The following is a 218883-nucleotide window of genomic DNA, read 5'->3' as shown; positions in this document are numbered from 1 at the left end:
CCTATATTCTGCAGTGGAATCAGTCTGTGTAAGCTCTCCCGGTTTAAACAAATCAAGAATTGTCTGGCCTACTTTCCTTTTTTTATACGAAATGAATCTGCACACATGATGTCCATTTAAAAGTTTGTGTCCATGTGAGGAAGAAAGTTGGATGTGAATTTGACTTTTAGAGGCGTCTGCAGCCAGAAAACACTTTCTCTACCTCGCGTTCAAGTGCCTCTGTGTTTGTGGAGGGTTTCTGTTTGAAACCGCAACTCTGCCACGGAAGATGACAAATTAAAGAGGGGAAAGGGGGAAAGGGAGTTTGGGAAAAGGGAAAATGAGGTGAGAAACCAGACCTGTTGGACTGATTTGTCTCAGGAGACGCTACAGCAACTCAGAAGGGAATTGTGGGTTGGTAGCATGAATGGATGACTCACTTAAACGATTGGACTGCTATGATTGAATTTAAGTCACTTCTGGTACAGAAAGTTGTGATATTTTTTTACCTTTTGGCTAAAACGCAACAACCACAACTCTTTGGCTCAGCGAAAAAACTTCTTTGTTATCATTTTCATTTGTTCACAAGGTTTGTAAACCGTTTTATTAGAGCAATATTCATTCTAAATGTTTATCACACAGAGAAAGACACCAGGCAGTTGCAAAGTGCTGCAGTAATTACATTTTCTGCAGCCGTGAAGCGTGTCATTGTGTTTCTTGTGCAGGACTCTGATGAGACACTGATTGGCTGTGGCTATTCAGTGGCTGCAATTTGCTGCCAAAACTTAAAAGCATCCACAACTTTCAGTTTGGCTTCACTTCGCCACACAATCAAACGGCCACAGCTCACTGAGCTCAGAGCGTCTGTGCAGCTTTTCACAAACATTGCATTGCACGATGCTGCTGCTGCTTGGTGTGTTTTCGGCCGCCCAGTCTGCTGCAAAAAATGTTGGCATTGTACGTTTTATGAAAACCACACATAGGTTGATCAGTGACATACATGGTCGCCCATGAAGTTGGAATAATTATGTTTTCAAACACAATCCTGTTAATTGTGGTTTCATTTTCATTGTGATATGTTCGGAAGAGATTGATTCTTAAAGTTTTGATACACTTTATCTGTCAAGAATGAATCACATTGCCACAATCATTTCATGAAAAGAGGTTAAAAAAATATTTTATTCCAACTTTAAAGTCAAATCAAAGTGATATTAAAAGGCTAGAGGGTGGGACAGGAGGTGGATGGAAACAACCCACCCAGGGCTTTAAACTGGGAAACCAGTGTTTGTGTCCTGTTGCTGGAAGTTAAGTCAATAATTATTGTTTTTTGAGGCCAACCCTTTTTTTTTATTTTGGTCCAACCTTCACCAAGTGGTTTTGGTGCTCAACCTCAACCAGAGTGTTTACTATGTGTTGATGTTTGTAGCATGTTTAAAGCAGCTGTTGTCACGTGTCCCAATGAGAAGAAAATGCTACAAGGACAGTTCAGAAATATTTAGCATATAAATAGTTTGCAGAAGCTTAAAAAGGCAACATTTATTCTGGCGACTGGGTTGTTTTTTTGGCATTTCTGTGGCTTATAATGACAATTATATCTTCTGTATTATGTTTCTTATTATAATGCACATTAGAGCTGAAACAATAGGTTGATTCATTGATTAGCAGATTGACTGAGACAAAAACAACAAATGTTCACTTCAGCTTCTTATATGTCACTTTTTGGTTGTTGTTTTTTTGTATCATCTTAAACTGAATATCTGTTTTTGGACTGTCAGTTGGACAAAAGAACTTTTTTGTTTCATGTTTGATGGACATTTTTCACTATTGTTGCACAATGTTTGGACCAAATTTCTCTACTTGAGTAAATAACGAATTTGCATATTATATGATATGAAACCCTAAAACACATGCATATCAGTGTGTGTCTTAATATCTTAAAATTGAGACAAAGTCAGATTTAAATGTAAAAATGCATCTGCATAAATCCAAATGTGGTACTTTAAATATAAGAATATCACCTTTATAGCTGAAATGCAGCAAATTCATGTACATTTGCTTGAATTCTCCTCAGACATCAGGCTGCAGGAATTCTTCTCCCTGCACAGGAAACATTAAAACATAAAATGACAAAAAGAAAAAGAGCCGCTGACAGTGACAGAAACTGAGAGGATTTCTGGGCAGTCGAGTCCTTGAAATGCAAAAAAAAAAGTAGAGATGATATTTCTTTCACTGGAACTTGAGGTTGCCAAAGTAGAAAGTTATGACACAAATCAAAGAAGCTATGAAACAATCCTGCATAAAACAGTCAATATAGGTTTAATTTACAGTAATAGCAGCGTGATATACGGTGTGATTACACGTTTATGTCCAGTAGTTTGTTTTCTCTGTACTCCATGTGGCAGTTTTATTTTAAAGGCAGTGAATGGAACAAATTATAAATTTACAAGGCTATAGAGTTGAACAGTTTCCAGATAATGTGTGCATGATGGAGTGTCATACTTTCATACAATATCTGCTCTGTTTTTCTGTAGCTGACAGTTGGGCTGAGTGGCAGCCAGCTCTTTATGTCTCGTCCTGATGACCCTCATCCGTCTTACAGAGGCGTCACATTCAGCACTTTGGCCGCGGAGGAGTTATAACTTTAAAGCTCTGAAACGGCGGCCAAAGATAACAGCCAGAGCCGCTTCAGTATATTTTCACTCAGTCGCTTATTTGTCATCTCCTCTTTTTAACCAGCAAACAAAATATTATCGACTGGAATTCCTGCGAGGCGTTTTGTCTGAAAATAGTTTTGTATTTACGCAGGTTTGAGTATATTTTATTCCACATTATTGCTACAAGCAAGGACTTTAATATTCAGTCATGTAAGGGTTATCTGACCTGCTACAAAAACATAAAAGGCTTCCAGCTTTTGTCTCTTTTTTGCTACTGGAGGGACAGTTAATCAGCTTTTTGTGATTCAATTTGTAATGTAAGAGGTTTAAAGTTTAAAGGGATTGATATTCAGACTTTTTTTAATCTTCTGAGTGTAATGTTTACTAGGAAAATAGCAAAAGGTTTATTATTTCTTGCTAGGTTTTTACTAGGAGATTGGATTTCTATATGTTTCTTGCAGAGTCACAGTATTTACAGCATCAGTTCGAACTGGCAAACTTTATTGGAAAAATGGGAAATATTTATGGGACTTCTCTTATCCTGATATTTGTGATCTTAACTGGCGAGCGAGGCTAAACACAGCAGCTCATCTACATATGTAGAAGATATTATAACTAGTTTAGAACCTAAAACCCAGTCAAGATAAACTCAGATAAATTAGAAGAGTATTAGTTTGAGATTAGCAGACAAAGCATCTACAATTAATCAGGGTTTTGGTTTTCCATTTTTTGCCAACAATTGAAATTGAAGTGTGACACACTTTTGTGTTCTCAGTTAGATGTTGAGAACTCAAAGAGGACTGGATATAAAAACCATCCTCATCCATAAAAAGTGTCATGAAGGTCGTCTGTGCAAGCAGCTTTTTAAGACCCAGAGTTATGTTTGTTGTTGGCTGCGACCTCTAGTGGCCGTAATAATTATGACATGACCAAACAAGGATGTCTGGTGACTCAGTTTTGTGTGAAACCAAATGTTATGCTGGCTTATTTTAACTCACGAACATTAGTTTAATATGTAACCACGTCACATACTAAGTCACAGAACATAGCTGCATCAAACACTCTTTTCCTAAACCCACAGTCACGTGTTTAACCCACTGGCCGTTTTTGAATACTTTTGATTTTGCCCTTCATGTACCACATAAAAAATGTTTACTATACCTATATTTGGTATCCATTTTTTCTTCACCTATATGATCTCACAGTTATTTTTTCACTTTAACCTACTTTATCAACATATTGAGGCCAAAAATACACAAAAATCATGAAATCCGAGTTGAAAAATTATACTATTTACTACAATAAAAAACACAAATGTGCTCAATGAACTGTTTTGGAACTTGAAAATGTAAACACAGGATACAAATATGAACATAAAAAAAGGTAAAATTTAAATTTAAAAAAAACTATATGCAAAAAAGTCCCATAAAAACGTGTATATTTATAGGCCTTTTTCCCTTGTTAACTCTTCAAAACAAACTTTGTGCAAAACTACACAGAGAGCTACACCAACACTCAAATATGTCTGTACTATCAAATTAAAACTATCATATCTTTGGTTTTACATGAGCTAGGAATGTCAAACAAAAATTGGGAGAAAGTTTCAAGTCTGTACTTTGTAGTGAAGTTGATAGCAGCGCTCCATGTGACCTAGTTTTTTTGTTAAACGTCACGTGATCTGATCAGGACGGCACCATCATAGACCCCAGAGGGTTAATACAACGACCCTTTAAAAATGTGTCATAATATAGGTAGTTTCAAGAGTCATTGGTAAAGGACCTATCCTGTTGTTTAAGTATGGGAACAGAGTGAGAAATGATGATCAGTTTAAATAGAATTTTAATCAGCCTTTTTTTTTTTTTAATCAACATAATCTGTGTCTAAAGATGAAAAAGCTTTGAGGTTAAATTGAATAGAATTGCAAAATTATTGCTTTTGGAGGGAGGCAAATAAACAACATTTTCAACATATATCAAATAGTTTTAACTGTATTGGAGATTATGCTTTATTTTTATGCTTTGAAGTAAAAACAAACTTTGTTTGCTTTGTCCAACATCTGTATTGACAGGCTCTGGTTGCTTCTTTTATATGCAGTTCATATAAATATCTTTGTAATGTGCAAAATCACCCAAAATACAGACATCCTCTGTCACATGACCCTATTACAAACTCCATCTTATCTTCATCTAAATAGACATCTAAAAGAAGAAAAAATTCAAATAAAACTAAATATTTTCTGGTAAAAAAAAAAAAGACTGCAGAATCAGAAATTAGAGCCGACTGATCACATATGAAAACCTTATGGGCACAACTCAACCAGCAGAAATCTGCATTCCCAGTGTCTCCTCCAGTTGATCTTCTCCTCACAGCTAAATGTATTTTGACTCGTGTTCCTTCCCGGTGAAGTTGCAGCCGATCAGATATCAGCAGGATAAAACTGTTGTGATGTGATTTGCTGATTGGTTTGAGGCTCCTCTGACCTCAGATCAGAGCTTCGGTCTCTCGGGGTCAAATAACTCGAATACTTTGACTCTAAACATGTAAAACAGCCTCATGCCTTACCTTTTGAAAACACTTAAGTGCACTTAACAACTTAAACGTGTTTGGGTTTTTTTTGGTTGTACAAAGGCCTTACTATGCTTCATACATGTGTCTGTTTTTTATTACATTGTGCTGGTCATAACACATATAAGGGCTGTGGAGTTAACACAAATAAAACATGATTATGTCAAGAAAATACTCAATGCTTCATGTTTACTTTATACTTTATGTTCTGAACACTAAAATGCTGTATATGCACTGCTGAAGTAATAAAATGTAGATTTGTTTAAACAGGTGAAGTTTGTTTTTCCTGATAACATTCAGAGAGGTGAATTGGAAACAGGCCCGTCAGCAGGTGAAGAGAGAGAGGAAGCTGACGTGTGTGTGTGAGTTACACACATGATCACAAGGAGTGTGTATATGGTGCACTGTGCCTTGACTGACAGCTCTGAACGGTAATCACATGTATGAACGTTTCCACATGTGAGGAGGATGTAGAAATGATTGGCTGAAAGATCACCTGATGTCCGACACACATGGCCGACAGAACAAAGACTTTCATGGTTTCACTTATATCCTCCGAGGAGGTAAGACTTTATATCAGTTTTTATTTCATACAGTAAAAGATATTCTGAAGGTTTGCAAGTGGAACTCATTTTACACATGTGCAGATAGTTGGAGGGATAAAATATGATTTGATAATATTTCATCCCAGAGATAGATTCAACAATTTTGTTTGCTTTATGCTGATAATATCATGATATGCAGGGAAATAATATTTTCAGTTTGTAAGATAAGATAAGATATTACTTTATTTTTCCCACAGTACGGAAATGTAATCATTACAGCAACTCAAAATACAGACACATAGATATAGATAATAGAATAAAGGAGACATATACACCTTATACAGTATACATGAATTACTTATATGGCTCCTATTTGGCATTTATTATTAATATATATTTTACTCAATTTAGGATAATTTGACGTGATTATCTTCTTTTTTGAATTACTCTGATGCCATAATTTACCCTTTTTAGTCTAAACTATAGACTGTTTAAGCCTCCTGTTATGTGTGGGCTCAAATGGACCCATTTCAAAGTTTAAAAATAAATTAAAAACAACATAATTAAAAGCATTTTTTCGGGATGAAACTTGTTCTGCTTGGCTTAATAAGTGTAATCAACATATAAAATGAAAATGGTTCATTTCAAATATTTGCATGTTTATATTACTGTTCAGGTCAATCTGACCCTGAACAAAAGAGGTGTGTCGTGTAAGTATATTAACATCACTCCATAAAAGAAAAAAATTAAAAATGTAAAATAAAATTTTCAAAAACTCAATGTCATAAAACCATTGTATTTTACATGTAGGTCTTTCCAATGTACATTAAACAAGTTTAAACGTGCATTCATGAAAACCAAGTGAATTATCCTCATTGAACCATAATCTGTGAGAGGTTAAGAACACTATTGCACTAAATACTGATTGAGATGGTTAATATGGAGTTAATAATGAAATATCAACAATGTTTATTGCAATTTTTTGGTTTCTGACACCAAACTGACCCACAAACACATACATAATAGGAGGGTTAAAGAATAGAGGATGCATCTTGTGGGAAGGTGAGAAGCTGCAGCCTCTGGTACTGCAGAAAAAAAGCTACTAAGTCATGCACCATACATTGTAAACACACACTGCTTTTTTGGCCACTTGTGGGCAGCATAACTCGCTGTTAACACAACACTGACATATCATGACTTTACCTCACACATAAAACCGTTATCATTTATTTGGAGTTGTGTTTGTGTCCACCTGATGAATGTAAGTCCAACATTAAATCTCCTTTCAGCTTCCACCAACTCCTGGGGTGAATATCTTCCTGTTAAGCTACTAAATGCTCCACTATGTTCACCAGCTAGTCTCTGACTGTGTCTGTCTGCTGTCTGGGCAGTGTACAAAGAGGTTTATCAGAGATTTGTCACTGAAAACAGCTGCCTGTTGTAGCTGCAAACAGCAAGAGATGTAAGAATGAACCAAAACAGTAGAGCTGAGGGCCATAAAAGCAAAACTATGTGCTGAAAGATGTTAAATCCCCTTTTTAGAGCTGATAGTCTTCTGTGCATTTGTTTCTACAAACATTTATGCAGAGCCTTCAATGAAAAATATCATGTCCGCATACACCACTTCCAGCTGAACTTATTAAAATGCATAATGCACGTGCCCAAAGCCCAATATAATACTCTGTATAGAGCAAACTATTTATTGTGCAGTGACCGACAGCCTCCAGGACCCTTGCATGTCCCATAATCCCCGCTTTACAACCACATTATTAAAACAGACCAATAGCAGCTGTAGCTTCTCATGTGAGGATGTGACACTCATGATGCAATTGAATGTTTTCTGCAGGGAGCTGCAGAACCACATCCAGAGATCAGATACATTAAATTAGATTTTAAAAATCTTGTTCCGATTTCTATCCTAACCACCACAAAGAAAGAAGAGAAACACAACAGATGCTGTAATTTCTCCTCAGCATCCGCTCCATATGAGGTGGCTGCCATCACGTCTTCCTCTTCATCCCATCAGGGGTATTTATGGTCGCTGGTTAGACTTTGGTGGCTCTTTGGTTTAAAGGTCAGATCTAACTTTGTTTTGTTTTTGGTGCATGTGAGAGGAAAGTGTCAGGACAGATGCTGCATGTTTGCACAACACCAAAAAGCCTTTCAAGGGTTTTGCGTGATCCAAGATGTAAGAAGACGCCACGTTCTCACCAGTTAAAAACACAACCAGAGAGAGGAAGATATTTCATCTGTGAATCTTGACACTTAAATCCTGGGTGGTCCTGCACGTAAAGTGTTGTTATATTCATGACTTTAACAAAATGTTGGGGGAATTTTGGATCTTTCAAGTATTTTTGTCTGTTTTCCTACATATAAAAAGGGGTTCAATAAGTTCATTTCAATCTTCCCACAAGAGTGGATGTGGTTCTAACAGAATATCAGTGCTCAGGACTTTGAAATATAATGCAACAATCATCAGTTTTCTGGTATCCACAACCCGAAAGTCCTGTTTTTCTAAGAGTTCTGTTTTGTAGATATAATTGTGGTTCAAATTGATTCTGAAAAGTCATTTTTATGTGCTTTTTTGTTGTTTATATGGTCAGTATAAATACATTTTCTGTCCAATTTTAGCAGAACATCTGGTTGTGTCAGCTTGAAATCTAAACAGCATAATCTTTACAATTTGGTTTGCATCTGCATTAAGGAATAAAAGTAGATTTCTTGTTTTTTAACAAGCCCATCCTGCAGAAATAACCCCATAAGTAATTTGTACAAGCACCTTAGTACAACCCATATTTCTATTTATTGTTGGTGGCCTCTAGAAGTCAGGCGGTGTAGTATAAAGAGCGACAAAGTCCGTGTGGGGAGGATGAATGAAACACAGTCACAAGAGACCACTGTTTGTGTCCTGTACGAAACACAAAGCCAACGTTGAGATAAGGGGAACACATAGAAATAAAGATATTCCCTTCTCCCACATAGAAATACATTTGCAAAAAATTGAGTAAAACAGAATTGCATGTCATATATTAACAGTATGAGAGCAGAATTTCAGCGAAATATTCTGATATCCTACTGCTTTTTGCCATGCAGATGCATGAAAGACTAATTAAATATATTGTTTTTCAAAACAATTCTGATAATAATGAGTATTACCTCCTTCATGCTGCATGCATGATCCATGTAACTGACATAACAGAGAGGAGTTGACTCACACAATAATCCTCTTATTTATATATTTGAATCATTGCAATATTTATGTAATTCTTCTTCACTTGATCATGACATTGTGCATCATGCTCTATTTCTCTTTGGATGTTTCTCTGTGGTCGGACCAGAGAGTAACCCATCCTTATTCTATAAAATGCACCGCAGCATGTGGCAGCACGAGCCCACAAACATGAGCTCATTTCGCTTTAGGGGAACGAGGGATGAGGAGAAAGCAATAGTGCCAGTCTTCCCTACCACGTCCAGTTATCATCGGACCACATTCCTGCTCTTCTTCCTCATAATGAAACGGTTATGCCTCCACACAATGAGAGGACCAGGCTGGGAACATCTGCAGCGTGTGGAGGAGATGAAACAAAACTGGGATCATGAGCGTGGAGGTCGAGGTCAACTTCATCGTCTGAGTGAGTGAATTCTTTTTAGACATGAAGAACAGCCACATGCTGTGATGAGGATTAAACAAATAAAATACTGTATCCCGAAAATCTGGAAAATCCAGAATTCCTAAACCTAAATCCTTCCACAATCATTACGAGGAATGGCTGCAGCACGTCAGATTTGGTGGGAAATATGAAACACAACAGGGAAGTTGGTAATGGGGCTTATAAGTTGTGGGAATTTATGTTTGTTTGTTTTTTTTAAAAGTGAAATATAGCCTATTTCTACAGTACTGTGCAAAAGTCTTAGGCAGGTGCGAAAAAAGGTCTCTAAGAATTGATGCTGGTCTGAGAGTTTGCTGCAGTTTGGTATCACTTGTTTGCTGGCATTATCATCATTATTGTATATGTTCAGACTCAGCACAGACTCTATTTTAGTTTTGTTCTGTTTTTAGTGAAAGATTGTGCTTTATTGTTGTTTATATTTGAGGGGTTTTATCATTTTCTGTTGATTTATCGTTCCCTGCTATATGTCATTGTGCTGTTTATCAATCTAGATCTAAATCTATTTCTGCTCATTTACATGATTTGCAAACGCCAAAAATGTTTAATATGTATATAATCATGGATGACAATAATTTGTAGTCTTGCAAACCAACTTGCAGCCTCCTACCATCATTTTATAACGTGACTGACCTCAGGTGGTTAGAAGATGTATTACAATATCTAACCGGCTTTAAAGTCATGTTGAAATATCTGTAGTACAACACAGTAAATAAAGAACATCAAAAGCATACTTCCTGAAGTTTTTCAAACAAAGAAAACTGGCGTTAAAAAGTTTATACTCTGCTATTTTTATTTCCAAACGCAAACGACATCCGTTCCGTTTGTTCCTCTGCGGCAGCCGTACAGCCTGCTAACGGAAGTCAAAGTTTGAACGTTCGGCGCGTTTACTGCAGCAGTTTTGTTGTGAATTTTGCAAGAAAACAGAAGGTAAAGTTACATTTATTGGCTAAATGACTGAGTTAACTGACCCAAAAGACCTTAAAGACAACTTTGATCTGACTACCGTCATGTTAACATCGGTGACCAGTCAAATTATTTAGCGTCAGAGCCAACTTTTGACGTTGACATTAAATGTAGATTTCTTTGCATTAGGTTTGGTTGCTAAGGTTGATTAATGTTCACAAAAGTGTGCTGTATTGTTGACAGACACGATATCCAACAGTTAACCCTTAATAGGGCACTCATTGAAATACTTGCAAATCGCCACCCTGTTAAAATAATCGCCTAACTCATTTTTTCAAGTTTCGCAGGAAACCCAAAAAACTTCACCAAAAGTGTAACATATGACATTTATTGATCGTTTCACTCAAACAGGATGTAACAAAGGATGTCTCTTGGCATAGTAATAACACTGTGTGTAAATTATGTAACTTAAGAGAAATAAATTACTTAGGCAATTTTTGAACATGCCTTTGTGACTTAAGCAAGATATGGTAACACTTTATTTTGAAGGTGTCTACATAAGAGTCACACAAGCCTGTCAGAAACATGACATGACAAGTATCATGAGTATTAATGTTACTTCAAAGTGTCATTAATGTTCATGACACATCCCATGTCATGTTTATGGCACACTCACGTCACTGTTATGTAGACACCTTAGAGTAAAGTGTTACCAATATTAGTGTCAACAATAAAACACTGATAAACTAAACTGATAACTAAACAATCTCCCTCTAGCTCTTCTTTGCTGGGTTCTTATCTGATGCTTATGAATGTGGCAAATTGTCAAAGAAGTGATGATTTTAAAGGGGTAAAATCACATGATCTGATCAACTGAGGATGTAGGCGATTTTACCACAGGTGGCCGGCGTCATGAGGAGATGATTTAGGCAAAAAAAACAATTTTGACCAAAAATGACTTAGGTGATTATTTTAGCAGTGTGACGAAATTCCAAATTTCAACCCTAGAGAATATTGGAGGATGTTACATACAGCCAGAATGTGTAAAAAAACATACGGACCCGGGGAAGGGGGGTAATATTTTGAGAAATACATTTACGAGATTAAAGTGGCAAATCTACAAGAAAAAAATGCAGAGATTTATGAGATTTAAAGTGGTGAATCTGCGAGAAATAGTTGCTTTTTTCTCCACTTTTTTCTTGTAAATCTGTGACTTTTTTCGTGCAGATTTGCCACTTTAAATGTCTTAAATCTGCGACTTTTTTCTTGTAGATTTGCCACTTTAAATGTCTTAAATCTGCGACTTTTTTCTCGTAGATTTGCCACTTAAATCTCTTAAATCTGCTACTTTTTTCTTGAAGATTTGCCACTTTAAATCTCTTAAATCTGCGTCTTTTTTTCTTGTAAATTTGCCACTTTAATCTAGTAAATTTGCAACTTTTTTCTTGAAATATATAGTATGTCCAAGAATTTCAAGAAAACGCCATATTATATCATAAAAAAACATGTCATAGTATGTTGATAAAAGTCAAAATTTGGTCAAAGTGAAGGTTTTTTCCGAAAAATGACCAAAAAAAACAAAACATCGTAGAATAGCACAGTGGTCATGGTAATAGTACAGTATGTCTGTAAATATAAAAGAAAACACCATATTATAACATAAAAATTTTTTTAAAAAAGCACATTGATCATGGTTATAGTATAGTTCATCCAAAAATTTAAAAGGAAACACTATATTATGATATGTCCCAAAATTTGAAAAAAAAAAATAACGTCATGGTCATTTTGTATGTTGAAAAAATTCAAAATTTAGTCAAAGTGAAGTTTGTCCAAAAATGCCAAAAAAACGGCACAGAATAAAATGGTCCTTAGCACCTTGATGGGCAGCCTGAAGTCTTTTGGGTGTAACTTAGACAGCTTCATGCTACTACTTATAGCACAATCCGGCCAAGTAATCCAATTGACCTCAAATTGTGGTGTTGCTCAATAAAGTTGTTGGTCATTAGTTGTATCCCAACATGTGTTTTCCGTCTGTTAAATGCTGTTTGTTTTCCTTGGACAGAATGGCCTCCCCTGCTACGTGCATCACTGACGGTGCATTCAAGACCCCTAAAAACAACCGGGTGAAGAGCGTTTCGAGCATCGGAGGAACCCCGATCACCATCCCGGCCTCGCCTTTCATGAAGAAGTTGGGCTGCGGCACCGGAGTCAACGTTTACCTGATGGACAGGTTTGTATGGTTTCCTGATGATAAAAATGTATTTGTTTGTTAATTGGTTTTCTCCTAATGTATCTACTTTTTTCATGTCTTTATAGCAATGATTAATAATTTGTGTTGTTGATGAAATGAATTCCTAGAGTGGGAAAGTTGAACGCGTCTCCCTGGGCTGTGAAGAAGATCAACAGCAGGTGTGCGAGCAAACAGGTGGCGGTTTACCAGAAGCGCCTGAACGAGGAGGCGAAGGTCCTGAAGGGAATCGACCATCCAAACATCGTCGGTGAGACATGACAACAGAAACTTTTTTATCTTGTCTTGATTTTCCACCAAGCACATTATTTACAAGTATGGGATTATTGGCTCCTTTTACGCAGTCTTTATTTCGTTCTGTCATGATCAGTTTATTTGTTATATATTCAGGTTTTCGTGCCTTCACCACTGCCAAAGATGGATCAAAGTGTCTGGCGATGGAGTACGGAGGAGAGCAGTCCCTCAATGACCTGATAGAGAAGAGGAAAGAGGACGGCCTGAAGGCTTTTCCTGCTGCCAACATTGAAAAAGTAGCGCTGCATGTCGCTCGTGGCCTTCAGGTAAATCATGAACTGTCTGCTACTTGAGTGAATGTACTTAGTTACTTCCATCTGACTGATTCACAACTGTTTGCGGGTTGAAAAATGTTTCTTGTGTGTAGTTAGGAGATACATGATGAGTGTTGAGCTCATGAAACAAAGCACATTTCAGAACTGACTTTAACATTATACAGTCATGGAAAAAAGATATCAGACCACCTTTGTTTTCTTCAATGTCTTGTTCATTTTAATGCCTTGTACGACTAAAGGTACATTTGTTTGGACAAATATAATAATAACAACAGAAATAGCTGATAAGAGTTTAATTTAAGAGCTGATATCTAGACATTCTTCATGTTATGTTGATGATGATTTTGGTTATTATCAAGAAAACCATGGAAAATGTCTAAATATCAGCTATATTTGTCCAAACAAATGTACCTTTAATTGTACCAGGCATTAAAATGAACAAGAAATTGAAGAAAAAGGGTGGTCTAATATTTTTTCCCATGACTGTACATCTAAATTAAATATGCAAGAAGTATATTTTATTTCTGTCCTCCATATGTGTCTTGCTGCTAATTTCTCCAGTTACAAGTTATGATTTTAATAAAACATTCGTGGGAAACTGTAGACAAAACCTCTCACAACCTCAGCGCTTCATTCTTTCCCAAATCATATTTGTGTCGTCTAAACAGCAGCCTTAATTCTTTTTAATTTAATTTAAAGATGAGGCTTGTTTAACCAAAGAAGAATAAACACAGAAGGATGTTGTTAAGCCTTTTGTTTGTTGTTCTCTCTGCAGTATCTCCACAATGAGAAGAAGCTCCTGCACGGCGACATGAAGTCGTGTAACGTTGTCATCAAGGGCGACTTTGAGACCGTCAAGATCTGCGACGTTGGCGTCTCCCTGCAGCTGGACGAGAACATGTGTGGTAATGATTGTTTGTGTCATTCACGATTTAAAAAAAATCAGCTGAGTGGCTTTGATGTGAAAATGCAGCTCTGGCTGTGTGGTGGCTGGGGAGAGGCAGAGTGGGAGCATCAAAAAAAGTTTCTCACAGTGCTCAATGTTTGTACACAAGTTCAGAATTGGCAGAAAACATTTGGGTGGAAACAAGTGTTTACAGCAGCTGATTATCTTTGTTTCTGTGCCCGGGCAGGAGCACAAAGTTTTTACTCTCTCATGCTTTAAATCTCCTTGTACACACATGTCATTAGCCAGTGGGGGTGTCCTTATTTTGGGTTTAATTTAAAGTAATTGCAAACTTCTGGATCTGTGCTTTGTTGTTTAAATTGTAAAATGGCCCTGCAAGAACATGAACTTTTGTGTTTTAACAAACAAATTGAATGCTTTTTTTGTAATTAAATTGTTAACCAGTACAATTTGTGTTTCAATAATAGCGTTTTTCTTCTCTGTGTCCTCAGTGTCCGACCCGAAGGCGGAGTACATCGGCACAGAGCCGTGGAAACCAAAGGAAGCTCTGTGTGGAGATGAAGTTGGAGATGGAGAGATCACTGACAAGGCGGACATCTTCGCCTACGGACTGACTCTGTGGGAGATGATGACGCTGGCCATGCCTCATCTGGAGATGCTGGGGGATGATGACGATGAGGAGGAGGAGGATGCAGGTGAGCCGCTCGGAGGCCTCAAGAAGCCCTGAATTAGTCACACTTTGTCAAAATGCAATCAAGTTCAACTTGTCCAGGAGCCACATTTCTAATGCAGTTCAGTTTTTTCCTACATGTTTTTGGAGTTTATAAGCATATTAGATATAATTTTGTTGCAAGTGAAGTTTGTACAAAATTGACAAAAATCGCATATTGATCATGGTAATAATACAGTTTGTACAAGAATAGTATGTCGGAAAAAGTAAAAATTTGGTCAAAGTGAAGTGTGTCAAAAAATGCAGAAAAAACGTTATAATATAGTATTTTGGTACATATAAAAGAAAACACCATATTATAACATATCCAAGCATTGAAAAAAAACAAAAAATATATGAAAATATATGATATAAAATGTTGAGAAAAGACCATAGTATAACGTGTCCAAAAATTGGAAGGAAAAAACAAGTCATGGTATAGTATGTCCAAAAAAGTAAAAATGAAGTTTGCCCCAAAATGATTGTAAAATATCATGTTGATCATCGTAATAGCATAGTTTGTCCAAAAATATCAAGAAAACATAATATTATAACATTTCCAAAAATTGGAAGGAAATAAAAAAGTCATAGTATAGTATGTCGAAAAAGTCTAAATTTGGTCAAAATGAAGATTGTCCAAAAAGGACTAAAAATGCTTTACAAAAGCACGTTGAGCATGTTCATAGCATAATTTGTCCAAAAATATCAAGAAAACACCATATTATAATATGTACAAAATTGGAAGGAGAAAGAAAAGGCATAGTATAGTATGTTGAAAAAAGTCAAAATTTGGTCAAAATGAAGATTGTCCAAATATGACAAAAATACTTTAGAACAGCATGTATATCATGGAAACAGTATAGTATGGCAAAAATATCAAGAAAACACCATATTATAATTTTTCCAAAATTTGGAAGAAAAAAAAAAGTCATAGTATAGTATGTTGAAAAAGTCAAAATTTCGTCAAAACTAAGTCCAAAAAACGCTTTCAAATTGCACGTTGAGCATGTTTATAGTATAGCATGTCCAAAAATATCAAGAAAACACATAATAATGCGTCCAAAAATTGGATGGATAAAAAAGTCAGAGTATAGCATATTGAAAAAGTCAAAATTATGACAAAATATATGAAAAAAAACACTTTAGAATAGCGTGTTGATCGTGGTAATAGTATAGTTTGTCCAAAATATTTTCAAAAATAACAAACTATGTTCAAAACTTTTATAATTATCAAACAACTACACCATGACATTTTTGTCACATTTCCATCATAAAAGTGCCTTTCTGCTTCAGATGAGTCGATGGAGGAGAGCTTTGACGAGGACGCCTACTACGAGCGTTTGGGGACGCGGCCGCCGCTGGACGCCGCCGCTCTGGGCTCCTCGTACCGCAGGATGGTGGAGCTGTTCGTCCTCTGCACAGAGGAGGAGCCCAAGAAGAGACCCTCAGCTGCTCAGATCGTCCAGGCTTTAGAGAGCAACGCTCCGCTGGATAAAACACCCAGTGAGGTGATCGTTATCGACTGATTGACTGGTAAAAGACTTTTAGTCAGGGATTTATATTTGTGACTGCAGATTAGGACAACGTGACGGGATTTACTAGTTAACATGTAGAAATATGATACTTGGAATTAGCCACAAAAGCTCACAGTTCTCTGTACTGTCCCATCTTTGTGTTTACATTTCTATGTTTTTCTATGAATTTTTCATGTCTTTTGTCAATGTATATCAACTTTTATACTGTAAATGTTTAATTTCTCTGTACATTTCATGTGTTTCTGCACTTCTGTAAACTTCTTTCTTGATCAAACTCTGAGCTTTGTGTTTTTGCATTTATTCCGCTCATATACCCATTTTTACAGTATTCCAGAAAGTGGGTTTTCTGAAAACCTGTTTAAATATACATATATATATATATATATATATATATATATATATATATATATATATATATATATATATATATATATATATATATATATATATATATATATATATATACACATTGACTCAGTGTGCACTTTATACAGTCAACGGTGCAGTTTGTTAGAGCAGTTCCACTCAGTTGTTAAATGTGTAATTTCAGTTTGAATTCTAAAAATCTTTATTCATTTTTAGACAAGCAAGATCAATGCCTAATAACAGTCCAAAATATAACGGCTATTGTATTTTAGCCTCCTAATTACTAAATACATTACAATTGGATCAGAATGTGAGTCTCATCATGAATCATGTCTCAATTTATTTTTATTTTTAATCTCAAATTGCTGCCGCTGCATTTGGTCCTATCAGATCAAAGCTGAACAAATATTTAAAATGTAATATTAACTACAGCCAAAAAGCTTTCTGAAGTCTGATTCCACCACTTCATCATCCATTAAGGAAATGTAGCTTCAGTCTTCTCAATCACTGAATAAAACTTTCTTAAAACTTTGTCTGGCTCCGACTTTTTTTTGACACATACAGTCCATATTGTCTATATGTCTGCTGGATTAAACTGGATGCTCTGCCTTTTATAAAATTGACTCTTTTTGACAAAAATCATACGATAGTATGCAGTTTTTCAAATTTTGGACATCTCATGGTGTTTTATTGTTATTTCTGCCAAAGCCACCCTACTACATGTATCAGCAGACTATAATTAGACCTTTTTGAGAGTTTCAGGCCTTTTTTATTAAATTAAATTTACTATTTTTGACAAAAATCGTATGACTTTTTTCTTTTCCCCCAATTTTTCTGACATCTAATAATATGGTGATTTTCCCGTTATTTTGGACAGAATATATTTTAATATGTATCAACAGCATATAATAAGACCTTTTTGAGAGTTTCGGGTCATTTGAATTTCAATTTCACGACTTTTCCCCCCAAAATTCAACATACTATAGTATGACTTTTTTTTATTTTATTTTAGTTTTTTAGTTTTGGACATCTGAAAAAAATGTTGTTTTTTTTATTTCTGCAAAAGCCACCTTACTACACATATCAACAGCAAATAATAAAACCATTGAGAGTTTCGGGCCATTTGAAAATCTGACATTTTTTGACAAAACTCGTCATGACATCGACGAATGATGTATGACTTTTTTTCTTCAAATTTTGGACATCTCAAAATATGTTTTTGTTTTGTTATTCCTGCAAAAGCCACCCTACTACATGTATCAACAGACTATAATTAGACCTTTTTGAGAGTTTCAGGCCGTTTGAAAATGTTGACTTTTTCCCTAAAAAGTACGACATGCTATAGTACACATATATATATATTGTATGTTTTTGCACTTCTGTAAACTTCTTTCTTGAGCAAACTGAGCTTTGTCTTGTTTTTGCATTTATTCTGCTAATATACCCATTTATATAGTAGAATTGTAGGTCTAGTGAACAAACTCAGATCAGCTGTTACGGAACTGACAAGTTGGAGTTCCCCACCTTAGTTTGTTAAAGCAGCTTTCTGGAATACACCTCTGAAATCTTCCATTCTTGTGATGATTGATCCCACAGTTTCTCACATGATATTCTTTCCTTTAGCTAACAGTAATGAAACCCATTTAAAAACTAGGACTGCAAGCAGTACTGAATGGGCCCTCACAGTACACGCATGCTGCCGTCGGGGTGTGTGCGTTACAGGGGCCAGTCTATACCACCCCTATGAATTTCATTGCCTTAAGTGTTATAGTGTGGCCACGGTACCAAATATGAAATTAGACTGCCACCACAGTGCCACCTAGGGGCCAATCAATAAAACCTTAAAGAGTTATCCTCAGGAGGGCATTGACAATAATTGTACCAAGTTTTGTATAATAATGCACAAACTATCCCTTTAATCCTCATACAGTGTCTGAAGGAGGACTCTTAACTGATATGTATAAGTTAGAAGAGGCAGGTAGCAATGGTGGAAAGTAACTATGTACATTTACTCAAGTACTGGACTTAAAGTACAATTTTGAGGTACTTTTATGTACATTTTATGTAACTTTATACTTCACTACATTTTGAGGCAAATATTGTACTTTTTGCTCCTCTACATTTAGCTGACAGCTTTAGTTACTTTTCAGGTCAAGATTTAAAATGAAAAACATGATACATTTAAAATTATTACCCATTTTTATAAATTAAACCACTTAAAAGTTTATATAAGTTATAATGAGCGGAGTGGAGTCATTTCACAGTGTGGTATTAGTACTTTTACTGAAGTAAAGGATCTGAATACTTCTTCCACCACTGTCCTTTTTACTTCTTTACTTTTTTTTTAAACTTTGTAACTTTTTTTTAAAAAACTTTTTTTTTTTTTCAGGTCGAGTACTGCGCATGCGCGGCTTTGCAGCGTACTGCGCATGCGTGGGCCCGCTGTTTACTGCGCATGCGCGGCCTCGCTGTTTACTGCGCATGCGTTGAAAATCCGCACATGCGCAGTGAACAGCGGGCCACGCATGCGCAGTACGCTGCAAAGCCGCGCATGCGCAGTACGCGACCTGGGAAAAAAAAATAATAAAAGTTTTTTAAAAAAGTTAAAAAAAAAAGCTTTTAAAAAAAGTTAAAAAAAAGTTTTTAAAAAAAGTTACAAAGTTTAAAAAAAAAGTAAAGAAGTAAAAAGGACAGTGGTGGAAGAGGTATTCAGATCCTTTACTTCAGTAAAAGTACTAATACCACACTGTGAAATGACTCCACTCCGCTCATTATAACTTATATAAACTTTTAAGGGGTTTCATTTATAAGAATAGGTAATAATTTTAAATGTATCATGTTTTTCATTTTAAATCTTGACCTGAAAAGTAATTAAAGCCGTCAGCTAAATGTAGAGGAGTAAAAAGTACAATTCAGATCCTTTACTTCAGTAAAAGTACTAATACCACACTTTGAAATGACTCCACTCTGCTCATTTTAACTACTAATAAACGTTTAAGTCGTTTAATTTATAAAAATGGGTAATAATTCTAAATGTATCATGTTTTTCATTTTAAATCTTGACCTGAAAAGTAATTAAAGCTGTCAGCTAAATGTAGAGGAGTAAAAAGTACAATATTTGCCTCAAAATGTAGTGGAGTAGAAGTATAAAGTTACATAAAATGTACATAAAAGTACCTCAAAATTGTACTTTAAGTCCAGTACTTGAGTAAATGTACAGTTACTTTCCACCATTGCTACCTGCCTCTTCTAACTTATACATATCAGTTAAGAGTCCTCCTTCAGACACTGTATGAGGATTAAAGGGATAGTTTGTGCATTATTATACAAAACTTGGTACAATTATTGTCAATGCCCTCCTGAGGATAACCCTTTAAGGTTTTATTGATCGGCCCCTATGGGGTATGTTCAGGAGGTGAAAAACGCAATCATTTGGGGGGGAAAAAATTATAATAATAATCATTCGAAATACAATAAGGACCTCGCAGGTGATTGCCTGCTCGGGCCCTAATGAAACAACACATCCAGGATTGTAAAACCAAAGGCAATATGTTTATTAAATGTATTTACAAAGTAGAATGCCCAAAACAATAATGGCATCCGTCTATCAACATATTTTCCTTCTAAAAATGTCAGACCTTTATCTGGTAGCATAAAGAAAACGTTTTAATATGAAATGAACATATTGAGAGCACAAGTCTAGTTTTCTGTGATGCAAAAATGTGCAGTTTCAAGCTCCTTACAAAAGAGAATATAAACATCTGAATAGAACACGCTGCCATTAAACACACACACAACATTCAACTGTAAATTAGGCAGAACTGTGTATAAATACTAAGTGACAACAGGTGCATCATGAAGCTTTAAAAACAACCTGATAACTTTTCAACAGAAGCTTTGAATACACACTAAAGCCGTGTCAACGAACAACCTGAACTTTTATTGATTTGCATATGAAAGACAATTAAACAATCGCCTGAACAGCTGTTAAATATAATACTTCTAATTCAACTAGCAAGTTAAAACGGGTAGGCGTCTTAAATCCTCGTTTTACTTCATGCGATGAAGTTGTAAACCAGGAAGGTTGGTGTGTTGGAGTACTTTGTTGCAAACAGTTTTCCGTCAGGTGTCGGGTCAGAGAAGGCGATTTCTTCCTTAGTGAGATGGCTGCCGTACATGAAGGTGCTCCTAAAAAAACAAAAAGGGGTTGGAGGGAGGACTGTGAGAAAGCAAATTGTGATGTGGATTTATTGTGGTCTTAACCCTCTGAACCACCATCACCATCATAGAAATGTATGTTTTCTGTAAATGATGGCTAAAAGTGCACAGTTTATCATAGAAAGAAACTTTAAACGTGGGCATTATTGTCAAAATTTCAGCTTTACGACAGTCCCTGAATGCATCATACGTTACGGAAGCTTCCCTTTGGATAAAAGGAACCAAAACGAAGCTTAAAATTTTGATGTTTCTGTCAAAATCACTTTATTCTACATGTCTCATTCAAAACGTCTGCAAAAATAAACCCTTTTTGAATAACTCAATACCCTGTTGGAACATTAAAATCTGCTCCTCAGCGACACTGAAGCCACGACTGATTGTGCTGAGATGAACAGTCATGTGACAAATAATCACTGAAAATCTGTTTACACAGAACTGAGAGGAGAGGACACGAGAGGTTGTAAAAAAATGTAAATAGTTCAACATATATAGCACGTGGAGACTCAATTCTTTTTGATGATTTATGTCATTATACGCATTATTCTGCACAGAAGACATTTGCGTTTTCCCCCCCACTCTAGCCATGATTGTGCTGATTCCATAGAGGTGCAGGACTTATAGATGTTATATATTCAGTGAAATACAAGGCAAAGAGCAAAAAACACCCTGAAATGGCTTTGGGTTCAGAGGGTTAAATGGCTAAACTGACAATATGGGCCAATGTGTAAGTAAGAAGACAATTAGATTCTTCATGAGTGTGACTTTGTACCTGACGGTGTCCAGCATGCGTGTTGCGATGGCCTGTCGTCTGGCCAGGCTGAAGACCCAGATCCGGCTGACCCCACACAGAGCTTGTTCTGGGGTGGTGGAGCAGCACCAGGCTCGGTGTCGCTCCATGAAGTCGTCCTTCGTCATGTCTTTGTGTTGGTCCGGCTGCTCGAGGACTCTGTAAGCCTGCAGGGACACAAAGTGGACGATCATCAACACAAGGAAATAAACAAGCACAGTTTACTGTCGAGTGTTTATGTACACAAGTCACAACACCTACAAGTGACACAAGCAGACAGGTCATAAAGGAAAGTACTGTTTTTTATGTTCCAAGTAAAAAAAAAAGACACAAATATAGTATGTTGATGAAAATGTGATATAGTCTGACAATGAAAAATGTGTTCAAAATGTCACAGTATAGTATGTGGTTAAAAAGATTAAAATCATCGTAGTATAGTATGTTAAAAAAGTGATTATAATTTATTATAAAATCACATTTTTAACGACGTGACATTTTAATGAAAATTTCTAGGCCTTACTATACTGACAATTTTTTTGTATGTTGTTAAAAACTGGATTGCCAGTATATGCCATTAAAAAAAATTTCATAGTACTGTATGTTGGTAAAACTGAAAAAAGAAAAAAAAAAATCAGTAAAGTATAGCATTAAAAATACAATGAAAATGTCAGTGTGTTGTTAATTTGTAACAAATCATAAGATACATATCTCATATTGTAGTAGGTATGAAAAAAGGTTTTGTCACATTTTATTGACAATCATACCTTGGTGCATTTCACCAGGGTAAACGGTATTGACTGCATTTTTCTCCTCATCACATACCGGATGATTTGACATCTTAAACTTTTTAAAAATATCAACGATGATCCAGTCATATATTCTGTGAACTAGTCAAAGAATATTCAAGGTTCATACACTTTTTGAGTGGTCAAATTCAAGCACTCTTCAAGGACTTTCAAGGTCCATTTTCAAGCTTTTCCAGTACCTTACAACGGTTGTAAGTTTCATGTTTTAGATGAGTACTTACATGCTAAAAGAGGTAATTTCACTCAACCATACCGACAGCGATGGTTTTACACTTTTAATAACCAAAAGTACAGTTTGCTAATCTCAATATTCAATTTAATATTTTTTTCATTGAACATGTGATTATCTATAGTTAGATTGCAAGAGAAACACAGTAAAAATTTCAAGCATTTTCAAGCACTTTATCCAAAATCCAAGCACTTTTCAATCCTTAAAAATACAACATTTAAATTCAAGCACTCAAGGATTATAAGCACCCGTACGAACCCTGTATATTACTGGTGTGAGGCAGGGCTGCAAGTAGACATTGTTTGTTTTAAGGGTAATGCGCCGAAAAAAAGGCTTCATGGACCAATACATGGGACTGAATCTAACACCAACACACACAAATCTGCAGCCTACCTGACGTATGGGTTCAGCGACGAGGCAGCCCACCACCATGCGCTCCGTGTTGATGAAGAGGTAGGTCTTGGCCTGTGTGGGTCTGCTCAGAGTCACTTGCTGGAAACCCAACTCGTTGTCTGCGACACGCCGCACCTCCTCAGCCTGAAAACAAACACACACAGTGAGGAAGAGCACATGAAAGTTTGTACACCTGTAAAAGATTAATACATTCACACCAGCTACCAGTGGTTTTTCTCTCACACCACATCAAATATAATTTGTGAAAGAGTCAGACTACAGTTGAGAGGTACTTTACAGCACACTCACACTGAGAAACAAGCTAAAGTGCAAATGCACACCTTTTTAATGGCGTATTTGGGGTCATCTGGCATAACCAGGAGGATTTTTCCATCCCAGAACTCGGCCACCACCCGCTCCTTCTTCCAGCCCTGGAAACACAACAGAGAAGAAGCTGCAGTTACAGGCCAACAACTCAGAACAAACTCACCTCCCCATGAAACAAACTCGTGCCAGCAGCCTTGGCAGAAGATCTCTGCAAACTACTTTATATAAAAAAAAAACGTTTCAGGAGCAAAAGGGAAAAAGCAGTAAATGGTGCCATCAAAGGCACGATACAGCAAGTCTATTGGACTATATGATTACTGGAACTGCATATGGTTTCATAAACTAATCCATGCATGTAGTAGGTATCCCTCTACTAGAGAGTTCAGAGAGATAGAAGTCTTACCACAAATTTGATGGATTCGAGGAAGCGCTGGTGGAACTGGGTGTGTTGGAAATTATCCTCTGGGTTATCTGCACTGTACACCATCCCACATGAGCTGCAGGTCGTCGCTCCAAACTGCTTCTGGCCTGCATCCTGATGGGGAAAAGATGGAAAAACAGATGTAGTCAACACACTCAGGAAGATGAATACACCTAAGTGACTTACTCATGTATTTCCCTCCTTAATAACGTTTTTTCTGTTGAATTCTGAATGTGGGCACAAAAGATTCAGGTTTCAAATGACATCATATGCCTGTTTTATACGCCTTCATGTATCTTTTACACAAAGATGAAAAAATTATTGATTTTGGATCATCTTCATATTTTTGTCAATTTATTTACATAATGGATAGAGTTTGAATCCGGCTCCTTTTTTAGAGGCAGTTTTTTTGTTTTGTTTTTTGTGCATGGTGCAAGGGAAGAGGAATTCTGCCTACTGTCTGAGAAAAGCAGAGGATTGTGATTACTCTGAGCTGCATGCATGGGAATAAGTAACCACAATATCTTTCTCACTTTTCCATGATAACTAAATAAGTTGCTAAACTTGTCGTGTGGAAATAAAGCCGCTTAATCTAGTGAGAAAGCCACGAAGTTGGTATCCTTCAAAACTATATTTTGAGTCCACTGGGGCATGTTAGCCTCAAATATGTCCTGAACATCAAGTTCTCCACCTGAGAATAAACATTAACGTACGATAATGAGCTGGTCGTCGTCCTGTTTCTCCTTCCTCCTTCGCAGTGTTCGCTCTTTGGCTGCAGGAGTAGTCTGCAGTGACGTGACCGGGCCAGAGGGGGTGCTGCAGGACACAGGTGGACGCAGAGCTTTATTCTTTAACCTGCAAGAAAAAAATAACAGAACATATTGCAATGTTAATGCAAACCACATGAAACTTTGAAATTCAACGGTCAGAAGTAATTAAACATGCAAAAGCTGAAACCAGTTGCCATTTATAATCCATATAGTAACTTATAAGGGATTCCTCCACTTGTTCCTGATATAATAAACTTTTCGTTGCTCTTGGAACGTCTATGGAAGGGTTGACATGTTTCCACCTTAAATCTTTACCTCTTTATATGCTGGAATTAATACAGTGCCAACTTTCTGTTTTGTGTCACAAAAGAAATCAGTCATTGTGTCATGATAGCTGTTGCAATATTGATGACTAAGCAGTCTCACCTTTTGGAGGCAGATCCAAAGATGGGATACACTGCAGCAGATTCTGTGGGGGAAATTTTTTTTGAAAAAAAAAGCTTTAATGACAGAATGATGTTTTAAAAACAACTTTTGAAACGCCCCAAAAAATGTGAGTGCCCTGGATAAATCTGCTAAAGTTTAATTTTAGTTAAAAACAGCATGTTTGTACCTGTTGGGGGGCTGGCAGCAGCACCCTTGGGACTTATGTCACTCAGGTCAAACACAGGCTCAGACAAATCATCCTGGAAGAAGTGGAGTTCAATATTATCAAAAGCAGAAGCAGAAATTTGAAGATCAAGAAAATTCAGATGTGTTTAATAATTTGAGATCAACTTCAGCTACAAATAAAATGTCTTGTGGACATTAGTAGAAATGTCTTATCTAACTGTTTACCACAGCTTTACTGCCGTTCCTAACATATGTTAACTTCTACTGTACCAGAGTACTGATGGATGCAGCTGTGGATGCAGGACTTTGTGTCGGGGTCCTTGTCAAGAAAATGGTCAGCTGTTTGTTAATCCCATATTTCTCTGACAACATTTGAGGAGAGCTGCAGGAGGAAGATGAAAGTTACTGACCACCTGGATCAATGACAAACTTCTAAAATGTTGTCACACATTTGTACACAGGACACCCAATATTTAAACATGCATGTAAAAATGTTCAGAAATGTGTCATTTTGTGTTGTACAAACATTGGAATATTTTCTCCACAGTTTTGGGTGACAAAAAATTTAACAGCAGCTAAACCTTTATAAAGTAAAGCACCTTAATCGCTGTGGAGTTTCGGGCTGGTCATCAATAGAGTCAATCCAGTCTAACGGATCAAACTTTGTCCTCTGCTTGCTGTTTGACTGGTTTTCTTGCATCTTGGCCGGCTGGACAGCAGTCTGCAACAATCAGGAGGAAATAACATCAACTTCTGGGAATATTCAAGTTGGAAACTTTCTAAGGGAATTAACATGAATGAAATAGAGATAAAGGGGTTATTTGCTCTGGCAGAATTGACCATATCATAAGCAGACACGTGTATAAAGCCTTCTAATAGTAATAAAACTAGACTTCCTCCATGTCAGATTTTATGTGCACTTCCTTTCCAGATAAGTTTACCATAACTAGTACCAAAAAGGTAGAATTTCTTCCCTTAAAAAATATTAATTGAAAATCAATAAACCAACAGTACACCTGACTGAGGAATGCTCAAACTTCATCTCTGGCCTGCAGAGCATTAATATAATTGCACCCCTCACCTTTTCAGGATGTTTCTGCTGTTGGTTCATCACTGGAGCAGGCGGCTTTAATTTCTCGCTCTTCGTCTGCTGCGACACAGCTTTGCTTTTCGCTGGGGCTGAAGCTGGCCTTTTTGGTGCAGATTTCTTAAACATGGATGTGGGTTTCTTCCCTGTAGCGAAGAAAGCAGCTCCAACAAAGATCTTGGGTTTGGGCTTCAGGCTGCTGAATGTGATGGTGATGGCTTTCTTGGGCTCTGCTAGTTTCATGCTGCTGCTGGCGGGAACAGTTGTTGGAGCCGTCGCTGGCTTAGCAGTGACACTGTTGAATTAAATGATGCAGAAACAGATTTAAAAAGGTATTATAACTTAAGTTAAAACAGAGACAACGACGAACAATAAACTACACAATTGTATCATAAAGCTGAAGGATCACAAAAAAAAGCAATGACAGGACAATGACTTATATGGAAACAAACCTGCTGTTAAGTTTGGGCAGCATGATCTGCTTTGAAGATGTTGCGTTGCTTTTGTCGCCCATCTTCCCTGCATTACGAGATCCTGCAGCCACCTTTCTCGGCTTGCTGCCTCCTTTAACATTCCTCTTGTTCTTCTTTTTCTCCTGGGGAGGAGGGGAAGGAAGAGGACGAGGAGGAGAAGGCAGCGAGTCCTTTATCGCTTTCCTCTCAAGCGGCGTGAGATAGACAGGCTTCTTCTGGCCATAGAAGGAGCTCGTAACCATCGAAGGTTTGAATGGAGATTTACGAGGTGATTTGGCTGGAGAGCCTACAAAAGATTTAAACATATGTGAGAAATTATGTGGAAAAGAAGGCGGAAGGTTTGTTGTCATGTCTCAACTCGACAAATCGATGCATGGTTTAAAACTTACTGTTGACCCAGTATTACTATATAAACCAGCCTTTCTCTAGTCCAACCTACCTGCTTGTCTGCGTGGAGATTTCTGTGGAGAGGGACAGTTCTCCTTCTGCACACGTCTGACTGGGTTCTTCTTGGTGGGAGACTGCGGAGGCTTCCTGGGGGAGCTCCTCTTCATGGGGGACGCATCCTCCCTCACCCTGTTCTTGGCTGGGTGACTTAAGTTGAATGGAAAGGATTATTATGTTTGGAAATACATTCCCTTGTAGTGTGCGGTAAAACTATAAAAGCGAAAATAGATCCAAAGATGCTGATGTATAAAGTGTGCTCACAGCTCACCTGTCAGAGTCCAGAGAGGAGAGCTTCCTCTTCCTGGTAGTCATGGGCACCATTTTCACAAACCTCACCTACATACACACACAGTGAAAAATTTGCAGAATTAGCATAACATAAAATATTACAATATTCAGCATTTCAGCTTTCATGTGGTACTTCCCAACAGAAGCTCTACATTCAGTCCATCTATAAATGTATAAAGCAGGGGGAAGCATTAGCCTAGTGTAATTGCACAACTCACTGTTGTTTACGTTGGATGTAAATAAAAGTCAAATTCTGTTATTTTGAACAATTTTAACCCTTTTGAGCACATTACAGCAGTGTTAAATTACATAGTTATACAGAGTACATACAGTATGACAATTACTTCAGTTTTTAAGACATTAAATAAGATGTTATTGTGCTATAAACAATCACTTTTAAAATAGTTTCATTCAACAGGATTCAGATTCAACAATCTCACTTTCCACCTGCTAAAAGTGGAATTAGCATCCTATTTAACTAATAACTTTTACGCAGTTGCAAGTACAAAATACAAGCAAGAAGATCCCCTCACATTTAGATTGAAACGGGTTTAACCCTATAAAGCCAAGTGTATCATATTAGATACAGTAATTTTTGAGACCTCTACGTCATCAAAAACCTGATGTATACATGTGTTGAAGATAAAAAAACTGAGCAACAAATTGCACAAAAATACCAGATGTAGCAAAAATGATATGCAGGTTCCACGAATGGATCAGTCATTGCTGCATTAAAAAACTTCATATCTGCAGATGTATGATGTTGTGTTATATGGAAAAAATATGTATTTTGCATGGTTGAGGAAAAAGGAAAAGTCAAATTCTTAATAGGTTAAAAATGTTACGGTTTATATGTTTTTGTTAGTTCGAGAAAAACAAACTGTGAGCAACAAAATGCACAAAAAGACCTGATGTATCAAATATGATACAAATTAGAATTCATATATGCAATTTATTTATTTCTTAAAATTCGTCAGCAGGATAATAAGCACTCAGTTTTTACAAAAATTGAATTTTCTGGCAATTATTTCATGGTTCAGGCTTTATAGGGTTAAGTATTTCCAGCACCAGTATGAACCCTGTGTTAGGCGACTATTTTAACAGGGTGACGATATAGTCTGTGCTCAAACGTGAATTTATCTGGACACGAACGTAAGATAGGTTAGCTTATCGGGACAAGTTAGCTAACGGAGCGCTTATTTACCAGCTGAAGCGGAGATGAATGGGTAATTGGCGGGATGACTAGTTTATACAAAAGGTGCATGTCTTAACACAAACTAACGTTAGCTAGCTGGTCAATATCTCTCAACTTATTCCTGATTGTTTCCATGTTTGGCTGCGTTTCGTAGCTGATAAATAAATAACGTTAAATCTAAACATCATAAGTTTGTTTGACGCGTAAACGTGACTGGATCATTTAGAAGAGAGACGAACAACGTATCAAAACACAACCGTGAAACACATTTAATGTATCTTACCGAATAGTGTCGTCTAACATGAAACGATAAATGTCAGTTAAAAGTTTGCGTCGCTGCTTCTTCTGCCCGCGTTTCTTCTCTGTGTTTTTGAACAGCGCGCCAGTCTCCAAAAAAATTGTACAACCAAACCGAACCGGAAACGGAAACAATTTTATTATAATCGAGTTACCAAAGTAAAAACGTCGACGGACTTCCCGCCCTTGCCTTGAAAATAAAATACACTTGTGTAGTAATAAATCAATGTTTGGAAGCTATGTGCACGCTTAAAGAAAAATATAATGCTACATATCGTATCCCTGTTAAAATAATCGCCCAACTAATTTTTCAAGTTTTGCAGGAAACTTCACCAAAAGTGTGACATATGACATTTATCGATCATTTCACTCAAAAATGATGTAACAAAGGTTGGCTATTGGCATAGTAATAACACTGTGTGTAAATTATGTAACTTAAGAGAAATAAATTACTTAGGCAATTTTTTGAACATGCCTTTGTGACTTAAGCTCGATGTGGTCACGCTTTATTTTGAAGGTGTCTACAGAAGAGTCACACAAGCCTGGAGATTTTGGCTCAAATGTGTCAACTTCCTATGCATTCATTTTTGTCTCTGTTTAGCATCTTTCAGTCTGTCCTTAAGTCACATAAATTGCTCCTTTTTCAAGACACAAACTTGGCTGTCAGTCAGATTTTTCATTTTATTTTAATTAACAAAGTATAAAGCTGCCAGGAACCGAAAATACAAATAAAAGAAACAGGTGTCTATGGAAATGTGCCATTTTTTAAAACCATTTATACACACAAAAACAGCAGAAAAAATAATAAGTAATAAACTGCAAAAGAGTCTATTTGCATATAAATGAAAAAATAGTAATAGTTTTCATTGTAGAAAGAAAATTCACAGTTAAAAATTGTCTAGAAACATAAATGGCACACTGTGAAAACTCCTATGATTGCACTTTCAACTGGCTTTCTCAGCTTGTCTACATATCATATATAAATACAGTTATTACTGTAAATAAAACGTGTATTTTTTAATAAATAGATGGACTCCAGAGGGTTAACTTATGTTGTGCTTTTATTTCGTTAAACATGATACTGCTACTTCCTGTTTGGTGCGTGCTAGCTCCCTGTAGCTTAGCGCAGCTCGCCAACAACTTCCGGGTCAGTCTGTACACGCGAGAAGTGACAGCAGCAGCGATCAGTCGGCGCACAGCTGATTATATCTCTTTCTGTTCACAATTAGCCCCTTTAGCTTTCAAGTTACACAGACTTTATATTATTTTCTTTACTTTTAATTCACGTAAAATGGTGTTTTACTTCACAAGTGCCGGTGAGTCTTGCCACAGCAGAGCTAACAGCTGTGCTAGCTGGTAGCCTGGTTAGCCAATACTTTTAAAAGCTTTATTGTTTTATTGAATGTGACTCTGTTTGTGTATTTTATGTTTTTGTTTATATCGCAGTTTCATCCACTAACTATGGCTCTATTGTTTATCTCTCAGTGGTGAACCCGAACTACACAATCTACATGGGAAAAGACAAATATGAAAGTAAGTTGTTATCGATAGATCACACAACCTTTTTTCATACGCTTGATGTTTTTTGTATAGCTTGTGCTCTCTCTCTCTCTCTCTCTCTCTCTGATTATCGCTTGTTGAACTAATGTTTTAACTCCATTCTGCTGATATTGTTTTTGCAGATGAGGATCTAATAAAATACGGATGGCCTGAAGACATCTGGTGAGATTTTCTACTATTTTTAAGTGTTTTTTGAACACTTTGAGTGTTTAATAAATCAAACTAAAGTTTATAAAAGTCGGCATATTTCAAATAAAAGCTTGTGATTGTTATTTTTTGTCATGTCCAGGTTTCATGTGGACAAACTGTCTTCGGCTCACGTATATCTGAGACTACCAAAGGTAAAGAGATTACACAATGACGTTTAAATCATGTTTTTTTTTTAAAGAACACAATCATAAAGAGTATGAATTTTGGCTGTTTGACAAACATATCAGTCAAATTCTTTTGGATTTATTTTTTACTTTCTATAGATTTAGATTTATTTTAATGTCACCATCTAGCCTTGTGTAAAAAAAAAAAAACAGCCCAAAAGTGATGAACAGGTTGATTTAATTCTATATTTTGTACACATAAGACATTTCCCAAATCCACATCCAGGTTGCATTTTAACTATGATGTAAAATCTTTTCTAGGGGCATACAATAGATGAAATTCCCCCAGAGGTGCTGATAGACTGTGCACAGCTGGTGAAACAAAACAGCATCCAAGGTAAAGATCTGCTTATTAATTAAGTCAGGTATCAGTCACATGTAGTGGATTTCAAAATAAGAGCCTTGATTAACACAGTAAATCTGACTGACAAAAATAGATATTTAAAGAAAGCACCATGGACATTTTTCACTGTTTTCTGACATTTTAATGATCAAACAATTTGTCGATTAATCAAGAAAATAATCAGAATAATTAGTTACAGCCCTAGATCAGAGTAAATGAGATTGGCTGTGTTTTAAAAAAAAAAGCTTATTCTTAAAGATGAATTTATAGAACTACCTTAGAAATCCTCCTGTCAACATCTGCTGAGTATATTTATATGTCTATATTGACTTAAACTCACTGTGTTGTATGCTGCCAGGCTGCAAGATGAACAACATTAATGTGGTCTACACACCGTGGGCCAACCTGAAGAAAACTGGAGACATGGACGTAGGACAGATCGGCTTCTTTCGACAGAAAGAGGTCAGTAGACCAGCGGTGAAATGAAAATTTTGAAAAACCTGATGAAGGCCTCATGTTCACTCAGATACAACATAATTGACATTTTATTTGTTGTCAAATATTCCATGTGTCTATGTGTTTTACCAGGTGAAGATCGTGGCGGTGGAGAAGAAGGTCAACGAGATCGTAAACCGTCTGGAGAAAACAAAAGATGAACGCTTCCCGGACCTGGCAGCAGAGAAAGAGTCGAGAGACAGAGAGGAGAGAAACGAGAAGAAAGCTCTGCTTCAAGACCAGAAGAAGAAAGAGAAGGAGGAGCAGAAGAGGAGAAAAGAGATGGAGGACCTCAAGTATGTCTTTTTCTTTCTGGTATAACAATATAAAAACAGACAAAAACAAGACATCGCTATATTTGAGAGGCTGAAAACAGCATTTTCTGCTATTTTTACATTAAAATGACCTCAAACTTAATCATTATCTAAGTTGTTTGCAATCAATTTCTTGTTGATCAACTAATCAACATGTCGACTGAGAGATGCAGATCTTCTGAGCCTTTTTATCAATTTGATGTGTTTTGTTTTCTCTCTCCAGGAACTACACTTCACTGATGAAGGATGAAAACATGAAGACTAATGAGGTGAGCACAAATCTATTAAACTATAGTTAGTTTAGGAACTCAGGGAAATGGAAAGTAGTGGATCTGCTATGTTTTTTGTAGAATTACTTTTTTGGTATTTTTTTCAACCTGTGCCCTATTTTTCCACATTATTGGTGCCATTTGTGTGGAATATTATTATTAAAATTGTTAAAGATTTTTTGTTATTAGTAGTATCACTGGTTGCCCCCCCCCCCCCCCCCCTCTTTTAAGTGTAATTGTTTATTTTGTATTTATATTTTATTGTTATTTTAAATTTTAATTCCCTTACTTTTCTACTTAAATTAACTTTATTATTATAATTATTATATTCTTTTCGTTTCTCTGTTTGCCATTTCCTCGGCTTGTACTTTGTTCATCTCCACTTTTTTTTTCTCTCCAGCTCTCTCTCTCTCTTGTTCCTTCCTCTTTTTCTCACTCTCACACACACACACACACAAAACCCAACACAACACAACACAACACAACTAACATAACCCTGCTGTAGGGAATTTTGTTAACTGGCCTGTATTATTGTTCCTGTCCTTATCCTGTTTGTTATTGTTTTCCTCTGGTCATTTTCTCCACATTAACTTGTTTTTTGATGGCTGTAATTTGCAGGACGGTAACGATTCAGATGACTTTATGTAAGAGGTGAAGCTCCGGCAGCGAGCAGCCAGAATCCTCCTGCACCACTCAGACCTGCTGTCAGGACGCTCCCCTGCTGCTTCTGCTTGCTCTAACTCTGCACTGACATTTGGAAAAACAACAACAAAGACAAATGGATACCTTTTTGCTTCTGGACACTTGGAGCAGAGAGCGAGCCAATGAGAGACGGCGCCTAGGGATTTATTCCACACGCTGATTGGTTCAGACGCTGCTTCCAAACCAAACAAGCTGGCTGGCCTCTACATCAACAGATGACACTGCAGAAGAAAAAAAGGACAAAAAGAATGCAGAGGATCATTTTTGAGGGGAAAACACTCAAATAGCAGAACTGTGTTTTCACTGATATTGTTGTATGATAAAACTAGTGTCCGGGTGCAAACCTAAAGGCTGCAAACCTCTTCTGTTCACTTTCTTTATGTGTTCATTTCTCTGCATGTCAGATTTTATTCAATACAGTTCAATGTATTAAACTCAGTTAAAGTTATTCATTGAAAGGCCCTTATATTATTTCCCAAAGCACCATAAACCAGCCACTATCATCCCACAGCAGAAACCACTGAAGTCCTAAAGGATTATATTTTCTTATGTTGTGTCCACAAATTTCAGGCTGCACCTAACATTTATTTTTGTACTTTCCTAATGTCCTAGCTGATGTCTTCAAGTTGCTTATTCTGTCCAAGAAACTGTCAATAACCCAAATAAATTATCCCACGTTTACAGTGTTTAAAAAACAGTAAAGCACAGGGTTTGTACAAAGTCTTAAAAGTTTAGAAAATGCAGATTTTAAGATGTCAATGTTAGGGATATGCTTGAATATAGTCCTTCAAAAATGCTTGATTCTCAACATGATCTGGTGCTTCATCTACATGGTAACTCGTGTAAACCAAAAATGTTTTAATATTTAAAATTAAGCACTCCTGTTATATTTATCTGTCGTTTTCCGCACTAGTCGAGATGAGCCAGCCAATAACTAATTATCTGTTGATCCCCTGACTGGAAACTAGCAAGCATCAAATAATCATAATCAAACTTATATATTACTGATAACTGTAGATTTAGATATGATGGTAATGACTTCCTTGAAACCTTGAAAGTGCTTTAAATGTGCTTGAATTCATTAATTAATTAATCTTAAAAAGCTGTGCAAACCCTGAAAAGCAATTTCTTTTTTCATATTTAGCATTTTTTGTTAGAAAAAAATGATTAAGAATTAATAGGTTATCAAAATAGTGCAGACAAGACAGTAATTTGTGTCACAGGATTGAAAAATGAATTATATTTCCGACTTTAAATCTCCATAGTAGTTAAGGTGGAGCCTTAAAGGGAATTTATGATCCTAATTCAAGGTCTTTTTTTTGTTTTTATTACAAGCTTTATACAATTTCACTGCACCGTCTGCAGGCAGGTGAAGACATACTTGTTGACACTAATCTACTCTTCCCAGTTATCAGCAGAAACAGTTCTGGAACCAACAAAACTCTTGCATTTTGCAGGTTTAAAGACAAAACTAAACGGTTTTCCTGCAGGTTTTAGAATGACAGCAGCTACTTTTACTCTCCTGTAGGTGGGGACATCAACACATCTACAACATGCTGCATTAAGAGATTCTGCAGGTCTAAAAATGCTGCCGTCTGCTAGATGTGGAGAAAATGTGCTTTGTGATGTTATAAGAACGTTACAAGCCAGTTTTTATGCTGTGCTTTGCATGTAAGAGAAAAAATGTTGTTTAAACATGATGTCATCACTAACTTTTAAGTTAATTTCTGTAAATTCAGTCATTTCGTTTATGTGCCAAGATGTTCCGTTTCTGCTCTCCATTGTTTAAAATCAGAATCACTGAACCAAGATGACAAAAAATGAGCAATACTGAAAAGGGTAGCAGCAAATGTTCTAAGTACTATACTATATTAAGTAAATGTAGGTGTTGGGAATCATTTGTCATTTGTGTCTTTTATGGATCTGATAATAAGCTGCTCTAAGAGCAAACAAAAGGATTTTATGGATCTTTTTTTTCTGAGCATTTGGAATGTAGCTTTGTTATCATAACTACATGTGCTGTCATTTGGAATTAAAAAAAACATTTTAATCTTTGTTTATTTCCTACCTAAAACTCTCACCTACACTGAAATATATGATCTCATTTGACAGACTATTAGACAATTAAATAGGGCTTCTAGTTGTGTAAACCTTTATGTGGCCTTGATATCATTATTCAACCCTTCATTCAACTCAATATATTTAACTAAAATTTTAAATATTTATATTGTTTAAAAAATAATCTTAGTACATGACTTTAGTGCTCATGTTATGTTATGTTATGTTATGACCCTTAGTATTATACATGTGAAGACGTTCACTAAAGACAACTTGAGTAATAATAGCATGTTAGAAGCCTTGTGCTGTTTTATATACGTATCTTTGGCAGTAATAGGTGTATCTTCTAGTTCATTCTCATGACACATTTTGGCAGCATTCACTATAAAAGGCTGTTATTTCCCTGAAAAGCATGCTTGTTTTTGTCCTTTGATGAAGGATAAAAACATGACGACTAATGAGGTGAGTATGAATCCATTAATATATAATATATTTAGGATCTGCTACATTTTTGTAGAATAATTTTTAATATCTGGAATATTCATGAATGGGTCACTTAAAGGGAAACGTTGGTGTTTTTTCAACCTGGGCCCTATTTTCCCACATATTTTTGTCAAAGTGATCTGTATTGAGCGAAAGCGCTGCATCAGTCAGCTGTGAAATGAACTACTATGTAATCATGTGGGGCAATAGGGCAGCGTCAATATTTACACTAAAAGTGCTTTTTTTCACTAAAAGGTTCACATTATTATTAAAAGTGTCTGACATCATTATGTAAAGGACCCTACACACTACACACTACAAGGACTTGTTTTCTGATGGGTGTCATTTGCAGGATGGTAACGATTCAGATGACTTCATGTAAGAGGTGAACCTCAGGCAGCGAGCAGCCAGAATCCTCCTCCACCACACAGACCTGCTGTCAGGATGCTAATGACACAATTTGGCAGCATTTACTGTAAAAGGCTGTAATTTCCCCAAAAAGTATCCTTTTTTTGTGGAAAAGAATAAATAATTGGAGGATGCGGGCATCGATCCCGCTACCTCTCGCATGCTAAGCGAGCGCTCTACCATTTGAGCTAATCCCCCACTGTACGACACAGTCTCTGATGTCACAATTCATAGGTACATACAGTAAGTTTCAAACTTATGCACTTAACATTTGTTTTTCAGGCTAGGCTAAAGCATATTTAGGCAAGTAATGTTGACTGTCTGGATTTTAGTCACAGTTTTGTGCCATGGCGAGGTCTGCATTACATTGTGGGAGCGCACACAGCAGTAAAGCCTTAAAACTATCAGTATCAGTAGTTTGTCAGACAAATAACTACAACTGTGATCATTGATTTGAAGTCAACCTTTTAGATTAATCAATGTTTTGCTAGACCTAGTAAAAGCAGCATTTCACTTATCTCTCAACATTTAGGTAGGCTAACTACTGTTTCTTTTCGATTTTTAAAAGCATTTCAGACACTTATACGCACCAAAATGGCCCAAAATACATGCAGATAACAACCACGAGGTGCATGCAGATCTCCTTATTGAGGCAGAGCTCAGCACAACATAAAAATAATAATAATTTGGAGGATGCGGGCATCGATCCCGCTACCTCTCGCATGCTAAGCGAGCGCTCTACCATTTGAGCTAATCCCCCATGATGCACCGCATTTCTGACGTCACAAGATAAACAAAACTGCGGACCTCAGGGCTCAAAGTTTTAACGTAACTTAAACATTTCTTATTACTTTGTCAAAGACATAAATCCTGGTAGCACTTCTTGTTTTGTAAGTCCTTAGCATTAAAAAGCTTAATGTAATAAAGGTACAACCTCATAATAGCATGCTATTGAACCATTCGGATGTGAAGGCCTCTTGTAAAGGCGGGGAAAAAACGTGGGCGAGTGGGTTTAAAGTTAAAATAAAACCGGATTGTGACAGAATAAGAAAGATTTGGAGGATGCGGGCATCGATCCCGCTACCTCTCGCATGCTAAGCGAGCGCTCTACCATTTGAGCTAATCCCCCATGATGCACCGCACCTCTGACGTCACAAGATAAACAAAACTGCGGACCTCAGAGCTCAAAGTTTTAACGTATCCTAAATATTGCTTATTACTTTGTTAAAGAAATAAATCCTGTTAGAACTTCTTGTTTTGTAAGTCCTTAGCATTAAAAAGCTTAATGTAATAAAGTTACAACCTCACCATAGCATGCTATTGAACCATTCGGATGTGCAGGCCTCTTGTAAAGCTGGGGAAAAAACGTGGGCGAGTGGGTTTAAAGTTAAAATAAAACCGGACTATGACGGAAAAAGAAAGATGTGGAGGATGCGGGCATCGATCCCGCTACCTCTCGCATGCTAAGCGAGCGCTCTACCATTTGAGCTAATCCCCCATGATGCACTCTTCTCTGACGTCACTATTTAAACGGGCACTACCGGAGATCGTTTAGGATCTGAGAACCAACGTCAAGACAACACCCTGGTGGTGTGCCAAATTTCGTTACCTGTCAGATGAGGAGCTTTAGCTAAATGTTTTAGCATTCTATGCAACACACGTTTTGACGGATAATAGCAAAATATGTACATGATGAACCATAAAAAAAAAACTTCTTCCAAATCTTCGACTTATAGCCTACTTTTTACCTTTCGCTAATTTTGCACAGGTGATTAATCTAGCTAAAAATGGTACCGGTGCTGCTCGTCAGCGATAGCGGTGGCTGCGCTACCGTGACGTTGCTGGTGGCGTTTAAATAAAAAAAAATGAAAAAGTTACCTCCTTCGAGCCGGATTTGAACCAGCGACCTAAGGATGTCTTATGTTTTCACTCTACAGTCCTCCGCTCTACCAACTGAGCTATCGAAGGGGCTGAAATACAGCTGCTCGATCCGAACCACATTCAACACTTGAGTAGTGGCTCTCATGTTGGGTGGAGGTAACACAAGCCGACTGGTGGTGTGCCAAATTTCGTTACCTGTCAGATGAGGGGCTTTAGCTAAATGTTTTAACATTCTTCGCCGCACATTTATTTGACGGATGTTAACAAAATATACAAGCGCCATTGTATTGCAACATTTTAAACTTGATCTTTGAGTTATACTTTGAGGTAAAACTGGATCAAACCGTTAACTTCCCACAGGTGTTCAATCTAACACGGTAATCTAACAGGTGTCGCTTGCGAGCGCTCGCGGTAGCTCTGCTCACGTGACGCTGAAGGTGGCGTTTGAATAAAAATAAGAAAATAGGAAAAGTTACCTCCTTCGAGCCGGATTTGAACCAGCGACCTAAGGATGTCTTATGTTTTCACTCTACAGTCCTCCGCTCTACCAACTGAGCTATCGAAGGGGCTGGCAGCGACATCACTGGAGCCGAACAAGTGGCCAGACTCAATACAATGTAATAAATATTAAATGTCTGTAGCGCTGTAGTCCAGGGATTCCCAAAGTGTGGCGCGTGTGCCCCCAGGGGTGCATGAGCTGCCGCTAGAGGGTGCACGAGATGAAAACTGTAATAGCGTGATAATTACACAATTACATTTCCCCCCCAACCAACAAGGACTTGTAAATAAACATTTCCTTTGCAAGATGTAAAACCAAAAACCGTAATATTAATTAATGAATACACGCAGGCTATTCAAAATGCACGTCATCTGCACGAACATCGCGGGAGCGCGCACAGCAGTAAAACCTGAACTATAAGGCTTTGATGACCCGTTTGATAAACTCACGTACCTTAACATCGTATTCCAATGTATTTGCCAAAATATAACACCATTTTTTAATTGTTTTCATAATCTTTTACAGTATTTTTGGTTTTCTTAAGGTCAGCAATCCTACTTCTAATCGCGTTACCAGTTGGAGGGAAGTTGAAGTTTACTGACTCAACTGTTGGTCCGTTAACGTCTCTCCTGTTAGCTAACTATTTCGACGGGTTATCCACCACTTTTACCAAACTATTTTAACTATTTAACTTTCAATACTTCACCAAACTATTTCAACTATTTAACTTTCAATACTTTACCTAACTATTTCAACCGTTTAAAAATACGTTTAACTTTTACCCAACGACTTCTTCCATCTAATTGGCTAAGTAGCTAAGCACCAGACAAGTCTCACAGAGTTACCTGCGCATTTCCTTTTCAATATTATGTAACATATTGCGTCCGTGAAGGTAATTATACAGTTATACAACAATTCAGTGTACAAAAAGTTTTACATTATTACTTACTAACCTGGAAATAAATCCGTGTAAAGGGCAGACATCGTGATCGCCGTCCGTCGACAATTTGCAGCAGTAACTTGCTTAAAGAGCCAGAACAGCCGGAGGTCACACCCAGATCCGGCTCAAGGCCACTGCTAAGGGCCCCGTGGCCACTAGAGGGGCCCCAAAGAGCAATTAACAAAAAAAGTATTATTCCTCTCAGATTTAGACAAGACTGAGCAGGTGATCAGAGGGCCACTGCCTATTAACCCTATAAAGCCTGAACCGTGAAATAATTGCCAGAAAATTCTAAATTTTCAAAACTGGAGTGTTTGTTGAACCGGCTAAAAAAATTTTTAATTCAATATCAATTTTCATATATGAATTTAATTTGGATCATATTTGATACGTCAGGTCTTTTTGTGCAATTTGTTGCTCACAATTTGCTTTTCTTGAACTCACATAATCATATAAAACCTAATATTTTTAACCAAATAAAACTTTGACTTTCCTTTTAACATTTTCCTCAAACATGCAAAATATTTTTTCCATATAAAACAACATCATACATCTGCTGATATGAAGTTTTCACGCAGCAATCACAGGTCCACCAGTGGAACCAGCAAATCATTTTTGTTACATCTGGTATTTTTGTGAAATTTGTTGCTCAGTTTTTTTAATCATCAATTCATGTATTCATCAGGTTTTTCAGGAAAAAAAATATCACACTGATGATGTAGAGGTCTCAAAAACGTATGTATCAAATATGATACACTTGGCTTTATAGGGTTAAGGAGAACTTTTCATTCCCTAAAAGGCGTGTCACTTTACCTATAGACAGTTAGTCAATGGGGGAAACGTCAAGCGGAGCTGGCTGACTTATTCAAGAAGTAAAGATGTTATATCGTCACACTGTTAAAATAATCGCATAAGGTTTTTTTGCCTAAATCATCTCCTCATGACGCCGGCCACCTATGGTAAAATCCCCTACATCCTCAGTTGATCAGATCATGTGATTTTACCTCTTTAAGATCATCACTTCTTTGACAATTTGCCACATTCATAGGTATCAGATAAGAACCCAGCAAAGAAGAGCTAGAGGGAGATTGTTTAGTTATCAGTTTAGTTTATCAGTGTTTTATTGTTGACACTAATATTGGTAACACTTTACTCTAAGGTGTCTACATTAGAGTGACATGAGTGTGTTATAAACATGACATGGGATGTGCAATGAACATTAATGACACTTAGAAGTAACATTAATGCTCATGATACTTGTCATGTCATGTTTCTGACAGGCTTGTGTGACTCTTATGTAGACACCTTCAAAATAAAGTGTTACCATATCTTGCTTAAGTCACAAAGGCATGTTCAAAAATTTTGCCTAAGTCATTTATTTCTCTTAAGTTACATCATTTACACTCAGTGTTATTACTATGCCAATAGACATCCTTTGTTACACCCTTTTTGAGTGAAATTATCAATAAATGTCATATGTTACACTTTTGGTGAAGTTTTTTGTGTTTCCTGCAAAACTTGAAAAAATGAGTTAGGCGATTATTTTAACAGGATGATGTAATGCTAGTAGTAAACCTGTTCTAGCCTTGTCCTAAAAGGTTGAAATCTTATTTTTATGTACACTTTTCTCATACATGCCCTCTGTGGAATCAAACTCCTGCTAGAAATGTATATTATTGGAAAATGTAACAAAATGTAAACTTAAATATACATTTTTTTAAATGGAGAAACATTTTAGGTATCCAAGTCAATAAGAATGCATGGAGGATAAACATAAATATGCAATATAACACTTTTTTTTTGCAGTTCAAAGTACTGATTTTGGATGTCAATTTGCAATAAAAAATAACACGTTCCGTTTAGTTACTTTTCTTTAGCTTGTTTCCGTGAGGATTCAGATCCCTTACTTAAGTAAAAGTAAACTAATTATCATGCAACCAGTTTTAATTCAGACATACATCTCTACCAACTACGCTGAATTTAAACTGACAAATAGCTAAAGCAATCAGGTCCTGAGTCCTGACACGCTTGATGTACAAAGATGTTCAGAAAAATAGGGAAATAAAGTGTCTTTTCTTTAGCTTTTTCCCCTTGAGGATTCAGATCCCTTACTTAAGTGAAAGCACTAATACCACACTGTGAAATTACTCCACTACAAGTTAAAGTCCTGTCCTCAAAAGTTGCACTTAATGTATTTAAGTAATGTATACAATGTATGCCTCTAAAATGTGGTGGAGCAGATATATAAAGTTGTAGTACTAGTAGTACAAAAGTAAATAAACTTAAATTCCAATACCAGTACTCCAGATATTAAAAATTCCACCTAAGATGACAGAGAAAACAGATGATCCAACCAGTGGGGTTGAAATCTTTAATATAAATCATTTACATTACAAAGTAAGACATTAGTCATTGCCGTGTCCATCCAAACATCTTGTTTACATGAAGGGTTAGTGAATCAGCTGGTCAGAAATGTTTTGTTTTGTTTATTATTAGTCATATTCTGGCTTACAGGAGGACGTTGGCACGGGGGTGGGGGGTTAATCATGAGCCCATTATTGAGAATAAGCTTGTTGATTCACATAGACGGACACGCATACAAGCACACACACACACACACACACAGAATATCATCAGCCTTCAAGTATGAGTACACGACTGCTGCTTTTTTAGCTCTGGCGTTGATGGCAAATGAAGAAGCATGAGAAACAGCAGACAGATGACGAAGCAGCAAAGACGAGAAGATGTGCAGGTGCAGGACAGACAAGACAGCAGGTAGATTTCTTCTTCTGGACCTTTTGGACTGATGTGAGACTCCTTTTGCTGTCAGATCCAAATCTTCTGAAGGAGTCAGTCATGTGTGGGAGATGAAGTGGCCCTCAGAAGTTCGCTGACGAGGTCTTCAGTGGCTTGGAGGAGTCTGGAATATCTTATTTTGGTCTTTTCCCTGCCCTTTACCAAGTTTTCACATAACACTTTTTTTATATATATATTTATCTTTAAATAAAAATGGTTTATAAATCATCTACAAACCTACATTTTCTATAAATTACACAATCTGTTTAACCCAAAGGTTAAAGCAACAGCTGAAATCTGCAGTAAAAAACTCAGGGAGGGAGATAGAGAGAGAGAGACGACCTCTGCGTCCAGCAGTGACAAAAAGATTGGTAGAAAAAAAAACATCTATACAACAGAAAACTGATTTAAAAATGTAGCCAAAAAAAGAGAAAGAAGGGTCCGTTTTGAGTGTCTGACCCCACAGTGTCCAATCACGGCTTGAGAGGGGAGCCGGCGCACCGAAAGGCAGCCTCAGATTGGGTCAGTGTGTGCGCGTGTGTGTATATAACTTCATGTGTGCATACTGTGTGTGTGTGTGGGTGTTGAAATTAGTCAGCATCTGTGATGTCATCACGCTCGTGTCAGCAGATCCTGAGCCCACGTCTTGATGGCCGACGTCGTGTGTTGGAGCAGCTGCCACGTGGAGTTGGTGAAGGACAAAGCGTGTTCCTGCAGACACGATACGGACACCTCACCGCTGCAGGAGAGAAGAGGAACAAAAAAAACACGTTTGAGAGAATGCTCTATAATTTACTGGTTAAGAAGAAATAAAAATATCCATTAAATGCAACAACAAAAAAGGAACCCAGTGTGTAAAGGCCTAAACTGTTATTGTCATTTATGAAGAATAAGCTCAATATTTTCTCAATTAATCCATTCATTTATCAAAATTCATAAACATAATTATCTATAGAATGTCAGAAAAAAACCCCAACGAAACTGTTTAAATCTTAAAATTGCATGTTTGTCTGACAAAGGCTCAAAACCAACAAACAGCAAAGAAAAACATTTTGAACAGCAGAATTTTTATACATTTTTTTCTTTTAAATAAAATTGACTAATATTAGCTGTAATTTATTCATACAGGGAGATATCTTTGTTTCAGAATTAGCAGTACTATGTTTATTAAAGATTCTGTCATAACATTTTGGTATTAAAGGTAATTTTTGTGATGTTTATGTCATTATTAAACAGCATTTTGATCAACTATCATGTCAGATGTGCCAAACGTTTTACACATTCTCTCTTCAGTCATCAGGTCAGATATTTGCAAGCTAACGTAGGCAAACTGGGCAATTACTCTTTTAAAATATTTCATAACTAATTTTCATGCAACCAGTTCAGTTCAATTCAGACACACACATCTCTACCAACTACGCTGTATTTAAACTGACAAATAGCTAAAGCAAGCGGCTCCTGACACAATTTTCAATGCCAGATGTACAAAGATGTTCAGAAAAATAGGGATATAAAATGTTGAAAGGGTGCTTCAAAGTACTGACTTGCAAGAGTCCTGTAAGTTGGTCCACGCTCGCTGTAGCAGATCAGATATGAACGCCAGCGCTGGCAGGATGTAGTTCTGATGGAGTAAGAGGAGCAGCTCCTTTATATACGCCAACACCTGGAACACACTGTCGGGTGTGTTGGTGTTCACCTGCGCAAAGACACACAGAGGTCAATGACATAAAAACAACACATTCAATCAGCGAGTGACAGCTTGACGGTTGTATTCATCTTACCCATTCTATGGCCTGCGGCGTCTTTTCTTTGACCCAGAGAATAAACTGTGTGGTGTTTTCAGAGATGAAGATGGCTGCTGTTTTTGTCTTTTCCAAACCTTGGTCCATTAGTGGTCCCAGAACCCGCACACACTCAGAGTAATAATGAGGAGTGTTTGTCTCCAACCAGCTACAGAGGGCACAAAAACAAAAACACAAATTAAATTACTACCTCAATGTAATTAAGTTTAAACATTTGCCTCTTTAGAGACTGAGAGCACAAAGTTAAACCTATCTAGAGCTCCAAGACAAAACCAGTTTTACACTGTTGCATGCAGATGCCTGTTGAAAATGTAAATGTCTTGTCAACCATTGTGTCCAATGCAAAGCAGTTCACTACAATGTTCCATTTATATCCAGAACATTTCAACTGAGTTCTTTGATTTAAAAAAAAAAAAAAAAAAAGACTGAATGCAGGGTTCCTACATCTTAAGGCAAGTTAGATTAAAAGGTTAAGACTTTTTTTAATAACAGTGAAAAATTAAATATATGGCCAATTTTTTAATAGCCAAAAATCTGAATATTTTACAGAGATTTGTTACTGCTGACAGTTCCCTACCCCTAATATATAATGCATAACATATCTCACATGCATTGGTTTAGAAATGCCAAAAAATCTTGGTTTAATAGCCCATTTTATTTCGAAGTCCTACCTGAAGCCCTGTGAAGAATAGACCTTTATTTTGCTCCAGGCCTGCTGAGAAACAGCTGTGACCCCTGAGTTTCGCAGGTGCAAGGCTGTGGTTGAATCTGAAACACACAGCACACATTGTCAGATCTCAAAAGCAACAAAACGAAAAAACAAAAACACAATCTGACATCAAAATAAAAAGATGATCAGCACTTAAAACTGACCTGCGAAGGAGCCGTGAGATCTGATGTCGTGAGCGATGAAGCCGGCGGCAAACACGAGCAGAACCATGAGCAGTTTGGACCAGGGGAACCCACGGCCACGCATCTTTACCTGCAGGTTCTGGAGAAAAAAAAGAGCAAAAACTTTAACAAGAAAAAAAATCCAAACTTGCATTTTCTTTTCATTGTTTCCGATGTTAATACATGAACTTATTAATTGTAAGTCAAATGAAAAGATTATCAATTCTTCTATGTGATTACATGGAGTAAATAAGTGTCTAATTTGACTGAAATACGCCTTTTTATGTTCGTTCACTCATTTGTCCATTTGTCTCACCTGACACAGGCTATTGCAGTCCTGAAGCTCTTGAGATTCGATAGTGTCTCTCATCTCCTCATTGGTCACTCTGAAAGACTGGATTGTTTCTTCAAGATTCTTCCGAAGCTAAAGATGGAAAAAAAAGGCACATGAGTTTAACAACTGTTTCCCAGGGCCGTGGTTTATGAACCGGCAGACCTCGAGGCGGGAGTCGTACCTTTGGTGGCAGGATGTTCCACGACTTCAATAAATGATTCAACAGCAAACTGGAATAGAAAAGAGAGGGATATCAGTTTATTAATAGCTGAAATCCAGAATAACTGTTACATACAATGGCATTTCATTACTATAAAAATAGAGTTCATGCATGCTTTTGTCACAGTGCATCAGGAATGAGCTGTTTCTGTGTACTTTTCACAGTTTTAAGTAAGAAATAAAAGCAGATAACTCACCTGGACTGGGGTAAGTGTTTGGTATAGAGCTGCCTCCACACTCCGAGACTCTGGACATCCACACACAAACACTCAGTCATACTGCTGAGCAGCTGCAAAAAACATGAGGGAGGAGAGGAAAAAAAAGACTTAATTTTTGAAGCTGTAATTCTCCAAAATCCCTTTGTTACAGCTGACCAGTGAATTGTGATGGAAATTGTTCTCTGATTGGTATATTGTCTAAATATCCACTAGAGATGCCAATGCTTTTGAGGGACAAGGCTTTTCTCTGATTACATTTTAGATAACTTTAATATTTTTTATCAATTAAATTCCATTGGGGTAGATCAGAAAACACTGTAGTTTGTCAGTGACCATATCTGGCCTGTAAACCAGTGAGTGGTTAGTGGTTATAAACCTTGTTAAAGTGTTTCAGAGTACTTTGCTTTCAAGATTAGCCATTGCAAATACGCCATCTTGGTTTATGATGCTGGTCACCATAATGAGGCTATTAACAACATACTGTACGATAGGTCACTTATGACTCAACTTATCAAGCTTTATGATGCTGCACAGAGCCTCGGGCCTCAGACTACTGTAGCAGCAGCGTAGCAAAAGGCTGGTTTAAATAGTGTGTTTGTGTACCTCTCTCTTCATATCATCTGGACAGTGTGGTGTGGCTCTGGACAGAAATGATGGCAGGTATGTGTGCAATGTGCTCTCGGGTTTGGCTCCAAATGCGAGGGCCTTCAGTCGAGGGTACAGACGTCTCAGCTGCTCCTGCAGACTGAACACAAACAAAAACATGCTACTTTATTACTTTTTTAAGGCAAACAGTCACTGAGAGGTAAGAAAGAAGAAATCGCAAAAAACACATAAATCTGTGACTCAAGTATTCAAATAAACACGCAAGATATACTTTTTACTTCCAAAGGAATATAAGATGCAACAGTAAGATATCATTTATAAATATATAATTGTCATTTAGAATGATGTCAGCTCTTTCCAAAGTTTTACCGAAGAACTTTACACAGGGTTCGTACACTTTAGCAGTGGTCAAATTCAAGCATTTTTCAAGGGCTTTCAAGATCAATTTTCACTTTTCTAGTATCTTACACCTGTTGTAAGTTGCATGTTTTAGATGAGTACTTACATACTAAAAGGGGGAGATTTCACTTAACCATACCAACAGCGATGGTGTTACACTTTTAGGAGGAAAGGTCTTCATTTCAGATAGGCTACTCATTTTTTACATTGAACATGTGATTATCTATAGTCCATAGATGGATATAGTCAGATTGCAAGAGAAATACAGTAAGAATTTCAAGCACTTTATCCAAAATCCAAGCACTTTTTAAACCTTGAAAATACAACATTTAAATTCAAGCATTTTCAAGGATTTCAAGCACCCGTACGAACCCTGTTTACGGGTGTGAACTGTTGGAAAAGACCAAATGGGGCATGTAACCAGAGGATAAAAACAAAAAATAATGTGGAAAAAAAAGGAACAGCAATCCAATAACCATCATAAATGGCTTCAGTGTATTTGCAAATCAACCACAGTCCCTCTTCCCTTCTGTTCCCAAAGTCACGTCTTGTGGTTGCTTTTTAATTAAGTATAATTTGGGGTTAAACATCCGGGCTGAATTCACAAACATCCATTCTCTACGCCCACTTCTTCCTACACATCGTAGTCAAGCTGTGCACATAAGATTATTCAACAAGGAAACCTGAAACGACCTGGTTTCAGTGTTTGCATTATATTATATTCACCTTGATGACAGAGCGTTCTTGGGCATGAAGGCGAAATCCAGCAAAGGAAAGAACTCTTTCGGACCCATGATGCCAAATCCCTTTGTCAGGTTTGCATGAAGTCTGTGTAACAAAGAACATAAGCAAATTTAGTCAGACCTCATCCTTTATCAAATATATCTAAGAATTCATAGGAATCAGCATTAAAGACTTACAGGAGGAGTCTCTCCAGATACGCAATGGCATATGAAGACAGGGACCTCACTCCAAGCACAGGAAGCATGATACCCAGCCACACTGAAACACAAATAAAGAATTTGATTCACATTGTAGAACTTTTAGTTCTGGCAATAAAATCATGTCAACAATCTGCCTTTTCAGCTTTCCATTTCAAAAAGGCCCAGAGCAATATTACAGAACCAAAACATGTTTTGTTTTTTTATCCTTGCATGCTTAAGTAACATGGTGCACAACTTACATAAAATTGACCTCGGCAGGCATTCTGTCTCATTGCATTCATTGTTGCAATATTAGATATTATTTGGTCATTCTTACATTGCATAAAACAATGGAAAATTTTCAATATCTTGGAAAATTTGCCAAATCTAATAATATGAAAGTCTAGGGCTCACATTCCATTTACTATCGCAGAAAAAAAAATGTCTTCTTAATATCATGCAGCCCTAGTTGAAACATTTTTGGAAGCATTTGGGATAAGACAAGAACACAACTCAACAGAATACATACAGAAAGGTTGTTTTTAGACAATGTGGTAATGTTTTAAAATCCCTACATAAGGATGATACACATGACATTTTGCATTTGTAGCTTTGCCTCAAAATGAGTCGACTTGTGACTTTCCTTGCCCTGGGCGAGCCGCATGGTACTCAATAACCTTATTTTTGCATGAGAAGGTTGTTATGCAATCTTCCAAGAATATTTATCCTCCCTTACCCACACACTGACACCCACCTCACAGCCTCACCAAACACCAGGCTGCAGACCTGGAGCAGCAGCTGAGGTTTAGCTAGAGCCACCATGTGTTTGAGGCTGTTAGTGGATGTGTTGCTGCTCTAATGTGCACTGTTGCTTCATTAACCCCCAACCCAGAATTATGTCAGCACATAGTGTTGGGAAAGTGGGGGAAAAGGGAGACACAGATACAGTGCACAGGATGATAAAACACTGTGTCTAAACATCTAAAGGAGTGTGTGTTTGTGTGTTGGACCGTCTGTTACCTCTTAGTCCCTGGCTCAGGTCATAAAATCCTGCTTGGCCGAGAGCCCACATGATGGTCAAACACTTCACTGGACGATTCTGAACTGATCGCAGCAACTCCAAATACTAAAGAGGAAGGACAGGAGGTATTACAACATATTACTGCAAGGTTACGGGAAAAGACAAATGCTCAGTAAGTTGGATGAGTGTGAGGAAAGAAAGAAACTACATTGTTACTCAATTAAAGTCCTTTCAGAGCAGACACAGGCAGTGAAGCAGCAGTCTGCCAGATATCTGACACACACACACAAACTCACTCACCTCTGGCAGGTTTTGGGTGGCTATCCTGGGTTTGTCCTGCAGGATCGCCTGGATGCAAACTCTGTAGCCATGCAGAGGTTCTCCTGGAAACGGACAGGAAAAGATTTGATTGATTTATGTCCATTCAATAACTTAGAACCTGGCAATCCTTAAATATTCCTAAAATGAAGGTAAAATATTGATTTGATGCAATGAGTCTGCTTTCAACCAGATTTTTGTGTGTTAAATTGGGTGACGGTAAAGAAATAGACAGTTATATTATTATTATTATGACTATTTTGCTTAGATTTTTTTTTTTTTAAAGAATCTGGTGTTGTGTCCTCAAATATAAATACATTTTGGATGTTAATTAAATGTCACTTAATCTTAAGAGGATGTATTGCAAGTTTATGAAAGCTGACGGATGGTAAGAGTGGTAAGTGAAGAATTTAAAATATTTATTTTGTAATTACCGAGTGACAGTCAATGTGTTTCTATACAATAATTTGATTAATTTGTATACATGAAGTAGGAGCTTTGTATCTTTTTAAAAATATAATTTAAAAGAAATGTTTTTAGGTTGTTAGGCCTGCTGATATAATGTTGTATGTTTGCGTTTATCAGAATTGATTGTGTATTTTGGTCTGTTTCAAAAATGAAAAGAAAGACAATTTTGATTTCACAAGGTGTCCTGGTCGAAGATCCTGGCCATGTAATAATATGTCTTTTGTTCAAGTCCTTTTTTATCTCTGGACCCTCATTTCCTGTCACCTCATTGCTATCTGCTGTGTAATTAAGTCCCATAAAATACAGATTTAACACTCACTGACCACTTCAATGCCCAGAACAGCAGCCTCTACATGTTTGTTTCTCCACTGTCTTGTTGTGGAAAAGACAAATAAAATTGAACTGAATTAAAAAATGTAATTATCAAAATTAATTTCAGAACTGAGTCATGTGACTTAATTGTAATTATTACATTTCTAAGTATCTACACTGAGAACAACAGTAAAGATGGGTGGAAAACAGAGACTGTGCGGCTCAATAATAATTTAAGCTGCACAAACCACTACCAACAATCCATGTAAGCTCTAACACCTACCTGACTGTCTGTCCAGCTCCCTGAGCATTGTATAAACACAGTGGTCGAAGAAATCTGGCAGAATGTCACTGCAGCGCCCGATGAGGCCTTTGATCACACCCTTGAGCTCTTTCCCTGCAAAGCAGTATGGGTAGTCTGGAGACAAAAACACAGGAAAAAGAAAGAGAATCTAAAACAAATCTCTTGATTATGATGCAAGTGCCCTGCAGAAACTTCAATACCAGTTTGTTTACTTTCTACATAAAGATACAGAAGACATGAGTCCTATATTGCATGTGCACAATGTTTCCTTCTTGGGAAGTGTGAGTTTGACTGACCGTGAGCATAGCTGCTGAGTGTGGGCTCAGCCTCTGGTGCAGTCAGATTGAGGTTGAGGTATCCTGCCAGGTCTTTGACCCAAACTGATGGATTTTCTGGGAACAGGGTCTGACTGCGGGCCAACTGCTGCTTCAGGTCCCCAACGTCCAACTAAAAAAAGAAACGGGACAGATAAAACTTTAAGGCATTAAGGCTTTAACCTCGGAAACAACACATTCATTATGTAAAGATGAGTTTGTGTGTCAGCATGTGATAGTTTGCTTGGAAGACGCTACAATGCAGCATTGTTTCTGTGTGTTTGTATGAAGATATTTATATCTTTTAGGGGTTTGACAAAGGTGAGTACATTTAGTTGCTTATTCCCATCACTGACAAAGATCAGCCAAATTTTCACACCACTATTGAGAATGACAAATCATCAGTTTTAATTTTAACTTTTAGCAACAGACAAGGTTTTATTTTAGGGTAAGAGCAAATACAGAATCTTGTTTTTCGTCTCATTAAACTGCAAGAAATGCAAATGTTCAGCTTTGAGCTTTTGAGACAAGCCTTTGGATTGTGAGCAAATTTCAATGAAACATTTCTCAACAACCAGGAGGTTTCGAAGAGGCCAGCAAAGATAAGAGGGAACACAGAGGTAAGTGCATTACTCACACTTTTGAAGGCTTCCTCGAGGGTCTTGTGAGTCGCCGTGGTCTGGACTGGACTGCTGGAGTGTGATTTCTTGGATGGTTTACTCGATGAGGGCTTCTTGTTTTCGGGCTCTGCTGGTGGTGGAACCTGCTCCTTGTTCTGTTTCTTTGCCATCTTCTCGAAGCCGTCGTACAGAGTCTCTGACATCTTCAGGGGTGCTGAAAGCAACAAGTCGGCTGTGGTTAAGACACGCCTCTGAGGAGATATGAACGGCTCTATTCTTTTTTAATGCAGCCTCTTTTCTAACTTCTTAGTCTTCCATAAAACTTTCTCATATCCACCCCGTGCCCTGGAAATCAAGTTAATCCTTGAAACCATGGCATTCCCCTCCCTGCGTCCTCCCTCCCTCCATTCTTGCATAATAGGCTGTTATTATCCAAGGCAATATTCATGCAACACTTACAATTCACAAAGGAATAGAGTTAAGCACCAGAAGCATTTCAAGTATCCCCCTGTGTAACTCATTTAGACCCAATTTATAAACTAACTGTGTCCACTTTAGCAGAGTTCATTTAAGAGCTTGACCGGTGTTAAGCTTTAAAGGCCAACACCAATATACTGCACAGAGGTAGCAAAAAACAGATATTTAAAGGCCTGTATAGGAATTCTAAATATCTAAACAATCCCGTTTAGTTAAATATCTGTTTTCCCCTGATCTTTTAATTTTTATTCCCAGGATGTTAAAGTCTAAAGGATAAGAATGACATCATTCTGCTATTCATTTTTTGTCAAAAAATCCAATGAAAAAAAGACGGAAATGCGTTCATCCGTCAATACTTTTTGACTTCCCTTTCCTGTCTTTTGCTCTCAGACCAAAGTTAATGCTTTAAAAACACGTCACAAATATAAGGGCTAGTTCCCTTTTTTGCTGAGTAATTTCCTTTACTTAACAGGAAGGAATAGTGCATTTGTTGGGGACCATTTACAGACGCAGAATTATTACACATGCATACACATTCACACCTATACTTCAAGCAATCTAGCACTTTTTTCAGGCTTATGATTGGCCCCATGGCTTTAAAGATGGGGTTGTTTTGCTGCCAATTAATTTGCATGCTCTTGACAGTATTTAATAATCATTCTGCATTTCCAGTTGAACAGGTATTTTTCTAAAAAAAAAATGCTTCTGTTGTTGGGATTATTTTGAGAACCGAGGGAAAAACCCTGTTTTCAAAAATATCCATGTACATTTGGACTAAGCCTCTGACAACCAGACAGTGTCAGTGGAATTGACTCAAAATAAACTACAGCACCCGTTTTTTATAGTAATGGAGGAAAATTAACAGAGTAATAAGAAACATCTGGGTTGTGGGATGATTTCATTGTTTGGGCTTCTCAAATGGATGTTTTCACAATAAGACTAACACACACTGTTGGTTTTTAAAATAGTTTAGATTAGGCAGCTCCTCATTCATGCAGCAAAGATATTTACAGTATTAAACTCAACACAACTGCACGCAAGAATCTCAGTTGGACCCGCCCACAAACTTGAGTCTGTGTTGACAGAGGTCACCAGTTGTTCACTGATAATTCAGCTGTACATGTTGCTGACAAACCTAAATCTATATCTGGTCTGTGTGTATCGGTACAACACAGGACTGTGACGCAAAGACTGAACACACCGTATTCAGTTCCCTTTTCAGATGTCGGCCAGTCAGGTTTATTCTTCACTTCCCAAAACTGAAGACTGAAGCCAGTTGTCATCTGCGAGTGTCTCAGCTTAGACAGCATTACCAGAGCTGTACAGTGAGGAAAGTACTGAACGATTGACAAATGAGGTGATCTGACCAGGTCAGGTGTTCGTGTCTATTATTACAAAAAAAAATATCCATACATGACAAGTAGTTGCTCTTCTCCAGCATCAGCTCCTGACACCTGCTACATACAGTAACAGCGAAACAACAAGGGAGTCTATTTGAATAGGGACTGGAGAGACCGTGGAAATATGTAAAATTTATTCAAATGTGAAATTAGGCCTGTCACAATATTACATTCATGTGCGAATATTTTTTAATAATATATATATATTTTTAAAAGGGTCTTGCATTAAAATCCTGTTATTATATCAGTGGCATAAATTAGTCTTGAAATGACAATAACATTGTTTATCGCAATCATTTCTGGGACAATAAATTGTGTAATGAGGCACTGCACAGGGGTTTTTCTTTTAGAAGTCAGCGTTGGATTATATTAATTCATTTAAAGACTTCAGTGGTTTTGCTCTGTTATATATGAATGACTCTGAGCTACACTAGTGGTACAACAACAGCAATTAACAAGCTTGAAATTTCTTTTTGTGACCAACACTTCCCATGACAGTATATCTATGACACAACAAAAAAATCAGATAAGGCTTCCACATGCTCAGTCCGCAGTGAGTAATCCCAAAGACGGGTCCAGACACCGCACTAAATTCACCACTCCACCTCCAGCAAACTTTAATCAAAGTAGAAGTAGGACCTGTAGGACTTTCCCCCATCATTTGTTTACCATGGCACTTTCTAATAAAGAATCCAAAAGAACAGACTTTTACTTTCAGAGGCTGTAGTGGGCTTAATTTTGAAATGACTGGTAAGATACAGGTATTATATGAAACTAGAAGATCTAAGGAATACATTGGTACCAATAGATCATAAGCTGATTGACGACTTTTTTGTTTTGTATGCAATCTGCACACTGGTGGCAGCATGCAACTTAAGACCATCAACAAGCGTATCGCAATTCTGTGTTTGACCGTGCCTATGGTAACATTTACTTTATCAAGCTAGCAGTTATCAAGCCAGGTACCACAAAGAGTGTACAAGTATGTTGCAGCACATTGCCAGAATAGACCAGAGGGTGAGGTTTTGTAACAACAGCTACACCAACACATTGAGCTGCAGTGTTGACCAACAGCAGAATATACAATGTCATTACAATCAACAAGCAGGACCTATTTGTCTAGTACTGGTGAATATATTTAAAAAACAAATCAGCTTACCAGCAATTGACAGATACGCCAATACACAACTTTGGACCCTGTATTGATCAGGAAACCAATAGCAAGCATACCCTATAGCAAGTAGTGGAAGAAGTGAGCAGAGGGTCTTGGTGGTCTGGTGGGTGTAATCTGAGTAGATGTACCCAACATGGCCCTCTTACAGGGTGGGTGGACTGGGAATGGATTCTCACACCAGCAGAAGAATAGCTGGCAGAATGCTTCACGTATAGATACGGAGCAAACCACTTCACAACAACACAGACTGCAGCAAGGCACGTCCTTCCTGTCTGATAACACATTTTATTTTCACAACAGTGCCAACTTTTGTCTGGCACTCTTAAGACACACTTAAATTGTGTTGTATTGATTTACTGTAGGGAGGGATCAAAAACAAATTAATATCAATACAGATATTAACCTGCTCTGCAGAGATCAATACTTTACATCAGATTTGAATTTACAATTTCCATCACGTGAATAGAGTCTATAGAATAAAAGTAAACTAGACTATTATACAGAGCCAAAAATTGCTGATGTGATGTCTGACAATGTTTATTTTACCCTACTTAAATAAACGTGCCGTCAAAGTATCTGGCATGTAATTCACATAAATAACATCCTGGACTAGACTTAATCACTTCTGCTGAAAGAGGAGCTCTTGTTAGATATCATATAACATGTGCCGGCATGTAATGTGAAACAAGTTTGATGTTGGTGTCATATCTGCCTTTTTAAACATGAGCTCCTCAAGGTGAAGAAGGTGCAACATACACTAGGGCTGCCCACTTGTCTATTACTCAACAAAGATTTTTTTAGTCAATTAATTCAATATAAAAAATAAAAAAAACATTTTAAAAACAAATTACCTTTTTCAAGAAACTTAAAAGTACATCTCTGCTAAAAACAAGTTCTAAAGTGCATGATGTTTGTGGACAAACTTTTAGAAGGTTTTACATTCAAATATTGAGTAAATTACCAAATATTAGTCGACCAAGTACTTCTTTAGTCGAAGGCAGCTCTGAATCAAATTTAAAATATATTGGCTAAAAGAGAGATAATAAATCTTAGGTTTTTAATTAAAATCAGGTATTATATTTGTAACCGTTTTTTTTCCTTGTGCTTCTGAGAGACTTAACTACCCACAAACGATTTGGGAGCCTGCTCTAACAGATACAGAAGCCTCAAGTCGAACTTTTTGAGCCAAAACCACAAACCAACAGATACAATCTCATGATGCAAGTGTTAGACACCTTTAGATGAGATTTGGCAAAAAGGTTTGTTGATTATACATTTTCAAAGGAGAGTTTGTTTTAGTTACACTATGTCAATAGCTACCTAGATTAAAAACGTGTGCATAATACTATGGTGGTTAGAGATTTTATATGCAAAATAGAGTAAGGAAAACCTTTACACCACCTCCACACTCACGCAGTCACTGTGATCAGACAGACTTTGAACTGACTGATTCGCTGATAAAACTGGTGCATAAACAAATATCAGTCACTGTTGAGAGGGTGCGGTAGTTGAAGGCTGTTGTTGCCTGGTTTACTGAATGTAGAGTATGCTACATACAAAAACAAACAATCCAAAGGGTTTGTATAAGAATCCCTTTATTATGTTCTACTTAGTGGTGCCAAAAAGCAATCTTCACACAGCAAACTGCCAAAATTAATAAGGTTTCTGATGATATGGCAGATTTACAGGTTAGGTTCCCAGAGACAAAAAAAATAATGGATTAGACCTTTAAAACCACAAGTTCTTCTTCCCTCTCCCTGAGCAATGCCTAGTGTATACAGGGTTTGAAAAAAAAAAAAGGTAGTTATCAATGAACTTTCATTGATCATCCTATCTTCAGCTGATAATGTGTTTTTTGTGGTAAATTGGGTCAAACTGTTTCAGATTCAGTTGCCCACTTTACCCAGTTGGTAAACCAGTTGATGACCTGTCATGGGCTTGATGACTCAAGACCTGTCAGACGACTGTGCAGATTTGTTATTTCACTTTCATCGACAGATAAAGACCAGTCTATTATGCAATAAGATCCTTCGCTCCTACAGCCATCAGGCTGTCTCACTTTTCAAGAGCTAACAGATTGACTGAATTTCCCCTCAGAGAATAATAAAGTCATTCTGGATTTGAATTTGAATAATGTGTGGAAAAATTGAGAATGTATACTAAATGGATATAAAAAAACAGAATAAGTGAGTGTACATATTTACTAAAAGCAGAAGTGTACCGTTAAGGCGTCAGACATTTTGTCTTGTGTATTAAGTTGAATAGAGGTTGAAAAGGTTTAGCAACTCACTGCCTTCTGTGTTTTATTATATTGTCACACTGTTAAAATAATCACCTACGTCATTTTTTGTCAAAATTGTTTTGTTTTTTTGCCTAAATCATCTCCTCATGACACCGGCCACCTATGGTAAAATCGCCTACATTCTCAGCTGATCAGATCATGTGATTTTACTCCTTTAATATAATGGCCTATGTCAAGTGCGTGACCTAAGCGGATTTACTATACCTACGTCAAAATAAAATGTGACTTAAGAAATGTTTTCAACATGCCTTTGTGACTTAAGCAAGATATGGCAACACTTTATTTTGAAGGTGTCTACATAAGAGTGACATGAGCGTGTCATAAACATGACATGGGATGTGCAATGAACATTAATGACACTTAGAAGTAACATTAATGCTCATGATACTTGTCATGTCATGTTTCTGACGGGCTTGTGTGACTTTTATGTAGACACCTTCAAAATAAAGTGTTACCATATCTTGCTTAAGTCACAAAGGCATGTTCAAAAACTTGCCTAAGTCATTTATTTCTCTTAAGTTACATAATTTACACAGTGTAATTACTATGCCAATAGCCATCCTTTGTTACATCCTTTTTGAGTGAAATGATCAATAAATGTCATATGTTACACTTTTGGTGAAGTTTTTTGTGTTTCCTGCAAAACTTGAAAAAATGAGTAAGGCGATTATTTTAACAGGGTGACGATATTTTTCAGAGTAACCCGACTGTTTTGAACTCGATCATTATCGATTAAACACTTGGCTTGAAAATATAACAAAGCCTCTTAACTGGCCTTATCATTTAATAAGTCATGCAATGAGGGGTAGATGGGATTTAAGTCACCACACTGATAACTGATCACTCAGCACCGTGACAGCTGTTCCTGTAGGCTGACTGGGAATAAGAGGATGCCTAATTAATTAGCTTAACTGTTGAATAAAAGCGTCACACGACAACACGCTGGAGGTGCATTTTTTCAAAGTGTAACAGCAGCAGAAAGACACTTAAAGGTCACACAGTTGCTAATAACACATGCTCCAGAGATGCAGCAGCTCCTCAGTGATGACGTTGCCTTTGTTGACACACTGGCAGCTAACAAGCTAACTGCACTAGCTACCATTTCCTCTAGCTGTATGTGGCAGATTTAACCACAACGGCCACTTCGCTTTTATTTTAAAATAAATGTGTCAACAGATAAGCTGAAATACAGCCACTCGTGTGAGCTGGTAAAACACCAAAAAGGGGAAAACAAAAATATTTTACCGGAGGAAGTCGCGTTGCTGCGCGATGCTACGCTACAGAGGCTACCGTGTCAAATCAGATGACAGCTATGAGCCATCTTCGTCCCCAGTACTCCTGATGCCGTTAAAAAGTTAATATTAAAATAAATAATTCAGCTATTAAGAACAGCCACACAGGCAACCCCGCTCTTGTTCTTTCCCTTGAACTTTAACGGTGAGGTAAATGGGTCACGGAGCAGCTAGCAGGGGCCATGTTCACTTACGTCTGGATGGCTGGTTAGATTCGCCCAAGGCTTTCCTTGCCCCGTTGCCGGCTTTCTTGTCGGCCGGGGTCTTTCCTCCGCCGCTGCTATTCTTCCTACCCTTCTTCACCACCTCCCATTTACCGACTGAGCCGTTATTCGAAGCCATGTTCGGGTATTAAACAGGTCGGGGTGCCGTGACTTCCTGCTGCTGAATGAAACAAGACCAACGGCTCCGAGCATTTAAACCGTCCGCGTGCCACGTCTCTTCTGTCGGCATGACGTCAGAGTGATGCGTTCGAACCGTTACTTTCAAGTTCGTACTTGTCAACGGTTCATTTAAATATCTTAAATATTTACCTACAAAAATAAACGTTTCCAACATTTATGCCAAAATGTAAAGTGCTTTTAATCAACTCAGTCACAGGAAGTGTAACTAAGTACATTTATCAAAATCAAACTCAAATCAAAATTACTTTTTTTAACCCAGAGGGGAAATTCAGTTAGTCTGGTAGAATCTCTTGAAGAATGAGACAGCCTGATGGCTGAAGGAGCGAAGGATCTTTTGTATCTCTCCGTCCTGCAACGGAGAGAGAGGAGCCGTCCACTGCTGGGTTTTTTGGTCAATAATGGTTTTGTGTAGCTGATGATCTGGGTATTTCAGGATGGCCTTGAACATGTTGACAGGTCATCTCTCCACCACCTCCTCCAGTGTGTCCAACCTGGCTCCAACCACAGAACCAGCTCTTTAGACCAGTCTGTCCAACAACCTTGCATCTCTGTGTGTGATGCTGCCTCCCCAGCAGACTGCAGCATAAAACAACACACTACCACCACAGACTGATAAAACATCTGCAGCATCTTACTACACATGTCCAGAGATCTGAGCTTCCTTAAGAAAAAGAGGCAGCCCTGACCCTTTTTATAGAGTGCGTCAGTGTTTAGGGACCAGTCCAACTTATTATCCAGGTATACACCTAGATACTTAAAACTTGGCACCACGTCCATGTCCACCCCACAGGTATTCACTGGCTGAAGGGGGGGCTTGAACCTGCGCAAATCTATGATCATTTCCTTAGTCTTTGAGGTGTTCAGTAGGAGATAGTTCTTGTGACTCCAGTCACTGAAGGCTTTTATCAGATCCCTATATTCAGATTCCTGTCCATTCCTGATACACGCCACAATAGCAGTGTCGTCCGAGTACTTCTGGATGTGGCAGGACTCAGAGTTGTATTTGAAGTCCGTTGTGTACAGTTTGACATGTCAACGGTTCATTTAAATATCTTAAATATTTACCTACAAAAATAAACGTAACCAACATTTATGCCAAAATGTAAAGTTATTTTAATCAAGTCAGTCACAGGAAGTGTAGCTAAGTACATTTACTCATGTACTGTACTTAAAAAATACTCCAGTATTTCCATTTAATGTAACTTTCAATTTCTACTCCACTACATTTTAGATGCAAATATTGTATTTTTGTTACTTTTCTAGCTGACAGCTTTATTTACTTTTCAGGTCAAGATTTAACATGAAAAATGTGATCATTTCAAAGTTGTTCTTATAAATTAAACCACATCAGTGTATTTAGAAGCTAAAAATCGCCCTTCATTGAAAACTTCAAAATGCTGTTTTTATAATGCACCAATAGTAATACTCCTATAATATATATAAATTACGTATAACATTCTGAGCGGGGACATTCTGCATAAAAAATACTTTTACTTTTGATACTTGAACTACATTTTGATGCTGATACTTTTGTACTTTTATTTAAGTGAGGTTATGAATGCAGGACTTTTACTTGTAGTGGAGTATTTTATAGTGTGGTATTAGTACTTTTACTGAAGTGGGATGTAACTTTAAGTACATTTATGTCTTCAAGTACTGTATGCCTTCAATTTTCAGGTATATCCATTTTATGCTACTTTCCTTCATACCTTTACTCCACCACTTCGAACACACAACACAAAATGTATTTAACAACTGCTTTGCAAATATGGATTAATTATACAAAATATGAGATACAAGCTATTATTATAGGTTAAGTTATCCAGCAGTATACAAAGTAGTTAAGCCCCACCTTTACAAGCTGCAACATTAAAGTGATAAATAAATGAATGTATTAATTATAATCCAATCATATAGTAAACAAGATTCTGAAATGGGGCATTCTGTAAAATGAGCCCCTTTAGTTTCTGTACTTTACTGCCAGCTCCTGTTGAACCATTCGGCCGGCTGCAGTTTCGTGTTTGGCTGCCGTCTGTGTAACAGACGGTGATTTTTGGCAGCAGTGTCTCTCAAAAGAGGCACTTAGTGTCGCTCAAATGCGTCGCTTAGTGTTTGGCACAAAGCTCCTGAATCTCTTTCAAGACCTTTTCCATTCAGTATGAGTGGGAGCTTAACCACTGACTACAGTGGACACCTTCTGGGTCAATATGTTAATTGTTTAACAGTCAATTGCAGTTATTTCTTTGGCAATGTTAGAATTTTAGTGCTGTTATTTTGTTGTTGCTGTGTTTATTTGTTTTTATAAGTGCTATGTAAATAAAATATTCTTATTGTTATCCCCAAAATATGTTTTCAAGAACAAATGTCTTTGCAACATGATTTCAAGACTTAAAAGGGCTAGTTTGGATTTTTTTTAAATTAAGGTGTATTACCTACAGGAGATGGCAGTCTGCACACCCGCAGTTTGAAGAAGCAGCAAAATGTATTTCAGCCACCAACAAAGAGAGTATCAGTTTAATTGTATGCTATATTTAAAATATTTTCACCACTAAACAGACAGCCCTTTACCCAAAACTGAAGGTGTTAGCTATGTCCTGTTCAAAGCCACCAGACTCCTTTGAAAATATACAGTCCTTTTTTCCTTGCAGAACACTGGAGTTGCTGATCCACTGCTGCCTCGATCAGTAGTTTATTGTGTTATTTTGTGACTTAAGTGAATCTGAAATAACTCTTTAAAACACCAAAGTCACACAATAACACAAATAAACTAACTGATCGGGGCAGCAGATCAGCAACTCCTGTGTTCGGCAAGGTAAACATGTCAGAAAGCACACAGAACAATAAGGTTTGTTACTTTTCTTGAACATCAGAGCTTTATTTCATTCCAGCAGTGACTCCAAATGGTGCAAGTTTATCACATGGTTGCCATGGCAAGAGACGGTGAGAGAGGGTTTGATGTTTGTCCTCTCAGACTGGTTTCTGTCAATTACTGCCAAATAAACAACACCAATAGTTCCTTGGCAGCCGCTGTGGCGTATTAACGCTTTGCAACAAAACTCAATTAAATACGGCAACAAAAGAATAATGATAGCAGCTAAAATGTTTAACTCAATGAACACAGTCAAACATTAGTATTTAGTAGTGTCTGTCTTTCGTCTTTTTTCATGTGTTCATTCATAGAATCCAAAGCCTGACGTTTGTCTGATAAATAACTCTTACACTGACGCCTCTAACTTGGCCACTGAGGAATTCAATGCAAAATAAAAAACAAACCTCTTTAAAATAAATCTACAAAATATAAAATTGCATCTTCCTGTATCTTCACTGCATGTTGGCAATTTGGATCATTTCAGTCGGTTTGATTCGCTACATTTAGTGCAAGACTTTCAATTTCCCCAAATCCAAAAATATTGATTCTTTCTTTTTCGGAAACTTTATAGAGCAGATTTTTTTTTAAAAGAAGAAAAATAAATAAAAACATAAATACAACATGCTGTCTCATAAACAAGCTGTCATGAGCAAACCCTCTCTGGTGGGACACCTTGATAATAAAGCAGATTGTGATGAATTTTCCCCTCGGGGAATGATGAGTTCTTTAAGCATGTGAGCAATTCAAAAGTCTGTGATATGTCCGGGGGCTTAAATGTATGTTCACGTGTCATCATATGTTCAAAATATATGTGCAGGCCTTTTTTTCCTAACACCATTTATAATCTCACCTCATGCAATTTACAGCCAAAATATCATCTACCTCGTCACATTGTGTGGAAAACTGTGGTTGAATATATATATAAAGTCTGCAGAGAACCCTGATGCATGTGTGTCAATCAAAGTGCCTGGTGAGAGAAAGTGACAGACCGATAGCGCTGTTGGCTCCAGGCTGTCAGTGCCGGAACCCTGTAATCTCATTGTTATAATAACCTCTTTGCAGCTGTCCCCCTCTGGTAGCAGGTTAGAGTAAGTCGAGTAAGCCAAGCCAGGCTGCTGGGCCCTGGTCCAGACAGGTCCGGGGTTAAGTGTCCAGTGCTTGCAAGAGTTTTGGGGGAAGCGAGGCTGTGCAACAAATTTGTCATGGGTATGGACAGCCGCAGACAAGATGGGAGAAGTAAAGGGCAGATTGTAAAAAAATAAATAAAAGGGGGGAAACAAGAGGGGTTATGACAATCTTTATCAGGTAGGTTAAAGAGTGAAAGAGGGAGGGAGAGGGGGAGGATGATGGTGAGACGAGCTCAGAACTCCTGCTGGTCTCCTTGTGCCCCTTCGTCAATTTCTTCGTCCTCTGGTGGCGCAAATCCATCCTGTGAAAGAAGACCTCATGAGGTCAGAGTACGTCAGGATGAGAAGTCATGACATTTGAGGATTTTGAGTTTCTTAAAGGGATGATGTACGACTTGTATGAGGTGCTTATCCATAGTCAGTGCACTTCCTGACGGGGAACTGAATCTGTTTTTATGCTCTCTTGAGAGCAACCAGACTCCTTTGAGAATTAAAGTAATATTACCTCACAGAGCACAGGAGTTGCTGGTCCAACTCTGCTTCGATCGGTTAGTTTGTTTATGTTATTGTGTGACTTCACGGTTTTAAGGGGCTAGTTTAGATTCACCAAAGTTGGAAACGGATCAAGGCAGCGGTAGACCAGCTACTCTTGTGTTCTGCCAGGTAAAATGACTGTTTTTGAATGGGGTCTGGTGGCTTTGAAGAGAACATTAGTAACCCCCCCATGTAAACTTAAACAAAGCTGTCTGACTGCAGGTTCAAGCAGTGAAAATATTCCAAATATAGCGTAAACATAAACCTATAACAATTTCTTTAGGTGGCTAAAAAATGTTAAAGGAACACTCCACCGTTTTTTCATATTAAAACATGTTATTCGGTCAAGTAAGATGAGTTGATACAGACCTCTTGCGTCTCAATGCGTGCACTCAATCGCCCTGGCGCGTGGCGCCACTTGGCTAGCACTTAGCTTAGCCCAGTTCATTCATTAGGATCCAAACAGATGGACAGTTAGAAGTGACCAAACTAAGTAATATCAAGTAATATCATCACTCCTGAAAAATCTTCTCCCCTCAGGAGTGATGATATTACTGCGCCGAGTCGAAGTGCTCCCAAGTGCTATTCCGCCATACATTATAGTTATCCTTTTTATCCGCTTAGAAAAGCGCCACGTTTTATTTTGTGTCGCCATACTTGGTCGTTTAACTACTCGTGTAGCTGTATTTAAATAGGGAAAACGTGGAGGAGTTTGGTCGCTTCTAACTGTCCATCTGTTTGGATCCTAATGAATGAACTGGGCTAAGCTAAGTGCTAGCCAAGTGGCGCCGTGCGCCAGGGCGATTGAGTGCACGCATTGAGACGCAAGAGGTCTGTATCAACTTGTCTTACTTGACCGAATAACATGTTTTAATATGAAAAAACAGTGGAGTGTTCCTTTAAGCAGTTGCCGCCGTCCACACACTGCCAGCTTCTCTAATCTGTGTACGTGCTGACAGCTATCTACACTGACTAAGTATAAGTATATAAGTAGCTCATACAACCCCAGTTCAATAAATCTCTTTAAATCTCTGCTTGTTGGTGATGCTGTTAACTTTTCCTCCTTCTTGACTTTCATATATCCTTGTTATATTTGAGACTATCTTCCTTGCCACATGAAATTCTGCAGTGCTCAGGATAGCTCGATTTAAGCATTGGCTACAAAGTGTAAAATCTTTGGTTCTGAGTATGTGCTCTTAGTGTGTGTGATTTAACTGTGCACCTCTTACCTCTGTAGCGTATAACACATCCATTATTTTGCCGAGGATTGGGTTTTCATTTTCATTATCCTGGCAGAGAAGCTCAATGTCTCTCAGCTTTCCAAAGTAGAAGTCCCTCTCCTTCTCCAGTCGGTCGACAGTCAGCTTCAGATCCAGCAGCTATGAGCAGAGAGAGGCAGGTTCAAACAACTTGTGGATATGACATAAATATACAACTAAAACAGATAAAGAGCAGAAGGTTGATATTATAATAAAGAATGAATAAAAGTGGGCACCGCAAAGTTTTTTAAGAGAAACACCAGAGGGCAAAAAGAGTCTTTGGAAGTGCTAATGTTGCATTATTGCATCAAATAATCAAATTTATTCTATTATCAGACTTTAAAATGAACATGTTGAGTCACTCCTGACGGACCGGGCGCAGTGACCTTGTGTTGTTGTTTCATCATGAGAAAGCAGCATTTGATATTGTGAACACAACGTCACTTGTGCTACAAAGGACTCTCAATGTCAAACAAGTGATGGGAATTCTGAGAACCTTCATGAACACTGAAGGGTACTATCAATCATGCAATTTAATGTGAGACTTGGGGGCTCATTTATAAAACTCTACAGAGACTCCACACTCAATGTTTGTGTACATACAAATGAGGAAACGTCAAAAAAATTCTAATTTATAAAACTCTGCGTATACCTCTCAGTGTGAAAAATCCCACATTTTCTTGGAAAATTTGCACATGTGAATCAACCTCAGTGCATGCAGTCTGCAGCATTAAGTGTCATCACATTATTCATACTGTAGTCAGAGTAATTGCTTCACACTAAGCCAAAACGATCGCAACAATCAGTGTTATCCACCACCCTGAGATATCATTTGTCGATGGGAGTTTGATAGGAGAACACAAATTAATTAATTAATGTCTGTTTTGTTATGGTTGGTACCTGCTGGTTGAGCTCTAAGAGCTCCGCGTCTCCTCCGTTGCGGGTCATGGGGTTGTTCCTGCGGGCTGGTGGTATATTGATCTGCCTCTGGGGGGTGGGAACAATCTTCGGTGCTGTGGGAGACGTCCTCATCGGGCCTGAAAGAGAAACAGACATTTACACGTGTTTGAATGGATGCATTAAAGCCGCTGTGTGATTGACTTCACTAGAAAGAAATTAGTTCCTACATGAAACAGCTCACAAAAAGGTCTGTGGATTATCTTGAGTAACTGGGTCATTATTTCTGGAAGGAGACACTGCTGTTGAGTTTTTCAAATCAACTTTTTGGCACAAGGCAAGTGTAATATAGTTATACTATATTCGAGAGAGGGAAGACATCTCTATGGCTGATATCTGCAGATAACACTCTGCAACTCACATCAAAACAATCTAGCTTGATAAACAACACAACAGATAAGAGAATATTTTTGATTTTAGGGGGAAAGCATTTAAAAAAAAAAAACCTTTTAAATCAAGCTCTAATTATCAAAAAGCACTTTCAAGAAATGGGGATGGGCCAAATTGTCCTCACTTTGTCCACAGTTTGAATGAAACACACTGCACGCACACACACACATGCCTGATGCAGGGGATGTTACCTGAGCGAGAGGGTCTTTTAAGTTTGTGGAGAATGGGCTCACCTGGGTTAGAGGTGGGGATGTGTTTGCATGAAGAAGTGAGAGCATGAAATGAAGCTTGAGTTCACACACAGCAGATTGTAATAAGTGTGTGTGTTTGTGTGTGTGTACCTTGCGGAGGCGGTGTTGCCTCCTGTCCCTGCCGTGACATCACAGGGTCGTATTCTTTCCCGTCGTAGTTGGCATCGAAAAACTTCTTAAACCACTGAAGGAACTCAAAGTTGTCTTGGAACTTCCCCTTCACCAGCCGCTCCACGGGGATGATCTGAGAGAAAAGATGTTGAACATATCTCAATACACTGTTCTTTGTATGTCACCTCTCCTCTCACTCCTCTTGTTTCTGTCAAAATAAAGGCAGAAACACCTGAAGACATTGGAAACAAAATAAAATATAATTTGAACTATATTATAGGGTTGTACCAAATTGTTTAAAGATTTCAAAGATGCAGGCATAACATTGACATTTGAATTCTAAATCAACATTTGAATGCTGTGCATCCTTTGTTCTTGCATGTCTTAATTTTGTTTAATCTGGTATTTCTGCACAGTTGCAGGTAAAGATTAAGCTACACTAATGTTTATTATAATAACAACCCAATTCCAAAAATGTTGGGATGCTGTTTAAAACATAATTTAAAAAAAAAAAATCAAGATTCAGATTTAGCAAAACAGAACATAATATATTGTATTTGTACAGTTTTAAGTTTTAGACAATGCCCCAACTATTTCTAGAATTAGATTCCAGTGGTGGCTGTGTACGATTTGAATAACTTTAGAGCTTTGTTTAGTCCAAAACGGAAAATTTAATGGAAAAAGATAGATTGTAGTCATTTTTAAAATTCACAACATGTTTCTGACTAGCCTTTCAGAGACAACATTTTCAACTAGAAAATTTCCTCTGGGGAAATTCTAAAAGGGCCACTTTCTGGCAGAATTTCTCCAAAAATGATCATGGTCATTGAACAGGGATTGATAAAAAACTATATGACCTATCCAAACGTGGATAAATACACCGATACACAAGACTTGTGTCTACTGTTTAAAGTTTAAATGGAGTCTCTAGGTGAAATCATGCCGGAGAAGTAGAAGTAGTAGTTTGAAAATCTCCAATTATTGTTCTTTTTTTTGCTCATTTTTTTCGGCCGTCCCATTCACTTCAATGCAAAATTTTGGGCAGTTTTTCTTAGGTCGCGAAAAATTCTTATTCCGTAAAGAAAAGTAATAGCACACCGATCCCGATCAAACCGCACTTTTTGATATATAATTTGTCCTGCAACTCGAAGAATAGTAGCGGGACGAAATTGCGTCCGGAAGAGGAAGAAGAAAAAATCCACAGTATAACAATATGCTCCGTGGCCCTAAAAATTGTTTGCTTAGTGTGTGTGTGTGTGTGTGTGTGTGTGTGTGTACTCACCTTGTCCACATTCATTCTCTTGAATGAAGCCTGTAAGACCTTGAAGTTGTGGATGTATTCATGCTCCAGTTTGGCATTGAACTTGACTTTCTTCAATAATAAGCACCCTGGAAACAGCATGTCCATGAACTGACAATAAGCAGCACCTGGAGAAAAAAACAAACATGTTTATTTTGAAAGCTTGATTTCAATTTTTAATCTTCTTGCAAGCTTGGCATAAAAGAAAAAAAAGTCTGTTTACCCGAACAGAGCTGCTCGATCTTTGTGTGTGTGAGCTGCAGAGAGTCGTTGACCCACGCTAACATGTCATGACGACTCAGGTTCTCTATGGTCATAGAGGTGGAGTAGACATTCACCGCCATCCTCCTGATTCACAAACACACACACAGATATCTCATGTAACAGTCCAATTATTCATTTCTGAAGCCTGATACATATTTAGACTCTACAGTTTGAGTATGCAATTATATTTACAATCTTGGCGAGGGAAAAACTGAGATTGCCATCTTTTAAAGGGGTCCCTTGACCTCTGAAATGGGTTCTATGAGTACCCAGGAGTTCCTCCTCTAATTATAACCCGCTTTTTGAGTCGATTTATGTTATTAATACCATGGGCTCATATGTCAGGATGGCCGAGCGGTCTAAGGCGCTGCGTTCAGGTCGCAGTCTCCTCTGGAGGCGTGGGTTCGAATCCCACTTCTGACAGAAACCTTTTATTTTTATTTTTTTTAATATATATCATTATTTCACATATGTAAGTAAGAGTATTTCTGCTAATACTGCTATTAAATAAGATATGCTGTATATAATATGATAAATTTGCTTTCCTGACTCTTTCTTGGCCAGGCAAGTCTCCTCTGGAGGTGTGGGTTCGAATCCCACTTCTGACAATAACCTTTTATTTATTTTTATTTTTTTAATATATCATTATTTCACATATGTATGTAAGATTATTTCTGCTAATACTGCTATTAAATAAGATATGCTGTTTATAATACGATACATTTGATTTCCTGACTCTTTCTTGGCCAGGCAATAAAAAGAAATACAAATAAAATAATAACAAACACACAAACACAACAACACTTAACTCACCTGCGCTGGTTGTGCGTTTGGTGTGAACTGTTCAAATCAGGCTGTGGTGGATCACCTTACAGAAATATCTAGAGACAGAAAGCAATTGAATGTGAGATATCAGTTTGCTATATAACAAGATATCCTACTTGTATGAGTTTTATGTTCAACGGAATATCTTTGGGTTTTGCACTGATTGAAGATACATTTACATATTTTTTTCACTATTTTCTGACATTTTAAAGACCAAACAATTAATTGAGATTAAAAAAAAATGAAAATAATCTTCATTGGCAGCCCTATTAGTCATTATATCAACATTACTGATGAGTATTTATCAAAAGAAATAATTGTGTAATTATTTTGTGAACATACTAATAGTGTTTAAGCGTGTTATATGGTAAAAATAGATTGTGATATCTGATTTCCTTCTTATTGCCCAGCCCTCTACAACTGTATCTCTATTGAATGATCGGTTCAGTTCAGTGTCCTGCTCAGGAGCTCCCCCACATGGTAACAAAGAGAAACAGCACAGATAAACCAGCAGCCAGTCACTAGTTCCCTCACTAGGTCACTAATCTCTGCCTCGGTTAATCCTTTTAGTCCAGCTTGAACATGCTGTAACTCATCACGGTGTACTGAGGCAGCTGAGATCACCAGCAACAGGATCACACAGGAATTAAACCCAGCACAGCTACAATTCATCACACAGTCAGCTTCAGATAAGGAAAACTCCAAAAATAACAAAGCATTTCCTGTGAACTGGCTGCATTCAAATCTGTCCGACATGCAAATTATACTCATTTGGTTGCGGCTGGTGAATCTGCCAGTTATTCCAAAGTGTCCTACCAGCCCAAATAATCTTCTTTGACTAACCTGAAGGTTATAAAAATGCAAAATTGTCACTAAACCTGTTAATTTAAGAGTTGGTTTTGCTGCTGGACTGTCTCGTCCACATGTGAAGCAATCTGTACATGCAAGAACAAACAACTGTCTGGTCACTGAGACCTCTTTAGATATGTGAAAGACAAACAGTCCATTAATAACAAGTTAACAGTGACAGTGGCATTAAAACCAAGCTGGTAAATAGAGTAAATAAAAGTATTAAAGGCCACAAAGACGTATTATAGAGAAAATAAAATTCCCCTGTTTAAAAAAAATCTTTATTATATTTGTTTTTACAAATACATATCCGATTACCTATTATTTTATCTTGTCTTTTCATAGATTTATTTAGAATTGTTTTGTATGCTGTCCTTTTTTATTATCATTATGCTCTATTTTTGCTTTTCTTGTCTTTTTTATGCACAAAACTATCATACGCTAATGTACAACTTCTTAAAACCCCAATAAGCAAAGTTTAAAAAAAAAAGGGTGAAATGATTGATTAATTGACAGGAAAATTCAATTTTGATAACACTTTGTTTGTTCCAGCTTCCAAAATTTCCTGCTGTAGTTTCTCTTAAATAACAACATAAATCTGTTTGGGTTATGTATTGGTGTTCAGACAAACAAGTTATCATTGATGACTCTGGGAACTCGTGAAGAAAATTTCCTTGTTTGTTAAATAACAAATAATGAATAGATACATTGATAATGAAGTTAATCATTAGTTGTAGCCAATAGTAGTTTAAGTACAGCCCCTTACAGATAAACAACAGCTGCTTGGTGTGTCAGTGATTTATAATGAGCTGGATGATTAGACCTGAATGTGAGAGTGTAACCCTAAACCTGGACTTTCCCAAATTACAGACTCTGTTTCCAGTTCCATTCCAAAGATCTTCAACACATTACAGCATTTGTTTTTTATACATCTGTCAAGTTATCATTACTTCAATTCTGTAGTAATAATAACATGTAATCCCTAAAGGGCTTCTCTTTCCCTTCTGTTCCACCTATCAAATTAAAAGACACAAATTATGTGTATCAAATTCAGCTGAAAATTATAAGTTTCTTCTAAAAACATACCACTATAAAGCATATCCTAAAGCATAAAGACTTTTTTGTGTTAGTTTTCGGCATTAAATTGGCAAATTAAACATATCAAATTGAGCAAAATACAAAAATATCAATAAACAGATCAAATATAAAAATGCTAGAAATAAAAAAGTTTTAAAGATCATACGTTGCTCATATCTTGAGTTGAGTTTCATGTACACTAGATATAAATGTTTAAGTTCAAATCCAATCACTTAAAATACTGCACCTTTTACTAAAAAAATGGAACAAAGTATTTTTTTTACAAAGTATTCTGCTATGCTTGTTAAACATCTTAAACAATGCAAATACAATGTAATTTGCAACATTTACAGAAGACCAAATCAAATAGTCCTGGCACAAACTACAGGTGTACTATGTGTATTCTACACAGTGGTGGAAGAAGTGTTCACATCTATTACTTCAGTACTAATACCACAATGTAGAAATACTCCACTACAAGTAAAAGTCTTACATTTAAAACTTTACTTCAGTAAAAGTACAATAGTATCAAAGGTAAAAGTACTCTTTATGCAGAAATAGCCCCACTCAAACTGATACATATTCCATATATATTATGTGAGTATTGAGATTGTTGGTTATAAATTGTAAATATTCAAGTATTTCCATTTTTATTTCTACTTAAGTACAGTACTTGAGTAAATGTACTTAGTTACATTCCACCACTGATTCAACAACATGTGGGGTGCTGTTTTTTTATTACTTACTTTTACTTTTTACTTTGGGTAAATTGCTGCTGTTTTTCGTTGAAAGCCTATGGGGGAAATTTGTAGAGGCAGGTAGAAAAGTCACACAATAGACGGAATAAACTTAAAAATGTACGGACTGTAAAGCCCTTCAAGACAAATGTGTGATTCTGGTGTATACAGTAAGCACAGTCGCCTATAAAGTTGGAATAACTCTGATTTCAGACACAATTATCTGTTAATTGTAGCTTCAATTTCATTGTGATATGTTTGGAAGTGATTGATTAATAAAGCTTTGAGAAGATATACACTTCATCTGTCAAGAATGAATCCCATTGTCACAATCACTTCATGGAAAGAGAGTTTTTTATCACAACTTTATGGACGACCATGTAAATAAAATTTAATAACACGTAAATGCAATAAAGGTTTACACATCATAATAAAGATATGAAAATGAACATAGTGCAAGACTAAGCTTTATACGTTGTGATAGGGCTGGGCGATATATCGTTATAAAAAATATATCGATATATTTTTAAATGTGATATGGAATTAGACCATATCGCATATATCGATGTACTACAATTTTTTACTTTCTTTATATATAAATGTAGTGTTCATTATTCTTTCCTCATATAAAAATAATTATTTCAGAAAAAGATTGGCCTAATATATTTCATAGGCTATATTTATTTAAGATATTTTTTTATTTAAATGTGCACTTTATTGAGCTTTGATTTTTTTTATTTATTTTTTTTTAAAGGTATTCCTGTTGTTTTACAGTACTTAGGTTCACTTAAATAAATGGTTACAATAAAACTACTTGTGACATGTCATATTTGGCTTTGACTTTAAATGAACATTTGCGCTCACTTTGCGATAAAAATATCGGGATATTTATTGTATATATCGTGGCATAGTAATTACACTGTGTGTAAATTATGTAACTTAAGAGAAATAAATGACTTAGGCAATTTTTTTAACATGCCTTTGTGAATTAAGCAAGATATGGTGACACTTTATTTTGAAGGTGTCTACATAAGAGTCACACAAGCCTGTCAGAAACATGACATGACAAGTATCATGAGCATTAATGTTACTTCAAAGTGTCATTAATGTTCATGACACATCCCATGTCATGTTTATGACACACTCATGTCACTCTTATTTGGACACCTTCAAAATAAAGTGTTACCAGATCTTGCTTAAGTCACAAAGGTGTGTTCAAAAAATTGCCTAAGTCACTTTTTTTATTTTTATTTCGGCATAATAAATCCGCTTAAGTCACACACTTGACATAGGCCATTATCTTAAAGGGGTAAAATCACATGATCTGATCAACTGAGGATGTAGGCGATTTTACCATAGGTGGCTATGAGGAGATGATTTAGGCAAAAAAAACGACTAAAAATGACTTAGGTGATTATTTTAACACTGTGACGATATCGGGATATGCCTCTTGGTCCATATCGCCCAGCCCTACGTTGTGATAGATTAGATGTTATAAGTGAAATAAAACATACATAATGGGTAGTTCTATGATTTAAAGGTGTGAAAGAATAGCATCTGACCACCGTTAAATACCCTTTGCTTGACAGCCACTGTACTTTTCGTGTTTTATTCTCATACTTAAAAACTACATAAGGCTTATAAGGTTTACCATCATAAAAGTAGGCTGTATCACATGCTAAGCTCGTGTGTGTGTGTGTGTGTGTGTGTGTGTGTATAACTCCGCAGCCCGGTACCGGCGGGTTGTGTTTTGACAGTTGACGTTACAGTCGCGGTCGGTGTGTGTGACTCTAACGTTTACGTCGCTAGCTCCGAGCTAACGCTGCTGACGTCGGTTGCGACCATAGCTGGTTTCTGTTGAATTTTAACACTTTCCACCTGATTTCTGACATTCACCAGAGCGACATTAGCGAAATACACCAAAGTGTAACTGTAGGGAGAGTTTTCTTCCCCAGCCTAACGTCTCTCCTCTGAAGGCCTTTTCCGTTCACTCACACGCACATTATCTGAATAACTGTGAGCTACGGGGCAATACAAGTACGTGTAGCGTAAATGAAACAAACCGTGAAATAAACAGATTTGAAACGTAAAGGAGTGCAGTTTAAGTTAAGTTGAGTTAACAGTACTCACTGGAGTGCGGCAGCGTCCCGTTGTGTCTGGTGATGGGCTTTTCTGTTGCTATAACGTTCACTCCGACGGTTGAGACTGCGCAGTCACCTAAGCCTCTGGTGCAATGCGCATGCGCACGGCAGTTGCAGGGTTTTCGCAGTACTTTTAGTGAAACTGGTGTCCCCATGAGCCGCCATGATGGAGAAAAGGTAGGACTGCGGCCCATGCATGGCGATTAACCTCATAAATGTTCTCCTGTCCACCTCGTGTCTATAATTTACCTGAGCACTTGATTTTAACCCTCTGAAATCTTGGGCTATTATGTCCGTTAAAAAATCTTTACCATGACATGCTGGTATCAGTTTTTTCAGCGCAACCTCACCTATATGTCCTGATAATTAATTTTTAACTTTGACTTACTTGATCAAAATTTTGAACCCAAAAGAAACAAAGGAAAACATAAAATCTGATCTTGAAAATTATGTTTCACACACAGAAATGTACATGTTGCAAATATGAACACGGGTTGCAAATATAACATATAACAGGTCAAATGAGGATAATATCTAGTTCTATATTTTTATACTCAATATATTTGACATTATTTGGTATGGAGTTTCAAGCCAGAACTTTAGAGGGAAGCTGATGGCAAGGCTCAACGTTGCTCCATTTTTATGTCTTCACATCATAAAAAAGTAATGTGCAGGTAGTTTCATGGACTCCAGAGGGTTAAAGAAATGGACCCTGCAAAAGTTAAAATTAATAATAATAATAATAATAATAATAATAATAACACTTTAACATTATCTTATATTATCCAAATCTGGATCAATTAATTTCTAATTATCAATATTAACATTCTTGCCAAAAATGTATTTTATTTTCCTGTTATCATTCCCAACAACTGTATATTGGTAACTGTAATGGAAGAATGGTAAATACAAAACAATTTATCTGTCAAACTCAAATATCATATAGATTAATGTATGCACTGGTTAGGGAAGATGAAATAAAATATTAATCTGCAGATTAATACACAGTTCTCATAATGGCTAAATATTATATACACAAAACAATAGGAGAATTTTGAGATGTATTTTTTTATAGTTTTATTACATCAATGTTCTTAGCTGTTATTTTAGATATTACATTTTATTTAAATGTTCTACTTGGATTTAATAGTGTTTACTTGCCTTTTTGTTCATACTGAAGTAAAAGCAGAAACACAAAAGTATTTCAATACTTTATTGCAGGTAAAAGTATATATTATCAGCTTAATGTACTTAAAGTAAGTGGTGTAAAGTAACTAAGAAAATGGTCTGTCATTTAATAATTTTTTATTAAAGTATGCATACTATACATTTATTTTATGTATATCAGGCATCTTTGGTTCAGTTTGTATTTCCTTATTGTGATTTTTATGTGTTAATTAATCAAATACTTAATATTTTGTAAGACTAAAATGTTTTTGTTGTTGTTTTTTTACATGAAACAAGTGTGAACATAAATCTTTTGAGGCATTTCAGAAACAAAAGGTGACACCATGGCGGAATCGAGATGTTATTTTTCTCACTTTATTCTTTTGCTGTTATTCGTGTGGTAAGAAACAAGCAGCCACTTACAGATTCAACAGGTTCACTGTCCAACACAACAAGAATCTACAAACACACACAGCCACCGACCAGTCACAGTGCCTTCAAAACAACAAAACCATCCAACAATAAAATAACGTTGTCGTCGTCGTAGGTAATAGTAAAAAAACAGCACCAGTTGTTGTGAGCCTGTGGAGAGATTTTCACTCCTCCGTCTCCGTGTGGTGCTATTCATGCATGGGTGTGGGTGTCGCACGGGTGTTTCACATTGGCACATTTATCCTTTCAACTTAAAAATAAACAAACAAACATCCTAAATATATAGTTCACAGACGAGAAAACGTGATCATGTATAAATATAATACTGATAGGCAGGAATGAGACATCATCAGGAGGTGAGGGGGTCAGCGGTTTTCTTCACTGTGCAGCTCAATCTTCCTGCTCTGTGGAGACGTACTGCTCTAATAACGATAAAAACCCTTTTATGTTTCTACAAACAGGAAGTTTGCTTCCACAATACGGTTCACAAGATGCTACTGACACTCGACAACATAATGTAAGTTCTTTCTGTTACTTTCGGGGTCCTCTATGCGCATTCTGGGACCTCATTTATCATCTGTGCGTATGTACATATTTGTAAGTAAACTGCAAACACTCATTTCTAACGCAAATAGTCAGGTTTATTCGACTTTTCTTGTGCTTGATGGTGTACAAACAAACATTTAAAAGTACTAATGTTCATGTGTCTAACAAGCACCTAGTTGTAGAAACACAGTCTGCTATTCATCAATGTATACTAAGGATTATTCAAGCATTCCAGGTGACTTTATTTGAAATCTAATAATGCCATAGCTCTAAAACCAGTCTTTTATGGACGAGCCACTTGTGAAATTGCCAATTAAAACCTATTTTGCAGCATCTTAACCTGTCTCTGCTGTTTGTCCTTTTATTTAATTTTTCCACAATAAAAGGTCATAAAGTCATAAGTCATAAAAGCTGCATTAATGGCGACTTAATGTCTCCTTCCAACTCTGTTTTGGTCTCCACCAGCTCCTGAGGGAAAGCTCTCATATCTTCAGCTGCTAAATGCTCTATTTTCTTCTCTGTCTAGCTGCTAACCCTCTCTGTCTGTCTTGTAGTGCTGTAAGGGGCAGTGTGCGATGTGCTTATTAGAGCTTTATTGCTGGAAACAGAGCAGCGAGAATGAATCGAATCAGTAAAGCTGTGGGCTGTTAAAGCAAAACAAGGAGTGGAAAAGACGGCGGAGGACTGTTACTGAGGCTATATCTCTTTGTCTTTATGTAAATGAGCCGGATCAAGCTCATTTTAATTGAATTAAATCACTCTTTTGGCTACGGGTGGTTTATTGAGCACCAGATTTATGCTTACTTTATGCACATTTTGGTAAATGAGGCCCCTGGTGTTTTCCACAGCTCCTGTTTTCATTCAGAGAGTGATCTCTCTGGTGAATGGAAAGGAACTGCCTTCACCTCTATTGAGGTAAATTACGCCACACATTATTCTTATTTTCTGTATTATCAGCAGCAGCAAAGTAACAGAAAGCTTTCCCTTCTTCTTATCCCCACTGCGATCTTTAAATCACTTACTCTTCAACCTTCCCTTAAGATTTCTCTTCAGTCTTTAGCACTTTGTAAGGTTTATAGAAAACACATTTCCATGTTAACCAGCTGTTCTGGGAGCAGTTATAACGCCCGGTCAGCCCACAGGTTGTATACTTATGTAGCTCAGTCTAAAGAGCCTGCGTTACTGCAGGTGAGGCAGGATGGTTCTGGGATATGTGAGTGTTGTTTCAGTCAGAGGCAGTGAAAACTTAAGGATGGATTGGGTCTGACTCTTTCGAGAGTGAAGCTGTTAAAATCACACAGTGTTTAAAGCAGTTGGATTTCATCACCACACAGCACGGTTCACCCATTGGAAACAAAAGCACTGTATGAGGAAGCCACGGTGCGGCAGGAAGCCGAGCACAGCGGGTGTTTAATCACAAACAGAATCCACACACATCTTCATATGAGTCTAAAGCTATGGTGTCTACAGTGAACTGTATGTGTGTGTGTGTGTGTGACGGGGGTGGAATAGATATTTCACTGAATCCAGTTCTACTATTTTTTAAATAATTCAGTCGACATCACTTCAGTTCAAACCATCAAAAACTGTACTGGTTTTGATCTTTCACAGTTTGTTTAGATTGGGTTTCTTCAGGATGATGATGAGCTTTGACTTTGTCAATGTTAGTATCGGCTTGAATTTTGGCAAAACATTTTAAATTCATAGATAGCCCTTCACTCTCACGTAATTAATCATGTCAGTCGCTCCAATTAAGACACAAATTAGATTTGTAAAAGTCACTTTGGCAGATCGTCGGTTAGGTCTTCACCAATCACAGACGCATGCTTCAATTTATTTTCCACTCTTTACTTTTTTCCTGTGATTAAAAATCAGTGCAGTTTTCCTGGTTGCGCAGAATTTTACAAAACAAGGAGACTCGGACGGGTGAAGCTCCGGCAGCAGCAATTACCAGATACCACTGGAGCGGCCGCCGGGTGGGGCCAGGATCCGGGCCGATGACCTCTTCGGGATGTGGTCATCGACCTGAGACCCTGTGAAAAAAAACACAACAACATATAAATCACCAAAACTACATGATGAACAACTGCAATGTAAACAGTTTTATTCCAGCCTACCTGAGAGGCTAAAGGAGGACTCATGGAGGTCTCGGACTCCCTGGTGCGCGCGTGGACAGGCTTTGTTAGCTGCGTCTCCGTCTATGGGGCCCAAACCGAGATCCTTCTTCATGGCATTTGCCACCTTGGCCACGTCACCGGAGTAGGGATCCCTGTCAACGCCTTTATACCCCTGAGTCTGAAACAGAGAGGGAGGAGGTGAGAGGTTAAGAAACACAGCACACACACAGAGTAATACAAGCTGGAGAAGCTAGTCATCATCAAAACTTAAACAGAAATTGGTTCAAAAGTGTCCTCTTCATGAATGAATGTCAAGTCAAGTTACTTTGACAGGCGGGTTAGGATCTGCCTCAAAAATATGAGTTAGTTAAATAGATTTAATTATCCTTTTTTACAGTTTTCAATTGAATATATTAGCAGTAGCAAATTAGCGCATTCTGTAGTTTTTTTCTGTAATTTAGACAACCCCCCACTTCTTTGGAATCAAGACTGTATACACGATTAAATAAATAAAATGCAATAAAATAACATAAAATAACAATAGAAAAGAGGAAACTTTAAACAACTAACAAAATCAAATCAAAGTAAATAAATAACTAACGTCAAGCCAAAGTTGAAGTACTGATATAGGAAGTTTGGAAGAATAGAATAAACCAACAGATTAAAAAGCAGTAATGGGAACACAAACTTTATCATCTGATGTTCTTGGTTAGAAAGGGATATTAAGGAGTAAATATAATAATAATCGTCCTGGAGATGACAACATATTTATTTGAGCTGGCAGTTATGGTTCTAATCTTAAGAAGCATCCTCAAGAGTCGACTATATTGGTTTTGGCTTTTACAGATTCTCACATTAAAGTCTAAAATCGTTTTAAAAGCAGCAGACCAGTTAAAGTTGCCCCAGACATTCTGTCTGTATTCTCCTCAATGTGTTGCATTTCTGTTGTGAAACACCCGCTAGGTTCACTTTAAAGTTGGCCTTCTAACAGTGAACACAGCTCTGAGGATTTTACAAAAAAAACAAGAAAACAACATTTTAGTTTCACTATTATACTCAGTTATATATTCCTTAAAAATAACAGGCCCTAGCTATATAAACATGGGATGATACACATAACAGAAAATAAATTCCCAGCAGTATAAAGCATCAGTGTAGCTAAAACAGAGCAGAAACCCTGCAGAGGCTGGTGGAAGAGGTTTTTGCAGACAGCAGCAGCAGCAGAAAAACAGTGTCAGCGTACAGAGAGAGCAGAGCATTAAATCCTTTATATGGACTGTCAAATCAGTGTAGTTAGACACAGGATGATGGGTGTGTTTGCAGCAGCTGATGCAGCAAAGCACAACATGAGTCCTGCTGTCAGACCGACTTACATTTTGAGAAACTTTTAGTAACACATTTCAATTCAGTCTTTATAAAGTGAGCAGAGTGAATGAAAGGGAACACACCTTCTCTCTCTGCACCATCTTCTTGTAGAGGTAGTCAGGGAAGGTGCGCTGGGGGTAGAACTTTCCAGATCCCTCGGCACACATGAACACACCGTTCTCACACACCAGGCGACCTCGGCTGATGGTAACCAGGGGAACGCCGTGGCAGCGCATCCCCTCGTACAGGTTGAAGTCTCCGCCCTGCACCTGAGTGGTCACAGAGACCGTCCTGCATGGACACAACAACCATCAATACCAGTGTGTGTGTTCGGCACTAAATCAATCAATAATAACGAGTAACCTGTTGTTTGTGACACACCTTCATGTTGTAAATAAAACTGTGTACCTTGTTGCATCAGGGTCCCAGACCACCAGATCAGCATCAGCCCCGGGGATGATACGGCCCTTGCGTGGATACAGGTTGTAGATCTTTGCAGCGTTAGAGCTTGTCACCGCTACAAAACGATTTTCATCCATTTTTCCTGTAACCTGCAGGTATAAATGCATTGAAAAAGTGTAAATTAAAATACAACTTAGACAGTTTGACTTGTGGTTTTTAATTGAAGGTATATTTTGCAGGATTTTCCAATAAAAAAAAGTATGGATTGATACAAAAATAATCCCTCTCAATCATTACTTGTGACCCAGTAGAAATGTGTGGTGTTGTCTGTATCTGTAGAGAACCTGTCCTCTGCCTGTATTTTCTGTTTTCTTTTCATTTTTTTGCTGTGTTCAGGATGTTTCTAGCCGTTACCCTTTGGGCACGAAGCTATAAAAATAACCAACATAGCGCTGAAAAACAAATATAGTGAGGCAGGAAGCCAAGCAGACAAAGCTTGTTCCAAAATGGGAGTGAATCTGGGGGCCGAGTTTGAATGTTGTGTATAGAAACAGTAAGGGACATCTCGTGCATAGTGTGTCTTTAATGTCAGAGGAAAAATTAATTTTGTGGTGCTTGGTTTGGCTGCTTGTTTAGGCAATGCTGATGTCTGGATTTTATTCCTTCAGGCAATTATTAGATAGATTACAGTGTTTCCCACAGACCAGGTAAAGACCTCTTAAATTGTTGTTTGTTACTTTAGAAAATCACAACCTAAACATCATTCTGACATCATTTAGAACATTTCCTAATAATATGAATTTTACTGTCACTATAGTCGCTGAATCTGCAGGCAACCTGACTCAATGAACACAGTCTCTTCCTGTTACTGTCACTAAGATACATGCACGCTACGTAATTCACACAAACTTGCTTGCAGGTTTGTCTGTGTTTGTGTGTACGTACCACTCCTCTCTCCCAAATAACACTCATCCTGTCCTGGACTCCAGGCAGTCCATGAGGGATCTTTGTGAAGTCGTCCTTGCCAAGAGCTCTCTGCTTGATGCTGAATGGACGATGCTCTGACGCCACGACACTCAGAGAGTCACTGGAAACAGGATGTGCATGTTACAAATTCTAAATGATCACTAATCATTGATCCAATCCAATCCAATCCACTTTATTTATATAGCACAATTTTAGCAAACACAAGGTTTCCAAAGTGCTGCACAAACAATAAATACATAACACAATACAAAGAGATGTAGTAAACAATAGATCAGTAAGATGCAATAAATTAAAAAATTAAAAATGGGATAAAAATAAATAAAATAAAATATAAAATGTACTGCCCGCACAAAATAAAATATGCATGAATACAATAAAAACAAAAAATCATAAAATCAACATAAAATCAACATAAAATCAACACTCTACGTGGTGTTAAAAGCCAACGAGAAGAGGTGGGTTTTAAGAAGAGATTTAAAATGAGACAGTGAGGAGGCCTGTCTGATGTGCAGCGGCAATTCATTCCACAGTTTTGGAGCTGCGATGGCAAAAGCTCGTTCCCCTCTGAGCTTCAGCCTAGCTCTTGGCACTCTCAGGAGAAGCTGGTCAGCTGACCTGAGAGAGCGGGTAGGAGAGTAGGGGTGCAGCAGCTCAGAGAGGTAAGGAGGAGCAAGACCATTTAAAGCTTTAAAAGCAAATAAAATAATTTTAAAATGAATCCTAAAATGAACGGGCAGCCAGTGCAGTGAAGCTAAAACAGGTGAAATGTGCTCATACTTTCTTGTGCCAGTTAAAAGACGTGCAGCAGCATTTTGGACCAGTTGAAGGCGGGCAATGGAGGACCCACTAACCCCCATATAAAGTGCGTTACAGTAATCCAGCCGAGTGGTCACGAAGGCATGGATTACTGTCTCAAAGTGCCGTGCTTGCAGGAGTGGTTTTATTTTTGCCAGCTGCCGTAGCTGGAAGAAACTGGACTTCACCACAGCTTTGATCTGGCTGTCAAATTTAAGATTAGCGTCCACTTTAACCCCCAGGTTACTCACAATTGGCTTATGATGTTGTGCCAAAGAACCAAGATCAACCAGGGGGGGTTTTGAAGAAGAGCCACCAAAGACCATGACTTCGGTCTTTTTTTCATTAAAACTCAGGAAGTTTGAGGACATCCAGGCTTTGATGTCATGTAGGCACCTTAGGAGTGAGTCAATACAGTACGAGTCATCTTTTTTGAGGGGGACATAGATTTGACTGTCATCTGCATAACAATGAAAAGAAATTCCATGTTTTCTGAGGATGGACCCAAGTGGCAGTAGATACAGGGAAAAAAGAAGCGGGCCAAGCACAGAGCCCTGCGGGACCCCACATGAGAGAGGAGCAGTGGAGGACACAGAGTCACCAAGGCTGACACAGAAAGTCCGATGTGACAGGTAGGACCTGAACCATTCCAGTGCTGTGCCACTGATGCCCACCCACTGCTCCAAACGAGCCAACAGGATTTCATGGTCCACTGTATCAAAAGCAGCAGACAAATCTAAAAGCACCAGGACAACACAATGACCAGAGTCAGTAGCTAAAAAGATGTCATTAAAAACTCTTAAAAGCGCTGATTCTGTGCTGTGCAATGTTTTAAAACCGGATTGGAAGATCTCAAGAATATTTTTTGCATTTAAAAAGTCCATGAGCTGAGCATAAACTATCTTCTCTAGAATTTTAGAAATGAAAGGCAGTTTAGAGATGGGTCTGAAATTTGCCAAGACAGTAGGATCCAGCCCAGGTTTTTTTAACAGAGGCTGCACCGCAGCATGTTTAAAATTTAAAGGGACTACTCCAGAGGACAGACTGCTATTAATTACTGTGAGACAGGATGGGCCAACAGTGGGAAAAACCTCCTTAAACAATCGGGGCGGGACAGTGTCACCCGGCGAACCCGAGGGCTTCAAATGACACACAATCTCCTGCACAAAAGGCAAGGTCACAGGCTCAAAGGTGTCAAAAACAGCAGAGCAGGGTACAAACACTGAAGGATCAGAAGCAGGAGGTGAAATAAGTGCTCTGGTAGAGGCAACCTTATTAGTGAAGTACTGAAGATTGATATGTAGCGTTGTAGTGCTGTATTTTATACTGAGCACGTACTTGCCCAGCAGGCCCATGAGGTAGCTGGGTGTGTTGGGGTCGAGGCGGAGAGGAGGGACGATGACGTGGGCGGCAGCATGAGCCCAGTCCTGGTGGTAATACTGCATCCCGTTCAGCACAGCGTGAGCTACTGTGGTCTCTGCATGGACCACTTTACCTGCAGAAAAGAAAACAAAGGAGGAAAGTGGTTTGTTACAAGCAAATATAATCTTCATCTTCTTTATATCATCCCCACTGTCATCTTTCTCACCTTGCATCTTAGCAGCAGCAATCATGTCTCCAGCAGCCATACTGGACACATTCACCAGGTAGATGGGGCAGTGAGCCTGAAATCACAAGTGAATTCATTCATTTAATCAGTAACAAACACACTCATTCATACAGACAGGATATTAAATGTGGATTTGTGCCTGTTTACCCTGTTAGCGATGGTGACAGCTCTGTGAGTAGCCTCCGACTCCAGCTGCAGACAACAACACAGAGAACTTTAATAAGTACTCAATAGACATTTATATTGCAGTTCTTTATCATGAATGTCTATCAAAAAAAACTACAATATGTGTGTATGTGTGTGTGTGTGTGTGTGTGTGTGTGTGTGTGTGTGTGTGGTCATGGGAAGCTTATGTATCCTTCAATGTGGACAACTTAGTGAAAAAAACTAAATCTTTGTATCACCTTTCCTTTTTGAGTTATCTGCCGCAAGTTTATGGTTTTATAATCTAAGGGAATAATCAGTTTTCTTTCTCATTTCTTTCTCTCTTTTGTATTGTAAATTTACCACTTTAATATCAGAGAATATCCAAGTTTTTTCACATACATTTCTGACTATAATATGAGGAATTCTGAGGTTTTTCTTGGAATATTATCCCTCTAGCTGAAAAATAACTGAGTGATAAGAAATAACCTCCAATGTCAACTTACCTCCTCTGGTCGACTGATCTCAATACCCTCCGGTCCACTGATGCCCAGATCCAGAGCCTCTTTGGCACCCTATAAACATACATTTATACATCAACATGACTTTTAATATTAAAAACACACACACAAACAGATGGTAACAGTGTCTAAAATGTAACTACTTCCATGGCAGAAAACTATATATTTTCACAGTGCTGGTCATTTATTATTAAAATGAAAACATGGAGGGATGTATGTGTGATTATTTAATTTGCACCTCTGCCACCAGCTCTCCGTTCTCAGCGTGGACGCGGGCGATGGCCCCGATGTCCTTACAGGTCTGCAGCGTCTGGTAGAGCTCCGAGTCCCTCAGCATCATCATGTCTTTGTAGGCCATGTACATCTGGAAGGAGTTCACGCCATGCTCCCTCACCAGGGTCTCCATCTCGCTCCGCACCTGATCACAGGACAAAGGTCAGAGGTCGAGGAGAAAGCTTTGGTTCGTTAAGGCAAAGGCAGACAGTGAGGAGCATCCGCCAGTGAGACTGTTGGCATGAGGGGATTAGAGACTGTGTGTGTGTGTGGGTGTTATATGGGGCATGAAATGAGCTTGGAGAGCAGCCAGAATGAGATCATATTGCGTTCACACTGGTGAATATCAGAAGTCTCACAGCCACATTCACCATCTGAAAAACCTATTTTATACACTCAAAAGTCAGTTAAAAACGTAATGGTCTTAGCAGATAAAATGATGACACTATATAACAAATAATACATAATAATATTTTAATATAACGATATTGATAATAATAAAGACAACTAAGTTGCAGTCTTAGTTGCCATTACATCATGGTATTAAAATGATGTTATTATCAGCTACATTTCCTGGCATTGGATATTTTACTATATTTAACAAGATGTGGCACATGCACAAAGTCAGCAGATGATACAGCACAGATACTAAAGCCAAAGGCTGAATGAGACACGTTGACTCATAGAATCTGCCTAATGTGCCCACTGAGCATGTATGTTAACCTAGTTCATGTAAGGTTTAATCTAGGTCATTACACTTTTAACCCATAAATGAAAATGCTTCTGTTGCTTTATTATTCATTCAGCGAGGATAAAAACTCGAGGAGTAAAGCACCAGAAAATGATATCTGTCTATAAAAGATAAAGATATAAGTACTTCTAGTGCATCTCACATGTGAACCTGGCTTTAGGTCTTACCTTTGGTCCCCACCAGGTCACTCCAACATGCAGAGCGTAGTCGCAGCACGCCTTGGCGTCGGCCAGAGCTCGGCAACTCTCGTAGGCGTCCACCAGGGAGCAGTGTTGTTCAGGCAGGGCCAGAGCCATCACCATGGTGGTACCACCCATCAGAGCCGCCTGGGTGAGGTGAGGTAGTGAGGAGAGGTGAGGAAGGAAGGATGGAGAGGAAGGAGAGAGACAGACAGGGAGGCGGAGGAAGGGAAATGAGAGATTGATTAGAGGCGAGAACAATGATTCCACTGTAACGCACATAAACACTGTTTGTCCTGGTGACAATGAGCAATAGTCCTTCTTTATGAACTGTTTTCTCAACATCATAAAGACTACTTGTTGCAAGTTGTGTAAATCATGGACCATAGTTTAAGCCTGTAACACTTATTTTCTTTCTTCTATTCTGTATAGAGTTTAGTTTGAAATGTTTGTTCTGGTGTTACCGGAAGATGTCTTGTCATATTCATGTTTAACAGTGTCTTGTGATCCCATATGGAATGGGCCACATATTTGGCATAATAAAACTAACTGCTTAAATATACTTATATAAAGGAATGTTCTGTTGACTGCAAAAAAAATGCAGCAAATTGAATAACACAAACAAAAAAGAAAAGAAAAGGAGGAAGATGAGGAAAGTTAGAAAGGAGAAGATGTAGGAGAGAATGAGAGGAAAGATGGAGGACTGATGAAGTGCAGGGAACGGTCTGCAGTGACTCGTCTCATTCGCCTGAATGGTAAATGCACTTTTGTGTAGCCATGACAACAGATACTGCTCAGCCTTGCCTGTCACATGTTCCCACCCTCCTCCTCCTCGTCCTCCTCCTCATCCTCCTTTTTCCATCAACAGTCACCCGTTCAATATCCTCTAACAGCAATATTGCACTGAGGAGTGACGTGAAAACAGGCAATAATCATGTGTGAGGCGGGAAATGAACAGAAAAAGGTGAACCATTGCTTTTGTAACGTGCTCTGTCCCTGAAGATTTTTTTTAATTCATTTTCAGCTCATATACAGAAGCATCAATTCTCTTTTTATCCTTTCTGCAACATAGTCTGAGTGAAATGTCTACTAAATCCGGACACGACGGTGGGTTACGTGTCAGCGCCATGGAGTCGATCCTCCACACTCCAGACATGTCGCAGACAGGGGCGGGGTCATCATCCGCTTCTGAGATACAAATCAGCCGACCAGCCAGCCAACGAGCTAGCAGGTTACACATTACCATATTAACCAGTCCGAATCATCTGCAGCGTCAGCATTTAAGGTCTCTGCTGTATATATGTGTGTGCCTTAAGAGTGTCATTGATCACTGTCAGTGTGTGTGTGTCTGTGTGTGTCTGTGCGTGACCGAAAGAGAGATCAGGAGACATGGACACAGCTGGGGACGTGGGATTTATAGTGTCTGTCTGCATGGCCTTAATTAAGATTTACTGCCAGTACACTTCTCAAAAAAGGGAAGGGATTGTGTGAGCAGAAACAGAAACAGTGTAAGAGAAGAGCTACTATACTGAAGAAGTATACTAAACATTAGAATTCTGCATTTTCATCAGTGTGAGGGTTACAGAGTCCATTAGCAGGCTTTTCTCTGCCAAGCTGGACTAAAGAGCCTGTCTGCTGCATGAAATGTCTTTCATGCTGTCCTGTTTCCTCTTTTAAGGCTGCATCTGTAACTACACTCACCAAAAAAGCATCCAAATTTAGACTGTTCTACATAACAAACCTGCTAAAGAGATGAAAGAAGTACCAAATCATAGAGCCAGGCAGCTCACAATACATAATCAGTAATTTCTGTTCTGATGAAACTGTTTGTAACTGGTGTTGCCGAGCAGAATGAAACCATCATCAAACAGTCAGACGGCGTAGAAACCAGCTGTGACTAGACATCTATCGTGCAGTTTTAGACTTTTAATTTGTAACAAAATACCAAGTCTGGTCAAATTATGGTCAAATATTATCATATAAAGAGAATTTTACTGGACTTACGAATCAATATAAACAATATGTGTTAGTATAAATGTTAATTATGCAATGTGATGAATGTCAGCAGCCATATGTCTCCTAAATGTTTTACATGGTAATTTGCAGCTGCAGTGATTACTAAGTAAGCCTGTGGCATTGTTTTGCTTTTATGAAACTGACTGAAACAAAGATTTATTACTATATTTGGATGCCATAATGTAACAAAGTACACACATTTCTATACATATGGTAAACTGTAGCTGATTCTGGCTTTTAATCCCATAGCTCTCTTGTCAAGCAGCAGTAAATCCAACACTCTGTGCTCCCCCCTTTGGTTCCTTGAACATATTACTGATCATTGGAAGCTAAAGTGGATGGTGACACATATACCCCAAACAGTGTTTTATCATGAATCCCCCACTCTATTAAAGACCCCCGACCCCTACTGGGAAGATAATCCCCTGAAAAGAAAGTAAAACAGACAGAGAGAGGGGGGAGACAGTGAGACATGGCTGATCTGAGAGGATGAGATGGTTTTTGTATGTTGGACTCTGGGAGAGGCTATCAGTGTCAGTGAGATTACTACTGCAGCACTGTGATCAGACTCTATCAGCACCTCTCATACCTCGCATTACAGCTGAACACCTTCTTTCATCTGCTCCTCAGCCACCTCTTCCTCCTCCTCCTCCTCCTCCTCCTCCTCCTCCTCATCTCCCTCTTCCTCTCCTGCCTGAAGAGACATTAACATGTCTGCTGGGAAAGATACGGAGCTGCTCTGCCATTTAAGCTGAATATTTGTGAACAAATCAGATCTGATCCATGGTAGTCAGTCAGAAATTTACATTTTTATAGCTATGGATTATCAGAAGAGTGCTGTACTGTAGCCTAAGACATACAGTGTATGTAAAGTATACTGGGCAATGTATAATGTTAGTAGTCAATAGTACAAAGTTTCTGTAGTGTCATGAGGGTTTCACATTTTAGTTTGGAGTTGATGTTGCAAAGGCTTTTTTCATTACATTTCTAACTGAAACGCAACATAAAATATAAATGTAAAAGAGGGTTTTCAGGTGATGTAACGAAGTTGCTGTTAAAACTGGCTATTAAACATACATTTATTTTAACACTAGTGGCTTTGTTGAATTAGGTTGTTGTCTTACTAGCTGTCTTGCCAGTCAACGAAGACAAAAACCAGCAATTTGATCTGCTTCACTTAGTTTTTACCCCTTAAGTAACAATCTAGTTGTTAAAAGAAGACAATTCTCTGTCTCACAGTAACCCATCATTGGAAATAAATCAAACTTTAAAAACTTTTCATTTAAACTTGATTACTAATCTGCTCTTAGGTTTTAACAACAACTATGCAACTCAACTAAAACTTTCATCAGTTCTCATCTCCCTATCTGGCAGGACATTTTGGGAAATAATTGCATTTCAAAACTAACTGCACGTTAAGTATGTGTTCTAGTATTTAGAGCTTTCTGCACACCTTTGTATACAGCTCATCTTTAGTGTAGCTCCAAGAAAAGTAGTATGCATGCAGAGGCTCATAGTGGCTTACAATGATGCTTCAGGATCCCAGACGCCGTAGTGTCAGACAGCTGTTTGTGTTCTCTGGCATTCCTTCATGTGAGGCACCTCTAAGACATCCGATGTACAATTTGATGTGTGGCTAAGACGAGTCAGAGAACAGCATCATGGAGGCTTTAGCCAGCTCTATGAACAGCTGCTCTGATTCAGGCTCAGAAAACACCGACAAGATAGCCTACATACAAACGTTTTTTTTGTGTGATTTTTTAAAATGATATGATGAATCGCTGTTTTTTTTATGTTGCATGTGTTATTGGGACCCAGCCTGAAATAAAGTTTGAATTAAATTGTAATGATGGTGTGTACATGGGAGATCTGTTAATGTCAGTGTGAGTCTGTATTGGAGGGGGAGGAGTGGGTGAGACAGAGGGGGGTGAAGCAGAAGAAACAGTAGGAGGGGGAGGTCATGAGAGGGAGCACACTGTTACAAAACGATGGGAGGGAGGGAAGAGGATGCTGGGAGAAATTGTTGTTTTGGGGTTCATCACAATTGCAGCAAGGCAGTCACCATAGAGACCACACAATACTGCCATGTTCATGCGTGCGCACACACATTTGCTCCGTCTGATTTCCACACTAAGAGCGGGGGTTGGTTGCCATGGCAGCAGGGTCAGTGGGTAGGGGTTGGAGACTAGGGGGGGGGTTGGTTGCTGGGGTAAAGCTGGCATACGGACGATTCAATTCCCCCAAATTCCTCTCACGCCACTTGAGTTGGCATTCCATCAGACTCAGACTTCATTTCACTGAGATTCAGCGCTGCAACGTCCCCGCAGGCGATATCGTTTAGCACAAAATCCTCCAAGCATTTTAATTCAAAGACGAAAGACGCAAGATATGCTTCTCCCAACATTCAATTGCTCTACTTAGTGATAGTACTAAACAGGAACAAAACAAATATGCATGACTGTGGATGGATCATGATGAGTAAAGGAACAATTTAATGTTTAAAAATATAAATCACAATTTGAAAAAGTGCAATTTTGAAATCACAAGAGCTGAAATTCTTATCTTCATTCAATGTCATCGTTAAACATTAAATGACTATGAATGGATTCGCTTGTCATATATGAACCCCTGCAATATGTACACATTGTGTTTCAACAAGCTGTATGAAAATTATGACACCAAGCTGCAACCTCCGGGGCTGTAAAGTGAAGCCAGTGTGCCCAAAACTCAAATTCCTCGACTGGACGAGCTCCAAAGGGGAATCAATCCTGATTAAAATCGATCATATATGTCCAACTTTACACCAGATGCACCAAAACAGTTTTGGTGTCTATAGTTAATTTCTCTGTTCCCTGTTCCAACTGTGAGGGGGTTGACCTATTATATAACTCACCGGTTTAATTTATATTAAGGCTTTGAGTCGTAATATGAAGGCTATAAAGGCTTAAAGGCTCTTTATCCTCTCCAAATTTAGTTAGCTCACTTATCTTCTGGGGACCCAGTGGTGCAATGATAAGTTTGTAAGTGTGACGACATGTTCACCAAGAAAGTCACATAAAAAGGAACATTGATCCATGTTCTTATTTAGACAAGGATACAAATGGATATCTGTCAATGTGTTGGATCTTTGCTCCAAGCTTACATCGTGCCAGCGACTGCTTAATAAACCCAGTTGATGGCCAAGATATACACCCCCCCAGCAATAAAAATATTTTAGGCGATAACAACAAAAACAGCCAACAACATCCTCCAACAAGTACCCCTGCAGGCAACAATTACACTCCCTGTTTGGAATTTTTAAGTCTCTTAATTATTAAATCATCTTCTCAGGAGTCTCAGGGGAAAACATGGAGAGCATCCACAGGAAACCAACTAATAAACCCAGTGTGAACAACTGTGTGTGTAAAAAAAAAAGCATTCAACCAGAATCTTGTGACAGCTGTGGGTTTGCTTCCTACAGGACAACCATGAGAACACATGTTGTCATTAGTCTTGATGAACGTATGAACGCAGGGTGAAGATCTGCATGTAGACAAGACAGAGAGTGTGTGAGAGAGAAAGTATGTCTGTGTGACAGCTGTCTCTGGTTTCTAAATGTGTTTAATCACAGGCATGCTGACGAGCCTCGTCATAACACAGCCCTGTGTCTGTGTGTGTGTGTGTGTGTGTGTGTGTGTGTGTGTGTGTGTGTGTGTGTCTGTGTGTGTCTGTGTCTGTGCGTGTGTACCTTGGTCCCACTGTAGAAGTCATCCTGAATGCTGGCGTTCATGAAAGTCTGCTGCAGATGGACGCTGGTGTCAATTCCGCCCGGCAACACCAGCTTTCCAGAAGCATCAATCACCTTCGCCCCACCAGGTATCATCAGCTCCTTTCCAACCTGCCAGAGAGCACAAGCGCACAAATTACACAACTTTATTAATACGGGCTTCCACTCCACAATATGCATAAGCAAAGGATATATAGTGACTATAAATATCACTGATGTTGGGATCAATATACTTTTAATGTAGCCCATTAAATTGTAAACAGAGACTGAGTGGTCATATTAATGAGGGCCAATCAATGGTTCTTTGGTTAAGACATGTTGTACATTCCATATAATACCACAGCCAAAGGAAGTACTTGATTCAGATTATTACGTTTGGTCCAGACTGAAATATCTCAACAACTTGGACTGCAATTAAATGTTACACAGACATTCATAACTCCCAGACAACAAATTGTATTGATTTTTGTGTCCCCTAGCCCCACCAGCAGGTTCAAATTTGATCAATCATCAAGTGCAACATTTACTGGATGGATTGGAAAAATGTTCAGTTACAGACATTGATGTTTCCCAGAGGACGAATCTTAATTACTTTGGTGACCCTTTCTACCGCCAGCATGAGGTTGAGCTATGTGGTTGCGTGCAAAATATCTTCATACTGCACTGTGATTATAGTTGCAACTTTTTGAGTGAAAAGGTTTAATAACTACTGGATGAATTGCCACGACATCTGGTACACACAGTAATCTCCTCCTCAGGGTGAATTGTAATAATTTTGGTGATCTCTTTACTTTTATCCAGCACGACCAGGTCAAAATTGAATTTGTTCACTTTATGACCAGATACCTGCAGGACTAATGACATTCAGCTGTAGTTTTTGTATTGATCACGGTTAGCATTAAATTAATTTTTACCTCTAATATTACTCATTTCCACTGTAACAGGCTATGGCACCTACATAATCCCTTGAAAATGAAAAGTAATACTGACAAATCAGAACAATAACCTAGCAGTTGTATATTCTTAGCTTCTTTCAATACTGCTAATTTCTCATGCATCTGTAACAGGTTCTTTTTTATAGCCATTTGAGGGTTGTTTATCTGAGCATTATAATATAAGGAAATTATTATTTAGTATCATGTAAAACTAAAAAAACATGTGATGTTGACTAATGGACCCTCATTTGTTAAGAGACGAGATCATCTCAACAGTGCTATAACGCACGTGTGTGAGAAAGCATGGCAGTAGAAGTACAGCTAAGCTTTCCAGGTTTCTGAGTCAAATGCCTCCTCTTCACATGAACCGATGCTTATTTCCATGACAACATCGTGTAAGCTAATTATAGCTTTCACTATCATCATGTGGGGCCACAGAGTTCAGTGAGCTGTTCATTCTCTCCGTACTGTATTATTGTGAAATGAGTCACACTAGCAGCTGGGGATACAGTGGACAGTGAGTGTGTGGGTCAAAACGTGTGTGTGTGTGTGTGTGTGTGTGTGTGTGTAGCATACATTTTAATGCATGGACTTTCGTAAAACTGCATTTGTATATTAATGTGGTCTACCTGCTGAATGATGCCGTTCTCAATGTAGACATCTGCTTCCTGGGTGAAGTCATCATTGACCACCTTCCCTCCCTTGATGAGGATACGCATCGACCCCATGTTGGCAGCCCAAGTCCTAAATGAGGAGGAAAAAATGCATAAACATCAAGGCAGAAAATAACTAAGAAAACGCAGCTGCATGACTCATTTGTCAATTTTGAGTGGCAGCCCACATGGAAACCACTCATTTCTTTCAGCTCTGAACGCTCCTTCCACAAGGCTCTGCATGAATGCATTTTACAACAAAGAAAGTAATATTTTGTCTGCTAATCAATGCATGCTCCTTACTTCTTACTATTGATTAAACCACGAGTCATCCATTTGTGAGCAGTAATGCATAAAAATACAGAAATATTAAGCCTTAAGAAACAGGCATCCATCTCAAAAATCCCATATTGGTCAAGTGCTAGTCCTGATGTAGAGAGAAAGAAATGTTTTACCACTCTAAAATAATCTAAGATTTTATTCTTGACCTTCGAGCCACCAACAATAATTTCACACAAGCAAAAAAAAAAATATATTCCTTCAAGGTTAAAAGCTCCTGAAAAAGCTAGTAAATTGAGCTTAAGTGACATTTCTTCATTCTATCAATCTAAATGTTGTTTCAGATGTTAACCACATCTCATTTATACTGGGGAAATGCTTTCTGTTCAGTAAATAATGAATTTAATATAACAAAAGAAAACTTAACTACAATCAAGGAGGACATTTGTTTTGAAAAACTTGGCCTTGCACCTCTCATGTCAGTTGCAGGAACCCGGCATTTCTAAACATCCTTTTCATTGTTCTGCCACAACAAATCTAAAGCCACAGCCAACAAGAATGAATGAAAAAGGGTGAACAGCATCCTGAGTGGTGTGTCTGTGCCTTTGAAAGAAATTACCAAGTCTGATATGCGGCTTGTGGCAGTGAATGTGTTTTACTGCCTTTGTGTCAGAAGTTACATAGATATAACCTGTAAGAAAGAAGTAAATACAAAACTGCATGAAGAGACAACCATTCAGAATTACTCTAATCTTATATTTTCTGCTGAGTTACACTTCTTTTGTGTCCTTTTTTGCAGACATTTGGTCTCTGGAGACCAAAAACTTCCTTCGAGCTTTTAGTGTGTCAGCTCAGTCTATGAAATATTAAAAGGCAAGCAGAGGATCTATAATTTACAAATCTATTACAGGATCTGCTGGGCTATAACAGAGTGTCATGGTTCTGCAAGGACTGGTAGAGAGTAGAGGCTTTTTAAACCTGCTTACTCACTCTAACCCACTTATCTTACTTTATGACCTGAATCAGGATGCAGGAAGAAAGATCATTGTAAATGAACAATATTTACACTGTTTTGCTGTTTCCCTACTGAAGACTGATGACAAGTGATCGAATATAATGTCTGTTTTTGTTGCAAAGATTGGACATGCGATAATGGACACAGCTGAAACAATTAGTCATAAAACATTAAGACAGAAAAATAACTAATTGACATTAAAAATGACACAATTTGAGGATTGATTAATCGTGTATTGTTGTATAATTGTTCAAGCAAACATTCTGTTTTTGAGTTTCTTTGTTTTATGTGATACTAAACTGGATAATTTTGGGTTTGGGACTCTTTGCTGCATAAAACATGCAATTTGAAGATGTCACCATGAGCTTAAGAAGAGCTTGTATTACATTGTTTCACTATGTTCCTGACATTTTATTGAAAAACCCATTAGCAGATTCATCAGTAGTGAAAATAATTAAAGCAAGGTAAGGTTTGAATGGTCCTGCAGGGCTGTTGGTAATAAACATGGATCTAATTAACCTAGTTTCAGACATTTCTACTGTATGTTGCAAAATAAGCACTTTTCAAAATGAATGCCTGGTGGTATTTGTGATGTTGTCCCTGCCCCCTCTTTTACAAGAGATAATGATAACTTCTGGCAATGGTAATTTCATTTTTGCCTGCTTGCTTAAAACCTGCAAGAATAACAATAATTTACTGGATACAGCCTTAATGCTAGGTTTTAGCTTTACCTCCAAATTCCTACACCAAATAAAATAAATTCTGAATGATTTGTACAACTTTTGCTAGATTTTGGTGTATTTATGAATATCTACATATTTCAGAGTATAATGCACATGAAAAGTGTATTTTTGCCACATGGGTTTTTACCAGCTATTGTTCTAATTTGTGATAATTTCAGATGGTTGTTAAAAAACTGTGAGAAAGTCTAATGGGATCACCAAATTGACTGAGAGCTTCTTTTACAAACATCCCTCTGTGTGCATGTGTGTATTCTGCATGGATGGCTGTATGCAATGTGTTTGATGGCTGGACACAATGGTCTCCCAGTCACACAGAATCAAACTCAAAGAGATGGAGGAGAATAGAGAAAGGAACAAGAGGAAAGAGAGGAGAGGAGGAACGAGAACAGTGAACAGAATAATGAGGAGAGACATTTGTACCCCAACCAGATTATACTAAAATGGGTAGAAAGAGGTGGAGGAATGTTGGGAAGGAGTTCTCACTTAAAGGAATACATTAGGTTTGTGTCTTTGTTTGGTAAGTTACTGTTTAAGTTATAAAAGTAACTATTTCCCAATGATAGTAAGCTCAGTGACAACAGAGTTTTATCACAGCACATGCATTCTATCTGACTCTGTTATATAGGCGTAGCATAAGCCTATTGCTTCATAACTATACAGAAATCATGTGGCTCTGGGTCAGACTCCAGTCAATCTCAGTGAAGATTGAGGGTAAAAGACGGGGTGAAAAGAGACAGAGAACTTTTAAAAAATAGAAAGGCCAAGTAATAAAGATGGCAACAGAAGGAGATGAGTCCAGTGATGGAAAAAGAGTAGAAGGGGATGATTGTGTAGAGATGAAAGATAAAGAGATTGTGGTAAACATGGTGGTGGTGATTGAGGGGAGGGGGTGCAGTATGGAAAGCAGTGCCCTAAAGGCCTGGCAGCCAGAATAAAAGATTGGTTTCCCAGGAGATGGGAACTGGAGTGCTTTCAGTGGAAAAGCCTACAGAGAAACACACACACACACACACACACACACACACACACACACACACACACACACACACACACAATTGCATGTATGGTGAAGCATACTAAAACACCAAGACAGATTTGCCAGTGGAAGTTTCTTGTCGTTAAAAAATGAGCAAAATGAGATGGATGTTAAAAAACTAGTTCCTTCCCTAGCTTGGATCATTTCAAATTAAAGCTCACTCTTGCTTGACCTCCTAGGATTTAACTGTAGCCCCAATCAGGACAGCAAGTTTGATGTAACTTATTTTTTGTTGCCGGCTGTGAAAACCTTTTGAAGTGCTGTGATGTAGTTTGAATTGCATTTATTGATTCGTATCACACACTGCTCTTCATTTATCTGGGAATATTTGCAAGCACGGTATCTGCAGACTGACATTCATGTAACACTAACTTGTGTTGAAAAGTCTATCCATTTAATCTTTGGGTTATATAGTCTAAACCGTCCTTAATTAAACAATCATTGCAACTGAAGTTGAAATACTGCATTATGATGGTTCTGTCTATTTATTACGTTGAATGTCCTCAAAGAAACACTTCTTAAGACTAAAGAAAAGGAAACACGTATTTAACTTAATAGATGTGAAATCTACTGCTTCCGTAATAAATAAAATACAGCTGTTCTGCTTTCAAAAGCCACAGAATATGAAACAGAAGTAGATCTTTTTTTCCCAAACAAGATCATTTTTGACAAATGACCCACATGAGTCTTTTGGATGTAGGTGATACTAATGCAGCCAGATTGCTACCAACTGCCACAGCCAAGCTACCAACTCACATCGAGTCCAATAGGAAATGACACCATACGGGAAACATATTGGAAACATACTGGAAACAGTGGCAGGGTTATAGTTCCAGCAGGCCTGGTGCCAGATCAAAGGACTGGCTCATTTCTGCTGGCCTTTTAGCTTCTCATATTAAATTCTGCTCCTGGATGTTTTGCAAGTGATGCAATAATAACAGCCTGCAACATGTATTTAATTCATTGCTTTAGTGCATTAAATCTTGATGTTACTGCCAGATAAAAACAACACAGTCATATTTTCTGGCCAAAATATGACAACAAATGCTTTGCTACAGATGAATCAGTTACATGTTTGGACAAATGGCTTGCAGTGTTTGTTTAATCACAGTACCGTCGTTTGTAATTGTTCATGTGATCAAAGGGTTTAATGTTGGGGAGAAGGAAATGAGGGAAAATGAGTGAGCAGGAGATAGAGAGAGAGTGATGTCTACATGAAATTCTGGTCTCGATTACTGTTACTTAAAGGCTGAAGCTGCTTTTGTCACTATTTTCCAGTCTGCTCCGTACAAACCCACACAGCTGACTGACTGTGTGAGTGGGAATGGGAACGCTGACTAAACAGACTCCTGCAGCAGACACTGAGGAGCTTTGTGTGTCTGTGAGGACTGTAAGCCAAAGGAAATTAAAGTCAACTTATATAATTGACATTCTTGACAGTGACACCTTTAATACTCACAATCACACACACGCAAACAGTAAGCCCTCCAGCTGCTGAAAGGAAGGGAGCAAAACAATCAAGGCGACCATTGCATGTCCTGTAGAGACCCTGTAGGGATATCTGTGGACGATCAATTGACAATTGGTTTGTTGGCTCTAATCATCATAAATCAGCATCTGTCCAGTCTTGTGAATCAGTTACAGTGTTCTACTTCTGTTTCACTTAATGTCTATAAATTCTGCAACAACATCAAGCTTTATGGTCCTTTCATGATGCATTTTGGATTACAAACACAGATTTGTTACATTACATGTTACATGTAGTGATGGGATGAGGCATAAGGTGACAGAGGAGATGTTATTGGACATAAAGCGATGTGAGGTGTTATGTGGCATGTGATGTGATATGAACAGATGTGAGGTGTCAGGAGGTGTTATGAGGAGTGCACCGGCTAGTTTATTTGGGTCGGTTTGGTGTGTCAGGGTGCCTAAGCTGTGCTCTGAAACAGCAGTTTTAAAATCCTGACCGATTTTGAAAATCAGGTTTTATCACGCACACGGAGAAACGTCACAGATGTTGTTGTCTCTAATCTCAAATATGCAAACACTACAAGATTTGAAAATAATGGTGCTTCACATACTACAGGATATTATTCACCATGCAAAAGGGAGCAATGCACTCATGAGATTGAGGAGACTGACGTGGTGCTACATCTTGCTGTAGTAATGCTGTGGAGTGAGAAAATAAAAATCGTAAAATGTCAACACAGGATTTCTATTCTGCAGCGTGAACTGAGGGTGAGATTTTAATTGTCAGTTTTAATATGTGTCAACAGTTGCATGCTAGCTGTTAAAGCTACTCCGTAGAGCTAGAATGCTTATCTCATTGGTTATTGTGGTCCAGCTGGAAAGTACTGATATAATTATCCAGATTTTAACTCCTCAATATCAAACATGTTTGAAATTATTGGTGGGGACCAGATGAGTCCGCAAACAAAGACTGGACCTGTAAACCCAATACCTTACCAGATAATCGGGGCCAAAATATTGGTACCAATCTCTAAGCCAAGATTTCTCCTCCGATTGTTGGGAGAAGTGAATCTGAAAAAAACTCCTGTATTCTATTTTTAGGAATGGGAGGTCAAAAATAAAAAAAGGAAAGTTGACTTTTGAACTTAGATTGTGTAAAGTCTTTCTTGATGACTTTGCCATCTGTAAAAAAAACAGCAAAACATCTAACTCGAGAGACTACCATGATGAAAAGCGAAGATCTATTATAAAAAGTCTTCAGTGCAGGTCTAAAATGTGTGTGTGAGAGTGTGTGTGTGTGTTCACTTTCTGCTGTGTCATAGCAGGTATGAGCGACAGACAGCCAGAGAGAGGGAGACAGACAGACAAAGAGAAACAGTGAATCACCAGGCAGCATTTCTCACTCGCCCTGTGACCAGCTGCTTCAGCACACACTCACACACACATATGTACTGTAAATACACACATATACACAATCTGTTCCCACATGCATAAACACACATTACGCTCACACAGAGACACACCCTGATTTCTCTGCATGCAGACAGTTTTTTTAATGGGGGTGTTAATTAATAATGAATGAGGAGCAGCAGGGAGATTTAGTCCAGACTCCCAAAGTCACATCGTCACAATGTCACACATGCTTTCTTAATACCATAGTCATACCACTCACTCACACACACACACACACACACACACACACACACACACACACACACATATGCACACACACACACATATGCAGTTTCCTATGAAAGACTTGAACTCTAGTTTTTAAGGTATGAACTGTTTCTGCATCATCAAAAATATTGTACATAGAAAAGAGTTCAGATAATTCATATTGATAAATCAAACGATTTATATTTCTCAAAACTATGATTAGGAAACATTTACTATGGCCAAAAACTATACAAAAAAAGCATTCTAGGTTTTCTAAGTTAACCATGTGTTTCTTCATTTTGGTGTTGCTTATCATTAATCGGCCAATTTTCATAAATAGTATTTTGAGAATAAATGAATGCTTATGTTTTCTTTGCAAAAATAAATGGTCATAACCGAGAAATAATCATTTCCATGATGTAGTTAAATCTAAGAAAGGCAAAAGCACCTTAAAAATGGTAAAAACTAAAAAAAGAAATTAATTATAAGGGGGTTTAAAACTCAATAGCAGAGGCAGAGCTGCCATCAGAAACAAAATGAAAAGTGGGATAAAGATTAAAACCTCCTTCCCATGATGAGTAAAAGTCAAATCTATTTTCAGAAAAAGCTTGCATGTTTAGAAACTGGGTAAATGTGACATAGTAGCTGTTGACATCCTCAGATGTCTGTTTCTGAGCAAATGCAGGCTACATGTGTGGCATGGAAATGTGTGTGTGTGTGTGTGTGTGTGTGTGTGTTGATGCATGTTGTAAGTGAGAAGAAAGGAGTAGACAGCTGCTGACTCCTGCTTGATCTGGAGAGTAATCGCCACGGGGAGGGACGGTGTACAGTGTGCATCTGTGTGTAACAGTCAATATGTATGTGTGTGTGTGTGTGTCATTACCTTGCAAATGTGTGAGCAAGTGTGTGTGTGTGTGTGTGTGTGTGTGTGTGTGTGTGTAGGGCTATTTAAAAATCCAGAAAAAACGTACATCAGACAACTTCAGAACCAACAGAACCAATTGGAGATAAGAATAGACATCACACACACACACACACACACACACAGGATGAGATTTTAAGAAGAGTTGTGGGTGTTGCTGGAGGTTCATGGATGAATAAGCCATTAGTGAATCACACACAGATAAACAGACAATAACAACAGCGGTCGCATAACTAACTAGGCCATCACTCAGAGGATTAGGGCCGCCTCACCCTCTCATGCATGCACTCTTTTATCACTTTGTAATTTTTGATTTGTGAAAAAAGACAAAACAGAAAAAGGCCTCTCTATCAATTTTTAATAACCCGACTTTATCTCTTCTCACGCAACCTGCAGAAGTTACCAAAGACGAACTTCATTTGACCTTTGACCTTTCCTCCTGTGCCACAAGCTGACCAAATATCAACTTCAGAGCAATCAGATAATTATTATGATTATTATCTATGAAGCTACTCCTTGCCATTTATTTCTTGTTGATTGAAATATGTTGTTGTTGAAACTGTGGCACATATGGTTTGGAAGAAGTGGTCAGAGTCTGTGGTGGAATGTAACGGATTACATGTATTTACATTTAATTACAATACTTAGTAGAATCATTTTTAAATACTTGTTGTATTTTTATTTTCTGTTACTTTGGTCTTCTACTCTACTACATTTCAGAGGAAAATATTGTACTTGATAGAAAGATTAGATAGATAGATAGATAGATAGATAGATAGATAGATAGATAGATAGATAGATAGATAGATAGATAGATTACTTTATTCATCCCCGAAGCAGCAGTCCGGTATTCAAGTACAATAAAATACAATAGAATAAAATACTGAGGTATAAAAGACTCTACTTTTACTCTATATATGACATGCTTACATCATATGATGCAATACTACAAATACTAATCGAGCCAGTAGTATACAAAGTATCCGAAATTGTCTTCACATGAAAATTACACATTAAAATGGTTTCACTGTTAGTGATTATAGAAAGGAGCCATACTGCATAATGAATACTAATACTGCTATTTAAACTTATTTTACTTGAATAGTATTTCAATTGCATTTGCAGTAATACGGGTGTTTGTGGCAACATTCCCAGGTAAAAATCACAGCAGCACACAGTTAATGACACGTATATCATTCAACAGCGATGGGTAGTTGGCCAGAATGGGTAGGTGGAACACAACAGACTCACTCTTTAAATCACTTGTGTGTGAAGCGGCGAATTGTTATTTCCATCCCCTGCTAGTATTTCATCTATGGCCAGACAAACAAAGAAAAGGCAGTGAGTAGAGATGATGAAAACTGCAGACGTCACAGGCGCCTCTGTTTGGATCTCTGAAGCCTGATTTCCACCGGGCGCGTTACTGCAGCGTAACGTCAGCGTCGCGTATGACGTTGCAAATAGGTAACACTCTAATCAATGAGAGCATTTCCACCGGGCGCGTAGCGTAACGTTACTGCAGCGTCGCGTCAGCGTCTCTACGCGAGCATTAGGTAGGACTTCTATTTCTCCGCGAGACGCTGCCAAATCGCGTGAATCTCAACAGAGCAGATCGCACCAGACAGGAAGTCCGACTCAGATTCAGCGTAAAACACTTCCGCCCCTTTCAAAATAAAACACAATACGCAGTTCATGCAGCCTAAAACTACTTCACATCAACGTTATGTTATGACCGGGGCACCAGATCGGCAATCAATCAATCAAAGGGTCTCAGAGGATCGGCGACACGGAAGACAAGAGACTGATTGTTGAAGTGGAACATCATACAATCATTTATGACATAACATATTGTTTTTATAAGGATAGATGGTCAGATCAACATATCTTTCACCTCAGAAAAGCAAAGTAAGTTGGTTTTTGTTGTTGTTGTTTACTTTATACACACAGTTTATCCATAGACTGTATAAATAGAGTTTAAAGTTTATCACGGGAGCTTGCGGTCTCCCGTATACGGCCGGCTCGCTAAACTGACGTGCTGCTGCAGTAACGCGTCCGGTGTGAATTGACAAGACGCAGCAAAAACGCTGTGGAGACGTGCTGCTGCAGTAACGCGTCCGGTGGAAATCCCCAGTGAGAAGTGAGATCCAAAAACACACCTGCAGTTACCCCTTACAGCCATAGGGGCAGTGAAAGAGAATGAAGATGGAGATGCTAGAGACTGTGCCTTTAAGTAAAGGATCAAAGTGATGGTAAGGGGGGAAACACTTGGGTTCATCACGTCAATGAATCTAAACTAGAAGAAAATTTGTTCAAATCACTCAAACTTTTAAGAACGTATTATTTTTAATGTATGTATTTTTACTTATTTTTACAGTCTCTGTAATGCAGTCATTTCTGGTGAAGGAATTAATTAGATGACAGAAATCCTATTATTCTTAATGGTGGATGTAGCCCCTGTAGTGGGTTTGGTGCCCTTATGATTTAAGTAGCTTGGATGATTTGCGTTGACGATATCACCATCCATCATGATGTTACATTGTGGACATCGTCATATATTTGGTAGACATCACCCAACCCTAATCTAAGCAGGTTTTCCACCGGCGGTCAGCATAGGAGATATAGTAAATTGGAATATTGCTAAAACTGTTACTTTACTTAACGATTAGTCAATAGACAGAAAGAGGACATTAACTGATCTTTCACACATCTATCACATCGGAAAATGACCTGCTCCATTCACACCTAACAGCCAAAATTACAGTAGTTTACGCTGCATGTAATTGGACTGTGGGAAGGAACTGAAGCATCAGTAAGAAAACCCACAGAGCCATTACTGGGAGAAGCACATGAAGAACTCCACCCAGAAATCTTATTGCTCACTGGATCATGGTGCTGCTCATTTTCTAGTCATAGCAACAACTCAAAACGCTTTTACACTATAAGTCAGCTCTGACTCAGTCACACACAGGTGGCCAGGGCTACCATGCAAAGTCAGCCATCGGGAGCGTAGAGATACTTCATTTAGACTGCCATGGCCAGGGATCGAACCACTGACTTCTCAGATGTGAGCGTTTGTTGCAAATTGTGATTTATGTGCTGTGCATCGATCATTATTTTAACATTTACAGACTAAAAGATGATGCAGCAGCATCAATGCGCCCCTAATGGAACACACCATGTGTAGGCTGACAGGTTACGTCATCTAATTAGGATGCTGTCTAATATATTCAATTCATTGTGCTGCACTGAGGACCCCTGAGCCCCCTACAGCATCCTCAAGGGTCCTTCAACCAAATGATGCTTAGGTCTGATATAAAACCAGAGCAGGTATGCATGAATAAAGAAAAACCTGCACACAAAGCTGGATGAGATCAAATCACCTGTTCAGCTCACATTATGTTCCCAAGCACGCACACACGATCATGGCGTGCACACACGATCATGGAGTGCACACACACACACACACACACACACACACACACACACACACACACACACAACCCAGCAGGCTCGTTTGTATGCATGACGACTACAGACCCTCCTCTTCTTCATCCCCATCATCATCACAGTGACTCAATATATTTGGTGGAACTGAGAATAACCTATAAACGAATATCAGACTTACATAACCGTCAACACATACACACACAAACACACGCATATTGCACACAGCCTTACTGCACTGATGGCACGCCAAATACACACACACACACACACACACACACACACACACACGGCCAAACCTGATTCATTTTTTGTAGATTTAGCGTCATGTTAGATTAATAGGTCATTAAAAATATCAAGCAGTGAAGGAAATACATGCATTAATTAATTCCCATTCAAATGTAGGAGAAATGCCCTTCTGGGTGGGCTAAAACTGTAAAATAAGACATAAAAATAATAACAATTGATGCTTTACGCACATGTTAATGTACCAAGTTTAAAATAAACCGTTATCAACGGTTACAACCCTGCGGTTATTAACGTTAGGCGTCATGTAATCAATAATTTTGTCGGTCTAACAGGTATATTGATGATTAATTTGCTTTCACTCTTGTGAAGAACTACTAGATATATTAAAATAACCCCTGACATGTTAATTTTTCACGTTATTTTTGCCTTTCTTACCCTTTTTCTTCCAGGTTCACTGATCCTCCTCAGCAGGAGCTTCTCACCGTTGCCCAGCACTAGCCGAGTGCGCGAGGACAGCTGGCACAGTGCGAGCCGCAGATGCTTTGGTGCCGACGGTCCGGCTGCAGCCAATCAGGAGCCGGGAGAAGCTGAGCAACAGAGAGACTGGCCAATAGGTGACGAGATGTGTGAAGGGGCGGGTCTGCGCTGCTCAGTAGACAGGGGCGTGTCCGCTGCCTCCAGAGACTGGTGCTGCCTTCACATGCTGTCGGAAGAAGGCGGATACATTTACAATCCAACTGATTGTCACCCTGTTAAAATAATCGCTTAAGTAATTTATTGTCAAAATTGTTTTTTTTTTGCCTAAATCATCTCCTCATGACGCCGGTCACCTATGGTAAAATCGCCTACATCCTCAGTTGATCAGATCATGTGATTTTACCCCTTTAAGATAATGGCCTATGTGTGACTTAAGCAGATTTGTTATGCCTAAGTCAAAATAAAAGGTGACTTAGGATATTTTTTGAACATGCCTTTGTGACTTTTGAAGGTGTCTACATAAGAGTGACATGAGCGTGTCATAAACATGACATGGGATGTGTCTTGAACATTAATGACACTTTGAAGTTACATTAATGCCCATGATATTTGTCATGTCATGTTTCTGTCAGGCTTGTGTGAATCTTATGTAGACACCTTCAAAATAAAGTGTTACCATGTCTTGCTTAAGTCACAAAGGCATGTTCAAAAATGTATTAATTTATTTCTCTTAAGTTACATAATTTACACACAGTGTTATTACTATGCCAATAGCCATCCTTTGTTACATCTTTTTTGAGTGAAATGATCAATAAATGTCATATGTTACACTTTTGGTGAAGTTTTTTGTGTTTCTTGCAAAACTTGAAAAAATGAGTTGATTATTTTAACAGGGTGACGATTAATAATCCAACTGATTATAAGAATTGTAAATGTTTTAATGATTTAATCTAGTAAGTGAGGTACAGATCAATATAAACTATAAAAACTCAACTATTGGCAGATTAAGATACTTTGCATTGACTCAGATTAACAGCTAAAACGATTAATAATAATGATGTTAATATATCAATAATGCCCGTAGCTACCTACTTTTAGCAATATGTAAAGTAATATATGAAATATATATTAATTAATTAATAAATTCTCCATATTTACAAGCAGCAACATTTAGAGGGGGAACACATGATTGCATCAATAATATTATTATTATTATATAATAGTATATAATATATATAATAATATATATAATATATAATAGTAACTATATATAGTTATTACTCAACTGTACTTCACTACAGATAGACAACATGAAATGGAGGAACATGTGAATGGATCAGTAATTATAATTAACTATTCTGCGTAATGAGTACTTTTACTCCTGGTACTTTATGTATGTTTTGATGCTAATAAAATATATTCATACATTTTGCAAATATACATGCTAGTATTTTGACTTTTAATTGTAAGTAGGAAGAGTATTCATACACTGTTACTACTTTTACTTCATTAAGTGAACTGCTCTAACGTGAATGTTCCTACAGGTGGTCAATAAAATATGATTTAAGCTTATAATTAAGTGAGGAGTATTTTGTTAGGAGCGTCCAATGTCTAATTTGGCCCAAATCCACATTATTATTGTTGGCCAAGCTCTCTAAAAAATCAATTTTAAACACCCCCAACTAAACATATATACATTTGATGAATGATATATGATATATTACCAGAAGTTACATCAAAATATTAAATTCTGTCACTCAATTTGAACCCAGGTGGCTTAAATGAGATGAATTACCAGCATTAAATAGTAAAAATATAAGTCACAGCGTCCAGTTTGGTATTATTTCTGACCCAGAGCACTTGAGTGCTGCGTGTCCACTCACAAAAGCTTACAAGGAGCACCTGAAGGCAGCAATACGGGGCTGAAGGACCACAGAGTGGAGACTCTCCCTCCTCCTTGGCAGCATGGCGGCTGGTTCTGTGGTGGGAGTGAAGGAGGCGAGAGCAGCGTGAACACAGGACTGCTACAAGTAGAGGTAAGGAAAAAAAGGATATAACACAATATTGCAATATTTTGCATGGCAGTATCATATCAATACATGTATTTATATTTTATTAGAAACATTATATATATTGCAAATCCAAATTAAACTTCTTGGTAATAGAGTAATTAAATCAATTGCTTTTACAGTCCACTAGATGGTGCTGAGTTTGATTTAATTAGAATACATATATTATTTAATTAAATTCAATTAAATAATTGGGATGAAATAAAAATTAAATATAATTTAAATAATTTTGAATGGTTCAAAATACCTATAGTGTACATAATTAATAAATAATAATTAATAAATATATATAAATAAGTAATTAAACATGTTTATATTCAGTTGCATTGGACTGTGATACTGTAATAAAAATAGTTCAGCATTTCAGTTAACTCAAACACCTATAACAGGTAGGTATAAGGTTTTTTATGACATGTTGGTCATTCTGTCTGCTTGACAATCCCATTTTGCTGCAATAAAAACAACTGAAGTTAGACATTTAACATTTTTAAGATAAAACAGATGCTGAAAAAGTTTTCATTTGGAGATATATCACAATATATGTCATCACAGCACTCAGCATATTGCAAAACGTTAAAAATCACAATAATCTTTATTTTAGATCTTAATAAAGACTATACCACGATTCAATCCAACATAAGGATGATATAGGTCACAATTTAGTCTTTAACACCCTGATAGTGAAGTAAAACATGTCGTATAAACTTGCAGCTTACTTACATGTTTGTTCTGCAGTCCGTTTTGTGAGAATTGGAGCCTTTTACAACACCAGGTTTTCCTAAAATAGTGGAAAAGTCCTGCATCCAAAACTTACTTAAGTAAAAGTACAAAAGTATCAGCATAAAAATGTACTTTAAGTATCAAAAGTAAAAGTATTGTTATGCAGAATGAACCCACTCAGATTGTATTATATATTCTAAATATATTTTTAGATTATTTGTATTTTATCAAGATAGAGCTCATTTTAACTACTTAATATACTGTTGTGTTGCTAAATTGTCAGAGGAAACAAAAGTCAAATTGAACGTTGACCCACATAACGACATAAATGTAGATAACACAGAGCCTTTAGACTAAATCACAAGAAACAGTCCTTTTTTTTTATTCACGGTTCATTTCTTACATTGTTCAAGTACAAAGTTAAAATGCCTTTTTAATTAGTTCATATTCATACAAGAGTAAAATAATAATAGTGCCTTTTCATTACTACGACAAACTTAAATACAGTCATTGTAAAGACAAACTTGATTTATACTCCTAACAATATATTTTTCTTATTTTCAGATAAAATTTTAGCACCTTTTGAAACACCGCCAGGTCCTCCTTTTTACTAAAAGCTCATCTTTCCTTTAGTCCATGAGATGAGTGTCTGCATGCGCCACAGCATTGTATTTGTCTGTGTTGTGCATGTGTCTCTGCGCCTCTGTGTGTGTGTCATTAACAGTGTTCGTTCTGTGTGTTTATGTGTTTGTATCAGTGTTGAAAACAGCGCATCACGCAGCCTAAAAGCTGTTGATAGGCGAACAGAAACATCATCACCGTGTCACCCATCTTTTTAAAATGTCGACTCCATTCTTCTTGATTTTTTCTCCGACTTCTCTCACAAACAGACGCACGTTGAAATAACACAAATTAGCTCAAGTTCTGCTTCTGAGCTTGTGGTTTTTTAACATTATTTTGGGGCTTTTAAACCTTTAAAAACAGATCTTTAAAGTCCAGTAAAGCCTAATTTTATAAAGTTTGAGTTCCTAATTTTTTTTGGCTTTATGATGTTGTATTGGTGCTTCTTTAGGGGGATTTTTAGAGGCCACGAGGAGGTCAGAGTATCCCGTATTCAACCTTGTCTCTTTAATTTATGTTCCTTCATAACACAACTGCTTTATTCAATTCACCAGGATTACAGCCACAGTTTTAAACGTGTTTTTCAGTAAAGTTTGTTTAGGCAACAAAACTACCTGGTTAGGTTTGGGAAGAGATCGTGGTTAAAAGAAATACATTTATTACTGAAAATAATTTCAGAATTTCATCTTTTTAGAGATAAAACTGTCAAATATTTCACAAGAAATGAGAAAATGTAAACTTAATTAGCCAACTGGAAACATTTTATCCATTTTCCTCAGACATGCACAAATTATTTTTCACTTTTTTGTGAAACTGTATCATAATTGGTGCCTAATTTTTTTGCATGAAAGGTGTTTGCATGTTGTTTCTGTTGGTTGGTGAAATGACTGAATCCTTGCCTCTCTCTGCCATGATTATACTATTCTCCCAATTAAGGTGATACCTTTAAAAAGAAAAAAGTTCAGTATAATTAAAGGGTTCTAAACTATTGACATGATTACAAGGCAGTTTTTAGGACATTTCACAGATTTAGGAACTCTTTTTAGCTCGAAAACACTTTGAGAAATACTCCAAAAATTCTAAAATTAGGACTGACAGGCTTTATTTTTAAGAGTTATTCCTAAATAAGTGAGTTAAAAGCTACTTTTAGTCTTAAGAATTTTCATTAATATGCCCCCTGACAGTGATAATATCCACATTTTCCCAAACAATGCTAAATTTGTCATTTTTTAACCGTACACTTGCAGGTTTGACTGGCTTTTAAAAATGTATTTTATACATCTAATTTATCTTTTATTGCTTGTGCCTATGATACTTCAATCTGCAAACAAATTAAACACATATATATACAAATATATATGTATATAAATGTATACATACATAAATGATACATATAACAGGTGAGTCTGGGACATGGTCTTTTTTTTATCTTGAACTTGAACTTTAGGATACAGTATCTGTATTGCAGTATTTTCTGTGTTATTTCAACCCGCCCTTGTTTTTGAGCGCCTTTTAGCTCGTCGTTCTAACAATTTCTCTCGGCATCCTTGGGTACAATAGAACAAGTCACTATACTAACTGTAATATATGCTTTCTCGAGCCTGGCTCTCTCCCCTCATAGGCTGAGACTGAACTGAACTGAGCACCAACCTGGAACAGTACACACACACAATAACAGATTATTATTGTAATTATTATTACCATGATTATTATTATCATTACTCCCTAATCTAACATGGAATCGGAGATTACACTGACTGACTGACATGCAGCACCTGGGGGTCAGGGGAGTGGAAGGGGAGGGGGGGGGGGGTTTCGGCTGGGGGAGGGGGGGGCGGGAGCACCAAGCGACACAGGGTGGTGATGTCACACCCAGCGGCGCCCTGTGGAAGCCTGATGGCAACAGGCGGCCGGCAAAAAACACAGTGTGTATGCATGTGTATGTGTCGATGTCGATGTATCGTAAAGGAGTTCAGAGAAAGCGTGAAAGTCAGCACTGTGTTTTCCAGCAAATGTGTGTGTTTGTTTGTGTGTGTATGTGTGTGTGAATAACCTGCAAAAGCACTGTAAAAAAGACTTTAAGAGTTTAAAAAGCACCTGAAGGTTGGTTGTATAAACGGAGAGTAAACATGATGGAAAAAACTTTGAAACCTGCTGGTTTATTATTGTTGTTTTTTTGAAAACTGTTTGTGCATATGTATGTATGTGTGTTTATGTTTGTGTGTTGGCAAAGACTGCATGTGTCCAGTTATTAGCTGGTATCTGAGGAAGGTCAGAGGATCGGAAGGCTTCCTGGAAAAAGATGGTCACCCGAAGACCAAAAGCACCAGACTGAAAGAGATGATTTTCTCTCAGAGACAGCCCTGTTTAAATAAAACATCAGCGTGTGATCGGGACGCGCGTGAAGACGAGTTTTGGAAATATTTTTGCAACAAGCCTGACTTGCTTAGTTCAATTCAAGGTCACAGAGTTTATCCCAGAATGCACTGGGAGAAAAAGGCAGAGGAAGGTAGTGTGTGTGTGATTTTAGAGAGTCAGATATTTAAACAGGGCTGTCTGTTTTTTTAGTCGTAGGAAGTAGAAAACCAGCATAGTGTCTGCAGAGTAAAGGTGTCTCTGGTTTCATGTCGCTGCATTGAGCCGAGAGGACATTTCACATCCTGAAGCAACGAAGGAAACTGCAAGAGCTGCTGGACTGTGTGGACTCGCTTTAACCAAACAGAAAAAGGGGCAAGCGAAGCTTTAAGTAACCACAAGAGTTCAAATGCTGCTATGAGCTCGATCGAAATCATCAAAAAGTCCTTTAAGTGAGTTTGATGGATGTTTTCGGAGGCAGCGCTGCTCTGGAGGCAGAAATAATCTCACAGGACGGAGACGAAGACTGATAGTGTTTTAGAGTTTTTAATCCTTTAAGTGACAGAATCTCTCACATTTTGACAAATCTGCAGTTTTAAAAGAAACAAGTACTTTAGGCTACAATCTCAGAGATCTCTGTTTTGTCGTCTTTGGCGGCACGTATGGCAATAAGCAATAATTGCAGGTGTGTTTTTTGGATCGTTTTAGCACCTGTAGTCATCACTTTTTGCTTTGTTTTTTCTTTGGCCGAGGAAATCATTGAATCGCTAGCAGAGACCAGAATAAACAGCAAAATGCTTCACACACAAGTGAGTTAAAGAGAGAGTGTGTTGCATTAAACATGGCGCACAGTAGAGGGTTTTTTTTAAATGGTAGTTGATATTAAAGACGTAGGAGACCATAAGGAGACATAGCTGCAGATGTATTTATAAAAAAATCTTTTGGCCCTTTTTTGGCTTTATTGATAGGGGTAGAGATACAGAGTGAAAGGGGGATTCAGGGGGGAAGAAATGCAGGAAAGGGCTTCGGGTCGGATTCAAACCCGGCCCTGCCAGCTTGCAAGAACCAAGCCTCTGCTGTATGAGCTCTACCAGGTGTGCCACCAGGATGCCCCATATCGGCAGATTTTTTAACATTTCTATCATAAAAATGCACCCGCAGATGGTTCAGTCAGAACACAGGACCACTCACTTGGCTTTCATATGAGTTTGTTCACTTTGACGTGACAGATTTTGAGGTCTAAAAGCCTAAAATTTCAGTTGTGAGTGCCTTAAGATGCTATGTCTACAGTACTGCTTTCTGCTCTAATTGTATACTGGAAATTCTATTATTTTCTGTCAAGTTGTGGTCGACATTGCAGCTTGTTCTTTTGTAAAGTCATTGAGGCATAGACTACATTGAGTGTTGACTTAAATCCAGTATTTTTAATGTCAGATTTAAACTTCTGCACAAAGCTGCACTTTAAATTTCATAGTGAATGGTGTTGACCGATGAAACTATGCTGCTAAGAAGCTGCTAAACTGTATTTGAAAAAGAAGCAGCATTATTGCATTACTGATGAATCTCTTCCTTCACGGGAGTAGAATATTTATTTCACATTTTGAGCATGATGTTTTAGTGTAATCCTAGTTGTTTAAGAGAGTAAGAAAGACAATATCGGATTGTTTTCGGCAGATATTTTTGAGCCATCCCCTAGCGGACATCACTGACATCCTTTCAGCCAATATGTCCATCTTTAGAGGAAGATAAAGAACATTTTTGGTGTAATTTTGCCAAACATTTGTTTTTATTTGTACCTCCAGTGCAGCTTCTCCACCAAGAAACAAATAACATTCTGATTTAGATGTAGTGATCTCAGAAAAGGCATATTCATATGAGTCTATTTGATCATAGTTGCATTAATTTTTCTCCTGGACGCTCTCCTGAACGCTCTCACTAAATCTGAAAAATAGATATATTTTAAAAATTCAGCTCTCTTGCCTCGTGTTGCCTCCGCCTGCTTGTCAGCATTTTGGTTCAGGACACTAAACTGTAGCGACTGAAACATCCAGAGACCGTCTTGTCTTCTAGAGCACCAAAAACTTTAAAAGTGTTTTATTAAAGTGGCACCATTTTGACTCCATCACTGCCTGACCAGCACCACAAGCGTTAACTGGTGTGTGTATGTGTGTGTATGTATGTGTGTGTGTGTGTGTGTGTGTGTGTGTGTGTTAATTGCACGGTAAAACACCAGCAGCACTGTCACTACGCATGGATACAGTTAAGTGTTAGGGTTCGGAGGGGTTCAGTGGTGTGTTGATGTGTTCAGAGAGATGTTAGAAACAGAAATTCAGGACATCTTTGTCAGTTTAGCGCCCCCTGCTGGAGGTTTGAACTCCAGCTGCTGTGACACAGTAAAGCCAGAAGACACCAGTTTCAAGGTCGGATAGGAAGTTTGTGTGTGAAGACAGTACAGAAACCCTGCACCAGTATGTGTGTATCTGTGTGTGTGTAAATCTGCAAGGTAGCACCAGGGGACTAAGGTCAGCCAGTGGTCTACATGGGATCCAGAGAAGCAGTCCTTTACAGTGTATGTGTGTGTGTGTGTGTGTGTGTGTAAATATGTGTATGCCATCTTGTGTCAGCCAACCTTCATGTACGAGCTGTATACTGTGTGCCTGCCATTATTACATACCATTTATGTATTTGTTTGTGTGTGTGTGTGTAAGAGAGAGAGTTGGTGCGTGACTAGTTGCAGGCGAAGTACTCCTTGAGCGGGGCGAAGAGGTGCCTGATGACGGGGACGCTCCAGGAACGTCCCAGAAGCCTTTGCCTGGCCAGACGACTCATGTTGGACACGTCGGTGTAGTGGACGGGGAAACCAAACACCCTGGAAACACACACACACACACACACACACATACAACATTTAATTTATTTAGTTTGAATTGGATTTAATCTCAATTAAAGAGCAACTCAAGCGCAGAATTGTATGTTTTGATAGTATGTAGGAAGTGTAAACACTTTATTTTTTAGGGATTTTTTAAAAGAGGCATGTAGAATAAAGTGATTTTGAACAAAAGTCACAATTTAAAGCTTCTTATTTTTTCATTTTTGTCATGGGAACATTTGTCATTAATGATGTGTTTAAGGACCGTTGGAAAGTTACATTCTGGACAATAATGCCTGTTTTAAAAGTTTCTTTCTATGATAAACTGTGTATTTCTGGCAACTTTTTAAAAGAAAACATACTTTTTTTTTTCTAGGGTTCAGAGGGTTAAGGCAAGAAACCCGTTACAACTTTTTACCAGATTTTTCCACAGCTTTGAATGCGCAAATGTTCTTTTTATTTAGTTTGATAGTAAACAGCTCCAGCACCTCAGCTAAGTCTGATGCCGGGTGAGCTGTGATTTTTTTCACAAAAGTTAAACTGGATTTAAGATTGGATTATAGATAATAAATAAATCGTCAATTGTGAGAAAGTAAAGTTAAATTCATAAATCCTCAAATGCTAAGACTTTTTTCTGCGTTATAGTCTGAACTGTTAATTAATCAAGAAAGTAATTGATAATGTAAGTTGACAGTCGTTGCTGCCAGAGTAACATAACATAATAAACTTTAGACCAGTTAAACCTGACATCATGTAGTTATTATTTTGTTTTTTTGTAACACGAGATCAGACACATAATCCAACGTTTATCTGTTTTCTCACAACTTTTCTAAATTTTTAAGTATTTTCAAAGGTCTCACTGCAAAAGGGACCTTTTACTGTAATGAACAGTGTCTTCTTGCAAAAGGAAACATTTTTTGACATACAGGGGCATACAATTGGACAGAAATCTAATTTGGTTGTTAAGAAAAATAGTAATTATTTGGTCAAAATCAGTAAAATAGCTGACATTCATGGAAAAATTATTAGATCACTCTTGTTTTTTGAATGCCTGGTACAACTAAAGGTACATTTGTTTGGACAAATATGATGATAACAACAAAAATAGCTGATAAGAGTTTATTTAAGAGCTGATATCTAGACATTTTCCGTGGTAATAACCAAAACCACTATCAAGAAAACCATGAAATATAATGGATAATATTTTTTTCCATGACTGTAGAGTGGAAACTCTAAATGTGGCACAACAAGACAATAAATTAAAAGATAGCTGTCTAAATTGGCCCATGAATGTGTTAGAAACACAGATTTGTCTTCATTTACGTCATGAATAAAGAGTTTTAGAGAAAGTGAGGCAGCACACACGGAGGTAACACACTTCAAATCAAATATACTGAGTTAATAAAGTTATTTATGTCCTACAAATACATTCAAACAAAGCCGATTAGAAACACAAACACAATCGAAATGAGCTAGAGGGATTTAAACCCTACCAACACACACACACACACACACACACACACACACACACACTCCACTGTACCTTTCCATCTCAGTACACCAGAGGATGTCCTCCTTGCTGTCCATGTAGACGGGGAAATGCTCGTCTTTCCCCTGCTTCACAGAGTTGGATCGTGTCGTTATCGTACGCAACTTCTCAAACTGGAATTAACATCCAGAACCAAACACACACACACACACACACACGCAAACACAGACAGACACACAAGACACACACACACAAACCCTTTTTAATCCTACAGCTGTCCCTTTTTGTACAGCAGCTTTTCTACGATGCATTGTGATTTAAAAAAAAAAAGGGCAAAGTCATCGTTAACAAATTTGCTGAAGAACTGACGGATAATTCCACTTGCTGGTTGAGCAAAAGTGAGAGATAAATGAGTACATTTTTGCAGAATAAAAGTATTAAAGAAGTATTATACTGTATATCTGACAAAAACAAAAACTGTATATCTGACAAAAACATGAAATCCAAGTGATAATACTTTATGATACTGTAGGCGTACCGATGTCATTTATCATGCAGTTTCTTCCATTTTTTGCTTTTTTCTTAATATCAAATAGAAAGTAAACATTAAATACTTTCCACATTTGGGTTTTTTTTTACTTTCCACACTTGGTGGATAAGCACAGACACACACATTTAAACATACACACACTCTCAGAGGTGGATACCTTGGCTGTGCGGCCGTGCTCGAGACAGTCCTGGAGCTCTAGTTTGTCATTCGTCATGGCTGTCAGAGGTCTGAAAGGTGGAGAGGGAAAAAGGGGCAAAATATTCAAACATGTGACTCATAATTCAGGTTTAGTATCTAATGAGAAATACAGACTTGTTGTCAAGTAAATTGAAAGTGAACTGATCAGGAAAATGAGGGTTTGTGTGTGTTTGTATCACCTGGACATGCCCGGCAGGTTTCCCCAGAAGTAGCGAGCGCGGTGGGCGGCGGAGACCTCCTTGGCGTCGATCATCACTGGGTTACACTGAAGAGAAACAGCAGGATTACTTCTCGTTTCATTTAATATCAACATCTTCTTTTCTGAGAGACTGCAGGTCTGATGTCCACAGTGGAACATCACATTAGACGCGGATATCGTCTACATCCACATTGATCGAATCATATGGGCACAAAGCTCACTACAGGACCTCAATCCACCATTACTAATAATAAAAAATGTAATCCCAGAAATGATCAGATTCCATAGACTATAAATGTTAGAATGTGAAATGTTTGTAAAGAATTTAATTAGTTGTGTGGATAAATTCTCTTTTACTTTGGAACTTGATGTTTTTTCCCACACAGAAGAGCCCCTGCATGAGCTAAAAATGTTTGTTCATCCTAATAATTCAGTGGAATAGAAAAAGAAATGAGAAAAAAGGTATTTTGCTCAAGTTTAATGTTTAAAATTAGATCAAATCAGCCTGAATTGATCCCCTGAAGGGAAATTTGACTGGTAATAAATAAATGAATACAGACAAATAGAGAAAGTAAAAAATAAGAGGTATGTACAGGTGCATCTCAATAAACTAGAATATGATAGAAAAGGTTATTTATGTCAGTAATTCAATTCAAAAAGTGGAAATAACACAATATATAGATCCATTACACACACAATGAAACATTTCATGTCTTAATTTATTTAATTTCTTCTCATTATAATAAATATGGCTTACATTTAATGAAGACCTAAAATGAAGTGTCTTGTCTTGTTAATATAGAAATATTATAGAAATATAGTATGTAATGCATTAAATCAGTATGTCATAATAAAGGGAGACTTCAGTATTTTCCAACCAAATTTTTGCATGTTTTTGTGTCTAGGTGACTAATGAGAACAAAAAAATAGTATTGAGCGAGAAACAGGCAGCAATTTAAACATTTTTTGCAATTTCACACCACCACTGTATATTCACTAAAAGTGCTTCTTAGTGTCACAAACAGGCTCAGATTGTTATTATAAAATTAAATAAAATGTTTTTCTTTTCCTTTTGATCCTCAAAGATGAGCTCTGTTTGTTATTTACATCTCGCTGGCAAAAAGAGAAATCTCTTACCTCTAAAAAGCGGGAGATGTCCCGTTTGTCGCTGACTCCCATGGCGACCACGTTCTCAAACAGCCAGTAGAACGGACGCTCGTCGCCTGGTTTTGGTCGAGCGTCGTGCAGCAGACGGTAAAACTCGAAAAACAACCGTCCGGTTCCCTCTGCAGGAAGAGAGAGAGAGAGATATAAGAGTTCAGCCTTCAGATTTCATTTCATGTGAAGTTCTCCAGTGCTTCTCATTATTTGCAGTTTTAATATTTAATTTTACTGCAAATTTTTAGATTTACTTTGATGTGACTTTGAACCCAGACAGATTCAGAGCGACTTCTTACCGAAGAGTCCTTTCCTTGCAGGGTTGACTATGGAGAGGTCGTTGCAGGGGCTTCCTCCGATCACCAGGTCAAATGGTCCCCACTCATCGATCTAAGAACATCAGCACAGAAAAAAACAGGGTTAAAACAAAACAATCAACCAGCATGTAAGAAAAAAACCAGCATTTCATTTTCCTCTCGTGTGGTCTGATGTGTCCCCACATGATTATTTATCCTGAAACAAAGCTGCGTTTCACTCACTTGTTTGTTGTTGTCATAGTAACATAATATAATAAACCTTAGACCAGTAAAACCTAATCTGACATATTGTAGTTATTGTTATTATTTAGTTTTTGTAATACTATGGGACTTCAGACACATAATCCACATCTGTGTTTTCTCACAACTTTTTCTTAATTTTTATTAGTGCAAGTACTTTTGAAGGTGTAAAAGGGACTTTTTACTGTTATAAACAGTGTCCTCTTGCAAAAGGAAACATTTTTTTTTATATATATGGGGGAATAAAATTGGGGAGTAATGTAATTTGGTTGTTTAGAAAAACAGTAATTATTCAGTCAAAATCAGTAAAATATAGCTGACATATATAAGTTGAATTAAAGCCGCGTTTCACTCACATGTTTGCGCGTCACGTTGCGTACGTCGCCCACGTACATGATGCGTCCCTGGTGTCGGACCATGCCCACGGTGATGGAGTCCTCACACACCTCAGACGCCACGTATTTGTCAACCTGCATGCCCAGATCCTTCAGCACCAACAGACCTGAGGGTACAAACACACACATATATATTTACTAAGTTAAATGAAAACTGTGTGAGCAAAATCATTCATGTTGACGCCTCCTTTACTCCAGCAATGAGACATTAAATGCTTATTTTCCTCAAAACAGAGAAATGTTTAGTTAAATAATTAATCAGTCAGCAATGACCTTTTAAAGCTGTAATTAATTATTAATTATAATTAAATTAAAATGTGAAACTTTCTCCAGTTGAAGCCCGTTTTTTGTTTTACATCATTGTTAATTAATTCAATATTTTTAGCATTTGGATGAATTCCAGAAATTTTCATTATTTATAATGTTTGAAGAACAAAACAAATAATAAAGTAATTGTACAAACAGGTATTTTGTGAGATGAGAAATGTAGTTCACTGAGCGTTTCCTACAAAAAGTTACTTCAACAAAACCTACGATAGTTGCAAAATTATCTTTTAAATTGACAAAATTAGGTACTTTTTTACATTTACTTGAGTAAAGACCTGAGGGTACAAACACACACACATATTTATTTAAAGTTAAATGAAAACTGTGTGAGCAAAATCATTCATGCTGACGCCTCCTTTACTTGAGCGATGAGACATTAAATGCTTATTTTCCTCAAAACAGAGAAATCATTAGTCAAATATTTAATTAGTCAGCAACGACCTTTTAAAACTGAAATAATTTATTACATTCTCAGTTCCAGCCTCTCTCTCTTTCTTTTGTTTTACATCATTGTTAATAAATTCAATATTTTTCTGCTTTTGGAGAAATTGCAGACTTTTTAAAAATTATTAATATTGTTTTAAGGACAAAAAAATAAATAAAATAATTGCACAAACGTGTATTCTGCAAGATTCACCGAACGGTTTCACACAAAAGTAAATGTTACTTCAACAAACCTACGACAGACGAAAAAATGATCTTTTAAATTGACAAACATCATGAGTACTTGTCCTTACTTGAGTATTTCCATTTATGTAACTTTATACTTCTACTCCACTACCTTTTGAGGCAGATATTGCACTTTTTTACTTCACTACATTTAGCTGCCAGTTTTAGTTACTTTTCATGTCGAGATTTAACAGGAAAAAAAATAAAACTAGTATGTATTTTAATAAATTAAACCACATAACAGTATATTTAGCAGTCAAGATGAGCCGTACTTTGACAACAGTTAAATGCTGCTCACATAAATGCATCAAAAATATATTTGGAATATATATATAATGATCTGAGTGGGTCCATTCTGCTTACTTCTGAGTACTTTAACTTTTACTCCCATCATTAAAAATGTCAGCCTAACGAATACGTACCTGTGGCAATGCCGTCAAACAGCGAGAGAACTCTGATTGGTTTCCTCTTCTCCGCTGCGACTGGAGGATACAACTTGGCCGGCTCCTGAAATAAAACACAAAGAGTTAAGAGTAGAGACACTGATGAGAACAAGATGAGATAAATATTGAGCTTTACAACATGTAGAGAGGGCAGAGCGGCACATAAACAGTCAGCTTTATCAATGATGAAAATCTCTTTTTGGCAAAAAAGTCAGACTGAAGAACATCAATAATTGAATGTGAACACGGTCTGTTTTGAAGTGTTTTAGCCTCCGTGGATAATTTATCATTTCATAGCTGCTAGTCGAGCCCCGGAGCAGAAGCCACGCTGATCCACAGATATTAAAGTTTCCCATTTAACTGTGATGTATTTCACCTAATTCTTCCAGCAAGGTTATGATGTTAGATTAGATCAGGGTGGCAAATGGATCAAGCTTAGGACTCATAATTGATTTACGGGACTGGGATGGTGTCATGGGTAGGTGCAGAATGAGCAGAGTGTAGTTAATAGAAAAGTATTACACTCTGGAGTCACCAGAGATGTGAGAAATGTATGTGAATCCCTTGAAATTACCTAGTTTTCTGCATTAATTTGTCATGAAATGTGATCTGATCTGCATCTAAGTCCCAAATACAGGCAAATGAAATGTGCTTAACCTAATACCACACAAACAATTATAATATTTAATGTCTTTATTGAACACAACCATTAAACATTCAAAGAGCTGCTGGAAAAAGTAAGTTAACCCTTGGATTTAATAATGTTTGTGTGGTTTTATGTTAGACACTACTGGCAAAAACATTTTTTTTTCATGCACTGATCAATTTTATGGTTTTGGGCTATTTTTCTCCCATGACATGTCTTCTTTCAGAAAAGTGGAGAGAACACATCCAAAACAAACATTCAAGTGTATATTTATTATAGTATATTAATTAGAATTAGATTCAATATTTTGTCTTCAAATAGTCATTTCCATTAAGAATGTATAAAATCTTTAAATGCTGTTTTCTCAAAATGATTTTTTCTCAGAAATCTCAACTTCAACTCCACTTACAGACACCAAACTTACCAGTTTTATTCCTAACTATATTCGGTAGGTTTTTAACCTTATCCTTATCTATATGTCATGTATATCCTGATTTATAGAACATTTTGCTCCTAAAAACATGACGAAAATGTATTTTTTTTATGGCTTTTGACAGTATTTTCTGATTTATGAAATGATAAAAGAAGATATGCCAATTTATTTTCATGAAAAGAACATTTAATCTAATATATCAATAAAATAAAATATTAACTTTGAAATTTGCTTTAGCCAATGTTCAGATTTAGGTCCTGGAAATATATGCAAATAAGTGCATATTTTATGAGTTCACATCTCATTTGCATATCTAAACATAAAAATGTAGAAAACTTGTGATGGAAAAAAATATTGTCTTGAAGTTAATAACAAACTGGGGACGTTTCATGGTGATATCTATAAGTTAAAAATATTTCCCTATTCACCTGTAGTGACTGCCCTATAATTGGCCATTTTATGACCATTTTCTGTAGAAAAGTGGGTTCACATACTTTTTCTTGCCACTGTAGGAGGAACAGAGAGAAAGGCGACAGTCAGACTCACAAAGTCCTGTTCGTGGTTGTTGGCGAAGAAGTGTTGTAGTCTGGAGGGCCAGTCGTCCCGTCGCCGCAGCAACCCGTAGGCGGTTCGGTGGCCGCACATGTAGCAGTTCCAGGGGTCTTCTTTGATGGCTGCCGCCGCCGAGCCGGCTCCGACCAACAGATCCACACACTCCACACAGAAACACCTGCACACACACACACACACTCAGCATGAGGCATTTCATTTCTGATTTTGTAGACTGTAAAGCTCCTCTAGTCCATCATCTGCTACTTTAAACGCGGTTAAATTAAAGTTAATGACCTCCCTGACTTGGTTTTGCCTGCATCTCTAGTAGACTTCTGAGTGAGATTATGAAATTATAAAATGCTAAAATATTAAAAACCCCTAAGAGCAACTTAGCTCGCTTTCACATATAAAGTCTGGTGTGATTCAGCAGTGAATTTGCAGCATTGTTGCATTTTTTATTTGGTCTGGTTTGGCTCCACACTGTGTTTCATCAGGCGCACCAAGCATTGTAAACAAATGTCCTGCTGTTGACGATGTGCTTCGTCTATTGGAGAGACTTTAATGTTGTTGGTGGAGGGTTTTTTTTTTCACTTTTATGCAGCATTGATCTGCTGTGCGATTGAATCCATTAGCCACCATTCTGTCGCTAAATCAATTGAAGACTTTGTTGTTTCTGTGTGTGTGGTCTTTGATCGTCTGAAGGCTTTCACTTCATCATTAGTCCGTCTGTCCTTGAGACATTTTTCAAGCCTGCTACTCCCTCTGCTGCTGTCAAATTTCCACCCAAATTCAACCCAGAATGCTGTGTGTTTTGGTTTTCTTCCTTCCTTTGGTTTGGACTGTGTTCTCACCTGCAGAGAATCAAACTCTGGTGGACCAACACCCCTGTTTTTTAGCAGACCAGAGTTCGTTTGAGCAATCACACCAGCAAAAACCAAACAGACAATGCGACAAAATGCACCAGAGTTCGTCAACAGCTCAGGTGTGAATGCCCCCTTAGAGACCAACTACTTTAGTACACTGCAAAAAAGGTGTGTCTAAAAACAAGATAAAAACAATCTGTGGGAAATGATCTTGCTGCATGGACAGATAATTTCACTTGACAAGATTTCTTAAATTAAGATTGTTAAATCTAGAAATAAGCACATTGAATGCTTAAAATAAGAAATTAACTCTTAAAACAAGATAAATTATCTAACACTTCTAAATCTAAAGTTTTTTTTTATCTTGGTAAGAAACAAATCATTTGCAGGTCACTCTGCTCGGGCCAGTTCATCGCTGCTTGCAGCTTTAATTTATCTTGTTTTAAGAGTTCATTTCTTATTTTATTTTCCCTCAGATTACGTGTTTTTATCTTGTTTTTAGACACACCTTTTTTGCAGTGTACACTTCTGAGGTACTTGTGAACCTTTTGTGTTAGTCGTGCTGGATCTGTCAGGAAGGTACAGCCAGTGACAGCACAAGACATGGGTTGAGAAGATAAATATTGAGTGCTGTGGTGTTGGTGTGTGTTTGAGATGGAAAAAAGAGAGAAAGACTGTATGTGTGTGTGTGTTTGAGAGAGAAAAAGAAGCTGTGACAGTGTGTCTTTGAGAGAGAAAAAAGAGAGAAAGAGAAGGTTGAAGAAGGACGACTGCACACAATATTTCTGCAGCATGCCTAATAATAAACATTTTTGACTTATTAACTTTCACGCCAGTAACACTTTAAATGCAGGATTTGGAACAGAGTCCTTCTACACTGTGGTATTTCAAAGTAAAAAAGTTAAATATATGAATACTTTTCCACCCTTGGTCACATGTCATTATCTCCTATTTCTAAACTGTAATACTGGCAAATAATGGTAAAAAAAGACATAAAAATACAATAAAAAGAAGCTAAATAAAGTTAAATAAACTGTATTTGTACATTATCTTGAGACTTTAAATGCAGGACTTTTACTTCTAACAGAATATTTTTTTTGTGTATTTTGTACTCCTGCTGTCCACTGTGTTGAGCTGTTTGTTTGTAGCAATGAGGTCAGAGCCTCGATGCCAAAATAAACCGAATATTCACATAAATAAATCATCTCCACATGTTTCCTCTGATTCAGTTGCTAACAACAGGAGCCATGTATCACATTTTGACATTTATGGGTAAATTGTTTCTGTCGCTGTGAAATCTAAAACCCTCGTCCGGGGCCACAAGAAGAAGCTGAAGTCAGCAGAGTATAAACACAGTTTTTTTTTGTTACTGACCTGCAGCAGTTGTTGTTGCCACACATGAGCACCTCCCTGCCTCCACAGCAGATGGTGCAGTAGGACTGGTAGCCGTCGTCATCATACTGGTAGGCGCACTCCAGGAACGAGTTCTGCCGGAGACACAGAACAGAGTCACGAGAGAGGCAGAGAGTCTTTGATGGCCACCGAAATGAAATCATGTGTTTCCATGTGTGGTATCACAACACATGTTCAACAATATTTCCATCATTTTTGAATGAAATGCATCCTCCATATGGGCTGAGATATTTGTTGTTTAAGTCATTTATTAGGGCGAGACATTACAGGCAGCAACATACATTTTAAGGTTTTGGGTTATTTTTTCTCCCATAACATGTCTTATTTTAGAGTTGTGGAAAGAAAACATCCAAAACAAACATTTAGGTGAATGTTTTGTTATCATCACAGGCATCGTTAGAAAGCTCCCACTGTCCTGCACAATATTATGTGTTTTACATCATCTTGTTGATATGAATTAGATTCATTATTTTGTCTTCAAATGGTAATTTACATTAAAAATATATGACATTTTTAAAGGCTGTTTTCTCAAAATGAGTTTTTTCTCATAAATCTCAACTTCAGCTCCACACACAGACACCAAACTGACCAGTTTTATTCCTAAATATATTCTGAAGGTTTTTACTGAGGGGTTTGTCTGTAAATCATTCATACCCTGATTTATAGAACAGTTTGCTCCTAAAAACCTGACGAAAATTGACTTTTTTTTAAATGTCTTTTACAGTATTTATGAAATGATAAAAGGAGATTTTTACAGACGGGATAATTTCCCTTCATTTTCCCCTAATAAATCAACAAAAATATAAATAACTTAAAATTTGTTCAGATTTCTGTCCTGGAGTATATGCAAATTAGCGCAAATTTAAGTTCAAGTTTGAGTTCACACCTCATTTGCATATCTAAACATAACATTCGAGAAAACTTGTAATGCAAAAAAAATATTGTCTTAATGTAAATAACAAGCTTGGGAAGTTTCATTGTGGTATCTATACGTTAAAAAAATCCCTATTTTTTATAATAACCCTATTCACCTGTAGAACATATTTTCTGGTTCCAGCTCCTCAAATGTGAAAATTTGAGAGTTTTCTCCATTTTAAATCATTATAAATTAAATATATTTTGCATTTTGGTCTGTTGGTCGAACAGTTGAAGCAGTCTGAAGATATTCATTTGGACAATTTTCACTATTTTCTTGTAGACAACAATGAAACAAGTAAAAAGTTGCAGCCTTTAGGCCTTTACACCCCAGAGGGAGTGACAAATAAACAATACTAATAATGCAAAATACTCACCTGCAAATATTTTGCTAAATCCCAGATCAAATATACATCTGAAATATGTTGTCTTGTATGACTGTAATGTTATGTTAAATGTATATGTTATTTTTTTTGTCTTCTCCTTGGAGCTGCTGTGATGGAAGAAGGATTTCAGACTAAGATTTGATCATAAATAATCATTTTAACTATCATATAATTACAAATTAAATATTCAAACTGATGTCTAATGTAATCAACTGTTTTACTTCAGCAACTCCCTTCGCTTGTGACTCTAATTTCCTCCGATCTAACAACATAACTGTATCAATTTCATACGACTCCACAGTAATAACAATGTTGAATTTTTCGCCACTCAGAGGAAGAAAGAGGTTTCTTACTTTGCAGCCTTGACACATCGCTCCTCCGAAGAGAGGATGCTCCAGAGAGACGTTCAGGCTTCCACAGGAGATGCAGATATCTGAACAAACACAGACAAGATCACAATAATAGATTCCATTCTTTGATTACATTCATGGAGGAATTTAAAGCTACAACAATTAAGAGTTTGTGATCATGATCAATAACTCAATGATTACTTTCCAGGTGCTTTGATTTATAAATTTCCAGCTCATAATCTATTTCCGATACTCCAGTCCAACAGTAAATTATTCTGTTGCTGCAGCATAAATGAATCAGCTAAACGGCAAAAAAATGTAAACAAGAACAAAAACATTGGATTCCAGAGTTGTTTAGCCCTGAGCTACAGAAACACTTTGAAGAGCTGCACAGTGAGAAAACTGAATTTACCAGTTAGGAAATTGAATTTAGAGTCTTCGACTGATGCAAAAACTGTGTAAAATTGACCAAAATTGGCCTGATTTCTGTATTAAATGGGAACAAAACAACTGATAAAAGTAAGTAAACAGTGTAATAACATTTCAAGATTTAATCAAAGTTGTAGAAAAGACCCTCTCTATGTGTTGTAATGGCACATAATGTCATTCAGAAGGATAATATCTTCATAAATAATGGCATATTTGTTATAATAAATGGTTTGTCCCCTTTCCACACCATTTAGAAGAATATTTTAAAAGTTTCTGACAAATTGTGATTGTTTATGCTATAAAAAGCTGTAAACATATTATTTACTACAGGTGGAAGGTGATAAAAATGAACTCAAACAACAGCATATCAAGCATTTTTCCTTTTAAAGAAGACATAAATATACCACTTCTTTATTTCAAGTCTACATTTAAGAATGAAAAAACAGAAACTCTTACCATCTATGTTCCTGGTCTTCTTTTTGATCTCACATATGAGTCTCTCTGAAACAAAAAAATAAATAAATTAAATTAATATAATAATATTATAATAGTTTCTTGTAAAACTTTTGCACCTCAATAATGTAAATATAAGAGATAAATAAAAACAACCTTAAATTTTGAGTCATGTGACATTATTTCTTATAAAAAAAATAGTGTTCATAATAATGATAATATTTTGTTAATTTCTCTCTAAGAAAACTATGTTTCATTGACACATTAAGGGATTAATGTAACAAAAGCACAAAATATTGACTTTAATATAAGCAGTCAGTTAAAGACAACAGGAGTATAATTCATTTTGATGTTGGTCAAGATGATAAGAATTAAAAGACTTAAATCCTTAAATGAATCCACAGAAAAGTTTATACCTCTGGTCCCTTCGTCGATCACTTCTCTGATCTTTGCTTTTTCAGCGGAGTTCTTGCGTGGTTTCTTGGCGGGTGGAGGCGTGTACGCTGCCTCAGGCTCCGCCCAGATCTCCGGGTACACCTCCTTACCTGTATATGGATTTTGCTCCTCTGTGGACAAATGAGAACAAAATAAACATCTTTAGTGGTCTTTAACATCATAACTGGAGAAATAATGACTGTAACTTTGGAGAAATAACACATTAAGTTTGAAGCTGTGGATTCACTGGTGGGAATTTTATTTTTTTCTGACAAATTGTTTGATTGTTGACGGGTCAGGTGTGCTGAGATGAAGCAGTTTGCAGGATGTGAACCTCTTTTTCCAGTTCTTTTTCTCCTGTGAAACACCTTGAATCTCCTGCAGGACTCACTAGGTTTGTCCAATAGGACTTACGATAAGTGCAGCTTCTTACAGCCCTCTGGGTTGATGATATCAGAATCACTGCACCGCTGTATACTGGAAGAGTAGCTACCATTCACACACATGAACATATCTGAACTCCTGTTCTATTGTTGTCATTTCAAATGTTTATTATGCTCCATATACCTGGAACAAACTCTTAGCAAACTGTAGGTCTGCTGAAACTCTTAGTTCTTTACATGAAGGCTGAAAACTTGTAAACCTGTTTACAACTGCCTTTTACTAAACTATTTTAAAACATTTATTTTAACATGTTTCTTAAACATATAAAACACTGTTTTACTCCATTTTTTATATATAAATTATTATATCTTAGCTTCTGTTTAGCTGTTTCTATTGTCTTTTCTCGCTCTTTGATTTTTAAGTTTTTGTGTTAATGATGAATGTCCTCTTTTAATGTGTTTTTCTGCTGTTGTTGTGATTTTTTTCCTGTTGCCTTGTTGCTGAAATGTGCTTTATAAATAAGCTAGCCTTGCCCTGTGAAGCATCACTTTCAAAGATAACATATAACAAATATAATTAACTATTTAAATGTGTGCAGTGGTGGAAAAAGTATTCAGATCCTTTACTTCAGTAAAAGTACTAATACCACACTGGTAATTACTCCACTTCAAGTAAAAGTCCTGCATTCAAAGCTTACTGAAGTAAAAGTACAAAAGTATCAGCATCAAAATGTACTTAAAGTATCAAAGTAAAAGTACTCATTGTGCAGAATGGACCCACTCATATTGTTGTTGTACAAGTACCTCAAAATTGTACTTAAGTTGAGTAAAAGTACTGAGTTACATTCCACCACTGAATGTGTGTTTACCCTCTGGAGGCTCCAGTGATTGGGGCCCGTTGGGCAGGAAGCCAGTCATGGCCCACTCGATCATCTGTCTGGTTTGGATCTCCACGCCATCGGCATCATCGCTCGCATCACAGGAGGGAACTGGCCGCCCCGCCCGGACACTGGCCACCTACACACAATCAGTAAAAACATGTCAAAATAAGAAGCATACATGTGGAAATTATGGCTGTACATGAAGCAGGTTTGAGTGTATAAATCCTTCACTGCTTGTTTATAACTTTACAGAAGTTTGAGTGAATGATGACCCCGTATCACGACGTACGTACATAACCATGTGTTCTGTGTTACTAACAAGAAAAAACATTGCTGAAAAATAACGAACAAAAATATGATGTATCCACATGTCACCACTTATAAATTGTGGGCAGAGCTAGATGAGCAAAACGCCTCCACAAATGCAAATGCAGATCTTGTTGCATAAGAAAGGAATGAGTAAAATGTGACCTTAAGACCTGCACATTTATAATTCGCTTTTTTTTTTAGAGATATTCAATAAGTTCTGCAAGAGAAAAATAAAATTATCAGTCATCGATATGACTCAAAAACCACACACACTGAAATAAAATGTTAACTTTGTTACCTGCAGAGCCTCAAAGATGGCTTTCCGATACATGGACTGTTTGTTGTAGGTGGGCTGGTGGAAGGCAGATGAGAATGAGCTCAGAAGCATCAGCTTCTCCACACAAACCTGTAAAAAAAAAAGAGAGATTATAATAAATGAACATTATAAAGGAAAAGCCGAATTAGGTGGAGAACTTGTGAAACATCAAGTCCTTGAAATACTTAGTAAAGCTTATTTTGTGTGCCACAGTAAGAAAGTATCTTTTCAGGGAAGGCTGCTCAAAAGACGCTTTGGTGCCAGATTTCTGTCTTCTGGGGGTTTCTAATTCAAATTTAAACTAGAATGACATTCAGAGAGTGCAGACAGCCGCCAAGGCCAATGCTGCATTCACATGCTTCTCAGATGGTCCCATTTTCCGAGTTGGGAAGGTTTTTTTGTCCAACTTTGGTGTTCAAATAACTTGAAGGCTACAGAAAAGATATGTCGTATTTTAGGGCTCAGAGAGTTTAAACAACACGTTGATGTTTCCAGTATTTGTGTGACAACGAAGAGCAAAGGAAACGGATCAGGTGAGCCACAAAATATGTTCAAGAACATTTTTTTCTGATTATTCTGACATGACTGGAATGCAGAAGCTTTGACTTCCAATCTTAATAAAAGTACAAAAAAATGTGTGTTTCCCCAACGAGATTCGTATCCACTCCAAAATGTAAGAGGTTCTTCCTTGGCCCGTGCTACAACCTGATTCTAAGAAGTTGGGATGCTTTGTAACATGTAAATAAAAAGAGAATTAATCAAATCCAGAGTGTATAATTACATAAAGCAAAAGTTTATCAGTTTGAACATTAAATGTATTGCCTTCGTACTGTGTTCTACTCAATATATAGGTTGTAAATTGTTTCATTATGTTTTTATTAAGGTTTTTTCACAGCGTTCACCATAAAGGGCTGCTGACTCTGGAACACATTACTAAGTTAAATCTAATTAAACATGAGCTGTGCCCATTTTTTAACTTACTGTACCGTTTGTGTGGTGTTTGATGTATATGTTATTGTTTTTCCTTATTTGTAAAGTATTGTAGTTTTATGATACTGAAAGCTGTATAATATAATTACACTGTACATGTGAAAAGAGTTGAACACTAGGAAAACTCTTTGTGCAGCACATTCATTTCATGGATTGGAACTATGTTAAATGGCAGTGTCCCTATTAAATCAAATTGAATTAAATTAAATTAAATTAAATTGACTAAACTGTAAACCACAAAATAAAATAATTTGGAAAGCTTATGAATGCTTAGCTTGGACAGTATTCTGGTGTCTATAAAAAATGATAATATAATAACATTGGAATAGAGAGAGTGGGAGTGTTTATGACTTTAGGTTACTGCATTTAACTGTTGCCATAATGACAACTGTACTCTCTTTCTCTTTTTTGGAGCACTTTCTGATATTCTGATGAGGATTTATCACACACTAAACCAGTATTTAATTATTACATTTAAGGCGTTCACCATTGAATCTACTCACCACAGAGAACTTGCCGTCTCCAAACCACATGACCCAGCGAGTCCCGTCTGCAGCTCGACTCCGGCCGCTCATCCACCAGGAGACGATCCTGCCGGGCCACCAGGAGAAACCTCGCAGCTTCCCGAACACCAGAACGCCGATGCCGAAACCCCGGCCGTCCTGTTAGCACACAGAGATAGATCATGACGTAAGATGATCATGTCACAATAACTACACTTAATAATGTCCCAATCACTGTAAAAGTAGTTTCAACGGCGTGCATAGTCAGTAAATCACTTCTTAAAACCTGGCGGCAACCTCCGGGTCTGAGCAGGGAGGTAAACCAGGAAGTGCCTTAAACTGCATTCTACCAAAATTCAGCAGGGGGCGCTAAGTTTGGCCGCAGGAAGATTTCTGTCCATTTATTTCAATGCAAAATGAGAAAACTTTTCACTTGATCAGCTCAGAAATTTTTTTAGTCTCTATGGTCTCAATCACTAGTAAAAAATCTTCTTCAAGACAATTTGATGTTAATAGTTCTAATAATGGCCCCATTTAGAAGAAAATATAAGATAAAGAATCATATGATTTGGGGCGTTTCTAGCTTTGATTGACAGGTCACTAACAAGGCGAGCCGTCATCAGGAGAAAAGCAAAACAATGCGTATCCATGGCAACGTGTCAATAAAGTTATATATAACGTTATATACATATAAAAAACGAGGTTTACCGGTTTGGTCTCATAATTTTGACCCTTTCACTGTATTTTCACTTAATGACTAATGAGTTGAACAATTCATGTACCCTTTAGGGATGCTCCGATCCAATATTTAGTATCGTTAAAAAAAAAGTGTAGTCTGATCAGATTGATAAGCCTGAACTATTACGTAGATGTTTCATTAAACTTAATACTTAATGTTGCCATACTGAAACTGAAAAGGTGTTATTGTGCCAACCTAGTAGCCTTATTATGAAGTTTTATCATCTTACCTGGTACTCTATCTCCCTGGGTGTGGCCTGTTCTCCCCTAGCAACAGGCTCCGGTGTCACAGCAACCGTTGGCGAGGCAGGGTCTGTGTGTTGCTGTGACGGGGGCGGGGGCGGGGCCGGGCTGGCTGACTCCTCCTCTTTCTGAAAGTCGCCCTCTGATAGGTCGTCCATCATGTTTATCTCCGCCTCTCTGTACGCCCGCCGCTCTGCCTGCGAGGGGAAGAACAGAAATCATTTTGTTTATTTATTTATCTATTGATGCTAAGATTTGTCTTTATCTGACGGTTTGAACTGCTGTGAAACTCATTTGACTGCATGTAAAGTTCTAGTTAATTACAGAGGAAAACGATAAAAGGTTGCACTCGCAGGGCTGCCACGGGACGAGCACTCAACTTTAATGGGCAATAACTCCTCATTAATCCTCTTCAGCTAATTAAAAATTTACACAAAAATTTAAAAAATAATAAAACACACTGGCTCTCATTACAAGTGGTGAATTTATTCTGTACTGTGGAAATTATTTCTTAAATAAACTCTTGCTCTGGGAACCGTTTTTTAAATTTGTTTATTGACCTTATCGGAGCATAATTACAAGGAAAACAAACCTACTAACTCCTGCACAATGTTAGTTTAGCTTCTGATTTATTATTTATCACTGACTTGTTGTCAAATTTTTCTTTTTGGGAAAAACGCCTCCACATACATTACATTGCCTCCTCCAGCAGAGTTCATACCGTTAGATAACAGATTACTCATTTGACTCTTTTAGTAAAAATACAAATGATTAACAACAGCTTATCAAATGTATTTGGAGGATTTGCCTTTGACATTTTCACATTTTTAGAAACAGTATTATTTGACCTTTTAGTTAAGTTAAAAATGCAATTAAAATAAATTTTATTTTTATTTTTGACAAGCATAGAATAGTGAAATCAATCATTAACTGCAGGGCGAAATTAAAGATGTTGCAGAAAAACCAATGCAACTGTAACTTCTTCTTCTCCTGTAAATCAATTAATCAGTCAGTTAAATTTGATTTGTATAGCACTTTTTGCAGAGATTTGTGAAATGACTGCCAAACTGATTGACCAACTGAAATTTGTGACAATTGCACAGGGAGAATAAAAAAACATTGTATATTATGTGCATGTAAACATGTATATATGCTGTATGTAGAGCATGCAGGGTTAATGTTGACAGTGACAGTGTTAAAATAATTAAAAAATGTGTGGTGGTTAGTCTGTTTTGAAGCAAGACAAACATGGTGGCCAGGAAAAAAGGCACTAAAATGTGTTTCTGAAAACATCTGAAGTGAGAAAAAGGAAACACAGTAAAAGAATTGTATTGGGTTGAAGCCCTAAAGCTTCCAAAAGACTCCAATGTAAAAAAAGGATAGAACAAAAAGCTTTATAATCCACAGCTTTGTTAAATCTTCTTACAGAAAGGTTCAAAATCAAGTTCTCCTAATCACTAAACTAAAAACCATGTGGCTTCGTCCTTCAACTGACTAAATTCTCTTCAAAGCTCTCTCTCTTAAAGTGACAGTAACCTGTCTTACTGCTCAAAAAGCTATAAAATGACATCTTTTTTACAAAAAATCTGTTTTACATGAACATGAATTACATGGAATTAATTTAAGCTGACTATAACAAATTTAAAGTAAACTTCAATCCAAATTCAATGAAATCCCTAATTATTCCAATTTACTGACACTAGACAGCATGCATAGTAATTACACTAATTAGTATTACACCACATGAATTCACCATTCTAGTGAGTATGGGTATGGTACCCACTGAAAAATGTCTTGTTTGTCCACGACAAGTAAAAGCTACATTAAAAACGTATTTAAGTAAAAATACAAAAGTATCAGCATCAAAATGTACTTAAAGATAGAGATTAAGTTAGAGCTCATTTTAACTACTTAATATACTGTTTAAATTAAGGTTTAAATTAAACGTAACCTCTTTAAATTTATGTTTTTTATGTTAAATAGTGGAGTAAGAAGTACAATATTTCCCTCAAAGTGTGGTGAAGTAGAAGTATAAAGTTACATAAAATGGAAATACTCAAGTACAAGTACCTCAAAATTGTACTAACTGAATTCTCTTCAAAGCTTTCTTTCTTAAAGTGACAGTAACCTGCTTTACTGCTCAAATAAAACCTACAAAAATTACATCTTTTTACAAAATATCTTTCTAAGATAAACCTGAATTACACGGAATTAATTTTAGCTGACTTTAACAAATTTTAATTAATTTATTCAATGAAATCCCTGATGTATTTCAATTAACATTAACATTCGAATACTCATATGAATGTAAATTGATTCCCACAATAATATTGATTCATATTTGATCAGCACTGCCTGGTTTCACATTTTAATCTGAGTTTTGTGAGTTGAGCTAGATGTTAGTCATCATATTAAACCTGCTGATTGGCTCGGTGGAGGCTTAAACAGCTGGAAATCAGTTAAAATTGGAGAGTGACCATATAATCATCAAACGTGAATGTGTAAAGGAGTTAAAAGCAAAGTTTCAACCCTTATTTTGTAGATATCAGCTACAGTATTCCCTCATTGATCATGTCTGTGTTTCCTCAAAAGCCGCTCCTGTATCATAACCTTTGTGTTTTACTCCAGTTGGTCTAAGGGCACAAACACTGTCCTTCAAGGTGGCCCTGGATTTAATTGATGTTTTATGTGTGTCTCTGCAGCTTATGTGGTGGCTGCTGTAGATCAAGGCCTGAGTGCCCCGGGCTGTAGGAACAATCCTTTAATTGTTCCTCTAAACAGGAAGTGAGCGAGGGAGAAAAGGGTGCGGCGAGGAGGCAGTTCAATGAGTTCATGAAGAGAGAGACGAAGAGAGACGCAGAGAGAGGGTAAATAGGATTATATCATAAAAAACTGAGGAATAAAATACACAGAGAGAAAGTGGAACAAGGCAGGAAGACAGAGAGAAGATGCAGTGCAAAGTAAAGTCAGTTTTTCTACTTTATTACATTACTACAATACTGATTTAACCTGAAATATATCAGCCTTATTAAAGCTTTCACGGTAAGAAGTATTAACATATTATTCTCAGGTCAAAGTAGTAATATCACTCAATAAAGAGACACCATCATAAATCCAATTTAACTAGAAGCACAAAAGTAATAGCTAATAACTAAGTGGACTTGAGGGATGGTTTGGGACATACATTTATATAACAGCAGATTTAAACTTATATATATATATATATATATATATATATATATATATAGTATAAGCAGCTGTTATCTTAGCTTAGCATAAAGACTGGTATCAGGGTAGTAGTGGAAGAAGTATTCGGATAGAAAAGTTTCACTGTGAAATTACTCCACTACAAGTAAAAGTCCTGCATTCAAAAGTTACTTTAGTAAAAGTTTCAGCATCAAAATGTACTTGTAAAAGCCCACTCAGATTGTTTTATGTATTCTAGATGTGTTGTATTGATGCATTTATGCAAGCAGCATTTACATTTTATAAAGGTACGGCTCAGTTTAACTACTTAATATACTGTTATGTGGTATAACTAAATAAAAGAAAGTCTTATCACTTTAAATTGATCACGTTTTTATGTTCAATCTTGTAACTAAAACGTATAATTTGCCTCAAAATGTAGTGGAGTAGAAGTATAAAGTTACATAAAATGGTAATACTTGATTAAAGCACACACACCTCAAAATTTGTACTTTAGTACAGTACTTGAGTAAATGTACTTAGTTACAGTCCACCATTGCTTGACTCCCAAAATATTTCCCAAAAATTAAATTATAAGAAGATGTTTGAGGCAGAATAGCCGCTGTTAGTGTCTTCTTATATAACTGGATGATTTTTACTGATACATAACTGTACATATAGCATTTGAATGCTTCAGGATGTTGAGATGGAACTCTTTTTAACTAGTTTATATGCTTTCAAGTGGTTTAATCTGCATCATGCATCATATTTTAAAAGCTAATCAAGCGTTTTGTGTGTAAAATCTTGAACTTGACAGTAACTAGTTCCAACTAAAGTGGAGTAAAAGTACAATATTTCCCTCTGAAATGTAGTGAAGTTAAACAATGAAGTGTCATAACATGCAAGTGTCTATAAATGATGAACAAGTGCAGAACAGTAATAGATGTTATTCTTTGCTTAACCTTTACTTGCTGAAGGGAAATGTGTGCCAATGTTTTCAGAGCTAAGAGGAGCTTCTGGTATGAGACAAGCCGGTTGGGATACAAAAGCACATGTTGACAGAGTTTTTGTGATTACTATTCAGCTTCAAACTTGAAAAACATAAGAAGGAAAACAAGGGCAGAACAGCAACTAAAAAAATCAGCGCTAAACGTCTGCTGATATTTGCCTGATTGACAAGCTGTGTCTGGGAAGTCCAGTGTACAAACCGAGCAGTGGTGACAGCTTGACTTTAAAAAAAGACAAATTTAAAAATAATCATGACCTCAGTGGTTACTACACTGAAAGAGTCTCACTGTGGCCCAGATGTAGAATCCCACGGCTCTTTCAGAGCATTTCCATGACCTAAAAACATTCTTCTTCTTTGTTTCTTTAATACTGGAGAGAACAATTTGGTCTCGGCTCGAGCTGAGGCTAAAAACCACCAAGTAAAGTAATGAACGTGTGAAACAATTCCTCCAGAAAAGAAGAAATAAACATGAGAGGAAGGGGAGGAGGGATGACGACATAAATTCAAGTGGAAGTGAGACAGTAAAAGTGAGAGTGTTTGAGGTTGTGACTGTTCTCTCCTCTGTTTGACCCAGAGGTCGCAAGTTCACTCTTCCTCCGCTCCTGTTGACCTCTCACCTCATAAAATCCTAATCAGCCTGTTACACGGATCACAGACAGACCACACACACCAACACACACTGACTAACACGCGCACACACACACATACACACACACACGTGCACTGTAAAGGAAAGTCCACATGCCGTCACTAGTTTCTAAAACATCTGGGATGCCTGAGCGAGAAGTCTTGATAAATCACAGTCAATCAATACTTCAGACAAACTGTGAGCAGGTTTGAAGCATGTTGTGTGTTAAAAAACTGACTAAAAAACAAAAAACTAGATAGCATGCATAGTAAATATTACACCGTATAGTAGAGTACTGATAGATACACACTGAAAAATGTTTTGTATGTGTATATTTTGCATATTTTTAGTTAGTTAGTGATTGTTGGAATGGTAGAAAGACTAACCAAAAGTGGTGGAAAAGGTATTCAGATCTCTTTCAGTAAAAGTACTAACATCACACTGTGAAATTACTCCACTACAAGTAAAAGGCCTGCATTCAAACGCACTGAAGTAAAACTGCAAAAGGATCATCATCAAAATGAACTTAAAGTATCAAAAAAGAAAGTACTCGTTATGCAGAATGGTCCCACTCAGATTTTTTATATATTCCGAATATATTATTGGATTTTTATTATTGATGCATTTATGTAAGCAGCATTTTAATTTCCTTAAGATAGGGCTCATTTTTAACTACTTAATATACTGTTTTTTAAATTTAAATTTATCATGGTTTTTATGGTAAATCTTGACCTGAAAAGTAACTAAAGCTGTCAGCTTAATGTAGTGGAGTAAAAAGTACAATATTTGCCTCAAAATGTAGTGGAGTAGAAGTATAAAGGTAAATAAAATGGAAATACTCAAGTCAAGTACATGTACCTCAAAGTTGTACTTTAGTACAGTATTTGAGTAAATGTACTTTAGTTACATTCTACCACTGCTAACCAAGTTGGCTTTATGAGTTTTATTTTTTTATAAAACATACTTCATTCAAAGTTGACAAACTCTGAATGAAGTATGTTTTATAACACAGTAAAATTACTGTTTTTGTCAATGGAGTCTGGTGTTTTGGTGAGCGCGATATAGTCGCTGTTTCAAACAAAAGAAAAAGGATTTTATTCTTTAACAAAACAGTCCATCTCTGCAGTGATCCTTTACCTAATGTTGTCATATAATAACAATCTGAGGACATAGTTTAGCGATCAAAGTTGCCGCAAATAAACCTTTGCCTACATTGCTCCCCATTCTGCTGCTAACGACTGAGGCGATCTACTGGATCAATACCAAATTTGTTTTATACCTATTCATCATTATGCAAACATAAAGCCCAGATTTAAAAATACTATAGTTCTTCTTCATTGTCTTCTGTCTCGATTGCTTGATGTTGCTGTGGTTCACTTTTAGCCTCTATCTTTATCTTTTAAATCCTTTTTTTTGCTGTTGAGTCAGTTTGACACACTGGATATATCCTTCAAACACATATTAGACCCTTCTGTTTGCTACTCCCTGAATTTTTTTTTTTTTTTTTTTTACCAAGAGAGACTACAATACTTCAGGGAGAGCAGTTAGAGATGGTGTGGGCTCAATGCCCACTCTGTCAGCCTGACGGACAAGCAGTGGCTGACAACTAATGACATCATCGCTGCTGTCATCTTTATTTTTAAAATATATCATTATTTTAATCTGCATGTTTCTTTCATCCATATTAACCACTTTAAATCTTTTTGCTTCATTGCACAGCATTCCTTCGATATTTATATATTAATTAATGTGTTTATCATAATTTTTATCACATTTGGATTGTAAACATGTTGCGTTGGCTGTGTGTTGATGTTTTTGTTGACCTCAGTGGAAAGTTGCTGCATATAATGCCTTTGCAGGGATAAATGAAGTTGTATTACATGTAACTGAATTAAACTCATGTTGATATATTGTAGCTTTAGTAAATTATTCCTTCTTGCTTCTCGAAGACCAATTTTTCCTGCAGCATCTCTGGGTTTCACCTCATCTCACCCACACTCGCTCGTTGCTGTTGCTGCTACGAGGGAAACTTGATAATTTCTGTCAGCATCTGGACCGGATCATCTCATTACAAGACTTGGACCTGACTCGTGTTGCTACGTGATATCGGCCAAAAAAAAAAAACCTGCCCACTGGATGAAACTGTGTTTGTTGCCTGGCAACATCAGCTGATTGAAACACTCCATCAGGAAGCTTCGCTGCTATCAGGATGACTCACTGATGACAGACGAATCTGTATTCATCCGCTCGAGTTTCTGGTCTGAAAAAAACTGAAGGGTCAGCTTCAGAGCTGTCCTCCAAAAAACAACAGCAAGCTGCTCCTATTGCTTCTGTCAGATTATATTTATACTGCGATAAAAGTATTATTTTTCAGTGTGAATAACCCATTTTTAAATGCATATATTAAGACTTTGCATCCTGTAAAATACAGAGTCTGTTCCGCTGAATATTCTGTACTCTGAGCTGAGAGCAAGTAAGATTTCAAATTACCTACTAACCTATAAAAAGTGCAGTAATTAGGTCAGATGACAGCATTTCCGCTCCGCAGCGCCTCATTCAAAGCTTCAATTTATGTGCTACGGTGCTGAACGTTTTCTGGGTTGAACATTATGTCTGCCGCTAAACTTCAACACACTATCAGGACGTTTTTAGATGTTATATTTGCCTGTTTGGCGACTGAGAATACAATAAAAACTACTTGTTATAAACAAAACAAAAGCTTCTGAAGTGCACACAGTGCAAAAGTCAGGCATATTGAAGACGCTGTAACACACAAAGTCAAAGTACGAGCATCCATAAAGACTGACTGCCACCTTTAATCAAGTCTGTCTGATAAACTGGTGCAAAATAGAATGGACATAGAGCCAGAAGTATAGGAAGCTGAACCGTTCAAACAATAGACTGTATAAAGAATGTACAACACGCCCCCAATTCCTCCCACTGTACAAAAGTGAAGCCCGACTGATAGGGGATTTTTGAGACCGATGCCCATACTCATTTTAGAGGAGAAGATTTGTCGATGACCGATATGGTGGCCGATGTAGTAATTTTTGAGCCGGAATGAAAATAGACCTTTTTTATGTGGATTGTGCACCATGTACCCAGAGAGATACTTTCTCAAACATAAAACTTTATTAAATAATATTTAACATTGTTATACATTATACAAACAATATATTCCATTGTAAGACAATTCTATAAATGATAACAGGAAAAAAAAAGAGTTAATAGTACAGAATAATACAGTCTATTGTTTGAACTTAAGGATTTCTTTAAAATTGTATTATTTTTATTTAATTTAGGGATTTTTTTTCTTTGGAAAAATAAGAATTGTTCAAATGTTATTATTATTATTATTATTATCATTTTGTTTTTAATTGGATAAAAGAAAATAATTGTTTTGATTTGATTATTTTATTTTATTTTGGGGGTTTTTTTCACTGGAAAAAAGATAATTTATTTAATTTCTATCATTTATTTTTTGTTTTTAATGGACAAAAAAATAGGAATCTTTTAAATTGATTATTACTTTTTTGTTAATATATTGGACATTACCACCTTATAATTATTGAAGTATTGTGACAAAGACATATTCTAAAATATACTTCTCTCTCATGGAAAAACTGCAACGCCAACAATGTTTGCTAAACTCCCTCAAACATATTATATATTTTGGATTTCTTTAGTACAATATCATTATTTTTGGCCAAGTATGCACAAAAACAGATATGTCAGGGAGCAGCTGAAATCAGTTGATTTGATCAATCGTGCCAATTTGTACAACTTCAGCACAAAAATGCAGATGACATGCATACAATGCCTCACATTATACGAAACATGGAGAGGTATATTTGAGATTTTCATGGTTGAAATAGATAATAAAAAGGCATTAAAATGTAAGTGAACCATATGAAACTGCAGAAAGTGAAAGCATGCAGAAGGAAACAGGGACAGATAAAGGCAGGAGGGGGCAGAGAGACACAGAGAGGCTGTAACGTTGTGAGTTACGACTTTGAACTCTGACGAACCCCGTGGCCTGGTCAGTGTTTTCACTCTTAGCACCGCCCCCTTGACCTCCGACCCCTCACCCCACGACCTCGCCAATGAGCCATTTCTTAAAACCACGCCCCCCTTTATGAGCGTGACTGACCCTGACCTCGAGATGAACCCGACATTGCTCAACACACAAACAGACACACACAAACACACACAAACAGTGCAATTAAGAGCACAGTTAAGACCCTCTCTCACATCGTCAATAGGCACCAAGTGACGGCTCTTTCATTAGCATCGATCGCCACCGTGGGACATGTTAAAGGAAAGCAATCTATGATGCTCTCCGGGGGTCTCTTACAATGAAATGGACCAAACACCATCTGTGTGATGAATGTTTAAGGACAACTACAACATGTTTGACCTGATTTAAGCGTAATGATTCGTTGGCTTGGTGATATTTTGTGATTATTAACATATTACGAAGACACTGAAGTGCTTTTCCAGACATATTAAAAAGGTTATTCAACCAAAATGAACAGAAAAAATGCCATTTTGTAATAAAATTGATTAAAAAGGGTGCTGATGGCTAATTTTCAGGACAAACTCAAGCGATTTGGTGATGTTTTCCAGTTATTAACATGTTTAGAAATCATTTGCAGAGATTTTACAGAGAAAGGATTTGAACTTTTACCGTGACCCCACAAAAAAAAAAAAAAACACAAAAAATGCCCTCTTGTAGTAAAATTGACCAAACAGCATCTGTGTGATGAATGTTTAAGTACAACTACAACATGTTTGACCTGATATAAGCGTAATGATTTGCCTTTCTTTGTGATATTTTGTGATTATTAACATATTAGAAAAGACAAGTGCTTTTCCAGACATTTTAAAAAGGTTATTCAACCAAAACTAACTGGAAAAAACCCATTTTGTAATAAAATTGATTGAAAAGGGTGTGGCTGATGGCTGTTTTCAGGACAAAGTCAAGTGATTTGGTGATGTTTTCCAGTTATAAACATATTTAGAAATCATCTGCACGGCTTTTACAGAGAAACATTTACCCTTACCCCAAAAACAAAATCACCCAAAATGTCCTCTTGTAGTAAAATAGACTAAACAACAACTGTCTGATGGCTGTTTTCAGGACAAAATCAAGCCTCATGTCAACACTGCAGCATAATAGCTTGGTGATTTGGTTTTGTTTTCTATTTACTAACATATTTAGAAACCATTTGCAAGGCTTTTAAAATCTCACTCTTACCCTAAAACAAATAAACAGAACAAAAGCCCCAAACAAAAAAAACCTCTTACTGTAAACATGCAGCATAATAAGTTGGTGGCTTGGTGATTAACACTGTTTTTGAGTGCTTTTTTGGTGAGTAGAAGAGTGGAAAACGCTTATCAATGTTGCTCCAAAGCCTCTCTGTCATGATCAAATAAGTAAACAGACAAAAAGGGCATCTTGACATGAAATAAATTTAAAGTCACTGTTCACTTTTGGACAGCAATAAACGTTAAATGCACTTAATATTTGAAATAAAAGTGTATGTTATCTTCCTGAATCCATCAGTGAGGATGCACATACTGTTATAGATATAGTATAAGGGGCTTTATAGTCAAAGCTCTTTATACTACATTGGATGCAACTACAGTTGATGCTCCTACATCCAGAAAAGAGACAATTCCCATGAAACAACCAAGAATTCGGCCCTCATAGATCCAGAGTTATTAGTTATATTTGGGCATGTTACTCTCTCAGAGGAACCCGAAAGAGGTAGTGCAGGTGTGAGGAGATTTGCATAATAACGGTTCATTTGCATGACTCTGCTGCCAGTGGAAAAGTGGGAAACATTTTATTATCTGAGCTCCCATCTCCCCCGCAAACAAACAAACAGAAAGTAAACAAATATGACCTCTGTTCAGTCTAATCGAGATGTTTGACTGATGATATCTCGCATGTGTGCAAGCACTTGGCACAAAGCCACCAGAGTCCATTAGAAAAAACCCTGAATTTGACTCCATTTGACTTGTTAACATAAAAATAACTTCCTGGTGAAAAAACAACATACATTTCCTCACAGACTTGCACAACAAGCAACACCTGCACACATTTGCAGCTAAATCCATATTTATACACATTGTTTCTACTGTTTATATTTTTTTAAATATATTTTTAAAATATTATTTGTATATTGACTTTTTCTATCCTTCCTATTTTCTATTTATGCTGCTGTTTTTGGACAGAAAGTACTTGTTTCCTTAATATATATTTGTATTTGGTAATTTTGCACCAGTACACCACAATTCCTTGTATGTGAAAACCTAGTTGGTAATAAAAATGATTTGGATTCTGATTCTCATAAAAAGGGGGAAATGTTTTTTTTTAAATCTCTCTATACAAACAAACAACAAACAAAAATTACCCTTTTCATTATAATCAAACTCTCTTCAAATGTTTCACTGCTGGGATCTCCATGTGTTCAAGCATCCAGAGTGGATTTAAAAAGCCTGAATTTAACTCCATTTGCTAACATAAAACATAACCTCTTGGTGACAGAAACAGTTTGTAACCATGCATACATTTCCTCACACACTTGCAAACTCTGCAACATGTGCACACATCTGCACATCTTTGCTGCTAGTAGAAAAGTGGGAAATACTTTAACTGCCCATAAAAGAAAGAAAGAAAGAAAGAAACAAACAAACAACTAAACAGGAATTAAACAAAAATGGCCGTTGTCGTTATAATCAAATTCTCTTCCAGATGTTTAACTACTGAGACCTCCCATGTGTCCAAGCCACCAGAGAACATTAAACAAACTCTGAATTTAACTTCATTTGACTTGCCAAGATAAAAATAACTTCTTGATGACAGGAAAAGTTTGTAACAACGCATACATTTCCTTGCACTTGCAAACTATACAATATGTGCACAGATTGCACGTCTTTGCAGCTAGTAGAAATATCTATCACCCCATACAAACAAACAACTAAACAAAAAGTAAGCAAAGTCACCTTTTTTCGTTATAAGCAAACCCTCTTTCAGATGCTTCAGTAGTGAAATCTCACATGTGTTCAAGCACTTGGCATAAAGCCACCAGAAAGCATTTAAAAAATCCTGAATTTAAGTCCATTTGACATCAGCCAACAAAAACAATGCGCCATAACATAACTTCCTGGTGACAGATGCAGCTTTGCAACAAAGCATACATTTCCTCACACACTTGCATTCTCTGCAACACGTGCACACATGGGAAAGAAAAGAAAATCACTCACAGGCCGGACATGGCAGCTCTGCAACTGCAGCCCTTCCTCCCTGGCTCTCTTTCTCTCTGTCATTTTCTTCGTCTGTCTCTCCCTCCCTCTCTATCACCTCCTCGTCTTCCTCTCTGTGTGTCTCACTCGCCCCCAAGCCTTCTTCACCCTCTGCCTCTCTGCTGATTGGCCACAGCAGTGAAGTGTGTGATTTACTGGCTCCTCCACGTAACAGATGTTTAGGTGAACTCCAACAACACACACACACATGCACAGTGAGCGGTGGTGTAGAGTTATGTCTGGTAGCCCCGGGGGTTTAAGGGTGATGACGACAAAAACACACACATACAAATCCAGGCGAGTGTTTACATGTGTGTGGATACGGGGTGTGTACGTGCACCGAGGTCAAAGGTTAGGTAAGCCTCAGAGTTGACAAGGCAATAGGATGTGTTAGGGTCAGGACCTCACATGCACACAGGCGTGCACACACAAGAAAAGTACACATTACTGTGAAATGCAGTTACACAGCATGTCACATGAGACAGTTTAGAGTTACGGAAAGGAAAATAGAGTGGAGCTGGCTGAATGTCTGAATGCCGAATGTGTTAAAATAAAGAGGAACATGAACTCTTTTGACTTAAAATTCTCATAAAAATAATTTAAAGCTGCACTAATTTGCATTTCTGGCCACTAGAGGGCAGAAAAACTAAAAAAACTAAGTTGACAAACAAACAAAAACTCTTTATTCTATTTCATGATCACTAAATGGTCCATCTGAAGGACGTATGTTGAATAGTTATGCTTTGTTTTGGAATTAACCAACTCTCAAAAAAACTGACAACTGATTCAACTTTCTTCAGGAGATAGTTTTAGTCTTGTCTGTTTATTAATTACAAAGCCTGTTGTCAGTCAATTGAAAGAAAATTATTTTGCAACTATTTTAATATTTGATTCAAGCACTTTTCAAGCAAAAGTGTCAAACACATTTCTGCACAGACTCTGAAATATGAGAATTTGCTGCGGTTTTTCTTTGTGGTATGCAACAGTTTAGGAAATATTTTTGGGGGGTTTTGGACTAAACAACAACAAAAACAGAAACCTAAATGTGTCATCTAAGCTCTGGGAAATAATCATAAAAGTGTTTTATGCTGTATAAAAGATATAGGATTAGCCCACGTGCTGTCACACTTTAGTTTGTAGACTTTCGAAGCCTTCAGTCTGGTATTTTGGCTGTCACCATCTTGGTTTTTGGACCCAGAAGTGACCATATTTGGAAGAGAGTGGATCTAACTGAAAATCTAAGGACACAATGCAAGTGTGAAGTCGCTGCCAACAAAAGTAGCTTCATTCAATGAAAAACAAGGTCAAAACTATTTAAATGACAGCTTTCCCACCTTGCTGTATTGTCTATTTTACTCCAAATGCAACACTTATTTAAAAAAATGAACATCATGCTGTATTGAAAAAGGCTTGACCCTACTGATTGAGACCACAAACTCATTAGGAAAATATTTACTGGTAATAAATCAAGGGAGAAGTAGAGCAATTTCTCATATACAATTAGGGTTCTACTTGCAACCAGTGGAGTCGCCCCCTGCTGGCCATTAGAAAGAATGCCGGTTTAAGGCACTTGCTTCACATTTCAGACCCAGCATGCTGCATTGACTTTTAAAAAAATTGTTTTTCTGTCATTAAAAACAATCAAACCATTAACAAATTGATCAATAATGACAACAAATGTTGGTTGCATCCATAAGGTGGAAAAGAAGAAAAGGAAAAAGAAAAGAAAGAAAAGAAAAGAAACTGTTATCTGATGGAAACAAGGATGCATTCTGGTTGGAAACTGAAACTGTTTTTGTTATAAAGTAAGGGTGCCTTTTGTTTGTCATTCCTTCGTTCATCACCAATCAGATGTTACAGAACGTTTCAGAGATTATGAGTCTGACTTACACTGCGGCGCTGCACATCCACCCGAGTGGTTAGAGGTGAAAACAAGGTTGCAGCTGAGTGTGTGCACGGCGTGTGACTCGCTAAATTAAATCACCACAAAATGAGGTTCAGAAAAAATACAGCCTCTAATATATACAGCACACCATACCCTCAGTGCTCAGTATTTATTTTCTTGGCTGTAACTTTAGACGATGAAGTGAGAAGATGCCAGATTTTTTTTTTCATCCCAAAATTGGAAAAGACTTTGGAGAGTTTACCAGGTTTCCTTCAGACAGCAGCGAGATGGGATGTTGATGGGAGTGTTAACAGCTGGCTGCAATTCAACTGACACACACACACACACACACACACACACAGAGGCAGAAACCTGGAACTGGTTAACCTCTGTCTCCATCACTCGCTCTTTTTGTCTAACACACACACACACACACACACACACACACACACACACACACACACACACACGTTCACACACTTCTCAGTTTTTCTTTCTCTTCTTTCACTCTCTCACTTTGTCAATATCTGTCTCTTTCCTGGCATCTCAGTTAACTCTCTTAGCATCATTTTTCTCTTCTCTACCTTTATTTTCTCTCTCTACATTCTCCTATCCTTGACTTTTTATCTCAAATTCTTACATTCTTTCTTTCTCTTTCCTCTTCTGAAGCATTTCTGCTTTTTTATCCTCATTCAGTCATTCTCAATTCATTAGTCTTCCTTTGTTTAACTTTCTCAGTTAAATACTTAAATGAGTCAGTGATCACACACATAAAATATAATGCACTGTTAAAGATTAAACCAGTGGTAACCTTTCTTTATTCTTACAAAAAGTGTCAAGTTAGAGCCTCTCTAAACTTCTGAGATGCTTTAATTTAAACTACTTTTTGAAACCAAGAGACGGGGAAAGAGGAAAGAGCAAAAAATAAATGCAAGTTTGTGAAGCTTTTCCTTCTTCTTTACCCTGTTAATGATCTCATGACCTCTCTGATTTATCTTGTGACCCTTTGAGGGGGTTCGAACCTCCTGCTGTAGACCACAGGACTGAAATATAACTGTATAATAAAGCACTAAGCTCCACTTCAACCAGCTACAACAGTGTCACTTATGCTTGAGAGCAGGTGATGAGTCAGTATGTGAGAAGATAGTGTTGACAGGAAGTCACACATTCTCCACCTCTCTCTCTCTCTCTCTCTCTCTCTCTCTCTCTCTCTCTCTCTCTCTCTCTTTCTCTCCCTTGCTCCATCTGCCACATGCAACAGTCTAAACACAAGCTGGTATCAGTTTGCCAACTACAATTTGGGTGTGTTTACATACGTTTCAATCATGCACAGTGGAAGAAGAAGTATTCAGATCCTTTATAAAAGTGCAAGTACCAATTGCTCACTGTGAAGATAATAAGAAACAGTGTTTATTACAGCCAAACTAGAGGGCGCTGTTTCATCAAGTTGATATCAAACATTTGGCTTTTATATCTTGCCATTTTGTGGAAAAATATTGAGTTGAGGGTTTGAGAGTTGAGTGTTGAGGATCTGAGTATTTTTTCCATCTTTTTTCGTGTGTTATTTTTGTAATGAAAGTTTGTTGGCCATCGTTCATTTTGAAACCAAACTCTTATCTAAAAGAGGAAGGTAGCGGCTTTAATTTTGTGCCTACTTTTCGGTTTCTAACTAAAGACATGGCCTAGATAGAATCTAACCTTTGTCAAGAGTTCATGTGTGGATCATTGGTTTTCACATCCAAAAATTTGCTTTAACTTTGATAAAAGCTTATAATAGCACTAATAATAATAATACATTCAATATATAGCGCTTTTCTACAACTTTAAACACGCTTAGCAGCAACAACAAAACAAAAAAGAGCAGTATATACAAGTAAATATTCCATAAGAAGGGAGAAGAAGAACATAGGTTGTCAATGGTTATGAGCTAGATTTCTTTCTTCACTGTAAATTCCTTAATTTTACTTTTATGACAGGATAATTCAAATAAATAATCATGGTTTAAATGCATTCAAGGGTGTGAGTTTTATAGAGACAGTGGTTCTGTCATTTTAAAACTTAGTCAGTGAATTTTTTGCGCTGAAAAATCCCCCAAAAAGGTAACAAATGTTTATTAAAATCATGTTTTTTTTCCTTATTGAAACCTCACTAACACAGGACAACTTGTCAGAGTGTCTTTCATAGTTAATAACTTTCTGTCAAAATCAGTTCTAAGAATGAAAGGGATATAATAACCAATCCAACCCAAGACCCTAAGCTTTACTCTAATGCAGGAATGTCTTTTGTAAGATGTGTAAAAATATGTGTAAAACTGTGACAATCAATCTCCACTTAAAGTCCTTCATTCAAAACCTTACTTAAGATAAAGTATGTAAGTATTATCAGTAAAAATGTCCCTAAAGTATTAGTAAAATGTTCTCTGTCATGAAAGATTTATATTTTTTTAAATCATCTTCATTACTCATCCGAGTCTCAGAGCTGATGGGTATGTAAATCCTCACGCTCTGACTATAACAAAACAAAACTGCTCTGGTTTTTGTCCATCAAACACAGACTGCAGCAGAACAAGTTCAAACAAGAGGAAACTGCAGCCACACGTGCTCATCTGGTCTTTCAGCATCTCTTTCTCACACACACTCATGCTTTACTTCACACACTCCTACATCCCTGTGTGTCTCAGCCAGCAACGTCTGTCAATCAACCTGAATGACTTTCTCTCTGGTTCTCTCATGACCGCAAACACACATCCTGTCTCTCTCTGTCAGTCTGTCTTTCATTTTTTACATTTTCCTCACACACGCACACGCACACACACACACACACACACACACACACACACACACACACACACGCACACACACACACACACACACACACACACACATTCATGCATCTACAGACATGTACTCACACACACACTCGCTCTCTGGGTTACAACACAGCTGCACAGTATTTTCTCAAGTGTGTTGTTCTCTATATACTTTACACTATAGACATGGAAGTTAACTATATCTATATTTTATACATGCATGCAAGTGATAAGGTTTTTTTCTAATGATCATAGAATTATGTAACTATTAATTTGCATTAAAAAACTGTAACAACACTGATATTTTCACTATTCAAGGTGTAATGCTAATGTACATGGAAGTGCTGTTTATGGACAACTGTAGGGATGAAAGAAAATAACAATACACTTAAGTAGCACAATATTAAGTTTTATGATAGTGTATTGATTTTTAATCAATAGTTTATATGCAAGTGTTTAAGTAGACAGATTGCACAAAAAAGGTGTCATGATGTTGAATTTTACAGGGACTGAAAAAAATTAAAATGCATTTTCCACTGTTTTGCTTGCATAAAAAGTGAACTTTTTATTCAGATTTTATGCATATGGTATATATACATATATGCACTTTATACAGCTAAAAAATAAATTGCTTCGTCTACAGTTTTATATTGCAATATATTGAATCGTAACCCCATTATTATTATACGTATCTATCAGCCCTAGCCACCTGATGAATTTAAACTCAATATTCACTCTCCTTTTAGCTCCGTTTTGGTCCCCACCAACCTAAAGGAAATATTTGTCTCTTAAGCTGCTAAATGCAGACTTCTATAATACTGTTTATATGCTGATTATAAATGGCAGAGTTGTGCGCCTCAAGGAATTGAGGGACGGCATTATCTCTTTTCTTTTCTAGTAGGATTGTCCACTGTGTCCTATGCTAAATAAAATAAGATAGGGAACACTGAATCCAATTTCCTTTTATTGATTTCTACCAGCTCTTATCACTTAGATATTTCTTGGTCTTTTCACTCAGTAAGGAACCTTCCTAAGCAAAAAAAGGACTATTCAACCACAGCCATTAGTTTAATCAGAGTCCTTATAAAATATCAGAAATATTACAGTAGACAGGATCACAATGGCCTCAATGGTCATTACAGCCTACTGACAGCAAGGTTGGAAAGCACTGTTTTATATTTCATATGTCAAAGTGCTGAAATGCACCACTGGTGAACTGAAGGGCAATGGATGTCAAAATCAATCAAAGTTGAATTGTTTTAAAAAGACAAATGGTTCCTGACAGGGAAAAGCACCACTTTCCTGTCCAATGTCACTTCACTGTGTTGAGTGTCGAGCAAAAGTCAATGAGATTAAAAGAACACACACTCGTCTTTTACCAGCCAACTGTCTCTAATTGTGTCTGCTTTGAAGGGGAAGTCCCTCTAAGTGTGAACAAACAAACAAACTCTACAGAAAGGAAGTCTGAAAAACAAAAGAGTTTGATGAAGACTGAAAAATATATAAATATCGTCTGTCAGGAGCAGCTTGTTTTTTTGGCAAAGCATGGCAAACTTAATTTATCATATACGCTGAAGAGGCTTTAAACAAATAAATATGCAACTGCAACGGCTAAATGAACCAGAATAAACTCCTAATTAGTCTTTCAAGAACAATAAAGTACTCTAGTGTCATGTCAGATCTTCAGTTACATGTTATGTAAGCTTTTTATTTCCCGTAAAGAGTTTCTGCAAGCTTAAGACTTCTTTGATAGTATAAAGAATGCAACTTATTTCATGTATGAACAAGCATTATAGATGTTCTCCAGTACTTCCCAGCAGTTAATCACAATTATTCTTAATAATATAACTGATTAAATTGACCTGAAATGGATCCTGATGATCAGTATGAAATTGATGGATGGATTCACCAATTAAAACATAATGTATTTAAGTTAAGTTTCTGCTAAAATTGACACTTAAGTGTCTAATGAGACAGTGAGTTGAAAAAAAATCCCACTTTTAGTTTATGGGTACATAAGAGAAACTATTAAAGACTTTTGTCAATTAAATGTTAGACTTTTTAATACTTTTAAAACCATTTTTGAACAAACTAAGACATATTAAGACCTGCAGATATCCTGACAGTGTTTCATATACCTTCAAACTTAGTTTAGTCTGTATCTGTAATACAAAAACATTTTCTCTGTCAGGTAGATGTAGTACTACAATGTTTTCCTCTGAAGTAGAAGTACACAGTATAAGTAGATAGATGAGCTGCATATATTTAAGTATTTGGGGTTAGAATAGTGAAATAATTCTATATTTTTCACATCTAAACACTACAATAAATCTATAGGTGTTTGGTGCCTGAGGCAGATGTCTTCCTTCCATAATGGTGAAGTCTTTCCCTGATGTTTTTCACCTGTGTTTTTGACTGTGATTGCTGCAACATAGGTGTGTGGTGCAACTATGTCACAGCAGTTGTATCGCTCAGGATAGAAGTGCACTATTGAGTCTAAAGTAGTTTGGAAAAGTGGTTCTAGACAAAGCTGCAAGCTTCAATAGGCATGGCATGTTTTGAATGAGCACTGCACTAGTTTTTTAAATAGTAGAAATAATCTTCAGTAGTTAATCTTTATGACTGCTCTCTTACTTTTTATTTGAGTAAAATTAACATTCAACAAAAAAAAAAAACAGCATATATGGAGCGCCCTAATACATGAAATTTAACTGCTGATCCTAACATTTTTAAGCAATATCGATATAACACTAAGCACAATGCACTTATATATGCACTGTTGTAAAGGTCGATTTCTCATTACTACACAGAGCAAAAAAAAACACTTCTACTGTATTTTGGTTGCTTTACAACACAAAGCCCCCATCTACAGATCATATTCATTAGCTATATATGCAGAAATAGTTATTCCAAAATAAAATGTGTTTATGTGGAAAATCTTCGCATTTCATTCTGATTGAGGTGTTGCCTTGAGACGATTTATTCTGATAGGGCTCCAAAGAAAATAAAAGCCTCTGTGTTATAAAATTCACACAGACAGAGACCTGTTTCTCTCCCACCTCCATCTTCCAGCGGCTGAGCCATTCTTCTCTCTGTCTCCTGCTGATGTAGTACGGATCTCCAGCCTGGAAAGTCACTCTGGGGACTGGCCTCCTCCGCAGCCTGCCAGTCTCACCCTGCACACACAAAAACACACAGAAAAAAGAGCTTGTTATATGCTTTCTCTCAAATCTGCATGTACTATGAGAGGGTAGCTCTTCATTTTTGCATGTAAAAAAAAGAAAAAAAGATTAGAAGTAGGCTGGTAACTGGTTTTCTCACCTCTCTGGGGGAGTCGCAGTTTCTGTCGTCTGGCTCGTCTGCAGGAGAAGAAAAGTTACAGGAAATGGCCCATTTGTACAGATTTAACAAGAGGTTTAATGGGGAAGTAAAGTCATGGTTTCAATCACTTTGCCCCGGCATCCATATTTAAAGTCGAAATGCCCTCAAACAGTGCAATCTGGAAGTTATTTGACTATTAAAAAAAGTCCTCTTGAAGACATTATCTTTTATAAATTAGACACAACATGACTGTAACTTTTCACATCCTGAAAGCATCTAAAATGTCAGTGACTTAGCTGTTTTTTTAGACATTTTAATGATGAGCAAAGTCATATTATATTAAGAATTATATGACTTTGTATTAAATCTATACCCTTATTCTTCTCGGTTTGCTCTAGTTTCCGACGCCCGCGCTTCTTGCGAGGGGAAGGGGAGGGCTCCGGCTCCTCGGGCGGGGTTGGGGGTGCGTTTGCACAGGGGTCAGAGGTCGCCATCTCCTGGGAAACAGACGGAGCACAGTCTAGGTCTGAGAAAACTGCTGCTGGCCCTCGTCTGGACTCATCAAAGGGCTCCGCAGACATAATAACCATACGTAGACATGTACAGCCCTTATACACACACACACACACACACACACACACACACACATAAAACTCATGCATACACACACAATCAAAGAGCTACTGCAATATAAGCACATACCTATTAGTCTGCCCTTGTTAGTACAATGCAGAGCAGGTACACCCAGCAGAGTGAGTCTGCACTGGATCAGTATAATAAACACCCGCAGCGCCCATTAACACACACACAAACACACGCACACACTCATGGGATGAGATGGGGAGTGCTATTGATGTCGTTAACAGTGCTAATGATTAATGAGCACATGTGGGAGGAATTCTTTGGGCTAAATTATTAACATTTAATGTAAAATAATAGAGAAAAAAAACCCTCGGCAAATCAAATAGGCTCGTATGGCTTTAAAGCTTCATAACTTTCACACAGAAGTTTTGCAATTATACTGCCGAATATCTAGATGACAGTATGCGGTTTGTTTAATTATGCACTCCAGCAATCTCCTGTGTATACTCCTATCTCTAATTCAATGGTTTATCCATTAGCTCACCAGCGTTAATGATGCTAAACTCTGATCGTGTGTCTGCTCTGAAAGGCCAGCAGGGTTTTTATGTGTGTGTGTCGCTGACAGGCCAACGGATTTTATAGATGGGTAGTTAGAAAGTGGAGCGCGGGGGTGAATGTCAAGCTCAAAGGCTGCGCTAACGCTAGCTAGCGCTAACAAGCCCACAAAGGCTGTAATGAGCAGGTGAGAAGGCCCGTAAAAAGACAGAGAACACAAAAGGTGACTAAAAGGGCCTTGGGACAAACTTAACTACACCAGCACACACTTTTAACACCGGCTACCTAAACAGGAAGTTTTTGATACATAGGTGGATTTTTTAAGTGTCTAAACATCCCACCTTCAGACAAAAATGTAAATTTTGCTTTAATGTTTGAATGCCCTTCTGCTAAATATTAGCAAATAGCATTTCTTAGGCCTCTGCATCAACCCAGTTTGAAAATTAATTGTATTTTTCTGTTTAAGTGTAAAGATATTTCCTTCCTTGACATTTTCTAGGCTTTTTTGTAAATTTTATTAGACTAAAAAAAGTTAAGAGTGTTAGCCAAGTTGCTGCTTACACCTAATGCATCTTGGTACATGTAGGCACAGCTCTATGGTAAGGAGAAATTAACGTTCTTTGTCAGTAAAGTACACACTTTATTATGTCAATGGGCTTATGCTTCCTTCAAAACTGATTGGAGAGCCACATAGAAAGTGGTGATTTTCCCCCTTTAATCTTTTATCTCTTTGATAATCCAACGGTGCCTTACATAAAAGCAAGATTACTATTTCTCGATCAACTCTGATTAAAAGTATGTAAAAAAAAAAAAAGTATAAATGTTCAAATTAACAGTTGAATGTGTGAAGAGCGACATGTTGACTTGACAGGAAAGATATAATATTTTCTGTTCATAGCATTTCACCTATATGTCTTAATACATTGCAGGAAAACATAAAATTCACAACACATTCAAACTAATTAAATCAACTTAATTCATCAACTTGCTATGTAAAAATCAACCAGCAGCTTTGAAAAACATTAATTGCGGACACTTACTGCAGTAAATTAGCTGACATGAACTCACAAAATAATCAAAATAATGGTATGAATTAGCCACAGTGAAGTTTCTTTAACATTAAATTAAAAAAGGGTGCACCGGTACCAGTGTCTATATGGTGCACATGCAGTACCACCACATGCCCTCGATGTGAACACATGGCCTTAACAATTAACGTTTTAACCCGAGAATGTCATTAAAGCTGCATTAAGCAATGTTTTATCATTTACAGTAGGAAACTCTGATACTACTTCAGCTCCTACAGCCAACTTTTTAAGCAAACAACTGACTACTTACACATTCAGCAGAAACAGAGGAATCTGGACTTGCAGTCATCTTTTTGGATGTCGAATGTAAATTCAATTCAGCTCCTGAGAAAAATATCTGGATGTCTTTGGATTGCTATATGTTCGACGTTCTTCAGCCACTTCGCCTCTCCGCCATTTTGCGCCAACAGGAAGTGTACAGCCGGCTTTTGTGAGCCGGGTGTACACTTCCTTTTGTGAGAGCAGGTGTGTTTATTGGGTTTCATTACGGCCGGTGAACCAAAACTATGGCACTACAGTGCTGATTCATAAGAGAAGAGAGTCATTTGAGTCAGTGTGACTATAAGAGACATTGCTTAATGCAGCTTCAAAGATGTATTGAGAGAATTCAAAGATAAAGACACAGCAAATTTGACAGCAGTCACAATTCACACACAAACAGACAGAAACCTCCTGCATGTACACTGCTGGTTTATGTTGTCTTTCACCTTTTTCACACAACTCTTGCACTTCCTTTTTCTCTCAGAATCTTAGCCTTGATCTTGACTGACAGACAGCGTGGAAAGTACCTGACTTCACTGACTCTAAACTGAGCTGTGTGCACAAGACTACAGAAGCCCATTTTAGCCAATACAAGGAAATAAAAAGATGGAAACTTAGCCTTGTGATGAAGAAAGCAGACCCTGTAAGTCATTATAATAAGATACTTTTTAAGAAATAATGAGTTTGTATCTGAGAATAAAAATAAACTTATGACTAAGTATCAGAAAGTAATGAGAAACTTTCTCTGAAGATACAAACTCATTATTTTGTGATACTAATTCATTACATACATAATATTTTTCACTATTTTATGATACTAATGGGGTTGAGACAGAGTAAAGTTCAAACCAGTTCAATATTAAGCCAAAGACCAGTTCGACACCTGTATACTGTAATTCACCTGTAGGCCCTTGACTCTGCCGCTCTCGAGTGGAACATAATGAGACTGAGAGAGCCGATGAATCAGTTAGCGACTCAGTATTGCACCTCTAAGCAAAGTTTGCCAACAGCCAATAAACAAAAGAAGAAGAAGCATAGCGTGTTGCTCACCTATTTTGTCGCCTTCAAATCCAAAATCTTCTTAGAATCATACTGATTCAGTTTTGGTTTTCTTTGAGACTAACTCTGCCACGTCTTGTCTCCTTAAAAACTGCTAGCTTTCTAGTAAACAAACACAACGTATTTTGTGCATATCGTCCCCTGTCCCACCTCTACTCAGTTCTGATCTCCTTTTGATCTCCTAAATTGACTAGTGGCTCCGTTAGTCTGTTTTTAAATACAATTTGTTAATCATATTGCACTGTGCCTACATCTTCTGACATAATACCAGAGAACGTCTCTCTCCCTCTCTCTTTCCATTTCTCTGCAGAGCATGTGTGATAAAGTGAGGGAACATAGTTTATCAATCATGGATGCTGTTGTACTCATGGACGGATAAAAAAGAAAGAAAGAATAAATTGTAAATTGTTGCCAGATATACTTTGGAAGCTGCTAATATACCAATGTGGCCCGTCCAAGTACAGTTCTACTGTATACGTGGGAATTAATGAAGTATAAGTTTTGGCACAGGTTGCTGATGTCGGCCATTTTTTATTTTTGCCAGAAGGTATCAAGTTAAATCAACCCGACTCTAGATACTAGGTCATTATTTTGGGGAAATTGCTCATCATTTTTGCAAAACTAAGTTATTATATTGAGGTACTAAGTCGTTATTTCAATTATTTTAGGGTAATAAGTCATTATATTTTGAAAGAAATTAATTTGCGATACTGGGTTGTTATTACGAGAAACAGTCATAAGTAGAAGTAATTATTTCAAGAAAGCTTGTCTTTATTTACAACATTCCTCATCATTTTGCAGTTCGAATTTATGATTTTGAGACACAGAAAAGTCTCTCATTACATGACTTTAAGGATCTTTCTTTTAATCACATCGGCGCAAATGTGCTTCCATACAATAAAGCGATCCAACCAAGGGCGGTTTCTAGGTTGGATAAAACTCTGATGACACACAAGGGGAGGCTTAAGAGGGAACAGGATGTAGCAAACAATAAAACAGTACTGCTCCAAAAATAATAAAATAAGCACTCACACTCACCTCCTATAGCAAATAAATGCATGATAGGCTAAAATGTATTGTAGCCGTGTTATGGTTCACATTACAGGAGCCGTGAATCTTGTCCAGATTATGTTTTGTGACATTTTGTCTTGACTGAACATGTCCAGGCATGTCTACATGTCTGCTTTACATCAACATCAGTCATAAAAAAACCACAACAGCCTCTAGAGGAATAGTAATGTTAACTTCTGCAACTGCACTTCATCTCAAAGCTCAAGTCTTCTTAACTGTTTTTAATTATATTTTCTTTGCTTGCTTCAGTTTTGCTAGCTAACACTTGCTGTTACTAGAGACAGCTGCTGTGGCCATGTGGTCAAAGTAGCTATCCCTCGTTGCTAGATTAACTGAGGTTTCAAGCTACCAAATAATACATTTATCTCTGAAAAACAAATGCAGACAAAGCCGGCAACCTTACCTAAGTTCCTTAAGAATTTACCTAAATATTGCTGTCTTTCTTGATCTCTTTGATGCTTTCATACCATTTCCCTGTTGAGTTATAGAGAAGACTTTTGATTATATTCAAAGCGTAAAAAGGGGAAGTGGGACAGATGTTGCAATTCTATGAACTCAACTCATCTCAGCTGCACTCAGTTGCTCAGCTTTATTAGGCACACCATGCTAAAAATGCTGCTGTCTAATGCAAGAGTCTTGCAATAAATCCTTCCTCCATGAAAGTTATAATGTTCAGTTTTTGTTTAAACTGTTTGTAGAGGCTGTTAAATCACCTGTTTGATCGTTTTGGAGGATGTAGTTTGTGATGTGTAGGGCGTAATATAGTACATTTTCATGAAATATCCTCAAATTATTTTATTAATTTGTCTGTCTTGCCTGCAACCTTAGGATCACTTCATATATGTTGAGCGGTTTTCTATGATTTTATGTTTAATTGCACTGCTAAATTTGTTACTACTTCATCCTCTCATTTGTATATATATCCATTTAGTTAGTTTTTGTATCTTGGTGTCTGTACTTTCATAGTATGTCTGTATTATATTTCTATGGTTGGACTCAGGAAGACAAGGTATTTTCGCTCAGAGTTCAGTGAGTGAAACACGAAACAAAAGAAGGAAGAAAACATGAGAGAAAAATGTTTTTCTCACACCATGTAGGGTATTTTAGAATTGCTGGCTCCATGTAGCGATATATTAATGACATGAGAATAAAAAACACATATAAATAGTTTTAAGTATGAGTAGGAAATGTTTGACTTGTGCATCATTTGAAAGCAATGACAACCACTCTAATTAGTCAGCTTCCGAAGACAACGTTCCTTCTTACAGACAGCACGGTCGACTACTTTTGAGCACACATGCTTTAAATTAAAGCACTAATTAAGTGTCCAATTTAGAGCAGCAATAAACATGCAAATATTTGGATTTCTGCTGCCAGGATAAGACACTAAAGTTTGTAATAGAGAAAAGGCTAGAAACCAAAAAGGAATCTTTAAAGCACATACGATCAACTCTTATTTAACTGTTTTTACAGTAGCTTTATCGACTGGATTAAGGTGCTGATTTAATGAAAGCGTTTACATTGTTTGCAACTTACCCAACAACCTGAGTTGAAATAATTTGTGAGAAAGAAATCTGTATGGTTTGTAACACAATAGAGGACATTTCAACACAAGCTTTGCTACTTGAAGTTTTGTTGTCAAATAAAAGCTCTTTTGGCTCTTGAAAGTAAAAAACTTTTTCTACCAGCTAGAAATCAGGACAGTTTTTCTAAAACTCTGCAAACACAACCACAATTTCCAGCTTGTCTCTGTGACCTTTGTGGTTTGGGCGCAAAACGGAAAACACCAAAAGAAACCAGACTGAGCTGCATGAGTGCCAAATTGAGTGAAATTGAAAACGCTCTAGTCATGCCTAAGATCTTAGGTTTCACATGACAGTTCCAGTAATTATAGTTTAGCTTTACTCTGGATAAAATCTAGCTATTAGGGTGCATAAAAAGTTTCATTATTTATATCAGCTTACATCACAACTGACAGTGGCTGTGAGGGGATTTTCACAGTGAAGCATTGCATAAATGTAAGGAAAACTGCCAACATATCTCTTTAGTCCTACTGTACTTCAAACTGCTCTGCAATGTTTAAGCTCAAAAGTTTGAGCCACATGCACAACCAACACACACACACACACACACACACACACACACACACACACACACACACACACTCACACACTCACAGAGACATACATAAAAACCACACCAGCTGCTCCACACATGGTTCTGGTGGCAACAAAAAAAAGAGAAATGAGGGAGAAAGGAAAGAAGAAAGAGGAAGTGACCGACACCTAACTTACAGTGTCGTGTGGGAGCAAAAGAAAAAAAACTGAACAGCTGCCAGAAAACACATAAGAAGCAAAGAGTGTGAAAGGAAACGGGAAGGAAGTTTGATAAGGACCATGAGGCTAATCCACTTATCCATGAAAGTATCATGTTTATAGTAGTAATATGTGCATACAGCCAAGTACATGTGTGTAAATGTATGCGTGTGATTGCTTGTGATGGAGGTGAAGCAGAGAAAGTGAGGCTCCCTCCCTCTCTGCTCTCTATAGTTAGTGTCACTGACAGCTCCACCCTGAGCTCCACACAATGGCTCTATTCCTGGATACACTCCACTGTGTTTGTGTGTGTTTGTGTGTGTGTGTGTGTGTGTGTGTGTGTGTGTGTGTGTGTGTTTTAATGAGTAACATACTGATCGTTAGGCAGGAGGCTCCTGTTATAAGTATGCTGTAATAGGGAATACTATAAATGTTATTATACAGTCAGTTCCAACCAAGTGATTTCATTGGACAAGAGGCATTCAATGAGTGCTGATATAACATCACTGGGACATTTAACACCTTTCTGCCCACAATTTAGAGGGTTTGGGGTGGGGGAGAGGGGAGTGTACACCATTTGATAGCTGGGAACCTGAAGATTAATTTGAGATGCAGCTCAGCATTGTATGTCAAGTTGTCAGTAGTCATAACTGTAATAAAAAAATAATTTGATGTCATCCACATGGAACAATGAACTATACATAAATGGGGCTAATGAGTATACATCCTGAATCAATGGGAGGTAACTACTGAAATATTAAAGGCTCTGGTATAATCATTTATCTACAAATTAATCTGTCGGTTCCTGGGTGGAAAGAGTTTATTATTTATTTCTCTTTCTTTCTTTGTTAGTTTTTACTTTTTTTATGGTGTTTTTTCACTCTTTTTTCTATCAACCTAATTTGTAAAATGGGTGTTTAGGTTTCTGTATTCCTACTTGTGTATTTTATTGTATAGCTTGAGTTCTAAAATAGAGTAAAATACATTTTAAATGATGGGAGAATATGAAAGCTATTCCCATGATCCCTTAAGTTGTTGTGGCAAAACCCAGCAATGGGTTGAAACCATTTCGTTACACTGACTTGGTGCTTAATTTTTATCACTTTTTACAACCCAAGACTCAATAAAAATTGTAAAAGAAATCTCCAAAATACCACATTAAGACATTAAGATATTGAGGAACACCACAGAAAAAGCCATGCCATGATTTGCTATAAAAACCATGCATGAATTGTATTTTTTGGCGATTGAATGGCGAACACTTCTGGATTGCAAACTGCTGAGAAACCTGCTGATTGTCAATATACATAGGACAGCTATACATCCTCTGAATGCCCTAGGTCTCTAGTTTGTGGTTGCAAAGTTTCATGGGGCTGTGATTATCTCAGAGGTCACACCAGGTCATTTTCTACACTGAGGTCAAGTTTTAAAAAAAGGCTCTCACTACAACGAAATAGCTACTATTTGGACAAACATCATCACACATTAGACTGACTGAATCCACAAGAGTCTCAACAAGAATAATTTCAAGACTTTTTAGGGTCCCCAGTATGCAAAAAAAAATTGGTTTGCATGTCAAAAATCAATCAATCAAACAATCAATCAATCAATCCATCCATCCATCCATCCATTTTGACCCCTTTGAAAAATGGCAATTTCCGTTTTCCCTCGTTAAAATTTAGCATAACTTTTGAATATTATTTAACCCCCTTCCGACAAGACAAGAAATAAAAATAATAACAACAATAAGGCTCTTTTGGGGGTTAATAATAACGTTATTTTTATAACTCTGCTTTACATAAACAATGGTTAACATACTACTAATACTACTATTTTCACTACCGCTACAAGTACTATTAATATTGTACTATAATAATTGGCCGTTCTGCTACTACAGTGGAGCAGAACAAACACTTACTATATACAGACCTTAACATATATATATATATGTGTTATCTGCAGCCGTGTATGCTTTATATGTGCATGTGTGTTCATGTGTGTGTTTGTACGTGTGTGACAGGACCCACATTAATCCTGCCCGCCCTGTCAGAGCTCAGACATCAAAGCATGATCAGACCTGCTCTACTGCACACATGAATGCACACACACAGATAAAAAAACACACACACGCTAACACACACCCTCTCTCTCTCTCTCTCAGTACTTCACTCTTATTCCTTTCTGTCTGGAGTTGTTTGATCAGCTATATTGACTTGCTGATTCGACCACAGAGTTCAGTCAGCACAAAGACACACACACACACACACACACACACACACACACACACACGGTGAGCGATAAGAGGATGAATGCGGGGAGAAAAAAGGAGGAGGAGAGGAGCTGCCTCAAGTCTTTAAGAGAGAAGAAATATCCAGTTTGGTGTAATTACAGTGATAATTCACTCACAGATTATAACCGCTGAGTTATTAAAAGGTGGCGGGAAAGTTTCCACTTCAAACCACCAGATGTCAAGCTAACACACAGGAAGTAAGTAACACTTTCACCTTGTTAAAGAGTAACACTTCCAAACTTTGAAAGAGGTCACTGACTAAATTACAAAACCACAGCTGAACTGGGAACAAACTTTCTAACATTTGCTCGTAAACATGCAAATTTGTAAAATCCAGCAAGAGCACCTGCCCATTAAAGCCATTCTGTAGTTTTTACACTCTGTCCTGTGATCTATGCTGGTTATTGTTTAAAAAGATCGGTGACCAGTGATCAATCAAAGCTCTCACTGCAGTCATTGAGTAACTTAAGCTACAAGACATCTTTATTTCTAACATGCTGTTTTATTTTGCTCTTTGAATGGATGTTGAGTTAGATCTAGACTGAGTTTGTAGATTTTGACACACAACACTTAACAAAGATTAATTAATGAACAAACTAACTAACTCACTAAAAGCTTGACAAAAAAACTATTTTAAAATCAATCAAACCGGGTTTATAAAACAATAAATGTAGTAAAACAATTTTTAAAAAATGAACAAATGACTGTTTATCACAGTTTTTCTCCCCTAGCTTCAGCCATCATTTCTAGCCGTTATGATAACATTGTACTCACCATAGTAATCGCAAAAATTAGAAATATAGAGATAGAGATAAGACAATCAGTCAGGTTCAAAGCGAGACAATAGTTTTAGCGATTAGCTATCAGGTTGCTGATAATCCCTCAATGTACAGGAAAATCTTTTTTTTCAATTAATTTAATATATTTTTATTTATTTTTGCATTTGTTTCAAGTTTATTTCAAAACCATTTTGAAATGTATTTATCCATTATTTTCTCTTTGTTTCCCCCCATTAATTGTATTTCATTTTTTAAAATAAATGCAAAAATAAATAAATAAACAAATAAATATGAATATATATAAATATATATTATAAAAAATAGATAAAGAAATAAATAGATATCATTAAATATGAAAAGAAAGAAATTAGGACAATATAGAGCAAACTTTGCCCTTAGTTTGGTGAGTACAATGTTCTTATAAACAATAGAACTTATGGCCAGAAGTTTATTACATTAGCTACTCATAAATCTCATAAAGTTTTCCTTTAAATTCAACTTTAAGCAAAGGAGAAACAGCAGGTACGTGGAAAATGTGTGGGATGGAGCCAGACTGACTGGTGAAAATCATGACAAAATAATGAGGAAATGAAGCCAGCATCACATGTTGAGGGAGAGTGTACACATTGACTGTTAAAATCTGCAAAACAGTCAATACAGAGGGGAATCCCAGTTCTTAAAACACACTGCTCGTAAAAAAAAAGAAAAGGGCTCAATGTAACACGTGAAAGCAGAAGAAAAAGCAGCCAATAAAAGCTACTATGAGGAGGCAAGTGATCCGTCACATAATCTGTCAAACACACTCAAATGTGACACTTAATTAAAGCAAAGCGTGTGTCCTCATATTTATGTGTTATTAGAAAAAAGCTGAGCTGACTGTCACTCAGCAGCTCGCAGGTGTGAATGCATAAATGTGAAGCAAAGTGTTCCCTGGAAATGCAGCATGTTTAAAATATCTTTTCAGGCTAGACAGGGAGATTTTGTATAGGTGGATAATCAATCACTCTGCAGCAGTGTGGGGTATAAAACAGGCCGACGACAGCCTATAATTACAGTACTCACAGGAAGCAGCTGTTTGCGTTTCCTGCCTGGACGACCCACTCTGCGCTTGGCACGGGGGCTCGCTGGTGTCCCCTCCTCTGGACTGTCATGGTCCGCTCCATCTTCATTCTGTACAATTACAAAGAAGCCACATCAGACACTGAGCCAATCGAATGACTGTACGAAGTTATAATTGATGTCAGCAGTGAGGCTGCATTAAAGCAACAATGATTCGGGGAGATGTGGTTAAGAAACACTTGGGGGCAGTGACTGGAAAACAGAGAATAAAGGGTAGCACATATTAACTAGGGTATCTGCAGATTTTATAAAGCCAAATGTCACACTTTTTATGACCTTTAGCACTTAAGGAGGTTGAATTTAAGACCAATTTAAATACAAATGACTTTAAAAACAAAAACGTTAAAAACACAGCCAAGGTCAGATTGAACAAAGCATTTCTCCAGGGCGAAATATGAAAGACAAAACCAGCAAATTATATGGTTGCAGACATAAAACCCAGCTGTGTTTAGTTTAAAACAAACAGGATACATGTTGTACTACTTCTAGACCTGCTCTGGATTGATCTAAATGTGGATATGCAGCACAAAAAACTACAAGATAAAAATAAGACATTATATTTAGATCATTATTTGAGGTCCGCTGGAACATATTATCCCTTTCCTGCACTGCCTTTTATTGATTCCTTAAGTGAACCTAAATAAATTCATCTCAGCAGTTAGTTCCTCTGCTCAGCTTACAGCAGAGACAAAGTGGTGTGGTATGCAGAGTCGCAGAATAGCTGCGGTGTAAATCTACAGTGATATAGTATAAAATAAAAACAGCATGCTGCACCTGTGTGTCAACTACCAAAGCAAAGTAAAAGACATCTCACTCTGTCTTCACTTATTGATGTATATTTAATTAAATCTACAGAAACGTTTTTGTGATGTTGTGTTGCTGGCAGCTCACTGGTTTGCAGTCTTTTTTGCATAAATTACAGAAAAAAATGTGGAGTGATTGCAGTTTTGGTACTGAAAATTTAGCTGAAATCAGGGTATCTGAGCAGATTTCAAAACAGTAAGGGTCCTAAAGTGGAGCCTTGTGGTATCCCTATGCTTTATCATAGCTCTCTGAGGCTCTATATACCATTGATGGCAACATATTGCTCCATGAAATCCATGATTATACAACTGAACGACAACCCTAATTACGTAAATAAATGCAGAATGAATCAAATTCATACTGTATTTAAAAAGGCAAACGTGTATCAGTTTGAACATTAAATATACTGTCTTTGTTCAATTTTAAATTGATTGTATGTCAAAAAGAATTAGTAAATTATAGCATTATTTTAAGTTTTAGATCTTGTCACAACTTTTTGGGAATCAGGGTTGTAATTGATAGAATGACATAAATAAAGAAACTGTATTTAATGTGAAACTGTCATTTCTGGCTCATATCCGATTCACTCAATAAGGTCAGTATCTCCATTTGAAAGTATTAAAAACTAATTTTAAAAGGCTGTAATTACAGTGCAACCCTCCAACCCAAAAAGTTGGGACACTGTGTAAAACTTACATTAAAACAGAATGCCTCAAATTTGTCTCAGAGTTTGTAGTTACAAAAACAAGGGGTTTCTCAGTTTGATATGTCTGTAAATGTACTAAAATAACAGCTTAAACACAAAAATTGCATTAATTTGGGTAAAAGATAGACAATAGCTTGTTTAGGACTGGAAACACAAGGTTTGAGACTTGAATTGAGACTTGGAAAACAATTACTTTCTCCCACCTTTGCCTTTTGCCTGATGATTGGTATTTCTTGTTTTATTGACATAATCATAAGTAATTAACGCAAAAAGAGCCAATAATAAGACAGAGAGGCTTGATTCCGATGAGAGACATCCACTTCAAATCTTCAAATCTCTGTTTGCCCCCACTATCAGTTACAAGGTACCAAAATACCCACTCATTCACAATCAGATTAGCCTGTATGTTTTCTCAGAGCTGTAAATTACTCTCTCCCACACAGTAGTAATCTCTCAGTCGCTGTAACCCCCCCCCCCCCCCCCAACAATTCCCTCACTCTCTATTTTTACTTTGGCTCTTGGCAAGTTGCTGAGAGTCGCAGGTCTTGTGCAAAAATATTTATTGGACCCAAGGGGACACGTGAAAGAGCTAAATAAAATAAGCAACACCTGCTGCATCTGTAGTAAGGCAGTCCAAATATTCATCATGTGAGACGCCTGTTACTTTAAGAGTGTTGTATTTTAGCCAGGAGGCAGGAATTTGCCAGCCGCAGTGATTTTAATTATAGGCCTTTTTATTCAGATTTGAGCTCTCTTTATGTGATTCGTCGCCTTGGGCAGAAATTAAATAAATGTCACTGTTACAAGACAATCATTAGACTCTTGTAGCGCTGAAGTGAATGAGGCAGATTTTAATGCACCAGTTTGCTAAACTTGTTCAAAGCTTTGTTACGATAATAGAGGCAAGTTCATCTACGCAGAGGGAAGACAAATAGGAGGCAGCAGCTGACAGTGTTTACTACTTTCTAGGTATGATGGGGTCCTTTTTCATTGAAGGCTACAAGGTAGACAGTCAAGGGTCATTGTTAGGTCAGACACTAACTCATGTGGACACAATAACACAAGATATGGACTGGACGTTGTGGTTGAAAACATTATCCCAACAGAATTACAGACACTTTACAATATAACAATATATCAAAATATGGCATATGCAATCCAAAATACCAAACATGTGTAAAATAATGAAGTTATTTACTACATGAGGTCCATTTGTGCAAAGCAAAAGCTTCAATAACTAATTTTGTTTGTTTTAATGCATCTACTTAAATGAAAATTTGTTAAATGATCAAATCATAAGATCTTATCATCACAATATGATGTTGCTGAATGTCAATAAACAATATTATGTCATCACCCAGACCTACTTCAGACCAATGGTGGACGATATAGATAAAATCATCTAATAAAATCATCCTGAGATATGTGTACTTTTTTATATCACCATATCAACACCTGATTAAGTGGCCTGTGAGTTTATATTGTTGTGCTAACTCTCCTGCACTCTTTTGTTGTGTGTACAGGAGAGACTGTCAACGTTACTTTAATAAAAACATCAGCTCTGTTTCTTAAATCCCTTTCCTTCTATAATCACTATGACCTGACTCTGAACGCTGCCTTTTGTTTCCATTAACATCTTCCTCCCTCTCTCTCTCTCTCTCTCTCTCTCTCCCTCTCTCTCCCTCTGTCTCTGTCTCTGTTACGGCGACAGTGGAGTGGTTGCTACGGTGCAGAAACTGCTTAGCAACTGTCTCCGGCGGCGGGGCGGCGTGCTGACTAAACATTCACATGTCACTTCCCTGACGATCAGCATAGCAACCAGCTAGAGCCGGGTAATGGCCCCCGTACCTCGCCTGACTGGTGTGCCGTCCATATGCCTGTGTCACGACGCACACACGTTCTAACATGTACATGAAGAAGCACAAAAACAGAACTATTAAGTCAAATATAAAGCCATATAACTATATAACCACATCCCTTCAAGGAAATATGTCAACACACACACGCTGGCCAATCTGTCCGTATATCTTTGGTCTATTTCTGTCTCCCGGCAGGTTATTTTAGGCCACTGCAGTTGCTAAGCAACCAGACTGCAAACCAGGAGGGCAGAGGAGGATCCCGTCAGCGGCAGACAGCTTGTCCTCTTTCTTTCTCCCCCATCCCTGTGTCCTCCTCTGTGTCTCGCTCCTGTTTCCTGTTTCTCCCTCCTCTGCTGCTTTCTCTCTGTGTTCTACTTTGTGATCATCTGACCTGAATCATCAGCCGTTAAAGCTACCAACAGAACAAACACTACACCTAAATTTATCTAGATTCAGCACTTAAAGGGATAGGATTTTTTTGAAGTGGAGTTGTATGAGGTACCTACCCACAGTCGATAGCCCCTTTCAGACTGCAGTTTCAAGCTGTGATATTTACGGCTCTGTGAGGTTTTGCCTTCAATCTGAACATCCCAGAGGCGTAATGAGGGGCCCAAGTGATGTCGGCTCTGTACCGCCTTTGGAGGTAGTAACAAAGGCGTTTAATTGGCTAGACTGTTCGAGACAGGATCCATGTAAACCGGTGGAGCCGGCACCACGGAATATACATGATGTTCGTTATTTGTGCATCCGACAATAGGGAAATAAGAAAGGAAGTGGACCATATCATCAGAAACACGCCTCTCTCTTGAGTCCGACAGTGATCAAATCGTTAAGCAAAATGCATAACAACTTTAATTGAGTATGTTGAATCTCTACAGCTAGAAACAGCACGACGGGCAGTTCTTCCATCCACAGTAGATGATGGTCTGTGTGTTCCCAGTCTGGAGAACCAGATGTGCACTCCAGGCAGGAAACAGAATGCAGACGGGGCCTTACACAAAACATATTTTAACCACCTAAACAAAGGCCCACCCTTTAAATGTTATACCTGTTTATGTGTATGATATATTAACGATATGTCCACCGATTTTTTTTGCTTTCCACAGCCGTTTTATTTGGCACTACATTTTGTAAACCATACAACTTCCATTTTCCTACGCATAACCACTCTAATATGCTTCACACGCTGCCGCAGATCAGCTGTTTTGATCCGAATCCAGTAGCTAGTTTTTAACAAATACAAGAAAATAAAAATTTGTGATTATGACAGCGATTATGAAATGCTGTTCATTAGGGAGATAAAAGGAAATCTTTATGAACAGGAATATACAGAGGAAGAACTTTTGCAGATGGAGACTGAACGAGCTGAAAGAGAGAGAGGAGGAACTTCTGTTGAGACTAGTCCCCAAGATGAAGCCCGAGAAAGAGCCAAAGCTACCTGGTGGTGCTGCTGTGTAAACTGTTAACCCACAGACCTACAAACTGGAAAGATACTGCTGCCATGAGTGGGACTTGGTTCAGTTTGATTCTGACCAAAACAGTCAATCTGCAGTGCTTATGCATAGGAACATGGAAGTTCTACAGCTGAGAAAAAGTAGTGCCAAATGAAACAGCTGTGGATAGCAACAAAAATTGGTGGACATATCGTCAATATAGCGTACATATAAATGGGTATAACATTTTTAGAGAGGGTCTTTGTCTAGGTACTTAAAATACGTTTAGTGACTACGTTTTGTCTGGAACGCACAGACCATCATCTACTGCAAGTAATACATCAACTATGGGTAAGTGCCTCATACAACCCCAAAAATCTGAACTATTAACACATCAGTAGCATAGTGATGTCACTATATAAGCAATTTTATCATTAAAATAATCAGCATTTACACATTTACAAGCAGACATTTGCAAATTCAATCTATAATCGACTGAAAATGACACAATTGACCAATCATAAGCACCATTCTCCTCTGGTTGCTGATATAACAGCAGTTGTCGGACCACTAATTGCAACAGTATGGCAACAACTACGCCTTGTTGGGTTTTAGAGATGGAATAAACAGAGTACAGAGTGTTGCTTTCACTGATCCCCTAGCTCATTTCTCCTCCACCATCTTCAAAGTGTCTTTGTTGTTTGTACCATATACATTATAGACAGTCACTTGGCAGCCAGGACATGAAAGCTTCATATGAGTGCTCCTGTGTTCCACTATTTCTATAATGTTCTAAGCCAATTTTTTCAGCAGTGATAGGTGAGGTACATGGAGGCAGGCCAGCTTTTGAGTTCAAAATTTATTAAAACACTACAGCATTTTTCACCTTTGAAGAGATTAATACTTGTAAGATTCAAAGGTTCATGACTACTTATTTAGGGAGAAAGATCAGGAAGGCAGTTTGACGCAATCAGAAGGAGGCTTTCATGTCAGGAAAGGGTATAAATGGTTTTACGTTTGGTCTTGGTAGGAGCTAATTTATGTCAAGCATACTGTAGCCTTCAGGCTTTGGAGATGGGATAAAGCAACCTCATCCCCATGATCAGGATGTTACATGTCCCCAAGGTGGATATTTTGGCAGTCTTCAAACTGTCTTTGGAGTTTGTAATATATAATTACAGTAGTGTAAATGTGGGCACTTGGCAGCCAAGGCATTAGAAAGGAAAGATGACTTTGCTGAGCTGCGATTTGTGTATAAAGGTAAGGGGCAGTGCTTAAATTTCAAGCTATAAAAAATAGCTTTGATTACATTTTGAATAAGGAATCATTTACGTGTTTCAGTTTTTGATTGTATATCAATCCTTGCAGCTGTTGGAATTTATTTTTTTGGAGCTTGAAATGTTCAACCAGAGCTTGCACACTCAACAAAAGTCAGCCGACTCCAGAACATGTCTTTGAGTACAATTTAACACTTTACAAGACATTTTAACATGACCACTGTAAGACAAATTAAATGAACTGGACACTGTGCGGTGTGGGAGCAACTTGATCCACACCCTAAAGAATACCCTGCTTTATCTTCTTTTTTACTCTAGATGGGACCATAATTTAGTATGAACATCATGAAGAAGACTTAAAAGAAGCGATTGAGACCATAAACTTCTTGTGAGAATGTTTACAGAGATAATAAATCAAGTGAGAATTAGGGGCATTTTCTCATAGACTTCTTTATATATTGACTTCTTTTTGCAACAAGTGAAGTCGCCCCCTACTGGCCAATGGAAAAAATGCAGATTTAAGGCACTTCTGCATTGACTTCATTGAATTTTGGACCTGCTGAGTCTTTGTGTGCACATATTTTAGGCATTTTGCTCCATATTTCAATCTTTTCTACACATTCACAAGCTGAAATTTGATTTTTTTTTCCCCCCACAGGTTTACAAAGGGTGATATACAACTGCAGGCTTTTTATTATTTCTAGCTTCCTGTCCTCAACATTCATACAGCTGTTTCTATCTATGTGCAACAGACTGCAACTGGAGTCAAACCTCACACACTTCTATTCACCTTTCCATCTCCTGCCATGTCTTCCTCTCTGTCCTCAAATTCTGTGACTCACTCGTATTTCTCTCCAGGTTTTTTCTCCACTCTTTGAGAGTTCATTCTCAGAAAGTTAAAAAGCACAACACACTCTATAGTAAAAGAAAAAAAAACTCTATAAGGGAAACTTTGTACTTGTTGGCTCTCTGCCAGTGTGTGAATGTGGAAGTAAGCGAGTAAGACGGCTCTTTATATAGCAGCTCTATAGAATGAACTTCAAACTTCTCACAGATTTACGAGGGCTGCCCTGGGCTCTGGGGGCGCAAATGAAAGGAGCCATTTTTCACTTTGTGTATGTCTGACTGTGTGTTAATGTGTGTGCACTCTCATTTGTGTAAAAAAAAAAAAAGACTTTGAGAGCTGAAACCCTGCACTCATCTCACCTGCATGTGGTCGGATGAGTGTGTGGAATGCAGAAACTGAAGTGAATGTAAATAAATAACTGAAAGTTTAATTATTACAGATACACACACACACACAGTGTTACTTGCCAAATTTTCTGTGTGTGTTGGCTAAAAAAAGCTCTCAACTGCACTCATAGAAGCCAAAGTAGCAGCGCTAATGATTGCTGTAGTAAAAGTAGTGGTGGTTGTAATGATATCTGTTGCTACAAAAATAACCGTAGTAGTAATTTAATATGTATTATAATAATAGAAGCAGCAATAATAACAGTAATAATGGTGACAGCAGAAACAGCTGCAAAAAGAAGTGGTACAAGTGGTGGTTAAAGTTGATTTAAATACAAATTTTCACTACTGGTACTTCATTTAAGTATTTCTACTTTATATATAGTTTCACTGCTTTTAACAGCATTGTGTACACAGAGAATTTTTTTTTTATGTTTTGGCTATTTTGGTGCACAACAGACTCTTCTTCTGAGTCTGGAGGCTTGAACATGTATGGCTGAATCTCTCCGTTATTTCCTCTAACTGAGAAAATAGACCAAACTCTGAAACTACCGCCGAAGTCTGCAGACTGTGAGTCTTGCGCTGCAATTTTACAGGTCAACCTAGTGCAAGTAGCAGTAGTGCACAGGGCTGAAAACGGATTCAGAACTTCTCAATGAGGGACGAAGAGTAGATGTGCTTATACTACCAGATATGTTTTAAAAAAGAAGTTGTAAATGAATTACATTTGTGTTAAAATCTATTTTTGTTCTTTGAAAGATTAATTACTGAACTTAAAGGAATAAAAAAACTAATTTTAAAAGTCTTAAATTGTATTTTGTTGTAAATAAAACAATATATTCTGCACATTTATGCTGCACAAGATATATGCAATACATGCAGCTGATATATGGTCATACATTCATGCCCCAAAATAAATTCCCAATGAGTTGACTACATGGAATAGTTCACATGTTGTGAATGATTTAATACTTACACACTACAAAAATGATGACTGCAGGGCTTTTATGTTTCCTGGGTTATTTTTTCTACATTGTGGTACAGCCAGTTTCCCTTAATAAACGATCTTTTTCATCACATTAGCAGATGAAATAGCCCTTTTCTTTCAGCAATATTTGCATAGTCGTGATGCATTAATTCCCACTTCATTATAAATTGAGAATAATCTGTCTCTCTCACCACATCATTAGTAATGTCGTTCTCTGGTGTCTCGGGCTGTTCGGCGGCTGCAGGACTGTTGGACGGCATGGCTGGGAGCGGCTCGGTGAAACCAACTTCAGAAAGTAAAAAAAATGGAGTAAATCAAAACATGGGAAGGGCCCTCAGAAGCACCAGGTGCAGCTTCATTCAGTCCGTCTGTCGGTCGGTCTGTTTGTCTGTCTGTGGCACGATCACTCGCTCACTCAGGCCTCCCCTCTCCTGAAGAAGAAAGACAAGACAAACACACAGCATGATGAATGTGGATGTACAGTAAGAGGAGGTTTGTCTTTAAGATGGAGTAAGAAATCATTCTCAGTATGGGGCTGACACCTTTTTAATTCTCTTCCTTAATCTATCCACCTCTTAAACACACACACACACACACACACACACACACACACAAAGCCCTGAGGCTAAGGCTGTAATTGTAATCTCTATGAACTATACTTGATGGATGGGACCCCTGCACACAGCAGAAAATATTGCATTTCAGAGCAGTTAAAGACACACACACACACACACACACACACACACACACACACACACACAATTTATTCATACACACACGTGCAGACAGGTGTCCTCAAAGGAATCTGCTGGAATCAGGGCAGCTTTCAACGCAGCTGTCAGAGTGTTTGATTGATGTGGCCGGATAAAAACTGTCCTCCTTCATTATTAGACAAAGCGTTTGCGTTAGCAGGTTGTAAACGTGTCCAAATCGTATTCTTTACCTTCAAACGCCCCACAGATCGGTTTCTTTACTGAAGATATATACGAGGGGGGAAAAACCACACTGAAGCTGATTTTGTAAATCTTGATTTGGGTTAGTTAGTCCTAAATCTGTTAATCATACTGTATCTGATTCTTTTTGGCAAAGCAACCCCCCATTCTAATCAGTCTAGGGCTGCAGATAATAGCAATACTATCTATCTTTTTTTTTCTCTAGTTTTGCTTTTTGTTATTTGTTTGGGGGGGTTTTTTGTCATTTTTTGATGACATGCAACTAAAGTCCTTGGGTGTGTTTTAAGGCTACCAGGATCCACTTACATCTTCTTTTTTTTTTAAATTTGCATTAATCGTTTAAAGATTAAAAAATACATTAAAATAATAATAAATGGAGCCTGGTCCATTTAAATTGGTCTATCACAGACATATCAATATCTATCAGTCTTAGTGTATATGTTTTCGGATATAAAACCCTTTTTAATAGAATATATATTGCAGAAACCAATGCCTGGGATGATGAAAGAAATGATAGAAATTGTGTCATGTAGCTATTAATATTATTTGTATTTGTTGTTTATCTAAATGGTCAACAAGTGACTGAATTCTGAACACACAGTGATATTGATTAATTATTTAATTTGTATTTATTCTTTATTTTCTCATTATTCAGCTCTAGAATAGGGTGAAAATGAAATACATTGTATGTATAATGTATATTAATGTTACATATCCTTTAACAAAGTTATTTCTTTAAGATAGCTAGCTTCTGAGTACCTTTGCAGAGTGAAATCAATGCACAATCCACATTGAAAAGGTCTATTTTATTCCAGCTCAAATACTCGCTATATCAGCCACCATATCCGTAGTTAGTGGATTTTTTCCCCTCTAGAATCGGTAAAGGCCATAACAATCCCTTATCAATATTGTTAAAATGACATAACAATAATAAATCTACATCACTTGTTTCCAGAATCTAAGCTAATATCTTTAAATAGTTTGTTTGACTTACAGTCCAAAAAACACCAAGATTAAATAATACAATCATTTAAAACGGAGCAAATCATCAAATTGGAGAGGCCACAATACGCCAGTGACTTCATTTAATTAATTAAATAATAAATTGTTGTTGATTAATTTTCACTCACTAAACCGTCACAACTGAATTACATCCGCTCCAATTGGACAGTTATTATTACTCCTGACAACCGAGCATACGTGTCATTGTTGGAGAGCGAGCAGTGTGTGACCTTGTACGCCTGTTTTGTGGCTCTCTTTTGTCTCATCTCTCATTGTTTGTTATACGGAAGTTAATAAGTGGCAAAACTATTGAGGAGAACTTCAAGCTATAATTGTCCAGAAGGCAGAGGGATAGATTTGTAAGAACAATTTTGGATGTGAGGGTTGTTTTTCCCCAGCAGTTTTGGCAGATTGTAAGCTCCTGAGACAGTTAAGGGCGTTTACTAACAATTGGCAAACAGACTTCAACAAAATGTGCCCATTTCTGGCTCTGATGCTCATATCTGTTCATGTTTTAAGTCTTCAAGACAACTGAAATAGCTGAGGAACCCACCAGGAAGCCTAATGTTACATCGTCTAACAAGATGTTGCTTCACTTCTTGGTCAAATTCAATAGAGCTTGCTCTGCTCTGAGGCTGAGTTTGTTTGCAAACAGGAAAACGAATTTCAAGATAACAAATGAAGGACTACTGCTCACTCAAATATAGATACACAACCGCTCTCTACAACTTGATCAAAGCTTGATTACACTCATGATTGTGTTCGTGCTACATCATAATTTCCAACTCAACAGATTGTGTGACCTTTAGCCCTCAACCTGTTGTTTCTGCAAAGCTCAACCACAACCTAACCAGCAGAAGAATTACAGAATACAATGCACCTGCTACACCTGCTAGTTCTTTGCATATCTTGCATCCTTTCTAGTTGTTCACCACTTGAGTTGGTTTTTACTAGAGGCTGAACAATTAATAGGTTTGGCAATTAATTGGTGTCAATAGGACGTGACACAAACTATCAATATTGACAGAACTCGGCTCAGAAAGTGGCTAGTGGCTGTGCGGCTTCCACCAGTCACGCACATGGAGGATACATATCAGAGTAAAAGCAATGTGTACCTGAGATTTTCATCCTATTTCAATGAAAGTTAACTTTGTATAAGACAGCTCAATTGGTACATGATGAGGTTGTTGGTCATGGTAAGGCATTATTAATGCATTAGACTGGAGACAACTGCTGCTCTGCTGGAAGTGTGCAGTCTCTGTTCAGTTCGCGAGCATGGTCGTTATAATTTGATTAGCTGTAAGTGCATGCTGAGCGAAACCATGGGCCATTTCTGATTAATGGAGGGACACTTTAGCTGAAAATATCTGTGTGGATGTGATTAACTCCTGATTATTGTCTAAACAACTGTTAAAGATGCAGTGAAATGACATTGAAATTTTTGTTGTTGGCGAGGGCTTGGCGGAATTAAAGTCTGCAAGACAGGCGGCAAGCTGTTGGATCAATGTTAGTGAGTAATATTAGCTGGCTTTATTTCGACTTTCTATTTTAAAAAAAGTAATAATAACATAACAAATGGACGTGTACACACTGTACACTTGAAACTGTAGGGTCGTTAAATCTCAAAAATCCAATTCGATATAATTTAGTTTCAGTAAAAAAATATAAAAACAATTTTAATTTCTATTCTGGCACAAAATCTGGCAATTTAAACACTTTTAATGACTCATGTCACCTTAAAATTCACAAACTTAAAAGGACTTTACGGACCTGTTGGTTATTTACCTTAGCAGGAACATGTTGTGTGTGAAGTTTTGGTGATTGTATTTTTGCGAGTGCGTCACTTCAGCAGGGGGATTTGTTCAGATACAGATCAAAAATCTGAACACAAAAGAAGTGCTATGAAATGCTATGTTTGCATGTGCCTAAGAGAAAACTGGCTCCCTGCAGTGATTTGGATTTGAGCACAGTGTGAGTGCAGCCAATATGTCTGGCTTTCCTCACAATGTATTGTACAGTATGTCACTCCTCATGCTGTGGCCTTACATCACCTACTGTTAAGACAACAGGCAGCCGGCCAGGGTTACCAGCGGAAAGTAAGGGTGGAAACTTTGCAGAAAAGGGTGTACAGTATCCACCCCACACCCCCGGGGGCTCCCTGCACGAGCTCCAGGCTCCAGGCCAACCAACTCCTCCAAGTTCTGCGTATTTAGGTCACCCACACACCTCTAACTCCTATAGCATGTCCATACAAACTGATTTAAATTGTTTGAATCTTCGTGCAGCAGTGGTTTTAAATTAGACTATAGTCAAAGGCCCAAGCAGAAGCCTGTACTGGTGGGAGGAGAAATGGTTGCGCAGAAAAAAAAGCTTCAGAGGTAAGTCAAGGTAATGAGGGCTAGACAGTGATAAGACAGGAAAGGAGGTGATTTATCTTCACAATAAAAGCATCAAATATTTTTATTTTCTTTGTTTTTCTTATTTCATTTCAATATTTACAGCAGAATTCACTTCCCTGGTTCACAATTTAGCCTTATTTTATTAACAGCCCTGGGTGTTTTTGCTTGAGAGACTCGTTCTAGATCATATTCTAATTAGGATATAATTTCAGACATACAGGTGTTTTGTAGTAAAAGCAATATATTCCTAAAGGCAAGTCACTTTTGCTTTCCAGCTTTTAACAATTTTCAAGCTGTCTATTTTTATTGAGATCAAAGTTGGTTATGAGGACATCTGAGGTCAAGGGTCCAGTTCTTCCTTACATCGTTCCCCCTGACACTAACAATTAAGTCTTTAAAATGTTTTACTAGATAAATTAGTCATGGTTTGTTTATTTATTTAGCTATATTTTGGGGAAAAGCCCGCTTCAAACACTTCTTCTGCCAGGAATAAAAATCTCATGGGGAAACAAGGAATCCTTTTAGCATTTATTTAATTGTTTTTGGCCCAAAAGTGGGGAAAATTTAAGTCTAAAATTAATCGGATCAGCAGAAACAATAACCACCATATGTTACCTTTTGATGATTGTATAATATAAACTCCACACAGGATGCTAAATTCATCCAGTGTTCCCAGGAAAAAATACAGAGGACATGTCTTAAATGAACTCAAAAACAAGTCATCACAACATGTAAGATTTGAAACAGATAGACAATTGATGGATTAGCTGATAGAGAGAAAATGAAACAATTTGCTTATGAAACAACCACTTATTTGTAAAAGGCTTTACTATTTAGCATGAAAACCAATTTAACAAAAAGAATAGAGGTATCCTACTCTACTTTTGACATAAGTAAAGTAGAATACATACTGTTTTTATGGTAGTACACTTATATGTACTATATGAACTTATAAGTACTTGATAATAGTATTAAATATACTCTTGATTTTGCAAAGACTACCCGGAATTACTTTTTCAAAGAACTAAAATATATAAAGTGTGGATTCAGCTTTTCCAAATATTAATATTGTGTGATTTTACTTAAGTCTTCTGTGAAAGTAAATTGAACACCTTGGGGTTCAAGGACTAGATAAACTTAACACTTGTTGAATTTGTATTTTAAAGTTTTATATTTAGTACAACACACTTTAAAAATAACAACAGATACATTTACATAATTTCTTATTCTTTTTCTGTTTGTAATACAGCAGTATTGTAACAAAAGCAATTCCCCCAAGGGATCAATAAAGTATTTCCGAGTCTGACATTTGAAGATATCACCTTGGACTATTTTATGACATTTTATACACCAACATGTTATTAATCATGAAAAATGATCTTCGGTTGCATCCCTTAAACATTAAAACTTGAGAAATATTTATCAGACAGTTCAACAATGTCAGTTATCAAGCTGCTGAATAGCGTCAGTAACAGATTAGTGTTTACCGCAGTGTAGAACGAGACTTTTATTTTGAATGTATACACCGGAAGTGTCGCGGTTTTCTCGCTACCTTGACGGTGCCGAGCTTTATGACAATTAATATAGGGAGCGACCTCACGCGGCCTTTACCGGACAGCCTCCCTGAAACGGCGTATAATCCCGGTGGGGGTGTGTGTGGGGCGGGCAGCCGGTGAGAGGCACGTGTCTGAGTGTGTAGCGACGATAAGCTTTACTGGGTCAGGTAAAAAACACACACGGGGGCGCGTTTCAGACCGAATGCACCCGTTAACCTCGGCAGGCGCGCGCCCGCCGGTTCGCTCGCTCTCCGCGGAGGCGACGGTTCCGCGCGCTGATGTGTCTGTCTGCATCTGGTGGGAGAAGAGGACGGTGCGCTCCGGTTTAACGTTACCTGCTGGTGTCGAGGCAGGGGGTGGGGGGTGGGAGTCTGGAGGTGTAGGGGGGGTGTGCTCCACCGGACAACGTTTAAACACACACTCGTTATGTAACGGCTGTCCGGTTGATTCTTCCTCACACCGAACTCACTCAAGTTCACTCGCCCCGTCTTCTTCTTCACGCGCACATCATCTGCTAAAACGGAACCAACGGTTTGGCTCCGGAGCGCGCGAGGCGAGCGATGACTTTAGGAGATGACTGCAGCTTAAGTTAACGGCTGTAACGGCTGCCGGTGTTGCGTTCACGAGCTAAAATGTAATGTTTATATTTACCGTGTCGTCCGTCCCTCAGGCACACGGACCCTGACGGTCGTCGCTCTCTCTCCTCTCGTTCACTCCTGAGCTCTCTCACTCTCTCACACACTCTCTCTCTCTCTCTCTCCTCGCGCTCTACCGGGTCTTCTCTCTCCGCTGCTGGCTCGCGCTCCCCCGCCTGCTCCTCTCTCTCTCTTTCTCCCCCCCCCCCCCTCTCTCTCTCTATCACCGACCGGCCTGCTCGCTCTCTCACGAGCCGCAGAGGCTGCAGCACCGGAGAGAAAGTTTCCGCCGGGTCCTAAAGTCTACAGCCACTCTGTGCGCGCACACATACATACACGCACGAGCACGCACACACGAGAAGACAGGTGTAGAAGAAAAAAAAAAACTTCTTGTAAACCTTCACATAAACTTTAGTTCAGGTTTAAATCACTGACTTCCAAACAGAAATATTTCAGAGCAGGTTTACAGTGTGATGACATAATTATAAATTAAGTTTTATATTAATTTACATTTTTCTGTTACATAATCGTAACAGGAAAAACTACAGCCAAAGAAACGAACAAATAAACCTCAGTTTTCGTCCAAATATAAGCCTTTTTTTCCCTGGAAAGTACTTTTTAAAAAAGCAACAATTGATTTGTATATAATGACTAGTCGATAAATGTTATGCATTATTCTGAACATGGGGGTACACAGTGACATAGTGGTAAGCACGGGTCGCCGGTTCGATTCCGGCCTGCGGCTTTCTCCCACAGTCCAAAAACATGCACTTAGGTTTAATTGGTGACTAAATTGTCCGTAGGTGTGAATGAGAGCGTGATTGTGTCAGCTCTATGTGTCAGCCCTGTGATAGTCTGGCGACCTGTTCAGGATGTACTCCGCCTCTCGCCCAATGTCAGCTGGGATCGGCTTACATCGACCAAGACCCAAGTGCGGATAAGTGGTTTCCCTGAATGAACTCATGAATGAATTATTGTAACTGTACCAGGAAACGATGGGGCAAAAGAAACTAACAAAAACTAACTAATGCGGTAATCATCCAAATATAAAATAAATCCAAATTTTTTTCCTGGTAAATCTATTTTAAACAAGCAACATTTGAATTGTATATAAGTATTAATGTTATACATGAGTCAGAACATCTGATATTTTAAATTGTAAACTACAAAAGTACACATGAAATCTTGACCAAGCTGTTAAATTAGCCGATGTCTTTCTAAAATATAATAACATTTTTTTAATATAAGCTTTTTGCAGAGTGTCCTTAAAATAGCGTTATATATAAATGTACAGTTCGTGGTTGTAAAAGTTTCTTTGAATTTAGGCTACAAAACCACTGATCTAGGTTTAGGGCAAAAAACTTCCTGGTCTGATGCAAGGATGTTCAGTGATGTTTAAATCACGTCGTTTACTCTTACTCTTTCCACATGTGATAATAACCCTGCTCTCCTGGGTGAAAGTTGGGGGTGTGTTCAACCCAAAGCTGCAAAAAGGTTACAATTTTTCAACTTTACTGGAGGCAAATCCCAGACCAGAAACAACAAGCAAAAATTAGGATCTCATTGGAATGAATGGATTTCCAGTTGACTCGCATAACTAGAGATATGTAGAAATGAGGCGTTACAGTTCAGCAGTGTTTAGAAAGCCCTGTTGCAATGTACTAGAGTTCTGCACAGTAACATGCTTTAATAATGTTATGACCTCAGATGTCACAATTAAAGTTTGCATCACAGATGATGTGGAGCTAAAAAAAATACAGTCTGAAAAACTGCCAGAAAAAAATATTCAACTGCTTCCAACAGCCTTAAAGGAGCTGCTCTACTGGAAGTATTTCATGTTCTACTTTTACTAATATTCTAGTCAGTTTGGTGGATTTTTTTCTTGAGCAATTACTCAATCTGGAATTTATGTTACATGACTATTTATTGCGTGAAAAACACGAGAATCAATATCCTTAATTGCGAACCTGCAGGCAGAGAAGGCAAACTTCCCTCAGGGGACCTGAAGGCTCCAGGTTCACTGTGTTGCAAAATTTGTTAGAACTGCAACCGAATCTAGTTTTAAAGCCTCTATTATTTCTATTTGTCTTGTAATATATGGGACATTTTCTGAAATAAATGTAATGCTTAATTTAGATGCATTGAACTAATAACTAACACATACAAACAGTGGGAGACGTGAGACGCCTGTAGCTAAGTTTTGCCACAGGGTGAGTAATAAAAACAAAGATTAATGGTCTTTAAATTTTAAAGCATGTGTTGTTCATAAAACGTGCAAAGATATATTGAATAGAAAAGTGTTGATAATTAGTTTGTGATTAAAACAGACAGTGAATTAATGATTTTGAACTTAACCCTAACACCAGACAAGAATGGTGATATTTGGAGGATTCAATAACATATATATATATATATATATATATATATATATATATATATATATATATATATATTTATTTATTTTTTTTTTTATTTATTTTTTTTTAAATCTTGCTTTTTACAATATCTGTTCACAGCAACTACAGTGTGGTTGGACACATCAGAAGGGGGTAAAAACACAAATAATGAGGCAATAAATATCTAAATAACCTGTAAAAATAAATAAGTCAATATAGGTCTTTATTATATAGAAAGGTTTTTATTGTTGAAAAAGGCAGTTTTTAAAAGGAATTCTATTGTTGATATGTCATTAGGAAATAAAGGTTCCTTGGAATCAATAAAAGTAGCCTAAAAAAACTATTTATTTATTTATTTAACTCATAAATATATTAAATTATTTATATGTTTATTGCCTCATTTGTTTATTTCATTGCTTATTTTACAGGCATATTTATTTAAGATTGACTTCTTTCAAAAAGTAACAACTGCTGTAGCAAATACAGATTTTTTTTCTTATTTCCTGCCATTTTTTAATATCTCATGATTAAAAAATATCTGGGAACCATTCTTAGAGAGAAAATGTGTTTACAAATAGCTTCTGTTGAACACAGGAGGCTTTTTTGGTCATGTTTTTTGTAGATTACCTGCCTCTATCTGCACCACATTTACATTTTCTTGTTCGGTGGGGTAGTTTCTTCCGGTGGAACTCTTTTCTCTGCAGGTTTCTAAACAGGTGAAACTGAAGCATGCTGCAACAAGTTGAAACCTGCTCTGCTAACTGCTGTGCACACACACACGGGATTCTTGAAAAGATGGGAAAAGCAGTAAATGTAGAATGAGCGGAAGCAAGTGGGGAAACCTTAAAAGATTTACAAAGAAACTCCTGCATTTCATATGATATTAAAGTATTTACAAAAGGATGCTTGACTTCTATTTTCCTTTAACTCCTTTTTCTGTTTATGAACATCTCAAAGTAGAAAGATTGATTCTTACTAGAGCTGCAATCCATGATTAATTTACTTATTGACTTTTTATTTTCTCCAGTTAATTTTCATAGTTTAGTCCATAAAATCTCATAAAATAGTAAAAAAAACGCCCAGCGTGATGACTTCAAGCTGCTTGTTTTGTAGCAGCAAATCCTCAAATATTAGCTGTCTTTTTTAGAGATCAAATAGACTTCATGACTGTCTGATTTTTGCCCTAGAAGAGAACTTGGTTTGACCTCTGAGAAGAAAAAGTGTAATAAAGAGGGTCATAACTGCAGTGAGTGAGTATAGGAGTTGGAGGGTGGGTGAGGGGTTTATATTTATAGCCGTCAGTGAGGTCACCAACAACAGACAACCTCAATGAGCTTCATTCAGTCAATAGTTTACACCCCCACCTCGCATACACACTCTGACAAACGCACCTATACACCACACACACAGTCAGAGTCGTGACCTCTGAAGGAAGCTCATGGGAAAAGTGGGAACTGCTCATCCATACTAATGAGGACACTAAATCAGTGGAAAGTTAAAAAGTCGTACATGTAGGAGAAAAATTGGGTGTTTATTTATAGAAACTGGGTTATGACCAAAAACATTGGCTCAGTTTTGTTTCTCCTCAGAATACTATGAGCAGTGAATGATATTGGTTCAAGTTTGTAGGCTACAGTAGAATAAAAAAAAAAGTCAAAATCTTAAGTACTCAAGTATTTTTTTGAATTTTTGCTACATTTCAGGGAGAAAAATTGCACTTTTTTTACTTTATTTCACAGCTCTTGTTACTAGAAGTGGTGGAAGAAGTATTCATATTCTTTATCCTTTAGGTAAAAGTACTAATACTGTTCTGTGAAAATGATCTACAAGTTGAAGTAATGATAAACAGACATTTTCAGCTTTGTAAAGATACTGTTTCAAGCTGATCCAAAATGTTTTTCTAAGAGTCTATTTAGCTTAAGAAGTGGGAGAATTATCTCAACACAAAAAGGATGAGAAAATGTAATCTGAAAAATTAGTAAAGCTGTTATGTATATACTTTAAATCAAATATTCTGTCTGTTTAAAGGATAGTTCAGATCGTTCTGAAGCAGAAGTGACAAACTCCACTGTTCTGTAAGGTAAAATTATAAGACTGCCCTCCCCCCAAAAACTACCCAAAGTGTTGTTTGTACAGCAGCTTAAACAACCCATATTTATGTTTATGGTCAGAGAATACGGAGCATTAAGAATGAAACAACAAAAGCACTTTGACCCAGAAGTCAGTGTGTGAAACCAAACTGCAAAGTTGTTATTTGAAGTTGTGTAATTCAATGTTTTGTGCAGTAAACGTCTACATCAAGCTTGAAGTCACCTACGTAATTACTGGAAATTAGCTAGTCACATCCATTTATTCTACCTTTTTTACTTTCATGTTCTATGCCTAACCATGTACTTTTTCCTAAACTTAACCAAACTCCAATTGTTTCACAACGTTAACCTCATGTTTAAAACGCAGATCATTCCTGTGGGTCATATTTTAAAATAGCAACAAACAACATAATGTTGTTGTATGGTTTGGAGGACTTTTTAAAAAATGATTGTTTTCGTCAAAAGGTGTCTGGTGGATTGAAGAGAGTGTAGATAACAGCTTTAGTTTGTCGTTGCAGAAGGCTGACAGAAAGGTAAAGTGGTGAAAATGTTTGAAATAAAGCGTAAACTTAAACAGATAGTTTTGGTGTTTTGAACACATTTATCTGCTGCCCTCGTCCACAGCAGTACACTTATTTGTTTCCATGTCAGTGCTCTTGCATGCTTCTCCAATCTGGATGCATACTGACTACCATAATACCCTAATACACTGACTGGATATGTATCTCCCCACAAAAAAATCTGACCTACCCCTTTAAGTCAGGCTCTTATTTTCCCAGTCCTGCTCATCTTCTGCCTGTGGTTTGTTTCTCTGCAGGGTTCACAGGCAGTTTGCAGTTTGGAGCAACGTCGTGGGGTTTAGAAAAGCTGTATTCCAGATGAGAAGTCAAGGAATTTTACAAATGGGTCACTTTCCAGGAATACAGTCGATCCAGAGTGTAGTTTCCAACTTGTTTCACAGATTTATTAAATTAGATTATTTGCCAAACTGCACAGGAACACAAAGAAAAGAGGAGGGGATGCAATGTTGAGGTCATGAAAGAGCTCTGACATAGTAGTGGAAAGTCACGTAGGCCTAACAGTTTTGAATTAAACATCACATACTCTTGTTTTTATGTTGCCACCCAGTCTTTTTATGTCCTGGAGGGTAAAGACAAACCGTCACACTCAGGTTTTGACGATAAATATTATTTATTGCAGATGAAACACACGTTTAACTCACAGTCAGTCAGCTCAGGCAGGTTCAGAGCTGAAGGTGTTTACAGTTTCATGTCAGGACGCGTCTGTCGTCCCGTCAGTCTTCATTTCACTCTCACTTTCACACACAAACACACACTCGCTCACGCACACGCACACAGAAACAAGATGTCATTCACTTATTTAATCATTCATATAGTCAGTCAGTCAGTCTGAAAATGTGATAATCACAGACGTAAGCTGTCAATCAAACAATGTGGAGGGCTGGTGAAGTCTGAAAGAAGAAATTGTTCAACAGATCCAAAAATGTACAATAGTTAAGTTCAGTTTCCTTCGAGCAGAAACCAAAACGGGAAACACATCTTTAATAAAATTATTTTACATCTGCTACATGATAATAAACCAACCAGACCTGATTCAAGCTCAGTAAGTCACTTTGGGTTGTTTAATTTGCATACAGAAGATTTTTGGGGTGCTGGTTGTACGTCGACATGCACAGTGAACTTCAACTCCCACAATCGCCTGCGTTTTACAGAAAGCTTTAAAAAAGAATGAATGAATAGCAAAGTGCGAGGAGTTATTTTGGGGGCAATGTTCAGAAAGTAAAAAATCTGTACTTTCTTTTGCATAGATAGACAAGAAAAGTTGACTACAACTTCCACGAAGTATTGCAGTAAGAAACATCCAATCCGAAAGCTTGAAGTTTTGTTTAATGAGTCATTTTTTGATGCTTTTTGTTACTAATTACATTAATAAAGCATTTTTATTTTCTACAACAAGCAGGTTTTTTTCTCCACAGTGATACCCCCAAAGGCTCATGGGTACTGTAGTATTTAGAGACATTCTTTATACAAGACTGGCAGAAAAACTTTCCCTAAGGGTTGAGATTATTAACATTTTTCTTTCTTCTTTTCTTGTTGTTGGAAAATAATTGTGTCTTTTGACTTTTATTATTTTTTTGATGTCTTGATGCATAATATATAATCCTCTATCAAAACGCAATCAATTATTGATTACACACAAAAAAATTCAGGGTTCATAGAGATTTTTGAGTATCGTACATAAATTACATACAAAAATTCACTCTCAAAGCCTTTATCATCACATCTAAATTGTTACTATAAATGCAACATTTACAGACTTTATTCCAACAACAATCAATGTATGATGACACGTTTTAACCAAGCTATTCATTTTATCATTATTAATAACTTTGTCTGGTATGTTTTGATCGAAATGAAATGACTGATTATGTGGAAAATCAAGCACTTTTCAAGGAGTGTATTCAAATGTAAGGACATTCCTGACCTTAAAAGCTTTTGGTTAAAATTGAGATTTCCAAAAGTTTGTACAAACTGTTTGAGGTGAAACTAAAATTTAAAATCTGCAAGGAAAAGCAAACCATAGGGATTAGTCAGAAAGGAACAAACATAACATTTGTGCAACTATTTTTTACTATCTTATTTCTTCAATTGTGTCTCAGGTTCAGGTTAATAAAAGAACATTTGTAAAGGGAATAAAAACTTCCAGAGCCCAGGTCTCCTCCCACTCTGCTACTCTTTTGCTACACTGTTGAAGCAAACGGTTTTATATTCTCTCTCCCTCACACACACACACACACACACACACAGTAATCAGATATCTCCTCTTTGACTGTCATCCTGCTGCAGTACCAGCATACACAGAGAGGCCTGGACTACCTGAGCTGCTGTCATAATCTCTTCCAGGACCGGGACTCTCCGCCCTGCACGGGGCCGGGCTTGATACAGCAGGAAACGTCTTATTAAAGCTTATCGTCTCAGCAGGGCCGGACCACACGCACGCACACATAAACACTCAAACTGAATGAATAAATGTCAAAGAAATCAAATGAAAGCAATAAATACTAAGCACACAGTGCCCAAACTTAAAAACATTACAACTCACTTTTGACTTTCCACTTTTTCTCTCCACTTTCGTCACATCCCACATCTCCATTCTGAAACTTTCCTGCACTTTTTTTTTAATCCTTCACAAATTTCCTAAACACATCTTTCCGTCTCTTCACGGTGTCCCTCTCACTTCCTCGACCCTCGAAAACGCAGAGCACACACACACAAACAAAAAATGCGCGCTACAGTACAAATCAGTAGGTTTCCTCGTTTAGCTATGCATGATCAAATCAAAACAAAAGTAAAACCACAGTGACAAGACACACACACACACACACACACATAATCACAGCTATACATCAGTAGGGACCCAGCGGTCGTTTTGGTGTCCAGCATCGTGATTGGTTGATTGGCAGTGGAGCTCTAACCACCATTGGTTAACGACGAATATAAGATATATTTAAATCCCAGCAGGGTCAGTCTTCTTTGGCCGTGATGAATCATCACTCTGCCTGAGGAGAAAGTGACAGAAGAATCAGACGAGTCATCAGAAGTTCATTTCTTTCATGTGGGATTAAAGGAATAGTTTGATATTTTAGATATCAGCTTTTCTGCTGAGAGTTTCATACCACTCTCATGTCTGAACACATATAAAGCTGGAGCCAACAGATGTTAGCTTAGCTTAGCATAAAGACTGGAAACAGAGGGAAAGTGCTAGCCTGGCTCTGCCCTGAGTTAAGAAATCTGCCTACCAGCACCGCTAAACCTTGTTTATTTACATTGGTTTCTTTAATCCTCATCATGATGACAACAAGTCTAAATTAAGTTACAACTCAACACTGTTTATACAGCACCTTTCATTCAAATATGCAGGTGTGGTAAGGTTTTTTAAAGCTTTATAAACAAGTAAAAGAACTTTAAATAACTTCTTAAAGATAGGTTTGGGGTAATTTGGGTAATGTGACCGATTTTCCTTGTTTTTGAAACTCTGGTTCTTAACTAGCTTCAGTTTTCTTCAAGACTTTTTAGGAAAAAAAGGAGCATGTTGTATACACGTGTATAATAAAACAAAAGATATAATGTGTTTATTAGTGAGCTTTAGAGGTGCTGGTGGGCATGTTTAACTTTACACAGTTTCTAGTCTTTACACTAAGCTAACCACCTATGTGTGGCTTCTTATTGAATGTACGGACATGAAAATGGAATAAATCTTCTCATCAAACTCTTGGCGAGAAAGCAATAAGCATATATCCAAAAATCATCTTTTTACAGTTTCACCTAAAGTAAACACCAATAGAGAACACCATCAATTCATTTTAAAGTTAATAACTACTACTTAAGTTTGTTGTGACAGATTTTGTTTGTGACACAAATATATTTGTCTTCTAATAAAAAGGAAAATATGCTTTCATTTTAAGTAGAAATAACAAGATTTTATTTTCATATCAGGAAAAACCTTCCTGTTAGATATTTCGTTCTACATGAACTCAAATGAAACATCAAAGTGCTTAAAAGCTGATCAGGAGAAACCAAAGCACTGGCCGGTTGGAGGCCAGTACTAACAAGTCCAAACGTACAAACAAGTTGCTGCTTTGAGTCATGAAATCATTCAGTTTTTCCTATGGAACATGAATGCAGCTCTTTTGGTTGTAAAGTAGAAACATTTCTAAGCATGCCTTCCTAACAAAGACACTTCGTGATGGATTTGTCATTAAGTAATTAAGAGGCAGAGAGAAGTAGTTTGCTATGGAGCACTTCAGCACATTTGAGTTTAGTTTGTACCTTTAACCGTACAGTGTGCTGACAAAATCAACCAAAAGTAACTGAAATGAACTGAATAAAGTTATTTGTGTTGTGCTTTAAAAATAGGTAGGGTTAATCACTTACTGTTGTTGTTTGTCCTGCGATCATTTTAACCTGCTAAAGAGAGAAAGAAGGTGTGTTAGCAGTTAGAGGACAGTGCCGGGGCAAATCAAGTCCTTCAGGTTTCTGCCAGAACTTGTAACAAGAACCAGACCAGTTCTTAGCAAAGTAACATAAAACATGACTGTACTTGGCAGGTGTTACACAAATTTACTAACTCCAGAGAGAACACTCTACTGTGGAAAGTCTAACACAGTATTTTATCTTTACACTTTAAGACTTAACTGTGTTGAACGTTGGGGCTGAACTCTGGCCTCCTGTCTGTCTGCCTGTCTGGCTGTTCTGGGGTCGACGGGTTAGTACTGCAGGTTAGTATTCTTATAAGCATGCAAGTCTGGGCTCGAGGAAGTAGTTTCACCGTTTCGTCTCTGCAGGCGGTCCTCTTGTAAAGAGGAGGGGCTCCATAAAGCATGGCTAATGAGGCGGCATGTTAATGAAGCTTGCAGCGGCAGTACAGACGGCAGAGAGCACCTGGAGAATAAGTGGAGTCGTGTAGAGGCTGAGCACGTGGTCGCACAGACACAGAGAGACATGCAGGAACAGCCGCAAGTACAAGTGGATTTTAATGTCAGAGCAAATACTTCATGATTCGATCCAGAGCGACTGTAATGTGTGCAGAAGGAAAATATAATTCAGCTCCTTTATTTCTTTCAGAATGTCGGTGGTACCAATTTGCAGCTGTACCTTGGATAATTGGAGCACATTTTGGTGGCAATACTCAGATACATTTACTGACTTTTGCTACATTAATGCTGCTTTTACTAAATTAATGTAACTGAATACTTTTTCCACCACTGTTTTTTTAAATAATTTCACCCCTTTTCCCCCTTCATAATACCAGAAATATGATTCTAAACACAAAAAAGCATAATCAGATGGCAACAATTTCATTCATGTCCTGGAAGAATGAGCTTTGCAAAGACAACTTTTCACCGTCATGAGATGAAATTTTAGTTTTTTCTTGGTTTACTATCAAAAATAACTTTCCATGAATATAGCCATGCAAATAATCAGAAGTTGATTTTAGCTAATAAAGCTCCACCAGTTCTAACCACTTTTTATATAAAACTTTAAGAAAAACCTTGAAAAGGGTTTTTATTAATTTGTTATTTATATATTTTATTGTTTTGTGTTGGTTTTGCATGATAAACTTAAAATCTTACAGACGCTGATAAGTAGTATCTGGCTGTAGTTGTGTTAATACAGAAATACTGAGATCAATCTCAAGCATCCCATGTAAATCCAAAGTGCAAAGCTTGTGCATCACAATGATCGTGTTAGTGAGAAGCTTTGACAGCAAGAGGAGCGAGTAACTAGAGGATTAGTCAGGAAAGATAATGTGAAAAAATAAGGACATTAACTTACCTCTGTCCTTTCCGTTCAGCAATCTCTCCTCTTCCTCCCGTACATCATCTGGAAAAAAAACAAGGTATAAACATATGAACGTGTGTGGTATGGAGGACAAAATCCATAAAATCATAATAAAATCATAATAAATCAGTATATACATTTAAAAATAAATAAATACATTTACAATAATAAAAAAATACATTTTACATTACATAGAAAGGTACATGTAAGTACAAGTAAAAGGATCAGCAAATTATAATAAACATTACAGAAATTGGGTTTATTAGAATTGGGGTTGTAAATAAATAGTAAATGAGAATAAAAAAATAAAAAATAAAACAACAAATAATAAATAAATAAATAAAACAGACATATTTTTGTTGGATTATAAAATGTATTTTTAAATGTAATTCTTTTGGTACATTAAAGGCATATTCATTTAATAGTTGAGTCATTTATATATATTTAGTCCCGGTAGCTCGCATCCTCCGTAGAGCTGGACCAAAATTTCATTACTTATGATTAGATTTTAGTCCTTGACATATTTTTCTTGACTAGTTTTATAACAAAAATCAGTTAATCTGTTGAAAGTTGATAGTTTAGAGGCTACATCAACTTGAAATCTGCAGGACACTGTGGAGGTGTGTTTAGTGAGTTTGTCTGTACCAGAGTGGAGCTCTTTGACCAGCGAGGACACGGTGTTGGTGATGGAGTCAGCTGCAACCAGAAGGTCGTTCCTCAAGTTCCTTCTCGGGCCTGTCATGGAGAAATGAGACAAAAAGAATAAAACAACAGTCATCCAGTGTTGTATGTCACAGAACAAAGAATAAATTACACTAATTAAGTGGTACCTAATGACCTGAATCCTTATTATTCTCTTTACTTGATCTGAATGACACTTTTAAACTGTCTCACTGTGAAAACAATTAGAACTAAATCATAAGAAAAACTCGACAACCTAATTTGTGATCCTTTCATTTTCTTTCATAAGACATTTTCTTTTCTTTGAGGTACAAGTGTAATTTGATTTCACTGAATGCTCCACATCAATTTTCTGATAATGTGGAGCATTTGTGTTCTCGTTAAACTTGATATTTTGGTGTGACACGGCATTTCCTTGACAAATGGGCTACTATTTGAACTATTAGCTCCTGTCAAGTGGTTCATATTACAGAGTGCAGGTTTTACAGCTCACCATGAACTGTTAATAAGGTGAAACTAATCTGAAACACTGGCTGGAAACTACCGCTGCATTAGTGTTTGTAGCGGAGCAGAGACTCAATAAATCAATGTGGTAAACACAGCTTGACATTGTTTCTAACATCAGCATCAAAATACCAATATTATTTAAAGTGTTAGATCCTTTATCTACAAAACTGAAACATATAGACTGATTTAAATTAATTCCAGCAGTTTTACGGAAGATTTTTCCGACTAATGTGAAATCTATTTTCATTACTGAATAACAAAATACAAACAGAAAAACAAAAGATCCACAATGACTCTACATATGAACGAGTCCTTTAATTTCATTGTGCAGTATTTTACAGTTATAATGCAATAACTGATTTAAAAATTGCACACCTGTTACAAATATTGGAAAGAATGAGGTCATATTGAACTATTTACATTCACATCTCTCTTGTCCTCTCCACTCTGATCTGTGTAAGCGGCCTGCAGTTCAGTCCAAGTTTCACTAAATATTTTGGTCATGTGACAGTTTGTCTCTGCTGAGTCATTTATAACTTCTCAGTTGAATTTAATGTTTTTAACAGGATCTGGTTTGTGAAAACAGTTTATTTTTGGCACAATTTTAAATGAGACATGTAAGATAAAATTATTTTAATGAAATATAAACATTTTAAGCTTATATTTGTCCTGAAAGAAGCGTGTGTCACACACAATTCCTTCAAGGATTGTCATAAATTTGAAAATCTGACAATAATTTCAGTTTTTACAGTTTCTGGCCATGGTAAAAGGTGCAATTTTGGTGATTTTTTAAAAAGAATAGCTGCATTTTAAACCCACCGACAGGCTGTACAGTTAGGAAGTTTGTGAAGGTTTGTGACTTACCTTGGGCGAATGCTTCCTGCACATCTCCACCGACCCCAGCGAGTGAATCTTGAGGCGGGTACATGTGAGCCTGGGGAGAGGCGGCACCTACAGAGCGGACGGTGGACGGGCTCGGTCGAGAAGGAGAGGCGTGAGAAGAGCCAGCCGCCTGTGCCTAAGAGATGGACTTATAAGGTTATTTAGCTATTTATAACATCTAAATTGTCATTTTTATTGGAGCTGACATCATCTGCACAGTGTGGTAAAAGTTCTGGTAACTGCCGGAAAAAATGCCCAAAATATTTAGGCCCTGACTCCATTTAATTTGACATTTCTGGTTGAGATTAGAGCTGAATCCCACATCTACAGCACTGTGAGTCCAACGTTAGGGGGATAGAACTTACTGCCTGTCGCTGTTCCTCATCCTACAGGGCCACAACATGGGCAGTCGGAAACAAGCGAGGAGGAAAAGGACGGAAAAGAAGAAGAGGTCAGGTACAGTCAGAGATAGACAATGGTGGAATTATTAAAGGAAGAAATAGCAGAGAGAAAAGTGAGGCTGCGAGGACAGAAACAGGGAGGTGTGAAGAAAAAAAGGGAAACTTTGCCCTCTAGTGTGTGACAGTACACCGTGCTGAAAACAATCAGTGTGGGTGTGTGTGTCACCTTGAGCAGCTTCATCAGCCCCTCGAGCTGCACCATCAGTTCCCTCCTGCTCTCTTGCAGAGATGACATCCTCTGCTCCAGCTCATCTTTCCTTTGTCTGCAACACACAGCAACCCTCCATTACTGTCACATAACAGGGTGCCAGGAGGCAGCATCAAAGAGAAGCCGAGTGCAAGGACTCACAGGAGGAACAAGACTCGGAGAGACTGAAATAATTTGAGGTTATAAAAGGTGCACATACACAGAAAGCAATAAGACAGAGAGACAGCAAGCTGAAAACCACTAAGCCACATAAACAGTATCCATCTCTGTCAGCCAGATCAGAAATCTGGCATTAATGTAGGAACACTAACACACTCCAGTCCAGGCTGCTGGGGTTGCCACCATGAGGTTCGTGCAGGGTTTGCACAGCTTTTTAAGAGTAGAATTCAAGCACTTTTCAAGCACTTTCAAGGTACCTAAACCAAGAACTTCCACATTCAAAAAACCTTGATCATCACATCTGAATTGTAAATATAGATGCAGCTGTGAAGCATTTTGTTTACAAACTGTAATATTTACTTTGATCACAATTAGTTAATGCCTGTAATGGATCAACAGAGGACTTCTAGCTATCAATGACTATGAATGTTTTTTATGTATGTTCGGCTATTTCTTTGAGGACCACTTTGCAATGAAGTGTTTTTAGTAATGCTAAATCCTCTCAGATTTTGTGACATGACACTCTTTGGAGTTAAATTCGTAATAGAAAATCTAATAAAATCAAAAAATGAATGACTGAATTTTATGTTGGGACATAAAAAGAACATAATAAAAAAAACACTAAACAAGGGTTACAGTGTTCGAAAAAGGAGTAGGTGGAAATAAATCTTATATTTCCCTAGCCCCTTTTTCATATCTCATCTATTATATCAATAACCACCCTCAATACTGGAAAAAAAAACATAATATTGCACTGCATTCACATTGATGGCTCAACACACTTGAGATATGTTCTGTACTGTTGTTTGTCTCAACTGTGTGTTCATGCTGTTTGTTTGTTGTTGTTTTTTCCTGTGCGACTATGCATGTATGTCTGGGTGTGTTTATGTGTTTGTCTAAACTGGGTATTTTGAATTGTACACATTTTTCTTTTTATATTTATATTTTTACTTGACTCTTAAATGTTGCACTTACTGGAGAGCACTTTGAATTTCGTTGTACATGTGAGAATGACAAATAAAGACCTATTCTATTCTATTCTATTTTATTCTATTCTATTCTAACTCACATATATGTTTATAAATTGTTCTCAAATGTATTTATATTATTTAAAGAAATTCTCAAATTTAATTACCACCAATATACAAACAACCATTTCTCAAATCATTAACAACCCAAATTAAATCAATATATATGAACAGCTATTTCTAGTACCATTTCAGGTTAATACTTACATTAGAAAATTGTAGTGCTCATTGCAACTCATTCAATTCTTTTAATTGCTCTTTTCACATTTAGGGTTTCATTTGAAATTTGAGAATCATTTTGGAGCACATGAGTGATTGTGTCGATGAAACACAAGATTATGTCGATAATCAAGCATTTTTCAAGGAGTATATTCGTATTTAAGCATTCTTAACCTTACAGAGGACAACAGTTTAATTTAAGCGTTTTCAAGACTTTCTGTGTGGATTTCTGAGTGGATAAAACACAGCTGGGAAACTGCCAAAACTGCCTGCTCCCTCCCTCTCCCTCTTTTTCTAATACTTCGGCACAAAGCCTGGTTAGCGAAATAAGAGACTCAAGGAGGCTTTTGAGATCATCCTTGAAAGACTCCCAGGAGGAGCAGCACGAGTGAGGTGAGAGCATCGCTCGAGAAAATGCAAATCGTAGAGCGATCACTCGGATGGAGACATGGATGTTTGGAGATGGAAGGAACACGATATCATAATTCCTTGACATTTTCCTGGGTGATTGTTTGTTCAGGGGTTAGAAGTGGCGACTCTGCGGGGAGATGAGATGTTAAAAAGCTAACTGACCAAAACATGGGAACATCACAAACCTCTGAGGCAGACCACAACACCTCGGGGCTTAACTCTGGCAAAGTATTTGCCAAAATCTTGCAAAGTATTTGAGAAGAAGAAAGCTTAACTGCATTCAAATGATGCATTCTTACTATTTATAGTGATCTGGCAACAAAAAAAGGAGCCAAGATTTAAGAGACAGCACACATGACTAGCATCGTACCGGAGAGTACAAACAGTATGTGGTCTGGATGCGACATTAAAGCGGCAGCATCAGCTTTTCTCTTTCCTGCTTGGCTTTCCTTCACATGTTAGAACAAAAAGAGTAAATAAACAAACGGAGTCTGAGTCATGCAGTAACTCCAGTTTTGAGTCAGTATGATCCCAAAGTAAAGCGTCAACAGTGGGATTTACAGAAAGTACCAAGAAACCACATATTTGAACTATTTAAGGCGTTTTACTGGAGATTTCGCTCAATAATGACGTCTTGTACTAAATCTTTGGAGAACCTCTAAAACAAGCGTATGACCAAGGATTGATACTTCAGAGAAACCACGAATCCTGCACATATACACAGATACCGTACAGGGTGGAAACTTCACATTAATACCATGTGGCATGGAAGGAAGTGAAAGGAAAAATTCCCTGGACAACAAATTTAAAGAGGTGACACCACCGGACTGCTTCAGAGTGCAATATTACAGATAATAACTGCAATTTACGCATTAAATGAATAGTTGCTGTATCAACTACTGATATGTGAAGAGGAAAGGGAGGGTTGGTCATTTCAGGGTCCATAATTAGTTAGCACTTAACAAATTACTGTCAAACAGAGTGCAGCTACCTTTAATTTTAGGTTCTAACTAATGTGTATCATTGAGGTGGTTTCATGTATCACTACACGTGCATGTAATTATGCCTCAAATCAGAAAAATGCTCCATTCATTGCAGAATGTTTTGATTATTCTAGTCACAACCACTTACATAGAAGTAAACAATAAATATTGTGATTTGCACAACTTAAAGCCACTATGTGTAGAATTGTAAAACTTTTGAGTGTAGCGCCCCCGAGTGGCCATATTCAGAATGACACTGACTACAAAGCAAAATGCTACAACAAGCACTGCTGAGATTATTTGATTTCTTTACAAGTAGCGTCAGAATAAGTTCAAAGACGCAACAATCACATACAACCACAAAAAAACAGTGGATATAAGAGCAGATCTGTGTAGCACTAAAACAAACAAACTAACCGATTGAGGCAGCAGTAGGCCAGCAACTCTTGTGTTCTCTCAAAGGTAAAGTTACTGTTTTTTTGTTTTTGTCAAAGGAGTCTTGTGATTTTGAGGAGCATAGATGGATATAACAGCTTTAGTTCCTGGTCGGACAGCAAGGTAAAGCAGTGAAAATATTGTAAATATGGCATACACTTAAACTGATTTTTTTTAAATATATTTAGCTGCTGCCCGCCGTCAACAATAGTACATTGTTTAGCTTGTTTAGCCTCACACTAGATACTAGGTGATACTTGAGCCTGACCAATATGACATTTTTTATATCTCTCCTTTATTTAACCACGTAAAAGCCTCATTGAGATTAAAAATCTCTTTTTCAAGAGAGACCTGGCCAAGAAACCAGCATAAAAAAAGAGACAAGTTACAACATGAAACACAATTATCACAAACATTAAATACAAATACAGCCATCACAACAACACTGAGTGAGCATCAGTAGCCGACTTATATGGAGCACTCACACTGACAAAGGGAATCGATTCCTTTGTCCTTTAAAATTTAATTTAATTCCCCGATTGTGATCAGTTTATGCTATATCAATCAAGAGAGGGAAAAAATGTGCTGATTCCCGATATAACGACTGATGAAGTAAATTTTTGAGCAGGAATGAAAATATATCTTCTCGATGTGGATTGTGAACCGATTTTGTACCAATATGACTTAAACGTAACATAAAGAACATCTAACATTATTATACAATATGCATGCAATCTTTTAAATTATCAACCAATTCTAAAAAAGAAAAAGAAAACTAAAAAATATATAAAAATAAAAGCAAATAGCAAGCACCATTTCTAAATAGCCCCAAGCATTGTTTTCAACTTTAAATATTGTTTAAAAAGGTTTTCATATCAGCTCATATCGGACAACATATATGCCAATACTGATAAGATACTGAAATATAACCTCTCTTTAAAAAAAAAAAATATCCAAAACTTGAACTACCTTTAAAACCACCAATATCGCCCTATCATTATGGCAGCAGTTCTCGCTCTCTAGAGAGTTGTTGTTACTTTAAATCGAGTCTTTCCCTTTTTATTTTTACCGAAATAGCATAAACATGTTGGAAGAGATTTTTACGTTGGCTTTTCACATATCCACCATCTGCTACCACCATCTGCCATAAAGCACTCTCCCTCTGTGCTGCAAAGCAACATGGCAGATTTCCCGCCAAATCTGACACAATGTAGAAACAACGAGGTAGCTGACAAACTTTGATTGTGTTTGAAAATTATGTTTGAGCATCGTTTCTGTTATATCAACAACAACAAAAACAATAATCATTGTGATATGCGTGTGTGTGCAGCTTTTGGGAAGCTCCGTGGTGGAGTCTGTGTTTACCTGAGCAGACGAAGCTCGGCCAGCAGAGTCGGGTTGGTGCTGCCTTTTTCTGGGCTGGCCTGGCACGCTGCGTCGTGCTCTACGCGGAGACGTTTGATCTCTGCCAAGATCTCTCTGGGAAATGAAAAACATACCGGTCAGCTAAGGCAGGGGAGCGTTACACGAGTGAGCAGACTGTGAAAACACAGAGCAACAACAACAACCACACACGTCTGCAGGATTGAGCGCTTAACATAAAGGAATGTACATGTTGGAATTAAGAGACTGCACTTTAAATGTAACAGGCAGCTGTATTTAGTAAACACAAATTGAAACATATGCATTTACTCATACTGGAGATGGACAGAAAGCATAGAAAGAAAGATAAAATAAAACATGTCGACAGTTGACATTTTGCTTCTGATAAACAACACATTCACTGTCAGAACACGTAATTTACCAATATTATCCACTGCTAGTCAATAAATGCAGGGGTATAAAACTAAAAAGCTTCAAAAGGTTTACACTAAAAACTTCTGCTTTGGTTTATGTCTTGCAAACTCACGCAGAATTCAGAAGTTTTGCCATTTCTAGTCAAGGTTTTTCTCAACAAATAAATAAAAATCAGGGAAAAACTTTATACAGGTGCATCTCAATAAATTTATGTCAGTAATTAAATTCAAAAAGTGGAAATAATACATTAAATAAATTAAGACATGAAATGTTTCATTCTGTGTAATGGATCTTCATAATTTCTTCTAATTACAGTGATTATGATTTACACTTAATTAAGACCTAAAATTCTGTGTCTCAAAAAAAAAATTAATATTACAAAAGACCAAGTTTAAAAAGTATGTTTAATATAAAAATGTTAGACTCGATGCTTGGTTGGAGCTATTTGACTTGAACTACTGGAAATTGACATTTCCATCATATTCTAATTTATTGAGATGCACCTGTATATAATCTCTGAATATTAACTATTTTCCAGGAACAGTTACAAGGTCATTTAAAAAAATCCTTCTTGGTGTAGTCAAAATGTTTTTTGTATTTTTATCTCTGAAGCTGCATTCAGCAAAATCTGTGGCACTCAATTTTCTTATTACATAAAGCACTACTATAAAAGCTACAACTCAATAGATCTCTGACTGGTCCCATAAATTTCATAGAAGTTTTCACATGATGTTTTTCAGGAAATTTCATGACTTGAACTCTGAGGTTTTTAGGTGAGTTGGTATAGAATTGTCCCTTTACTTTTTGTGTTAAACACTGTAATGACACTTGAAAGCATAATTTCTCCAGTTCTTTCCATATAAGACCAGTGATCTCTAAAGGTGGGGTAAAACTGGGCAGAGACACCTGTGTAACAACCAGAGATGGACACCTGAAATCCTTCTGACTACAGTCACAAACACAACTGCAAAGTGACAGCCTTACAAGAGCACGTGTTTAACTAAAAGGGAATACAAGGACCCAGCCAGTATTTAAACATGTCTACCTGTTTTTGCACTCCAGCTGAGCAATGAGCTCCCTCTTCTGTTTGTTCACATCAAAGTTGATGCTCCGGTTTGGTATCACCTGAAAGAAACACATAGAACTGAGCAACTGGAGCTCATCATTCATCACACAACAACCAAAACATGATCCCAGTTTAGACAGAGACCACCCACAGCTGTGTGTCACAGCTCTGTGCGTATGCAACACAGAAGTACCTGGTTGTGAATTTATGTATTTGCAGTTTACTGTGTGTGATGGTGTTGTTGACTCACTCCTGTGCCGTCAGTCTCTGCCAGGCGGGAGGTGTAGCGGGCGATCAGTTTGTGCTCCTCATCCTCTCTTCTGGGACTGTCCACACTACTAACACACACACAGAGAGCAGCGAAATCAGCAACATACACTCATGATCACACTTTTTAACATTCTTCCTATTCTTTGGAACCTGGTAAAATTGTTTCTTGACTGAAATAAACATTCACATACAGTGTAAAGGTGTCAAATGTCCCCCGTGAGCAACTGTAGGTGACAAATGCCTTTTTCTATTATGAGCAACACTTTACAGTGTGTTCTGATTAAATACCAGCTATAAACACAGCCTGTAGCTGTAGGGAATGTTGCCACGATGCACCTATCAGTACAGGTACACACCAACCACTGGAACAACTGTCAAGCAACCAATAAGTTGAATATGGATTGTTTTGAAGAACCTAGTAACGATCTTCCACGCTTTCATTGAAATTCAATAACCTATCCAAAACTGCAGCAAAACCTGACAAAATCAGACAAAAGAGACCACATAACTGGTTACCTGCTTACCTTTTGCTCACATTTATACTGTATTTTAGAAAAAAAATCCAGATAAATATTATTATTGATATGAGAAAAGGGAAAAGGGATGCTCTATAAGGTTAGCTACCTTATAATAATTCAAAAACAGATTATTTGTGGAAATGTAAAACAAGTTCTACTCTTTACCTCCAAAAAGAAGCTAAATGACCCTAAAATAAGATCAAGGGGGCAAACATTTCCAAGCAAAACTTTGATTTGGTGAAATGTTTAACCCCTTAGCGTGGCCGTCAGAACTTTTTGCCTACTTATTTCTTCCAGAGGCTGTAATGAACTCAGTGCTAAAGCTAGAACTAATATTATATGAATTATAATGTTTTTTGTTAATAATTTATTTTCTTTGTTCTTCCCTATAATGACAATAAATTGCTCTGGATGCACTTCAACCAAGTTCAGGTCTAACGGTCCTGAGCTCTCACCTCGGGGTCGTCTGGAGGCGATTCACATACGCAGCGATCAGAGCGTGTTCCTCGTTCATACGCTGAGCTGCTGACAAACTGGACGAGAAAAAAATAGACAGAATAAATTCACAGCATAGACGTTTATTTTCTGATTCACTCTTTTTAAATTCATATTCAAATTCATCATATTCTCATTTACTATCACACACATCTTGACATGATTTATTTATTTTTAAGCAATAAAATATAATTTCAGACACATTTTCATTATAGTCTCTTTGAATGTCATTTTACACGCTCCATAAGGTAATTTTTAGTTTTTTTGTTACGTAATACAATGTAATGTATTTCTCAAATACATCACATCACACTGCAAGATCTTCGTATCTATCTTCGTCTTTGGTGTTTTCAGTCTACAAACTATTTTTTTCATGAAGCAGACAATTTAAAAGCCAACATCCAGAGAAACACCATGTAGATCTTTAAAGCACACTTTTTTTCTCTTTTCCTTGAACACCATCCGTTTAATTCTCTGTTCACTTTGGGGCTGTAACTAACAACTATCAATGCCAATCATCGTGTCAATACTTTTTTCCAATTAATTATTAATAATTTGCTCCACAAAATGTAATAAAGTTAAAAGTTACAGTGACCAAGAGCTAAAAAAAGGTATAAATCCCCATGGTGTTTTCCTGGCTTGCAGCAGGTCTTACTCTCTCAGCCGTCATAAAGTAAATGCTCATCACAGTTTACACAGTGACTTCTTCAAATGTCTTGTTTAATCAGGTCCAAAACCACACAAATATTCAATTTACTGTCACTCAAAAACTCTACTCTAAAAGCTGAACCTCTCATTTTGCAGGAAAAATGACATAAGCCATTAACCGACAAATTGCTCCAGTTCACTTAAATTCCATGTTTCTTTTACCTCATCTTGTTACTAATTGCTAATTAAGACATCTAAATGTCATTGGCGTCAAACTAATCAGCAAAATGAAATTGACAATTGGTGTAAAGTTTGTGCAGAGGAAGTAGTAATTTACAAGGAACAAGTGAATTAAGCAAGCTATTAAAAAACCCAATTTATGTTGACTGAAGCAAGTCATTACCTATTTAATCTGTGGCTTTAAAGTTAAACTGCTGCTTTTCTACCCTTTATGTCAGTCTTTACCTTTTGGAGGACTCGGGCACTGATGAGGACAGCAACATGGCTTCACTGGTGTTTCCAATGGGCCGAGCGGGGCTGCACACACACACACACACACACACACACACACACACACACACAAACATATATAAACACACACACAATGTATATTAGCAGCAGTTTAAAAGGAAAGTGAGGAAAACAACAACATGAAATCATTAAAACTGAAAGTCCTGGGTGTCAGAAAACACACATTCTTGCACTCACACACTCTCTCACGTGCTTTTGAGTGCAATCATGCAATAGTGAATTGTTCTAGTCTGAGCAAACACAGACAGGGCAAAGATCACCAGAGGGAGAGAGAGAGAGAAACAGAGAGAGAGAGAAAGAGAATGAATGCAGATCCAGAGGGAATCAAAAATACACAGAATTTCAGAAAAATAAAAGTTTAAGAGAGGAATACACCTGACGCGGCATCATTCTAAACATACTCACAACCGTGCTAAGTGTGGTCTCTCTCTGTGTGTGCTGGCCTGATTATGTGCCCAGTGCTTGGAGGTCAGTAATGACCCAGCCTGCCGATGTTTGGAAAATCAAACAGTGTGGATCCACCGCAATGGGCGGAGCCACAAAAGTGGTTCGCTAAAAAGGGGTGGGACGTTCTGAGGTCTCGTGTTATCTGAAGTTTTTGTGTACATGTAACTGTACTGTTGATAACAGACCAAAATGTTATTTTAGGCTAAGAGAGTGTAGCTTGGTAGTAAATGTTTCACTTTATGTGATGAAAAGTTACTGTTTTCAGTGATGAGTGTTTCAAACACACATTCAACACATTAAATCTTAAGCTGTCTGACTGAACATTAACTTGTGTATTGTGTCTTTATGTACTTCTATAAAGGGTTGGGAAATAGACTGGTCGAATTTACAATTATTATTTACTCACTATAAAATATATATTATTATTATTATTATTATTATTGTTATTATTGCAGGAATGCTACAAAAATGAAGAACAAACTGTAACTCTTGTAAAAACAAAAAAACTAAAACAAATGTAATGTAAAAATGTAATTAAAAAGCAACAAAATAAGTTAGAAAGATTACTTCTGTAACCCTGACTTTAGCTATACCATGTGACATTAGATCCACTCATGTTGTTCATCCAACAGTGCTAATTTACTGTAAAATAGCATTAAATGTGCGACTATATATCACTTTCAACAACAGCGCCCACTGCGGTCATTAGTGGTAATTACAGGCGAATGGCACTACGAATTAAACTAGAATACCACAGATTTTTGGGACAATAAGCAGAAAAGTGTATCTTTCAGTAAGATATAATATGTTTTCTTGTTCTGCTTTTATACAATCCAAATCAACTGAGAAGACACACATATCAAGCATTAGTTGATATTAAACCCTGCCAATTAAGACTTGCTGCATCTTTATAAATTCACCATTTTCATGACAAAGAATGTGGCGTTTCTTTAGTCCAACGTTACATAGGATCATTCTTTTTGTCTGTCATTAGTGTGTACGTTTGTGTGTGCGTTATGGGGTCTTACACTATGTTGGAGAGGTTGAGGGTCCTCTCGGGTTCTTCTGGGTAAATGGGATGATGGTGCTCTCTGGACGACACACAGCCCAGAGTCCTGCTCAGGGCCCGGCCAAGCTTTGTCGCCGGCGACTTCTACACACACACATATAAAAACAGACACAAAAATATCAGGTTAACATTCATAAACTGTGTGATTTTTGTGTTGACATTTGTCACCACGGCTGTTTAATAGCAGTTTTAACTGCTGGGCAGGAGAGAACAGCAACATGCTTTTCTGTGTCATATCCCCTATATTGTTTTATTACTGCCTGAGTTTGATTGAAGGCAGTATGTTTTCACTGCCCTATAAATATACATATGATAATATACAGTACAGGCCAAAAGTTTGGACACACCTTCTCATTCAATGTTTTTCCTTTATTTTCATGACTATTGACATTGTAAATTCATCAAAACTATTAATGAACACATGTGGAATTATGTACTTAACAAAAAAGTGTGAAATAACTGAAAACATGTCTTATATTCTAGTAAGCAAAGGGTGGCTACTTTGAGGAATCTAAAATACAAGACATGTTTTCAGTTATTTCACACTTTTTTTGTTAAGTACATAATTCCATATGTGTTTATTCATAGTTTTGATGCCTTCAGTGAGAATCTACAATGTAAATAGTCATGAAAATAAAGAAAAACGCATTGAATGAGAAGGTGTGTCCAAACTTTTGGCCTGTACTGTATATAATATAGGAACTTGGAAGCACATTTTATTTTTTCAAATCTGTTTATACCCCTTTTATGCAAGCATATATTTAATCTACATACATCTATAAGCACTGGCAGTGTGATACTTCTGCAAATCCAAGACTTGATTAGACTCACAAATTTTGATTTAAACTTTCATTCATTCACATTTTCATCTACAAGATTTGTATCTACTACACTAAGTTGTTACACCTCTAATGTGTATCTATGTATTTTTATTTACATTATCACATTACATTTTTGTAGTTATTGTTTTTCTGTGGACCACGGGTTACAGCTAGTTACAGCTACTAATCTTAATAAACAAACAAACAAAATTTTGTCTGAGTAATGAGAGTGACCAATGAAATAGTTGAGCTTAACTTGAACTAAATCCCTGTGGTACATTTTATTCTTTGAGGATACATTCCTTATGCCATGATTGTATCACATATCAGATATTTATTGTTAAAGTTCTGGCTTTTATCTTTGAATTTCCACACAGGTGAATATATAGCACACCTCATCAAAACTGACAGGAGAGACAGTGAAACTGTGTTTTCTCAGCTGAAAGTGAGGCGAAATGAAGCAGATAAACTGAGAATAAAAAATAAAGCCCAAAATGAATCCTGTTGGAAATGATATGTAAAGTCTGCTGAGGATTATTAGGATGCGTTTCCTGTGATGAGAAGATTCTGCTGGACAGACAGGAGCTGCACCAGTAAGGAGATTTATCCCTGAAACATTAATAAGATGAATTATGCCAAGCCTAAGTGATGAATAATTCAACAACTATGTTTCCAGCTATTAATACATAATTTCTTCATTGAAAACATATTCCCCTTCAGGCTAGCTCTTAGAATATTACTGTAAATGAATGCAATAGTAACATTTCCATTCAGATTTTTTGGGGAAAAAAACATAATGAGCAAAACATTAACAGCATTTGGGTGGAAATACATATATTTTTGGCTCCTCACTCCCTGTTTGGATTAATCAAGGGATGTTTTAAAGTGTTGTGATGATTTGTTGTGAGTTTACAATGACTAAAACATATTTTCTTTATATATAATATTTTTTTATTCTAAATAAAGAGCATCAAGTCTTGATTTTAATCAGTTTAAAGTAAACCAAACTCTAACATTAACCCGAAAACAGCTTGTTAAAGGAGAGAAAACCAGACAAAATGTCATTTAATGTTATGTCTTACTTTCCAACGCCCTAAAAATTCATAAAATTCACAAAGATGGAGACCCCCACACACACACATACACACACAGGCGGAGTGCCCCCTGGTGTGATGAATGAGTAATCACACAGTGACTCACCCAGGATGAGTGCTCCTTCATCTGATGCTGGCTGTTGTGAGAGCCGCTGGCGTTGCCGCGCCAGAAGCAGTTCTGGCAGAGCTGGTAACCACGGCAACGGAGGCAGCGATACCGGAAGCCTGTCATGCCGTTGCCACGACAGTAGGAGCATGACACGGGATGATAGACTGATGAGAGGGAGAAAGAGGCAGGAGCTGTCAGTGATAGTTTTAGACTCACAAGGTAGCTTATATTTATCTTTATCTTGTGTATGTGTGTGTGTGTGTGTGTGTGTGTGTGTGTGTGTGTGTGTGTGTGTCTGTGTGTACCATGCTCCACGTTTGCCATGCGGTGCATGAGAGGCAGCCAGACGAGACATGGAGGAGGCTCAGCTACGATATCCAGAAACATGTTGAGCATCACCCTCTTCTGTAACAGCAACAACAGAGAAAGCTCTTCAGGAAAACAGAAAACTTCACAATAAAAGCCCCAAAACAAACATCACCCATTTTTCTGTAAACGACAAATCCATATGGTGGATGAGGTGTGTGAGCGCACCTGCTGGGGGAAGCATGAGCGTGCTAAGGTGTGTGTGTAGCCAAAGGACGGTCCTTCATGTGCAGCAGTGGGCAGCTTGAGAGCCTCCCGCAGAAAACCATCAAACTTGGACTGTACCAACACACCGCCGGAGTCAGACACCTGAGAAAACACATCTACAAACACACACAAGCACACACTTGTGAAATCTTTGCATTACATTATATGAATTACCTGAACACTTATCCCAGACATAACCATATAATGCCAACCCTTACTCAAATCTAAACAGAAAAACTACAACAGCATTCCAAATTGCATACTTTTTTATATCTACTGTTGCATGCAGTATGCATATAGTTGGGACATACTACTTCATCATAACATACCGCCTTGAACTTGACCCTTTTGGTCATAAACATACTGTGCAAAGGATTGTGGGTAAGAATATCCCACAAAGACATGCTTGGACATCCAGGACTCTTTGCATACTGCATTTGACATACTATGTATTTGGACATACTAAATATTTTTCTTGCATACTAAATATGGCAGAATGAGTATTGTAAATCAGTAAATCTAAATTTTGTTTAACTTATATTTCTATGGTTGATGAGACTCCATAATGTGATCAATAAAGGAGCAGGTTAATTAACATGAGCAGCAAACAGCAGCATTGACCATAAGGTGGCGACATTAAGACCTTTGCAAGTTATAAACCTTAAAAAAAAGAAAACATTATTTTAAAGTTGATTTAAATGCACAGCCCAAATAAAAACATACAAACATTCTTGCTCCTACGGTGTGCAATCATTATCACTGTATCTATCTCTGTGTTATCATACAAAGCCTACAATCATACCCATATTTCAAATATTTCTAGGGAAATGCAAGATAAAAGGTGTGTGACAGACTTCAGTAGTAATGGTATTGACTGGTACTCACAGCGGAGTTTATCTATAAGTTTCCCTCCACACAGCGTGGCCAGCATCGACTTCACAGAGAGCACCGTTAGACGGCTGTCAGGCTCACTGAAACAAACACATAATGACAATATAGTACAGTATATGTCACCCTCACTTTTATATAAGACCAAACGTGACATATTTTTCACTTTTAAACAACAGGATGTCAAAGGACTGCATCATTCAGGGACAGTTTATCACAAAATCAACTTTTCTGGGCGATTTGAGCACCACAAGCCGAATGCCCTTCCCTTGAGGGATCCATAGATTTTAGTTACCTGTCGACAGCTGCCAGTATGAACTCGGCCAGCAGGGCAGCGCTCTGTCGGGGGTTGATGGTGTGTGTGGTGGGCAGCCGCTTGCTGAGCTGGTTGAACAGGGAGGACAGCAAGTTTTCCAGTCTGGTAACGGAGATGCCGGCATTCAGCTCTACAGCGTTCAGACCAGCGTCCCGCACCGCCTCGATCACATTGTATATGTCGATCAGATGCACTGGAATAAAACAAGTCAAGTCAGCAAAATATTATTTAATCATCTTATCATAAAACTAATTTGACCCAAAAAATCTCTGTATTAACATTTTAAAGTGTATAAAACTAAACTGGTAAAGGCAAAAATTTGATTTAATTCTCCTAATAATTAATGTTCCCATGCTGAAGGTGAAGTAAGTTTTTTGACTTACAGTTGCATCTTTTCTGTATGAATCTGAGCTTGCAGGCTGTTCGATATGTAGAAAGACAAATGCCATCAAAGTTCTGCTCCCCTGTGGCGAAAAGAGGAGACATTCACATAACAGAATAAACATCTTTGGGGATTTAAAAATACTGAAATCAGAACACTGAGAGGCCCTGTAAGGCTTATATATGGAGGTCAAAGGTTACTCACGAAGCTCTGCAAGGATCTCTCTCCCGTCTGCTTCCATCATCACTTCAGTCCCCCTCCCTCTGTCTCTCTGACCCCCCTCCTCCATCACCATTCTGAAAGAAAAAAAAAAGAGTAGCAAAAGTCAGCACCAATCAGATGATGCAAAACACACAATAATGGCAGGTGTCTGCAAAATACAATAAATAAGCAAATGTGTTTTAGGATTAGATAAAAAATGTAACAATGGACAGATGAAGAAACATAAATTTGCCTCAAAGTAGATTCATTTCGATTTATTAATCATTTGTAATGTTTGTTTAAACACATAACAATGACCAAAGGATAAAAATAGAAGTTGTGTTGTCTGTGATGTTGTGAGTAGGGCTGAACGATATATCGTTATCGTATCTTTATCGAGATATGAACATTCAAGATATTAATATCGGAAAAGCAACGATATAAACGATATATTTCCCCCGCGCTCGCCCTGCATGTAAAGCTCTGGCAGTCACCATAAACATTACTTTTAAGATTGCCCTTGAACGCACCACTACGGCCAGCCAACCACAAAGCTTATTTCATGCTTGCTGTGGATCGACAGCTGAAGCCAACCAATGACAAACATAGGAGGGTGGGAGCGAGGGAGACGTAGACTGAGACGCACACAGCCACACACACAGGACATTCACAGCGGGGAAATCAAAACGAAAGAAACGAAAGAAAAGTGACATGAGTGCGGAAGATAATGCGGCCGGTGGCAGTGCAGAATCTAACATAAATCATCCTCCATTATTTGGAGGTATTTTGGATTTAGAAAGGATGATGTCGACCAGAGCGAGGTGTTGTGCAGGTCGTGCTTGGCGAAAATTGCGACGAAGCAAGGGAACACAACCAACTTGTTTCACCACTTGAAACAACACCACCGTGTGCTGCACGATGAGTATATGTGTATGCATTTTCTGCATACTGTTATGTTGTCTTATGAAGAATATAAGATGTTGCACTTCAATGCACTTTCAATGTTTCACCTTCCACCAGCTGCTGCATTGGTTATTTATTGTCAAAGCGGAGCTGCAGTAAAATGTTAATTTTTTTTTTTTTTTTCATTATTGAGTGACTTTATGTTAATGTTGATGACTGGCAGTGAGTTCTAATCAATAAAACTGCACTCTTTTGTATTATGATGTTTTTATTTTTCTGAAAAATGCTTGGTTTTCACCGAAAGCCGTAGTCATATCGTATCGTATCGATATCGAGATATCTGGCATGAATATCGAGATATGAAATTTTGTCCATATCGTTCAGCCCTAGTTGTGAGTATTGTTTGACTCAGTGCATTCCTGTTATGGTGTTTCACAGGAAATATGGTCAACAAAGACTAAGAGCAATTAATTATTCTAAGATTCTCTGAAATGACAAACCTTAAATAGGTACCCAATGAGTGACTAGATGGCCAGAAAATACAGACAAACCAGGCTCTGTGTGACTGTAACATTTATTTTTACACACAGGTCTACTGTATGCATACCGACACGCCCACACACACACACACACACACACACACACACTAGAGGCAGGCAGCTCAGAGTCAAATTCAGGGCCACCAGAGGATGAGCTGAGTGCTTGGTAAATAAACACATTAATGAGAGCAGCTGAAGAAATCTGATCTGAAGGCTGGCATTTAGACTGTTTAACAAGGGTACAGAGATAAAGAGAGAGAGGAGGGACTGTAACAGAAAGAAAGACAAAAAGAAAGACATAAATACAGGAAAACAAAGAAAGAAAGAAAGAAAGAAATACAGAAATACAGAAAGAAAGAAATACAGAAATACAGAAAGAAAGAAATACAGAAATACAGAAAGAAAGAAAGAAATACAGAAAGAAATACAGAATGAAAGAAAGAAAGAAAGAAAGAAAAAGATGTCAGGTGGCACAGAAAAAACACCACAGGATATCAGTCACCATGGTTACAGTTATACTACACCACAAAACTGAAACACGCACACACACGCAAATATTTGCATTCCTTGTATAAATGTGGTGACAAGCCAAACCCCCAACACACACACACACACACACACACACACACGCACACACACACACACACACACTTTAAGAAACTGGCACTTGCACACATTCACAGACACACAAACACACACAACGACACACTCACACGACACACACATTCCTGAGAGGATTTGAAAGCTTCCCAGGAGACTTCATGCTTCATTCAGACAAAAGAAGGATTCCTCCTTTCAGTCACTCTCTCTCTCTCTCACACACACACACACACACTCAAAAACACACACTCTCTCTCTTGCATCCACATACATCTTTATACAGCAGTTTCAGTCTACAGGAGCCTGATACCAGCTATTCAAGTGCAACTTTCTTGCTCCTAACACAAACATGCTCTCTTGACAGCTTACAGTGGCACCCTCCAAAGTGCCCTTGAATAGGACACTAGAAGCCCTTTGTCAGAGGACAGCTCATGTTACCAGACTGTAAATTCCTTCTTGAATGGAATACACAGATACATCAGGAGCTGTGATTCAAATTCAAAAGTTCAAAATTACTTTAACAATCCCCAAGGGGAAATTCAGTTAGTCTGAGCAGCAGCTATTGATTAGGTCGTTATTTACTGACATAAGGAAAAGAGAGTGGACCATTTCGTTCACTGGTGCTTGACAAAAAAAAAAAAACGCTGATTTCTCCACTTGTTTTAGAGATTATTTCCTCAATAAATCGCTCTATCATTTGGTGTGTAAAATGTCAAGAAATACTTAAGAGATGCCCATCATAGTCTAGTAAAACATTAAGGGATGTCATATTATTGTGTTCTTTTGTTCAAACAATTAAAATAACAAAGATATTCACACAAAGTACACATTTTTTGCTTGAAAAAGTACTTTGATTCTCAAAATAGTGGCTGATTAATTTTCAGAAACACCTTCCACTATCTTAAGTTACTGAACAGTAATGATATCAAAGATTGAAAAGACTGTTCGGCATTTTAGTTGGATGTGGGTGCATCCTCATTAACTATTCCTTAAACAGCACATTTGAGATCTGATCCCATTGGTCCTTGTTCCAACCCTTTCAAAGACATTTGCATAAAGATAAAATGTTCTTGTCCTTGCACCTCTACAGAACATATTTGCTTATCTGAATCTCTGCTGCTGGCTTATTCGTGTGTATTGACACTATATTGAAACTGCTGCACAATATTTTTTCCTTTGAATAAAGAATGTTTAATTTTCTTTTAATGTATAACTGAGAGCACCTGCAAACTGGGACGCACTGTTCCCTTACGGCAGGACAAACAACAAGACCCTGACCCTGCCATCTCGCTGATCTTAACAACCAAGCGTGAAGTCCCCCTGCCAACACTGTCCTCAATTATCAAGATGTCCTTGAATAAAGCCGATATATGCTTAAGAGTCGAAGCAGTAGTTCACTTACTGGCTTTCTGGCAGATATTTAGATGAATGAAAGTGAATAAGTTTCCCAAAAGGCTGAAATGTTTGCCTTTAAAGTGCAGCCAGATAAAGGAAGGCAGCTGAACAGGTGGATGCATGTGAGTCAGTGAAGTTTGTTGCTGCAAAGTTTAATAGACGCTCATTATAACTTCACACAAGAGCTGTTTGGACTAGATGTGACATGAGCCCAAAAAAAAAGTCTCCCTAGTTCACTGGTTACCACACTGGACTCCCATGGTGAGTAAATTGTTATTTCCAGCCTGGCCTTGGTGATAACTACACCCTGTCTGTCTGTCTGTCTGGGTGTCTGTCTATCTGTGTATAGTTGACATGGACGAACATTTGGCCTGTGAGGTTTGCTTCCCTTTTTAACTCTGCAAACTCTAAACTATCTTAGATATAATTATCCTTCCCGCAATTACCCCCAACTATGTCAGAGGGCCAGGAACAGCTTGGCTGCTGTTTTCCCATCACTGTAAGTACAAAGGTGGGTCACAGGAAAGTAATGTCAGAATCAAACAGACTTTTACCGATGTTCATGCTTCATAAATGAATCGTGCACCTGCAGCCACCTGTAAACTCACTCAAAACAACATAATAAAGAGCTAGCGGTGCCCTCAACTAAAGAAATTCTTAGTCGACCAACACTCAGATGATTTTCTTGACTACTTAATCCATTTAGGCTTAAAACACCTGTAAAAAATGCCTGTAAAACCTATGGGCGATTTTAAAATAACCCCCTAAAACCTGAAGTTTTTCTGGAAATTCAACAGAAATGTCAATGCCTACTAAATAATAGATTTTCAGCCTCTGTAGCAGATAGAAATTAAATTCAAAAAGTATTTGAGAGCTTATAGCTGTTATATCTGAGCTCCCTCCGCTATAGTCGTCATCCGCCATGATTTCAAAGTTCTGGAAAAGTCCCATGTTGCATTGCAACACTCCAACATGTATTCTGATGCATTTCATTGGCCAAGAGACCGAAAATAGGTGGAAAAAACTACAAATACTACAAAAAGACGTATCCGCTTTCCTGGCTTTAATGGTAGAATAATGCAACAGCGCCCCTGGTTTTAATGGTAGAAATTCGGTAATGCTTTGCCGACTTAAATGGGTTAATATCTTTTACACATCAGTATAATTGAGTTTCTCCACAAAGAATCATGACAAAAATAACCAATGAATGGTTGGATACCTAACTAAATACGAAGGGAAAGGTTGGTTTAAGTTTTTAAAAAACATCCTTGCTACTTGCTAGTTATGATAATCTGAATAAAAAAGTCCAACAAACTGTTGAAAACTAATTTCAAAGATAACATAAATATGGTTCTTACTACTGTTTTTGTTTGGTTTTTAGAGGGGGTATACATCATGATAAATGAAAAGTAGGTGATCGGGAAACAAACATAACTGATGTTTGACATTCTGTCCTATAAGTCTAAAGTCAAACTTATAGAAAATACTCAAAGCTACAGCTACAGTTTTGCAGATATTTAGTTATAAATCATCAAGTATTGGATAGATTTAATGTTTGGCCTGATGGTGGCACTAGATAAAAAGTTAAGGCTTCACCAGAAGAATTACAATTCATCATGACTGATAAATTAAGATAAATATTGAGATATTTGTTTCGACAGCTGTGTTGTCAACAATTATTTCTGCTATTAAAACACATTATTTGGTCGCTGAAGGAGTAATTGCTTTACAACCACTGTTGACAAAATGATTGCCTTCTTCAAAGTGAAGCTCAAAATGGATTATATGTTTGAGGTGATAATGACATCAAGGGCTTTGTTTACAAGACAAACAACTGTAATCCTGAGTCAAGAGAAGTGAACATCTATTTATGTTTACAGTGTAAAGAAAAGCCTCCACACACAATAGAAAATTAATGGAAGGCACTGATGACTGACAGAGGAGTTATTTTGTGTTCGGTTGATTAAAGTCTTGAGCTTAAGAAAGTAAAGAAGCGGAGAGAGAAACAAAGTGTAGGGAACGGAAGTGGTGAGGCCTATACAGCTGACTGCAAGTGTGTCGCTTTCTGTGTTTGTGTGGGTGGCGATGCACACTGCGCTGTTGCACCATGGTGTTTTATTATGGCTGACATTTGCTGAGCTTTACGGAAACAAACACACAACCAGCACACGTCGCCCTGAATATACACTCTCAGTCTTCCACTGACTTCTGGCTTAAGATAGGGCTTAGAACGCATACGTGAATGATTACATTTTTTCCCTATATAGGCAGTGTGTGTGTGTGGATGTGTGTGGTCATACCTCTCTGTGTCAGGGGGTCACACAGGACAGAGGAGCTTCAATAAAGGGGAGTCTAGCAGAGAGACACAGAGGGAGAAGAGAAAGGCAATTTGAAAAGTCTTTTCAGTCTGCAGACAATAATGTCAAAGGGTCTTTGGGGACAGCGGAGGACACACACTAAACAAAACAAGTGGGCTACATATACCATCCTACATCTCTATACACGTTCAGTAGATCTCTGACATTACACATTATGTTATAAATAAATTCTGGCCCTTTATGTAATGTGTAGTCACTGCTGGTATGATGAAGCCTCCTGTCTGATTGTAGCTCACCATAAAAACAGCTGAACGTCTTGTGATATTGCACTTTTATCTTCTATGTTTAATCAATTACACATTTTATGACTGATGTAGTGCATGGTTGCACTGATTGAAAGACCTTTACTAAGAGTGTTTTATATTAGCCATCACAAATGTCACTCTTGTTCACAAAACTAGGCCATCAGATTGCAACACAGCACAAAGTACTCACTCTACTAGTGCTACAGTCACACTAATCAATTCCTGTTGCTGCTCAACACAAAATTTCTGGATCATTTAAGGTTATTTAAATGGAAAAGCCAATCAAAATGTTCCTCTGTCTGGAGACAAGTTATGACCACTTTTAAATAATCTAAGTCTGCTCGATTATGGCAAAAATCATAATCAGGATTATTTTGGTCAATATTGAGACGTTGGAAACATCCACGTTTTTTGAGCTTTTAAAAACATCTTTTTAACAGTAGATTTTCTCAAACTTTAAATACAGTTTTAATGAAAAACAAGTTTTGAAAACAGTTAAAATAAAATGTAAAAATTGTATTTAAATAAAAGCATGTCGCTGTAAAGAAAAGGGGAATGCTGGATTTATAACACAAGACAATATGAGAGCATTGTTGTGAAATGGAATGTGGCTATAATGATTTTTTGAAATTTGAAAATAAAATGGGATTTAAATGCTACAGAAAGCAAATGCAGAAAATGTGTAGAGTGCAAACAAACAAAACCTTCCCAAAACAAAATAAAATACATTTAATTACTTCACAAATTCCATCTCAAATGTTTTTCTTTAACAAGCTTCAACAATCCTCCCACAACAAAGAATCAAAATATTGTCCCACAATTACAGCCTAACTCAAGCCTTGTGGATATAAAGAACAAAAACATGGGATATTTCTGCACTTTATTATTTTTCTCTGCATGAAGAAGGCTGAAATCTTGCAGACAACTTTAACAAATGTGTGTAAATGCACATAAGCATCTCAAGACAGCTGGATGTGAACTCCAGCCAGTCTGAATACCTATGAAGACAAACTGCAAGAGGCAGATGGTTACATCCTGTCAGCAGGTGTCACAAGAAAGACAACTGATACATACAGTAAATATTTCACTATGTTGCAGATTGACATAATAAACAAAAAAAACATTTAAAAAAAAAGCTGTGATACAATGCTATACTAAAGGTCAATAGTTAGATGAAAATGTGCTGAAATACTATCACATTATCACCACACATGTTGACATATCAGTGACAAGAATATAATGTTCCTGTTCGCATCTGGTTTCCAACCACCACACATGATCTTGACAGTCACATTGAAAACTGTCAACCTGTCACTATATTTTCAGCTGTATTTCATAACATGGACTCTTCAGGGAGTTAAGTTAGTAACTTCATGGTGGCTCTGACAGCTAAACCATGCATGACTGTGTGACGCAAATATTATGATGTAGAGTCTCATCAAGATGTACTTCTTCTCACTACAGGATGTTTGTGTGGCTGTGTGTGTAGGAGTGGTGTCGCATCAGTGCAGACCACCCAACCAGTGCACCTGTGCACAAACAACACACACACTATGAAGGCCCAACACCTGAACAAGGCAAATGGCCCTGAAAACCAACACACACACTCTCTCTTACACGCATACAAACACATATACACACCTGTTAGAGTCACTCTCAGTCTAAAACATGCAAACTAAATGGTCTAAAATCATTCTCTGCATCAACGCCCACACTTGACTCACCGCTGTGAATCTGTGAATTTGGTGAATCCACAAACTTTAGTGTTGTTGGACAGAAGAAGCAATAAAGCACGAACACCAATACAGAAACGGGCGTCAGGCAGGCGAGGTGGTACTAAAGAGGGGTAAGAGGGTGTTTACCACCCTCTGCACACCACACACACACCATGCATGCAACATGACCACATTACCATTTGCAGCTGCTCGCTATTCTCACCCTCTGCCCTGACAGGACCCGACCAGTTTGTGTGTGTGTGTGTGTGTGTGTGTGTGTGTGTGTTTTACATGATATATGTACAGTATGCTGCAACTTTAGACACTAGCATTGCTGAAATACCTATGGGCTCCATTTATCCTCTAAACCACTCTTTACTGTAGCACATGAATCAGATGAAGCTCGCTGGCCGGACCCACAAATCCCTCTGAAAAGCTCTTAAGCAACTTTCTAAATTAATTCTTAAATAGTCATGGTTTCAGGAAATTGAGAAACGTAGGCATTTTGAAGAGCTGACTGCGTCACCGGTGGTTTGCCTCAGTCTCCAGTGTTCTGAAACATTGTAGGAATAATGGAGACCAAATAAGCTATCACTAGGTGTTAAACAAAAAAGAAGCTGAGGTTTCTGCAAGACCAGGAATGCTGTTGGAACGGATTTTGTCCCGTCAGTGTAATCCAGCCCTGGTATGATGCTTGAATGTGTATGCACCGATTGGTGCTGCAATGGTTGATTACTGGAGGTCTTAATAAGCTGGACTGATTCCTGTCTGCTACTGCAATCATGAAATAAGTCTTAGGAGGAGTGCAGTATTTGTAGTTGTAATGGTACTCTGGGTATTAATGGAGGCTTTAGTGGTGCATGATGGGTGGGGCAGCAACTACCTATTATAACCACTTCAACAACTTATCTTAGAGCCTCTTTACCACGGAGAAACACTTTCAACTGCATCGATTGCAAGCAGGTTGAACTGAAAGCAAAAGCCTCTCCCTGCTTTTCCAATCTCTCTCTCCTGACCTTTGACCCCTGTGCTGCCAAAGAGACAGCCCGACTGACCCGGCATGACCCCGGGGTTGTCACCAGGCAGGTAAAAACAGAAGCAACACATCTCTGGTTACATGTTAAAGATGGACAGCTAGCGTTCCATGTCTGGAAGTCAGAAGTTATAGCATGTTCTGAGGTGGAGACATGCTAGAGTCTGTTGTTGAGGGTTTTACAAGTTCAGAACCTGTTTCTATCCCACCAAACCACCCAAGACGTTTGTAATTAAACACCAAACCTGAACCAGCACCAAGGATCCGCCATAAAAAACTGCACTCAAGTTGGTGAATTTGAGTGATTCTGATGTACCCAAGCTGGAAAAATGCCGAACACTTTCCCTTCCCCACCTTGCTTTTAAACTTTCCAGACAGACAAAATAGGCACATAGAGAAATGCAGCTCCTTATTCATTTCATGGAAAATTAGTGAGCGTTGACACAGCAGGCATCAGTGCCAAGGTACACACAGGTTCATGCAGGTCCATCCAAAAAAATTCACTTTTCACTAACTCAAATTTTTTGCCACAATGCAACAATACATCATACAGCAAGATGTTGCATTGTCCAACAAAATGCTCGCTCCTACACATTCTTGGTAAATTACGAGCATCTGTCGCAAAAAAGCTCAAATTAATTGTCACAAAGACAACTTATCAGAGCTGTAAAATCCTGTCTTTGAAAGTATTTGGCCTCTAAAAGGCTTCAAACTAAGGTAACTATTACTCAAACACGCCCCCACCAACACGGCATTGTTTTAAAGTAACTAAGTGCTGTTTTACTAAAAGTACCGACTTTTGTGAACATAGCATGTGTGCCCAATTACCAAATTCCTCTCACATGCATTTATATTGACACAAGCACTAGACCTGTGGCTGGAACCAAAGCAGACTTAAGTCTAGAACTGAAACCTGAACAGATCTGGCTTTTGGTGGAGAACTGTATGGTGATCATGCCAATTGCAAAGAAAGAAAGCATGTAATAAATCGAGAAAAAGAGTAATTCACACAGAAAGAGATAAGAAGAAGATATTAAGAAGAAATACAAAGAGGAATCAAGACGTACTAAGATGCCAGAAAGAAGGGAGGAAAGAGAGAGACTGAAGATGATGAAAGAGCACACAAAGAAAAGAGACGAAAGAAGTGAAGGTTGCATACTGTGCTGATAAAATCAGAGTGCATAACAGAAATGTTTCACACAAGATTGACCTTGCAGCCTGACATACTCTACAATAAATGCCACCAGCAATAGTCATCTCAAGCAGGGTCTCAGTCACAAAATTCAATTTTTACTGCTATTTTGCAAGTCTTCAAGGGCATCACGCATACCAAACAGTAAACGAGTAGAGAGCTCTGAGGTCCATCCAACTGCTCCTACATGCAAAATGAGGAGTACTTAAATTTCACTATAATTCAACTCTGGAGAAATTATATAAACCAGAGGCTGGATAGGAGTGACTGTTCTGCTAATCATAGGTTTCACCCCCACCACTATTATCTACCCACTCAGAGTGGAGACAGTAACACAATTCACTATAAATCAACTAAATAACTAAAATTCCACATAGAGACATGAAATTTAAAAGTAGAGGCCCATAAAGAATGATCTGCAGGTACATTTAAATACAAATACTAAACTAGTTGAAACTTGTTTGGGTAAAATAGGATACAAATACATATATATCAGATACTTGGTTACCATGTGTATGGTGGGTGGGAAAACTGGGAGGTTTAATTCTTGTTTCGCTCTCTCATTTTGCCTTGTTAAAGATGCAAACAAATCGCCCACAGCTCAATTTAAATACACAATAAGCATCTGCCAGGGGAAAAGTGGAGACCCTCAGGGGGCAGTTTGGGACACAGCCCATCAGTTCCTGCCATCCCTCTGTGTTTAGTTTCCTCCACGGGGTGCAAAAGTTTGGAAAAAGTTTGTAAATACACTGTTTTTTGGTCTAGGTTTGGATTTTTACACAACTATGTTTCTGTCAAAGCCTATAATTGTACTGTTAGTTATTGAACATGATCATGATTTGACTGTTCACTGATAAAACAACTGGTCAGTTGATAGTCTGTTTACTACTTTAACAGTTGCTAAAAGAAAAAATAATCATATTTTGAATTTTAATTTTGCAGATTATACTATGAAATCTATTTGTTTGGGTTCCAGTCACTAAATATAATTTGATTACTCTTCAGAATTCACCCAGTCAAAGGGGAAGAGGAAAATGCAAATAAACCAGTTAAAAAAGCACTGGAGCATAACAAAAACAGTAAATATTAGTATATAACAACTGCAGTACAGAAGTGTGCAACACCATTCATTTCCCTGCCTTGTTGTCTGCACTGTTTTTTATACTGTTGAAGAATCTGCACTTTATATATGCTCTAAACACATTTTTGTGTATGGGTGGGGGTTGGGGCTGTCATATTCTTTTAGCAGAATATGTTAAGGCCATCTCAGATAACATCCTCTGACAGCTTTTAGCGTGATACGTGACACAGTTAAACTTGCCACATCAGTAGCCATTTTTAAAAACAGATTAAAAACCTATCTTTTCTCTACAGCATTTGGTTGAATTGTGTGCATGTGTGGTTGTGGGAGTGGGTGCACATGTGTGAGTAAGTAAGTGTATATGTGGTGAATATGGCATGGCTTGTCTACCTGCACTCTTCAATTAATTTGTAATCGATTTGTTTGATTTTTCTGTGTTTTTTGTTGTTGTTGTTGTTTTAAACTGTAATTATGTGTATTGTGAAGCACATTGAGTCTGCCTTGTGCATGAAATGCGCTCTATAAATAAAGTTGAATTGAATTGAATTGAATTGATAAATCATTTCAGTTGAACCCACAGGTCATATGTTATGATGTATTAGCCTGCTCATGACTCATTAAAACATTATATGATTTATTTATTTTCACCCAAATGGATCAGATGAAATGATTTATTAGCCTGAACATCGACATCCTTATTATAGCATTCTTACTAGTAAACTTGCATCTGTTTCTAGTCAGCTTGTTGCATTTTTACTGTAACATACATGCAACGAAGGCTTAATGAAAGCACCTTAAAATATAGTGAGCCGAATGTCAAAGTGGATACTAACGATTTTTTTTAAGTATTAAGTTATGTTTTAATAATCCTGTAAATCTGGCAATAAGGAAGATAACGTAAAATTGCTAGATTTTTGAATGGAATACTGTTCCTCCCCTAAAGCCAGCCCTACTAGTTTCAGGTCAAACACCAATAGTAGTTTTGATTTGAAAAGTGGGCATGACTTAGTTTTATGACAACACTCAAGCAATGAGCCACACCGCTCTATAGACACCATTTAAATACAATATTTCGCAGGTATTTACTGGACACTTTGAGCTGCCATGAGTTTTCAAAACAGACTTGAGTCGAAGCTCATTTAAGTTGAGCTTAACGTTACTTCTGGGAAGCTGTGTGACATCTGAGCGGCCATATTGCAGAAAAGTTTAACTCCCTGTTCACCTTGTTCCCCCGAATGAATGTGTTCTAGAACTCACCAAAACTCGGCTGGAATTTCACACTAAAAGTCACACATACGTCAACTAAAACGTAAACACTTTTGACTTTAAGACTTTATTTCTTAGTAGAGTGTAAAACGGGGGTCTACTCACCGGGACTATTTTCGGCAGGTATTCGTGGCCAAATACCAACATCAACACTGAAACGTGTTAACGTTACTGACTTTAACCCGGTTTCGTCTCTGCTTGAAATATCCGCTTCCTCTTTTCGCCTTGTGTTACGGTCTTCTCTTTCTTTTTATGGCTGAAATATTATCGTCCCCGGTCCCGTTATTTATTTCCGTTGCGAGCCATGTTTCACACCCTCCACACCGCCCTGCTGCTGCTGCTGCTGTACCGGTTGCTGCTGTGATACTATTTTTGAAAGAAAGTCACTCCTCTCTCCGGTCCGTCCTGCCCCCTGCCCGGTGACAGTGAGCGCAGTGTGCCGCTGACACATTTAACCAACTAATTACTCACTAAACATTTAATAATACAGATTTAATTTAGTTTAACAGCATCTAACTTCTTTTTAAAGCCAAACATAAAAAGTCCGTTATGTTTTCAGTTACTTCGACCGTTACACCTTCGAACGTTCTGTCGTCATTACAACCGTTACATTTGAGGGGGAAAAAATAAGCTTTTATGCAGTTTTTATGTTATCCTTAATCTATAGTATCTATATAATATAATATAATTTATGATATCATCATTAAAGCTGATTAAAGTGGAAAGTCTCAAAGTACATTAAGGCTACTCAAGTATACTTTTGTACCGAAAATAAGTTCACTTCGATGATACTTTACATTGAGTCCCTAACAAGTTAGGCTATGTTTACTCAAATATTGTAGTCTACAGTTTAAATATATTTGTAACGTTACTTTAGCCAAAAGAGCTGGAAAGTAACTGTATTACATTTACTCAAGTAGTATACATTTTTAGGTAAATTAATCCGCAATAGTTGACAAAAAACAGCTAACCATTTCAATTTCGTAATGTTAATTATCTCTCCTAAAAAAACCATTAGAAAAGTGATGGCAAATAACTGTACTACATTTACTCAAGTACTGTACAGTTTTGAGGTAAATCATAAGGTTACCTTAGGTACCTTATCTTATTCTACTGCTAGCATGCTAACTAGATGTAGATTAATTTAAAATTGCCATTAAAGCTGTTAAATTGGAAAGTATCAAAGTACATTAAGGCTCCCCAGGTTTATTTTTGTACCCAAATTTGTTGATACTGTACTACATTTACTACACGTACTATACATTTTGCGATAAATTGAATGGTGTACTTGAGACAAAATCAACAAATCCTTTGCTTTAACCATTACAACTTCCAAATGTTAAACTGATCTCTCTTAGATAGTCTACAGAAAAATTAACGTTTATGCAACTTCTATGCCAACTTTATGCTAGCATGCTAACTAGCGATAAATGGTGATTCTAACTGCTTTTAAAAACTGGTTGAACTGTAAATTATCAAAGTACACTTAGGCTACTCAAGTATATGTTTAGTTCCCAAATTTAGTTCACTTTGTCGATACTTTACTACATTGAGTCCAGTGATGGAAGGTAAAGCTAAGTAAGCTATATTAAATGGTACTCAAATATCGTACTCAACAGTTTGACATATTTGTACTTTGGAGCTATTTAAAAGAAAAGTGGTAGAAAATAACTGTACTACATTTACTCAAGTATGATACAGTTTTGAGGTAAACCAACACGGTTAATTTATATTTTAGATTAGGATTTCTATGCTAGCATGCTAACTAGCGATAAACGGTGATTTCAACTTTCGGTTAAAGCTTGTTAAATTGGAAAGTATCAAAGTAAAATGATTAAGTTGTGTATTGTGTGGCCTACAATTTGTGGATACATTTACTGGAATGTTGTAGCCTACAGGTTAGGCTATTTTAAAAATAACTGGTGGAAACACAGTAACCTACAAGTACTTAAGTACAGGTTTGGGGTAGAGCTACTTGCAGCCTACTTTTATTGAGTACTTTTATTTTCTGTTCTGATATTTGTACTCCACTAGAGGGAAGTATTGTAGCTACTTTTTCCTCCACTGCAATTATTTAATACCTCTAGTTAATAGTTACTTTGTAAATTCAGATTAATAAAATGAAATACAATCAACAAATACATTCTGATGTTATATTATTATTTCTGTATTGACCTCTTGGTGAAAACTCACAAGCTACCTGCCAGTATAATATACCGCCTTTAAATTAAAGCAAAATAAACATTTAAGTGATACATGCATTAATGCATTCATCAATTAAATTATGTATTTTTTTTTACTATTCTGAAATGGGTTATTGTAACAAATGAGTAACTCCTGTAACTTCTTTACTTTATGTGTATCTTCATGCACTTTATACTTTTTCAATGCTGCATTTTTTTTGTATTTTTACACTGTTGTAAGATCTGAGTAATTCACCCACATCTGGAAATATTGTAAACTTTACTCCAATAGCTACCATGGTGAGTTAATTAATTAATTAAGCATAAAATGTAATTCTAATGTAACTAGAAGTAATAAAGGCTACTTCTTTACAGTCCATTACTGCTGATTCTAATGCCCTTTTGTTACTTTGTTATCCCTGAAATAAAAAAGGTACTTATTGCACTCTATTCCTGAAAGGGAAAGGCTATAACATTATTACCACAATGTCAGTCGACCTCTGTCTCTCTTCCTCTCTGTATTGTATTTGACAAACCTTCATTCTCCAGAGGTTGTGAAATTCACCAGCCCTGTGTGATTAAACCACACACACCACTGCACTCTGCAGGCTGCCTCATTTAGACATTAATTGCCTGGACGGTTTCCCAAACAGTACAGGTGACCAGCTTGAGATATTTATATACTTATACCGCACTTATCCACAATAACTGACTATCAAGCACAACAGAAATTTAGAAATATTCAACAAATGGACATGACAGGAAGAGCCCTTTTATGAAATTGCTGAAACATATGAAACTCATTATAAAAAATATGCAACTCGTTGAAATTATGTAATCATCGTTTGCACAAGAGGAAATATGAAGCAAAGTCAGACCAAATGTTCCTCCAGCTTCCTCTAAAATCCATCTGTGTGCAGACAACCACTTGCATTAATTACCAATCTATATAAGACCATTTAAAAAAAATGCTGTAGATTTTTTATGTAACTGACACTGAAATTACACCTGACTGCAGCAGCTTTTTTAAAGTTAGAGACACATCTAGTAACATATTAAATAATAAAACAATTAGGAATAAAATACACAGTAAAAATGTTTTATTCTGTGAAAAATGCCATAAATAATACTTTTATTACAAATATTAACACTAAAATGGAAGTTGAAATCTGTAAATGAATATAATGGGACGTATTATAGATATTTTTGGTTGTGAATGTTAAATTACAACAAAAAACAGTAAAAATACAGAAAATTCACATAACAGTGCTGAATGTAAAACTAAGGCAATTTTTTACTTTTTACAGATTTTTTTTTTAAAAAACACAGTAAAAAGTCTGGCAGCAAAAGGTCCCAAACACTTACTGTCATATTAAAAAATCATATATTTTACATATACATATATATATATATATATATATATATATATATATATATGAACTGTGCTCTTTTCTGAATTACGCAGTTTCAAATGTTTAACATATATGATATTAAGAAAACAAGTATATATATATATATATATATATATATATATATATGCTGCCAGCCTTTTTACTCTTTACAGCAGGGGTGTCAAACTCTGGCCCGCGGGCCAAATTTGGCCCGCAGTGTAATTTTATTTGGCCCGCGAGGCAATACCAAATTATTATATTATTATTGTAAATTAATGACATTGATGTGTTTTTTATTTGAAATTTGATTTTGCATGTCTGCACTATTTAGTTATATATTGTATGTTTATAAGCGTTGCTGGTTCCATATTTAATGTTAAAGCA

General features: G+C 37.4%; 8 protein-coding genes and 7 non-coding genes across 21 annotated transcripts; 3 read left to right on the top strand and 12 right to left on the bottom strand.

The window, feature by feature from the left end:
* Positions 1–10262: 10262 nt before the first annotated feature.
* Positions 10263–16559, top strand: pbk (PDZ binding kinase). Its single transcript, XM_059356543.1, has 7 exons — positions 10263–10341; positions 12380–12547; positions 12676–12815; positions 12956–13125; positions 13910–14039; positions 14533–14736; positions 16044–16559. The coding sequence occupies exons 2-7, from the start codon at positions 12381–12383 to the stop codon at positions 16274–16276; spliced, it is 1044 nt and encodes a 347-aa protein (XP_059212526.1). The 5' UTR covers positions 10263–10341; position 12380; the 3' UTR covers positions 16277–16559.
* Positions 16560–20181: 3622 nt separating this feature from the next.
* esco2 (establishment of sister chromatid cohesion N-acetyltransferase 2) lies at positions 20182–31998 on the bottom strand. 3 transcript variants are annotated; one of them, XM_059356456.1, is made up of 16 exons: positions 31864–31998; positions 31619–31693; positions 27490–27557; positions 27214–27368; positions 26754–27060; positions 26296–26596; positions 25814–25935; positions 25485–25596; positions 25216–25288; positions 25029–25071; positions 24546–24687; positions 23815–23946; positions 23426–23515; positions 23085–23228; positions 21639–21823; positions 20182–20839 (listed from the first exon to the last, which is right to left on the bottom strand). In XM_059356456.1, the coding sequence occupies exons 3-16, from the start codon at positions 27540–27542 to the stop codon at positions 20707–20709; spliced, it is 1992 nt and encodes a 663-aa protein (XP_059212439.1). In that variant the 5' UTR covers positions 27543–27557; positions 31619–31693; positions 31864–31998; the 3' UTR covers positions 20182–20706. The 3 variants fall into 3 exon arrangements, with proteins under 3 accessions (XP_059212439.1, XP_059212438.1, XP_059212437.1); XM_059356455.1 differs by lacking the exon at positions 31619–31693 and having other exon boundaries at positions 31864–31994; XM_059356454.1 differs by lacking the exons at positions 31619–31693; positions 31864–31998 and adding an exon at positions 28988–29137.
* On the top strand, positions 30147–35112 carry ccdc25 (coiled-coil domain containing 25). The gene is made up of 9 exons (XM_059356457.1): positions 30147–30317; positions 30487–30534; positions 30684–30723; positions 30851–30902; positions 31197–31272; positions 31637–31740; positions 31867–32069; positions 32311–32356; positions 32975–35112. The coding sequence occupies exons 1-9, from the start codon at positions 30293–30295 to the stop codon at positions 33002–33004; spliced, it is 624 nt and encodes a 207-aa protein (XP_059212440.1). The 5' UTR covers positions 30147–30292; the 3' UTR covers positions 33005–35112.
* A 1020-nt stretch (positions 35113–36132) lies between these two features.
* On the bottom strand, positions 36133–36205 carry trnaa-agc (transfer RNA alanine (anticodon AGC)). The gene has a single exon. It is a non-coding gene; the product is annotated as a tRNA-Ala (tRNA).
* A 489-nt stretch (positions 36206–36694) lies between these two features.
* trnaa-agc (transfer RNA alanine (anticodon AGC)) lies at positions 36695–36767 on the bottom strand. The gene has a single exon. It is a non-coding gene; the product is annotated as a tRNA-Ala (tRNA).
* A 296-nt stretch (positions 36768–37063) lies between these two features.
* Positions 37064–37136, bottom strand: trnaa-agc (transfer RNA alanine (anticodon AGC)). Its single transcript has one exon. It is a non-coding gene; the product is annotated as a tRNA-Ala (tRNA).
* Positions 37137–37432: 296 nt separating this feature from the next.
* Positions 37433–37505, bottom strand: trnaa-agc (transfer RNA alanine (anticodon AGC)). The gene has a single exon. It is a non-coding gene; the product is annotated as a tRNA-Ala (tRNA).
* Positions 37506–37886: 381 nt separating this feature from the next.
* On the bottom strand, positions 37887–37975 carry trnay-gua (transfer RNA tyrosine (anticodon GUA)). Its single transcript is given in 2 exon segments — positions 37887–37922; positions 37939–37975. It is a non-coding gene; the product is annotated as a tRNA-Tyr (tRNA).
* Positions 37976–38365: 390 nt separating this feature from the next.
* trnay-gua (transfer RNA tyrosine (anticodon GUA)) lies at positions 38366–38454 on the bottom strand. Its single transcript is given in 2 exon segments — positions 38366–38401; positions 38418–38454. It is a non-coding gene; the product is annotated as a tRNA-Tyr (tRNA).
* A 3230-nt stretch (positions 38455–41684) lies between these two features.
* tmem214 (transmembrane protein 214) lies at positions 41685–57922 on the bottom strand. The gene is made up of 17 exons (XM_059357072.1): positions 57712–57922; positions 50890–51086; positions 50235–50385; positions 49918–50052; positions 48837–48919; positions 48536–48641; positions 47513–47594; positions 47319–47420; positions 46191–46332; positions 45567–45658; positions 45332–45380; positions 45133–45240; positions 44799–44916; positions 44597–44693; positions 43905–44073; positions 43668–43819; positions 41685–42862 (listed from the first exon to the last, which is right to left on the bottom strand). The coding sequence occupies exons 1-17, from the start codon at positions 57857–57859 to the stop codon at positions 42736–42738; spliced, it is 2058 nt and encodes a 685-aa protein (XP_059213055.1). The 5' UTR covers positions 57860–57922; the 3' UTR covers positions 41685–42735.
* A 3994-nt stretch (positions 57923–61916) lies between these two features.
* Positions 61917–72689, bottom strand: LOC131991381 (microtubule-associated protein RP/EB family member 3-like). 2 transcript variants are annotated; one of them, XM_059356773.1, is made up of 9 exons: positions 72602–72689; positions 70481–70527; positions 67797–67864; positions 66943–67067; positions 66702–66847; positions 65399–65552; positions 64611–64747; positions 63681–63830; positions 61917–62219 (listed from the first exon to the last, which is right to left on the bottom strand). In XM_059356773.1, the coding sequence occupies exons 4-9, from the start codon at positions 67061–67063 to the stop codon at positions 62151–62153; spliced, it is 777 nt and encodes a 258-aa protein (XP_059212756.1). In that variant the 5' UTR covers positions 67064–67067; positions 67797–67864; positions 70481–70527; positions 72602–72689; the 3' UTR covers positions 61917–62150. The 2 variants fall into 2 exon arrangements, with proteins under 2 accessions (XP_059212756.1, XP_059212757.1); XM_059356774.1 differs by lacking the exon at positions 70481–70527 and having other exon boundaries at positions 72602–72680.
* trnal-cag (transfer RNA leucine (anticodon CAG)) lies at positions 67324–67406 on the top strand. Its single transcript has one exon. It is a non-coding gene; the product is annotated as a tRNA-Leu (tRNA).
* Positions 72690–74126: 1437 nt separating the features above from the next.
* On the bottom strand, positions 74127–104587 carry LOC131991365 (dihydropyrimidinase-related protein 5-like). Its single transcript, XM_059356754.1, has 15 exons — positions 104448–104587; positions 102523–102790; positions 91247–91361; positions 89644–89793; positions 83889–84047; positions 82936–83115; positions 82683–82751; positions 82180–82224; positions 82012–82087; positions 81762–81918; positions 79587–79728; positions 78648–78790; positions 78323–78530; positions 76875–77052; positions 74127–76790 (listed from the first exon to the last, which is right to left on the bottom strand). The coding sequence occupies exons 3-15, from the start codon at positions 91343–91345 to the stop codon at positions 76705–76707; spliced, it is 1692 nt and encodes a 563-aa protein (XP_059212737.1). The 5' UTR covers positions 91346–91361; positions 102523–102790; positions 104448–104587; the 3' UTR covers positions 74127–76704.
* A 1124-nt stretch (positions 104588–105711) lies between these two features.
* Positions 105712–174685, bottom strand: LOC131991363 (DNA (cytosine-5)-methyltransferase 3A-like). 4 transcript variants are annotated; one of them, XM_059356750.1, is made up of 23 exons: positions 174548–174685; positions 168178–168417; positions 159633–159740; positions 148944–149067; positions 148571–148608; positions 148309–148425; positions 128409–128618; positions 127441–127599; positions 125930–126037; positions 125311–125458; positions 124040–124189; positions 123627–123671; positions 122745–122824; positions 121052–121164; positions 118809–118992; positions 117163–117247; positions 115706–115851; positions 115092–115182; positions 114772–114920; positions 113615–113700; positions 113395–113464; positions 112742–112860; positions 105712–111198 (listed from the first exon to the last, which is right to left on the bottom strand). In XM_059356750.1, exons 2-23 carry the CDS (start codon positions 168244–168246, stop codon positions 111057–111059), a joined length of 2541 nt encoding a protein of 846 aa, XP_059212733.1. In that variant the 5' UTR covers positions 168247–168417; positions 174548–174685; the 3' UTR covers positions 105712–111056. The 4 variants fall into 4 exon arrangements, with proteins under 4 accessions (XP_059212733.1, XP_059212734.1, XP_059212735.1 ...); XM_059356751.1 differs by having other exon boundaries at positions 112742–112815; XM_059356752.1 differs by having other exon boundaries at positions 112742–112812.
* A 5504-nt stretch (positions 174686–180189) lies between these two features.
* Positions 180190–215360, bottom strand: LOC131990949 (dystrobrevin beta-like). Its single transcript, XM_059356200.1, has 22 exons — positions 215031–215360; positions 208316–208367; positions 202582–202673; positions 202379–202459; positions 201975–202188; positions 201677–201762; positions 200753–200907; positions 200524–200623; positions 200216–200382; positions 198154–198278; positions 196613–196684; positions 195460–195537; positions 194467–194554; positions 194196–194275; positions 192719–192832; positions 188077–188173; positions 187815–187835; positions 187432–187585; positions 186025–186114; positions 185374–185421; positions 183973–184479; positions 180190–182597 (listed from the first exon to the last, which is right to left on the bottom strand). The coding sequence occupies exons 3-21, from the start codon at positions 202670–202672 to the stop codon at positions 184439–184441; spliced, it is 1902 nt and encodes a 633-aa protein (XP_059212183.1). The 5' UTR covers position 202673; positions 208316–208367; positions 215031–215360; the 3' UTR covers positions 180190–182597; positions 183973–184438.
* Positions 215361–218883: the final 3523 nt, after the last annotated feature.

This window comes from Centropristis striata, chromosome 18 (assembly GCF_030273125.1).
Source record: "Centropristis striata isolate RG_2023a ecotype Rhode Island chromosome 18, C.striata_1.0, whole genome shotgun sequence".
Lineage (NCBI taxonomy): Eukaryota > Metazoa > Chordata > Actinopteri > Perciformes > Serranidae > Centropristis > Centropristis striata.
The sequence above is the reverse complement of the archived record's forward strand: the minus strand, read 5'-3'. Positions and strand labels throughout refer to the sequence as shown.

Coding starts and splice junctions, on each gene's coding strand:
- LOC131991381 (XM_059356773.1), bottom strand. CDS start 67,063: ATGGCGGTGAATGTCTACTCCACCTCTATGACCATAGAGAACCTGAGT. Junction 66,848..66,942: donor GATCGAGCAGCTCTGTTCGG/GTAAACAGACTT, acceptor TTTTTTCTCCAG/GTGCTGCTTATTGTCAGTTC. Junction 62,220..63,680: donor ATGTGTTATACGCTACAGAG/GTAAGAGGTGCA, acceptor CTTCTTTCACAG/GATGGATTTGCGCCACCAGA.
- LOC131991365 (XM_059356754.1), bottom strand. CDS start 91,345: ATGGGGTCGATGCGTATCCTCATCAAGGGAGGGAAGGTGGTCAATGAT. Junction 84,048..89,643: donor ACTTCTACAGTGGGACCAAG/GTACACACGCAC, acceptor CACCTCACCCAG/GCGGCTCTGATGGGTGGTAC. Junction 78,791..79,586: donor TTATTTGGGAGAGAGGAGTG/GTACGTACACAC, acceptor TTATACCTGCAG/GTTACAGGAAAAATGGATGA.
- ccdc25 (XM_059356457.1), top strand. CDS start 30,293: ATGGTGTTTTACTTCACAAGTGCCG. Junction 30,535..30,683: donor GGGAAAAGACAAATATGAAA/GTAAGTTGTTAT, acceptor TTGTTTTTGCAG/ATGAGGATCTAATAAAATAC. Junction 32,357..32,974: donor AAAACATGAAGACTAATGAG/GTGAGCACAAAT, acceptor TGTAATTTGCAG/GACGGTAACGATTCAGATGA.
- tmem214 (XM_059357072.1), bottom strand. CDS start 57,859: ATGGCTTCGAATAACGGCTCAGTCGGTAAATGGGAGGTGGTGAAGAAG. Junction 51,087..57,711: donor ATCTAACCAGCCATCCAGAC/GTAAGTGAACAT, acceptor TGTTGCTTTCAG/CACCCCTGAAGATGTCAGAG. Junction 48,642..48,836: donor CCACCCAAAACCTGCCAGAG/GTGAGTGAGTTT, acceptor CTTCCTCTTTAG/TATTTGGAGTTGCTGCGATC.
- pbk (XM_059356543.1), top strand. CDS start 12,381: ATGGCCTCCCCTGCTACGTGCATCACTGACGGTGCATTCAAGACCCCT. Junction 13,126..13,909: donor ATGTCGCTCGTGGCCTTCAG/GTAAATCATGAA, acceptor TTCTCTCTGCAG/TATCTCCACAATGAGAAGAA. Junction 14,040..14,532: donor GCTGGACGAGAACATGTGTG/GTAATGATTGTT, acceptor CTGTGTCCTCAG/TGTCCGACCCGAAGGCGGAG.
- LOC131990949 (XM_059356200.1), bottom strand. CDS start 202,672: ATGGTGATGGAGGAGGGGGGTCAGAGAGACAGAGGGAGGGGGACTGAA. Junction 200,908..201,676: donor ACTTATAGATAAACTCCGCT/GTGAGTACCAGT, acceptor GTGTGTTTGTAG/ATGTGTTTTCTCAGGTGTCT. Junction 198,279..200,215: donor TGAAGGAGCACTCATCCTGG/GTGAGTCACTGT, acceptor GTGTGTGTGTAG/AAGTCGCCGGCGACAAAGCT.
- LOC131991363 (XM_059356750.1), bottom strand. CDS start 168,246: ATGCCGTCCAACAGTCCTGCAGCCGCCGAACAGCCCGAGACACCAGAG. Junction 117,248..118,808: donor ACAACCACGAACAGGACTTT/GTGAGTCTGACT, acceptor GTTTTATTTCAG/GAGCCGGCCAAGTTGTATCC. Junction 114,921..115,091: donor TGCAAGGAAAGGACTCTTCG/GTAAGAAGTCGC, acceptor CTCTTCCTGCAG/AGGGAACCGGACGGTTGTTT.
- esco2 (XM_059356456.1), bottom strand. CDS start 27,542: ATGGTGCCCATGACTACCAGGAAGAGGAAGCTCTCCTCTCTGGACTCT. Junction 27,369..27,489: donor TCCTCTCTGGACTCTGACAG/GTGAGCTGTGAG, acceptor ATTCAACTTAAG/TCACCCAGCCAAGAACAGGG. Junction 25,936..26,295: donor AGCAGAAACATCCTGAAAAG/GTGAGGGGTGCA, acceptor TGATTGTTGCAG/ACTGCTGTCCAGCCGGCCAA.